The sequence below is a fragment of the Phyllostomus discolor genome, chromosome 5 (assembly GCF_004126475.2).
Source record: "Phyllostomus discolor isolate MPI-MPIP mPhyDis1 chromosome 5, mPhyDis1.pri.v3, whole genome shotgun sequence".
Taxonomy (NCBI): domain Eukaryota; kingdom Metazoa; phylum Chordata; class Mammalia; order Chiroptera; family Phyllostomidae; genus Phyllostomus; species Phyllostomus discolor.
In genome coordinates this window covers 150776312-151062980 of record NC_040907.2, presented here as the reverse complement: position 1 = coordinate 151062980, position 286669 = coordinate 150776312, and the positions used below count along the sequence as shown (strand labels likewise).

Here is a 286669-nt window from a genome sequence, read left to right as displayed (position 1 = left end):
ATGTTGGAGAGAATGGGCTAGCTGGTGAAGGAAAGAGGACCCAAAGGCAAAAACTGTTTATATTCATCTCCATATCTTCAGCCCCTAGAATAAAGCCTGGCACATTGCAGGTGTTCAGTAGCTGTGTTGAGTGAATGTACCCGTTCCATGTGCTGAGCTCTGTGCCCTGTCACGGTCACCTTGCTTCATTCATACAGGGCCTCCTCTAGCCCTTACAGCACCTTCACAACAATTAGAAAAAAGTGCCCCCTCCTTCAGGTGGACGGGACCCATCACCAAGGTGCACAGATCAATGAGCAAGCATGGGCTACATTTTGCCCCCTCCTATTCCTTCAGCTGGCATCCTTGTGCAGTTTGCACAACCACATATGGCAGCCCTGACTTAACAGCCCTGGGAGATGGTTTTGTGGCATTAAGCCCTGTATGCATGGGGAGCATTTGAGTTCCAGGGGAAGGACGCTGCCTGCTTGGGGACATGGGCCGGCTGCTGTGGCTGAGATTCAAATCTGCCCTCTGAATCCCTGTGGGCTCTTTAGCCTTGGAGCCGCATTGTCTCTCCCAAATCACTCAGCCCATCAATAAAAAGCTAAATTCAAAATGGTGACTTTGCTTCCTTGAGTTTCGCATCTGTCTCAGTTTCTATTGTTAGAGTATTTCACATTTACATAGTATCCAGTAGTGCTCAGTCCCTTACAAAAGGCAGTAAAGGAACATGAAACCAAAGGATCTTTAAAAAAAATAGAATAAATAAGGAATGGCTGGTATACAGGGAGTTTAGCTCTTGGATAAAAATGAACTGTGGTATATTGATTTAAGGGGATGCTATAAACAATACAGAAAAAAAAAAGAATGCCCAAGTGCAAACTTTTTCTCTGCACACCTGACCATGAGGGTCAAGGACTTAAGGAGAAGAGAGAAGTGCCCTACAGGAGGAAAAGATTCTCCCTTTAGTAAACAATAGCACTTAACACTTAATAAGTTCTTCGTGTGTGCCAAAAACTGTGCTAAGCCCTTTATATGCCTGATCTGAATCAATCCCTGCACAACTCTATTATTACCATCATTTGACACTGGGGAAAGCTGAGGCCCAAGGCTATGCAGCTAACAAGTGACAAATCTGAGATTTGAACCGACACAGTCTGGCTCTAGAGTCTGAGCTCTCACCTCTAAATTACACCACCTCTCATGTCAGCTCACCTGTTTTAACAGTGTGACCCTTTTGAGCCCTAGGATAATTAACAGAGGATATCTGGTTCTCGGGCTCTTAGGGATTCCATGTCACCTGCCTGCTCGCTGATTAGGGCATGGCCATCTCAGCCTAGCTTCAAAGTAGACAATTTGAACAAAGCATGTCAGAAAAACCCTGCTGGGGGACATTTCACAATCTCATCAGAGTTTTAATATTCACCCAATATAATACCATAATTACTCGGATGGCATGGGAGATGGAGGAGAAAATGTCAGCCAGTAGAGAGACTAAATGAGCCTAGCCCTTGGAAATGTGGGTCCTGATTGGTCCCTTCTGACTCAAGATTTCTTTTCTTTTGTGGCTTTCAGCCAATAAGCGCAGAAGTATCCAAATGTTATCGAGCTTTTGGGTCCTTGGTCCCTGCCATCGTAAAGTGCTGCTATCAAGAATTCTATGGGTCTCAGGCATCAACTGGAGGGAATGTAAGACTTTTTAGGACAATAGGAGGGCAGGGTATCAATGGGAAATTCCCATTAACTTCAGGAAAAGCAAGAGAGAGAACTCATGAGCAGCAGTGACTCCAGACCCCCAAGCCTAAGTTAGGAGCCAGACAACTGTCCCAGCTCTGGTTGAAGCTACCTTAAAGTGGGCATGGACGCAACTATTGTTTTGGTTGACTCTCTGAGTTGTGAGGGCACAGCATCTGATGCTCTCATCCAGCTGCCGGCTGTGCCGGCACTCCCTCCCCACCACCACACACGCTCGCACTCAACACCACCTCACTAGCTTTTCTGCCCCAAGTCTACTCTGACCACCTCTTGATGTCAGGACGTGTATGACAAAACTATCTAATGCCTCAATGCCTGTGTGGAGGGAAGGTCTTGGTGACATTAAAGAGATAATGAGAAATAGTGTTGTAACTTCTGCTACCTTGAATCTCACAGCTCAGCTCAGCTCAGATATTACGAGTCAGATACCTAGACCTGGGCTTTGGGTTCCCACACAGCCTCATCTCTGCCCTGATTTGACATTCTCAACACCTGCCTCGGGATGTGCAGCCAGCCATACCTCTTGCCCCAGGGTGCCATCAGGAGTCTCTGGAATGCATTCAAAGCTGTACTGAGTGCTGACCTACAAGGCAAAGTGGACATGAAAAATTTTTACTATTATAAAGTGTGTAACTTTGGGTGATTCACTAAACTTTGGATTCCTCATCTGTAAAAATGGACACCCACCAAGTGCACCTACCTCACTGGGTAATCATGAAGATTAAGTCACCTAATGGATGAGAAATGGTTCGGTAAACCACAGGGGCCTAACAAGGAGAAGAGCACACACATTACACAAAGTTTTGTTCATAAGGGGCACAGATGAGTAGGAGACAAACAGATTTTTTTAATTGCAATACTAATTCTTTTACCTTCAGGTGGTAGTAGAAGCAGAGTGACCCTTCTTCAAAGTTTCCTTCCCAGCACACAATCCCTCAGTCCCAGACTCCTTCCCATGGCCCCATTGCACTCAAAAAGTCACGCTCACCTATAAAAAGTACCTAGCAGAATGATTTATATACAGTAGAAAATTGCTAAATATTCATTAAACAATCATCTCTTCTACGCAACATCAGAACATCAAGAATTTAGCTATACATGTCACATAGAGTTACATTCTCAGGGATCCCCTAGAATTTGTAACCCAACCCTTCATCTCGGGCAATGGGCCCACAAGTAGGCCCACTTAACTAAAGAAATTCAAGAAGCCCAATTCAAGGCAGACAGATCTTCTTGTTTTACCTCCAAACCTCCATATTACTTCTCGCCTCCCTCCCTGTGTACATGCTCCTCCCTTCCACCTGGAATGCCCTTTCCCTCCTTCCTCCACCTCCACCAGGATCCAACTCATGTCACCTGTGTAAAACATCCTCCACCAACTCCCCTGGGCTAACAAGTCACTTCTGCCTCCTCTTCTCAACAATCCTTATAAGACCTCCACCAGCTCTTAATTACTTGTGTGTCTCTACCCCACCAGGGTAAGCATAATAACTAAGCACCATACGTGGCGTATCAGCCCCACACTTGTTTACAGGATGAACTAGTCCTCTCTCTGTTCTTTTAGGCAGGGATGAGACAGCCAAAGGTAAAATCAGAGGAAATCAAACAACCAGGGACTTTAGTTTACACTCTGATTCCTCAAGAACACTTTTGCAGGCAGCATCACCGCCCGCCCCCCTCCCCCAACCCCGACTCAATTCCTTGACCTGCAAAAATAATCTTGCAAAGCATGGGATGAATTACCTGGGCATAGGCAGGACCTTACAAAGAGTAATTCTATTTGACCTGATCCCTCTATCCACCCTTATGTTGGTTCAGAATAGTTAAAGATCACTGAAGCTGAATAGCTTGGGTTTAACTTCTAGCTCTTGTAATTACTAGGGGTGCAACTTTAAGCAAATTATCTTTCTGTGCCTCAGCTTTCTGATACATTAAGTAACAAGAGTGGTGACATCACAGAAGGTGGGCAAGGCTTATAAGAACTAAATGACACATTCTATGTAAAGTGCCCAGCTCTAGGTACACGGTGTGTTCCAAAAAAGTAATTGTAAGGAGTCCAAACTTAAAGATGACAAACCCATTCTATTTAAATCTTCCAAAGGCTGGGTTTGTTCCAGGACATCCTGGGCAGAGAGCGGGTGTTGGGGCCATTCTGGAGTTCTGTCTGAAGGCTCAGCCAACTGGTGTCATCGACCTTTGGTTCTAAACTGGATCCATCAACCAGCTGTGGCCCTTGCCTAAGTAGCTTATTTTCCCAAAGTCTGATGTCCCCAGTAGGGCCAGCAGTACTGAGCTATCTCACGAGGGGGTGCGGGAAAGATCAATTCGTGTTAGCAAAGTGCTTTGGAAATGTAACATGCTAAATATTAATGGGTCTCTCTGAGTGTCGGGAAATGTGCAATCTGAACTCTGCTCAGGGCAAGCTGAAGGTGGGGAGAGCAATTCTGGGCAGCCCGTTGCCACATCCTTGGTCTAATTGGGAGGTGGTGCTGATGAAGGAGGGGCGAGTGCAGTGAGCATCTGGGGGCTGGGCAGGGCTGTGGGATGGCAGCTCTGAAAGGAAGGATGTTCTGAGGAAGCACCTAAGCCACAAAAGACAGAGACCTGGGGTAGGTTTTGGATGAACCCAGAAAAGCCCTTGAACTTTTTTTTTTTTTGACAGAAAGCAAACACAAGTTTACTGCTCGCTCTCCTCTCATTCCTCAGTTCTGCAGAGGACAGCACTGTGAGGATGTCAGCCATCTGAGTTCCCATCCTGCTCTCAGCCTCCCAACCATATGCGCGGGGTGATAAGTAGAAATTCATTTAACCTTAGCCCAGCTCTCAGTTCAAAATCTTTAGTGTGGCTAGACATCAGCCCGTGCCATTGCTGAACAGCTCTGGAGTACATTATCCCTTAGCACACAACTGTCACCTCTTCCAGGAAGACTTCTTGGGCCCAACCAGGTTCAGCTGGGAGGTCTTCTTTGGGGCTCCCATAATGTTCTGTGCTTGTTCCTATACGTGCATGCAGTAGACTCTGTCAGTGCTCTACCCACATCCCTTTGGCACCATCATTTCCTATACACCCATGGCTTTCTACTACCTATGGCCACACGTGTGCCCAGCCAGAGGTCAGGGCAGGCCAGAAGGTGGGAGTTACTGGGCGATTCTCAGATTCTCACCCTCAGTGAGGTGACACTGAGACAGCTTCTGCACTAGGCCTGAGCAATCCCCAGGGGGCCTGAGCTTCAGCTGCCCACAGCAATAACCTGCTCATTAACACATCCTGTTTCAGTTTCTTTTCCTTCTCTGTCTCATTTTTCTCACTCTTCTCCTGGAACTTCCTGGGATCACTGCCTGGGAACCACCCCTCGGGCACGCAATCTAAGACAGAGCACTTACCCCACTGCATGAGAGGTATCTGTTCCTGCCTCTCACTCTCACCACATGTAAGCAACTTAAGGGAAGAGACTGTGTCTACTTCATCTTTCTGTCCTCAGTGTTTTGCGTCACACCTGGAACATAAAAGCTCATTAACTATTTCTTGAATGAATGAACGAATGAATGAATAGAATATTGAACCCAAGGATAATGTTACTAATATCTGTCACTTGCCAAGTTCTTTTATAAGGTTAGCATCACTATTCTCAATAACAGCCCAGAACCAAGGAATTCTATTCCAGAGGTTAGAAGAAAAACAAATACCTGTAATAACTGAACTTTCCAGATGTAGTCAAAAGTTGCTTGCACACCCAGGCAGCGAGCTGGCATCTCAGGTGGACTGCTCCCAACATCCCTGCATGTCCCTGCAATTCTGGCCTCAGGAAATTCATCACTTCAGGCAGGACAGCTGCTTCTGCCGTGTATAACAGCAAATGCTCCTTTCTCCTCATGCCAGCTCCTCGGGCCTCCTTTCTCTTTTCCATTCTTCACATTAAAAAAAAACCCAGCTGGCTATAGTTCATGAATTTTCTGCAGTGTTGCCTTTCTTCCTGACTTTTTTTTTCTTTCCTAGGGCTGAAAGAAAGGGAAGAGCTGAAGCTAAAGAAGAGGCCAGCGCTCCCGGAAAAGCTAAAAGCAACCGAAGGGACTTGACGGGGTGTCTGGAGAAGAACATCACCGTGGAAAGTGTGGCAACATGTGCGTGACATACACGAGGAGGCCAGGCTGTTCCGCATCTGTTTTCTCTCACCTTCTTCAACCTTTACAAAGGTGTTCAAACTCGAAATTGCATGATAATCAATGTAAGAACGAATAGAATTCCAGCAGAAGGAAAGTACCTAAGCAATTTACAGGGAGGTCACCTCCTGCACATTCAACTATTGGCATTTGGGGAAAGAGAGCCACATAGAAAGCGAGAGAGAAGGAGCACAATTACAATGTAAGTAGTCTAGAACATTCTACCTGCCTGGCCACCCACTGAGCTTATGCCCCAGTGTGAACATGAGATGGGAGCTAATAAAATAATTGGTAATTAGTAATGGAAATTCTTATTATGTACCAGGAGCTAGTCTATGGACCTTTGTGAAGTCATGAATTTGGTCTTCAATATAACCCGATGAGGCAAGTACTATTATCGTCCCATTTTACAGATGAAGAAACTGAAGCATAGAGAAGCCGAGGAACTGCCTGAAGTCACTCAGTAAGTGGTGGAGCAAGGATTCAAAATCAGACAGTCTGGCTTTAGTACTCACAAGACTGAGTTCCCAAACGCCCCCTACAGGAGAAGCATCTAAGCAGCTGAGCGTGATTTCGGTTCAGAAATCCACATTTTTCATACTGCGGGGCTCCTCGTGCAAACAAGCTAAGGTGCGCAGCATCCTTGGGTGCACAGCTAAGAATCTGTTGCCATGCTAAGGATATTCAAGGGAAATTTTGGTGATATGCCACTTTTAGTTTTCAATGCTGACCTGAGAATGTAAGTGTTACGCTGGATGTGAATCCCCTGTGCATGCGATTCGTCTGGGACCGAGATGGAAACCCTCCCAGACAGCTGAAAGGATTTGCAGGTCTCAGACCTACAGTCAAAATCTTTGAGAAATCATGAAAGTAGGAAATACAACATTTGGGCTCATTTTCAAAGAAATTCGGCTTGTTTCTACTGAATAGTTATTTCTACCAGCTGTAGTCAAGGATGCAAAATGTTCCTATCTGCTGGAATTCTACGATAGACTATCAAGAAGGTTAACTCATTCATTTAGTAAATTCAATATTTACTTTGTATCTATTACAGGCCAGGGGCCCTATTCTTGGCACTGGGGATACAGCAGGAACAAAACATAAAACCCATGCCTTCACAGAACTTGTATTCTATGGGAGGCTGTCAATTAATGAATAAATATAAATATAATTTCAGGTAGTAATAAATGTTATTAAGCAAGGCAGGGTAAGAAGATAGCGAGTGACAAGTTGAGGCCGAGGGTAGTTGTTGGCTCTCTCTGACATCTGAGCAGAGACTGAATGAAGCGAGGCCTGAGGAATGTGCACAGCGTAAAAGCCCTAAGATAGGAACCCGGCAGGGTGCAGGGACAGCAAGGAGGTCTGTGCGATAACAGAGGGAAGGGCAAGGGTTCATGGGGATGATGAGAGGTGGCCATGTAGGATCCCATGGGGTGCTGTAAGGACCTGGGGTTCATTTCTCATTGTGTTGGGAAGCCTTAGAGACCTTGGAGCAGGAGAGTAATGTGATCTGGTCTGGTTTTTAAAGAGATAACTTTGACTGCTGCCTGGACAAAGGACAAGCCATTACTGTTCTTGTCTTTGGAAGTAACTACCTTTCCCTCTGTAATTCCACAATATTTAGCTCATTCTCTATTACAACATTTGTTTTACTTTTTTTCGTGCCCCCCCCCACTAGAGTGTAGTTTCCTTGGAAACAAAAATCTGAAAAATCTGAGTTAATTTGTCCTTGTCCCTCCACTTTGATTGCTCCTAGGAGAACTCATGTCTACTGGCACACACAATGCCTAGAACAGTGCTGAGCAAATTAAATACTCAATAACTCTCAAAAATGACCAACATTGTAATGAGGCAGGTTTCAACTGAAAAGGAGAGACTTTTTGAACAGAGGAGTAAAAGAATTGAATGGCCTGCCTTCAAAAACGAAGTTCCCCATTAGAGAAGACATTCAAGACCTCCAGTCTTTTGCAAGGAATGCTGTAGCATGGCAATGCAATCATTACAAGGATGCTTGTGCCTTTTAAGGATCTTTGGAACCCTGAGCTTTTATTATTCTGAGAATAATTGTCAAGTCATAAAAAATAACAGAACTTGCTCCATACAAGCGTTTGTGTGATCCACCCCAAAAAGTCATGGCCACACTTCCACAGAGGTTCTCCCTGTCTAAAGACACCTTGATGCACCTTGTCAACCTGGTGAACTCTTTCTCGCCTCCCGACACTCACCTAAATGCCCTTCTGTGTTAGCTTGTAATGTGAGTCATTAGGGTCCCAAATGAAGTACTGTGTCCACATTGGGCAAAGCAAATTAGGAGGAAGGTAGACAAACTGGGGCACGACCACAGGAGGCTAACTAGAAAGTGGTGTCGGGGGGGGGGGGGGTCTGCAAACAAAATACTATTAAGAAATGGCTGAGAACACTTAGATTTCCTCTGGAAAAAAGGACCAAGATGGGAGGGCAGGGGTATGGGAGACACAACAGCCATCTTTGGGTAGTGAAAGGGCTCTCACAGGACCTAGGGAGAACCTTACTATGCACTGTCCATAAAGCAGGTGTAGGACCAATGGAAGAAATGACAAGGAACAGATTTCTGACCTGCCTAAGGAAGTACCTTTCTAATATTTAGCCCCAGGCCTTTCCTGCGTAGAAGCACAAGGTGTTTTAATTGAATTGGAGGGTTAACAATTCGAGCTATTCAACAATGAAATAGGCTCACAAAGCCTCCAGAGCAGCCCTCCAGAAAGCAGTAGAAAGGAGTCCTACTGGAATAAGGTATATTGGATTAGCTCAGGAGAGGCAAAAGCTTTCGCTTGAAGTCCCAGCCATGAACGTTTGGCAGTGGCTGCCTGAAACGCTGCTGAGAACGCTCTGAGGCTGTGTCTCTGCTTGGCAAGCAAGCGTGTGGACGTCAATGGGCAACGTCTGCTGTGAGTAGAGGACTAGGGAATGGCAGCGGGAATGCCAGCCCCTATATCTCAGGACTCTTTCAACCCTTTAATTGCGCCTTCTTCTGCTGTTATATGCTTTCGTGTGAGGCCTTCGGTGGCCCAGGGACAACTGCAGGTCTGGAATACACACAGTGAAGTGTCTCCCAGTCTCCCAAGCGGGGACACATTGCTGCAGTCTGCAAAATCAGCATGGAACGTCCATCCGTGGGCCCCGTGGCTTTCAGATGTGCTCAGAGACCTGGGGCGGCTGGCATTGATTCTGTTTGTTTCCTTAGAAGGAACAGTATTGATCTACTGCGCCATGAAATCTGCTCCTGGGTCACCTAGTTCCAACAAGCAATTCCCTTGTCTTCGGCAGCCATTTCAAAGTTCCCTGGACACTCTACTTCTATTTGGCTCAGCCTCTAGCTAACAGGCTACTGATGCTGGGCACCACTGAGTACCCCCTGCTTAATCAGTGTAACCCCCTTTTCCACCTGCACACAAAGACACATTGAGCATGCACCCCTTGGGTGCCAGGAACAGGGCTGGGCACTCAGCATAAGGCTGACTCCAAACCTCAATCTGGTGTGGACGACAGATAAACAGATAAATTACCAACTCTGATACAGGCAATTCTGGCAAAGAAAAGTGAAATTTTAAGTCTGGATAACAGCGTAGGAGAGGGATGGAGCTCTACAGTGGTGGCCGGCAGCTGCAGGGAGGGCTTTGATAGATGGGTAAGCAGAGGAGGCAGGTGCGTCTTGAGGACTGAGTAAAGATCTCTCCTAAAGTAATTAGTACAATGCTATAGTTTGGAAGTTCCTCTAATGACCTGACAAGAGCTCCGAAGATTGGTCAACAAAGTGTGAAATCAGAGTCAGGGCTGGACAAGTTGTGAGGAAGATACGGTTTGGCATTTCCCTTCTTCCTGGATCCTCTTCTGCAAACACGGACTCTCTTCCGCAGGCCCAGGATGCCCTCCCACCCTCCAACCCCAGCCCACCCAAGAAGAGGGCACCCTGGGCCCTTATGTTTCTCCTTCAGAATGAGGGGTTTGTTCAGGGTTCTACCTATGTTCTACTTTCTGTGAATTCTGCTCAGCTCCAGACCACTCAGGCTCCTGCCATCAAAACTGACCTTCCCCGCCCTGTCTATAGCAGCATTATTCCCAACAGCCAAAATGTGGAAGCAACTCAAGTGTCCATCGATAGATAAATGGATGAACGTAGTGTGATGTATACATACTATGGAATATTTACAGCCTTAAAAAGGGACATTTTGACACATGTTACAACATGGATGAACTGTGAGGATGTTATGCTAAGCAAAATAAGCCAGTCACAAAAGGACAAATATTGTATATTCCACTTACACAAGGCACCCAGAGTAGAGAAATTCAGAGAGACAGAAAGCGGAGTTGTGGTTGCCTTGGGCTGGGGAAGGGGAGAAGAGAGAGTTGTTGTCTGATGGGAACAGAGTTTCAGTTTTACAAGATGAAAAAGTTCTGGAAATTGGTTATACAACGTGGACTCACTAAACACCACTGAACTAAATACTTAAACATGGCCGACATGGTAAATGTAATGCTTTTTGCATGTCACCACAATTTAAAACATTTTAAAAGTACCAGCACTAAAACAAAAAACAAAAATTCACCCCAGTCTTCCCCTTGTGCCGTCCTCCAGGACCAAGCGCAAGCTCCTGAAGGCAGCTGGCCTTGCCTGCTCATTCGTCTCACCACCTCCGAGTCTCTGATCTCTGCGGGAGAAGCCAGTTCAGCCAACAGACAAACTGTGCTAAAAGGGTGATAATCAGATAAAGTGACACTCCCCTCCTCCCAGTCAGTACACTCTCACCACAATGGTATGGAAATCGGCCTGGGTAGCCAAGGGGCACACTCGGTGAGGAACAGGCAGGAGCTGCAGCAGTCCCTGCAGTGAGGGGTTTCAGAGTCCTCGTTGGACCGGAAGCTCCAGGACAGGAAGCCCGTGTCTGTCCGCACCACAGCCACTGCTGTGCCCCAGCCCTTGGCGCTGGGCCTGACGCTTCTATCACACTCCAAATGGTTTTGTTTTCCTCATCAGACTGAATGAATACATTAATGAGTAAATGAAGCTGGCCCCTTTAAATGATACAAAGTAAGCAGTTTTAAGCAGAAAGCATCTTATGGGAAATGGTGTGTTTTCTGTTGTGCGCTGAACAAGTTGGTTCTGTCTGCCAACACCCTTTCCTTTGGAGAAGCCTCTTCTCCCTCATTCCTGTGGTCTGAGGGCCTGTCAGCCACCGTGTCCTTCTCTGCAGGCCACAGGGAAGTGGCCCAGGGTGGCCACTTCCTTCGGACTCACTGACTTGTCCAGATGTGGGCACAAGACCCAAGCAAGGTCCATGAGAATCCTGCTGGGAGATTTGCATGTGGACACAAAGATAGAAAGAGCCTCTCTCCCTTTTGCTTTGCCAGCCAGTATTCACCCTTCCCATCAAACGGAGAGATCCTGCCTGAGAACAAAGCCACAGAGGCAGGGCCCAGAGCTGGAGAAAAGGAGACAGCATCCTGACTGCAGCACTTTAACCTCTGGATGCAGCTGCGCTTAAAGCCAGGCCCACTCTAGAACTTCCCAATTATGGCAGTCAATGCATTTTTTTCCCTTAAGCTTGTTTGAATTGGGTTTGTGGGCCTCGCAACAAAGAATCCTGACAAATACAGTCTGTTCATTTCAGTCTGAGCATTCTCCATATGTGTTTCACCTTATGACATTGACTATTTTTAAGAGGCCACAAAATGTATTCTGCACGTCTTTGTAGGCAATGCACCAAGACACAGCATACAAATCTGGAGAGAAAGAATTTGAAAAGCCAGTGTTTGTCCTAAGGGACATTCTAATGAAGGTGAAGGGCTGGGGGAAGGAAAGAATTTCATTTAGCTAGTATTTTAAAGTTATCTGCTATGTGCCAGCTGTTTTCACAAGTAATTGCAGTTAATCATCACCAACCCTGAAAATAGGGGACTAGTATGTGTACTTTATAGATAAAGTCATGGTTCCGAGAGGTTAAACAACTTGTCCAAGACTACCCAGCTATTAATAGGTAGAACAAGATTTCAAACTTAAGCCTCTGACTCCAAGGCCAGTGGAACTTGCCACTGTACAATCCTGCCTCTGGAACAGGAGATAAGACAAGCTCACGAATAGGATGAAGAAAATAGGGGAATTTGTTCATTGATTTACTCAGCATATACTTATTTAGTGTCTGCTATTAATCAATGTCTGTGAAAACACTTATTAAACCAGTATATACACATAAATGTAAAATACTATTAATATAAACAACGTACCATGCTAGGCACTATAGAAGGAGGGGAATAAAAATAAATAAAATAGTCTTTTTTCCTCAGGGGCATGCAATAGAGTAGACCTAGAAATATTACATGGCAAAGTATGATTAATGGCGTCAGGGAGGCTCAAAGTGCTGTGAGAGTTCTGAACAGGAAATGCTCACATCTGATGGAGGGAGCTGGAGAGACTTGTCTTTAAAGAAGCATATTAGGTAAGTGCAAATGAATGCACTGTTAATGATGTATCTACCCAGATGCCCATGGGATTTTGGGGGGGAAAAAGAAAAGAAGGAAGAAATAAAAGAAGGGAGGGAGGGAGGAAAGATAGAGATGGGAAAGGAAAAAAGGGAAGGAAAGGGAAGAGAGGAATGAAAAAAGGGAAAAGGACCAAGGAAAGGGAGAGAGGGAGAGGAAAGGAGGTGAGCAAGCAGGCAGAGGGCTGCTGCCAGGGAGCCCTTGGCTGTGGCCTAGGTAGAGGGCCGTGGAGGAGGGGTGCTCTAACCTTTCTCTCCAAAGACACTTTGCTAGGGCAAGTAACCTCTGGACTGATTACTCACTCATCCGTTCTACTTATCACTGCAAAATAACTCAAATAGTTACTTAATCCAGTAACCCCCACATTTTAGGAAGCTTGTAATTGAAAATTCTAGAGGTTCTAACTTGAGTGGGAATAAGAGTCACCTGGGGAGCTTGCTGAAATGCAGACCCCTAGGCCCTATCTCCAAAGATTCATTTTTCAATAGCACTGGTTTGAGTCCGGGGAACTTGCATGTTTTAAAATCACTTGGGTGAATCTGATGCACGTGTTCTGAGGGCTGCACTTTGAGAAACGCTGAAGCCTAACTATATTGTTTCACACATAAAGAGTCCCAGAAAGGTTAAAGGATATTTTCAAGGTCACATGGCTAGTTAGTGAAAGACTTCCAGGTACAGAACTTGAATCTATGGACTCTTAGTCCATTGCTTTTCCCCACTATCCTTAATAGCTATGCAGCTCAAACTCTGCCCTAAATATTAACATTATAGGAAGGAAGATCAGCCCTTGGCTTCCAGGAACATCCATGTGGACCACATCCTGAGAACCACAACTCTGAGTCATCCCAGGGTACAAGATTTCAAAACTAACTTCTTTCAAATTCCAATGTTAACTTGCACATAGTTATCACTAAATAGATATTTGTCAACTTGATAAATCCCCAGCTGGAATATAAAAAAGAAAAAAGGAGGTTTTACTGAATATTCAGGTAAAAGAAAATAAGACTTTCGGGCAAGTTCTTGTATCATCTTGCCTCCATAAAGTTGCCTTTGATTCAGACTAATTTAATGAGTACCTACTATCTTCAAGGTCCTGTGTTCTGTACTTAGGGGCTACAGACATAAAAGTCAGCCTTTCTATTCTGGTGAGTGACACATTATATAGGTTCAAAAAAGGAAATACTTATCTATTTGGGGAAACCAGAGTCAGAGTACATGTTATTGAGATGTTTTTTGAGATGAGCCTTAAATAATTCATAGGATTTCAATAAACAAAATATGAAGGGAAGGTGGTCCAGGTGGAATTTCACTCATTGGCAGCAAGGTGTAGAAGAAGTAGTAAATAGCCCAGTTTGGCTGTAGCTTGGGCACCAAAGAGAGAGTAATGGGATTATAAGACTAGAAAGATAATAAGAAGACCCTATAGTAAAGGATAGAGATTTAGGATTAAAAGTTGGGGTTAAGTTTGAAACATATTGAGAAATCCTTAAAATGTTTGATTGCTTTGGGGTTTTAGGAAGGTGTTTCTGACAGAGGTGTTGTGCAGGGAGGGTAAACACTGGGCTATTTAGGAGGCAGGAAGACCATTCGGGAAGGTGATCAATCTGAGAGAGAAATAATGAAGGTCAGAGTGCAGCCACAGGCAAAAGTATGAACTCTTCATGGCTGATGGGCTATAGGATGTAAAGGAGAGGAGTATGTGGTGACTGTAAAGTTTCAAATTTGAGCAACTGAATAGTCCAGTATGGAGAAGCAGGGAAGCAAGGTTGACTTGGTGGTGGTGAAAATGTTGGTGTTAAATGCTAAGATCAAAACCCCATAGACAACATATAGCCACTCAACAAAGAACTAGCATTGCCAGAGATGGAGGTGAGGAGGCAGGTGTTAGCTAGGGGTATAGAGGAGTCATCTGCATAGATGTGATCATGGAAGCTCCTGGAATGGGTGAAAGCAATGAGATATAAAGGGAAAACAGTGAACAAGGGCATAATGGTTATATGTTTTAATTATAAAACAGAAAGACCTATATTTTATTATTTAAATAATCCAAGAAATGTATTGGCTCATGCAACTGAAAAATCCTGTGGAGTGGGATTCAACATAGTTCAATCAGGGATCTGGATCCATTATGTTTCAGTTCTCTAAGCTCTGTTCTATTCTGTGTTTTGACATTATCTTCATACTAGATTCCCTCAAGGTTGTAAGATGGTACCCAACAATGAGTTTTATATATATATATGATTTTATTTATTTACTTTTAGAAAGAAGGGACGGGAGGGAGAATGAGAGGGAGAGAAACATCAGTGTGTGGTTGCCTCTCCTCCAAGCAACCTAGGCATGTGCCCTGACTGGGAATTGAACCCGAGACCTTCTGGTTTGCAGGCCAGCACTCCATCCACTGAGCCACACCAGCCAGGGCTGAGTTTTATATTTTTTATCATTTATACCTGACAGGAGAGAAAGAACTGGCTTCCCTCAACTATGCAAAGTCTTGAGCTTCACCCTAATTGAATCATCTAGGTCACATGTAAATTTCACGTTAATTTCTCTGGTATGCTTTTCTGTGATAGGAAGAATAGGTTTATACTAACAGGCTCAGGTCACTTATAACTTATCATCAGAGCTGGAGTTGGGATCAATTCCACCCAATTCTCCTGCCTGTTATACGAAGGAAGGTAGAGATCATTTAAAGTTCACTATGAAGTCCAAGAACAGCTTCTTCTAGAGCTACAACATTGGTAGGATAGGGGCTCTAAGGAAATTGTACTGCCATGGAATCCCAGACAGGAGACAATTTCAATGAGCCAACAAGGAGGTGGAGCCATTTGTTTGGGTGATTAAGAAAATTATCAGTGGTCTTGAGACGGTTGCTTTGGTTGAAATGTGGTCGTTAATGAAAGCAAAAGACTGAGAAGGAACTAGATGATGAGAAGATGATATTTAGACTATTCTTTCAGGAAAATGGATGGTGATGGAAAGAGAGAAGTTCAGGGGTAGAAGGAAAAAATTGTTTATTGCTTTTAGGAAAAGAGAGACTTGAGGATATTTGCAGGCTGTGAGGAAAGAGCAGGAGAAAAGGGAGAGATGGGTGATGTGAAAAGAGTGGAATAATTAATGCAGCATGGTTTTGAAGAGCCAGGAAAGAATGAGGTCAAATACGTAGGCAGACAGTTTTGTTTGAAAAGGAAATTGGACACCTCTTCATCAGAGATCGGCCTAGGAGGGGAGCCAGGGTGAAAATGGACATGCTGACATGGGAGAGAATTGAAGAAACTCAGGGACACGTGCCTGTGGCTTTCTCAGTAAAATCACCTCTGGAGGGTGAGAGTGGCTGGGCGCCCCAGGCAGACCCAGAAGATTTGGAACAACTGCTGGAGGAATTCATTGGGAGAGACTATGAAACATGAATAAAAAGGCTGGAGAACTACAAATTAGTACAGTTTTTCTGTAGAACAGTCTGACACCTTGCAACAAAAACCATAAAATAGTTTCTAGCCTTTGACCCAATAATCCTCCTTCTGGGAATACAATGAAAATAACTGAAAAGGAAATATAAGCTATTTGCAAAAAGATGTTTATTGCTGCCCTGTTCATAATAGGAAAACCCTGGAAACCACCCAAATGCTCCACAATTGAGGAATGGTTTAGCACACTATGGAACATTAATGTGATAGAATATTATATAACGATTTCAAATGATAAATATGAGTTTTCTGTCAATATGTGAGAAAGTACACACAGAAAAAACTGTTAGGTGAACAAGGGAGAGTATGAAATAGGAGGGATAAGTTGATTTCTACCCTGAAAAATGATGTTTATATAATGATGGGGTTCATAAAAGATCCCTGAATTATGTAAACAGTTGGCGTAAGCAGGTGAAGAGATTTTTTTCCCCTTTAGAAAATTGTTTAAATACACATTTTTTAAAGAGTTGCCAAAGAGCTAGAGAAAGGCAGCGTGTATTAATAATGACGCTGATCTGCAGGGCTCTCGGGCAATCTCCCTCTGCAGAGAGAAAGGTATTAAGAGTAGGGACATTCAGAGCCAAAGACTGGGAAGGTAGGTGGTGGGTCAAAAGACAGGGGTCACCAAGAGACGACCAACTTCTTTGTTAATGTGGCTCACGATGGTGCAGGATTCGGAGGGAGGTGAGCAAAGACAACAGCTAAGGGGACTAAGGAAATTGGAAGGAGGAGAGAGACTGAAGACAGGAAGGAAGGGGAGGGAGGTGAAGAGTTGTGCTAGTGGAAATAAAGGAGTGGGAGCATGGGTACTCAGAGGGGTGGTACAGGCCTGGGGCCATGGGATGACAGGAAGATGGGAAATAATTGAGTGGTGGTTGAGGGGAAGGTAGAGAAAAGTCCCAGGAGTAAATGTGGTTGAAGGATTGTAACAGCATATAAACATATCTGGAATAAATAAGAAGTACAACAAACACAATAGCCATTCATCCATTTACTTTCCCAACAAATACTTAATGAGTGCCTACTATGTACCATACATTGCTCTAAGCATTAGGAACCAACAGTGAATTAGACAATGTGATTTGCCCCACCAGGGACAAATCCCCACTGGGTGGCCCTGAACCACATTTCCTCTCTTTGCATATGGTTGATTTTCAGTTACATTTTGTTAAATGAATATAGAAATGAGATGAATTCTATTGGTCTTTTAAAGCAGGGTCCATTCAGGATGCTAGAGCCCAGAAGCACACGGAGGGAGGGCATCAGGGCTGTTGGCCTGCTCTGGGGCAGCTGGGGAGTTGCCGCTCAAGCAGGTGGGCACAAGAATGATGGACAGGTCAGGTTTGCAGGGATAGGATATATCAAGACAGAGAGGGATGTATTGCAGAACGTATTCATGGACTGTTCTTCATATTTTCTATGAAGTCATTCGTTTGCCATTTACCTGGGCGCAGTTCTGGACTCAGGGCTGCGGGGCCTGTAGAGATGAAAAAACTCAGCTGCTGTTCTCAGAAAATTTACAAAGTTGTAAAATTGGCGTTGGTCTTGAAAACGGGGGCATAAGAGGAGAGGAGCCCCTCCTGAATGCCCCGGTAAAGGAGGGCGCTGTGACAACTGCTCAGGCTCCGTTCCCCTACTGAGCTACCTGAAGCTGGACGCTGTGCTGTGCAGGGTTTCCAGGGCCTGGCTGGAGGCTGGAAAAGCACTGGGGACTGGGGTGCTGGGGATGAGAGAGGCTGAAATGCCGAATGCAGAGCAGAGATTGAGGAGGGGAGTGGGAGGAGGTTGGGGTGTAGGGATGGCTGAAGGGGTTGCTGGACGAGGGAGAGGGAGAATGGTTAAGTGACAGGCTAGTTCTGGAAAGGTGGCAGTGACCATTTTCTAGGGTCTTACCTTGTGGGGGAGAAAGTGGACAGAGGACTTCAGAGAAAGTGGTATGATGCCCTGGAGGTAGAGGAAGCCAGAACTCACAGGGATGGGAATGGAGATGGATTGGTGGGACTGGCTCGGGACCTAGACAGCAGCACAGGCCCCTTTGCCGGTCTCCCTAAGGGGCTCTGGCACCAGGGGCAGGGTGGGTGTGTTGTTAACAAACCTTTGTGAAGCTCAGACAGTCCTGGCTGCTAATTCTTGCTCTGCCATAAACCAGCTACGTGTCCTTGGACAGGTCACTTCTCTTCCCCAGGCCTCAGTCTCCTCATTTGTGAAATAGCTTAATCACCTGGAAGATTACATGAAATAATTCACAGGAAGGATCTTCGGAGTGCTGGCTGAGCCATCAGTACATGCTAGTTGGTATTTTTATTAAGAACTTTACCCAGTTCTGTGGAAGACACAGAGAAGCAAGATAGAGCCCCACCTCCTTCCTGCTAGAACTCCCTGTAATGAGGAGAGACAGATAAAAACAAGGGATTATTATCAACTAGAATATAATGCAGTAATTGTTAAAACAGTAGCATGCCTGCTAAGGGAGTCTGAAAGAGGCAGTAATTAGTTCTGCCTGGAGAGGTCAGGGAGGGCTTCCCAGAGGAAGGGACACTGGAGCTGGGCCATTAAGCAGATCACCTGGCAGAGAAGAGGGAGAAAGGCGTCACAGGCAGAGCAGCCACATTGAGCAAAAGCAGGGAGGCGTGCAAAAGCAGCGTGGGTTTGGGGAATAGTAGTGAGGAGTGCTGCTTGCCTGCAGCCTGGCAGGACCAGGTGGCGGAGGGCTGGAGGGTCTTTGGGGGCCAGAAATTCTGGGAACAGCCTTGAGCTAAGGGCCTGGGCTAAGGTGTGTAGATGGATTCCTGCCACAGTGGGCAATTTCTGAGCTCTTGTCAGCAACGGAGTGACATGCCCAGGAGAGGACAGAAGGAAGGGGGTGAGAGCCAGTGCAGGGAGACCAGCAAGGAGGCTGCGCCTCAGATCAGGCCCTGCCCCCTGCAGCTATGCTGCAGTGCCCCTTCTAAATGAGTTCGTGCTTAGGGAGCCAGGGCCTCTCTGCAGCAGCTAGTCGCCACTGGTACCCAGAGTGCCCAGGGGCTGCTGTTGCTGCTGCCCACAAGACCCCTTGGGAATACAGTACCAAGACCTCTAGGTACACTCCTGCCATTCTGGGGGTGCTCTGTGAGCCCCACACTAGTTTGGGGGCCCTCAGGAGGAGTGAAAGGACAGTCCCCACCTGTTATGCTGATTTTTCTTTAAAAAAAAAAAAAGGAGAGAGAGCTTTGCTGATGAAGAGCGATAAGTGTCTCTCACTGATGAAGAAAGGATTTTAATAATGTCTGCCAATGACTCTTGCCCTGCTCTGCAGAGATAGAAGCTCACTCTTCTGTCCTTTAATAACCCAGCACTGCTGGGGAGCCCGCTCTCGCTGCTCCCTCCTCCTCACCCCAGTGGCACGCTGCCCTCTGCCCCCCAGCTCCGGTCTTCTCCTGCTTCCCTAGTCGCTCTCTTGCCCCTGCTTCCAGATTCCACTTTCCTCTTCTTCTCTCCCATGTCTTCCCATTTCTCTGAGAGGGTCATGAGGCTGGGAGGGACCTTATTAACAGGAAACTCATTCCGAAGAGATGGGTGGGCTGGCCATTGTGGGAGTAAGATCCCCAACACCTCAGTGATGATCACGTAGGCCAGAGATCTGGCTGAGGAGATTCGTGTGAGCAGATAAAATATGATTCTAAGACTTCAGTTTACTTTAATTCATGTATGGAGCTTACTGAAAACATAGCTCTAAGCCCAGCCCCTGAGCTTGGCTCTCCTGGTCTACAAAGGGCCCAAGCATTGTCATTTCCATGGGAGACCGAGGCAGGAGGCTGGCAGCTACTCTGTGAGAAACAGGGGCATGCTCTGACAGTTGCTGCCCCAGACACTCCTGCTTATCTCATCCAAGAGCCTTTCCTCCAACTCCAGCTGTTTTCAACAGTCTACCCAAGTCCTGTGCCGTTTTGATGGTTCGGGCACTTGCATGGTATGATATATTAAAATTGGTTTTGCAGCCCGTTTATCGACCTTAGACATGTAAAGCATTCAGGTGAGCACTTTGCGTGCTCTCATCTAATGCCCCACCATGCTGTCAGGTGGGTCTTATTATTCCCTGTCCAGACATTAAGTGACTTGCCCAGGGCTTAAGGCGGAGCAGGGACCCAGGCCTGAGTTGTCAGTCCTCCCAAACCCACTCCCTCACTCCAGCTGCATGCCACTCACAAAATGAGTGCACTGGAGGTAGGCCAAAGGAGAGGAAACATTTGGGAAATTTCTTTTATGGAAACTTCTTTTCCCATGAGAGGTTCAAAGGAAACTGCTCTTCAAGAAGAAAGGCCTGTTTCCCCAACTGTTCCCCTTTCCCCACGCCTTCTTACGTTTGGTTGATATCCCCCCTCCCAGGCCACTGTCTCTCCCCACTCCACGCCGCCCCTGGGCTCAGTTCTGCACCACCCAGTCTGCCGTCATTCTCCCAGGCTCTTCAGCCGGCAATGTGTAAGTTCCACTTGATACCCTCTCTCCTTCAGCCCTTACACCAAGCCCTGGGGACCCCTCCACTGCAGCCTCTCTGGGCTTCATCTCCTGATTATTTTCTGGCCCCCCCACCCGCCTCTGCTACCTTCACCACTTCATGCCTGGAAGACTTCCTTCATTACCTTCCTAGCTAGAGTTCCGTCCTCCAACTTTCCAATATCCTAGGATGGCAGCGTCAGTTACATCTTCCTAAACCCGCGGCTGTCATCTCGCATTACCCTGCTTGACCATCTACTTTGGCTCCACATTGCCCTGCCCACTGAGTCTAAACTCCCCTGCCACCCAGCCCACGGCTCCCTGCTTCAGCAGCAGTAATTCTCCTTTCCTGTAGGTCCAACCCTTTACACAAGGTTATTTCCAGCCACTAGGTCTTTGTGCAGTGTTTGCCCTTGGACAAGCCCCCTGCCTCTCGTTTTCTCTGATCTCAATCCTTCCTTCCTTCACCAGCCCAGTTCCAAACTCTTCGCCTCCACAAAACCTTCTCCAGCTGAGCCTGCTTTCCATTATGTTTAATTCCCTAATGCTCAGTGTGCGTGGTTGGTATTGCACGCCCTTAAACTTACTTATTTGTTGTCTTAGAATTACTGTAAGGTTGTTTCCGGTCTGTGTGTTTTTCTCTCCCCAGCCAGATGCTTTTGATGGCTAAGAACAATAACCAGACCTTCTTGCTCTTTGGTATCCCCTCCCCCAGAACACAGTGAGTGGCTTTAGTAACTTTGTATTGAATTGAAACAATTCCTAAATGACCATCCCTTTAATTACAATGAATGACTCCAAAGTCCAAAGCCAGTGGAGTGTGTGCTTTGTGGATAGAAATGATCAACTGAGATAATGGGAACAAAGAACCCTGGGCTAAAAGGTAGGACACAGGCTTTGTAACCACACATTTTCTTCTGAGCAGCTGTGTGACCCAGGGCAAGTAAGTCCCTCCATTTCTCTGTGGGGAGGAGTCAGATCAGCTGTTCTGTGAGTCCCTTCCCAGCCCTCACATTCTATGGTCTGTGCTAATCCACCCACCCTATCTCCTCGCCAACGATCAAGGGCACATGTGTCCCTCTGGACCTTACCTTACTTACATGTGAAATGGAAACTATAGCAAGAGTAGCTAATTTATATAATTGTCGTAAGGATTAAATACAACTAATTCTGACAGCTCTTAGCCTAGAGCCTGGCCCATAGAAAGTGATCAATGAGTGGTAGCTGTTATTAAGTCACTTGGCCAGGGTGAAGAGAGTGGGGTGTGCCTGTGAATGAGAAGGAGGCTGTCCCATAATGTCCCGATTCTAGTAGTGAGTCTGAGAGCCCATGAAGCCATCTGAGCTCTGGAGAGGTCAAGGTAGGGCCCCGATTCTGGGGCCCTGCCCAGCAGCCTTGCTGTGACTGGAGCACCAGCTGCCCCGTTAGTGGCAGCACTGCTGGCAGTGGGGGTGACCTTGTTGTATAGTCCCATTGATTTTCTCATTGCCTTTAAAAAAAAGATTTTATTTATTTTTGAAGGGTTATAGAGAGAGAAAGAAACATTGGTGTGTGAGAAAGAAACATCGATCTGTTGCCTATTGCACATACCCCAGCTGGGGACTGGCCCCACAATCCAGGCGTGTGCCCTGACTGGGAATTGAACCAGCGACCTTTTGCTTTGTGGGATAATGCTCAACCAACTGAGCCATGCCGGTCAGGTCCCATTACCTTTGAATGCTGTGTATTAAAGGCTTTGCAGATCCACTCTGTTACCTTCTTTCTTTATTATCTCCAGAGCCTGTCCAACTGCTTGAGAGAATTAAATTGCTTGGATGCAGTAAACCTTTCCACAAGATGAGGCATCTCTTCTTGGGCAGAGCTCGGAAGTCAGGAGCCTTGGAGCTTCTCCTGGCTCTCTCCTCAGGTCGTGTGCTCACCGACAAGGAACCTGCCGGGAGCAGACTGTGCAGGTGTCTCCTCTGGTCTCACCTGGTCTCAGCCTGCTCCTGGTAAGTAACTCTGCTTGATCGTCCTCTCCTGTGTTCCTCATCGTCCTTCCTGTTGGCCCCTTCCATCCCTGCCCAGATCCCAAGATCCATGCTCTGGCCCTGCCTCCTGGTGGTCTCTTTGTTGAGTGACTCCATTTAGTATTCTGGACCCTAATACATATATGGCTTTATAAAAAATCCTTATTCTGAACTCAAGTCAGCCTTGACTTGCTTATTTGTGAAATGGGAATATGAGGTCTCACCTCAGGACCAGAGGGAGATGAAGTCCATGTGGTTCACTAAGCAACAGAGGCCAGAGTAACAAGCACTGCTCATTATTTTTGAGGGAAGACCAAAGATAACGAGGTTGATATTTCATAGTACAATATATCTATGCAAATTGATTTTCTCCCATTCACCCCGAAAAGCAAAACACCAACTTAGAGATGTGACTGCAACCCACTCTCAGCCGGCATCCTCGTCAGTAAACCTCCATCCTCCGAGGGTCGAGTGAGTTTTTAATGTGGTCAGTCAGAATTAATGAATGTGTTACAATCATCATTGTAAATATAAGGAAACTATGGTTCTGGGAGATAGCTTGTCTCGATCACACTGTCAGGATTGGGACCTTCCAAGGACTCTGTGATTCTGTCCTCCCGGCACATGGGCTCATTTGGGCATCAGAATTAAGTCTGATAAAGAAACTAAGTGATCAAACATAATACTCTTCTCCTCCCTTGCAATGATATAAAGAAAGGGTAGACTTTATTGTTAAATTAGTATGAAGGGTCATCTCAATGAGGAAGTTTAAAAAATAGTTTGGAATAAGTGTTGCTTCCCAAAGTGACAGCTTTGAAGGCAAATGCATTTACATGATTAAGCTTTGATCTATTTGTATGTTAAATAGGACTTTCTTGGTGGTGAGTGAAAGAAAAAAATCCCCAAGGGGAAAAATAATTTATTGCTTCAATGACTGAAACATCCACAGTTAGGTCTTATTTCAGGCATAGCTGGATCCAGGAGCTGAAATATATTCAAGACCTAGCCTTTCTTGATTTCTCAGCTCTTTTCCTGTGCTTTCTTTTTGTTCTCAAGCAGGCTTTCCAAACAGGGTGGTCCCCAGCGGCTCACAATTCAAACCCGATGTAAAAGAATGCTTTATTTTCCCACCAGTTTCAACAAAAGCCCCAGGATGGGCTCTTACTGACCTGGCCTCTGTGATGCCTTTCCCTAAACAATCACCTTGGCCCCGGGGATGAAATTCCCTGCGTGACAAGGCCTGGGCATATGTACATTCTTGAAACCAAATGTACCCCACAGGACCCAGAGTGGGGAAGGGATGGCTCCACAAAGGGAAAATGAGGTGCTGGTACCAGAGGAGGGGCAAATGCTTGTTTGGCCAACAAAAACAATGGGGATGCACTGTGGCCTTCTTTTGAAATGGGTTTCCTTGTTGCCATATTAAAGTGGCACAATCAAACAAGGTTTTCTTCTAAAATTTTACCTTGTTATATTACAGTTCATAAAATAAATAGAACCATAGATGCTTCTCAAAAGCAATTGATACTTGAGAAAAGATTTTTTAAAAGGAACTGCTTTATTCATTTCTGGTTGCCTCTTACAGTGTCCTTGCACTGAAGTATAGGGCATTTTTCTGGAGAGGTTTTCAGAAAGGTCCAACCAATTAGCATGGACATGTCCTCATTTGTTCTCCCCTTTATACAACATCTGGCTGGCATGTTGGGCAACACTCTGTGGTTATAGAATAGATGAGTGGTTTCAAGCCCTTTTTAAAAGCAGAACTCTTTTTTACAATTGCCATTTCCCCAACTTCTCAAACAGATGACAGTGGAGCTGCTCTGGGTCACCTGGGGTACAGAAGTCAAATCCCATCTGCTAAGCTTTCTCCTAACCCTGTTCTTCTGCCCCTCTCTGCCGGCATCCAATTCATGAATGCAGGGCCCAGAGGCCCCAGGAAATACAATTAGAAAACCACTGGAATATAGCAAGGTAATTGCCTCTTGAGAACAAATTTGGTTTCAACACCACAGTGGGAAAAAGCACAGAATGGACATTTTGGATGCTATACCTTCTTTATCTCATTTAATGCCCACGACAGCTCCATGAGGTAGCAGTTATTACCCCCTTATTCAGATGGGATGACTGAGGCTGTCCAGGTATGGAGATGGTTTTAAAGCCAGGTCTCTCCAATTCAAACCACCCCATGCCTCCTTGGATATTTCCAGAGTGCCTGCTGTACGCCATGTGGCACACCGGGTGCTTGGTTATGACCTACTTCATTGGATCATTACAACACCCTCTCCCCGCGAAAAAGAATCCAGACGCTAAAGACCACCTACTATATGATTTTATATAAATTTCAAAAATACATCCCCCTAACCTACAATAACAGAAATCAGAAGCGGCAGTGGAGCAGGGATGGATGGATGGTGGGTGCAGGCTGGGAAGGCGTCTGAGGCAGCCCTGTGCAGAGCTGGCAAAGCTCTGTATCATGATCAGGATGATGGTTACGTGGGTGTACACAAAGAAAAAAATTAATCAGCTGTATATTTAAGAGTTGTGTGATTTATTAGATGGAAGTTATACCTCGGTTTTTATTTAATTAAAACCCTATAATTTTAAGAAATCATCATTGTAAATATAAGGAAACTATGGTTCTGGGAGATAGCTTGTCTTGATCACACTGTCAGGATTGGGACCTTCCAAGGACTCTGTGATTCTGTCCTCCCGGCACATGGGCTCATTTGGGCATTTTCAGTGGCCTTTGGGCAGGAGCAGTAATGTCAGGGATCGTCCTCCAGAAAGAGCTGTGGTTGCTCCAGATGGTGGTCGGTCACTTTGGAGACCCACGGCCATGTCCTCTTCCTCCGCCTCCCCCACCCCTGCCACACCCCCGTCCTCTTCTCTACTGTTTTGCTTCAGTTCAGTGGCTCCTTAGCTCTCTCTAATGTTTCTGCGTTGGTTTGAATGCTACACAAGCCCTCCCTGGGGATGAGGATGGAGCACAGGGCAAGGCATGGGCTCGGAGCCAGGAAAGGCATGGGGACAGAGGTTGTGAGTGGGTGAAGGAAGGGAAGCTATGCCTTCCCAAATGCCACCAGGGATACTTTGGCTTTTTTTTAATGTACATTATATTGATTATGCTACTATAGTTGTCCCATTTTTTCCTCCCCTTTATTCCCCTCCGCCCTGCACCTCCCTCCCACCAGCATTTCCTCCCTTCACTCATGCCCATGGCTCATACATGTAAGTTCTTCAGCTTCTCCATTTCCTATACTATTCTTAACCTGCCCCTGTCTACTTTGTACCTACCAGTTACACTTCTTATTCTCACCAGAGATAGTTTGTCTCCTGTCAAAGGCCTGGCCTCTGCTCTCCCTGGTGCTCAGAGCCTCCTGGGCTAGTCCCCGGGCTGCCCAGAGAGCCCTCCAGGTATCGCTTCTGCCTTTTCAAACCCTGCCTAGGTCCTTTGCCTCTTCCCTTACACTACAAAAACAGCTGCTATTTTTAAGCTCCATTGTAAGGGAGACCCTGGGATTCAGGCCAGGGATCCAAGGAGCTGGGAAACCTCAGTCCCAGGGGCCAGACCAGCAGCATAGCTGAGTGGATAAAACAGCAGTAGCTTGGCACCGACTGGGTATAAATCTAAGTCTGATGATGAATCGCTGCGAGGCCCCTGGCGAGCCCCTTGCTCCATGGGTCTGAGGTGCTGGGTTAGGGTCACGTGCAGAGTTAAAGGTCTGCCTCCCTCCAGTCCCCTCCCTCTCAGATCCATTCCCCATGAAGCTTTAGGGACAAATCAACCCCAAGCCCAAATCTGGCCACATCACTCTTCTACCTAAAACTCTTCAATGCCTCTCCTTTCATCCGGTAGCACAGGGGAACCATCAGAGGGTTTAAACAAGGAAATAAGTGCTATAATAGAGTTGGCGCCTGAGCCAAGTCTTTCAGGAAATGTGCAGAGAGCCCCCAGAGAGGACTTATGTGAAGTTGGAATGACTGAGCAGGACAGGTTGCCACTGTCAAGGCCAGGCTGGACTATTCAGACTTCATGTATAGGCACGGGCAATAGTGAAGATTTTTAAACAGAAGAATAATTTGGCCATGGTGTTTACCAAAAAATATATACATACACACACACACACATATATATATATATATATATTCTCCGTAGGCTGGAGGCAGGAACATCATTTATTTACTCATTCAACAAGCATTTACTGAGCGCCTATTATGTACTCACTACGAGGGGTCCTGAGGAAATGGTGGAAAACAAACATACAGATCTTGGCCTCCTGAAAGATATCATCAACAGAGAGGAAAACTATTGGACAGGAAATGAGCCATGTAATGTGGGATGTGAAGAAGTGCAGGGGGTGGTGGGGATGCTTATTGGGGAAATCTCATCTAGGCTGGGGTAGTTGCGATATTTCAGCTGAGACCAAAGGATGGGAACAAGAGGTGCCAGAGGAAGCATTGTAGGCAGAAGGAACACACATGAAGATCCCTGAGGCTGAAAAGAGGAACAGCACATCTTTGGAATTCTTTAAAAAGTTGACTATGGCTCGAGCTTAGAGCAGAGGGGAATCCTGGTGGATGAGGCTAGAGAGGCGAAGGGCAGGGGTGGTGGGGAGGCTTGAACTGAGGGCCTGCGGGAAAGCCCACTTATCATTTTAAAGGTAAACTCTGGCTGCAGGAGAACGCGTGAGTGGAGGAGAGAAGAGGGATGTGGGGCAGCCATTTAGGAGGTCATTGCGATGCCAGGAGAAAGAGGTGGAAGCTGTAGCGGCGGCGAGTGGAGAGGAGTGGACGGATGCCAGGGCAGTGGGGAGGCGGAACCTGCAGGACCTGTTGGGGAGGGGGAGAGGGAGAGGAGCCGGGGAGGGCTCCAGGGGTCTGGGTTGGAGATGGCCACAGCAGGATGGTGAATGCCGCTTTCTCTTTCAGCCCCTCCTGAACACGGAATTGTGTGTTCCACGCTTTGCCCTTTCATGGGATATAGGCTCTTGGAAGCCAAATACCAGGTCTTGCTTTGCCCTGGACAACACCTGTCCCAGGACCTTCTAAGTAACAGATACGCAGTGAATAGCTGCTTCATGAATGATAACCATTGAGGAAACATTTGAATTGATCCTGTCTGTGGCCAGTCGTCGCCAGTCCTGGCCAGGCCCACCTTTCTCTCCCCTCCACTCCCCACTCATGACAGGCAGAGCCTGGGGCAAGGGGCAGAAGCGGCTTGTGGGCACAGTGCCACCTGGAATACTTAAAACATGAATTGCGAGTCAAGTGGCCCCTCTCACAGTTAATCGATGGCAGCATATCCTGATCGCTTTCATTATTATTATTTTCTTATGCATGTGTGATCGGGAGATTTATTGTTGAGGCTACAGAGGCAAAATCAATTATTCATGTTATAAATTAGAAAATGATTTATGTCTACAGGAGACGGGGCCTCAGCCAGCCGAGCCCATTACAGATAAGCTTTGCTGAAAGGACCAAGATTTATCTGTAAACTTCACAAATTGCAGCTCGCCAATCCAGCCCTTGCCCCAAGCCCTCCCCCAGGGCACCCATCCCTCTTCCCAAGTCCTTCTCTCTTACTCTGTCGTCCACCACCCCCTGGACTCTTATTTCCACTCCCTGCTTCCCACTGACTTCTCTTTGTTCTTCTTTCCTATTTTTACCTTTGACAAGTGCTTACTAGCATCTATTTTGGGGGCAGAGATGCTTGAAGCTCCTAAATAAACTTTCTGGTCTCTGGGTACAGCCTGTCCTGTACTGGGAAGAGTTAGCTAACAGAATGAAGGGGAAGAATCATCTTCATTCAGTTCATCTGTGAACCTGTCCAGAGGAAGAAGGACTGAATCACAACTCTCAGAACAGCTAAATCCTGCCTCTGGTCAAACCACTGCCCAGCATTTGCATTCTGTCTTTCTCTGAGAGACAGAGAACAAGGCGATGAGAAGCAATGCAAAGATGTGGAGAGCACACGGGCTGTCCTGCCAACTGTGTGACCTTGGGCACGTCATGCTCGCTGAGCCTGTTTCCTCATCTGCAAAGTGGGTTTCTAGCAGCGGTCCTACCTCATGGAACAGTTGCAGGAATAACAAAGAAGGAAGGCAGGAGCACCAAGGGTGGTGGCCCCGGGACAGTGCCTGTCACACAGGGAGTGCCCTCAAGAAGTTCATTTCCTGAGATTAGTTTCATTTGGATGTGTGGACAAAAGATTGCGAGTGGAATATCCTTCTGTCTCTCCTTCCACTGTTGAACAAGAACAGCTAGCTGCCTGGGACCCGAAGAGGAACTGAGCTGGGATCCTGAGAGTAAGGGAGAAGTAGGTCCCAGGGCGGCCTCTTCCAGGGAAGACATCACAGGTGTGGGGAGTCAGAAAACTCAGGTTCCAGACTTGCTCTTTCTCATGAACCTGCAACTAGGGCAAGTCACGTTACTCTCTCATTTTCCCCTCCTGTCAAAATGAGAATGGGAATGCTTGCCCTGCCTACCTCATAGGTTTTTGTATCACATGAAAGGAAGGCTCTACAATGGCTCAGAAAACTCAGAGCCTCTCAACAATCTTGATAAGAATCACAGCACCTTACAGCATTCTTACTGGATAATATTAGAGGAGAAAATCTGCAAAAAAGGTTTTTTGTTGGTCGGAGGGACACTGTGGCAGAAATACACTTAAGAAGAATCAGTCTCTTAATGAGTGCACGTACCTAGAATGCCTTGACCTAGCTCGAAATGCCCCCAGGGGAACTGTGCACTGGATCAGGGGCTGTGGTGGCCCTGCCAGCCCACCAATGCCTGAACTCCTGGCCCAGCCAGACTTTTAGATCCAGGGCTAATATGATGGCACAGTCTTATGTCTGATTTGGTGCAGTGGCCAGGAATTCTGGCCCCAGAGAGCATCACCTTCGGAGAGCCCACAATGTGTCAGGTGCAGGGGATACTAGTGAGAAGCACACCAGGCTCAGTGGCTGCCCTCAGTGGAGGAGACGGACATGAAACAAAACCACACACACATGCACACACCTACCAAGTGCAAACTGCAAGAAGATTCAATGATAAGGATGAACACGGAGCTCTGCAGTCCAGGCCAGTGGCCCAGGTCCAGTATGGGGAGTCAGGCTAGTCCCTCATGAAGATCTGGGTCTAAGCCAAGACCCAGAAGACTGAAGGACAAGTAGGAGTCCTTCATATCTAAAATACAGGTAGCAGCATTCCCCTCCAAGGTAACAGTAGAGTCCACATATTTGGGCAACAGAGAGAGCTTGGGGTTCAAACCTGGCTAAGAAGAGAGAGGAAGACTAGATTCGGGGCAGAGAGAAGGGGAGAAGCATTTCAGAATGTAGTGTAGGCCTTTCCCCAGAAAGCTGCTTCTTGGAATAGAGCCTCATTACTAAGGTGGATATGAGATGCTGCCTGTGAAAATCGCAACTTAAGTGTTAGACTGCTATACATATCATAGTTATCATCATCTCTGAATTATCAAGGAAGGAAATCAGAGCTTCAGAGGAGAAGGAGGTAGCAGACAGAGACTCATGACCGGAGCCAGCAGCTGCCCCTGGGACACCAACCAGCTTGGATCAGGACGGGAGCGTCAGCTCCCGCTGGAGAGGGAAATGCAGGAAGGTGATGAACTGGCTTTGGCAATGCTTGGTTACCTCGTTGTGCCAATAAAGTCACCGCGATTGAAAAATGGAACGAACTCCCTCCCTTGCCCTTGTCCTCGGGTGTTCTATGTGTCTGAGCTGTTCTTTTTGCTGCCAAATTACCTTTGCTCCCCTCCTTCTGAAAAGCTGGTGGTGAAATGACCCCACTATGTAGGTGATACAGCTACGCTGAATACAGTAAGGGTGTGGATGGTGCTGAAACTAAAGGTGGCTGGACTTACAGGGGAGGGGAGATGGGTCTGAAGGGAAAGGCTGTCTGGTCTTTCATTTAAGGCAAGAGACAACCTATGGGGCTTTGTTTAAAGGTTAAAGGGGATCAGTCTAAAGTGTTTACCAGCAGAGGGTCAGAATCAGGGAGGCCCGGAACGGAATGGAATATGGATTCTGCCACTTTGCAGCTGTGTGATCTTGTGCAAGTTACTTAACCTCTCGGAGCCTCAGGATGCTGTTCTGAAAAATGGTGGAAATAATATCTACTTTACTGAGTTATTATAAGGACTAAAGTTACTTATTTAACTTAATGTCTGATGGTATTATAACTGTTCAATAAGTGGTAATTGTTGTTATTATTATTATTATTATTATTATTCCTGCCACCTGAACCTACCAGCTTTCTCTCAGAACCTGGAGAGAAGGCCAGGAATTAAATTAAAGCACACTAAGAGAAAGAAGGTAAGGTTGACAGCAGGAAAATAATTATGGCTGAGAAGAATATAGGCTCATGTAGAGAGCAGACTTTATCAAGTACTTGAGAGCCCGACCCAAAACCCCATTTCTCAGGCCATCAGTTGGAGGGGGGGCACAAGAACAGAGCAGCCGACAAGATTTATCCTGCCTGGCCCATGCGGGGTGCAGCCAGGTTCTGAGGTGGGAGCCAGATGGATGTAATCGTAACTGAGTCTGGGTTTTTCCTCTTTGAAAGGAACTCTAAGCCTCTGTGCAGGGAATAGTTTAGTATAAATGTAATAAATTCTCAATAAATTATTGTTGAGAGGCAGGGAGGTGGTAGGGAGGATAAGAGGGAAGAAGGGAGAAGAGGCAAAGGAAGGCAGACTCCAAGGGAGGATGCAGCGGGAGCAGAGTGGGGGTCTGGGCTCCCACCTGAGCCCTGTCTGCCATAGCTGCCAGGTGAGCAGTCCGCATCTGGTCAGCGGCACTGCCTCAGAAGCTCGGCTGTGTGCACGTGCCATAGAGTCCGATCACTTGCCACGCTGCTCCGAGGCCTCCAGCTGGTCCACAGCCCTTCCCTGCAGGTCCTGGCAAGCCTGCAGCTCCCTCACCTCCAGCCCCAGTTTCAGGCAGGGCAGCTCAGGTGGGAGCTAGCTACTCCCAGGCCACTTCCTGCCTCCCTCCTCCTCTGACCCCACGGATCTCTTCAGCTGCCATCCCAGCTTCTCGCCTTGCTTCACTGACCAAGCAGCTCATCTGCGCGTGGTCCCTCAGTCTCCAGAGCCTTCCACGCCTTTGCCGCATTGGCCTATTTCACCCTTCCTAAAGAGCACCATTGTCTGAAACCTCCCACGTCCTCCTGCCTGCTTGAAAGTGCCTATTCCCTCGCTTCCTTGTTACTGATTCTCCCCTACTCCCTTACTAAAGTAGCTTCTTTTGTCCTGTCCTTGGGATGGTAGTCCCACTTAGTTTTGAATTGAATCAATGTGTCAGGTTCTATCCAGGTCATATTAGGAGAGACCCCTCTCTCCAGAGACACCTCCAAATTTCACAGTCTAGTACATTGCATGCCACCCTCCACCCCTCTCCTCCTGCCAAAGTGTACAGGTGGTGCTTCCATAAGTCCCCTCATTTGCCTTCTCTCTCCCAACATTGATTGCATAGAAGACCCAGCTCAAATGCCACCTCCTCCATGAGGTCTTCCCAGAGCTCAGTCATCAGAATCAATCACTAGCACTTTGCATACAACAATGTTTTAAACACAACTCACAGGCTGCCTGCATTAGATTCAGTCAAGCATCTGCCTCCCCACCCAACCCCTACTCTAATTTTATAAACAAGAGCCCTCCCTTACGCATCTCTGCATCCTTGGCACCTAGCTTGGGTACTACAATAATGTTGACTAAATGGTGGCCACTACGGTCTGGCAGGCCTACCAGGTACTCAGCTCCCTAAAAAGATGAAAGGTGTTGCTAAGGAGGACATTGCTTCAGGTTCACCATCCCCCAAGGATGGAGCAATGAGCTGGCAATGTTCCCTGTCGCTCCCCGTGGCCTCCAGCACACACAGAGAACAATCGGCCCCTGTGTGTGCAGTTCCCATCTACCCTCGCGCTGCCGTGTGGTGACCGTCTTCTGCAGCAGCACTGGTTTCTCCCAGGACCTCCACGTCTCTCTCGTCCACACGCACGCGTACCCAGCCCCTGAGCACTTCCCCCACCTCCACACACCTTTTCACTTACACAGTTTCCTTTGTCCTCTTTGGAGAATAAAAGATACATAGTTTTGACCCATTAGCCTGTATAATTACCAAAAATCATCAAATTTGGGTCAGAATTCATCTTTGTTGCTTTCCCAATTTCCATTTTCCTTGTCAATGACACCTTCAGGTTAAAAATCTCGGGCACTTGAATCTCTTCAGATTCGATCCTCCCCCAAAGCCAAGGAGTCCATTCATTCTTGGGAATGTTTCTGGATTCATCCTTCCCTTCCGGTTTTTAGAGCTGCCATTCATCATCAGCACCTCGACACTTCATACCTTGAGGACAGCCTGCATGGAATGCTAGAGCAGAAAACAACATTGGAAATCACGGCTGAAGCTTCTCATTTTAGAGATGGGGATGCTGAGGCTTAAATGTGAACTAACTGCCCAGAGTCACACTGAGAGACAGTGAATGCCCCATGAGGACAGGGTCCGTCCATGTCTGCCATTTCGACTCTGTACTCCCAGCACCTGGCAAAGTGGTACATAGCGTCCAACTTAATAGGGACAAGCCCTGACTGACAGAACAGATTCAGAGCTGGGTCTTCTGACTGCTGGCCCAGGGCTTTTCCACTCTGCCAGTGCAATGGCCACCTGGCTCATTCCGAGCCACCAGGGCACACCTTACGAGCTAAACTGTGCTCCTCCATCCAACACATGCTTTCTCTGACTGGCCATTCTGCTTCTGAATGCAACACAGGTCCTTCTTTATTGCCTCGTAATGAAACATGCTGTCCCTCCTTTCTCAAATCATAGGGGCATTAATTTTGTTCTTTCAGAAAAAGAGTCTAATAGAGTATGTTGTTGAAGGTGTTAGAAGAGAATGGGCTTTGACATCCTAAATTCATGGAAATCCAGAGCCAATCTCCCTGCAGTAGGATCCTAGGCCATGAAATGAAGTGCTTGGACTGGCCTGATGTCGATAATAAGGACCAGGATATCAGGGTGGAGGTGGGAGGCACAGGGCCAGGCACGAGAAGGTAGGGAAGCCAGAACTGCGGGAAATGTAGCCTCGTCTGGAGGAAGCAGAGGTCTGCTGTGACCAAAGGCTCATCAAGTAGGGAGAGGTCAGGACAAGTTCAGTCTTCAGAATAAAAACCAGAAGGCAGTTTCACATAATAGGATTGGTATCGCCACTGAATGCTTCCCTGTTTAGGGGTCTGGAGCTGTGCAGCTGAAGGGAGGACTATCTACAACTATCCTGGTGTCTTTAGTCAAGCACCCAATACTGTGTTTCTCCCTCCGCATGAGTTTGCTTGGGCTGCCGTAACGAAGTGCCATACAGACTGGGTTGGTTTCATGTGAGGCCTCTCTTCTTGGCTCGAAGACAGCCATCTTCTTCCTGTGTCTTCACACAGTGTTTCCTTTGCGCTCATGCATGTCTGTGTCCTTATCGCCTCTTACAAGGATACCAGTCAAGTGGACCAGGGCCCACTCTAGTGTCCCCATTTTAACTTAGTCCCCTCTTCAAAGATCCCGTCTCCAAAAACAGTCACATTATGAGGTACTGGTCTCCTTCAACATATGAATTTGGGTGGGGACCAAAATGTAGCCTGTAATGCCCTCTCTGAGGATGGAGTCCAGGGGTGGTGTGGACACGGGATAAAGGCTGCAGAGGACCTGCCTGGCTTCTCCTTGACATGTGTCCATGGCCAGGGAGGACTTGAATAACAGCTGACGAATGCCCACAGGTGTAGGGTGTCCAGTTACAGAGCTTTTAGCGGGTGCTGCTTCTGAGACTGTGGCAGCAGTAGACAAGTTCTGAGCATGCAGTGTCTTCATTACTGTCCTAGGAAAGGCAAACTCAGACCAGAGGGGGACATCCAAAAGTCTGCTTGGGCAGAATCAAGGTGTGGGACTCAGCTTATTGTCCCCCTGGTGAATGGGCTGAGGGACTCCAGGCAGCAAAGAACTCCCTGTGATGAGAGTTGGGAGCCAGAAAAGCAGTTCACTCAGCAGGACCAGGATAGTAGGAAGTAGAGAAAAGCAGCAGAGCCAAAGACCCTGGGAACGGAGGCCTGGTGTTAGACTGATTGTGCTAATGGCTCCAGTTAATAACCTTGCTGAATTACACCCTCTACTCTGTAATTTGTAGTCCCACCCACTCTGATTCTGGACTCAACCATGTAATTTGATTTAGCTAACAAAATGTTAGCAAACATGTTTGCAGGAAGAAACTTCAAGGTACTTATGTGTTTCCATTCTTTGTATGATGGGGTTGTTGGCCATGCACTCCAGCCATGCCATAAGAATATGTATGGGTGAGCCTGCTAGACACTGACAGAGAGCTGAGTTATCTCATGCATCCCAGTCATCCAGCCATCCAGTGGCAGCCATCCTAGATCAGCCAACCGCAAACCAACCACCCCACAGATCCAGCCATTACAGGAAAGCCTTCCAACTGAGCCCAGCCTCAATCATTGACCCACAGCAAGTAAATAAATGTATATCGTTTTAAGCCTCTGAATATTGGGGTACTTCATTAGACAGCATTGTTGTGGCAAAACAGAAAAAGAAAACCTAACTCAAGAGACAAAGCAAGACAGGCAGCATCCAGCACCAGACAACAGTCAGTGATCCAGAGACCACCGATCTGAGGAAGACTAACAATTGGAGACCCTAAAAAGAACAGTCTGGCAGAAGCCTGGAGGCCAGCTACAGCCAGACTTGAACCCTAATGTCAAGGCAACTTCCTCCTTACCTTATAACTCCATTTTCCCAAAATCCTTGATTAACCCTGTCTTTAGTCAAGGTTGTTTGTACATTTGCCTAATTTTCATACTAGATTTTATATGCCTTGGTTTATCCACCACTGTCTCTCCCCTTCTCTCCATCTCCCAAAGGTACCAGAAAAACATACTGAACTAAGAGCCAAGAAGCCTGGCTCTTCTAATACTGAGTGACCTTGGACAGCTCACTCCTTATTGCTGATACTCAGTTTTATTGTCTGTTAAATGAGGGGTGGGGCCAGGTGCCTTGTAGAGTCTCTCCAGCTTCAATATTCTAGGATTCTCTGTCACTGGTGATCCCAGATTTTTAGTTCCTTGCAGGTGCTTTCTCTTTACTTTCCACCCTGCAGTTGTTTTCCTTGTCTTCCAGTCTGTATGCAGTTTGTTCCAGCTACCTGAGAAATAAAGCATTAAAAACCTGTGCACTTCTGGTGTCATCTATTATCAGCTTTCCCTCATCATCTATTAGGAAGAAACATTCCCCCTTATCTTCCTCTTGTTCCTAGTGTATTTTAAAGAATGTTTTTCTATTTCCTTTTATATGTTTTGCAGGGTGCATCTCATTTCTTTCTCTCTCTCTTTTTTTAAAATTTTTCTCTTCTCACACCTATACATTCTGGCTATTTCTTTGTTCTTTTCTTGGGCAATTGGGCCAAGCTTCCTGTTTTTGCCTTTCCAACTGGCAGATCTATCTCTCTGCAGCTTTTTGTATGGCCAGTGAGATTTCTCCTCATCACCTACCAATCTTGATCATGTTGGAGTTTTTTCAAAGTCCTTTAATTAATTCTGTATGCTGGAAAGCTGGTTGATAGTAATAGGTCTGCAACTTAACTGAGTGACCTTGAGGAGGTCCCTTATCATCTTACAGCCTCAGTTTCCTCACCTGTAAAATAGTGAAGTACCACCTGCCTAACTACTGGCCAGAGAGGTTATAAGGCTCTGAGGAGGAGATGGTAAGACAGTCTTTGGTAAACTGCAGAGAACTGCATAAAGAGAGGGGTCATTGTTTTTGTGGATAGGCTTGATCTTCTGCCTCAAAAAGTGAATTCTTCATGTACAACTAAGAAAGGGAACATTTTTTTTGGTCTGGAACAGCCTTCTGGGCAGGGCTGCTCACCTTTCCTGGGCCTGTTTCCCACAACCTCCCCACTTTGTCTCAGAAGGTAAGACCAGAGCACATATTTTCATTTGCCCAGGCTGACTCCCCATCATCTTTCTTCTGCTTCTTAGAAAAGGTCCTCCCTCACTTCAGATGATGCCACTTGAACCACCATTCATGTGCCACATGCGTCCTCCCCGGCAAGCAAAACTGTGAGACTCAGGCTGAGCAAACAGAGCAGATGCACATGACAATCAGAATGTTATCTGTGACTAATGCATGAAAATTGGGAGAGAGAAGGTACTTTTCTCCTGGTGTTGCAAATCAGAGACAGTGTGATGCTGGGACTCCTGGCAGCACGTCGTGAGAGCCTACCTCCAGAATAAAGCGAAGCAGAGAAGGAGAGCCGATGGAATGGGCAGAGCCATGATGATGTCATGTGACACGCCTCCCTCCTTTTCCCCTCCCCTCCAAGATTCAGCATACCTGAAGCTCGATCTATATCTAGACTTTCTAGTCTTGAAAGCTAATTACACACTTTTTTGATTAGGAGAAATTATCATCATCCTTGAAGATCTCTTCCTGATATACCTTAAATCATTCTGGAGACTCTGCTGCTCTAACCACCGGTTGTTGTCCTAGGTCCAGACACCAAGAAAGCACTTAAAGGGGGGAGGAGAACGGAGCTGGTCTTTTCCCCTATAAGCACACATAAGCTGTGTGCAGACTAAAGTGTTTCTTCCTCCCATGGTGAACTTATGGGGGGAGTCATGAGGATTTAGAAAGACCCCAGCCTTTGGAGGGAAACAAACATGAGCCTTGGTCCTGCTCCACTTGTAAGCCATGTGATTTCAGGCCCATACCTTCTCTGGGCTCCTGTCATATGGAGCTGCTCAGAAAAATGTATGTACAGAGCCTGCCTTATAGTAGACACTCAATAAATCGCACCTACTATGAAAAGTTTCCCAAAATTCCTGAGTTCAACTTTCTAAATTGAAATGGTCTTTCTTTTGTGTTTCCTTTGTCTCTTGGACATCCGTGTTTTTATAGTTTTTGACCATTTCCTGCAAGGTTCCTTCAGACTTTAAAATATTCAAAGATTTCTTCCCTACTGTACTTGGATATTGCTTGTGTACACTAGGCCCTCAGTGACTGTTTGTGGGATGAATAAGTAGGTGAATGCTGAATTGGAAAGTGCATTCACTTCATTATAGTTCCACCTTCAGCACCATGGAGCTGTCCACAGCACTTGCTGCAATCAGGGAGTTGAGTCAGAATTTAGAACATAAATATGGATTGTCTAGCAGACTTCTTTAACTATTTCAAGTGCATTAATTGGTGTCGCCAACCCAGAGGCAGGCTCCTTGGTAAGAAGGAACTTTTCATGTGTTGTATTTTTTCTCATTCTTCCAACAAAACTGTATGCAAGTTCCTGTGTTAGGGAGGTATCTATTGCTCTCAAAGGGCCTAGAGACTCCCCAAAGTAAATGTGCAAAACCAAAAACTGTCCTGTACACATTTCTAGACACCATGATGTCTGCTCCATGGGGATAAAAACAGAATGACATGATACTAAAGTGGAAAAAACCTTAGAAATCATTAAATATCACTCTTGGTACCACACTTCCCCTTCCCAATCACACTTTATTTATAAATGCAGAAACTAATGCCCCATGACTTTTCCAAGGCCACACTTCTACTTTGTTATTTGTTTTTTAAACAACTTCCATATATTCAGGTATTAAAAGCTTTTCATTTAACATTCTTCCTACTTCTCCCTCTGGTCAATGGCCGCCTGGCACTCCTTGTCATGAGTCTACATTGCTCCTTTTTCCTCTGTCTTCTCCAGAAGATCCTCTGTGCTTTGTGTTCAAAGCAACAACACCAATATTTCCTATTTTCATGTATTCTTTTTTCTCACATTCTTCTGGCTGCAGAGCTGGCCACAAATTCCAGTCATACAAATATTATCATGGCCACCAGTGCCAGGAACCCCTCTGAGAGAGAATGTTTTGCAGATTGCCTCTGGGAAGTCAGGATCCCCCTGCCAGAATATCCTGTGTTCCTCTCCATCACTTTGGATATAGAATTATTCACCATGTCCTCTCCCTTGCATAGAGCAGGAAGACGCTTCCATCCCCCTATTGTTTATGACGTCCACAGGGGGTGGGTATTATTCAGACATGGTACAAATATCTGACTCAGAAAGGGAGACAAGAATCACCTGGTAAAGTCAGAAAAGTGACCGCCTAGGTAAGATCTTTAGGACCCTTTCAGATTGCTCCTTACACACTGAAGTCATCCATTATTCTCCCACTCCAACACCCTTTTATATGGACACATCAACTCCACTTTCCTCTACCCATCTCTGGAAGAGACTTTCTGAGGGACAACTGTGCTTGGAGAAGAGGAGAGCAGAGAAGGATACACACATGTGTACATTTGCTAGCTTATGGCTGGCTGACTCCCCAACCAGACTATAAGCTCCATGAGGACAAAAACCAAGTTGATTTTGTTCACATTGTTTACCCAACCCCTGACACATGGCAATTACTCAATAAATACTTGTTAAATTAAGAAATAAATAAAAACCAAAGAGAAACTGGAGAGGCAAGCAGAAGAGAGGCAACTCCCTGCTCACATCTCTCTGTCTTGCAGCTAATGGAATGGGATGGATGAGAGGGCAGCCTATCTTCAGAGGCTTGTCCAAAGGGCTCTCTCTCTCCCTCCCCTCACTCAAGGGCCAGGGTTGCTTCCCGTGACTTCTGATCCAGGGCTGACATTAGTCTTCAGGGTAAGACACAATGAGCAGCTGACTCTCTCTCCTCATCCTTGTCCAATCATCTGTAACTGTGACAGATGGCAGCTAGGGAGGGCTGCTTGTGAAAAGAGGCAGAGGCAATGAAAAGACCAAGGCAGAGAGAAAGGAGGTGCTTCGGAGTTTCAAATTCAGGTCACTCCTGAGCCTTCCTTTGGTCTTCCAATATAGGCTGGGCTCTCTCTTCAGCCTGACATAGAGGGTTCTGGGGCCATGGGTGTCCTGGCCAGCTTGTAGCAATCTATGTGCAAGGCATTGCAGACAAGATCTTTAATGAAGGGACCAGGAGATCAGAATTTATCTTAGCTTCTTTAGAAATGCCCAGAAGTGCCATGGGCTCTGCATGTCTTGGCTTGATGATCTAAGCCTCCATTATTTGACCTTCAGATGACTTTACCAGCCTCATGGCCCATTATATTCCCTCTATGCCTCCTGGCATTCCCTTTATGCCCCCTATGACTTTTCAGAGAATTTGATTAGCAACTTCTAGAGTTCTTACAGAGAAGGCAATGTGCAAGTATAGCCATGACTATTTTGAAAAAGAACAAAGAGAGGAATTTGTCCCATCAGATGTTAAGTCATAGTACAAAGCTCTATGGATTTAAATAATGTGGTACTGGCTCAGGGACAGAGCAAGAAGACAATGAAGCAGAACAGAATCCAGAAACAAACACAAGCATTTAAGGAAATATGGTATAAGAAAGTTTCTGTTTTTAATTAGTGAGGAAAGAATTAACAATTCATTATATGGTTTGGAACAATTAATCATTCATATGGAAAAAAATTAGGTCAGATCCTTACCTCACACCACATGAAATATATTCCAAATGGGTTATAACCCTTAAATACTCTCCATTTTATTATTTACATTTCTTTAAATATGTACTCCCATATCTATCTGCCTTTATATCATTCCCTCCATCTACAACAGTGATTTTCAACTGGTGTACTGTAAGAATTTTTAAAACATACAATACCTGACTATTTAGTCAGGGGCACAGACCTCCATCCCCTTAGATTTTCAAATGAAACAATGAGAGTAGCCAATACAACAACAGCTGCCTGGTGTGAATGAATCAAAATCATAGCTATTTTTCTATCAAATCAGCAAGAAATACATTCTTTTGGTGAACTGCAGAATGTTGCTAATTAGTTATGGGTGTCGTGAGATGAAAAAAGTTTGAAAATCACTGGTCTAGATTAGTGCAAGTCTTCACTCTGCCTCCCATCTCATCCAGACAGCTCTCCCCTGAAAGCCCAGGCTACATGCACCTCCACTCAGAAGCTTTCTGTCTTTTCCCCATTGGGGTGTAAGCTCCTCAAGGACAGGACCTGTATCATACCTCTATATACCTATTTTCAGAATCTACACAAGTCGCATGTAAGAATAAGGAGCTCTGAAATCTGAAAATATAGACAAATGGCAAAGATTACGGTGATGATGATGGTGGTGGTGATGAAGAAGAAGTTTAACTCAATGCTTGGTAAATAGGATAGATGACTCGTGGTTTGCAAACAAAATAATCTTCATCAAGCACCCTAATTAGATCAATAATCAGAGATTCATGTTGAGTTCCTTCTCTGACAACTATCTATTAATTCCTGATTTGGAAATCAAACGTAAAATGATACTTGTTAACCAAGGCCATCCAAGAACTTTGCTAGCCTATATTCAGGAAGGTTAAAATGACACCATTTGGAAATAAGCAGTATAATCATAGGATCAAATTATTTTAAAAACCTCACCGCTAGTCAATTCATTAAAAAGCATTTATTGAGCTTTTTCTGTGAGCCAGAATCTACACAAGATACAATACAAAGGGCTGAATTCAAAGTTGTCAGCTATAAGGAAATATAGCAATATATGCCATATTCTAGTCCTGTGATTAACAACATGGATTTGAAATCAGAAATATGTGGATCTAAATCCTGACTGTACCACTTACTTTCTATGTGAGCTTGAGTGAATTATTTTACCTCTATAAGCCTATGTTTTCTCATCTAGAAAATGGAGATAATATAAGTATTTTATAAGGTTGTCATGAGAATCAAATGGGATGTATGTGAAGCACTTGGCACTTAGGATAGCAACAGACATGTAGGAAACAGTCAATATACACTATCAGTACATTTGTTGCTGTTGTTGTTCTGGAACGGTAGTTTCCAACCTGTGGACAATAGATCCTAATGAGGCCCCAGAATTATTACAGGGGAACTCGAAATCTGCAATGACAACTAAGTAAAATCTATAGAATGAATAAATAATATGCCTCTTACACATATGTCTTACTATTTTTCAAATGGATATAAATACTGCTATAATGAAAAAGAACTGATCTTAGGTTAGAAAGAAATATCATTGTTCACTTTATCACTTGCTATTTTCCCAACTTGCAAGCTACAAAAAATTAATTAATTAATCCTAAAACAGTGAGAAGATTTTGCTTCCTTTTCCTTGAGAAACTCAGAAACGTGTATGAGTAGCAAGCAAAGGATCCTGAAATCATTCTCTGCATAAGAGTCTTGAGAGAAAAATCCCCAACTGGGTGTTTGAGCTGGAGGTTGTGCATTCCTCTCATTACCTTTCCTTCCATATGGAATTGCTCGAACGTGGGAACCAAATGACCAGGATCCCTCCTGACATCAATGCTCAGCTCAAGGTGGCTATGCCACAGCCAATCCTCCAGATTTTTTATAACCATCACTATAGATAAAAAGAAAAGCCACAAGCAGAAGTGGCTCCACCTGAGGAGGGTGCTGGTGAAGAGACACCTAAGGCAAGGTGAAGGGGCCACTTCTTAATAGAGCGTAAGGGATTTTGGAATTGTGAAAAGCAACATTAAGATTGATTTCCCTACAAAGTGCCTTTTTCGTAAATGCTGTCTTTGGGTCTTTAAGTAGATAATCTTTATTTTCAGGAACTTTTCTGAGAAAATTGAACTTGAATCTTTTAAATACTGAAGTCTTATTTATTGAAACCCCTTTTGGTCTCCGGTGACCCAATATTTTGGTCTCCTCTAAAGTTATTGCCAACTTTAGATTTCCCAACTGAAAAATCCAGGCATGTACTGGAAGGTGTGGCTGAGAGGGTATGTGTGAATAGTGGGTGTCAGCCTAAAGAGACTGTAAGCATCTCACTAGGCAAGGCCCAGACACAGAGGCCAAGTGCTCAACCTTCCAAGCCAAGAGAGAGAGTTTTGCTTTATCAGCTTCCAGAATTACAGAATCAACAAGCCACTGAAGCTCAGAGAGGGAAGACTCTTTCTCAAGGTCAAGGAATGAAGGTCTAGAAGAGCTGGAATTAGAATTCAAACCTCCTGGCTCACAATGACACCTCCTGAATCTGCCACATAGCCCTTTCCCACAATGACACCATGGAGAGGGAATCAAGGAACCAGGAAGCCCCAGAGCTGAAGATAGGAAAAGACTACACAGATCCCCCCGCCCCCCCTTCTGCCATGCAGCCTTTGATTAGTGCCAGAATAAGGATTTGGGGGAGCCATAGGCTGGAGAAGGAAAGAGGCTAGGCAAAATTTCCCCTGGAACGTGGTTAGGAATTCTACACAGGACAATCACTGATTGCTAGTCCCTGTTCCATCACCCCCAGAAACACTAGAGGCTGTTTCACTTAGCGTCCAACTTACTCAGAGATAGAGACTTGAGAACAGATTCAAGGAGTCTGTTGATGGAAAAGTAAGTAGCTCTGGGGTCCACAGTGTGTGGATACCAGATGGCCTGAGCTTATTTGAAATGTAACACGGTCCATTATAGTGTACTCTACTAGCTTAGCAACCCCCAAGAATATAACTCTGGTCTAATAGTTCCACCACAAGCCTAGGGTAGGTCTCCTACTGGCTCGATTCAAGTCACATTCTTATTTTTGATCCAGTTACAGTGGCCAGGAGAATACAATGTTTTGATTGGCTAAGCCTAGGTCATATGCTCACTGAAGTTCCAGGGACAGATTAGAAGAGGGACGGTTCCCCAAAGGAAGAGCAGGATTCTGTGTCTAGAAAGAAGATGAGGGCAGGCAAAGACAACAAGTACCCACTGCACAAACAAACCATAACTTCTTAGTGTCACTCTCCCAGCATATCCAGGGCATCAGCTGGCTTGCTTGACACCTAAAATGACTGAAGTGTTATTGTGCACCAGTGTGTTAATGTTACCCATTTCTCACCACATATTTTTATACTTGCTCTTTAATGAAAGGCCCAATATCACACCTTCTTTCAGTGACCAATGGTGAAAAATCACAACTCCCAAAGCCAAACAGGGTTGGGGGAACTTTGAGAGAGAACAGCCTTTGAGGTGCTTTTCAAATGCCATATGCCATCAGCAGCACTTCCTCTTATCTTCAAAGAGCTGACCCTAGGCAACACCACACTTTACTTACAGGTATTTTAAATTCATCATTTAAAGGCTAACACAGCTGTTTGTACAATAAAGACTCAGGTTTTTCAGTACAGTGTGTTTATGTATTTGTGTACATGACTGAGTCTTATTTCAAGCACAAACAGCCCAGCTTGAATCATTAAAAGACTTTATCATTTCCAAATGTACAAATATACCCGCTCCATCTTCCAACTACCTTTGCCCACCCTTCAGACTTCGAAAAAATTCTGCTAGGATTAAGACTGCCACCACTCCCTCTAGACAGCCTGAGACAGGGTTAAACTTTGCACCATGTTGAAAGAAAACCAATAGTTTAGCTAACTAAGCGATTTGGCCTACATCAATTGTCCCAACTGCCACAACACTGGCACTGTCCTGCCAAGAAATGACTCAACATTATCAAGAATTCAGGAGCAGCTAGAGAGAGAGAGGTTTATCTGCCAGCCAAGAGTGCTTCACTCAACCTAGAAAATAATGTGATAGCAATGCAAGTCAGTGGGCGAAAGACAAGGTGTTCATGAGACCATGGTGTCCCCTAACCCTCAGCTGGAGTTCCCTGACACTTTCTACAACAAGGGGGCAACTGAGACTTTAGACCATCATGAATCTGCACCCACGTCCCGGGCTATTCTTCTTGAGATTATGTAAAACTGTGCCACAGAATTGAAAACTTTTAGGTTTGGAGATGAGCCAGATCTAAGTTTAAGTACTGGCTCTGCCATTTATCTGCTCTGTGACTGTGGGCAAGCCTTAGTGTCCACATTTGTAAAATATGGGTGATAATGCCAACCTTTCTGTTGGCTCTCATAATTTAACAAATATTACTGAGTGCCTACTCAGTGCCAGACTCCAGGGTTATTGTAGGGAATGAAATATGTGGTCCCAGTCATCACAGAGCTCTAATTATTTAAGTCACCTAATAGTGTATGCAAAGTAATTGCCCATAGGAGATGATAGTTAGTAGTAATTAGGGAAACCTAGGATTCTAAAACCTTGCCTATTTGTGGGGAGGAGGAGGTGACAGAAGGAGGCAGCATGGGAAACAGCTCCAAAAGACCTAGGAAAATGGGCTGAGCTTTGAAGTTCTCCATCAGTAGAAGAAATAGTTTGTGGGTAAACCATTAGTGAGTGCTGACTTTTAAGTAGGGAAAGTCTTTAAGACCTAGTTGGAATAATCAGAACTTTCTCAACCTTAAAACCATGTTAACACTCATATATTGTTGTCCTCATTTCACCTATGAGGGAGCTTTGGCTCTGAGAGGTTAAGTGCCTTGCTCAAGGTCACACAGCTGGTGATAGAGCTGGGACCAGTACCTGAATATGCCCAATGCCAAATCCCATGCTATTAATCCCTGTGCCGTAGCTCCTGGAAAGGGCCATGAAGCTCTCAGGCTCTAAAGGAAGCAGCCTTTCTCCTGAGGGCCACATTGCTGCTGCAAATACTGAGCTCAGAGTTACTCTGAACAATAGACACTTGTGTATTTATTCAATAAATATTCATTAAGTCCAGGTACTGTTTGGCTTTGGGCATACAACAGTAAGCAAGATAGACAAAAATCCCTGTCCTTATGAAACTTGTATTCTAGTAGGTGTGAGAGACAATAAACACAATAGATAAGTAAAATAGACAATAGGTTAGATAGTGATATGAGACAGGGAGAAAAATGAATCAGGGAAGGAGCCTAAGGGGTGTCAGGAAGTTGAAATTCTAGATGGAGTAGCCAGAGAAGGCATTGCAGAGGAGGCTGTAGTGAAGTAAGCTATGTAGATGTTCAGAGGAAGACTAGAGAAAGAGTCAGAGTCCACTGAAGGGAGAATTAACTTGTGACTTGGCTTTCAGCCTACCAAACCAGAGGGTCATGGCAGCCATGAGGATGTGCCTGACAGATCGCCAACTGTAGGGACAGGATGGACCAAGGCTCTCAGTGCCAGGCTCTGAAACCCATCATCCAGTTTCCACCAAGGCCCTGATTCCCACAGGCTGTTCTAAGCATGAGAGCATGGTGGGATGCTCGGCAGGCCCAGGAGACACTGCACTCCTCGGACAGCCAACCCTGCTCAAGGACGCCTTGCAGCCTCACTGACCCTTCCTTAGCTCTCAGGGCAGTGAAGCATGCTTTCGCTCAATCTTCCTTCTTGCACTCAAGGTCAGACTTGCATTGCTTCTTCCTGCCTTATTTAGCTCCCTCCCCATTTTTTTCCACACAGATGTTTCCCCAAATAGAATTTGTGCACCTTTACCCCATCTTAGCATCTGCTTCTTGGAAGACTCAGACTGACATAGGTTGGGGTGGGGGCAAGGAAGGAAGGAAGGAAGGGAGGGAGAAAGGAAGGAAGGAAGGGAGGGAGGGGGAAACTAGAGAAGAGAAAAGGGAAAGGAAGGGAAGGAAAAGAATGGAAAGGAAAGGAAACAAAACAACAACAACAACAACAACAACAAAAATCAACAAAGGAGGGACCTGGGCTTCCAGTGGTAGGCTGTGCTCACTGAGCATATCCTAAGTTATCTTGGTTGAAGTGTCCCTGTTCTGCAGACTCATCCATTTCTAGGCTTTTGTACTTTCTTTTCCTGATTGGTTTTGGTAATGTCCTAGTGGAGTTCCTTTCAAGTAAACAACAAAAGCTCCAGCATTGTCTCAGCTAACCGAAGGAGGGAAGGCGCTCATCCACAACCCGATACACACAGCAGAAGTCTTGACAGTGGCAAGGGGAGATCAGGAGCCAGATGTGATGGTGGCAGCAGCCAGCCCTGTTGGAGACTGAGAAAGACATTAATGCTAGAGGCCATCTGAGGATAAGAGTGGGGAGGAATGAGAAAGGACAGCTGGGAGTACATATCTCACCTCCTAGGCTTGGTTTCAGTGATGCGGTAGTGGGTGGGTTGATGTGTGGGTATTCCTGGAGGGAGGAGAGGAGGGCTGAGGATATGAAAACCCTTTGCAGGGTTCAGCAAGGTCTATCTTAGGCTCACTGACTTCAGTTTCCCTATTGGTTTGAAGGCAAGTAAGTCATTGCTGGCTGTTCTGCAAACATCAGCTCCAATCGATAGCATCAGAATCGTTTCTTTGCCCCATTTGTTTTCAACAGCCTGCCACTGGCGGTCCCCCACGCTGGCTTTCTCCAGTGGCAGCTGTGTTCTGTGTGCTCTCAGGGCTCCCTGTCGGTGTACAGCCTAGGTCCCCAGCCGAGCTGCAATCACAAGTTCAGGCCTTTAATCTCCTGCTCAGAGGGATAAGGCCCTGGTTGGCCTCCCTGAACAGATTATAGGCACTTTCTGCACAAGCAACAAACAGTCTTCTTTTCCCTCGTTCTGCGCTTGCTCTTGAGAATTGCACTTCTGGGCAGGCAGAACCTTTCTACCCAGAATCTCCTAAAAAACTCTGTAAACCCCAGCAGCTTCAGGAAAGGCTAACAACTAGGCTTCTAGGAACAAGAAACTCATGCTTTGTTTCCCCCTACCACTGTCCCCACCAAAGGATTGGATTTGCTCTTGAGTAATGCTCTGCCATGGCCAGACATCCCCATCAAAGCAGATCACTAGGTCACTGGTCCTGCCTTTACCCAGATAATTCCAAGAAGCTACGATTACCCATTTACCTGTCTATCCACATTTCTTTGGCAAATCTTTCTGAGCCCCTTCTGTGGTAGGCAGTTAGACAGGCATGAGCAGAGCAAAGATGATAGTCCAGGTACAGAAGGTCACCAGGGTGGAAGACCTGGGTGTCTAGCAATGGGCAAAACTGGGAAAAGGCCTCACCTCCAGGGTAACCTTTCCTCCCCTGACACATCTCTGGTCATGCAGTTTAAGCCCCCTGACCTTTCATATCACTGGTCATGTAGTTCAGACCCTCCCCTGACCTTTCCTCCCCTGGCATGTCACTAGTCATGTGGTACACCCCCTTAGAGGAGGAACACGGGGCTGAGGAGTGTCCTTATGAGACTCCCATGCAGGCTCTTGCACAACCACCCCTATTTATTTATTTTGCTCCCTGTTTTACAACCACTCCCTCAAACGATAATCTCTAGGGATAACATCTAGGCCTCACTTATGTTTCTGCTCCAGGCCCAGAAAAGTAGCAAAACCAGACAAGCCATGCCATGGCTGACATCAGGACCAGACCCACTGACTAATGACCCCTGCCCTGGCACCAATCAATCGGTGGACACCGTGACCCTGAAAGGACACACCTGGAAAGCTGATGAATATTCTACTGGGATCCTCCCCTAAGACCTCCAGATGAATACTCTCCAGATGGAGGGCCCGGAGTGGCTGTCTCTATTGAGGATGCTCCTGCCTTTCCCCATTCCCTTCCATTAGGCACATTGCCTCGCCTCTCCTTTTCTCCTAAGCTCCAAGAGCCCTTCTTTTGCCCCTATAACTTACTTCCTTAGCTTACTTCCTTAGCTTTCTTCTTTAGAAAGTCACTTACTTCTGTGACTTTCTAAATAAACTTTTGCTTATATTTGAGTCTTGGCTCTGAATTCTTTCTTAACCAGAACTCAAGCACTGAGGTTGCTGAACCGAGGTCTCATCTGGCTCCACCAGTTTAACACCTGGTGTCGTTTCGCCGCCAAGACTACTGCATGTCTGGCTCTATGTCACCCATGGTGTGCACAAAGCACCCCCAGTGACTCTTCAGAACAACAGAAGAGAGGGCTGTGTGGACAGCCGATTGCCACCACTCATTTAGCCAAAAAGAAATGGTCTCCACATCCTGGAAAACTGCACAGTGGAGCATGTGACTGGGGGAGGGGGTGCTATTTGCTTTGCCACTTATTCTGTTTTCCTTTATATGTTGGTTTATAACCAAGTCTGACTGTGCCAGGCCATGGATTTTAGCCATGTTGCGGACTGTTCTATATGGGAGACTAATGACTCACAGAAAATGCCAGCCAATGAAGTGATAAAAATGGGAACTAAATAAATACATTAAGTGAGAGGGGTGTGGGTGGAGGTGGGTGGGGCATTTAAACTGCTTTGCTCACTGCTATATCCCCAACTCCTAGCTCAGTGACTGGCACATAGAAGATCCTCAATACATACTCACTGAGTGGATGTTAAATAAATTGACAGAGAGAGGGGCCTAATTTTAAAATTAAGATTGGGGAGGCTATAATGTATTATTCATTAAAAACAGAAAATGATGATGAGCATACTTCCTTTTATAGCTAAGCAAGAGTGTCAATGGGAGGAGACACAGGAAGGGAAGTCATCAAGGTGATGGCCAGGGGAGACACCAAAAGGGGGGAGTAAAGTGCAACCAGTGATTGGGGAAGGTCCCCATTTCCCTTTTTGTTCTCTGACCCATCTGGTATTCCTTGTTCACGGCATGTGCTCTGTTACTCAAACACTCACCAAAATCCACCCTCAACATGACCCAGATTACAAATATTTCAAGCCTCTGATTCTTTCACTGCCAAGGCTGGCCAGCCCGAAAGATCCACGTGTGCAGCGGAAAGGACAAGGGTGGAAAACAAGCTGGATTATCTCGTTTGGGCCTCAGAACAGCCCTGCAAGGTCCATGTTCTCATCCCACTTTGTGGATGGGGAAAATTGAGGTGCAGAGGAAGGCATCCAAGGTCACACAGTTAATAAGCATCACAATTTGAATTTTTCCCAGGTCTGACTTGAAACCCTGTTCTAGTTTTGCTTTGCCACTACCCATGCAACTCTGGCCAAACCATTTCACCTATTTGGGTCAGTTTGTCCATCTATAAAATGAGAATCTCATGAGATGCCCACCTAGTACAGTTCCACTTCCAGATCTGTCTTTCCATCAAGGCAGATGCCCACCAGTCCTCCTATGTTCTGCTGCCCAGACACCCCACCTCTCTCAGCAGCTTGGACCTCCCTCCAGCAAACAATTCCCAGCAAACAGAGCCCAGCAATGCCACCACTCACCTTCCCCAATCAGAGCCAGCCTGACTCCTAGATTTACTTCCATTCATCAGCTTCCTCCCTTCTACATCCCCTCCTCCGCTGAAACTATTCCCTCTTGCCAACCTTCAAACCCCAACCAACCAGGAACCACTGTCTCCATGGAAGCATACCAGCTCAGAGTGAGTGACATGCCTAGGGACAGGGCGGGCCCTCCTCAAATGTCAGAGCCTTCCTCCAAGTTGTCATTACAATTGTTGGCCAAACAAGCAGATGCTCAATTGAATCTGTAGCTGTAAATAGTGAGAAGTGGGCAGGGGAAACAATCTTAGAAACATGACACAGGCCACCCACTCTTTCTGCTTCTTCACTCCTTTTCCCTGTATCCCGTGTCCCGGGACCTGGAGTTTGGTCTTCTCAGAAGTGCAACGCAGCATTTATCTATTTATGACAGACAGCGGTGCTATGTGGCAGGATGGGGTAGAGGACAAATCAGAACAAAGGTGATAAAACTGCAGCAAGTGGCTGGTGGAGGCTGGCGATGATTGGCTGCCAGCGTTGGGAGCTGGCCAGGGCACCTGGGCGAATGCACTGGCAAAACAGGGCAGTGTCTTGGCATGTCTTCTCATTCTGAGATTTAGGTCGAGTTTTGGGCTGGAGAACAAAAAGCCTCCTCTTAACTCCTCCAAGGGAAAACTGGGAAAAGGGGGTGCAGAGCTGGGCCTTATAGAGTCAGGTGGAGAGGTCTGTTGTCACCAACTCTGGCAGAATCACAGGTGGCATATTGCCTCCAGGCAGCTGGGACGCTGAGAGTTGCTCAACCAGTAATGATAATGACAATGCCTTTTATTAGGCAATGCTCAGTGTTTACAAAGCCTTCGCACTGAGACTCAGTCCACACAACAGTTCTGTAAATAAGTAGGGCATGAACAGTCCCCACTTTACAAAGGAGGAAACTGAGGCCAGATCTGACATTCAAACCACAAATTCATAAATTCTGTCTCAGCCCGGGCACCCCTCCTCGCAACAAGACCCCTAACGTGGTTATCTGCACAAACAAGGCAGGGCCCGGAGAAAGGTGCTCTCCTCTTAGAGAGGCAACATGGTGCAGTGGTTAAGCACATGGACTATGGGGCCAGACTTACTGGATATGAATCCTGGTACTACCACCTACTAATGGTGACCTTGGGCAGGTCGTTGCTTCCCCTCCTCATGCCTCAATTTCTTTATCTCTCATAAAGGGATTATAATAGGACTTACTTGCTAGGTTGTTGGGAGAACTACAATGCATTTAATACTTGGCACCCTGCTACATAAGTGTTAGTTATCACTGTTACAATTAGGTGGAGCTTTGAATTCACATCCCAGAAGGCAGGACTATGCAGGAACATTCTTTCCTTCCACAAAAGGAGACCATTTATTCCCTAAGATATACAGCTCAGTCAGAGAACATGCTGCACCTATGGGATACAAGGTCACATCGAGCCAAAGGAAGGGCGAGAGAGCAGGAGGGGGGGTTTTCCCAAATGCCTGGAGTGAAGCTGTTGTAAGCCTCCTCTCCAAGGCTCCTTAGGTCTGGGCAGTAACACCAAGTGCGACTTCTTTAGGGAGAAATGAAAGGGGGATAGATAATAGCGTCTTCTCACAAGGGTTGCTGGCATTAGACCACAACCCAACGTCACCATCCTTGGGAGTGGGGGAAAAAGTGAGGTGGCCAGGACCAAACACGTCATCTGATAAGGGGCTCACCCCCAACTGCCCTGTGCCTCTTCACCAAGCCTTTGTAGTAGCCCAAGAGTCCTTGAATGAGCCTGTTCCATCAGGCTGTTTAGAGGCAGACCTTGTCCGTAATTCAGATCCTCTAGCTCTTGCCTGCCTACAGTGCTAATTTCACTCTGCACATCAGCTCTGTTGGCCATTGTCCCGAACACCTCTGAGTCTTTTTCACCATTGAAAAAATGGGGGTCATAATTCTAAATGAGCTCACAGGTGTGTTTGGAACTACTCTGGGAATGGCATAAAAGGCCTTTGCAGATGGGAAGGGCTATTTGGACTGAATGAATAGCTAGTTTAGGCTCATGAGCAGTGCTTCTAGAAACAAGCAGCGTCGGACAGGTAGGACCGTAGACTCCTGGGTGCTGGAGGAAGATCCGAAGGAAGTGTCTCACACCTGGGATTGCCCCAGATGGCCACAGTGCTGACTCTACTCTTTCTCCACACTCTAAGGAACTGCACACACTCACACTTAACGGCAATATTGGGAAACTATAATTTCATGACCCACAGGCAGTGTTTCTTGACTTTTGGGGGACTGTGGACCCATTTGGAAATATAAGTAAAGTGACGGGCTCTGTCCCCAGGGCCATGTGTTGCATATGGATGCTCACAAAACTTTTCTAACTGTTTTGAAGGTATCACAGTCCCCTCCAAAGACTGTCCCTGGATCCCCAACTTGGGACACATTTTTGTGGTTAGTGGGTATATAGGAGTGAGAATTTCCTAAGTAACCTGTAAGTCATAACAACTTTTACATTTATTGAAAACGCCACATTTTACTAAGTGTTTTTCATTTCATATTCTCACAGTTCTTACAGCCATTATGTTCATGATGAAAATAAGGCTCTGAGGAGTTAAGTGATTTTCACCCATGGGCACATGGTTACTACTGATAGCTACAGTTTACTACAACTACCTGCCAGGCATTTCAGATATGTTAAATCTAATTTCCCAACAGGATTTGAACCCAAGACTGCCTGAGTGCAAAGCCCATCCTGTCCATGTAAGGGATCCTTGGAATATAGAACAGGCATTTTTGTCATAATAGGGCTGTTTGGTTAACAAAGGAAAGGATTTTGCTTAAAAGGAGCATTTGGATAGTGTAGATACATTGGCATTTCTCCAAAATACAGCAGGCAAAGAATGTGTATTTAGATATACTTAATAGTCATAACAGCCTGCCCAAATTTGGGTTTTTCAACCTGGCCAAACCACCATGAAGCTGGCCCCAACAACAGCAAGCTCTGGGCGCACCAGGCACATTAGCTGTAAAAGCCCTGGATGCTCTCAGCGCATGCCCACTTTTGCTCCTTGATTTTTCTAGCACTTACTTAGCATCTGCTCTCTTGGCTTATCTCCTACACAAAGCTCCATTCCTGCTTCTCAGACCTGATGACCAACTGAACTTTACTGCTGTTGGAGCTCTGGTTTCTCTTTCAGATGCTGTTCAAGCTCAGCCTCTGTTGTTGCTCTTGCCCTCTCTGGGATCAAGCCTATTGGGTCAACATTCTCCAGCCAAGCATGGGCCCCTCCCCCCAGAGCAAATTAATATGCTGCATTCTGGCTTAACAATCAGACTCTTGCTAAGTGGGTTTGGTTGGCATGAATCAGCCATGCACTGATCCAACTCAGCTCTACCCTGAACCTGAGTACTGAGTCTCCTGGTGTCCTCACTCCCATGCTCTTACTATGTAAGTCTGAGTGCTGGGAAAACATGAGAGAGCCGTTCAGTTATGCATGCATCCATTCACACATTTGTTGAGCACCTACTGAGTGTAAGACCCTGAGGTATAATGCTGTGGGTATATCATGGGAACTAATATCTTCTGAGCTCCTACATTGGGTGAGACTCAGGGCTGGGTGTTTTTCATATATTCTTATTCAGATTAAGATAATCTCAGACTTAAGGTGTATAGCTTTGGGAAAAAATGGTAACAAGATATGTAAAACTAGCTTAAACAAAGAAAAAAAGGAGGAAACTTCAGAGGTTCATGGAAGAGATAAAATACATGCAAAAATCACCATACATGAGTTACTGTTAGAACAAAACAATATGAACATTTGAGGGAGCAAGATGATACATGCTAGTAGGAGGTGTCTATATATTAACCTTTCCATTAAATGGGCTTCCCTATATTTTCCACAGTGAGTCCCTATCTTCTCAGTCATTAACACATGTATTTTTCTTTTCCACCCCCCAGACAGATAAATAAATGTCTTGCCCATCGTATGACAGCAGCAATTCTACTCATTCAGGCAGCAAATCAAGGCAATGATACGGACCCAATGCATCTTGATTTCCGAATGGCATTTGACAAATGCTTTACCTGGTGCCCTTGAGGATGTGATGGGGAAATGAGAACTGGGTCAGAGGACAAGGAAGTGGAGTCATAGCTGAATGAGCAACCACAGTCAAAGAACGTTGATTAGTTTTTCTGTGTCAACCCAAAGGAGGGCTCTAGTGGCATGCCACAGAGCTCTGTCCTTGGCACTGACCTCATTGTCATTGTTACCTGTGACTCAGAAGACAACCGACAAGCCTGCAGCAGACACAGAGCTGGGAAGCATAGCTCCCACCACAGATGACAGAATGGAAATAAGAAATGACCTCAACAGGAAGGAACACAGGGCTAAAACCAACATGATGGAAAGAGAAGAGAGAAATGCAAAGTTCTGCATTTAGGTTAAAAATTAATTGCACCAGTACCGGATGGGGTAGACCTGGTTTGGCAGCAGTCCATGCAAAAATGACCTATTTGTTTGTTATTCTGTAAATTGTCCGCTCGCTCTGCCTGGCCCAACTGTGTTATGTGGTTGATACCTGATACACAAACTACGCACAATCTTGGCTACATTAAGGGAGGTAGAGTGTCTCTGGTCTAGATCATAGCATGGCCTCGGTGGGCTCAGAACTGGTCAATTCTGTCTGAGTACAACCCTCAACCTTGGGTGTGACTGGGGAAGAAGGGCCTTGAGAAATTGGAGCATGTCCTGAGAATGGCAGCCAGATGGTGCAGAAGCTGAAAGTCATGTCCATAAAGAAGTCTTAAGGGAGCTGGAAAACTGTGGACCAAGAGAGGGAGCCAATCAAGAAGCACGTGAGTGCTGCCTCAAACATGTGACAGGTTGTCACGGGGAAGCTGGAGTGGATTTCTTCAGTGGATACCTCCAGACCCACCATTGATTGGTTGGGACCCATGGGACAGACACACTCCCATGGCAGACCCTCATTTTTAGACTTCCCACCCATACTTGCAGGAAAGTAAAGAACTTACAATAACTTGTCATTGTCACAACAATTAAAGTCACATTAGTCCTGGTGACTTGGCCTCCAGCAAGAGTCTGGTGATTGAGGAAATGTCACAGCTTCTCTCCCTGCCCTCCCCCACTGCCACCGAGGGGAGAAAAGGTGTTCTACAGACCGTGAGGTCTGAGAATGCTGACTAGGGGCAGAGTCTGAGTGGGACAGGAATTAATAAACCCACGGTGTACAAAAATGCTCTTGGTCTCTTCTGCTTTCATCTACTTCTTGCTGACAGGTGCGGCCTTTTCTTTCTTTCCTTTTAAAAGAATATTTGTTGTATTTTTTCCATTACCATTTAGTCCCCTCATACCCTCTCCCCACCCCCAGCAATCACCAGTGTTGTCCACGTACATGAGACAACATGTTTCCTTTTCCCTCCCTCCCTAACCTCCCCCTGCCCCACCAGCTGTCATCAAATGTGGCCTTTTCTTAACTTGAAATATTCAAAGCCAACAGTTGAGTAGGCTTTTTCGGTATGGAAGTTGGCAGAGTGGCCTTTTGGCTAGCTTTGGTCTTAGACTGTCCTCCTCGGTGGAGCATTCTGTAAAGGGTCCAGCACGGCTCACTGGAGCCCCACTCCGAGGACTCGGCCTGGAGTTACCTAGGGTAATAACCTGTCTTTTGCCTTGTTCCCTGTGTTCTGAGATTCCAGGGACCTCACATGGAGATGTGGCAGGCTTCCCTTACTTAGGGCCCTAGACAGAGACTATACCAGTCTCCCCAGTCACCTCTGATTGTCATGGGACAACTGAAGTCTGCCAAGATAGACAGACTCATCTAACTCTTCAGGGCCTTTCTGGCTTGTCCGCCAGTGTGGTGACTCTGAGCGAGTTATCTAACCTGTCTTGTTAATTTCTTCATTTGTAAAATGAAGCTAATATGAGTCCTACCTTCAAGGATTAGTGTGAGGGTCAGGTAAGATAATACACGTGAAGTTTTTAGCACACTGTCAGTCACAGGGTAAGTGTCCGAGCTCAGCATGACTGTTGACCCTTCTTCCCTCTGCTCCCTTACTGACCACTCTGGGCAGAGATAGATAGGGTATGGGTGTGCCTGGTGCCCATCACGTGTCAGTAGCACCACACTCTTCTTTTCTAATCAAGAAAGTGTCCAGGAATGCATCCAGGCTGGTGTGGCTCAGTGGCTTGAATACGGGCCTGCAAACCAAAGGGTTGCCGGATCGATTCCCAGTCAGGGCACATGCCTGGGTTGCAGGCCATGACCCCCAGCAACCGCACATTGATGTTTCTCTCTCTCTTTCTCCCTCCCTTCCCTCTCTAAAATTAAATAAATAAAATCTTAAAAAAAAAGAAAAGAAAGTATCCACGAATGCAAGTGAGTAAGTAAAAGGGACACTATTATAGAAATATTCTTTAATTTAAGGAGTAAATAATTTGCCAACTTCACCATTTTATTTTTAGGAAAAATTACTGACAGCATATGTCACAACTGATCACACTGTTGGGCTCTGTGACACCACACTGAGAGCCTTGCTTATAGCACTGAGTGTGTGTGTGTGTGTGTGTGTGTGTGCACATGTGTGTGCATGTTAGACAGAAAGACAGGGAGAAGGGGGAGAGAGGGGGGAGAGAGAGAAAAAGGGCAGGGGTAGAAGAAGAAGGAGAGAGAGAAAAGGAGAGAGAGAGAAAGGGGGAGAGGAGAAAAAGGGACGGAGGAGAAAGACATATGCAGATTCCCTGGCCCTACCCCTGGTGGTTTTCTTTCCGTAGATCTTTGTGGGGCACTGGGCTGTGTGCCATGTTTTCTGGAACTATGAGAAGCATAGATCCAGAAAACAGAACCAGAAATTTATGCAATTGAAGCATTCTGTAAAGGAAGGTTCAGTAAACAGCAGAATTTTCTGAAAAAGTAGAAGGTTTTGTCAGGGGCACTGCGTGCCCTGTTCTTAGAGGTACTCACACGAGGGCTCAGAGGACCCGTGGGCAGAGCAGGTCAGTAGTCACCCTGAGGACACCAGCCCTGGCTGAGCCTGCCTCCTCCTCCCACCACGGGGTCTCTGTGTAACTGGTAGGGATGTAGGCTGAATTCAATATGAGCTTCACCCCACCCTGCAGCAGAACTAAGAAGCAAAATTTGTTTGGAAGCAGCTCTCTTTTCTTTCACTGCTACATCCTATGTGGGTGGCAGGGAGGTGAGTAAAGACTCAAGGTCAGAGCCTTAGTCTCTGCTAGGCCATTCCTTGACTGCCCTGGCAAAGACTCAGAGCATCCTTCCTCACAGAGGTGTCTACGCCTTAACAAAGGGGCTTCTAACATTGACAAAGCCCCATGAACCTGTCTTTAGGATCTGGTGGGGACTTTTCTACCATGTTGTCCCCTAGCACTGTAGCATTTGCAAACCCTCACCGCTGCACACAACACAGTAGGTGGCCATGAGCAGGGGTTCTAGGCTACACAGTCCCCAGAGATACAATGCGAGCTGCATACGCCATTGAACATTTTCTAGTGGCTACATTAAAAATAGAAAAAGAAAGAGGTAAAGTTAATTTTAATAACATATCTTATTTAACTCCAAATATATCCAAAATACTACCACTTTGTCATGTAATTGATATTAAAAATTATTAATGAACTATTGTACATTCTCTCTTCCTCTTTATACTGTCTTTGAAATCGAGGTTATAACTTACAATTAAATTACATCTCAATTCAGACTAACCACATAACAGGAGCTCAATAACCATATCTGGCAAGGGGCTACCTGATTGGACAACACAGTTCTAGTCCCTAAACTATCCTGAAACTTCATAGCTTTTCTACTTACTAGCACATGACTACAGGCAAGCTATTTGACTTTTCTTTATCAGACTTGCCTCCTTCATAATTAGTGATGATAGTAATAGCGTTTCCCTCACAGAGTTGCTAGGAGGGTTAAATGAGTTAATATGCATAAAGTATATGGAAGTGTGGCTGATACATAGCAAGTGCTCTGAAATTCAACCCTGCCAGCTCCATCACATAGGAAAGGCAGGAGTTTTCATCTTCTTTTCTAATTTTTTTTAAAAATTAGACACGCACATTTATTAAGCCTCTCAATATGTCAGACTGAGAGATAGAAGTCATGATCTCATTAAATTCCCCAGTAGCCCAGAGAGGAAGGGATGACTGTCATGTTTTAAAGAAGAGGCTCAGAGAGGTTGCCTAACTGGTCCAAGGCCACACAGTAAGCGCCTGGCAGGGCAGGGATTCAAACCTCAGTTCTCCTGATTTCAAAATCCTCTTCTTTTCACTGAATTGTGTGGCCTGAAAAGAGGTGACCCAAGCTCTCAGAGCAGGTGGTATGAACTCAGAGGGCGAGCCACCACCTGGTTGTCCAGGGATGGTCTTCCATTCCACCACACTGCCTCTCCGAGAGTGGAAGGGTGGCGCTGTAACAGGGTAAAGGGGACATTTTTGGTGAACAGATCCTTCCAGGAATTCCTTCCAATTGCATCTCTTTAGGTGGCTCCCTGAGTTTGCCAACAAAACTGGGCCTCGGAACCCAAGCTAAAGGTACAGGGAAGATGAAGGGAATGGGAGTTTTTTTAGATTCACCAAAAATACTTCACAACATCAGAACCCAGTTCTTGCTCAGTGTCTGCCTGGTTTCTACGTCTTTAAGTCCTCAATGCCTTGAAAGAAGGAAGTGGGCACCCTGCCTGGAGTGACACAGCAGAAGGATGGGTCCGGTTCCTCACCTTGGCTGACGCTTGCCCAGGAGACCCCAACGCCCAGCCTGCAGGTGAGAGCTGATTAGAGGAAAAGGACTAAAAGAAAACTGGGCGATGCAGGACCCAGGATCCAGTTATAGAGAAAAAGTGGGGAAAAGAGATAGTGAGAGAAATAGAGATCAGCAATGCAGCAAAAAGAGCTTTTAGTGATAATTAATAATTAACATTTCTAATGATGTCCTGGCGACAGGAAGAGGCCAGCCCAGGGCTCTGGGGCACTCAGGGTGACGGCGACCTCCAGAAGGAGAGGCAGTGCGAGCCTCATTAACCTTCCTGAGCCCCTCCAACGCAGCCCTCATGCAGCCATCGGGCCGCCTGCTGCTGAGATGGCCATGGTCGTGATGAGTCCGGGAGAAGGCAGGGGCTGGGGAAGTGATTTCAGGGAGATGGACTTCTGGTACAGAAGGCTTCTTGGGAATATCTTTTCTGGGCTCCCAGAGCCAGCTCCTGTGAAAGTCAAGTGCCCGGCTTTCTCTTGGCCATTGCAAACCAACGAGGGACGGCATGTTCAAAGAGACAGAATATTCCTAGGGAATGGCAACATGCCAAGAGCCGAAGGAAGGAAGGGAAGCCATGGAAGGGAGTAAAGGCAGGGGAGCGGCTGGGTTGAAGGCGGCAGCTGTCCCAGGAGGAGACGGGTATGGCTGAAGCCAAAGCGGAAGCAGGGGGGTCTGGTTACACAGTTACAACTGTGATGGTGGCAGTCAGACTGGGTGGCGATGGTACCTCCAGAATGCATACGGTGGAGACCTCGCCTCCCAGAAGTAATTAAGGTTAAATGAGACCATAAGAGCAAGGCCCTACCCAGTGGAGTAGGTGTCCTTATAAGAGAAGGGGACACCAGAGAGCACCCCCGCCACTACCTACCCAGAAGGAAGGCCACGTGAGAACATAGTGAGGAGGTGGCTGCCTGCAGGAAGCAAGCTCTCCCTTTGATCTTGAACCTTCCAGCCTCCAGAACTGTGAGGAAATGAATTTGTTGTCTCAACCACCTAGTGTATCGTGTTCTTTTAGGGCAGCCAGAGCAGATTAACCGTGGTGAGCAGAGTGATTGAAGCAATGAAACCACGGGTAATAGGCTCTAGGGTGAGCAGCCATCCGCATTTGCCCAGAACCGAGGGGTTTCCCAGCACACAAGGTTTTCAGTCCTAAAATTGGGACAGTCTCGGGCACCCAGGATGGCTGGCCACCCTGGCTGGTAGGAATAACAGCAACAGCTATCATTTATATAGCATTTGTTCACAGTTAAACCACCCCATTCCCAAAGGATGTGGACGCTTTAAGCCCTTGTGTGCTTGACGGATGCCGAGCGTTTCACAAACACATCTGTCCTGTCCACTGGAGCCAGCTCTTTGCCCGCCAAACTCGGGCTTGGCCCATGTTACCCCAAAGGCCAGTGTGGACCCCGCCAGCTGGAGGGACCCTCTGCAGCCAAAGGCCTCGTGGCCCTGAGGAGCCCTAGCCCCCTCACTTGGTGCCAAGCAGATGCCCAGGCCTTCTCCCTGGAGCTCGGATTCCTTCGAGCTGGGCAAGGCTGGGCTTTGGCGGGCTTCGTGAGCGCGCCAGGGGCTTCTGAGGAAGAGCAGTGCTCCGAGTGTTGACAGCAGCTCTACCCACTGCTACGTGTGTCTATTTTATCTGTTGTGATTTTTTATTTTGAAATAATGCCAAATTTACAGAGAAGTTTCAAGAACTTTTTTTTAAACTCTCAAATCCCCTTAGTCACATTTACCAATTGGCCATGTTTTGTCCCTTTGCTTAATATTTCTCCTTTTTAAATTTTATTTTATTTTTTATTATTATTATTTTTGGTTCTTACCCGAGGATGTGCTTATTGATTTTTAGAGGAGGGGAAGGGAGGGAGGGAGAGGGAGGGAAACATCGACTGGTTGCCTCTCGTAGGTGCCCTGACCAGGGATGGAACCCACAGCCCAGGCATGTGCCCTGACTGGGAATCAAACCCGTGACATTTCAGTTTATGAGATGATGCACCAACCAACTGAGTCATAATGGCCAGAGCTCTCTCTCTTTCTTTTTTAATCTAAAAATATAAAACAAATTAAGCTTTCCTAGTGTGATATAGATTGAGAACAGGGTATATGTAGCATATAAGTAAATGCACTCATATATTTTGGCAGCTCAATACTTGCTTACTAATAGAGATGGGCCATCATAACCTTTGGTGGCAAGACCGTGACTGCCTAGGGCTGGGCGTGAAGGATGAGGAGCAAGGAAGCTCTGGGGGGATGATGGAAACATTCTGTATCCTGATGTGGTAGTTACACAAAGATATAAATGTGTCAAAACTCACCCCTCTGAATGTATACTTACCATAGGTACATGTTACTGTAGACAATTTATACTTCAATAAAGTTGACTTTTAGAATGTATCTTTTTTTTAAGTTTAGTGGCCTCAGTTCTGAACGACCCTAGCAGACAAAAACTAATGCCCGAAGAAGTATGGATTTTATGCCCTTAATTATCATACATTTATATGGCTCTCATATGTCAGGCTCTGCCTTAAGCACTTAACAAAAACTCATTTGATCCTGACAACAAGGCTGGGAAAGGGCTATCACAGTCCCCGTTGTACACACCAGGAAGAAAGGTTCACTAGTGGCCCGGGACGGCGCAGCTAGAAAGTAGCAGAACGTGACTTTGCGCCCAGGCAGGCTGGCACCAGAGTCCCTGCTCTTCGACGCTGTGCTGAGCTGCTTCTTTAGGTGATTGTGAGAAACCGGGTTTGTCTCAATGTGGACTGTCCATGCCATCGCAGAGACACCCCCCGACCCCCTGGGACCAGCTGTTGGGCGGGGTGAAGCTGACTGTCCCAGGGGCTTCGCTGCCGAGCACCCACGACACCCGCCTTTCCTCCACTTGCCCCCACCCCTTGGCACTCGCCGGGTCTGCCGTCCTCATCTCTAGTGCTGTTCAATTGCTCAATGTTTGGAAGCATCCAGATGCCACTTAGCCCAGTGCTGGAGACAGAGTTGGTCATTTGAGCCACTCTGTCTGTCTCCAGGAGATATTAACAGAAAAATACCAGTGTGTGATTTCCTGAAGTTCTGTATTTCAGGAGCTGGGGCTGGCTTCCCGGTGATGGTGCAATTCCTGTAAGTTAGGGCTCTGTGGGGGGGTGGGGGGAGGGGAGCACGGGGCCAAATCTCAGGAGACCCAGTTCACTCACGGGCTTCACTACTGAACTGCTGTGTGATGTGGGGCAAGTCACTCCTCTCCTCGGGGCCTCAGTTTTCTCACCTAGAATAACAGGAGGTCAGAGCAGATTAGAGCTTCTTGGCCTGTGGGTCCCTAGAAAGTCCATGGATGGGCTTCAAATGCTCTAGGACTCACACACCCCCCCCAAATTTGTATGTGGTGTTTATAAATACGGTTAAAGGGGAACATAGACTCGTCTGGTTTTCAAAGGGATCCACCGTTCCTCTAGAATATCCATACTCGCCCGCCAAGGTCCTTTCTAGCTCTAAAACTCTTAGGTTCTATATCTCAGTCTAAGTGTCCGTACTAACGTCAGCCCGGAGCCTTCGCTCACAGAGAAGGACAAAGGAGACCCGGGACGTTCGTCAAGCAAGGACGGGCACGTCGGGCTCCTGACTATGATCCAGTCTTTCTCGTTCATGTATATATTCAATCACTCACTTACTCAGCACATATCTATTATTGTAACTATGACAAGATTCCAATAGTTTGATCAGTAATTTCACATATGCCCAAAGCCTCAAAATTGCCCCAGGGCTTGACACAATACCCAGCACATAGTAGGCATTCTATGTATATTTAGCGAATAACACAGTGAACTGGGGAGCTGGCTAGGTGCTGGGAATGGGAACATGGGGAGAGGAGCCTAAACCCCAAACCAGTGGACCCGAGTTCCTGCCTCAGCGTGACGCCACGCAGCTCCTCTTCCTCTTTGGACTGTCCTCGTCTGTCTGTAAAGTGAGAGCGCTAGACCAGCCACGCTCCCAGGCACCTTCTGGATTGAAGGGTCCAGGATGCCAAGACTGCCCCAGGCCACTCAGGTAGGGTTGTGGGAAGAGCAGGGCCTAAGGGTTCCGTGTCTCAGGCAGCTCTCTCGAGAAGTGCATTGGTTCTCTATTCCAGTGCAACAAATTAGCCTAAATATTAGCACCTTACAGCAGTAAGTGCTTGTTCCTTCTCACCGTTTCTAGGGCTGGGAACCTGGGTAGTTCTGGCTCAGGCTCTCTCATAAGGCTGTGGTCAGGTGTAGGCCTGAGTGGGGGTCACCTGAAGGCCTGAGGGGGCTGGGAGCTCCACTTCCAAGCTCAGTCACGTGGCTGACGACCAGAGGCCTCAGTTCCTGGCCACGTGGGTTTCTTGATAGTGATGCTCATGCCGTGGCAGCCAGCTTCCCCCAGAGCAAGTGGTCTGAGAGAAAGAGAGAGAGAGAGAGAGTCACCAAGATGAAGGCTGCAACATCTTTTTATAGCCTAACCTGGGAAGTGACATCCTATCACTTACATTGTGTTGTATTGGTTGTACAGCTCAGTCCTGTCTGAGTGAACTACATGGGGCGTGACTGCTGGGAAGTGGGGGCATCAAGGGCCACCTGGGAGCCTGGTTGCCACACTAGGCTGGAGCTGAATTCCATGAGGCCCCCATTTAGACAAGGCCACTGCTCTGAACTTCTCTGGTGGGGGCAGTCTGAGTGGGGAGGTTGGGCATAAGCCAGCCAGCATCATCCGCAGACTGTCCTACCTGCGCCTTTCCAAAGCAAGCCCAAGAATTCTGCAAAGCTCCTCACTGATACCCTACTACCCAGCACAGCCCTGCAAGGGCAAGGTCAGAGCTGGGCAGGGGGCTCAACAGGGACCACCCCACACAACCCAGCAAAACCTCAGTTAACCAGAACAAGGTGAGCCAGGACCCTCACTTAATCATACTTTTCCTGTATTCAACTTCCCCACACTGGTAAATAAGTCTAAATACCATGGTCGATAATAAAGAAGCAAATGGCAGAGAAATATGTTGCTATTAAGGATTTAAAGAACACCTTGCGGGGTCTACATCTGTAAGTTTGTATGCTCGACATCTAGAATATTGCAAGACGCTGCAATATCCAGAGTGACCAATGAATGATCTGTTACCTTACTTTGCTCATTAAGGCGGAAAAGTGAAATAAAAGATTTCAGAAAGTTTTTTTTTAAATCAACATGTCTAATAATGCAGGCCTTTTTTGCTGAACTTCCATCTAATTAGGAAATTAAATTAACCAGACCATTTCACTTCCTCTGTAAATGGGGTTGAATTTCTCCTGGTAGCCAACTCGGACTCCTCTCTCCACTTCCACTTCCCGCCCCCGCCCTGCAGCCTGGAGTTGTCGGGGAACCTGGAGATGGAGTTCGAGGTGGGTTCCCCTCTCTGTTCCGTGTCCTTACATCTAGGGCCTTTGGCCTCTCCGAGCTCCTTTCTCACTTACAAAAGGAGATTAAAGTATACAATTCTCCCAAGAAGCACCAAAACAAACAAACAAACAAATTACACGATTCTTTGGGTCTCTTTTTGCCCTAACATTCTAGGACCCCTTACACGGACCATTTGCTCCCTCTTCACTTCCTGATATCCAACTGCTTTTTCAGGATGCACGTAAAATGCTGTCATGAAGCCGCCCTAACCTCTGTGGACAGAAGTAATTCCTTCCTTCCTTAGGGTCCTGAAATTAATAGGCTGTTTTATGTATTATGTACAAGATACTAAGCTCTTTGAGAGCAGGGGCCTGGTCCTTCTCATCTTTGTATCCCTTAATACTGCACCTAGCACACAGTAGGTGCTCATGCTGTGGTTTGAAGGCAATCCAGAGTGTTGAGATTTTGCGGCACACTGCTGTATTGGCCGCCCCCAGCCAGCAGGAGGAGCACATGTGCTCCTTCAAGCAAGCCAATTCTGCACCTGCGGGGAGCTGATGGATGGACTTACCTCAGAGGATGAGAGAGGCCCATGGGCCTGGGATGAAGGCCGGGATGAGAGAGGGACTGTTCATTGTGACTAAGAAGCCATCATTTATCCTGCAACTTGGTAAACAGAATAACATCTCAAGAACAGAGAGCAACCTTCATGATAAACTCAGAGAACTTCCTTCCTCTAGGGCCTGCAAGGAGTTACACTGGTGATACATTCTTGATTAAACACTGTGTAACTTGGGGCATTACCTCTGTGATAAATTGGGAGATAGAGGCCTGCAACCTCATTATTTTTAAGGATATTTAATTACAAAATTCTGTAACAAAATTACAGCCTTATTAAAACGGTTTTTCACCAAAGAAGGGATCTTGAAAGGTGAGATGATGCCAATAGGATAAGTGCTGTGCCTTTATGATTTTCCAAGAGCTTCCCTGTTCCACTGAACTTGAGCCAGAGATCAGAAGGAGGATATAAATAGCTCCCTACAGAAAACAGCCCCTTGGAGAGGGTAGTCTCTCTTTCTACCTGCCCCCACCTAGGAAACTAGGATTCTATTAAGGAAGGCTGTTTAATGGATAAACCAGCTTCTCTTTAAAAGAACAAACACCTTCATGTAACAGGTGGCTCATTAGTCACTCACACCTTAGTATGAATTATACTACTCATCATATTCCAGTGCCACATCCCCCTAATGTGGGGGAGGGGATTGTTAAGCCTGAGAATGGTCAGTTTGATTGTATATTGGAAGAAGTCATAATTCTGGAGCACAGGGAGGAGGGAGGGCAGAGTATGAGCCTTTGCAGGAAGGCTAAGGAAGAGTGGTGTGGCAGACATGGAACCGAGGGGGCACCAGGAGGTAAGTAACTATGCTGAGAACCATACTGTTAGCCACTGCCCGGCCTCTTCCAAGAACCTGCTCCTCACCAGTCAATGCATCAGACCACACAGCCTAAACGTTCACCCTGAAAACATGGCAGGCTTGGTGGTTTGACCCTGAAGTACTGGTTTCAGCTCTCAGAGACTGAGACCTGATCTCCTCAACCAGCAAATAGAGCCACCTTACTCCCCTCATAGGAGGACGCTGATGAGTGTGTTTCTCTGCCTTGTGCAGCAGTGAGTCCACACTGTTGCTGCTGCTGCTACTGTTGCTGCTGTTGTTGTTCCTGCCGTTGTTTTTGCCATTGTTGCTGTTGTTGTCAGTATGTGGCATATAAGAGGCCCCCGATAAACCCTGGCTGGTATAATTACAAAATCGCTCTGTGTCCTGCAGCTAGGGTCGGTCCATGACACAAGGTCTGCTGCTCATTACTTATATCCACGTTAGCGTCTCACCCCTGAGCTGCCTAATTAGGAGCCAGAGAAAGGTGTTGAAATAAACCAAGAAATCTGACAACCCCAGCTGTGTTCCTCTTTTTCACTGTGTGGACCCAGTGTATTTGAGCCTAGAAGTAGCTCCTCAGGAAGTGAGGGCTCCTTCTAGGAATTTGGTATTCTGGAGCAAGGGTAGAGATGGTTTGTAAGTGCCAGATGCCTAGTGGCAAAGTTCCATCAGGTTCCAGCAATGTCACTCTAGGCATATCGCTTCACTTCCTTTTTTCCCCTTGTTATCTGCAAAGCAGAGACCATGTTGGTGGGGCTACTGTGAGGACCTGATGCCACCGTGCCCACTCAGACCTGATGCAGAACAGAAATTCTACATCATTTGCTTCCTTTCCTCCAGCTCCTTCTCTTGTCCCCCACCTCCCGGTAAAGGCCTAGAACATCAGAGCTGCAGGGAATCTGAAAGACCAGCCAGCTCCGTCTTGTGTTTCCAGATTAAGAAAGGACATACAGCGAGACAGAGGCGGGCCCGGATGAGAGGCTGGATGGCCCGCTCCAAGCCCGTGCTCGTCCACAGTGCGTCTCTGCCGCCCTATCATTAGTGTGGGGCTGTTGGCACGGAGCTCCACTCTCCTGGTTCTGTTTAATTGGGATTGTGGCTCTCCTCATTCTCTGAAATTACATCAGTGAGGCTCTAATGACCATTAGCCACTGTGGTTTTTCCCTTCCGAGGTCACTCGTGTCTTTGGCTATGAACTCATCGGTAAGCATGTGTACTCGGCTTGTATTTTCAGCCAGATCTTAAGAATTGTGCCTGGGTCTGGGCTTCTCCTTACAAGTACAGGACTCTCAATGCAAATTCACAAGCCAGAGTCTATTTTCTGCAGCACATTCAAATGTGGGTGAGTGAGAACAAATAGTTTATAACCCCAAGATGCTACTCTACCTTTCCAGGTTCTGAATGTGGCAGCAGAAGTAATAAAGTTGGAGAACAGAATAGGTTCTAGGCCTGAGTGACCAATTAAGCCTCCAATTAAATGACCAAGAGCAATATCTATAAGATTCAAGCTAATTACAAGAATTAATAACAACCACTACCAACAAGCTCCCAGACACTTCAACTAAATCAAATACTGAGGATAAGAAATGCAAAGCATCTTATTTCCAATGCATCTGATCTTTTACTGCCTGCCTGTCAAATTAAACCAAGTCCTAGCTCTGGTCGCAGCTCACCTCTGGTCTGGGACATAGAGGAGAGTGGTCCAAAGAGGAAGGAGGCAAGGATGACAGGAAACCACGAGAGGGACAAGAAGGCCTCTGAGTTAAATGCATAAGATACCGGTCGAAGGGCCTCTTCTCCCCTGCCACTCCAAACAGTCCTCCAGTGAATATTTATGGAGTAACTCTTCACAAGCACTAGGGACTGGGGATTCAGCAGTCCCTGCCCCCACGGAGTTGACATAAGATAAATAAGATAATCTCAGAGAGTGCTAAGCCCTAGAAGGCAATGCAGTAAGTTAATTGGACAGTGAAGAACTGGGCTTGCATAGGAGCGCCTTGGCTGGATGGTTGGCATCGATAGCATCTCTGCAGAGGTGACCTCTATGAGCTGAGACAAGCCACAGGACGACATGGGAGAGGGAGGCGGTGGCCCAGTGGTACAAGGCGTGGGGAGGCTGGGTGAGGAGAGGTGATGCAGAAGCAGCTCCTGGAGTCAGACAAACCTGTAATCTCTGCCCCCATATTTAACAGCATGGTGACCTTGAGCAGGTTACCTAACCTGTGAGCCTCAGCTTTCTCATCTTTGAAATGGGGATGATGATGATAGGACCAACCTTACACAGTTAATGTGAGGAAGGAACGAGAGAAGCCATCTGAAGGACTTAGCGGAGGCCCTGGAATACGGTCGGTAAGCTCCACCTCATGCCTCCCAAGACCAGTGCTCCCAGACCCTGGGCCCCGTTGCAGCCACCACCACTGAGGAAGCCACCAGGTGGCAGTCTTTCGAGCTTTTCTGGTTTCCCCGGTGATGGTCATGACTGTTTTGCCCTTGTTTTCACCCAGTGGGAAAGTACAAAGACCCAGTCCTCCAAAGATTAGTTGGGTACAGAGTCACTAGAAATATACAGGAAGTATTTTCTGATTTCAGCAACAAAATGCAGTGGAGAGAACACTAGAACAAGAGTCAGACCTGGATTCTAGTCACCTTACCATCCAGCTCAGCAATGTATTTGATCTGTCTGGGCCCCAGTTTCCCCATCTACCTATACACCACAGGATCGGTGTGAGGCCCAGATGAGGTGCTGTGTATGGAGTGACTAGAGGTTGTCTGGAGCGTGCTTGAGTGACAGCATTACTACTGGCTGTTCACTTAACCTCAGCCATCTCACCTGTAAAATGGACATACTGACAGAATCCCAGGCTTGTGGGGATGACTGAAGTACCTAACGCATGTGAACAGCACCCAGCACATGTAATACGTTTCTAAGGGTGTGCTGTCCCCATGTGTAAAGCACGGTGTAGGCGGACCAGCGGAGGAACACGGGCCTTGGTGGCTTCAGTGGGGTGGCCACTGCGGACCTGTAGAGGAGGAGAGCGGCTGACGAGGGAGGAGCTCCCAGGGCATCACGAACAAGCAGAGAGAGGAGAGAGCTCCGCATGGGGATGGCGAGGACAGGCCCACAGCCACCGAGTCAGGGAAACCTCTCTTGCCTTGCCCTTGTTCCCAGGCGGAGGTGACAGGGTACAGGGGGGACATCACCTACTGGCCCTGTGTCCCCGGCCCATTCCTGTTCCCCCTGTCTTTCTGGTGAGTTAAGCATCGATTCTCTGCTCTATTGTATGCTCCTTGAAGGCAGAAAAGGTCTTATCCATCTTTGTTCCCCCACTGGCCTAACACCTAACAGTCCTGGATAAATGCTGGCTGCTGACCCATCTATCCTTGGCCATGCTGAGAACTGGTCACATCCCAGACGCCCCCGGGTTGTGCACTGAGCCAGAACTCTGCCAGCCCTACTCTGCCTGTGACCTGAGGAGGCTGGTGACGCTGTGTTAATGTCCTTATCTGTGAATGTGTGCGGAGCATGTCAGAATGACAGGCAGGAGGAGAAGCACAGGCACCGGCTGGATTTCCTGGGCTTCCCATTGGCCCTGGACCTGTTCCTCCCGCCCGGAAGGCTCTTAGGCGGGGCACAAGGCAATGAGTGCTGTGTAATGGAAGGGAACAAGTGAGGGGAAGAATCAGAGTCTCGGGAAAGAGTGGCAGGTGCGATGGGATGGGCCCTGCGAGCTGCAAAAGGGCACCCACATCCCCAACCCCATTTTGCCACTTGTGAATTTTGTTGCCAGGGAGGGATCATTTCATCTTGCTGGGCCTGTTTCCTCAACTCCACTACAGGGAAAATATAAATATCTACTACGTTGTCATAAAGGACATGGTGCCTGACCCACAAAAAGTGCTTACATGCTCATTGAGTAACTTGATGAGATAGTGCATGAGACAATGCTTTGTTAACCTCAAAGCAGCCCTGTTAAAGCTTTTCTGCCCAAATACTCAAAATGCAGGAGAAAGGGTCATCAAACACCCTCACCTTAGAGGTCTGGGGCAGGGGCGTGTCTCATCCCACAGGATGTTGGGAAGATCTTTTCAAGGCTCATGCTTTGTCTAAAGTAGGCATGCACAGTTTTGCATTTCATTCCATGACAGGCCCAGATTTGCTGAAATGAAAAGTGCAGTTTCAGTTTTTTACCCATAAAATTACCTACCACCCCTCCTCTTGCCCCCTCTCCCTGACACATCCAGTAAAGATGGCTGCTCCAGGAAGATGTGGCACTTTTATCGGGCGTAATTTGTGGACCTGGAAGCCTTCCCAAACACTCCTGTTTAAGGAACACGGTGAAAGAGAGCTCTTCAGGTTCAGTTATTTGTATTTACTACTTTGGCGGGCCAGCCTCTGCACCCTGCTTTACTTAGACAGACGGCTTGGCTTTGGCGTCTGGGTCCCATCCGCCCCTGAGGGACCAGGATAAGCTCCTTGCCTCCACGCTGCGGCGTTGACCAGCCCCAGGCAGCAGGCAGTCATTGAACAGATCAGGCACCGAACAGCCTGCAGGGCTCTCCACCCAGAAATCCGTTCTTGCCACCAGACCCTGACCTCCTGTGACCCCGGGGCCTGCCCTCCCTTCCCTGTTCCAAGCCCTGGCCCTGTCTTGGTGTTCTTGCCCACCTCCCAAGATATCCTAAACCCTCCTCCTTGCCGCCCGTGCCCCAGCTCTGCACTCGCAGCCATCACATCCACCTCTTGCTGAAAAGAGAATTGTGCTCTGGCTCTTAAAGACCTCCAGGGGAGCAGTTTCCACAACCTCTGCAGGAATCTCGTTCTAACATCTCACAACTCTCACGGAGAAGAAAGCCTTCTTTTCATGAAATCTCAATTCCTTTCTTTCTGTTGCTATGAGCATGGAGTTGCTTTTATTCTCAACTAGTTTGAGCTACACTTAAACAACCGTAATTCCTTGTGATTTTCTCCCTGCTTCCCAGGGTGTGGAATTTGGCTTTGCTACAGTCAGCCCTCAGCTATTGTGTGCACGGCCCTGGGGCAGGGCCGGCCCTGTGCCGGGCAGAACAGAGGGGTGCTGACTGAAGCCCAGGGACCCTTCCGCCATGGAGGCGGGGCTGAGCCAAGGATGACCTTGCACTTCTCTTGCACTTGGGTCCAAGTGACCTTGCACTTGGGTGCCTGGAAGAAATGAATCAACTGACTCTGTGGGCCAGACCATAGAGACGTTTATGGGAACTATGAAACCAGGTCTCTATCCTCAGGAATATCAATATGAAAGAAGCAATTACTCAACTCTGTGGGCAGAGGGCAATGCCCAAGAGGCTTAAATTTGTGTTTCTCTTCTGCCTTATATTAGCTGTACCACATTGGACAAGTCGCTTCATCTTTCTGAGCCTTTGTTTATAAGGTTTGTTGTTGTTTTTTAATTCTGTTAGATGCAACACAAATGAAAGGATTACTATAGATCTGGGTGAGGAGAATATAAAAGCAGGGGGACCTACAGATCCACCATCGTAGTAACACAACTTCCAGGGGCTAAAGGTTTGGAAGTAAAGAGAGAGACGCAAGTGAGTGGCATTTCAAAGGAAGGACAGGGAGGTGGAGGTGGCAGGCTGGGAACAGAGACTGGAAGAGAAGAATCACAATGGTTAGCTCCCTCACTATGGAACACTCACTGTGTCCAGGCACTCTGCTGAGTGCTTTGCATACTTTGTCTCACGTGTTCCTTTGTAAAGCCCTGAAATGGGCTTTATTATCCTCATTTTACCCTTGCATCTAGCAACTCATAACAATACCTCCAAACTCTAAAGCCGAAGTTGTGAGAAATCCATTCTACCTTTAATGGAATTTGGTGTCAAGATGAGGGTGGAGTTTAGGACAAATCAGGGAAGAACCAAGAGGTACAAAGATAGGTGGGGCGGAGGAGAGGGAGTGCTCAGTGACCCCTGGTTAACGAGGTCAGGATGGAGTAATGATGTCCTTCGATAATTTCAAACATGGAGCTTTTTCCCCAGAGGCCATTAATTCCTTCCTACCTGTTCTTGTTAGCCCTCCCCTTCTATCCTACTTCCTCTTGGAACAGGCTGTCTTCCTACTCCTTCCTCTGTCTTTTCCCTGTGTGTGTGTGTGTGTGTGTCTGTCTTTCCCCCCACCCCCTCCCACCCTCTGGCTCAATTATCCTTTCCATCTTATTTCGAGCCAGTGCTTGACTCTTTGCTGATGAACTTCATGTGCAGTTCAGACATTCAACTCAGGCTAGAAACATTCCCACCACACCCTTTGCTTCTTTTCCTAACACCCTCCCTTCCCTTTCTCCCTCCTCCTAATTCTTTCCCTCCCTTTCTTCTTCCTGTTCACTTTCACCCATCCCTCTGTCTTACCTGAGGAGGAAAGTGGCCAGGGCACCCCTAGCCCAGGAGCTCCCTGGCATTTGCTGCTACTAAATGGCTACTACCATTCCTCAGCGGCCACCAGGTTTTTTTCTTCTTCTTTACACCATGGCCATGAGCTCATGTCTGTCAGAAGCTTGGCTGGGTTGATAGCTGGGTGTGCCAGACCAGGAGGGGCTGGGACCTGGATCAAGGCTCACACCCCCAGGCAGGGTCAGGATCTGGGGGGGTCCTGGCTGCTGATAGTGGTAAGAAGAGGCCAAGTTGGGGGCATGTCAAAGGAGGCTGGTACGAGGCAGTGGGGGGAGGCTCGAGGAGGAAGGTGATGTCGGGAATGTGAAGCAGCAGGTGGTAAAAGACTCAGCCTTGGGGAGGAAGTAGCATGTCTGGACCCCTGACTCCTAGTCCCTAAGCACCAGCGGTGGGGTACCAGGGTGGGAGAATGATACAAACCCCTACTTCTTAGAGCTGGGGGCACCAGCCAGAGAGCTCTGGCAGAAGAGAAAGGTAAGAGCAGGTTCTAGGCCTTAAGGACAAAGCAAAGTAGGACCATGGTCAACAACAAGGCTAGCCTTTATAGTCAAGATGAAGCTTCCCTGCTGCTCACTTGGGCTCCAGGGAGCCAGCTACACCCCATGGAGGGTGTGGCTGGCTGAGCTTCTGCAGCAGTCATAGAGAGCCATGCAGTCAGGGGTCACCATGGCTTTCCCTTTTACTGTCCTTCTCCTCCATATCGGAAAGCCACCCATACAGTGTGGGACAAGTCAAAGCACTCAAGCCATGTGGCAGCGGAGTAACCCGATGAAAGGACATCTGCCTGCATTGTTGTCCTGGACTCCCAGCCTTGAGAGGTGCTGACTTTTCCAACCAGACTCTGCTAGGACTCCAGAAGCTCCTCCTTCACTTCGTCTCCTTTTCTCAGGTCTGCCCTCAGTCCACCCGGAGCAGTCGGCCTGCAGCACGCACTCCTAACTCAAACTTTTCTGAACTAACTCTCTCCAACTGCGTGGAAGTTCACCATGGTTTGTGGATTCTCTGCAAGAGCTTCTGTCATCTCACCCCTACCGCCTCCCCTCAAAAGTCCACTCTTCACATCTGCCACTTACAAGACACTGTAAACACAAGTGCTCCTGAACCTCACCAGCCGCCTGATAAACATGTACTCCGTGGAAAAAAGGACTACAACCCAATCCCGCTCGGGGAGACAACAGGTGATTTCCTCGTCCTCCCTTAACTCTTACTCTTCTCCCAGCCCATGACTTCTCATGTTGTTAGTGTTGCTGCTCTTCCACACCCTCACGAACATCCATGTCTTTTGGGACAACCGAGCCTAAAATGTCATTCCACAATCCATTACCTGCAATTCTCAAATTCAAAACTCTCTGAAAAACGAGAGGTGGATTTTGAGTTGTTTGTTGTTGTTGTTTGCAAGTGTAGTGCCGAAACCCACCTGGCCACAGACACCCCAGGCCTGAACTGATGGGAGGCTGCTTCACCCTCACACTCATGCAGCACGAACATTCATATATTTTACTGTAGAAATGTTAACGTGGCTGATTATGAGATACTGCCCAAAGCCTCGCAAGGGATGTTTCAGAATATATGGTACCTTTCGAATCCTAAAACATCTCTGGCTTTGAGCCTTGAGGAACTGTATCAACTTCTCTTTTCTTTTTGCAACTGGTCTGTTCAAACAGAAGCATCTCTAAGAGCTGAGGTCCCCTGGCCTTTCCTCTCCATCTGGAGAGTGAGAAGACAGCCAAGTGCATTGGTGAGGGTCACAAGGAAACCAAGGGTAACATGTCTTCCGATTTGGAGAAAGAAGGGTTGACTTTGTGTGACTCTGAGCAAGTCGTGGAGCCCCTCTGAGCCTGAAAAATATGTGTGTGAATATGTATGTATATATGCATATGTGTGTGTATAAATATATATATATATATACATATATATATATACACAGAGAGAGAGAGAGAGTGTGTGCGCGTGCACCTGTCCAGAAAAAGTCCAGCCGTTGTTAATATAATGAGAACAGTTTGTGTGACATCGATGTGTGGATTGGAATGCACATGCATAAACAATGACAGCTTCATTGTACTAGTCAGTGGGGGCGGTAGAAGCCATTGAGTGAGCATGTGTACTGTGTGGCCATCAACATTCAAAATGACTGAGCAGTAGAGCAATGAATCTGCACCACATTTTACATTAAGCTTGAACATTCCTCCATGGAATCTATTCAGGATGATTCAGAAGGCCACAGCTATGGGCACTGGTGATTGGCAGCTTCATCACAACAGTGCGCCTGCTCATGCAACACATCTCATGCAGTTTTTTTGTGAAACATCATATCACCCAGGTGACTCAGCCCCTCTACAGCCCAAATTTGGTGCCCTGCAACTTCTGTTTTTTCCCCAAAACTAAAGTCACCTTTGAAAGGGAAGATATTTCAGATCATCGATGAGATTCAGGGAAATACAACGGGGCAGCTGACGGCAATTGGGAGAATGTGTGAGGCCCTAAGGTGCCTACTTAGAAGGCCACTGAGGCATCATTGTCCTGTGTACAGTGCTTCTTGTATCTTGTATCTTCTTCAATAAATGTCTCTATTTCTCCCTCCCTCTCCCTCTCTCTCTCTCTCTCTCTCTCTCTCACACACACACACACGAAGTCTGTCCAGACAGTTTCCAGCCACGTGTTATGGGGTGGGGAGAGGGGGGATATATATTAGTTCCTGAGGCCCCTGCTCCAACAGGCTTTCAGAATGATTGAAATGACATAATCAAAATTTCTTGAGTTTTTAGAAAATAAAGTGCTACATAAACTTTTAAGAATTTTTTTGAAGAGTAAATATGTTTCATTAGAATAAATCAACCAGCAAACACTGTGTGTTCCCTCTGGGCCCAGTTTCATGCTGGGTTCTATGAGGTAGTCGAGTATAAGGTACAGACTCTGGACTTAAAGGGGCTTTCATTCTGATGGGACGGCCAAGTTTTATGCATGAGAAACAGTTAGAGAGAAGAGAGAACAATATGCATAGTAGAGTGCCAAGATGTTGCAGACCTGCAGGAGAGCTGAAAAGGCAAAGTGCTCTGCCTAGAGCAGTTTTGAAAAATGGTATGAGGGATGAGACTTAGTTTGAGTACCCAAAGATGGAAAAACAACATTTTAGGTGAAAGTCCCGAATGAGTAAGTTTGGGGGACAGTGTGGAGAGAGACTTCCCGAGAGTGAAAAGGGGTGGAGTCGCAGTATGGGGAGGAGGCTGAACAAGCCGGATGGGGTAAGGAGCGCGTCTTCCTGCTTGGACTGCCACGATGAGGCACCACCTGTCCGTGTCCTCACACGTCTTTTCCTCTGTTCCTGCCAGAGAGGCAGAGCTCCACTGTCTTTCTCTTCTTATGAGGCCACTAACCCTAAGGAGCAAGGTCCTACCCTTTGACCTGATTTTAACTTAACTGCCTCCTTAAAGGCCCTGTCTCCAAATACAGTTGCATTGGAAGTTAAGGCTTCAACACACGAGTTTGGGGGTGGGGGACTCAGTTCAGTCTATGAGCTGTTCCTGTGCCCTGAGAAAGCAGGGTGTGCCTGTGTGATTGTGAGGGTGCAATGTCCACCATGAGATGGGCGGGGCAGGGCTGGAGTGCTGAGTGGACACAGGCATGAGCTGAGCACTTGGACATGGAGGACGTCAGAGGAATTAGAAATTTCAGGATCAGGACAGCCTGGCCCACCGGCTCAACCCTGACAAATTCAAATGCAGAAACCAGATTGCATTTCCTGGAGAACTTCCTGGAGAGAATCTCTCCTTCTGTCATTTCTCGCCTTTCTCTGTCCTTCCCCAGCACCTCTGGTCTGTTGCGCCCTTACCTGGCTAGCTGCAGGAGAGTGTGAGATTATTACAGGGCTCTTTGGTGCAGAGAGCCTATTCACATCTGGGTGGCTGATACCAACAATTACTGCGCTGGTTACTAAATATGCCAGGTTCGGGTGAGGCGAGGCTCCACAGCTGGGGCTGCTGCTCACAGCTTCACCCGCAGAAAGAGAGGTGAGAACGAAAACCAAGAAAGGTGTGCTCAGATGCATGGGATTGAGTGAAGCTGGTTAATTACCAGTCACTTGCTGTCTCCCTGAGTTAGAGTTTGTGGGTCAGGAACGCTCATAGATCAGACAGAACATGACAACCTGCAACTTATTTCCACACTAAGAGGGTGGTGGGGACCAAGATGCAGAGGCAAGTGTGGAAACGGTTTCTCAGATGCCAGGGCCATCATCACATGACTCAGATGCCCTCAGACGGGGTGGTGGCGTGATGCAGCAGGGTGCAGAGCAACTGGGCTCCTCATGGGGAGAGCTGGGGGCCAGGTGTGCCCTTGGCACTGAGTCTACCTGCTGCTAGTTGAAGCCTTAATCTGCGGTCCTAAATTAAATTTCAAAGGATCAAAACTGCATGTCAACATGTATGTGAGTGTATGATTGAGCATTTTTTTCCTGAGTAGACCCATAACAATAATTAGATTCTTGAAAGGCTCACAGCAGCCCTGTGACCCCCAAAAGGATGGTGGTTATAAACTACTGCCTCAGACCCCTCGAGAAACGTGTGTACATCAGGCAGAGAGAACCCCAAGAGAGACTCGGAGTCCCTAATGATCCTGAAATTATACTCGAGGTGTGTATGCGTGTGTATTCTTCTAAAAAAAGAATGCAATAATTTTTGTCAGATTCTCAAAAGCATCTGAGGGTTAAGAACTACGGCAAGCCCGGCGGCCTGAACATCTAGAAGGATGGCCTATGCTTGGCTACTTCTTCCCAAAGGGCAGTCACAGAGACCTGAAAACAGGGCCCAAAGTAGGCCCTGGAGGCTCTGCTCAAAACGTGGGGTAGCGGGGCCTGCGGCCAGGGGTCGGCTAGCGGGCTCTCCATAGAAGAAACACTGGTGTCATGTTAAGAGTGAAGCGCCCTGATGCCAGGGCGATGGTGACAAAGGCATCAATAACTGGGAGAACAGTCCTATCTCCCTGTCTCTCTGATGACTTATTACCAGGTGTTTCTCTTCGAAAGCCCTATCTGTGCCCCAACTTTCAGAAGCTCAAAGCCCTTCCTTAGGAAACCTCAAAATTCATTCAATACACCCTCACTGGGCGCCTATTATGTGCCAGGCTCTATTCTAGGCGCACACATAAGGGAATTAAGACTGTTATCGACCTAGGCTCGTTTCCTGCCCGGCACGCGGGTATTGGAGCACTGCTGACCAGGGGCGCTCTTCCCAAGCTTAGCCCCCACGACCCCGGGTCCTCAGGGGTTGAGGCCACGGCGCCCACCGCAGCGGGCTTGGGGTGGAGGAGGAGGGGCAGCAGTACCTGTGAGCAAAGCAGTGAGGAAGCCTGGAAGGACGCACGGGACCAGAGTGGGCGGGCGGGGCTTAGCCCCCGCGCTGCCCGGGCAGAGGCCGGCGGGGTGCGGTGGGGGCGAAGCCCGAGCGCCGGCAGGGGACTGGGGGAGGGGACGCTGCCGCGGCCGCCGCGGCTCATCTCCGAGCGGTGCTCGCCCGCTCCCCTCCCTCTGCGGCCGTCGCGAAGCTCCGCTTTCCATACAGAACAGTCCCCCGGAGGCGCTCGGACAGGTTCCCAGGCCAGATACGGATCGGCTCGGCGCTCGCTCCGCAGCGCGAAATCTCGCCTTCGGCGCGGCTGGCGCGGCCGCTCCGGCCTGGCCCGGCGACGCCAGGTCGCTCCCGGAGGGAAAACGCGAAGGCAGCGCCGCCACCCTCGGCCCTGCGCGCTGGGGCAGCCGCGGGGCCCGGGGCTCGCTGCCCTTCCTTCCCTCCCCTTTGCCTTCTTTCCCGGCGCTGCGTCCCGAGGGACCCATGCTTCCCGCCGGCCCCGGGCCCCCGGCGTCCCGCCGGGCGCCCTCGCCCCCCTTGCCAGGCCCCGCTGCCTTCTGAAGGTTACGCGCCGCAGCGGCGGGGCGCAGGGGACGCCCGCCCTCGCCGCCGCCTGCGCCGCCGCCCACCCCAGCGCCTGCCGCGCCTGGCCCAGCCGGGCTGGTCGTGCTGCCGGCTGCTGCCACCGCAATCCCGACTCCTAAATCAGCCCGGGGAGGCGCGCCCTCCCCCACCCGGCTCCCCAGGCTCCCCCGGCCGCGATTGGCCGCGCGGGCGCCCCCCACCCCCGAGCCCCGAGCTCCAGCCGCCGTGCCATTGGCTGCGGGGCTCCGCCAGCCTTTACATAAGCCCCGGCGCGCTCGAGTGGAGTTGTATAAAGCAGGCGAGCGGCGTCGGGGCGGGAGGCTCGAGGCCAGCCCGGGACCGGGGCTGGGCGCTGGAAGGCGGCGGCGGCAGAGGCTTCAGCGGACGCCCGCGCTCCAACGCCCCGGGGAGGTGGGGCCGAGAGAACCGGAGGATGGCTCCCAGTGCTGACCCCGGCGTGAGTACCCGCTCCGTGCCCCCAACCCCCTCAGACGGAGAAAGTTTCTCCCGCCCTAGGTTCCCCTCCCGATCCGCCCTCAGGGGGTGGCGGGGATGCCACCCAGAACCAGGGAAGACAGAGACCGCCAAGGTGGCAGCGGCTTGCTTTCAACTTGCCAGTGGGCTCAGGACTCGACTGGCGCGCGGAGCTTCCCTCGCGGGCTGGGGGCGAGGCGGGAGTGGGGTCGGAGGTGGCGGAGAGGTGGGAGCAGAGGTGTGGGGCGACAACCCTCACAACTGGGGGCGCGCTGGAGGTCAGCTGTTTGGGAAGGGGGCACTGGGGCTGAAAGGGGGCGGAGCAGGTGAGCAGGGTTGTGCTGGGGGCATTGGGGAGTCACTCAGCCAGGCAGGCTCCGCTCGGGGCCGGGGAAGCTACTGGCCTAGGCCCGGTGTCTAAGCTTCCAGAATGGGAAAGAGCCGAGGGGGGCTGGCGTTCCTTCCCCGGGGAAGCCGATCTCTCCCGCACAGCGCTGGGTGGCAGAGAGCTCCGGTAGCCAGCCCCGCGCAGCGTAGCTGACAGCTGCCTTTGCTGGACCGAGGTGTGGTTTCCTCGCGCCAGCCTGTCTCAGGCAAGCCAGCTTCAGGCATTCCAGGGGAGCCGGAGGTCCTCCCCTAACCCTGTGGGAACACATGGAGGCTTCGGCGGGGCGGCAGGCCAGGCTTGGGGGCTTGCCCAGCAATGCAGCGTGCCTCTTCACAGTACAGTAGTTGGGAGCCCAGGTGAGTCCCAGTTCTGCAGAAGACAACTCAAGAACCCAAAGTCATCCCAGCCACCTCGGAGTGGCGGGGAAATGCTCTCGGGGTTGGGGGAGCACACGCCCCTTCCTCTGGGGATGACTAATGAATATTACCGCCGCTGGTGGCAGGGGGTGCGCCTGGGGTGGCTTCTGTGTGCCCCAGGGAGCGCTTCAGCTGTCCGGACAGGACACATTCTTGGGTCACACTCGAAATGTCTTCTGGGATGGGTGCAGGACTTCCCAAGTGAAGCCAGGCGGAAAAGAAGGGAAGAGGGTTCCAGGAATAGGGGACAACTCTAGCGCTATCCTGAATCTGGGGAGAACTGGTGCAGGAAGAGGCGCGCTATGGATAGGAGACTTCTTGACCCTGATGCCCTGGGGCTGGGGACACCCGAGACTGAATTAGAGAGAATTCGGAGCCATACTGTGTACCTCACTCTGAGCCGTGAGGAAGGGGCGAAGGAGGATGGAAAAGTGAGAACATGGCGGTTGTTCCAATATGGCCTTTGAGAGCGCATTTTCTCTCCCTCTGACTTGATTAAAAACATCCTTCTGGCAGCAGGTCCTAAAGTTAATTTAAGAGGCATTGAAGAGAGTTTCGGGTCTTGATGCTGGCACAGTGGACCACGATTAGACGATTCGGGTTTCCAGGTGGTACTGCTGGTCTCTGGAGAAGGTCAAGGGCGGGCTTCTCAGTTGGGGCTGTACCCTTCACCTGTACCCCATCCCTGAACATGGGTGCATGTTTTGAACTCCTAGGGTAGCTGCTTCAGCCTGGAAATCTCTTATGGGGGCTATCAATCCACACTCCCAAACCCAGCTCCATCCTCTGCTGGCAGTCAACATTTTTCTGCCTTTCCCAAGACTGCCTTTCCACTGGGGATGTGTAGGGCAGACTGCCTGCTCGTTACTCTTTCTACCCTTCTGTCCACACGGGCGGCACCTGGGGCTCTGAGCCCTCGTGTTTATTGCCTGGCACCTTGATGTCTAGTTAAGAGTTCCTGTTGCTGTACATGAGTGCCCCTGTGAATGTGTGGCCCAATGGCCTATATAATTCTGAGGAGCGAAACATAGACATTTCTAGTGAGAGGGCCACAGACGAGGAAATTTGTCTTTTTAAAGAGCTGTGACGGTCTTCTGTCTTCTTGCTGCCTGCTGAAGCAAGTGAAACTGCCCTGCAGGCTCTTTGGTGTCCAGTAGGGGGCAACAAAGGCACCCAGCTCGGGACCACTGACTTTCTTACTTCTTGCCCTTCATTGGCCATAGTAACTTAATGCTCTAATCAAGTAAAGGCCACAGCCCACAACGGTGACCTTCATGATTGAAACCCTTCCACCACATGCTCCCTGGACTTCAGGTGGTCCTGCGACCTCAGGTGCAATGGGGCAGATGCAAATACGACATTCCAAGGAAACAGCTGATGCTTAGCCCCACGCACCCTCGCTCTCTGAGATTGTCCTTTTGTGCTGGGTGTTGGTGTGCTCTTTGAATTCAGTAAGCGCTCACAGAGCCAAAGACCATGAGCGCTGGGTGAGAGAAATCTTGAAGAGCATCGACTAGTCCAACCTTATCTCATCTCCAGCACTCACATGCACACTCAGTTCACTGATGACAAAACTGAAACCCCATAAAGGCAGGTATCTTGCCCAAGGTCACACGGCTGTTTGGTGGTAGAGATAGGACTGGATCCTAGGGAGTCCTAGTCCTCTACTCAGAGCCCTTTCCACTCCCTGACCTGCTGCCTCTTTACTACGAGCTGGATGTGTGTTCCCTGCGCGGCAGATACTCATAATTGCCAACCGATCAGAAATAAGTAAATTAATGAATGTAGTAATTTGCAGAGATCTCCTTTGAATCTGTTATTTAGAGCGAGGCAGTGAGGAGCAGATAGAGTTCTTATAATGTACATACATGAGTAACAGAAATTCCTCATTATTCTTTCCCCTTTCTCCGTTATCTCATTATTCCAAGTGGGTTTTTTAGGCCAAAGCAGTGTGACTCCAGGTTTCTGTGTGTCCAGTTAGGAGTCAGAGGGGCCCAGTTCCTCGCAGTGGCCCTGAAACCCAGGCCTGGAGCGCTTCCTGCCTTCCGCTCGGGTGGGCTGGAATGGGGTCTCTGTGTCCTGCAGCCTGTGGGGCCCCTAGCATGCAGATCCTGGAAATCTGTGTACTGGAATGTCCAACCAGTATTTGCCCATTTCCCCATTCTCGCTGCTCCCAGCTCAAGGTCAGACTGCTAGAATGTTCTATTTTTGCAAAATCCTTGTGTTAGGGCTTCTTGGGTGATGCGGAAGATACTACCATTTCCATCGCCCTTTTTTGTTCCGTGAATCTGCCCGGCGACATCCGAGCTGGGCCTGGGAAGGTTTGCTGAGTGGCCTGTGGGCTGGCCCCTCTGTTTCCTCTCCCACCCTGCTCTTTTGCACACGGTCTGAGGTTCCCCTCGGAGCCTCAGCTGACATGGCAGTGACCCTCAGGAGGAACCAGTGCTGCCTGCCACCCGAGAATTCTGGGAGGTGGATCCTCTTCTGTCCCCAAGGCTCACCCAGGGGGTGCTTGTTGGCAGGGAAGATGCTTGCGTTTTCTCATCTCCTTCAGGCTCACAGATAAGTTGGGTCTTTATCTTCAGGCAGAGGAGGGAGGCAGTAGGATAAGGTGGACCACCACAGGGCAACGGTTCCTCTGTTAAAGTGGGGTCCTGAGAGGCTGTGCTGGAGATCCGTGCCAGCTCCCAGCTTAGCTAAAGACTTGTGCCGGCATTCCCAAAGCTCAGTCTGGTTCTGGACAAGGCCAGAGGAATATCATTATCTAAAATTCAGCTGTAGCACAGGGTTTTCGTTTGAAAGGGAGAGAGGATATAGAGTTTGAGAAGTAGTATTACACCCTTAGAAAACAGGAAGTCGCCTCTTTCATGAGCCCTCTCAATAACTGACCTTACGCCACTCCCGCTGGGAAGACAGCCCAGTGCAGTGGGAAGGACACAGGCTTGGAATCTGGCTCCCCTGCTCACTGGCTTAGAGATCTCAGACAAACCACTTAACCTCTGTAGGTCTCAGTTTCCTCCTCTGCAAAATGGGGAAGCTGGCAACGCTGTGATGAGGGTAGGGTAGTGAAGACCAAGGAAGACAGTCTCACAAGCCCCTGCCCTTGGTTAAATGTACACCGGTGTCTGGATGGGAGAAGGCGCTATTGCAGGATCACATTGGGTCTTTCTTTTCCCAGCAAATGAGACCGAGTGTCCAGGTCTGCACATGAGCTTCTGCTCGGAGCAACACTGGCAGGATTCCTTCCTTGCCTGCTTCCCTCCCCCACCTTGGGGCTTTCATTTTGAGGTTTTGCCATGCTTGGGGAAAATAAATTTTACAAGTCCCAGGATAATTCTGAATGTGATGGAAGGCCCTGAGCTATTGATTCCTAAGGAAGGATCTTTGTGCTGGGAGAAGCCTTCCTCGGAGCCCAGTGATTTAAGAGTGCTGACAAATCCGTGCTCACCGAGCCTCCTGCAGGCTGCAGATACAGGCTCCCGGGCCAGCTGGGGCTCTGCGAGGGATTTCTGGGGAGCCAGGCCGGTTGCTTAGGGGACATAAACCCATGAACTCGCCTTAGAAGAAAGTATGAAACCAATTGGTTCATTATCACACCAAGCACACCCTGGGCCACTTAGGGCATTTAAGAAATGAGAAGTAGAAAGGGGCTGGGAGGTTGTGTTTAATAGGTGTACATATAGGTATGAGGGAATCAGGGAAGAGAAAGGGACAGAAAGATCTTTTTCCACCGAATCACTCATGATCTCGACTTTATTGAAGTGCTTGGGCAGTCTTGGAGGGGTTCCTTTGCATCCTAGACATTTGCAATTTGGGGAGACATTTTTGGTTGTCACGACTGGGGCAGGGAGTACTACTGGCATGGAGCAGAGAGAGGTCAGGGACGAGGCTGACCATCCTCAAGCGCACAGACAGCCCCCCACGAAGAGCGTGGTCTGGCCTAAAACACCGGTAGTGCCGAGGTTGGGAAACCCCCGGCTGGAAGAACGTGGCAGCATAGAATCCGAGTGCATGCGAGGTGGGAGGGGTTTGAGAAGTATTCTCACCCAGCTCTCCCACTTCGCAGCTGAGGACCCTGAGATCCAGAGAGGTGAAGACACCAGCCAGGGTCACACAGCAAGCAAGTGGCAAAGCTGGTCTGAGACTGACTTACCCAGACTCCCTCCAATGTTGTGGTGAAGATTAAATATGAGCTGTGAAAACACTTAGAAAATTATAAGGAGACCATTAATATTGCTATTATTAAGAATTGGGGAGCTTGGAAAGTTCTATTTCTGGCTATGCCACTGACTCATTGTGGAACGCCGGGTGCATCATTCCCCACCCCCATGGCTCCCTGTGAGTGAGAGTGTGCCAGGGGCTGGTCTCAGCACATGGGAAGTATACCACAATCAGTGTCTTCAGAGAAAAGTCCGAAGGTTTGCCCTTCAAAAACCCGAGGCACTTAAAAAAGAAAAGATAAAAATTTTCCTTGAAAGAAATCGTGTTGACTTCGTGAGAAGCAAAGCGTTTGCTTCTTGGACAAGTTCCAGTACCCTAGCCTTGTAAGTTGGTTCCAGCCCAGGAAATCTGATCAACATCCGGAGGAGAAACTGATAGCTCCGCAAATGACAAGCAACTAGATTTGTCCCTACTCCCTCCGGGAAGGGGAGGCGGCAAGTCCTCTGCCACCCTTTCCTGCTCAACCCTCTTGGCACACGGAAGTTCCACAAGGGACTTCAAGGAGGGGTGGGAAGGTGTGTTAGTAATTAGTAAAATCCTACTTACTTAACAGGCATATACTTAAAGATCTCTTCCAAGGGACATTTTGACATATTACTTTAATTAGCCACAGAAGAGTTGTGAGTGCAGAGAGTGTAAAATGACCCGTGCTGTTGTTTCCAGTTACTCTTATCTTTGTTTGCACCTGACAAGGACAGTGACAAGGTCACAGGAGTCACCGCTGAGCTCTGGGTGTCCCATTGACCGGAGGAGGGACCACAGGGACTTCCTAACAGCAGTCTCCGCCTTCCTAGATAGCGACCCCGAGTGGCTGTGTCTTACTGGCACCTCTGCCCTCCTTTGATGGCTGTCTTTAAGGGCCCGCCAGGACTCCCTGGGAGCCCAAATCCTCGCCACCCCCACGGGAAGAGGAGCGCCTGTAGGGCTGGTGGGAGCAGCCTCTCATGGAAGGCTTTGGTTGGTGTTTTCATAGAAGGCCGTTCCCTGGTCTGCCCTCCTAGCACTCGGGATTGGAGGTCGGAAGTCACTTGAGACTCACCTTAGAGGACCAAGGTTACACTCTTTCTTTCCCCATTTGGGGGGTGAGGGGGTCACTCCATAGACCTCACCCATCCTATTCCTCCATGAATGTTCTGCATGTGCAGGGCAGGCCTTTTGGCCCCGGGGGGTCAGGCCTTGTCATCAGAAGGGTGGGGCAGAAAGGCCCTTTGTACCGCCAGCAGTCCCGGCACCTGCGTTTTGTCATGTTTCCGTTCCCCTCTGCCTCTAAGAACAGACCGTTTTTTGGAAATTGTAATCATGCGTCTCACGTCTAAGAAGCTATGTATATCCAAAGAGGCTTTTGCAGGTGGGGAAGTTCGAGTCCCAGATGGATAAATGCTGTTTTGCAGGCAGGGTGGGAGGAAGCACTCTGTCTTTTGTTCTCAGCTACACCCTCAGTGCCTAGCACGGTGCTTGGCATGTGGAAGGGCTCAATGGACGCTCAGGGGGTGAACAAATGAATGAGTGAATGTAGGTGTCCATTCAGATGCGGAGGCGGTTCTTGGTAAGAAAGCAGATCGCCAAATTGGACTGGGTCAGTAAAGCCAGTTTTCCTTCCAGCTCCTTCCTTCTTCCCAGAGCTGGTGCTCGGCACCAGAGCTCTGTGAACTTCCAGAGGTCCCACTGACCAAGCAGGGTTTGAGGAGCCCGTGCAGGGCCCATCCTGTGAGCTGGTGGCCAGCTCTTGGCTTCGAGCAAGGCCAGGCTTCTCTGGATGCTCACACCACTCGCCCCTCCCCCTCCCCCCAAGGCTGCTGTAAGGGGGCTCAGTGCAGGCTTCCCTGGCCCTAAGCAGATAGAGAGATAACCATTTGGATTTCCACTGAAGACAGACTAGGAGTGGATCCCTGCTTCACAAAAAGATTCCTGGGAGGATGCTTTTAAATAGCCAGGCCCACAATGCATGTTAAATGATTTACGAAAAAAAATCTGACCCACAGACACCCTGGAAAAGAACTTTGGAGGTCATCCGGTGCTGTGCCCCACCCCCACCCCAGGATGTCAGATCCCCTCTGTGATCCTCTCACTCGTTTTTCAGAAGCTCAGCCAGCCCAGTTGTCCTGCACCCTGCTGCCCCAAATCTAAAATGCTCTTTCTAAAATGCAAATCTGATCATGTCTTGGCCCAAGTTCAAAACTTCCCTCACGGTGTGACTCCAGGCTTCTTACCTCAGCAAAGCAGGCTCTCTAGGTCCCAACAGCTGCCTCCGTGCAAGACTGTCTCCACCTTCTCCCGCTTCCTCCCTTCTTCTCCCTCCCGCTCTACACCCCTACACTGCATTACAGCAGCAGCACCTGCATTTGTGACGTGCACCAACAGTGCACTCTGTCACACGCATGCCTTCGATCCATGGGCCTCCAGCACCTGAGATGCAGCTCCCCTTGGGATTCCCTTTCTCCAGGGAGCCTTTGCTGCCTGCCCTTTCCACCCGCCGGCGTTAGCTAGCTCATGCCTCCTTCCTATGGGCACTGTCTGGACATTATACCTGTTACTACTCTGAGCTTCTCCCCAGTATTATGACTTGCTCTGGTAGACTGCAAGCTCATTGACTTCAGAAGCCATGTCTTATTCATCATTTCCAACCTGGCCCATAGGTGTCTACAAAATGCTTACAGAATGAATGTGTATATTACAGTAAACTGAGGGGTTCCACCTTTGAAAAGCAGTATTTAAAAGTCAAAGAACTCCACTAGGTCCCTAGACAAATTAGAAACAGAAGCAAGCTTATTCTTCAAAGTCTTACAGTACCTTGGATCCCATTCAACATTTGGCAGCTACTCCTGGAAGGGGAACACCTGGTGGGCCTGGGTCCGCCTCCTGAGATGCGCTCATTCATTCAACAAACATTTATTAGCTGTAGTAATAGTCTGAGTGTTGCTACTGCTACCTACTATGTATGGGCTTTCTACTTGCCAGGCATTGTGCTCAGCACTTGACACTGTCTCATTTCATTTTCCCTTTTCCAGACCAGGAAGTCTGAGCTGTTAATAATACTTACTAAGGACTTGCTATGCCTTGTGCATAAGGCTAGGAGACTGCATTTGTCCTCTCACTTTCAGAAACACTATTTCATTAGCTTGCTGGTCTCTGTGGCACCTCCTAGCCTGGGTCCCTTGAGTTTTCATCTGTCTTTCCTGGAGCAGGACCAAGTCTCCTCTCCGTCTGAGTGTAGCTGCAGGCAGCGTCTGGAGCTCTCTCCAGGTAGAGGGAAAGAGAAGGAAGCCTTGTATTTTCGTGGTGCTGGGGAAGATGCATAGGAAAGGTGGCCCCAGGGAGATGGGGAGGTGCAGAAGGTCTAGCATTTGTCTTCCAGGCTGGCAGTGCAGAGGACCAGGATGGGGACAGGCTGGAGAAACGCCAGTGACTAATGCCAGTGACTGAGGCATTTGAATGTACACTCCGTGGGAGGAGCAAGGACTTTATTTTGTTCTTGCTGTTTTCCCAGCATTCAGAATAGATCCTGGCATAGAGTAGGTGCCCGAGAATATCAAATGAATGAATGAATGAGTGAATGGCACCCTCCCTCTGCCTGTCCCACTGGGGCCATGGCGTCTGCTTCCAGCCCCGCCCCCCACTGCTGCAGTGTTCTTTCCCACACACCACTCGGACCAGGCTACTTGGACCAGGCCACCCTAGCCCTCTGACTCATGTTTCTCATGAGGCCTCCACAGTCCTTTCCAGCCTTCAGTGCTGTGCCCCTCCCCCCAGCTGCCCCACCCCCACCCCGCCCTCCTGTGCACAGAGCCTTACGGAGCCACACCGGCCTGCCCAGCTGCCTGCACACACTGGCCCTCAGCCTGGAGCGGCTTCTCTGCCTTATCTCTGGCCAGCTCCCCGCCGCCTCTCTCAGACCTTCCCCAGCTGCCCAGGCAGAGGTGCTTGCTCCTTCCACGGCCTTCCCATCTCACACGGTCTAAGACAAGTTTGGTGTAATGAGAGAAACTGTTTAGTGTCCAAGAACACCACTTCTGGAGCCAGATGGCTTAGGCACAAATCCCAGCTCTGCCATGTACTAGCCGGCAACTCACTTAGCCTCTCTGTACCTTAGTTTTTTTGTTTTAAAGATTTTATTTACTTATTTTTAGAGAGGGAAGGGAGGGAGAAAGAGAGAGAGAGAGAAACGTCTATGTGTGGTTGCTGGGGGTCATGGCCTGCAACCCAGGCATGTGCCCTGACTGGGAATCGAACCTGCGATGCTTTGGTTCGCAGCCTGTGCTCAATCCACTGAGCTACACCAGCCAAGGCTATCTCTTAGTTTTTTACTCAGCTATAAAATGGGGACAATAGCAGTGCCTACCTCATCTACATGAAGGGTCAGAGGGATGCCTGGCACTTAACAGTGGGTGTTATTATTACTACCCATTCCTCTCATAGTACTTGTTATGGGAGATACTCCTCATGTAGCACTTGTGACATGAAATTGCAGTAAAAATCCGTTCGCCTTGTGTGCAGGGTCCCAGGAGTTCAGCTAAAGATGACATGCTGAGCTCTGAGACCTAGGAAGGGAGTTCTGCTAGCCGAGAGGGGAGCCACTGGCAAGTATTTGCTGTTGCCAGGATGAAGGACGGGGTGCAGATCCCCGGCAGTGGGGACAGAATGTCAGGACAGCTTTGAGAGAGATTCGTGAAGCAGAATAGACTCAGCCAGCAGTTGCCAAGAATGAGGAAGAAGCGAGAACCAAAGATGACACCAGCTTTCCAACCTGAGTGGCAGTGCTGGGATTTGAAGGGGCCCAGGGAGCAGCATCACACGTCCCTTCCAATTCAGGATCAATGGACAGAGAGAAAGAGGGAGGGAGAAGGGAGGAGAGAGGCAGGACTCAGGCAGATGGAGATTAAAATGCATCATTACAGATACAGCTGTTTGGAAGGCCCAGCTCTGGAGTGCGGTCCACGGGGCCTGCTGCTGCGCCTGGACCTCCCACTGCAACCCTCCCAGTGGGCAGGGGCCAGGGCTGACCCTGCCTGGCCAAGCCCAGAACATAGCAGAGAGTGGCCTCTGCAGGGAGGCGGGTCCAGAAAGGGCTCTCCAGGCCCAGTTCTCTCACACTGACCAATCTGCCCCTGCTCCTGCCCTGGAGAGGAAGGAGTGGGAGAAGGAGGGAGGCCAGAATGTTACACTAAGCCAGGGTCTCTCAATCTTGGCGTTATTGATGTTTGGGGCTGGATAGTCCTTGTAGTGGGGGTTGTCCCGTGCATTGTAATATGTTCGGCAGCATCCCTGGCCTCTATGCGTGAGATGCCAGTAGCACCCCCCTTCCCCGGCCATGACAACCAAAAATGTCTCCAGACACTGACAGGTGGTTGGGGGCTAGGGAGGGAGAGCAGTCATCCCCGGCTGAGAACCACTGCTCCAGTCTCATGCAAGTCCCTCTGGATGGAAACCTGAGGAGTGGGAGAGGAAGGCTTGCTCCTAACTTGTCCCAGCAGTTGGGGCCTTTAAATAGGCAGAGCTAGAAGGGTAGATGGGGGTGACAGCTGGGTCCTCCAGACCTTTGAGGCATCTGCTCTCTGTCTTCTCTTCTTTCTCCTGCCCTCCCTGTCCTGCTAAGGTCTTAGCATCCTTTGAGGTCTAGCTATACCCCTACCTCTAGGAAGCATTCCCCAGTGCTCCTCCCAGCTGATCTAGACAGCTGTGTGCTCCCTCCTCCACTGCACCCCTCACCCTCTCTGGCCAATATTGACCAGCTTTGTCCTTGTGACCCCAGTGTTGCTGAGCACAATCCCCGGCTCCTTGGGGGTCCACAGGAAGTTTCGATGTCAGTGAATGAGCCAAGGCAGCTTCTCTCAGCTCCTCTCCAGTGATGCCTTAGTCCTGGGCATTCCTTTGTGGGTCTCTGTGCAGCTTCCGCTCTCTCTCGAGCCCCTGCCCTCCTACTGTGTCTGGGAAGGCTCTGTGCTCCTTGCTCACTCCCAATATCTGAAGCATTCAGGGCTCTCGCTTTTGTGAGAGCTCAAGGTGGTGTCCTTGGCTCTTTCGATAATTGCTAAATAACTGCTTGCCCTGAAAATTGCCCTGGAAGCCTCTCCCCACAGCTGCCTGGACCCACATCAGACATCTAGGTTGCTTGGTTACCAGTTTTCAGACCCAATTCAGGAAAGTCCCGAGGCCACAGAAAACTGAGTTTGGCTGCCTGTGACCTGCAGCCAATGTCTAAAGACTATCTAACCTTACTTAGCACAATCTGGGGAAGGAGGGGACGTGAGCAGTGAGTGCTGTCCTGCCTGGCCCCCCGCGAGGTCTTCACCAGCTCACTTGACTCTTAAAACCTGGGCACATCATGTGATTCCCATGCTACAGACAAGGACACTGAAAATCAAAACGATTCAGGAGCATATCCAAAGTCACCAGACAGTTTATGGTGGCTTTAGATCCAAATCCAGGTCCCCGGCTCCAGGCATTGGGTTTTGTTTTTTCTGTCTTCATCCTGCTGAGGTTTGGTCAAGAAGTTTGCTTAGAGAGCATTTTTAAGAAATTACTACTAAAAGCAATTCTTCTTACTGCCTGACACACAAGTCCTACCGTCTCTCACCCTTGTCGAGACCCCTCTTTTCCTCCTCCCCACGCCTCCTCTGCAGCAGCAGACGCCTTCCTTGTGGAGGCACCAGCACTGGGGCCTGCACCCCTCTGCCCACGCGCTGCCTGGGATGGGCGGCCTCGCCTCCTCCCGCTGGCGCACTTACACTCGCTGCTTGGTGTCGCTCCCGCCTGCAGGCACCACTCGCAGCGCTGTGATGCCGGTGCTCGACACCCAGGCATTCAACAGAACAAAAAAGTTCCGTCCAACCTACTGTTTAATTCTATTTTTAAGTTGTCTCCCCAAAGATTCAGCTGTTCACAGGGGTGTGACAGGAGGTTCCCTGAGCCGGCCTTGTGAAATGAGAGGTCACTCGGGGTGCCTGCTGCCTTGCTGCCGCGGGCAGTACCATCCGCTCTGCTTTCTTCCCCAAACTCCCTACTCCGCCTCCTCCTTTGACACTCTCCAGCTAAATAGATTTTCTTCATATACTTCAACAAGCGGGTGATGAATTTCGGCAGCAGAAACATTTTTCACTTCAAATCAGATTGCAGACTTACACTCCCATCTGGGGACCTTGAGTCTGGGCCAGGGGTTCTCAGTCCGGGCTGCCCATTAATGTCATCCAGGAGGTTCCCAAAAATAGGCAGCATCCATGCCCCACCCCAGACCAATTAAGTCTGGGTGAGGGGCGCGGGCAGGAGCATATTTCTAAATACTTCCCAAGTGATTCTCCTGGGCAGCCCGGGTTTAGGACCACTGGTGCAGATGCTGCTGCGAGTGAGGTCTGCGGACCAGCAGCCCAGCCGTCACCTGACAGCTTGCTAGAATGCAGACTCTGAGGCCCCAGCCCAGACCTACCCAATTAGAATCTGCATTTGACCAAGACTCTCTGGTGATTTGTAAGCATGGTACAATTTGAGAATTGCTTGAAGGCAAAAGTAGTTTTTAAATAAGTGTATAAGTTACATTCGACTTATTTATTTTAAGTTGCAACTTTAAATAAGTTGCATTCAAATCACCTGAAATCTTGTTAAAACACATATTCTGATCTGGTAGGTCTGGGGTAAGGCCTAAGGTTCTGCATTTTAACAAACTCCTTGCTGGTACCCCCGGTGTTGCGGCTGTGGGGACCACTCTGAGTGGCCAGCTGCATTTTGGTGAGTTCCTTCATCTGAGCCTGGAGAGTGGAGACCGGAGTTTTACAGACCTTTTCTAAGTTTCCTCACTGTGACTGTTTCCCAGTCCACCATCAGGGCAGGCCCCCAGCCCACCGTCGACCCGGCAGGCACTAAGCAGCCCCAGCGGGTGCATTGGGCACCTTTGACGTGGCAGAGGATTGAAACGTAAAGGAGCGTTCTCCCCGCCCCCACTGGGGAGGCTCTGCACTGGTCCACCCATGCCAGGTGATTTCAGGTCCCACACTAATGATGCTCTATCCCTCCCTGGCCTTGGCCCCCAGCAGGGAACTATTGGAGACCCCTGCTGAAAAGCTGTGTAGTTCAAACTCTGTCTAATATGTTCAGCAAGGAACATTCCACAGGTTGGTGTGAGGTTATAGGAGAAACTGGGGAGAAAACTGATGAAGGTCTACTTTTAAAAAAAAAGTTCTTCAATCCATTCTAGAATTTTAGAGCTGGAAAGGGACTTTTTGGAGAAGAAAGCTGGGACCCAATGAGACCATGGCTTGTTCAAAGTCACCAAGCAAAATAGGAGTCAGACTATGGGGGTATTATTTCTTCTTAATCTTGCTTTACGTTATTTATCTAGAAATGGATAGCATGGAGCAGCCACTTCATTCATCTGGCTCCTTTAATAAAAGTTGCACAGAAAAGGTAAAACTCAGGAGGCTGGATCATGGTTCTTGCCCCCTGTGGCCTTCATCAGAAAGTTTCTCCCAGTTGCTGGTGTTACCCTGATAGGACCTGCCTCCCATTAGGGTGATGTGTGGGAGGAACAATCTAGCTTCCAGAAGGCATACCTGATGCCATGTATCTCTTTCATGCCCATTACAGATGTAAGCTGATCACAATACTCTTTCAAGCCACTGCCAATCAATTGGATTTGGATCTCAAGCTGAAATGCATTTGCTGTCCTTACAATAGAGGTCATACCTTGAAAAGTCTGGTGACCTTCAGGTCCACACTACATTTCAGCCTGTCTGCACCGGTTAGAAAAAGCTCTTGAGCTTCTCATCTCTCTCCCCACCCCCAGCTGCTCATTAATCCAATTATGAGTTTCCTTTATCCACCCAAACTTCCCACAGAGTTGCAAAGTCTCCTAGCAGTGGGTTTGGCAATGGTGATTAGACAGCCCAGTGGAAAATGCTGCCTTGTTCAGACAGCTCTTCCATTTGGACTGAACTGACCTGACTCGGATAGTGCAGTGCCCAACAGTGCCCCGTGAGGACACCCCAAGAACCGCCTTCTCATGGAGGCTCCCCGAGGTTAGTTTCTGCCCTGCAGCTGGAACCCTGCCCCTCCAACAAGGCATTCAGGAGGCTTCCGTGTCGCATTTGGCTCTGAAGGCAGTGCCTGGGCCTTCGTTTGGCCTCTGGTTCTGAACTGAAGCAAGCTTATTTGCTGGCAGCAGTACCTGTCTCCGTAATGGGGAGTCAGTCTTCAGACGTTCTCTTCATTAAGACATCAGTCTCACTCAGCCTTGCTCTCGGCTGCTAGACGCACTGACAAGCCAGCAGGAAAAATTCCATCAGGAAGGGCGTTGCTACCTTTTGAAGGCAGGAAGGCCCCATCTCACCTGTGGGACTGGACCCCCTCAGCCTCGGTGGGACTTGTGCCAGCAGAGCCCTTTGCCTGCCCCATGAGTCCTGATTCTAGGCCTGCAGGCAGGGTCTCTGTGAGGCTCGAGGTGCACTGGCAGTGTCCTGAGCGTCTCCCTCCCTCAGGAAAGGAGGGGCGGAGTCCTTCCACCTCCTTGGCCATTCCCATCTGTCTCCTGGGTGTGAGCCACAGGCTCCGTGGCCCCAGGCTGCTCGGCAACACCCTGAGTTATGTTAGTGATATAAGAATGAATTATACAATAGATTATACATAATTAATTTATAATAAAACACACACGCAACAGTTTAATTTCTCCAAGTGAATGATGAGCTGCCCGCCAGGTCCTGCTGGAATGCATTCCCTGCTGGAATACATTCCCTAAATGCCTGCTTCCTGGTCCAGAGGCCATGGCCAGCTGCCCTAGCGAGGGACCTCGGCCAGGGAAGCCTGCAAAGTCAGACTCCCTCCAGACTGCCTCTGGGGTCTGCCCTGCCTCCACTGTTGTTCCAGACCTGGGTGCCCGTGGGGGACTCACCCTACCCCTGGACCGTTTGAAAGCTGTTATTTTCTTCATTCTCCCAATCTTTCTCCCAGAGTATGGGAGATGCCTGTGTATTGATTCTCTACCGTTCCTTCCTTCCTTCGTTCACCCACTCAACAAACAGCTATTCAGTGCCTGTTATGTGCCAGACACCATCCTTGGCTTGTGCACATGTGTGAACAGAACAGGCAAGATCCTTGTCCTGGTGGAGCCTACCTTCTAGCAGAGGGAGTCAGACAATACAAAATAAACCTAACGGATAGGTGTGCTTTTCAGTGATAGGTGCTGTGGAAAAAGAAAAGGCAGAGAGGATACGGGTGACCAGGTGTGAGGGGGGCGGGCAGAGGGGGTTTTAAAGAGGAAGATCAGAGCGGGTCTTTTTTTGGGGGGGGGAGATGGCAGGGTCAGAGTGGCCAGGCCTCTTGTGAGCGGGGAAGAGAGGCACTTCTGGGTCCAGCGGGGGTTGGATTTCCCCAGTTGCTTTGGCTAAGAAATCTTTCCGTGACATTTGTGGCTTTTGGTTTCAGATGTTCAGGATGTTTCTGTTCCTGTTTCTGCTGTGGTTTCTGCCCCCCACCGAGGGGTCTACGCGGACTGAACCCATGTTCACAGCAGTCACCAACTCGGTTCTGCCCCCCGACTATGACAGCAACCCCACCCAGCTCAACTATGGTGTGGCAGTGACTGATGTGGACCACGATGGGGACTTTGAGATCGTCGTGGCAGGGTAAGTGCCTTCCACCTTGTGTTTGATGGATGCATCAGTCAGCTTTTACTGTGATAAGGCTGAGAAACAAATAACCCCAATACCTAGTGGCTCGCGACAACACACATGCCCACTTACAGGTCTTGGCTGGGCTCAGTGGGGTTTCTGGTATGCTACTTCTTTGCCTTTGGTTATAGCAGTGAGGGGATGGAGAGTGGATCCAAGAAAGGTGTTTGATCCACACACTTTCAAGGGAGAAAAAGTGAATGCTTCGCTCCAAGGCACTTTCTACAAAGCCTTAGTTACACAGGTGCTACTTCCTCGTCAGTGGGATTCTAGAAGCTCCGTGCAGCAGGGGCTTCACGGCGACAGCGGTGATAGAAGGGGATGCTCCGTCTGCCTTTGCACAGCGTGTGACATAAGACTGAAAAATCTATTAATTGTCCCTTTCGAAGAAGAGGGGAAGATAGGAGTTAGGAAGGATATAGCTAAGCTTCTTCTAAACCGTGCTCCCTTCTTTCCTGAGAAGCAACAATGTAGAGCAAGAAAGGCGTAGGATTTGGAGACCAAATAACTGGAGTTCGTGCCCCAGATCTACCAGAGTTGCACGGCTTTGATCACCCTCTTATCTGCTGAGATTCAGATGCAGCGTCTGCAAAAATGGGGACTGCCATGCCTTCCTGTCCTGAAGCCTCCTCAACAGGCTAGCATACAGGACAGTGCCTTATACATTCTGCCGATGACATTAATAGTGATTATTTACTGAGCACTAATCTGTGCCAGGCACTGTGCGCATGTTACGTATGTTGCCTTATTTAGTCTTCCTGGCAACACTAGAAAGTGTGCGTGCTATCATCCCCATTTAGAGAAAAGGAGATTGGGGTTCAAAGGTGGGTAGCGACATGCCCTCTGTCAAGGAGATAGTAGGTAGATGAGTCAGGAGTTATACCCCATGGCTCCTAACTCAACAGCTGCTAAACTACATTGTACGAAGTATAGTTTTCACTTCAAAAATCATTTAATCAATAAAAACACTACAGGGAGCTGTCAGTCTTCTTCTGGGAGACCTGAGCTTTTATGGCAGCACTGACCGAAGCAACTGGCAGGTAACATTATTGGAACAGTTGCATGTAACAGTAGAAAGCATTGACCTTGGGAGTGGAAGACCTGGTGTTAATTCTCACCATACCATCCAATAGCTATGAGCCTCATGCACATTAATTAGCTATGGAGCCCCCACTTTTCTCATCTATAAAATGGGCACATTGAAATCCCCTGCACGGGGTGGTGGTGAGGATCGGTGGTGGTGATGTATTAAAAAGGTTCTTTGTAAAGTGCATTTCTTCTTTCATTTGCTCCTTTCTTCTACCCGGTGAAGAGCGGAAGGGACTACCTCCTAGACCTCCTAAAGGTCTGGATTAGCACGCCGTCCAGTAGAACTTTCTGTGAGATATAGATGTTCTATGCCGGTGCTGTCCAGTATGGATGGAATCCACTAACCATCTGTGGATAGTGAGCACTTGAAATGTGGCTGCTGTGACCAAGGAATTGCATTTTTCATTTTATCTCATTTTAATTATACAGCCACATTTAAATCAGCACAGTTCCGAGTAAAAACTAAAGAGCAGAGTGTGACAGAAAAGGGAAGAATAGAAATGATTGTAATGACCCTTACTGCCTGAGGTGAACTGAGTAGGGTGGGGGCCAAGCAACGTGTCCCTGCGCCCAGTTCTGTGGCTGCAGTCAATCTCCGCACCGGAGAGAAGCGCTCCTGGCCCAGTCCTGCCTCCTGGAGCCACCCACCACTCTGCCAGTCTCTGGTTAAAGGGCTCAGATTCATTCGAGATGTTCTGGTTGACCCTGCCGCCTGCTGGGTGACACTAGCCTCCCCTGGTAGAGCCTGGGGGCTGACAGAGGACAGAGAACAGCGGGGCGGCCATCCATCCCCTCCTCCTGGGACCCCCACAAGTTATTCCCATGGTCACATTGTCCTTTCTCCTTGGACGACGGGCTGCAGGCGCCGGCCTCCACCCGGCCCACCCTGAGAGGAACACTGGGTCGCCGCTGCACCTGCTGAGTGTGCAGCCTCTTTCTTTCCAAGGGCTGGACATTTGTTTCACCTTCCTTTTCTGTGACGTCTTTTGCTCTTTCTCTCAAGGAATTGGCTTTTGTGTTCTGTATGCCACAGAAGCTAGGCCATCACTTGTAATCAGCCTGAAGCAGAGGTATAAACCTTGTGCAGCTTGCTGCTTCCTGTGGGTCATGCAGCCCTTTAAAACCATCCTCTGGAAACGAGCACCAGATCATCCTGGGTCTTGATCCTGGGTCATCTAGAGATGGGGGAAAGATCCCCGTCTCTTCTCCCAGGGCCTGGGTGACCCAGGCAGCCCCCGCCTGAGAGAGCTTGGTTTGCTGAGTGTTCTGGACGATGAGATCGCTTACCCCAACAAAGAAGAGGAGTTCTTGTCCACAGAGGACAAGATGGCAAATTGGGCAGCCTCCCAGCTCTGGGTCAGGCCTTCTTTGTGGCTGTTATGAAGCATTGTGAATTATTCTCAGGGCAACAGAAAGTCACGTTCTAAGTTAAGTACCAAAATACATTCCAAAGGCAAATATAACTTTTTATTATCTTCAGCTTAAGATGATTTGTCACTGTCTTCTTCTCTGGGCCGGATAACCAGGGGCTGACTACACAGACATACTTAAATCAGGACCTTGGGAGGTCATTCAGCCCACCCCTTGCCTCCCAATGAGGCCACACCTACAGTTTCTGGAGGCTCCACTGGCTCAGAGCCCCCCCGTACCCCCCGCTCCCCCACGAGCGTGTGTGCAAGCACCATGTCGTCCAGCCCAACTCCTTGTGTCAAGACTCTCTCTGGCTAATCCGGACCTCTTGTAGCGGAGCTCACTACGCCATTTCTTTTAACTTCAGTTTTCTGTTGCCTTTGAAGATGGAAACTGGTGATCGCCATCCGTTCAAACAGTGGCAACCAGGACCACTGCCCTGCCTCCCGTTCCCCGCGGACTCCCTGGCAACATCTCTGACTCCGACTTTTATTCTGTTTCATCCGCCCTGCACCTGTACTACACTCTGTTTCTTCTGTTTGATTATAGACTCTCTGTTCAAGAATCATGTCGCAGGAAAATTGAAATTTTAAAAAGAATTGAATGTGAATGGTTTTACCTGGAGCACCTCTAGTCCGGCTCAATAGAGGCCCACTGCCTATTATTCCGTAGACCTTTCCATTAGCTGGCCCCAGAAGGCAGTTACGTTTTCCTCCTGGGAGAGTGTCCAGCTCTTCAGTTTATAAGGTGCCCGCACCTGAACTTGTCTTGGATGTGTTGACCTTGTAGCGTGTCTGATTCAAGCCCTGTTGCCTTGAGTATTTACTCTCTGAATAGGCTTGTTTTGTTTTGCTTTTTCGGTATCCTCGTTCTGGGTATTGATGGCATTGATTCTGAGCCTGTTGTGGGCGAGTCTGTATTGTGTTTCTGATTCTTGAGTTAATTGTGATGGAAGGCGTGTGCGTGCATCTGACTCTGGGAGGAGCAGAAAATGACCGCCCTTTGTTCTGTGGGGACGGGGGCGGGGATGGGGCAGCCCTGCTCCTCTGCCCCAGCTGGGCGTGTGCCTCCGCATGTGGAGGGCTTATCTGTTGACCAGCAGGTGCGTGATTGCTGTCTGCTCACAGTCTCCCCCCTGCAGGGTGAGGGGAGGATTTGATCACCCCCAGAGAAGCATGCACACGCACAGGCCATGGAGGATCTCCAGGACTGGTTCCCTGGGTGCATAGATAGGCTAGTGGCTTCCTCTCTTCTCGGTGCAACTGAACACCCAATCCAAAGCCTCACCTAGTCTGCAAAGGAATTCCTCTTGCTGTCAGTCTTGCACGGCTCCCTTTAGAGCCGCTTTTGTTTCCTGGGATCCCCCTGGAGGTCTGAGATAACCCCTCTGCCCCATCGGTTTCCGACAGGAGTGTTGCTCAAATGGTAAAGTTTGGATCTCAGTTTACATCGGTTTTTCCACACAAAGGGCATTCGTTTGATAAAATCTTAATGCATTCTTCACACTTGGAAGGATTTCATTTAAAGGGATGCTACGTATCATAAAGCCTTGCTTTATTTATTTTTTCTTGATTTTGCCACTATGTCAGAAAACTTTTTTAATTTACTGAAGTTAATTGAAGTATTTAAAAGGCAAGCTGTACTCATTTACCAAATTAATCATAATTACATAGGAGATTTCCTTGCCATTATAAATAATAAAAACAATGATAAAAAATAAGATATTTGCCTATGATATAACCAAAGCAGCATCTATGTATTTCATTATAAGTACATATGAGTCACATGAAACATATATAAATATAATACATATAGTTTGTATAGATATAATAGATATCCCATCCATATAAATGTGTTTAGATATACGTAGTATATGTAAATATATATTCACATGTACACATATACTTTTAACGAAATAGGAGAAGTACTTTTGAACTTTCAGTGCTAACAGCTGCTTTGTGAAATATAGTGTTTTAATAGATTTGATAATCAGTTTCTATATCTTAAGATGCTATATGATTTCATTCAATTTCTCTTTCTTTTTTAATTTAAAATATATTTTACATTTTGAAAACATTTAAGTACATTTTATTACAAAAAAAATCACACAGTAAAAATTCATCTTCACCAACCCCCACCCCTCCTCCAAGCCCACCCCTGTCCTCTTCCAGAATAACAGTTGTTTTCAGTTTGGTGTTTACACTTCTAGAAATTTCTATATAACATGTGTATTTATAAAAAATATAAAAGTTTTTGGAAGAATCAAACTGATACATATTGTTCCAAACTTGCTTTTTCTACTGTGTAGTATGTTCGTGGTTCGAACATACAGGTCTAGCTTATTTTTTAAGTTGCTTTGTGTGAATGCACCACATTCGTTTTGCCACTCCTCGGGTGACATTTAAGCTGTCTCTAATCCGTGGCCACTGCAAACAATGCTGTATACTATCCTTACACACATATGCAGATTTCTCTCTGGGATCGATACCAACAAGTGGAAAATGCTGGGAATGATATGTCCATTGCAAATCTTAATAGATAGGGCCAAATGGTTTCCAGTCTTAATCTTTTTCTATTTAGCCATGGTCTAGAAATAAAAGGTGAGCCTTGGGGTTATTGAATTCAACAGCTGCTCGAGCACCTACTATGTGTACAGCCACATGCACTCCCGGGTCTGCACTTTATCAGTTTAGATCCGATAGTTCAAGAAGGTGGAGGGAGGGGGCGGCCCATTCTGTATCTGCAAGAGAAGCTGCTTCTGTTGACTGGATTGAGGAACTTCAATACTTTCTCATTCAAACTGCTGGGAGGACTGCCTCGAAAGCTTCCTTGGCAAAAATATATTTCTTAAATGGTTCAACTTTAACCCTGAAATTCATTGTCATTGGTGTCAGGGAAGAATGCTTGGGGAGCAGGGGTGCCAGTTCTTCTGCTCTGCTTAGGCATGATTTTGAATCCTAATAAGACAGAAGTTGGAGCAAGAGCCAGGCCTTTTTAACCCATTCTGAAACCTTTCTGAAAGTGTTACTCAGCGGTGCATAGCAGGTTTTCCGCCCTCTCCCCAGCCCTGGGCAACCATAAGCAATGGGCAAAAATTCTGTCCTCCCCACCCCGAGCCACAGACAGCGCAAAGGTCTGAGGCCCCTTTGTGATCACCCTGGCCGCGCAGGCACCCAGGGCAAGGCGTGTGAGTCTGAGTGTCGGCCTTCCGCAGGTGCCAGGGCCTAATCCCCAGAACCAATGAATACGTTATCTGACACGGCAAAAGAGACATTGTAGATGTGATTGAATGAAGGGCCTTGAAATGGGGAGATTACCCTGGCTTATCCCAGTGGGATCAATCATCGGGTCCTTAAGAGTGGAAAAGGGGAAGCGTAAAGTGAGGTCACAGTGATGCGATGTGAGGAAGGCTCAGCCCACCCACCCTTCCTGCCTTTGGAGAGGGAAGGAGGGGCCAGAGCCAGGGACGTGGGTGGCCTCTAGAAGCTGGAAAAGGTAAGGAAACAGACTCACTCCTGCAGCCTAGAGAGTCTGGAACACTACACAGTTCTGTCAACACCTTGACTCCGGCACAGGGAGACCAAGGTTGGCCTTCTAATACACAGAACTGTAAAGTAATCAATTTGTATCACTTGATGCCACTACATCTGTGGTAATTTGTTACAGCAGCAATAGGAATCTAATATAGTAGGTAAAGGTTGGGTGCTTGGTGTCATTTTTCAGAGAGGTGATGGCCATTACCTCAGGGAATTCCAATAGTTTTATTTTATTAACTTCACAGCAGTAAAATAAATACACTACCCACAGCATAATATTTAAAATAATATATTTAAAATAAATATACCATAAGTAAAGTGCTGTTTTTAATCAACGACAATCCTCTGTCTCGGGAACATGTGCAATTTTGGAAAGAATTCCTAAAATCACGCTTCGTTCCCTGGCGACCACCCGTATCATTTCCCCCTGCAGCTCACTGTTTGACACCGGTGCTGTGGGTGGTTGGAGGTGGGGAGAGCCATTTGGAGCTTTGAAGGGCCTCTCTGCCCTTGATTGGGGAAACACCCCCAGACTGGTGGGACCACCGGGCAGCGATGCAAACCTGCAAACCGCGAGGACGGCCCCGGAGGCACAGGCAGCGCGTCGGTCTGTTTGACGAGGGGCAGGGGTCTCTCTCCAGGCCGAGGAGACCTGCAGGCTTACTTGGATTTTGTTGTTTGTTTTTAAATTAATCTTAAATTTTACCAAAAAAAGTAATTTTCGCAAAGTAGTGAAGAATATTTATAAAAAAGCCATTCCGAAATAGTAATACAGCCAAGGCTAAAATTGCCTCTGCTGAAAACGGCGAAGCTGCTTATAGTAGTCTGAATTTGTCATCCATTCAGAAAGCGGATGTATGCCCTGTCTCCAGTCCCTTTCCTTTAAGTCTCTCTTCTCCCCATTTTTTTTAAAGTGGTGGACTGGCTGCAAGGCCTTCCCTGTCCCCTGTGTCTCCCTACAAGCTCCCCAAGAAGGCGCAGGCACACAGCCGACTGTGGCCTAGGTGGACCCTCTGCACCCTTACAACCTTACAGCCCAGGGGCCTTCTGCCCACTGCCCTCCTCCCTCCTTCCCGTCTCTCTGGCCCCCCTCCCCTGCAGACACACCTCACAGTTCCTTTTGGAGCTTGTGCCATTTCCACTCCCAGGATCACTTCTGCTCCCGTCCGGGGAGCCCATCTGACCTCTGCCTCCCTCTCTTGCCTTTTTCCTCACACACCCCTTCTTTCCGGTCTCCTGCTGACCTGGTGGGTCACTTTCTTTCTAAAATGCTGTGGTTAGACCTCAATTTGCCCTCCCAGGAGGAGGTTACTTTTGCAGTCCAGGTATTTAGGAAACATGCAAGGATGTAAAGAAGCTATAACAAACGTTCCCACTTCAGATTTTTACCATGAGCTGTCCCATGTTCCTGTTTGCATACTGAAGTTGTAAAGGGGTGGAGAGCAGAAGAACGTATGTCCTGTGTCTTATTTACATCATCTCATTTTAACCCATCACAGCAACCCACATGGATGCAGTACTTAATGAATCTAAGTCATTCATTTTTTTTCACATTTTTTATATCACTAAAATTGGGACGTGACCTACAATAGGCAACTTGCATTTAATTCACAGTTCCCCCCCCGGGGGGTGTAGAAGGTAATGGTGGCTCTTATCACTGATGACGCCTTAGATTTGATGAAAGCACTGTAGACAGCGTTGTCCCCATTTTGCAGCTGAGGAAACTGAGGCCCAGAAATCTGCCAAAGGTCATAGAGATGGTGGAAAGTGTAACGGTTATTCTGTATGTGCGAACTAAGTTGGTTAATTTTGTTGTTCAGGTTGTAATCTTTATTAATATTTTTATTTCTATAAGTAACTGAGAGACTTGTTTTGAAATATACTTCTATGATAGTCTAGTCTTGTTTTTTAAAAAAAGTTGGTTGGGGGGCCTTTTTAGGCAGTGGGGTGGGGGAAGATTCTTATTTTCTAAATCCCACTTTTTGTCTCTACTGATTTAGGATTTATACGCACTACTTCTGTTCTTTTAGTGGTTTCCTTTGAAATTTTATGGTATGTTTTTAACTTAATAAACTCAAAAATTATCTTAACCCTCTTCTATAACAATACAAGGACTTCGGTGCACTTGAACTCTGGACACCTCTCCTTGGCCTGCATACAGCATTCTGTCATTGCCCTTTGTTAGTCCTGTCAGGTATTGTTACTATCATTGTTGTTATCTACAGACAATGTGTGTTTTTTCTTAAAGATTTTTATTTATTTTTTAGAGAAAGGGGAAGGGGGAAAGAAGGGGGGGAGAAACATTGACGTGCCAGAGAAACATTCATTGGCTGCCTCTTGAACGCCTTCAGCTGGGCACCTGGCCCACAACCCAGGCATGTGCCCTGACGAGGAACCAGACTGGCAACCTTTCAGTTTGCAGTCCAGTGCTCAACCCACTGAGCCACACCAGCCAGATCTAAAGACAATGCTTTTTATGCACTTCCATTGTTACCATTTTAGTTGCTCATTTTTCCTTCTTGTATTTCAGAAAGGCCTTCTGTGATTATGTTTCTTCCTCTTGATATGCTTCCTTTAGGTGTTCCTTTACTGAATGCCAGATGCTAATAAACTCAGTTATTTTCATCTAACATATATTTATTGTATTTCTTTTCTTGAAAAAGAAATTTTATGAACGTAAGATTTTAGGTTGACAGGTGTTATTCCACTATCTCCTGGCTGCTGTTTGTTGCTGAGATGCCTCATTAGTAATGCCATTCCTCTGCCGGTGATCTGTCTCTTGTCCCTTTGTCATCTTTCGCATTTTTCAGTTTTACTACTGTGTGTATGTATATGGGTCTCTTTATAAAACCTAGCTTGTTCTTCCTGAATCTGGCTATTCATGTCTCTCATCAATTCTGAATAGTTCTCAGCCATCAATTTTTTTAAATCTGCCCTCCATTCTCTCTACTCTCTCTTCTTCTAGGACTTCACTCAGAAATGTCAGGTTTTCTCATTCCAGCCTCCACATCTCCCGTCCTTTCTCATGTTATTTTATCCCCTATCTTGCTGAGATGCTGAATTCTGGGTAACTTTCCAGGTGTATCTTCCAGTTCACTAATTCTTTCTTTAGTTGCATCTAAACTGTTGAGTTTCAATGTCAAAAACTGTTTTTTTAATATATCTAGGAGTTTCATGGATTTTTTTTCAAACTTCCCCAATCATTTCTGATGGTGTCTTACTGCTTACTCGTTTTTGTGACTTCATCCTTTGTTTCTCTAAATATTTCATACATAAATATAGTTTGTATTTGACAGTTCTAATATCTGCAGTCCTTGGTGTTTAACTGTGTTCTTTGTTTCTTTTTCTGCTGCTTATGTGGGGTGTCTTGCCTCCTTACTATGTTTGCTTGATCTTAAAATATGGAAAATTCCATGGTCCTAAGTTGGAGATACTTTTCACCAGAGAGGATTTGTACCCATCGATCAGGCCCAGGGGTCCTGCCAACCTGTAATACTCTAGCTCTCCCCTATAGCCATGTGGTGTTATGGACAACAACCCAGTATCTTTGACATGCCCTAATATTGTGGTCACTCTATATGCTAGCCATGTGTGGGCAGTGGAAAGGTGAGCAGGGCAACAAGGATTCTCCCTGGTTGGGCACTATGCGAGAGAACAGGATTGCATTGGTGGGCTTGTGACAGAGGATAGGGTATAGCAGAATTTTCTCTTTGGGTCTCCACAGCACTTCTTTCCTTCTTTGGAGAACTAGTCTAATCACAAGATCCTATGGGGCTGTCAGCCAAAGTACCCCTGGTGGCCACTAGAGATTAGTCTGAGAATTTTGTAACATAAGACTGTCCAATTAGTGTCTTGATCTGAGATTTTTCCATCCTGATTCTAAAAAGAAAAACTCTACCTTTGATCTCAAATCATCAATTGTAAAGATATATCACAAGACTACCGTGGGGATATCCATGTCCTCTGACCCATGAAGGAACCTGAGGGAAAGGAAATGACATCCATGAAGAAGAGGAGAGACTCCTGAAGGCATCAAGGCCATGGTTTCTGACCCCGAGGTTCCGAGACTTACAGGACCCCTGCAGCTCTCCTTCGGTTTGGGGAACGCTTTGCACACTTTAAACAGTCCTCACATCCCCTCTTTTTTTTGTAGAGCTACCTTTTCCATCTAGTGCCCAAACTAATGACTTATAAATTTAGACAAGGGCAGCCCCTTTGCAGACCAGAGCAAGCACCCCATCTGTTATGTGTTGCAGACCAGAGCATTACTCAGCCCCAAAGAAGATCCTGTGGCTATCTAGTTAGAGGAAAGATCCATAAGATTATGTAAGAGCAGTTGATGATCTGTGCTCTGTGTTAACCTATGTTTCTGAAGGAGTTTAGCTAGCTAGAGCCTATTGGAAAAAAAAAAAACCTCAATCCAAAAAACAATTCCAATGTTATTTAATTAAACAGTAAACATCCTATATATATACATTGACCAAGAATTATTTTAAAAATTGTCCCTCTTACATTAGCTTGCAGCCTTCTAAAGGCAGGAACTTTCTCCTCTTCTGTGCACATAGTCAATATTCAGTAAATGAATGAAATTAAATAGGCAGGGGTCTTATAGATGGATGGAGGATCTTGGGTTAATTTAAAAAATTAAACACTGGCTATACTCAGAAGTGATTGTTTCAAGAGCCTTAGCCTTGAGAGCAGCATCAATCAATTCAATAAACAAACCCTACATGCCTACCTGCATGTGCAAAGCTGTGTGCTCAGTGCTTTGGCCGATACAGGAACACACTCCCTTCCTTCAAACCATCTTAGTCGTACGAGAGATAAAGCATATGAGAAAATAACAAAGCAGAATGTCATATGAGCTATAGAGGAGATACTCACTTCACGGTCAGCTCACTTATCAGGTTCATTACCCAGTGACTATTCCAGTTTCTTATAAACACTGCATTTCATCTGAGAGTGTGGCAATAAGGCTTTTTTTCTTCCTGTATGGAATTTCTCTACGAGGTCACAGGCTTGATCTTCTCTCGCTTAGTACAGCCAAGGCCCCTGTGTTCATTTCCCTTTCATTAAACCACAATAATTCTTTGTTGACTGAGTAGTCCCAAGGAACTGGCATCATCGAGCCTCCCATTCTGGTTCTTCCTGGTTCCTGTCTAACACCTCTGAGAGGCAGTGAAATTCTCCAAAATGCACCACTAACCAACAGTTGTACAAATGCCAGACTTTTTAAAACATATACTTTTCCATCAGTCACTGTTGTTCATATCCTTCCCTCCAAGCTAAAGCAAAGTATGGAAAAAGGATAGGGTAGAAGAAGGCTAGACATTTCCCCCTACCTCCTTCAAGTAAGATGAGCCATAATTCTAGTCACTGCAGTATCTTTGCAAGTTGCTTCCCTATTCTGGGAAGGTACAGCTGCACCACCTTATAACGGTGGCTGCACCCCCTCAACTCCCATCAGCCACTGCCCCATCCTGCCAGCCTGGGAGGGGCTTCATTAATGACAGTTCAGCACCTGGTTCCTGGACAGCACTAGAGCTGTGGGCTGTGTCCAGAGGCTGAACGCTATCCTTCCCCCATTGCATATCTATATGCAAGCCATTTTGTTTCCACAAATTAGGAAGACTTTGAAAAGCATGGCAAGTATCATTATAAAAGTATCATTATAATGACTTACCTCTCAAGATAAGTCATTAATTTCAAAAGCAAGAGCTAGTGACATAACAGATATCTCCAGGTTTCCAAGGATGTATCTAAAATCTAAGTCAATCTTTTGAACATACCTAACATTTCATGGGAAAATAAATCTTTAATTTAAAAGCTAGGAAGTGAAGAAAAGGAAAAATTCCTTCTTGGTTCAAAAACCTTGAGAGCTAAAGAAGTTTTCAGGGACACTGGTAACTTTCTGATGTCTATTAGAGAGTAATACTTGCTAGGTGGAGACAAATGAGATAAGGCATGTAAATTGCTTGTCAGAGTGCATGGCACATACTAAATGCTTAATTGTTAGTGTGTTGAGGGTGATTGTGTTTATTTAATGCCTAATATAACAATGACAATTTACCGAAACCAACCCTCATCTTAGAAACTCTGGTGGTCTCTCTATCCTTTTTTCCACCAATGAAAGAACAGGGCACTGCAGAACATGTTTTGTTTTTAATTAGAACTATATGTCCTCTGTTGTTAATTTTTAACATGGTCATTGAGACATTCTTACATTGTGTTGTCTGCAGACATGCAACCCTAAAATAAGTTGTCTTGTATTTTACTTAGTTTCCTATAAATCAATGTCCCACCTAGAAGGAAGTTTATTATTAGTCAGCTCTTATTCATTCATTCTACAGTTTTTATGAAGCTACCGTGTGCCAGGCTCCTTACTGAGCGCTGGAGGTTAGTAGCGGAGAAGAGCGACTCCTGCCTTCACAGAGCTCGGAGAGAATCAATATGCCTGATGAATTAAAGAAAGTCATATTTGGGGAAAGAATTCCAACTTCCTCCAACCAAATCTTTTTTCGGAATTCAGAATTTGTAACTCACTATCCATTCTTGCTGAAAGATGCTAGTAAGAAATGGAATGATTTAAAAAATGAGGTAGAAAAGAGAAAGGACATGACTGGGGCAACCCATGAATTAATCAGTCCCTGAATAATCAAGAGGTGATATATAAAATGTAAGTCCTATAGTTCATGCCTTCTTAAATAATTAAACATATTAAAGGAGGGACAAAAAAGACCACATTTCTGGAGAAATTAGTAGCCTTAAGGCAGAGGGTGAGCAAAAAAAGAGCTCTATAATAGCATGTATAAGCCTTTCCTATATTATAATAAACCAAGCAGGTTGCAGTAAGAGGGATGGCTATATGGATTCTCCCATATATTTTAAAGTAGCAGTGCCAAACGAGAGATCACAGAGTTATTACAAGGCATCTGAGAATTCATCTGTGCATGGACGTTTTATCAATAGGCAGTAAAGCATAGCTGCTATTATATGGACATTTTTAACATTAAAAAGGTATCTTCATACTTGAAAAGAGTTGAAAATTACAGTCTTAAAATACGTGCTCATTTACTGTTGAAAAAATGGGGTTAAAAGGAGCCGGAGAGAGGTCACTGAAAGGAGAAGAGAGAGAGAGAGACTTCAGACAAGAGCTGGAGAAGGGATGAGAGGACAGGAGAGTGGGAGAAGAGAGGAAAATCATACAGGAAATGAGAGGGAAATTATGCAGCCCTGCAGCCCTGCATTGAAACCCCAGCTCCTTCTCCTCCCAGCTGTGGGACCTTAGAACAAGTCACCTGACTTCTCTGAGTTTTTTTTTTTTTTTGGTTTCCTCGTCTATAGAGACCATCATAACAGTAAGCTACTTCACAGCCCAGTGGTAGCAGTTAAACAAAATAATGACACAGAATGCTCGGTCCTTTCTCTGACATATGGAAAGTGCTCAAATATCAGCTACCATGACAATCAACATCATTTCTTACTTACCCACCTTACATCTACCCATGAGACCTTTCAGTCTTACCTGCCAGCAAACACCTGAGTGCTGCTTTCTGTTCAATTCTCATCTTTAATGAACTGGATTAGTCAGAACTCTTTTGATTGCAAGAAACGCTAACCTTGGCTTACCTCTCCTCCTCCCCACAACGAAGGGGGGATCTCATGGAGGCATATTGAGGTCACTCACTTAACTCAAAGAGAATCTGATCAACTGAGCCTCAAGAAAGCAGGCACGAGGGCAGCAGGGGGATGTCAGGGCTGACAGGAGCCAGAGTCCAGACATCTCTGGGTCTTTCTCCCTGCTTCCTGCCTCTCATCCCTGCCTCTGTAGCTCAGCCTGTCAGCTTCGTTATTTCAGAGCATCTTTCTCCCTAAGTCTGCAACCAAAACCACCAGCAGTTCCTGGGCAGGTATCTTCCCAGCCTGACCACCGGAGAGAAACTTACAAGTAATTACAAGAGAAGGATTCTGAGTGCCCATCCGTGTGGTTCAAAGAAATGTTGGGATGGGAAAGGGAAAGTGCTGATCCTCCAAATGTAAAAGGTTCTGTTCCTAGATCCAAGAGGGCAGAGCACTGACCTGCTACAGTCACTCAACAAACACTCATTAAACACCTACTGTGCGCCCACACCAGGATTCAACACCAGTGACACAGAAGTGGCCAAGATATTCACAGTCCCTGCCCTCGTGGAGCTGTTCTAACAGGGCAGACAGTGACGAACGAAGACAAAGGGAATTTGGGTCTCTGTTCAGGAACAAGGTGCACACACGCACACACCACCTGGGAGAATCTCACTCAGTTTTGCCAAAATCTGAGAGGACTAGGTCACTTGCAGTTTTTGAGACTTTCAGTATTTTAATAACTGAAGCCTTCGTCACCACTCCCAGAGGCCTTGAGTGCAGAGCCCTGCCCCTTTCCAGGTTCTCCTGTAATCCCTCAGTTCAGTGCCCACTCAGCACCCACTCAGCTTCCATTCTGACCCTCAGTTTCAGGGCTGTTTACTTAAAACCTGTTGAGATCCAGTGATGCAAAAAAGACACCAGCTAGATTTCCAAGAAAATTTGCATGCTCAGAATCATGAGCTAATGGTAGAGAGCTCCATAATGGTAGAGACGCTCCAGATGAACTCCAGTCAGGGGAAAAGAACAAAAGAGAAAGAAGAGGAGAAAAATCGGTGCCTTGGAGTCCTCGCAGTGTGTCGTCCATGAGAACTGTGGTTCAGAGAGGAGTTAACCAGGGCCTATTGCGGGGGCCCATCGTGGGAGCCAAAGGGGCTACAGGGCCTCAACCTTACGGGTATGAGATTCACATATTTGTAGTGGATGCATCGGGTGTGTATTTGTGTGTGATGTAGTGTGTATTTCTTTCTAATGTGCATATTTTTCAAATTATGTGAATGATTTGGGCAACCCTATTTGAACATTTTTTCATTTTTTTTAATATACTAAGAGTTTCAAAAACTGGAAGTAACCAAGTCCTCTCAAATCTGGGGAGGGCCTGGCACTAGCATTTAATGAGCGCACACTACGTACCAGATTTCGTCCTTTGCCCTTTACATGCACTCTCATTAGAGAGTTACCATTGTTTCCTATGTTATAAAGGAGGAAAGTGAGACCCAGAGGTCTGTTCTCTTGCTAAAGGTCACGCAGTTATTAAGGACAGAGCTGGGAGAAGGTTGTGACCTCTTCGGCTCTAAAACAGAAACTCTTTCCTCCCTGCCCCTGGTTTCTGAGCTGGGCCTGTCTAGAGCAAAGTTGTTCTCACTTTGTAGCGAAACTAACTAAATAAGGATGATATAATTTTTTCATAAGCTAAAAATATTCCATCTACAGGACTGATGTTTTTAATTCTAAGATTTTGTTCTTTTTGCTTTTTTTGGTATTAAAATATTTTTATGATTATCATATCGTAGATGGTAGTTATTGATTTTTTTATTGTCCTTAGTTGGCAAATCCTGGGTGAGTGCTGCAAATTTGTGTTCTGAAGTTTCACTGAGCCACGAAACCACAAAGTTTGGAAAGCGCTGGTGTGTATAACGTTGGCATCTCAGACAGGCAGAGCTGCCCTTCACTGAGTGCCTGCCCTGTGCGGGCACTGGGCTGGACGGTGTCCATACACCACCTCTGCTCAAACCACTAAAAGGAAGGCTTGCCCTGGATTAGCAGATTAGGGAACTGAGGTTTACAGCAGTGGGGTCCTGGGGGTGTTGGCTCCAGCCCAACACCTTCGCCCTCTCGTGCATGGTGACAGGAGCCCAGTCTCCCTGCCATCTATGCATCTCCCCCCAAGCAGCCCTTCTCCCACCCCCAGGGCCTCATAGAGACACCCGTGCTCCTAGCTGGGGTTACAGCCTCACTTTCCCTTCATACTTCCTCTCTTCTAGATCCCGCCCTTTCCCCAGGCACTGCAGCTTAGATTGTTCTCAGGGCTTCCATGCACAGCATTTTAGAGACTGAAGCCAGTTTGTGGGACTCTCTGCTGGTCCTCTGGCTTAGAAGGACTCCTAGAGAAACCCAACAGGAAGGAGGTGAGTTGTGTGCTTCTGTTCCTTGTTGGTCAGGAACACTGAGGCCAGATGAGCTCACCAGAGCTCTTGGCAGTTCACAAGGAGCTCTCTTATCTCAGCGCAGGGCAAGCTAGGGTGGGTGGGCCAGACACTGCCCAGAGGGTCTTGGGGCCTGCCTTGCATGTTCATAACGGTCTCGGCGCATGCACATGGCCTTCCCCCTCAGTGCAGGGTTTGGAGCATGGTTTACCAGTGCACAGGCTGGGCCTGGCTTTCTTGACAGCTGCACATTCAGCCTGCATGGGGAACCTTGGCACTTTGCACAGACAAATGTACCTTTGGATTGACCAAAAGCTGTTCTCACATATGCCCCAACACACCCATAGTCACAGCCTCATCGTGTGGCATCCAGTGACGGCCAGATACAGGCGTGGCAGCCATACGTGCAGACTGGAGAGCACCTGTTCTCTTCATTGGGAAGAGGAGAAGGACTGAGCTTGTTCCCGGCATTCATGAGTGCTCTGGGGGAGAGGGCCAGGCCTGGCTCTGCCTGGAGAAGAGGGGACCAGACCCTGGCCCTGTGTAGTTTGTAGGCCATAACAGATAAAGGGGAAGGTCTCTATCCTCTTATAAAACTGAAGATGGCTAATGAGGCCACTGTGATTTACAAAGTGGGGAAAATGTTGATGAATACAGCAGAGCTTAATATTATACATAACATTATGCAGAAGTATTGATAATAATAGCAGGACCTTGCTGTGGTATGTGTTTGTCATTTTTCTGGTGTCTAGTGTTTACCCTTCCTAAAAATACCCATCCTTCCTTGTGAGAAATTGCTTCTCCCCTTTTGTGGGCAGTTTTGGAAAAACGGTAATCAGGGAATGCTGCTCTCATTCCACAGAAGCCAAAAAGGCCCCTGGAGGTTCTTCCATCTGATGCCAATGAGTAGAGCCAAGAGGTAGACAGAATCCCGAAGCACATCCAGTTGGAATGTCCCCCAGTGCTGTCATTTTGGGGCAGAGCAATGCAGGGATGGAAGAAACGCTTGAAATTTAGTCATTTTCACTGTAGCACCTGAGCTAGGCTGTCAGAGGTTTCTGGCTTCGTCTGGAGCTCTGTTCCAAGCCTGGTCCTTCCCTCTTCCCTTTGCACCAGCGAGCTTCTTCATAGCCTGCCAATCATCTTCCTCTTCACATAAGTTAGGCAGAGTTCGTGTCTGTTGTTTATAACCAAAGAACCCACCGAGCATCACTGGCTTGAATTAGTGCTGCTCTTCCCGGTGGCCTGATGGAAGGTCATGCGCCTGGTCCAGAGGTGTGGTCCCCACCTGGGCAGTGCTGAGCCTCCTCACCTGAAATGGCCCTGGGGGCTGTTTCCGTGCCACAGAACAACACGTGACCTTAGCACCATGCCTCAGTTTGGACCCCAAACAGTATTACCCGCTCAATCAGCTGCTTATTCACCAGACTTGGCTACAGATGCAAAAAACCTTTTGACTGTTCCCAAAAATAAAATCCAGCTGCATAGGGTGAGGATCTGTCACCATTGTGCTTATTCCAAATAATGTGGCATCGATTTGAAGAGAATTCTCCAGGGAGTTCCCAAAGTCTCTGGGACAATGGCTGCAATCTTGGGATACATATCTGGCACTCTGGATGACTGTTTAGGAGGGGAAGGATGCTCATTTGAATGGCTAGTAGCCCATCTCATTATCCAAAAGTCATAGTCCATGGTGGAAACATATTTCTAAGCCTAAAAATTAGACTTTGTTTTAAAGACCTTTTGGGAAATCCCCTACCCACAGCTGATAACACTCCCCCTCAAACTCACCTTCCAGCCCTGGCTGGTGTGGCTCAGGGCATTAAGCATCAGACTGTGAATCAAAGGTCACCGGTTCAATTCCCAGTCAAGGCACATGCCTGGGTTGTGGGGCAGCTCCCCAGTAGGGGGCAAGATGAGAGGCAACCACACACTGATGTTTTTCTCTCTCCATTCCTCCCTCCCTTTTCCTCTAAAAATAAAATCTTTAAAAAAACTCACCTTCCAGACACGACCAGGTAAGGCTTTCCCTTGCATATTGGAAGGAGGTGAGGTTTAACAGGTAGTGTCTCTTATCTGTTGTTCTTCTAAAGGATGTGTGTCCTGTGCCTTGGGCTGCAACTCCAAAACAAGAGAACATGTAACATCCATCAGCAAATCCTGCTTTAGAGCCTCTTGCTTTGTAAGTTTCTCTGAGAATGGGGATAGACTTGCCCTTACGTTTCCCAAAATAAAAATGTGTGTATGTGTGCACGTGTGCACACGTATGTTTGGATGACACTATGGGCCTCAAACTGAAACACCCTCCCCTTCCCCACCCCAACTTTGATGTGGGCACCTGGTTCTGTCCATACTCAGTCAACTAAGAGGAATGAATAAATTTGCTGTCATCCAGCCCCATGCCATTGACAGGTCCAGGGTCCTGGACCATCCTGACAACTGAAGAATCCCACTCTCAAGCAGGCTGCAGGAGAATGTGGTCACTCCTGATGTTTCCTTTGATAGGAGAGAAAAAAAGAACTGACTATTGCATTTTGGTGTCTGGCAATTTCTATCTCTTTGTGATCAAAAGATCACAGCCCAACAAAAGGAGAGAGAGGAGAATCTCTACTTTTGGCAGGCTCCAAGACAGTCTTGGATTATTTATTTGTTCTGTAACTCATTTCTGTCAAACATTCTTTTTCTATATGTTGTCATAAAAAATTGAAATGCTAGTTTCTCCGTGGATATCTGGGCTTTAACTACCTGTCTGACCTTGCACAAATTATTTAACTTCTCTGAACTTGTTTTCTTGAGTGTAAGCACAGTTCCTGACACAACACAGATTCTCAGTAAGTATTTGTGGGTGAAAGAGATTATTTCTAAGGTCCCTTTCAACTCTAACCCCTGTGGTTTTCCTGGTAATTGAGTCCTGGGGGAAGGAGTCTAGTGCGCTCCTTCCCCAAGGTGGACAGCACCATTGCCCCTTGGCATCTTTCATAGACACTTGGCATTTATTCTCGAAAGCATTATTCTGCCAACCTCCTGAGCATGCTCAGCACCACAACACACGTATCTGGTTCATCTCAGGAGTCTAGAATTGAAGGTCCACGTGGTTTACCCAGCAGAATTGCTATTGACCATCATTGCTCAATGTTCCTGGCTTTCGCTTGTCAAACATTGTTTGCTAATTTCTTCTGAATATTTGAAAAACTTTTTATATACAATAGCTCTCCAACTTCCTTCAACTCTTAGCTGTGTCCTGTCATCCATAACAAACCGGCAAGACAGTAAACTTTGTTTAAGTGTCTAGTCGCTCTTCGTGGTCCTGTTTCTTGGTCAGCCAGCGCCTCCACTCGCACAGCCGAGGTGTTTCTGGGGTTAATGTTGTTCTTTTGTAAAGTTGATTTACAAAGTGTGTCCCCTAGAGGCCCACCCCTAATCTGAATTGTCAACCAGGGACAGCGAGAGATTGATGATGGGGGATTATGATTGTCTGCGTGTCGTACTTTCATCCAATTTTCTGATGTGTTTTGGTAATGATGTTGACAGTTGTGTGAAGATCTGTTACTGAAATTAAAGCAGCAGCAGCCGCATTTTTTAGCTTGATGATTACATTTGATTAGATCGGAGTGGGTTTTACTTCTCCCTCCGAGTCGGCAGAGATTTACTGGCCACCAACTGATTTGACTTCATGGTAGAAGGTGGTTGGTGACATGACTTACCATCAGAGAAAGAAATGTCAAGGAGCATTGGAATGAAAATCAACTTTGTTTGACTTTTGCAAGATGACCTTGACAGGGCTGAAAATGTACACATGATCAAAGGTTTCTGCCCGTAGAGCATCATGGAGAAAATAAATGTTGACCGGTGGTGGTGGGCCTTTGTATTGATGAGCATCTTCCAACAGTAGCTACCATTTGAGTGAATCATGGCTTTCATGAAGTTAGAGAAGGTAAAAAAGAATAGGATTATGGGTTCTGGATTTTTCTTGCCTCTGGCAAGAGGTGAAGGTAAACCATTTGTAAGTCCGAGTCTACATGACTTAAAGCCACAGTGAGACGCCAGCAGAAAGCTCCTGAGTGACCCTGTGCAGGAATTTCCAATGAGATGACATGTGTAATTTCACCCTGCATAAGAATTCTTAAAATAACCATAACCAGTAATTCACACAATAAGAGATGCAAATGGACAAGACACAGAAAAATATTGGTTTGGCCAAAAAATTCATTTGTTTTTTTCTGTAAGGTGGCTCTAGTAGCTCTTACTTGTCTTTAGCTTCATTCAAAACAATTTTGTTAGATTGTATTATGAAAGCTGTCATCTCAGTGTGTGTTTTTTTAAAAACTTACCAAAATTGGTGAATTTTTGTGTAGCCACTTTAATATTGAAGATGAAAGAAAATGCACAACATTTTTGGCATATTATGCTTTATTATTTCAAGAAGGGTAAAAATGCAACTGAAATGAAAAAAAAAGATTTGTGGAGAAGGTGCTGTGACTGATTGAATGTGTCAAAAGTGGTTTGTGAAGTTTCATGCTGGAGATTTCTTGCTGGACAGTGCTCCACAGGCAGGTAGACCAGTTGAAGTTGATAGTGATCAAATTAAGACATTAATTAAGAACAATCAACATTGTACCACATGGGAGATAGCCGACATACTCAAAATATCCAAATCAATAAAGTTATTGATGAAAATGAAGAACTTGTGTTTTATTTTACAGAAAAAGCCATACAGACTTTTTGGCCAACCCAATAATATATATAATGTCACCAAGGATTTTGAAGATGCAAATAAAATCAGACTAATTTTCAGTAACAAAACCGGCAAATATTTAAGCAGATTATTTTACCCAGTGTTGGCAAAGATGCTGAGTGGTGGATATTTTCATGAACTGCTAGTGTGAATTCAAAAATCTGAAAAGGGCCTCCCAGTACACCAAGGTTGTGGGTTCGATCCCTGGTCAGGGCATATACAAGAATCAACCAATGAATGCATAAATAAGTAGAACAACGAATTGATCTCTCTCCCTCCCTCTCTCCCCCTATTCCTCTGGCTCTCTACAATGAATAATTTTTTTAAAAAAATTTTAATCTGAAAAGAAACTTCTCAAAAGGTACTAAGGTCCTTAAATATATATATATACCCTTTACCTCTATAATTCTACTTCCATAACTCTATCCTAGGGAAATAATCAGAAGTATATGGTCAAAAATTTGTGTGCAATGCTATTTGTTGCCCCTTTTTGTAACAGAAAAAAAAGAAGCAAATTTATTATCCATTAATAACAAAATGGTTATTTACATAACAACATGATGATATTCTATGTGATCCTTAAAAATCCTATTCAAAGAATGTTTAAGGACACAAGGGATATATTTATGATATCACAACGAAGAGAAAGCAGCATAAAATAAGACTTTATATGGCATGGTCCTGACTGTAAAATATTGAAATATGCACAGAAAAAGAATAGAAGGAAATATACCAAACTATTAACAGTTATTCTAGGTGGTTGATTTAGAAATGATTTTGATTTTCTTCTTCAAGCTTCTCTGTATTTTTCGATTTTTGTACAATTTGCACAAAGCACTTTTTTTTATAATCAGGAAAAACTTGTAATGAGCATAATCACGGCATCCATGGAGTCACCCGAGAATTTTTTTCAGCATTTCAGTGCCTCACGATGAGGACAGGGAGAGCAGTTACGTGTTTCTCTTAACCTAATTTGGAAAAATTTAGGAGAAATTCCATGGGTTCTGGATGCCTTTCTTGTTTTTTTCAGCTGCTGGATGCTTTTCTGCACCTTGCCAAGAATCAGAGGCTTTTGCAGATTTCTCTTGTCTGATGCTGCAGGATAGAATCGAAAGCGTGTTCCTAAATAATTACTGTACCTGAGAAGGTCTGTGAAATGCTCTTTCCAGAGCTCGGCAACAGCTTCATTCTTATTTCGCAGCTCTCCGTCCAGAATAACGAAGGAGCCGGTGGCTACTCCATGTGTGCGTGCACACACGTGTGTGTGTGTCTGACACTTAAATCTACATGTGTTACAAAATGTTGGAGGAATGCTAGATGTTTCCACAGAGTCATTTCTCCATCTCATTGTGCCAGATTTCTTTGAGCCTCTGCCCTGGTTTATAGATGTCTCCATTTCTCTCCCCCGGAGTTGGTGTCAGGTTGCTGGAAATTAAAAGCCTTCTGCCTCCTGGCTGTGGCGTGAGGCGGTTGGACCTACATGATCTAAGGTGCCTTCCCAGTCCAGCCTGATTTGTTTTTATGACACTCGAGTTGGTCACTTCCTCTATCCCCTCATTTTTCTTAAGAAAGTGTAATGTTCTGTGGGAGTGAATCTCAGGACTTCCTCACAGACACTACTGATGGAGGATTAAAGCCCACCTGCAATCAGCAAGGATGGAACTTCGGGTGCAGAATGTAGTGTTGGAGATTCTAGAGGCTCGGAAGCAAGGCAAACACGGTTTTTGATTTAAGGAAAGGCAGTACCCAAACATTTGCCCACAACTGAAATGGAAGCAGGTACCTGGCTAGACACAGCTCCCCCAAACCCACCTGGTATGACAGCAGTCCCCAACATTTTTGACACCAGCGGCTGGTTTGTGGAAGACAATTTTTCCACAGACCAGAACCAGTCCACGACCTGGGAGTTGGTGACCCCTGTTATATGAGGGAGGGGGTGACAAGTAATATTGACCACCTACTGTGTGCCTGGGGTGCTAAGCACTTTACATGAACCTTCTTCTCATGTACTCCTCAGCAATCCTCTGAAACTGAAACTACTGTCCCCCGACCCCGCATTTTGAATGTGAGGAAACTGAGGTTTAAGAAACTTTTCTGAGGTTGATTTGAATTACAAAGCAGTTTGACTAGTGCGTCCCAAGCTTGCTTAGAAGAACCACCCAGAGGCTTTGTTAAAGAGACAGCCCCAGTCCCTTGGAGCTTCTCGGACAGGGTGGTGGGGGAGAGACCTGGAAACTGGTAGTTTTAACAAGTGCCCCTGGTGATTCTTATCAAACAATACTGCAGTGGTTCTCAGGCCTGGCTGCAGTCAGAATTACCGGGGGAACTTATTAAAAAAAAATCCTGGTGCTCAGCTCCACCCGAAGACATTCCGATGTAACGGGACTGGGCTGGGACCCAGGCATCAGTGTTTGGAGGCACTTCGGGTGATTCTAGAGTGAAGCCAGGGTGGGGGTGGGGGTGTGGAGGACCACTGCCCTGCCTTCTCCGCGGATTAAAATTTAATGGGCCTGACTCGCTCGAAAACAGGTGTGCCGCAAGAGGCACACTGGTTTGCTGCCAGAACTTTTAAAACACACAATACCTGACTATTCATCAGGGACACTGACCTCTTTTCCCTTAGATTGTCAAATAAAAAATGACAACAACCAACACAACAATAGCCATTTGGTGTGAATCAATCAAAATTATACCTATTTTTTGTCAGATTGGCAAAAAATATATTTTGGGGCGCACCACAGAATTCGAGTAATTAGTTTATGTGTGTCAGGCGATGAAAGGGTTGAGAACTGCTGCTGGAAAAAAACACTGGTAAAGGCAGAGTCACTCGGTGCCGACCAGCTGCCTTCCACTCCCAACACAGCGGTCAGAGGAAGTGGCGTAAACCTGCAAGAAGAAAAGCACAACACCCAGCAGGGTCTGACCCTGGTCCTTTCATGCATTTGCTTCCCAGCTCCTGATTGAACACCAAACTCTGGTGCCCTGAAGATGCTCCCTAGGCCAGAGCTTGGACAAAGAGGGAACCCCTTGCCCCTTCACTGCAGTGGTGCTCGAGCTTGGGGGGTGTGTGTGAGAATGCTGTAGCATTTTGGCTGTACCGAACCCACATGCCACGTGGACATAAGGAGGCCCAGCCCTGCTTCCTGGCCAGTATGAAACCGTGCTTTAGAGAAAAGTATTTCTCTAAGGGAGCTTTCAGTTAGGCCTAAGACCTTTGGATCATGACTTGTGCAGGAGACATCCATACAAATGAGCCATCACCCCTTCCCCACCCTCAGTGGTAGGTTATTACACACACTTCAAGGTACAAATGTTCATTCATGAAATTATTTGACGAAATGTATGCAATGCCTCCACAGTCCCAGGCAGTGTCCCAATAGCTGGGGGAATGGTAGACCAGAGTCTCCCCTTCTTGGAGCTCTTGTAGGGAACCAACAAATATACCAAAAGAAAGATAATTTCGGAGCACGGTAAGAGAGATGGAGCAAGCAGATCAGGGTGATGTGGCAGAGGGTATAGCTGTAGATTGGGGGGAGCAGGAAGGCCTTTTAAAGGGAGGACATTTGAGCTGAGACTGGAATGACAAGAGGACTAGTGTTTCCAGGACCAACGAGAAGAGCCCCTATGCCAAGGATGTCACACCTGGGTTCTTTTTCATTTTTTTAAAATTTTATTTACTATATGTTGCTGTTATATAATGCATACCCATGATCCTGTGCACATTATAAATGGGATTATTTTACCCTATGGATTATAATCATTATGCCCATGTATAATGTGCATCCTTATTTTTCCCTCAAAAATTTGGGCAAAGAAGGACACATTATACATGGCAAACTATGGTATTTATTTTTTATCTTCACCTGAGGACCTTTTTTCTTTTCATTTTTATCCTCACCAAGAGGACCTCTAGAGAGAGAGGAAAGGAGAGAGAGAAATATCAATGTGAGAGAGAAACATCAATTGGTTGCCTCCTATATATGCCCAGACCATGTGGACTGGGGATCGAACCGGCAATCTAGGCATGTGCCCTGACCAGGAGTCAAACCCACAACCCTTCAGTTATGGGATGACACTCCAACCAACTGAGCCATGCCAGCCAGGGACACCTGGGTTCTTAAGAATAATGAGAGCGCAGAGGAACCTGCAGCTGCAAGTGTCAAAGGGCAGAGGGAGCCGCTTGTACAGAAACCCCTGAGGCAGGAGGTGCCTGACGCATGTGAAGAGCAGAAAGCAAGCTGAGGGCCATGTGTGCACAACCACCACTGCATTTCAAGCTCTAGAAAGCTCTTTGCCTCCGTTCTAATGGGAGCCTCATAACAGCCCTGTGATATAAGAGGAATGAGAGTATATATCCCCATTTTTTATTGTTGTGTGAAAAAAAACTGAGGTGGAGACAGGTCACCTCAGAAGGGCTGGTGAGAAATGGAGCCTAAGACAGCGCATCTCAGACTTTGTGTGCACACAGATCACTGGGGAACTGTTCAAATGCAGAGTCTCGCCCACTCGGTACGTCTGCAGTGAGGCCTGAGGTTCTGCATTTCTGACACGCTCCCAGGTGATGTCACTCCTGCTGGCCCGTGGCCCACACTTGGAGTAACAAGGCTGTAGGTCATTATTTCACATTCTGGTTATTTGGTCAAGTGGACTCTGTCCTTGGAATTGACCACCTCCTACCTCCCCAGAGGTCCAGTGTCAGAAGTGGAAGTTCTCGCAGACACTGATGGAACACCCAGGAAACGGCCGTGGGGACTGCCTTGCCCCCTGGTGATAGAGCGCCAGAAAGGTCAGCCAGAGTCCTGGCTGGTGTGAAATCCTCCCTTTGTCTTAGGCAAAGCCTCTGTGTCAGGCTGTACATACTGATGGCCGCAGAGTATCGGCTCCCTGCCACTCTGATTTACGTTCGTGAAGTGCTCATCAATTCCCATAGGCAACTTCTTGAGTTATTTTAGGTTTTCAGTTTTGATAGCAAAAATCAGCTCCATAAAGCCAACATTTCTCTTCCAGGTTACATTTCCATGTTGCCTTGCTCATCAGATCTTATTTCCATCAGGGCCTCGGAGCCGGCGTCCCTCCTCAGGGTGCTTCAGTCACAAATTTGGATGAGTGCCTTGGAGAGCCACCATGGAGATCATCCTCCCCCCAGAAAGTTAGTTAGTATTGATGGTAAACATCGGGCTTTCTCTTCAACAACAGGAGTGCCATTGCACTAGCTAGCCACTGTTGTCCAGAGAGGAGACCAGACTCGATTCAGGAGACCTCGCCATGGCGCACCGCCTTGGATGAGCAGGGCCAGCCCTAGAAAGGAGGCATATTAACAGTCCCAAGCCTTGTTCCCATCTCGCTCATGTGCCAGACAGGGTTTCTGGAACTGCCGATCTCCTCCTCGACCACAGCATTCCAGACACCACGATTCAGCTCCAGCCATGACGAGCAGCCAGCCAGCCGAAAGACTTCTAGGATCTGTCACAAAAGATGCCCTAGTGGAGGCCCCTTTGTCAATCACCCTGGGCCCTCGTAACTGTCATGGGCCCACCTGGCCCAGCTGTTCCCAACTTACCCATAAATCCCAGGCAAACCCAGTACTAATTCGGCAGGAAAAAGCGAGTGAATACTAACTGCAGGGAAATGCTAGGCAAACACTCCGGCTTTTCCCGTGGCATCTTGAAGGTCTGGCGAAGACTCTTGAGTCACTCGGGGAATTATTTATTTCACACCTTTTGCTGATGATCCATGGGCCTAAATTAACAAAAATGACTGAGCTGACCTGTATTTGTCCACATTCTATTCAACTCAACTAATACTAGTGAACTGCCTGACGGAACCTTGCTAATCACTTGAGAAACAAGGACCAGAAGGTGCCGTCCCTTTTGCCAAGAAGGTTGTAATCTACTATAGTTGAGCCTGTAGACACGTCCACAGATGTCTGCCATGCAAAGGAGAATGGCATAAATTCAGGATTCGAGGCAGGCACAGAGTGGAGTTGGGAGCTGGGTGGGAGAGGAGATCCATGCCACCTGGCGAAGTCTGGAAAGTTTTCATGGGAACGGTGGCCATGAATCTGGTTTGTCTGTGGGACAGGCAGAATTTCAGCCTGGGGATAAACATTTTTAGTGAAACAAACATTATCTGCCATTTACTAAGCTCTTACCATGTATCAGATGCTGTTCTAAGCACTTTACATGTGTTAGTTCATTTGATCAACCCATTAACCCCATGAGGTGGGGACCTATATTATCATCCCCATATTATAGGTGAGACAGGTGAAGCCCAGGCAGATCGGGTAACCTGTCCTGGTGGAGGGGGCTGGGGGCAGCTGGGATTTAAACCCAGGCAGCCTGGAAGCAGTGGCCAGGCTGGTAACTCCTGAAGCCTATTGCTTGTATGTACAAGACATGTGGTTTTCCTTTTTTATTAGTCTCATTTTACAATCACTAATCAACTCTGTTGAGCTTAGTTAGAAGCAGAGTAAGCACTGAGGACCTACTGAAGATGTTTGTTTACTCCCTCACTGTGGGCCTCTGAGCCGACTAATCAGCACCACCCTCCCGGGGAGCTCAGCTGCACACAGCCCACCTTTCTGAGCTCTAGGAAACCAGGAACAGGCTCTCCTGGCCAGCCATGCCCCCACCCCGGGGAGGCTTTCCAGTCCTCAGAGGCCGGCTGAGCCCATCTGTCTTTCTCTAGGGCTTCGGGTTCAGTGTCCGTGGTCCCTTTAGGGTCCTAAGATGTGAGATGTGGTTGGAGGAGGGGCACCCCAGGGAGATGATTCATCTTTCTTCCACGGTGTCAAGGCTTGGGGCTGTTCATGGCCCCAAGGCAGCAGGGAGGAGGTTCCTCACCAGATAAACCCAGGAGCAGACTCAGCCAGGTGTGCCCTGATCCCTTCAGGGGGTTGGGGGAGGCTCTTGGTGCAGAGGAGAAAGTAGCAGTTAGGAAGGGCCTCTGCCTGTGATGTGGGGGCCCAGAACTCCCCCCCACCCCCAGTGTGAGGCTGTGTGTGCACCTTTCTGTCACTCACACGAGAAGCCCATGAGGCCTCTCCAAAGGAGAGGTGGCCGACAGGCTGAACGGAAGTGTTGCCACCTCACAACACCATGTCCTTAAGGAAGAAGAGATGGCTCAGTTCTGACCCGGGCCAGGGTACCAACAAGGTTAATCCTCCTCCTCCTCTTTGAAGCCAAGTGATGTTGAATCTTTCAGCTGCTTCCCCACGGAAGAAAAGGAAGAAAGAGAGATCTGCAAGCTCCCCATCCCCGCCCCTCCTTGCCCCCTGCAAGCCAACAGCTCTGTCCTCTGGAGCTGGGAGGTCTGAAGGCTTTTGAAACTTCAGCCAGAAGGTGGGTCGGGAACAGGGCTGCTGCCCCCACCCACTGCAGTCTCTGGAGGAGAGTGGGGGCCAGCCAAGAGTCAGCCAGCCGGGCCCCAGGTCCCTCTCTGTCCTGAGATTGGTCCAGGAGCATTTTGTGTTAAATGCCGACATATAAATTTGCAGACGTTCCTTGTGAGCAAATTGGATTCTTTCAACGGCCCTTAAGTGCTGCCATTTAGTCAGATTTAACTGGAGGCTCTGGCCACCCCCAGCCCCACTGCCACCCCTCCCTACACTAGCCCCTCCAGAGTCACCCCAAATCGATCCCAGGCCAGCCGCAGACAGGCAGGGGCTCGGGCACACTCCAGCCCTTCTCCGCCGCTGCCAGCGCGTCCTCTTGGCTTCCTCCCCGCCGCCGCTCGCCGGCCGCCGCATTCTCCCTCTCCCCTCTCCCCTGCCTCCCGCTCCCTCTCGCCCATCGTCTCTGTCTCCCGCCCGCCTGCGCCTCTTCCCTCCAGTCTCTCCCTCCTCCTGTCTGCGCGTGGCAGCTGCTTCCAATGCAGCGAGATGCACCAATTCATTCAGCCTCGCAGACTCTTTAAGGTCGTTACTAAATATATCAAGCAGAAGAAAAGGGTCTTTTTTCCTATCTCCGGGCAGGGAGCACAATGCTGGCCTCAGGATCCCAGCTGGTCCTCCCTGCTCCCTGAAGTCCAGAGGCAGCCCAGTTACCCCCCCGCAAGGTGCACCCCTCCCATGCACAGGCAGGGGGCAGACCCCCACCCTCAGAAGAGGTGCAGACGTGAGGAAGGGTGGGGTTCGGGGAACGCCAGGGGGATGCCGAGAATTGGAGATGAAGTCCATTTTACACCTTCAAGAGTTAAAGCTCTGGAGAGAATTTCCACCAGGGCTGTTTCTCCCTCTAGATTATTTCTCTTTATTTTTAAGGAGATGGGCAGTGTTCAAAGGGCCGCCTTGCCAGTCCGGGAGAAGGACTTGTACTGGAATGCCCTGAGCAGTGTTGTCTCTGATGTTTGTCTACATTGTAAGCCATGACCTTGCTGCCTGAGCAGTAACCGCTGGTGAACCGCCAGACTTCAGTGCGGCGATCAGACAAAACGTACAACAAAGTCAGTGTACGTGTTACACATCAGGGTGGACTCCTGGCCGGCTCCCTCCTCCTGGGTCACGGTTTCACGGCAGTTCGTCCCTGAATCCAGTCCTCCCTACTACACACAGACAGCCCTTCCCGGGAGTCTCTGAGGCTCCTTCCCCTCCTCCCAGAGTGTGTGGGCAGAGCAGGCTGAGTTGTGATGTAAGAGAAACGCCTCCTCCGCGTGCGAAAATATCTCCCGCACACACCATGCAGAGCCCACCGTTTAGAAGTTCTTTGAGCGCAGATAAAAATATGTAAGTGAAGTGGTATTTTATCTTCAAGTAAAAAGTAGAAGAGGCCACTGGAGAATGTTATTTATTTATTTATTTATTTATTTTTTGGTCATGGGTTCTTTTATGAGACAAAGAATGCGGTGGTTGTCTCCTGGATTCTGTCATAATCACAAAATTCTGCATGAAGTATTTGTGAGGTGCATGAACCCCCTGTAGGGCCTGTCCTCAGACACGCTGGACCTCCAAGTAAGACCCACGGGGCCAAGCCCTGGCTGGTGTAGCTCAGTGGATTGAGCTCGGGCTGCGAACCAGGCATCGGAGGTTCGACTCCCAGTCAGGGCACATCTCTAGGTTGCAGGCCATGACCCCCAGCAACCACATGTTGATGTTTCTCTCTCTCTCTCTTTCTCTCTCCCTTTCCTCTCTAAAAATAAATAAATAATATATATTTTTTTAAAAAAAAGACCCACGGGGCCAGAAAAGGGAGACTGGGGACACTGGCATTGCCATGACCGCCTAAAAAGAAGACTCCGTGACAATGGTCAGGAAGGAGAAGTTAAGTGGAGAAGAACATTCTAGAAAAGTGACGTGTCACTGAAGCTACAGACCAACAGGGGTTCAGGGTGGAAGAAAGGGTGACCAAGAAACGCCTGAGAATGCTTAGAGGACAGGGGGACTGAGAAGTGTTCCTCAGAATGAGAATCTGGGGACAGGGACAAGATTCGTGTGTTCAAGGTGTGGCCCACAGGCAAGATGTGGGGAGGGGAAGAGTGGGCTCCCCCTCCCAAGTCTTGGGCCAGAGGGGAAAGAGGCAGCAACAAGTATTTTGTAAACACAGAGGAGGGAGCTGTTCCATTCTGGATGGGAGTTAACAGGAAGATGAGAGGAGAGATTTTTTGAGGTGGGTCATTAAAAAATAAATGGGAATTCATCGGCAGGAAGCGTGGTTGGGGTGGGCATTCCGGAAAGGAGGAAGAGCATTTTCCCGGAGCTGGAAACATGAAAGCCCTCACCGTGTCTGGAGATCCAGGAAGACCGTGTTGGTGCTACAGTGTGTGCGGAGTGGAGTGGGAGGGAGAAACCCCTGAAAAGCCGGCAGAAGCCAGAGGGCACCGGGGCTGAAGCGTTTCTTCTTTATCTTGTCAGGCAGCAAACAGTCGGTGAAGAGATATTTTTAACATACTCCCCGCTCTGACTCTAAAAGCAATACAGGCTCATTATAAACTTTCTTTGAAATAATGGGAAAACATCCAGAAACATACACATGATCACTGCTAACGGTTTGGCATAGTACTTTTAGTTTTCTTTCCATGCACTGGGTTTCGTTAAGTCTAAGACACCATCACCTCCGGGAGCACATCATTACTTTATGAGCCACTAGGAATGTGCAATTACACTTGATACAATGCTTCTTTTCGGGGAGAGTGAGGTGCGTTCCATTTCAGAGAGCTTAAAATGTGAAGGGAAAATAATCTGTGCCTTGGAATCGATGAAATAAGGCTATACCTTTTTTTCAAATTTAAGTTCTTATTGTACCTCAAGTTTTCTATCCTGCTTCTTTACTTAGAACTATACTGCAAGAATTCTCCAGGTTATACAAGGGTTTGTAAAGATGATTTTTAACAGCTGCATAGTATTCCATTGCATGATGTTTCACAATTCACACAGTCATTTCCCTGTTGATAAGTATTTTGTTGATTCCTTCACTACCTCAGTGAAAAATGATACGTGTAAGTTTTGAACATTTTTATTTTTGCTTTTAATATTTTCCTCAGAGACAAAGCTACAGCATGAGCTAAACACTGCAATGGCATAGGATTTATCTTGACAAACACATTACTCTGACTATCTCTCCAAAGGATATAAATAAACTACCAGTGAACTTAGGGGCAGCTCTATGTTCAATCCTGTAGCTTTTCTTCCTAATCGTGGTAAAATGTACATAACGTAAAACTTACCACCTTAACCATTTTTAAGTGTTCAGTGACATTTGCACACTCACGCTGTTGTGCTACTGTCCCCACTGACCGCCCACTGATGGGCCTCTGGTAAAACTAAGACTCTGTCCCTATTAAACCATAGCCACCCGTTCCCTTCCCCCAGCCCCTGGCAACCAACCACCAGCCACTTTCTGCCCCTATGAATTTGATTATTCTAGGTTCCACACATAAGGGAAATCATGCAGTTGGTCCTTTTGTGATAGGCCTGTTTCACCAGCCCGATGTCCTCACAGTTCATCTATGTGGTAGCACCTGTCTGAATTTCTCCCTTTTCAAGGCTGAATAATACTTCTTTGTGGGAATGTAGACCACATTTTGTTTATCCATTCCTCCATTGGTGTGCATCAGCATTTATCTTAATTTTGGATTTTCTCTCTAGAATAGATTTCTAGTCATCGATCAAAAGGTATGACAAATTTAAACTCTTGATACTTGTGAAGTACTTTCAAATACTTTATACAAATTCATATTCCCTCTATCGGTATACACGCATGCATGTCAGCATTTGATATTATTATTTGGTTTATTTTTGATACTAGAAAATGCCATTGTTTTAATATGCATTTCTTGGAGCATTCCTAATGAAGATGAACTTTTCTTACATCTTCATTAGCCAGATGTGTCTCCTCTTAGTAAGTTGCCTTTTTGTGTCCTCTGATCACTTTCCCATTAAAGATGTCATGTTTTACTTATCACTTTGGATGTGCTCCTAATAGATGAGTGGTTCCTTTGAATGACCACCAGGATTCGTGGAGAACCTCCTGTCTCGCATCCGGTACCGTCTAGGCATTAGAGATACTGCTCTGAACCGTCAGATGAAACCCCCTGCCCTTGTGGAGTTGACATCCTAGTGAGGGAATGAGACAGTGAACAAGAAAATAAGCCAACGATGTAATATGTTAGCTGGCGTAAGTGCTAAGGAGTAAAGATAAATTGGGGAAGAGATGTAAAGCATTGGTGCCTAGGTGTCAGGGGAGCCTCACCCAGGAGTCTGAGGCCAGCCCTGGGGGAGAGCGGGGAGGGAGCCGCAGTCACCAGGCACAAGGTTCAGCTCACGCAAAGGCCCTGAAGCAGGAACATGGGCTGTGGGACTGGTGCAGAGTGAGGAAGCTGCAAGGAGTAAGAAGTCAGATCTGAGTGCGGCCAGAGCAGCAGGCTGTGCCAGCCCTGAGGGCTGCTCGCTTCTTGCTCTTAATGAGTAAAAGGCCGATAGGACATAGATTTTCAGCAGAGGGGTGACATAATATGACCCTCACTTTGAAGGAAGCTCTATTTCCATGTTGAAAATAGACTGAAGGGAGGAAAGGAGGAAAACCAAAAGAATTGTTGGGAAGTTCTTACATTAACCCAGAGGAAAGATGATGGGGGTTAGACCAGAGCAGGAGAGTGTGAGAAGTCACCAGAATCTGTATGTGTTTTAAGGTAGAAGCAATGGGATTTGCCAACGAATTGGATGCAGCATTTGAGAAGAGCTAAGCAAGCCTTCAAGCGTTGGACCTGAGCACCTGGAGGTCAGGAGTTGAGGAAGGAGAGAGAGCAGGAGTGGATCTACAGGGGTGATTGGGAGCTCAGCGTTTGACAAGTCACATTTGAAATGTCTATTAAACATTGAAGAGCAATATTAAGTAGGCAGTTGGATATATGAGCCTTGAGTTCAGGGAAGAGGTCCTGGGCAGAGATGATATAAATTTGGGAGTTGTCAGTGTGTAGATGGTATTTAAAGCCCTGACACTGTGCAAGGTCACCAAGGAGTGGCAGATGGATGAGAGAGAGAGAGGAAGCCCAACGGCTGTGCCTGCTGCCTCCAGAGTCGGGAGAGATGTGCGCCTTTCCACATGGTTTTGGCACCTCGAGGGTTACGGGGCTGGGAGTGGGCAGGGGTGAGGACTAAGATGTGATCACAACTGTGTTTCAGATCAGTGGCTTTGTAGAGTCACCTGTGGTTTATCCCACCTCTCCCGAGTGCAGAGAGAATGGGAGAGCTTCCCATCAGAGGTCCCCAGCAGGCAATGGTTAAAGTCTCGGATTTCCATGGTTACTTTTGACCAAAGATCAGCTAACTCTTTCATCTCGAGAGCCATCACCAACAGGGTGAATCACATGGACAGCCCTTTGAAACTGACACAGGAAAATGTAGCAGGAAATGAAGAAAGGTGGAAAAAGAAAGGAAGAGCCAGGGGCCCAAAGGGAGGCTGGGGGAATGGAACGGCAGCCATGTTGCTATCTGCCCGCTCCTCCCTTCAGCAAGGATCCTTGGGGGCCTGGGAAAGGGAAGAGCATCAAAACACCTGGGGATCCTTATCAATCTATTTTTCCTTGGGCCCCCACCCTGACCCCAGGAGATTCTAGAACCTTCTGTCCTTATCCCCAGTGGAGAACCCTCACTTTTAAAAATTATTTTTAGAGAGAAGGGAAGGGAGAGAGAAAGAGAGGGAGAGAAACATTGATGTGAGAGAAATATTGATCGGTTGCCTCTCACATGTGCCCCCACCAGGGACCAAACCTGCAACCCAGGCATCGTCCCTGATGGGGAATCGAACCAGTGACCTTTCACTTTGCGGGACAACAGCCAACCAATTGAGCCACACCAGTCAGAGCAAGAGAACCCTCACTTTCCACGGTGGATGTGCTCTCCATTTGGAGCAGGGGTGAAAAAGAAGTGCTTAGCCAAAAGGACACCTTGTAGACACATGACTCCTTCCCTGTGTGGCTCGGGGATGTATCAATATTAAGAAGGGTGACCATATAATTTCTTACCCAAACCAGGTCACTTTTGACATGGTAGGAAGGGGGACCTACTAATAATTACCCAGAACTACAAACATAAACTGGGACTGTTCTGGGCAAACTCTGGAATTAAGAACACCAGTGTAGCTCCCAATATGGCTGAGAAATCCCAGTGTCAGCGTCTCGTAAGGGAGATTATTTCACTAAGTCTCTGAATCCATCTCCAGATGGGCTGGCTCAAAATCTTTGGGGATGGGACCCACCCTTGGTGGAGGAACTCTCTCTTTATCCCTTCCTCTCCCCTCCAGAGGTGATCTGTGGTCTTTTTGGACAAGCCTGTGGCAGGAAGAAAGGACTGCTGGCTGGGGAAGGTTCCTCTCTCCTGCAGTGGGGTGGCCATTCCACTTCTAACTCGCCCTAAACCTGAGGCAGCGTCACCTTCCTGAGGAATTCAGCCCTCTCCCTATGTCAATTCCGTGTCTCTTTCCCTTGGACTCTGGGCTACTGCATTTTCCCTGGGCCACAATCATAAAACATAAAGAGTCGTCCCTCTGACTGTGGACACCCAAGACTTTGAAAGAAACAGCAGGATTAACTCCTTCCGTATCGATCCCCTGGCACGTGGCCCTCCCACAAGAGCCAGCCTCACTCCTCCTTCATAATCCATTCTGGCTGACATCTATGAATTCAAAGTCTTTTTGAGTTTCATTTATATTTTAGGACTGTTTTCTCTTCTTTGGATTACAAATGCCATAAATTTCCTACCTGTTAACTAGTGCTTCCTTTATTTGTTGTAAATGCCAGTTCTTTATTCTTGCCCAGATCTTAGACTTCTGGAAGCCAGAAAACAATGAGTCTGTCTGGGAAGCCATACATACTCTTTCCTCATATGGCTCTTCTGTTTCAACACGCAGCTGGAAGGGGCCTTGAACATAGTCAAGTTCGAACTAACTTTCCCAGTGCCAACCACCAGATCTCCCCTTTCCTTGTAGCTGCCAGTCTGCTGGAATACCCTCAGTGATGGAACACTTACTGCCTCCAGAAGCAACCAGCTCCAACTTCGCAGAATGTTTTTTTAATGGAGGTTTTTCCCCAGCTTTATCGAGCTATAATTGACATATAACATTGTATAATTTGGAGGTATACAATATAATGATTTGACATATGTGTATATTGTGAAACGATTACTACAGTAAAGTTAGTTAACATATTCATCACCTTACAGAATTGTTTTTGTTATTGTTGCTTAACAATCAGCATCCCCTAGGATAGTATGATTCATGGGGTGTTGGGTTTGAGTTGAAGACATCATCGGTATGAACTCATGTTTAGCTCAACATAGACACAGATCACTACATATAGAAATATTTATAGATATGTATATATACACGAGTTAGAATACACCCTTGTTCTGACATCTGAAAGGGCCTAGAAGGAGGGGATACCCCAATAGCAACAAGCAGACCCAGCCCTCAGATCTCAGTTTCTGAAATTAGTCTCCAAGAAAGGGAATCAGGGCATCCAGGGGAAACGGCTAATTCTAGGACTAGGGCAGGAAATATACAAGATGAACCAGATCATCTGGTAGTGGTAGAACGCAAGGAAGTGGTTAAAAAGCCCACAGTAACAGATATGTCAAACAGGTTAGGAACCAAATGCAAGAACTTCCAATGCCCGAAGTTGGAGCAATGTGAGCAACAACATAAAGTAGCATTGGATTATAACCAAAAGTGTAAAATGAATCTCAGTGACTCTATGTGGTAGAAATAAATGATTGAGCAAATACATAAGTGAGGGAGAGTAGGCAAATCTCCCATGTAGAAGAATTATATATTATAGATACTTCCTCCTCAAGTAGGTGAGGCATAACTCCCTACTTCTCAGGTGGGGGCACTGCGTAGTGACCTGCTTCCAAAGGATGCCGTCTGGAAAGGGAGGCGGAAATTGACAGACACGGCCTCAGCCCATGTCCCTATCAACAGGGACAAGTCACGTGGAGAGTACATATCCTTGATATGATGGGATGAATATGGCTTTTTATCTCTGTGCTCTTCCTTCCAAAAACCAGTAACCCCAGGCTAACCACCAGAAAGACATCATCCTAATTGAGGGACATTCAACACAATACCTGACCAGTGGCCCTCAAAACTGTCCAGGCCAGCCATCAAAACCAAGGAAAGTGAAAAACTGTCACGGCAAAGAGGAGCCTCATGTCTCTGTAGAGGCATGACAACTAAATCTGATGTGGTTTCCCGAATTGGGTCTGAAACAGACAAGGGACCTTAGGTGAAAACTAAGGAAATCCAAATAAAGTATGGGCTTCAGTTGAAATGTATCGATACTGGTTCGTTATGTATAATAAATGTAACATAATAATACAGAGTGTTGACAGAGGACACTGAGTGTAGGATATAGGACACTGAGTATAGTCCCTGTACTATATTTGTAGTTTTTCTGTCAACCTAAAACTATCCCAAACTAAAAAGTTTACTTAAAAAAGAAAATCAGCCTTTCCTGCCCACCTCTTCACCGGGGCTCTGTCCTCAGCCTGAACCCATTCTCCAGCACAGCCCACGTGCTCGCCCCTCCCCCTGCCCCGTCTGTCTTCTCATTTCCACGTCAGAGATCCTCATCTGCTTCACCAGATCCTCTGAGTCTTTGTTCCAGTTTCTCTCACTGACCAGATCGCCCTTCTCCAAAAAGCTCAGTTAGACGATTGCCTCCCGGGTCCACTGGCCCGCCCAGAACTGAACAGAGCAGTCTGAGTGTGGACTTGCCCAGGGAACAGGAGAGCTCCGTCACCGCCTTCAGCTCGCACCCTGTGTCTCCATCAGTATAGCCCAGAGTGACTTCAATGACTTGTGCTTTGGGGGGCAGGCACCTCACATCAATATCTCCATGTCAACTACTCCTTTTTAAAATACAGCTTCACTGCAATCAACATAAGGATCAACTTTCCGCAAAGTTGAAACCTAAGCAAAATATGGGAGTAGGGGTATCGCCTCTACTAATGGAGGCAATAGTGAATGCTCCGTCAATGGCGTGTTCAAGTGCACTTGGCAGCTACAAAGAAAGAGGAGATTTGGTGGGTGGAACTGAAGAAGGAAGCTCAGCTTAATAATGTTTACAGCCCTCTCTCTGTTCTCTGCCTGGTGCGGATACAACAGGAAGACGGCCATCTGTAAACCGGGAAAAGGGCTCTCATCAGACCCCAGATCCGCTGACACCTCAATCTGGGACTCCCAGCTTCCAGGGCTGCATGCAGCATTTTCCTGGATTATTCTCTAGAATTTACTGTTATAGGGTAATGTCCGTGTGAATAAATAAAAGAAAAACTTATAATATATAGATACATTGGGAAAAGGGATGTCACCCAAGTATCTTGAAGACAAGATCACAACTCAGAGGCTGGGAAGCACTAAACAACCACCCTCCCCCAATCCTTAGGTGCTGCGGCTGAGTCTGGCTTTCCTGGCAAGACTCCTGCTTTCTTTTGGGTGAGTTACATTTCAGGGGCTCTGGCATCTGTCCTGCAATCCACCCTACTATCCACCGGCCTCTCCCATGTATGGTTAAGTCTAAGTGGGGAAAGGCCCCCTCCCCCCACCTACAGGAGGCTCCTAGGCAGAGGGAAGTGTTCTTTAGGGTTCCCTGACTTACAACACACCGTGACACCTTTGACCCCACTTTGTTCAAACTGAGTCAAGGCCCATTGCATCTTTCATCAACAAAATAAATAAAAATGAAAATAAACAATCCTTAAAACAACCAAAAAACATAATGTTTACAGACATTTACAGACCTCTGGTCAAGTTACTTAGCTGCTCTCGCCTCAGTTCCCTCATCTTAAAAATGAGGACGACAACAGAACCTACCTCATAGGGTGCTGATAAATAAATGAATTAGTATACAGGCAGCCTCTGGCGTGCTGTGTTATGTGAGTGTTTGCAGTTATTTTGAGTTACTATTTAATATTTGTCTTCGGGGTGGAGGTAGTCCAAATGTAAGGCCTGCTATCAGCCCCTGTAAATCACCCCCGACTCACAGATCCCTTTTGGATCCTGGCTTCCTCCCCAGCTTATGTCATCTGCCCATTTGATCAGCAGGCCCATCAGTGTCCCCTTCTAACCCATCTGTGCGCACGTGGAGTGGAGGAGATGGCGGGCGGAGCCCCGCAGAGAGTGTGATGAGGTGATAAGGCGGGTCTCCTACCAGCCGGCTGGTGGTGTGCCAAGCAGAATGAAATACCCTCCATCTCTGGCTGCCAGCTTGGTCTTACCACAAATCATGACAGGCACCTTACACATGCTAATGACCAACTTCCTTTGGTTTTAAAGACCAGTCATTTCAGGAACATCAGGGTAAATGATGGGCTCAGTAGCTATCGAGAAAGAAGTTAGAGGGGCTGGCATCTGAACTTAATTAGACTCCTGTGCTCTTTGTAAGACCCGATAAGGTCAGGCAAATACATTCAGCGTTAATAACGTTATCGGCACCGCATGGTCGGCAATCATTGCCAAAGTCGATATGTCAAGTTTTTGTGGCTCAAAACATGTGTCTTCTGTTCACACTCAGGCTTGTTTCTTATGTGCCAGCAGCTGCTGCCACATCTGGTAAGCCTGTCTCTGCCGTGACTTCTCTTCTCCTATGAGTGTTTTATGGGACACCCTACCCCACCTCAGTCCTTTTCTTAGAAAAGTGCTCATTCATTCATTCTCTGGTGGCCTGTCACACGGCAGCCCTGTGCATTTGCTGCAGGGACCAGTGTGGACAAGATGAGCTCACACCCCAGGGCAGTGGGTCTCAAACATCACTGTGCAGAATAACAATGAGGGAGTGGGGTGCTGAGGAAAGAGCTATTTCCAGGCTCTCCTCTAAACCCATTGTGTTAGATCTGGGGTAGGGAGAGCATGGCCTAGGGCTTGCATTTCTAGCATGCCCCTAGGTTATTCTGATGCAGGTGATGGGAGGACTTCACTTCAGGAAATACCCATCACAGGCCATCTACTATAATGCATAATTAGCATAATTAGCAAGTTGTCTGTCTTAAAAGAAGATCAGGTAAGACTTAAGGACGCTTACACACAAGCCAAAGCCTGAGAGAGGTAGGGAAAGTCTAGAACAATCATGGAGGTCTGATTTTGAAAGGAAATGCATTTAAAGCTTGAGCCTTGGAGACTAACAAACCTGCACTGAACTCCGGGGCATCACCTGGTACCTATAGGTCCTTGGGGAAGTTATGAAACCTCTCTGATGGTGCCTCACCTGCAAAGGGCACCTACCCACCTCTGTCAGGATGGGCAGGTTAAAAAAAGACAGAAAAAGAATAAGTAGCATAATACAGGGTATTTACCAAATTGTGAGTAGATTGCTCCACAAATAACTACTAAGAAATAGTACTAACAAGAAATAATCAGGTAAATATTAATCTACCTTACTGAGGAATTTCTAGGTTACTTTGTATGGGTCATGAGTAGCCATCAAAGTTTTAAAAGCCAAGGTCATGTTTCATTTAGTCAGTTAATATGTATTTATTGTGCACCTACTATGTGTTGGGCTGTGCCAGGCACCAAAGCAGACTAGGTTTGTGTTTTCAAAGGTGGCTCTGGTGGCAGGGTGGGGAACGGGCCGGGGGCGGGAGACTACTACAGACTGTCGCAATAGTCCAAGCCAGTGGCTCTCAAACTTGAACAGGTGTCAGAATCACCTGGAGGCCTTTTAAAACATACAAATGGCTGGGCCTCATCCTCCAAGTTTTGATGCGAGAAGTCAGGGGTGGGGTCTGAGAAGACTGTGTTTTTAACCAGTGTCCAGATGATGCTGGAGCCGCTGGTCAGGGGACCACTGTAGGGGAACCGTGGGTCCAGGCAAATCAGAGCACATGAAAATGTAAAGAAGGGGCTGGCACAAACGAGGGTCAGCGGGGGCGTGGCTCTAGATGAGGTTTGGGGGTGGAATGGACAGGAAGCGGGATGGAGGGCCCCAGGGATACTAAGTCTGGCCTCAGGGTTTGCTCATCCCTGGGTTTCCTGCTCACCTTTGGGGTCCTGCCTACCAACCCCGGCTTCAGGGGCGAGAAGGATCAGCTGCAGTGCGGGTCGCGCTTCCCTTTGGAGCCCTCAGGCCTGTCGTCCACGTGGGGTTTCCCGCTGTGGTCTCTCCTTATCTCTGTGTATGTTCAGAGGAGAGCCTTTGTCCCTTTCTGTTCTCCCGGGATGTTGATGCTGCCGAGATGCACGGGTGCCGTTCCACAAGAGTGCCCGAGGTGTGTATTGAATTTCGGTGCCAGATCGTTTAATGCGTGGTGGCAGAGGGAGTGGATGTTGTTCGGGTTCGTGTGAAACTCTCCGCCTTTCCTATTTTCTGTAGAAAGACCACAGAGCCTTGCTCGGCAGCTGCCCCCCCCCCCATGTTCCTGCCTGCAAGAGCCTGGGGCACCGAGGGCCCCGGTCCCCACGGCATCACCAAAGCTCCTTGTGAAACCCGGTGGGAAATTGGAACGTTTGTGCAGGTCTTCAGAGCATCCATTCCATTTAAAGGTCCCCGCCACCCAAGCTGTTACTGAATTAAACATCGAAACAAACAGCAATCAATAGCCTAATATTATGTTCTGAAATGTGTTTTTTAATAATGACTGTGAAGCTCTTTGAGGGTGGAATGAGCCTGTGTGCGCACTGAACGGCGATCGGCTTTCATTCCTTTACAGCTGCTAATTTTGAAAAATGGTTCTGAGCGTTTCTTACTGATACAGAGTGTCCTGCTTTCTGTGGATCAGAGACTTCCCCTGCTGTGACCCGCCAGTCCTGGTCTTGTCCGGGAAAGCTGCTTCTGATCTTCTCGGTCTCTCTCCTTTCTCTTGTCTGGGACGTTGACTAGGAAATGGAACAGAGAGCCCAGCCCTTGCAACCTGAGGCGCAGCTACAGACCGGGCAGTGGGTGAGGGAGAGCAGCAGGCATGGCGCCCGCAAGACCAGGACAGGGATGCTCCAGGGCTTTCCGAGGAATGTTAAAGGCATGGAAACTGTCTGCTGGGATCTCGTTTGCTCAAAAGCAGACCACCCACCAGGGCAGACACAAGGAAGACAGAGCACCAAGTACACATGGAAACGAACCAGTTACTATTAAAATTGGATGCAAGCCTGGGACCAGTGCTTATTACAGGGGAAGGCATAAGATCAATACATGTGAGCATTGGGGTGTTTACGCCCAAATGGCATCAGAATCCTATTCCTCAGATCATCACCACCCTAAGGGGAGGGAGAACTAGGAAAGACTGTATTTTGGCTTTTGGGGTTAGGATTGTAACACCCTGAATATATGCTTAGCTCCTCCCCTCCTTTCCCTCTGACCCAAGATCCATACTGATAACTTACATATTCTGATATTGTTGAAGTCATTTGCATTGTTTTTTTAATTATATTGAAGATACAAAGATACCATATACAAAGTAGGCAGAGCAGTATAAATGAACTCCCCGTAATTTGGTGGGTTTTAATGACCGTTTTTCCTAATCACCGATGTCTCAGAGTGCAGTGTTGCTCTGTTGTTATATTTCTTCTTTGAAGTGACAAAAGATGAGAGAAAGAATAGGTTGTTGAAGGTAGGGGTAGAATATCATTATCGTGGTGTTAGGAAGAAGGTAGAACTTAGCACTTCTCTGGACTTCCCTCTCCTCCGTGAGGGCTCTCCAGACGTGACCAGGCAGAACCAGTAGTCAGTCTGCTGAGGGAACTGCAGCCTAAGGCAGGTGGGGAGCACTTCTGGCTGGTCATCTGACATTAAGTCACAAGGCACCGTGCCTCCCAGGGTCTGGGGAAGCCACAGTGAAGGAAGAGAACAGGCCAATTGTTTCAAACAGGGAAATTTTAAAAAAGAGTGTATCTGTCAATTAAAGAACGATTTAGTTCAAACAAGTGGCTTATAAACGTTTAGGGCACCGCGTGTGACCACCAGGAGGTAGCACTGGCTGCACGCACAGCTAACCTTGTTTCCTTGCACGGGCAGAGTGCTGTAGACGTAGTTTATTTCCACTTTAAAGAAGCAGTAAAGGGCTCCCTCGCATATCATTGTAGCTACCATGTTGACCTATGCGCCAGATGATTTTTCTCTTAGCAGAGTCACTTCCCAAAGGTTGAGTCAAGAGCTTTAAGTAAAGCGATGCTTTAAGTTCAAGTGCCTGGGACTCTGTCCTGGGTCCTGACTTGATTAACCTGTTCTTCACCAAGGACTCCAGTTGAAGATACAAAACGCATGCTAATGAGGATCGTAAATGGCAAACTAAGATGGAAGATGAAAGAATAATGATTCCACACTTGAAGACAAAAAGGTTTCTTAGTTAAGCAGTTACTTTATCTCAGATACACACTTGCAGGTACAGAGACGTGTGTACACGTGCTTGGGTTTGACTTGGAGGACGCTAGTGTTGGTATGCTGAGCTTTCCTTCCTGTAGAAAAAGGTACAAAACCGTGATGCTGCTGGCAACGATAATTGCAATTTATTGAACAACTACCATGTGTCAAACAATGAGGCAGGCTGTGCAGAGAAGATCAGACCTAAGACTGGTGTCCTTAGTAAACCTCACTGGCAAGGCTGGTCTTTGGCTGGCATATGGGAACTTGGCTTTGGGGAGAGCTCCCACTATATCCGGGACTGATGAGAGGTAGCTCACTGCGCCTAAACTACCTACACAAACTGTGGTTTATGGCGAACACCTGCTTCCCTTCTGGGAGCCTGGAATATTGGTATGTGCTAGGCAGAGGGTGCCTACGTGACCAGCCTCCAATACAAATCCCGGACGCTGAGTCTCTAATGAGCTTCCCCAGCAGACAGGCTTTTACACATGTTGTCACAGCCTGTTGCTGGGGGAATTAAGCACATTCTGTGTGACTCTCCGGGGAGGGGACTCTTAGAAGCTTTTTCCTCCAGACTTCGCCCTGCGCACCTTTTCCCTTTGCTTATTTCACTCTGTACCCCTTCTCTGTCATAAATCGTAGCCATGACTAAATATATGCTGAGTTCTGAGACTCCTCCTAGAGAATCATTGAACTGAGGGTGGTCTTGGGGGACCCCTGATCCACAGTCTTGAAACTTATTACATCCTATAATTCTTACAGCGATCCTACACTTATTCTCAGTAACTTGCAGATCCAGGGCTTGAACCTACAACACTCCCGGGCTTGCTTGATCTATAGAATCGCAGAGCAATGTGATGCTCTTTTACACTTGCTGCTAATACAGGCCCTGACGTCCTGCTGCTCCTGAATTTCCAGCCTTCCAGTCTCATCTCAGTGTCATCTGGGGTGAGAATACACCACTGAACCGCCCACCACGAAGCAGCAGGGGTGGGGGTTCGTCCCCATTTTTTCAAGCCATGGAACCGATTCCTGTTAGCTTCATCCCTGTGGATTCTCCCTGCTTCTCTTCCTCAGTATCTGGCCCCGGGAGACCAGTTGATTGTATTTTCTGGCTAAGAAGGCGCGGTTGTGGGCACCCACCAGGGGTAAGGGGCTAATGTTGGCCCCACTAGGTGGCCATGAGCCAGTCATTTTTCCTTTTCTTATCAGATAAAAAAGAGACATGCTCCAAATCCACAGAATGTGCCACCAGGAGTGAACCCTGATGTCAGCTGTGGACTCCGGTGATAGCGATGCACCCGTGGAGGAAGTTAATCGATTGTAACAAATGCACGGCTGTGGTGCCGGGTGTCGATGGTGGGGGAGGCCATGTGTGCTGGACAGAGGGTCTGTGGGAACTCTCTGTGCTTTCCACTCTGATGTGCTTGGAATTGAAAGCCACTCTAAAAACATAAAATTTATTAAGTTTTTTTAAAAAAAGGAAATGCTCCAGCTCTCCCAAGTGTGGTTTAGGGTATGGATTAAAACAGTAAAAGATCGCCACTTTCTTAAATGGGTGACTAATTTCTAACATCCCCCACTGCTAGCTCCACTAAGTGAACTGAAATGTCTTTGAAAGAGAAGAAATTGTCCCCTTTTTTTTTTTTGCCAACTGGCATGTGATGTGCCCATCGTCTCCTCTAGCCTGAGAAGGCCCAGTGTGCTCAGTTTCTCTGTCTTTAAAACGCATCCTTCGCCTCAGGCACCCTGGGCTGAGGGGGCCAGAAGTTTGTCATGGAAGGACCTCTTTCATTAGCGTCCTGTCTCCAGCAGCCCCACTTGCCTGCGAGGGCTGCCACAGGACCCTTGCAGGGGTCTGAGGAGGCAGAGAAGGGAGAGGCTCCCCCATGCCGCCTTGGGGGTGGTACAGGGGTGGGAGGGAAGAGAGTCTCTTGAGGCCTGCCCCAGTGCCCCCCAGACTCAAATCCACATCTGACTGACACAGGAAGAAAGTAGTGAGAGGTTATGATGCAGCTAATGAATGTCATGGTTACTTCCTGTTTCTAAGCCCCTCCCCCATCGTCTCCCCCACCACCCCCTACTCAGTGCATCTTCCCACACACTTTAAATCCAACTTTCTGTGTGGAGGGTCCATCACACTCTCATACAACAGATATGGTCCATGCAAGGAGACAGCCCCCACTGCAATGAAATTGTACCACCTCCAGAAGGCCAAGTTCAGGGGCCAGCCAGGTGAAAGGCAGGAAGAAAGCTGTGTGAGAGTGTGAGCTCTGGGATCTCACAGGCCTGGTTCACTGAGTGGGCTTCTGCTGCTTTGCAGCTGTGCAACCTCAGGCAAGTTGCCTAACCTTGCTGAGCCTTAGTTTCCTCATCAGGAAACTGGGGCTAACAATAGTTCCTACCTTACAGAGTTGTTGTGAAGGTTAAACGAGGTCATTAACGTGCACAGCCCTCATCACTGAGCATTCAGTGAGTATCAGCTGCTGCTTCCACTGTTGACAGATAACGCTGACGCTGTTCAGAACAAGCCCACCTTCCCAGGGCCACGGTGAAAACATACGCCTTTTATTATCACTCAGTCCACTTCTCCCCACCCCCTCCCATGCCACAGTTCTGTTACCTCCCTCTCCTTGTCCTGGGATGTCTACCGTCACCCCTGCAGACGGCCCCCCAGTGCGGGCACACTCTTGGCCCAGTGTCTTTTTGGAGCATTCCCATCTCCTTTTCGGAGCGGTGCCCTGCCTCTCAGAATGCACTTTCCAGAAAGTTTTCCCCGCCCCTGACACCTTCCCCTGAGAGCAGATCTGTCACCCTGGCACACCTGTGTGCCTTGAGAGACACGGGTTAGGTCATTGTTACTGTCTGTTCCTTTTGAGAACCTCTAGTGGCAGATTTACACGATTTAGAGGAGAATCTGGCCCAAAGCAAATTTTTGTTAGTTTGGTTTTGTTGACAGCGGCGGTGTTTTCTTATTTGTTTTGTTTTGCTTAATTACCACTGTTGCTGAATAGAACATTCATTTTTAATGATTGGGATGAGATCCTGTCCAAGATGAAGACGTATAGAAGCCGGCAGTCGCAGGCAGCATGCCTTGTTTCTGGCCCTGGGAGCACAGCGCCCGCAGACCCGGGCTGCACCCAGCACCGCACCCTCACAACCCAGTGACCTTCACGGCGTCCCTTGACCTCCTGCGCCTCATCTGTGAGAAGGGATGACAGGTTCATCTGGGGGAACGTGAGAACATGCAGATAGATCCCTTAAGCCCAGTGCCTGGCAGGTGGTAAGCAGTCAATAAATGCTAAGCTCTCATTATGACACATTCCAAAATTCAATCAGAACCTATGCTTAAAGCAGCTGTTTTGGAATATGTTGAAGAGATTGATGTCAGTCAGCCCCCCTCCTGGAACTCACATGTTTCATTCATCTGAAAGCCCTTCACAGAGGCAGGTAAGCGTCCCTTTGCTGCTTACGTGCCACCTCACAGTTGAGTCGTGCTTGGCCACTGAAGCTGCAGTTGCCTGTTGCTAGGTCATCTAGATCCCCCAGATGTCAGCAAATAAAGCTTTGCAATAATTAAAGATGTCAAGAAAATGCCCTGCATCCATCCAGGGACTCCCCCTCTTTGGGGACTCACGTCTCAGGCAATGGCTGCACCTGAAATCCATTGCCGTGCATGTGACTTGGACCCTTTGAGTGCAGCGTGGATGACAGCGTCATCTCACACGAACCAGGAAGAGAGGCGCTGCAAGCCACTGCCCTGGGCGGATGCCACCCCATCCTCTGAAAGCTCCAGTGAGGGAAAAACAGCTGGACCCACCTATTCTGGATAAACATTTTCTTTTTTAATTTTTTATTGTTATTCCAGTACAGTTGTCCCATTTTATCCCCCTTTGCCCTCCTCCACCCCACCCACCCGCCACTCCCACAGTCCATCCCCACACCATTGTCCATGTCCATGGGTCATTCATACATGTTCTTTGATTAGTCCCTTCTCCTTCTTTCCACCATTATCCCCTTCTCCCCTTCCCTCTGGTTGCTGCCAGTCTGTTCCATGTTTCCATGCCTCTGGTTCTATTTTGCTCATTAATTTATTTTTGTTCATTAGGTTCCTCTTATAAGTGAGATCATAAGGGAACCCTAGTGCACTGTTGGTGGGAATGCAGACTGGTGCAGCCACTGTGGAAAACAGGATGGAATTTCCTAAAAGAACTAAAAATGGAACTGCCTTTTGACCCAGCGATTCCTCTGCTGGGAATATACCCTAAGAATCCCAAAACACTAATTCAAAAGAACCTATCCATGCACCCCAATGTTCACAGCAGCACAATTTACAATAGCCAAGTCCTGGCAACAGCCTAAGTGCCCATCATTAAATGAGTGTATCAAAAAACTATGGTACATTTACACAATGGAATACTATGCAGCAGAATGAAAAAAGAAACTCCTACCCTTCACAAGAACATGGATGGAACTGGAGAATATTATGCTAAGTGATATAAGCCTGTTGGTGAAGGACAAACATTTTCACTTTTAAGAGATCTCAGATTTACTGAGCACTTTTTAAGCATCATAGGTGCATTATCTCACTCAGTTCCCACAACAAGCCTTTGAGGTAGATGCTGTCATCGTTCCCATCACCCAGGTGAGAAACACGATGCTCAGCCAGGTTAGGTCACTTGCCCAAGGACAGGATAGAGAAGACATTTGAGCCCGGGTGTGTCTGCCTCAGAGGGAGGCTCCCGAACCTGGACCCCTGCCCAAACAATGCCAGGCTGTGAAGTGCAAAGCTTTGGTTTGCAAGATTTTTCTCAGTGTAACCCTTTGGAAGAGGAAGACAATCTTCTTCAACCTACCATCTCAACAAGATCAGAGTGGAAATGCTGTGGTTGAAGAAAGGAAGGGGAGAAGGGGATAATGGTGGAAAGAAGGAGAAGGGACTAATCAAAGAACATGTATGAATGACCCATGGACATGGACAATGGTGTGGGGATGGACTGTGGGAGTGGCGGGTGGGTGGGGTGGAGGAGGGCAAAGGGGGATAAAATGGGACAACTGTGCTAGAAGCCTCCTCATCTTCTCCTCTTCCACTAAGTGCTCCTTGAGGACCTCTGGGCCCCAAGGGCATAAAACAAAACCTCTAGGGAAATAGGAAGGAATATGGATTTCAGAGCTTCTGTTCTTTCTTTGTGGTGGGGAATACAAGTACTGGCTTTACTGAGTTGTTGGGAAGGTTAAATGAGCATAGGAAGTACCTAGCATGCTCCTCAGGTACTGTTACTATGATCCTAGCTGATAGGCCTATTGGGAAAAATAAGAGTAATTCAGAAGGGCCTGTACTGCGTTGAATGGTGCCCCCGACCCCAACAAAGATATGTCCCTGCCCTAGTCCCTGGATCCTGTGAACATTACCTTGTATGACAAAAAAAGATGCGATTAAGTTGAAGATCTTGAGAAAGAGAGTTTATCCTGAATTATCTGGATAGACCCTAATGCAACCACATATTTTCTTAAAAGAGAGAGGCCAAGGAGGGTTTGAGAGAGGAGGAAGCAAAGTGACCACTGAGGCAAAGGTGGAGTAAGGCGGCCATAGGCCAAGCGAGGCCTGCAGCCACAAGAAGTTGGAGGAAGTCCTGTCCTAAACATCTGGAAGGAATGCAGCCCTGCCCAGACCTTACTTTTGAAATTCCAGCCTCCAGAACCTCGAGAAAATGAATGTCTGTGTTAAGCCACCCAGGTCATGGTCATTTGCTATGGCGGCCCCGGCTTGGCCCCAGCACATGCTCTGTACCTGGGAATTGCTTCACACAAAGATGGAGGAGCACATGCTGGAACCCTCGGGATAGGGAGGTGCACACATTATTCCTGGACGCAGGCCCGCTGACTTGGTGAGAGGTCCTCGCAGCTCTTTCAAGACCCTTGCAGAGGCAGAATCTCCTGGTTGCTGTGGATTTCCGCTCAGGTTTCCGCTTTGCTCCTGAACCTCAGCTCCAGCGATCACAACATTGAGTCAGTTATTTGTAATACCCAGACTGTCATTTCTGACAACGGGCCTGCATTTATCTGTTGAGCCCAATGATTGTGCAGACAGGAGCCTTATTTGTGCTGTCACCGTGGAGCTTCATCACCATCCACATCCAGGCCTGGAGGGGTCTCTCAAAGGGAACTGTAATGCCTCCTGGATGCTGCTCTCACTGCATTTCCTCCTCCTTCATTTCACTTCACTGTTAGCCTTGAACATTGTAAGTGGAGCTGAGCCAAGTTAGGGCTGGGCTGCTACATGGGGCTAGTGTGGTCCGGGGTCCAGCCCGGTCTTGCCACACTCCTCAGCTGCAATGACGTTGCTCCCGGAGTGATTCCACAGCAGCCAAGCTGTGGAGTCTTCTCCATGAGAGCCATCTGGCGTTGATTTTTCACCTACACCTCCGAGAATTTGCCAGAGCCACAAAGTAAAGAAGCAGTAATTCTTTTTTGGCCACTATACCTGCTGAGGGGTTATCACATGCTAGTTTTGCGCTCACTGGTATAATCTGGAGAGAGCTTTGCCAAAAGGAATTGCTGGTCTAGTTAAAATAATATTTTACTTCATGAATAGAAGACAAGGCATTATGGTTGCGTAAAAAGAAACTAGAATTTGGAGTCCAAAGAAGTAAATTCAAGGTTCAGCCAGCCCTGCCACTTTCCAGCTCTGTGACAGGCACATGACTAACCTCTGGTTTTGCATTAAAGGGGGAGGGAAGAGAAATAGTGACCCCACTGGATCGCTGAGAGGGTTAAGTGACAGAGTTAGCAAACCAGAAAGCGCTATGTAGCCGCATGCGCGTGCTTACGAGACCACTGGGTTCCGTGTTTTGAGTCCCAAGATCGCCACCAGGTTAGCCCGCCTTAGACCCTGTTCCACTCCAGCACCAGCGTTGGCACCAGCCTTCGTGCGCTTGAGCTGAGTCAACAGAGACCTGCAGCCGGGCTCTTGTCACATGCTGCCTCATCTCTGATTGTCATACACTGAATTTCCAAAGATGCTGGCTGTTTTTCTCTTATTTCTAAAAGAGGATTATGGTTTGTGTCGCTGTGCTTCTGAAGAAACCAAATGCAGCTAGTAGAAGAAGAAAGCCTACGCCATCCCCAAGGACCCAGCGCTTGCAGACGCTCAGGCTGGATCTGACCCTTTCCTGACCTGTGTGTTGGGAACACCGTGGGCAGAGCTGCACAGGGTTGGGCCCCACTGGCCCTGGGAAGGGGTGGTGAGCACAAGGAGGAGAGGGGAAGGTTCATAGGAAAAGGCTAATGAAATGAATCACTGCTTTCCAGATTTCTCTGAGCAGGAACCTCAAGTGGCTGAGCCGTGGGCTGGGTTCTGCCCAGTAGCCCAAAAGAATGAATGATCCCTTAAATGGAAGTCCGCTCCACTCCAGGAGAACTAGAAAGGATGAGGACAATGTGCTTGTTTTTCTCCACCCTCAGGAAGAACACATATTCACAAGTGCGGAAGGGAGACTGAAATGCATTGTGAATTAGTCAATACTATAATCCTTCTCGGTGTTTATGCCATAGCTTGTCCTCTGCATGTTCAGCTGTTGTGATGTCGTTTTAAACCCCTAAATGGCAGAAATGACATCCATCCAAATCCTTTTGTACTCGACTCAGAGCACTGAATGTCAACTGGTCCTTAATGGATTTAGATGAGATAGGAAGGACTAGGGGTGGGTCTCACAGTTTGGTGAAAATAAAAACCACCTGGGAGTTTGTTTGAGATGCTGATTCCGGGCCTCTGTGTCTGGACATTCTGATTCTGTAGGTCAGGGCAGGGCTCAGGAATTTGCATTTTTAACAAGTTCTCCAGGTCTTTCTAATGTAAATGGTCTACAGGCTACTCTTGAGAAACACGGACCCAGACCAGCCTTTCTCAAACTTGAATGTGCACATAAGTCTTGTCGTCTTGTTAAAATGCAGACTCCGGCTCAGCAATCTGGGGCCTAAGAGTCTGCATTTTTAACATGCTCTCTAACGTCGCCAGTGCCCCCTGTCCCCACCCCCACTTTGAGTGGCAAGGATTTACCTGCTAGTCTTCCGCCATCAGGATGTATCAGCTCCAGCAGGGGGCTTTAATCTAGATGGATGGTTCAAACATAAATTGTCTGTGTTACCTAATATCTCAGATTATAGTCATGTACCTTTCATTTGTAATGAAAATAACTGTTTATTTTAACTGCCAGTCAGGTCATTTTTACACTACAAGCACTTTAAAGAATAAATAGGTATATTTGGTACTTTCTCACTAATACTTCATGCACATGGTCTGTCCCTCAACTTGAATGCACATTTGCTCACACAGCCCGATTCTGATTAGTGTTAATGCGTGGCTGAGGGAATTCAAGCCAGCTTGGCAACAAAGACCCCTCTGAATGAATGCCTTTCATAGTTGGCAGCTTAATATTTTTCTAAAGCAAGAGAGTCTTCTAGGACTATTTCCTTCAAATCAAAATGAAGAGTGTAATTCACCAGTTAACACTTCGTAGCAACTAGAAGGCTTTGCTGTTTCCTCCAATCATTATTCCACGAGACACAGCCAGGCAGGCCCCCATTAGCTGCAGCATGAGGGAAAGCCGGAGGAACGTGATTTTCCCGTTGGGATGGGATAACCAGGGTGAGCAGGGACTGGAGGCCAGCGAGCAGAACAGCATAGCCACCGGGTCTGGAGAGATGATGTGGACATCCAGATGGGGCCGAGACAGCCTGGCCCATGTATCCTGACAGGCGCAAGGGATGGGGCTCCAACAGTGACTTACATGAGAAATTCCAAGCAGATAGTCATCATAGGAGAAGCTCATTGGCATGAAGAGGGGCCTGCCACCCAGGTAGAGAGTCTGGCCCCAGACTCTAGCTGGACACAGCCCTGGGCCTTTTAAGCTGAAAATGGTCATCTCTGTTCCCCCATGAGCTGGACCAACAAGAGCCCACCTGGTCCTTGTCTTCATATGACAGCCTGCCCTGTGCCATCCAAGAACTGTCTGTTCTTGGCCCCTCACCAGGGCCTGTGACTTGTGTCTAGCGACCTATGTCTCCTTGCTTGTCCACCCCAGGCATCAGGCCAGGCTGGTTTAAAGCAGCCTCCTGTATACGTCATGCCGAGCCCAGTGCCCAGCCCCAGGCTTCCCCTCTGCTGCAGAAAACAGCAGCTGCCTTCTGACGAGGCCCTCAACAAATTCCTATCATCTTCCTTCCACAGGGCTTTCCTGCAGCTCACCGGGCCTATCATTCAGCTCCTGTCAAATAGGGTAGAAGAGCGTGGGCTCCCCAGGGGGCCCAGGCGCTGCCTCTGCTGCAGACACAGCCATATATCGCATGGGCGCGCATGTGCGCATGTATATGTATGTGTGCAACACCTACAGCTGTGTCACGATTTACATGTGCTATTGCATTTGACCTTGAGGTAGAGCAAATATTATTAGCCCCACTTTATAGATGAGGAAACTGAATTCTAGTGAACATAAACAGGTTCCTTTATCAAACACTCTGTTAGCAGCTAGAAGAATAAAATATAGTCCAGAACTCCATGGAGCTCACAGTCTCCTGTGCTCAAGGCTACACAGGTAATAATCATAATAACTCATTCTTTCCAAAATATTTATCGAGTTCCCATTGACTGAGTGTATTGGGAAAGGAAGACAGATATACTAACTACTGTTTATCGAGTGCTTGCTCTGTGCCCAGCACTGTATGAACCACTTTATAGGTATTATCTTAATTCTCAGCAAAACCTCGTGGCAGGGGAGCTGATATCAGGAAACTGAGGCTTGAACAAGCTGAGTAACTTGTCCAAGAAAACCTACACAGCCAGAGAGTTGCAGAGTAGGGGTCTCCCCTTGCCTCCTGAGTGAAGTTCCTCACCACAGAGACAGCACAGGCTGTCTCTCAGCCTTTCTATTTTAACTGCAAGTCCAGGGTACCTTCTGCTGCCCCATGTTGCACGCCCCCCCCCCACACACACATACACAGAACCCACCTCACACCTAAGAGCAGATGCTCCCACCACCCTTACCCACTGCTCTCCAGGATCAAGGGCAGGCAGCTCCCATTTCAGATCTAAGACCCTGGACGCCTGCACTCACCTGCTCCCACCCAGCTCGGCTCCCTGAGGCAGCCCTGCCTATGCCCCACCTCTGCCCATGCCCTCCTGTCCAGGTTGACTCCCTGGGCCCTGTTCCAGCCTTTCTGCTGCGATTGCTGCACTCCTGAAGCAGAGTGTATCTTCTCTGCACCCTCTAAGACATATCCTGTCCCACCACCTGCCCTCTGCATCTCACCACCCTTCAAGTTGTCCTAACTTTACCTCCGAAGTGGCGCACCCCGTATGCCCCATTTACTGTGGAAAGGAGCCATGCATTAGCTCTTCAGTTGCTATTCTAACTGCCTCCTTCCTCAAGCTGTGACTTCCACACACTCCTTTTGGCTAAGAATCTTGCCTCTTGTTTACCTCTGAACAGACCAAGGTCTCTGGGCATCAATTTCCTAGTCACCATCATCCACCTTGCCCTGTCTTCTTACCCATCCTGGCTTCCTTTCCTCTCTCTTAACTCCAGGCCTTCCCCCACCCACTGGTACTTTACTTGCTGTTCCCTTCCACCTTCTACACATCTTGCCTCAGTACCCTCCAATCCACTGCCCTCCTGGGTCTTTTCTTCTTGCCCACAACCATGCACAGGCCCCAGAGCTTGGTGAAACCATCACTTAATGCCGTGTCTTCTGGCCAATACCCTAGGCCTTCCCGAACCCTTCTTGTTCTCATTGAGTCCTCTACTGTTACCCATCTACTGTGTTATGCTCTCGATCTAGCTTCTCTTTCCTCTGTAAGGAAACAGCTTCCTTGAAGGTCATCAGTGGCTTCCAAATTGCCCAGTCCATTGGCTTGTTCCATCTTTCTGACCTCTTGGGGTTACAGCCCTGCCCTGCTGGGGTTACACACCTTTCTTTTTAACCTTTGCTTTTCTGATTTCTGTGCTTTCTTGACTCTGCTCTAAGACTTACTGGCTTTCAAGGAACAGAAATCTGCTCAAGTTAGTTCAGAAGTTTTTGGAAAAACTCGAGAATTTCCATTCTTTCGCGCCATTGTTTCAGTTCCCCTGCCACACAGCCACCAGCCAATGCTCTCTGAGATAGTACTTTGATATAATGGTCCACCCTATTCAGAACCCTTCAGTAGCTCCTCATTTCCTACCAGACAGAATCTAAAGTCTTAATTTACATGCTGCGTCTTCCACAATCTGAGATGTCATGTACGTTCCAGTTTGCCTTCTACTCATTTCCACTCATCTCTGTACTGTCCAGCTAGTCTACCCTATACTCCCTAAGCATATTTTTCTGTTCACTGATCGACTTCATAGCTCATACTGTTTCTTTTGTAAATGCCTCATATATTTTCTCTCAAAATCCTAAGCATCCTTCAATTTCTAGATCAAATGTACCTTCTTTATAAAGACTTTTTACCCCAGCAGAAGTGGTAAAGACTTTTTACCCCTCTTCCTCCTCTGAAAGTCTAGGATTGGGGATGCTTCTTATTTGCCATATTAGGCTGGAGGATCTGTGAGCAGAGAATTACATCCTGCACCGTGCAGGGTGCCCAGACTGGAGACAGGATCCCAGAGGGTGGGTGGAATGAACTCCTTAGAGAATAAAGAGTTTATGTTTTTCACTCTTAAAGAAGAGTGAAGCATCCGTTGGCTAACTGCCCCACTATTCTGCCCTGAAATTGGCCCATATCTTCAAACAAAAGAGAGATACAGACAAAAAACAATGGCTTTTTAGCTGGAAACTTTTATATAATGATAGCAAGAATGAAGAAAGTTTGAATAGAGATTTAAAGTATTTTTGTGACCAAGCAGCTAAATGGTTTGTCTGAATCCGTGGAGAGTTGATTACAGAGTTGGGCCAGAACTCACCGGTGTCCCCTCATGCCCTAAGCTGGGCTCATCGCTGCCAACTCTCAGCGCCCTCCTGCCTTCCTGCCGCTAGAGTGCTGCCTGGAACAGAGGCCTCAGGAGCAGGCAGGAGGCCAAGAACCAGACCCATTTCCAGAACATAGTGACTCAAACAGTCGTTCCACTCTCTGTGTTTACCTCTCTTTGGGGCTTCTGGAGGGGAATGGGAGGACCTTGAGGTATATCTAGAGGACACAGAAACTTGGTGGTGCCAGGGAATCACTGCCTTCCTTCAGTAGGCCCTGGCAAGTTTGTCCCCAGAATGCACAGACCCAGATGAATGGCTGTCTGTCTAGAGACACATTCCTCATCCTTTCTGGCACTTCGCTTCCTGACAGTACGTGGTTCCTGAGATGCTGCTCTCACTGGCTTTGGCACTGGTTTAAGGTAGTCAATCATAGGCTCCCAGCTCTGAGGATGGACATGTGACTCAACCTCAGCCAATCACAGCCCTTCCCTGAAGTCTTTCCCATTGGAACTAAGGAGAGAAATCATTTCCACTCTGTGCTGAAACTGAGGTGTGAGGCTGAGAGTGTTACCACAGGGCAAGCTCTATGAAGCGGGGTGGCGTGAGAGAATGAGGCCAACAGACAGAGAAGGAGGACAAGGGAAAGAGGAATGAGGTTCTGACAACCTTCTGGTCAGAACCCTGGTTCCGGTCACCATGATGCCCACCTGTACTACTGGTGTTCTGGTCATTTGAACATATGAAACAACAAATTCTTCAACTAGTGAAGGTGGAGTGTTTGACACAGCCTTCATCTGTCACCTGAATTCCTCCTTTGATACTTCATGGAGTCCCCGCCTCCTTGTCTTCCTCTCTTCTTGAGATAAACTTGTATTGTGGAATGGAGCCATGGTCTTTATCATCATCGGCATCAACACCGAACATGACTAAGCACCTGGCTTTCCTGGTATTATCCTAGGTAGGGTGGGGGACAGAGCTGCAAATGGCAGTCTCTTCCGTCTGGGTGATTCCATGCCCATCAAAATACAAGAAATTTCAAGGGCACAGAGCAAATGCTGAGCACAGATCTTTTATAGAACAACGTATAAATCAATCAGTCTGCATGGAGTTTTTACAGAACAGACACTCATCACTGCAGATCATTCTGACCTTTGGGTGCCAAACATTCCTTTCTTGAAAAACCACCCATCTTTTAGGACAAAAGGCTTTTATCCTTCATCTTAAAGTCACCTTCTTTGCCCTCTGTTTGTGAGGTCTTTTCTAGCCTGGTTAGCTCCTAACTCAGGATCCAATTTGCCTGTTTATTTCTGGGATGGATGCCCTTTCCAGACTTACCCCACTGGCTCCCTTTAAAATTCCCAGCCCTGGAGTTTTCACCACACCTAGAACTCTCCCAGTACCAAAGTCTCCATTCCTTTAAACTAAGACCTGGCCTCTGGATACATCCTATTCCAGGACACACCTGTGGATCTCCTGTTTGAATGTTTTTTCCATATGTGTTCTGTTCTTATTTAACTTCAGTAGCTCACTGGATTACATACATAAGTAAAGAAAAAAAGAGCAGACACACATCTCCAAAGAAATCATCTATATTAAAGGTTGTACATTCAACATGGGAAATGGATGTGGGAAGAAAAGAAAGAAGAGTGAGAATGAGGAGTAAGAAAACAGGTTCCTGGAATCCTTGGATTTCTTGTTATCCTTCTACCCTCAGGCTCTGCATAGACCCTCAGATATTCTGAGATGCAAGTATCAGCTCAACAGATCCAGGTGTCCCTTGGGCAGAGCTGCCTACCGTAAACTCAGATGGCTATCCTAGCGAATTTCCCTGACATAGGAACAATACTTTTTCCTCCTTTCCAGTAGGAAAATTATTTTTCCTCTCAGGTCTGAAATCATAGGTCATCATTATCTATTGTCTTTTCCAAAAATTTAGTGGCTTAAAAATAATTTATCAGCCCTGTCTGGTGTGTGACTCCATTGGTTGGAGCATTGTCTCATAACTAAAAGGTTGCAGGTTCAATTCCAGGTCAGGGTACATACCTGAGTTGCGGGCCAGGTGCCTGGTTGGGAGGCAGCTAACCAATGTTTCTCTCTCACTTTGATGTTTCTCCCTTCCTTTCTCTGTAATAAAAAAAAGTAATGAAAAAATGTCCTTGGATAAGGATAAAATAATAATAATAATAATAATAATAATAATAATTTATCATTCTTCACAATTCTGTGGGACAGAAATTTGGGCAAATTTGGCTGGGTGGTTCTTCTGCCCCGTGTGACATCAGCTGGTGTCACTCACTCAGCAGCACCCACCAGTTGGCTGGGCTTGGGTAGAAGGCCCATGACGTCTTCCCTCAGGTCCCTGGCACCTCATGCTCTTGCACAGGCCTCCCGGCAGGGCCGCACTGAGCTTCCTCGGAGCGTGGTTGTCTCAAGGTAGTGACATTTTTATCATGGTGACTGGCTTTTACCAGAGACGATGCAAAACTGGCCCAGCTTCACTTCCACCATGCACTGCTAATTCAGATTCAAAGGGAGGCGAGCCCAGTTTCAAGGGGAGGCAAGAGAGTCCACCTCCTTTCGGAGGAGGAACATGTGCACACAGAGAAGGAAGACGGTGGAAGGGAGCACGTTCCTGCTCACTGCCGAGCCTTAGACAAACCCCCATGTAGAGAACATGGTTCTCATCTTGGGTGACTCTTCTGTCCCTTTTTTCCTCTGCAGATTATTTTGCCTCATAATCTCCATCCTAAGATCAAACATCTTCCTTGCATTCAACCTATACTTCCCCATATACTTGTTTCTGAGAAACATGTATTCCCAAGTACTGACTCCAAAGTAATTTTTACTAAAGCTCATTCTAATTTTGGGTTCTGTTCTGATAATGCTTACTTAGAACTTTTAATATACCCATTATATAAGGTTGGCAATTCGTTTGAGTCAGGGATAGGAAATCTTTTTCTGCAAAGAGCCAAATGGTAAATATTTTCAGCTCTTGGGCCATACAGTCTATCACAACTACTCAACTCTGTTGTATAGCAAAAGCAGCCATACTTAGTATGTATGTAAATGAAGGAGCATACTCTGTGTTCCAATAAAACTTCCTTTACGAAAGTAGGCACCAGGCCAGATTTGGTCCAAAGGCCATACTTTTCCTGATCCCTACTCTAGACTAAGGGATAAGTTTGCCTTTCAGTTTATTATGTCTAATGATTAGCTATTTGACTTTCAGAAAGTCACTTTTTCTGAAACTCACTTTCTTCATCTATAAAACGAGGGTATTTCTGTGACCGAGAATAAAGCACCCCCTTATGCCTTTAGAGGAATTGCTGAAAGTGGCCACAAGGTGGGTTGTTCCTCTGTGACAGCACCTCATAGCCCTGTTCATATTCCCACAACTTTGCGACTTCCCCAGGGTCTCTCTGCTCATCTCCATGGGTCTGCACACCCCCTCCTCTTCCATGGCTCTGCTTCTGTGCGAGCTGGTCCACCTCCGTTTATGTGTGTGTCTTCCTCTCTGCGTCAGGGTCTCACTGGCCTCCACTTCTGCTCTTACTCATTCTTGGGTGTCTCTACCTGCATTCTTTGTGTGTACATACCTCTGTCTCCTCTTTCTGCCCTGCCTTTCTCCCCTGACTGTAATGTTGAATAGTTATATAGTTCTTCATTATTTTCTGTTTTAATAAAAAAAGTTTCTTATTCTTAATTTTCAAAATAGCATATTTTATATTTTTTCAAATTAAAAACCATATGTACAATGAGCTGTCATCTGTAAAGTACTTCACACAGTATCTAGTATATAGTAGGTACCCAATAATTATTACATCCTATTTTCCAGCTTCTCTTTATGTAACTGTCTAAGAGGTTATTTTTTCACATGGGTCAACGATTCTGAACAGAAAAAAAGGGTCGATCCTCTGTATCTATAACACTTGTTATTCTCTCTCACTCTTTTCCAAGACAGCAGCTCTTGGCCTCCTCTCTGTCATTACTATTTTTATATCTATCTTTGGGGAACTAATGAAACGGGGGTTACCCAAAGACCAATCAAGAGACCGGTGGCTCAGTCAACCTTTTGCTCAGCTACCTGGTGACAAACTGGTGCCTTCCACAGGATGCTTCTCTGTTGTTACCACGTATTTACTGAGCACTTGTTACATGCTAGGTGATGAGGAGGCTGAAATGAACAAAGCAGGCACAGCCCCTGCCCTCCACAAGCTTATGGTTCACTGGGAGAAACGAGCAATAAGTAGGAAACCAAACAAGAGTGGGCCAGTGGGTACAGCAATTAGAATACTCAGGAAGGGAGGATTTCTCAGAGATGCTTTCAAGGTGAGACCTAAAGGATGAGAAGAAGCCAGAGGGAAGTGGAGAGAGTGTGTGCCAGTCAGAGGGAGCAGTCCCGTGAGGGGCCGGGGACCGGGACCGTGCCTGATAGAATGTTGGAACCCGTGTGGCCGCAGGAGTTCGGCCAAGTGGGCAGCAGACCGAGCTGGGCTTCCGCTCCAGGTGTGGTAAGGGCTCTGGGTTCCCTTCCAACCTAACGGGGAGCCACCAAAAGGGTGTAAGGCAGGAGAATGGCTGGTCTGATTTGTGTGTTAAAAAGATGACTCTGGTTATGGTATGGGCGGATTAGATGGATGGGGGCAAGCGAGGAAACAGAGAAATGAGGCTCTTCAGAGATGGTGGCGGTGGGGGAGGAAGGGAGAGAAGGATTTGAAATGTTTTAAGAGGTAGACATGACAGGATTGGCTGATGAATTAGATGTGAAGACAAGGGGGTGGGAAAACCAAGGCTGGCGCCAGGTTTCCGGCTTCAGTACTTGGGTGTCCATCGCAGGGCAGAGGGGGATGGGCGATCAATAGTTCCATCGGAGATGACTTGCGGGTACAAGGAGAGGTGTCAGGTAGGCAGTCAGATATATGAGCCTGCGCTTGGGCTGGGGATTTGGGTAAGAGATATAAATTTGGGAGTTGTCAGTCTTGGGAATGAATATTATCCTCCAGCAGAAGAGGACGAGAAAGGAGAAGGGGCCCCACACCAGGCCTGGGACTCCAACATTAAGAGGGTGGAGAGAGGAGGAAGCACCTGCAAAGGGGACAAAGGGGGCAAAGGGGAGGGAACCAAAGAGAGAAGAAAAACCAGAAAAGGATGGCAACCTCAGAGCCAAGAGAGCAGTGTTTTACAAGGGAAGTGGTGAGGTGGGGGCGAGGGAGACAGAAAGGCTGTCCCTAGATGTGGCCACACAAAAGCCACCAGTGATGGTGACAAGAGCAGCTTGGCTGGACTTGGAACGGAAGGAGGAGGATGTGGGTCAGTGTGGACAAACGGGTGGTGAGAAAGTGGAGACGGCTTGTGAACAGAACCCCGAGAATGTCAGCTGTGAAGGGGAATGAAGAAATATACCCACGGAGGATGAGCCACCCGGTGGGATGTTTTTGGGTGAGAAGTACTAGAGTGTGTTTGGAAACTCTCTAAGTGATCACTGGAGAGTGAGACACTGTGTCTTGGTTGTTTTTGTTTTGTTTTTGTTTTTGTTTTGTTTTTGATAATGATGAAAACATACAATTGAGCGATTCTTCACAGTTTACCAAGTGTTGTCACACACTCTCTCTCGTCCTCACAGCCATCCTGTGAGTTATGTAGCAGCCCCAGATAATAGATGAGGAGGCCGAAGCTTAGAGAAATTGAGTGATGGGCTCAAGGTCAGTGCCAGAAAGCTGCAGGGACAGGAGCCCACTCCCAGACTGCTCTGGGCCCAACCCTCGGACCCCTCCTTGCCCACAGCGGCCCTGTCCCAACGGACTGGCACCAACACTGGATGCTACTCACACAAGTATGGGTTGCACCCTGCTGGTGTCTCTCAAGCAGATTTTCCAATCGCCACCAAACCAATCACTTCTGCCTGCTGGCCCAGCCTTGGGTATGATGAAGTCACATCTGCTTTTTAAGGACATGGACTCTGTCCCACTGCTAACCCGTTTCACAGAGCCTCAAAGCCTCTTGAACTTCTAGAAGCACCCCACAATCTCTGGCAGGTGTCAGAGATGGAAGTGTGAAATTTCACATACCTTATACTTGCCCCCCAGGGGTGTGGGAACTGACAGCCCAGAGGGATTGTGGGTAGGTTAGCAACTGTGGCTAATCTCTATACCTCAGTAAAAGTGCCCACAAAGTTTTCACATCTGTAAAATTATAGTATTATCATGAAGATGAGATGAGATAGAAGGGTGTTTAGCACCTGGTGACTGCTCTGCCGATGCTACCTATGATTGTTTTTATTTATTCATCTACTCACTCATTCACTCACTCTTGCATTGGGCATTTGTTGGGCTCCTTTTCTATGGCAAGCCTCGCTCTAAACACAGCAAATGCAGAGACATAGCTACATGCTTCTAGAGCTCAAGAAACACATGAATTAATGAGAGAAGTGATGTGGGAACTCAAACAACTCTGACCTTGAAGGAATGAGTGAAATGCAAAACACGGTGCATATGCAGAGAACAGATCACATCCAGTGGAGACAGTGGTTGCTGGGCAGGGTTCATGGGAGGCAGGAGGGTGGGGAGAACATTCCCCGCAGAGGGGACAGCTGCAGCTGAGCAGAGTCACAGGAGCCCAAAAGGGCAGATCCTATTCAGAAACCGAAGTAGAGCATCAGCTCTGTGCAGAAAATAGCGGGGGTAGGGGGGTGGGGAATAAGGCAGATTATCCTGAGGGAAGACTGTGAGAACTCAGGCGTCAGTCCAGCTTGACTGACAGCTAAGGGCAGCCTGGGCAGAGGGAAGGAGTGGCAACTCCCTCTGTTCACTGGCCCCAGAATACTCCGTGGATTGTCAAGACTCTACCTAGGAGCTGTATTGTGCTATAGCCCTGGTGGGTCAGTGGCGGGGAGGGGGGCAGAGAGAAGGGGAGAGAGTGTAGTGTTCATGCCAAGCTGCCATGTAGGTTGGGTAGGACTCTGTAGTTCTCACTCTACAACAGATGGAGGAATTGAGCCAGCCTAGTAGCCCCATTCTACAGGAACTAGCATCCACAAATCTTCAAAGCAAAGGTGATGCAGGGCCATCTGCTCACCCAGGGTCACCACCATGGGAGCAGGGACCTTGTGTGCATGCCCATCATCCCAGATTTAGAAGGAAAGGACTAACCCCATGTGTGCTGGACCCACGGCCCCTCACCTCCTCCTGGGAGTTGGCTCCAGAGGATGGTAAAGATATGCCAGGAGACCAGAAAGATGGGGGTAGAAAAGGGGATGTCAAGGCTGGACTTTACATGTCTCCCACCCATAGCCTGGGGGAGAACACACCTGCTCTGCCCATCCCCCAAGGTTAGGAGACTCGTGGACCGAGAGATGCAGACTCAGGAGGGCCCTCACAGAGCTGCTAGCCCAGTGCCTTTTCAACACTGGCTCTGGAATCTGATTTAAACAACATTGGATGGAATGGGTTGCATAAAATAAAATGCATCAAAATGCTTGGGTTGAAACCCAGAGTGGAGGGCCCAGAGTCCCACCCCCATGGCCATATTTGCCCACACATTTTTGATTCAGTCCAACTCTTGTTTTGCGGAACAGAAACCCAGAATGTGGGTCTCTGACCAGCCAAGGTCACAAAGCTCATCTATGGCATAGTCAAGACCTGCCAGAAGCGAATGAAATCAAGGATGAGAAAGCTCTTTGTAAACTGTAAGGCACTATAGAAGCGAAGGGTTGTTATCGCCACTGTTTACATGAGGACCTCGGGTGTTTCTCACAGTTGCTACTTTGGAGGGCGGGAGCTGCCAGGAAGAAAATGCAGAGGACCACAAGCATTGGCACCATGGGCAACACAGAAAGAACACGTGATTTGGACCCTGGAAATGGTTAGAGGCCCAGCACTGCTATGTACGAGCTGTATAACCTGGACAGCTCACGTTGCCTCTCGGACCCTCAATTTCTTGTTCTAGAAAAATGCCTTACCTACCTTCCTTCTGGGATTATGTGGGGTTCAGGTGAGACGAAGCGTGTGAAAGTGCTGGTAGCCAGGCCCAGCACCCTGGGACTACAGTGTCTTGTAGGAGCAGCAGGAATGGTCGTAAACAGAAGAGTCGGAGGCTCAGAGGACTAGTTTTCAGCACCCAGAAGGCACTTCTTGTCCTTGGGGGCTGGTGCCAGCTGCTGACAGAGCTGGGACCCATGTGCTGTCTGTCTGTCCTGCCCAGACGCACCCCCTAGGTCATGCTGTGCCCTCAGCACAGCCCTCAGACGCTCTTTGTCAAGACGTCTACGTCCCAACCTTCTGTCAGCAGGTGCTGACTCAGCCCCCAGTGAGCTCATCTCCCCGTGCGCACACCACGGGTGCCAGGAGGCGCCCGGCCAGTTGTTCAGCATCCCCCAAACTTTTCTGGCTCTGCACCTTGGTGACGAAGGAAAGGGCCAAGTTGGATCCCTTTCAGGAAAGCAAGAAATGATTTCTCTCAAAAACCTCGGAGAGTTCTCTCTGCCCTCCCTGGAGTGCTCTCTGCCCAGGCCCATCAGAGGCTGGCAGCTGAACTGAGGTGGACATGCTCAGGTTAAAACAAAGGTGGGAGGTGGGGAACTAGTGGGTAGGGGTTGACCGGGCTCCTCTGGAGAGCCTGGCAAGCTGGTGTTCCGGGAGCCGGAGGAGGCCCTCCGACGTCCATGGCTGTGCTCTCTGCGGGGGGACCTGGGTCATGCCGCTTTCTCCAGATGGAAAGGTGACAGGAGGAAATTGACCATGCGACACGTAAGCCTTTATGACTCAGGTGTGAGCTCTGAGGTTTCACTCATCCAGTCATTCAATACATATTTATTGATCACCTATTGTATGCCAGGCACTGTTGTAGGGCCGGGGGCACAAAATAGAGAGTTCCACCCACATGGAGCTGAATTCCTGTGGGACTGGTCAGAGAAAGAACAGATAACGGAGACGATCCAGACTGTCCTCTGGTAGTGACAGCCATGCGGGGAGAGAGCAGGGGGGGAGGAGGAAGGAGTGGAGGGTGGTGGTGGGGCAGTGCAAGTTTCCAGAATGGGGGCAGGAAGGCCTCACTGGAAAGGGACAACAGAGCCCTGGCCCGAGGGAGGTGCGGGAGCGGGGAGACAGCCCTGCGGACATCTGAAGGAGAAGCGTCCTGGGCGGAGGGAGCAGCGAGGCCGTGGCAGTGGCCGCAGGAGAGTGAAAAGAGAGGGGTGACGACCAATCAGAACTTCAATCTTTTGGTGTGAGTTTCGTAGAAAAAGAAACCCAGCGAGTCTGCCCAGTGACTGTAGATGTGTTCATACTTTCCCATCTAAGATGTAAATTTTATACTTACTGTGTGAATGTTGGGACTTTCTGTCAGGAGAGAGCCACTCCAAAGCTCGATGACAAAGCCTCTGCTCCTCCTCGGCGCACTCACACAAGGGCCCTGGGGATGGCACGAAGGGCCTGAGAGGAGCCCAGCACCTGACTCCTGCTCCCTGTGTTACCCTGGGAAGGGCGCTGACCTCCCCTGAGCCTTAGTCCCCTGATGAAGCTCATCAGTTGCTTCATCTGTAAAATGGGTTTATTATACCGCCTCCCTCCCCTCCCTCACTTAATTGTTGTTACATTTAATGAGACCATAAATAGGAAAGTGCCGTTTACATTGAGACAGGCAAGGTCAATGCCTGGGAGTTTCTTGTTTTCTCCAGCAGAGCCTGTGGGGAGGGGTTCTCGCTGGCTTCCCACTCCCCCCACTCCCCCGCTCCTCTCATTTTGTCCCGTGTGGGCCCAGCTGACTCTCCCTTTGCCTGGGCCCATGTCTGATTCAGGGACACACATCAGACACCCAGGGACCCCCACGCCAAGGCTGCTGAGGGTTCCTCAGCTGTGCTGTGGGGCTGAGTTGCCCCACAGTGACCTCTCTGGGACGACTCTGAGCCATTGCTGGTCGGAGAGAACCAGGTAGCCCAGCCGCTCCTCCCAACATCCTCCTCCCCTTCTCCTCCAGGTACAACGGTCCCAACCTGGTTCTGAAGTACGACCGGGCCCAGAAGCGGCTGGTGAACATCGCCGTGGACAAGCGCAGCTCCCCCTACTATGCACTGCGGGACCGGCAGGGCAATGCCATCGGGGTGACAGCCTGTGACATCGACGGGGATGGCCGTGAGGAGATCTACTTCCTCAACACCAATAATGCCTTCTCAGGTAAGGGGCTGGGGCCTTTTCCTGCTGCCCACCTTCATCCTCCCAGCACCAGCTGGGGGCAGGGCTTTGGGGACCCCGGTCTTCCTCAGGCTACTGTCCTGGCCAGCCTCCAGGACCTTGCTCTGTTCCAGCAAGGGGACCCCTTCTTCTCTTGTATGTGAAGCTTGTTCTCATCTCCTGGCCGCTGGGCCTGGAGCGGAGGGCCTGGAGCGGAGGCCCAGTCCTCACCTTCAGAGTTCATGTCCTCTTGCCTCCCAGTATGAGCAGCCCCAGTCCTCCCACCCCCTCCCCACTGCTCTTGCCTGGCCCCCACCACTCAGCCCTTCTCACCCAGGTGGCCACCACAACTAACAAATGGTCTCTTGAAATTGCCCTCCATACTGTTTCAGGGGCGGGGTGCTTTCTAAAATGCTTTGAAATCCTTCAATGGCCCCCACAGCTTTCAGCTGAGCTCATATATTCACACCACAAATTCCTGCCGAGGACCTACTCCATGCCAGACCAGAGGTGCTGGCTGAGGCGGGCACCACTTGGAGGAAGACAGACCTTCAGTTCATGGAGCCTTTTCTAGTCCAGAGCATCCATCTGAGTCACCGTGGGGGTCATGTGTGAATGTGGATTCTGACTCAGCCATTCTGGGCGGGGCCTGAGACCCTGTGCTGCTCACACACTCTTGGGCTATGAGGATGCTATCGGGCCAGGGACCACACTTTGAGTAGCATGGTCCAACACACCAAGGAATGGAGGAAGGAAATTGATGCCCAGAAGGCTAAGTAATACTAACAATAATGATAACACATAGTACTTAAATAGCACGTACTGTGTGCCGGACCCTGATCTAAACACTTCATAATAATTATCTCATTTTTTTAGTTTTTAAATATATTTTACTGATTATGCTATGACAGTTGTCCCATTTCCCCTCTTCATTCCCCTCCACCCTGCACACCCTCTCCCACCCACATTCCCCCCTTTAGTTTATGTCCATGTGTCATAAGTTCTTTTAGCTTCTACATTTCCCATACTATTCTTGCCCTCCCCCTATTTTCTACGTACCATCTATGCTGCTTATTCTCTGTACCTTTTCCCCTCTCTCTTCCTCCCACTCCCCTGTTGTTAACCCTCCATGTGATCTCCATTTCTGTGGTTCTGTTCCTGTTCTAGTTGTTTGCTTGATTTGTTTTTGTTTTCGTTTTAGGTGTGGTTGTTAATAATTGTGAGTTTGCTGTCACTTTACTATACATGTTTCTTATCTTCTTTTTCTTAGATAAGTCCCTTTAACATTTCATAGATAAGGGCTTGGTGATGATGAACTCCTTTAACTTGACCTTATCTGAGAAGCACTTTATCTGCCCTTCCATTCCAAATGATAGCTTTGCTGGATAGAGTAATCTTGGATGTAGGTCCTTGCCTTTCATGACTTTGAATACTTCTTTCCAGCCCCTTCTTGCCTGCAAGGTCTCTTTTGAGAAATCAGTTGACAGTCTGATGGGAACTCCTTTGTAGGTGACTGTCTCCTTATCTCTTGCTGCTTCTAGAATTCTCTCCTTCATTTTTACCTTGGCTAATGTAATTATGATGTGCCTTGGTGTGTTCCTCCTTGGGTCCAACTTCTATGGGACTCTCTGAGCTTCCTGGACTTCCTGGAACTCTATTTCCTTTGCCAGATTGGGGAAGTTCTCCTTTATTATTTATTCAAATAACTTTTCCACTTGTTGTTCTTCCTCTTTCCATCCTGGTACCCCTATAATTTGGATGTTGGAACATTTAAAGATGTCCTGGAAATTCCTAAGCCTCTCCTCATTCTTCTGAATTCTCATTTCTTCATTCTTTTCTGTTTGATTGTTTTTTTCTTCCTTCTGGTCCACTCCATTGATTTGAGTCCCAGTTTCCTTCCCATCACTATTGGTTCCCTGTACATTTTCTTTCATTTCACGTAGCATAACCTTCATTTTTTCATCTAATTTGTGACCAAATTCAACCAATTCTATGAGCATCCTGATCACCAGTGGTTTGAACTATGCATCTGATAGGTTGGCTATCTCTTCATCACTTAGTTGTATTTGCTGTGGAGCTTTGATATGTTCTTCCATTTGGGCCAGTTTTTTTTGCCTTGCTGCACCTGTTACATATGAGGGGCAGAGGCTTAGGCATTCACCAGGGTGGGGTATCACATGTGGCTGGGCTGTGACACTGTACATGGGGGTGGGGTCCAAGAGGGAACAATGGCACTTGCTCCACTTTCTGTCAGATTTCATTCCCTTCCACTGCTTCCCCCAAGCAAACTGGGCCTTTCTGGTGCTGATTCCCATGTGGGTGGGCTTGTACACGTCCTAGGACCTTGTGGGTCTCTCCAACGAACTCTCCTGTGAGGCTGGAAGTCTCTCCCTGCACCTCAACCCCCACAGGTGTTTTCAATCAGTGTCCTGAGACTCTTTCCCGGTGCTTGCACCCTAGGTTACACAGTCTGTTTCACTCCCCAATTTTGCCTGGTTTATCTGCGTGCAAATGTGGGATCCCCAGGCAGCCAGCCACCTTGCATGCAGTGCCTTGCTTCACAATCACCACCTCGCTGGGTCTGCCCATTGCTACCCCATGCCCGGGGTCTGCCAGCTGCCGCCTGCATGCCCAGGGTCGCCTGCTACAGTCTTGCACACCAGGGATGCCTTACTTGTCTGGTACCACTGCTTTTTGTGCCTCGACCCCGCTCCACCTGGCTGCCCATCTCCGCCCCTCCTACCGGTCTGGATGAATGTATCTATTTTAACTCCTTGGTTGTCTGACTTCCACACAGTTCAATTTTCTGTCAGTTCTAGTTGTTTTGTTTCTAAATTGTTGTTGTCCCTATTTTGGTTGTGCAAGGGGGCACAGTGAGTCTATCTACGCCTCCATCTTGGCCGGCAGTAATAATTATCTCATTTAAGCCTCACTGAAGCTCAGTAAGGTAGGTATTGGTGTATCTCACTTTATAGTTGAGGAAACTGAGGCCTAAAGAGATCACATGACTTTCCTGAGGCCACACAACTTGTAAGTACCAGGACCCAAAAGTAGGGCCCTGATTCCAGCTTCATCCTTTCAATCAAGACACTCTATGGCCTCACTCAGGCCTGTGTCTTCCAGGCCCAGCAGAGAGCCCAGCTCATGTTGGTTGCTCAGTGTTTCATGAGTTGAGGACTGTGTTCTGGGGGCTGCAGGTGGTCCCCAGCCCCACATTCTTTCACGCCTGACCTCCACCCACTAGCATGAAGTCTTCCCCTATGGGGCCATGACATCTGCAGGAAGTCCCAGGCCAGGGTGTTCTCCTGAAGGATGCAGGACCTCGTGTCCCTGTAAGGCCAGCTTGGACGTGCACCTGGGTTCTTCCAGATGGCAGCAGCCTCTTGGGTTGGTCTGGACGACACCTTGTGCTTCACACCTGTGTCTTCACCACCCTAACCTCCTGCGGGCAGCTGATCACCTGACTCCAAGGACCCCCTTCCCTTCCTCTCCTCCTTCTACATGCATGGGCTGTCCCCTGGGCCCATAATGCTGCCCCTAGTGGTTGTTGAGCCCAAGCCAGAGCCCAGTCCCTAGACTGCCCTGATGTTGAGCCCTGCCAGTTGCACGAATGGGAGGGGACAAGGTTGGCGCCCATGCCAGGGGCAGGAGGGGGCAGGGCTGGCTGGCTGGCAGCCAGGCTTGTGCAGCCAAAAAACAATGAGCCACAGCCCGGCATGGTGTTTTATGGGTTTTCATCTCATCTTGCCACCAAGTGAAGCCTGAGAGATAGTAATTATCCCTACACAAATATCAGGGCATGATTACCCAGCTGGATTTACTGCCCTCTCTCCAACCAAGCCAAGATTGGATTAGGACACAATTAATTGATGGGCTGATCAACCCTTTAATGTGGGGCAAGGTCAGGAGGGGAGCAGCAGCAGCAAGGGACAGCTGAGGAAGGGGCGAGTCTGCAGGAAGGCCCTGGAGGGCAGGGAAACAGAAACAGGGAGAACTATGGAAGAAAGGGGGGCATTCACCGTGGGCTCTGCCGGCAAGATGCCAGAGGAAGGGCACACTCTCCTCCCTACTCACTGAGCACAGAGCACCTGGGCTGGGACCTGTCAGGTGTCTCTGAAGCAGCAGCCCTCCCATCCTCTTAGAGTCCTCCTTTGTGACTCCCAGACCAGTGGCGCTCAGCCAAAGCTGCACATTAGACTCTCCTGGGGAGCTTTTAGCATGCCCAGTTTGCAAGGTGCACCCCAGTCCAAGTCAGTCTGAACCTCTGGGATGTCATCCAGTTGTCAGATCTCCAGATGATTCCCTTGTGCAGTCGGGATGGGGGACGACTACCCCAGAGTCACGTTAGCTGCATGCTCAGCCTAACCACAGCCCTTTCATTCACTAGTGCATTCATTCAGTGGACAAATATTTATTGAGCACCTGCTGGGTGCCAGGCATTATTCTAGACACTGAGGATGCCCCAGTGAATGAAACAGAGAAAAATCCTGCCCTCATGTTTACACGCTGTCCCCAGCATGGCCTTATATTTCTCTAGGTATCTGATGCCCCTCTCTCAGGCCCCTGGACTCTAAGCTCCTTGAGGGCAAAATCCCTGTGTTGGTCCTTTTGTGCATCCCTCTGGTGAAGCCAGACCTTGAGCATCCTAACAGCACAATCAACTCTTAATAAATAAATCCAGGAAGGACAGGCAAGACACGAGCCATTAGGCCTGAGAGAAGGTTTGCTGACAAAGGGGAGGGGAGACAGGCAATATGGAGCCCCCCAGAAGGTCCTGGGCTTCCCGGGTCTGAGGGTCGAGGTGTTCCCCTCAGAGAGGCTGGAGTGGAGCCTGGAGGGCTGGGGCAAGGATGGTGGTGCCCGGCAGCCTCAGTCCCAGGCGTGCGCCTCCCAATGACCTTCTGTGGTTTGAGGGATGTCTGTGGGTTTGAGTTAATTTTTCAGTTGAGTGATTCAATTGATTCATTGACAGTGGGTGGGGTGTGGATCCGGGACATTTGTGTTGTGTCAGCATTTCCCTGGGTCCAGCTGGCATGACACTCAGCCATTGCCACCTCAGGGAACCCAAGGTCCGCTCCCAGAGGCCCCGGCCAGCCCCGCCTGCCCATGGCATACAACTGGGGGCTCCTTTAGCCTGCACAAGAGTGTCAGACAGGCCTGTGGAAGGACAGTCCCTGTCTCTTCCTCAGCCGAGTGGCCCTGGAAGAGGGCCGAGACCCTGAATCCCAGCAGTGTCCCGTGGGGGTCAGTTTGTATAACCTGGGATCTGCCCTTTACTTACTGGGTGACCTTCGGCAAGATATTTGACCTCTCTCAGTCTCAACCCCTTCATCTGTAGAATAGGCAAAATCATATCAACTTCATAAGCTCAAGTGCAAAGGCTCCCTAGACTCTACACATAAAGTCGTTACCACTGCCTACAACACCCCTCCTGACGTGAGCCAGGTTGCCTTTCTGACCTTCTTTCCTCTTCCTCTTGCTCACCACCGTCCCACCTGAGGCCTTCGAGCATGCTGTTTCCTCTGCCTGAAATGCTTTTCCCACTACTGTTCTCAGGGCTCTCTCCTTACCTTCATTTAAGCCCCTAATCAGATGAGGTCTCCCCTGAACACTTTAAAATCATACCCTGGCTGGTGTGGTTCAGTGGATTGAGTGCAAACCAAAGGGCCACTGGTTCGATTCCCAGTCAGGGCACATGCCTGGGTTGTGGGCCAGGTACCCAGTAGGGGGTGTGCGAGAGGCAACCACGTATCTCTCACACATTGATGTTTCTCTCCCTCTCTTCTCCCCCTCCCTTCCCCTCTCTCTCTAAAAAAGTAAATAAAATATTTAAAAATAAAATAAAATAAATAAATAAAATTAGACCCCTGTCACTCCTTACGCCCTAAACTTGCTTAATTTCTCTTCATAGCATTTGCCGTTGTCTGAAAGTATGCTACATATTTGTTTGTGGGTCATCTCTGCTGCTCTTCTCCTAAACCCCACGGGGATGGAAACTTTGTCGTGTTCGCTGCTGTATCTCCAAGACCAAGGAAGTTCGTATGCCACTTAGTAAACATTTAATAAATATATTTGACCGAACAACTGGGATAATGAATGAAAAACACTTCTAGTGTCTAAGACTCCGTAAACGCTCTCTAAGCCACAGCTGTTATAATTGTGGCCTCTGGAAGTGTCCTGGGCAGAGGAGCCAAAGGCCTCCCTCCTTGTCCATGGAGAGAGGGAGACCCTAGCAGAAAGAGAAAAGGACCGTACTGTAAACAACACACCACCCAGACGGGGGTTCCAGGCGGGCGTGGGTCAAGGGTTAAGAATTGGAGAGTAGATGAGACGGAGGGAACAGAGGAAGACTCGCCATGATGCCTGGGCCGGGAAACCAGCTCATGGCTTCACTGACCTGGAAAAATACAAGCGAGTTTGTTTCAGGCAACACTACTTGGTGAGAACCACGCAGAAGAGGGTGTGGGGCAAAGGGGGAGGAGGGGCCAGTCCCAGCACCTCCCTGCAAGTCCAGGATCCCAGGACCTCCTACAGTTCCCAGTCAGAGCCCATCCCCCGGGGTCCTGCACTGGCCACCCAGCTGCCACACGCCATGGCCCCGACCTCTCTGCCCATGTGGTCTGGGGGTGACAGGAGAGTGGGTACAGGATGAGTCGGCACAAGCAGTGAGCCCCACCATTCATCTCATTCATCATCACTCATTCTGTTCAAGAGAATCATCTCTGCCCACCTGCTGTCTTCAATCTGCACACACCTCCCTGCTCTTCTGCACACATGGTGCCGTGCTCTCCTCGCAGTGCTGCCCCTTCCTTTCTTCATTAGCAGTCAACTTTGGATATTATTTCATGGCAGCACGCTAAGAGCTTTCTCGTTTTTTACAGTGACCTCATTCTCCACTCTGTGGATTTGCCATCCATTGAAGTGGTCCTCCCCTGATGAACACTTAGATTCCTTGTGATCTGTGGCGCTTACCAGCAGGGCCACCGAATCAGCAGTTTGTGTGACATGCCGCTCTCCCCCAGTGCAGGTGTTTCTCTGTAAGTTCGTAGAAACGGGACAGTTACAGCACAGGAATATCCGTGGGCGGGTCCGGCCCTCACGGCCAGATGTGCTTCACAGGCACGTTCCTGACGATGCACCCGGCCACCCCGATGCCAGGGAGCATTTCCCAGCATCCTCAGCAACCAACACCACATGTCATCATTTTAAAAATTATTTTCCAATCTACTAGGAAATATTGGTACCTATGTTTAGTTTTCATTTTCATTTTTCTTCAAGTGAGTGAGGCTGAGCATATATTTATATATTCGAATCTCTTGTCTGCTCGTAGCCTTTGCCCGTTTTTTCTTATTGATTTGCAACATTTCATTATAAATTAGGAAAATTAGCCCTCTGTCTGCAATACATGTTGCAAGTAGTTTCCTCTTGTTTGTCATTTTTCTTTTATCTTCGCACATGGTGGTTTTTGCAATGCAGAAAATTTGGATTTTTATGGACTTGGATTTATCACCCTTTCCTTTGATGGCTTCTGGGCTCTGTGTTATACTTAGGCCTTCAGCAGGGGCTTTTGTAACTTCTCGGGGAGGAGGCGTCGGTCACTGTGCCAGAAAGAAGAAAGAGAACTGCGGGCGGGAGGCACTTCCAGCCTCCTCTGCCTACACAGCAGATGAGCCATCTGCTCTGGAGAGAGGGCACTCCCCTTGTCCGGAGCTCCTTCGCCCAGACCCGGCTCCGGCTGCACCCAGCTGCTCTACACCCTGCTACTCAAAGTGTGTTCCGCAGCCCAGCGGTGCTGGCAACAGCAGGAAGCTCCCAAATATGCACATCTCAGGTGCCACCCCAGACCTCCTGGGCCAGAATCTGCATTTTAGCAGGAGGTCCGGGATTTCCTGTGCCTGGTAAAGCCGGGGATGCACGGCTCCGTGTCTCGACCTCCCTTTCCAGCATCCTCTAGGTTCTAGGGTGTCCTGATTCCCAGCCATGTTTCCCTTGGAGGCACAGCCCTGACTTTCAGCTCACCCGGCGTGGCCCCACTTGGGGAGATGAGCTTCTCAAGTACTCAGGCTCCCAGCCCCCACCCCTATTCTGCCTCATTCACACGTGGCCCCATGAGCAGCAAGAATGGGGTGAGGCTGTCAAAGCAGCAGCATCATGGGGCTCAGAGGACATTTTCTCATAACACAGCACTAGGTTCCTGGGTACCCAAGGACTCCCCTCATTGCTCCCACCCCAGGTCTTTGATGTGGGGTGGGGGGGAGGGGAGAAGAGGGGCTCTGCAGTCAGACCACAGCTGGAAGTTCACCACTGCCACTTAACAGCTGTGCAATTTTAAGCAAAGGATTTTGCTGTCTGAGCCCTGATTTCTCTCTGCAGAATGAAGACTCTGTCTTCCTGGTGTGACTGTGTGGAGGGCCGAGTATGCTAATGTGGGGAGCACCAGGCAGGGGCTGATCAGGTTATTCTCTTCATCCTGGGATGGAAGGGAAGACAGGGGTCAGAAATATTGGGGGACCCTGGGGAGCCTGGGTTCATTCTCTTTTAAAATGTCTTCTGCCCCTGGGGCCATCACTACTTTGCTGGTTTTTCTTGACTAAGTCTTGTGAAGCATTTTAGACTCAATGTTACAGACGCCTCCCGGGCTGCGACCCACAAGGACCTTCAGTGGCCATGCCCTGTAATCCCCTGAAGATCATGATGGGGCCGGGGAGGGGGAAGGTGGTGACGATGGTGATGGTAGTGATGGTGGTGGTGGTGGTGGTGTTCTTATTATTTCTTGAGCTTACCATGTGCCATGTATTGTTCTAAATAGTTTACTTACATTATCTAATTTAATCCTTACAACTGCCTGATGAATAGGTGGCCATTCTCATTATGCCATGTTACAGAGGAGAAAAATACAAGTTCATGAATTGCCCAAGGTCAACCTGGGCTGCTGATGTTGCCAGCTACCTCCCTAACCCTGCTGTCTGGCAGTAATCCCTCCGCCTTATGAATGAGGTTGGAGGCTGGGCCTCTGCCCTGCCACACATGTTCTCTCACCCTTCTCTCTGCCGCCAACACCAGGCCGTGACTCGGGTCATCTTCCTGAAGTTGGGCAGCCCCTGGGGGAGGGGACGCTCAAGCCAAGGAGCCTAAGGAAGAGTCCTTTATGGCCCAAACTCACTATCCCAGTGGCTCCAAGTTGCCCTGTGGGGACAGAACTAGGTGTGGAGGGGACGAGGGGATAGTGGATTGTCATTTGCTTGAATGACACCGCTGCCGTCGACGCAGAACCTTCTTTCCTGTATGTCTGGTGGTGCCTCGGTCTCCACCCCTTCTCCTTCCTCCTGCACTCCAGTGCGGCCGCTCCCTGGGGCCCAGTCTGTGGCTCTGGCCTTTCCCTTCTGCCCCAGCTCGGACCGCACTGCTCTGCACGCTGCCATCCCTTATGGCCAGTGACCCCTTCGGCATGCCTCCTCAGCCACCCTGTGACCGCCTCACAGCAAGTTGTCTGCAGGCAAGCTCCTGCCCCCACCCCCGCTGGCCCAAAGTCCATGCCCGCAGGTTGTAGGCCACTTCCTTGCCCTGACTTGCCACACCCCGCCAATCCCTCTGCCCTTCTGGCACCCGGCACTTTCTCACACTCCTCATCACCACCCTGGATCGCATGAGCTACAACAAAAGTAGCCACCGTACTTCATTTTCCCCTTGCTTGCCCTCCACTCACTTCACTGCCAGGGCAATCTTCTGGAAACACTGTCTTCGCAGATCAGGAACCACCCATGAGCCCCCGCCCTCGGTCCTGGCAGCAGTGGGTCTCTGCTGCCCTGCTGCGTTTCTCCTTCTCCGCCTGCACGAACGTCCTGTCTAGGCAAACTCTGTGCCTTTGTGTATGCCACCCGCCTGCCCAGTGCGCCACCTCCTCCTCTCTGCTTGGCTAAGCCACCGAGTGCAAGGCTCAGAAGCACAGGCTTTGGAGTCAGAAAGATCTGGGTTTGAATCTGTCTCCACCTTTACTAGCTGTGACCTTGGGCAATTAACTTCTCTGCCCCTCAATTTCTCCATCAGTAAAATGAGCTTACACTCTCTGTCAGGGTGGCCGCAGGGTTTAGCCAAGATGATGGTTGTAAAGGGGAATGCTTCCTGTAAAGCCTGGCCATGCTAAGTGCTGTGTAAACCAGAGTCACGGCTGTGTTACTCTGACCCTTCAAGTCCCCTTGCAGGTGCCTCCACCACCATGAAGCCCTCCCTGACCACTGGGGAGGGAGTAGCCTCCTCCATCCTGGCTTCACAGCAATTCCAGGGTGTGCCATCCTGTCCTGCCCTGAGTGGTTCTGCTAGCTGTGGGGTTTTAGGCAAGTCCCCTTGTCTCTGTGCCTCGGGTCCTTCATCTGAGGAAGTGAAATGGGCATGAAGATAATACCATCTTGTGGGGTTGTGCTGAGGGCTACGAGTGAGGGTCAATATGTGAAGTGCCTGGCATATAGAAAGCGCTGGAGGAATATTAAGTAGCACGAACTTTATGGTCCCTTGGCATCTCTTCTACCCATCTATCCCTCGTGCTGTCAAACGGACCAAGAACGCCCTGAGTCAGGGGCGGAGGCTCCTGCTTCCCTGGGGCCGCCCACAGCACCAACACTCAGCGGGGCCTGGCCTCACCCACTGGGCCTTCCCACCTGGCTGCCTGCAGTCACTGACAGCTCCTCGGGGCTCTGAGGCCTTCGAGGCTCCTTTAATGCCAAGATGCCAAAGTCAGGGTGGGAATGGGAGTCCCCAGAGGTACCTCTCACAGGGGCTGTGGCCTCAGAGCCCCCTGCCCTAGGACACCGTCCTGTTTCTCCCAGGCCCCTGCCCTCTCGGAGTCCCCCTCAGGGACTCAGGAGAGCCCCTCTCTGCTGCAACGAGCAGGCTCTCCTCTCCTGGAGCAGCTGCCCACCCCCACCCCCTGACTCAGTGAGGGACCCCAGGGCCAGGGCAGAGTGCAGCTACAAGGAGCCGGAGGCGGGATCGGGTGCTAACACGGGCCAGGGGCCAGTGCGGGGTGTTTATTGCCAGTGCCATCGACCCGCACAGCTCGCTGTTTATCTGTCTTCCTGACACACCTAATTACCCAGGTTGCAGCTGCCAGAGCATTTGCTCTTCCTAAATCACGGGCTCCATCCCTCCCGTCGCCCAGGCCTCGGGCCTCTGCCTGCAGAAGGGCTGCCATTGATTTTGCCATTCCCATTTATGATCTACAAGGCTCTGCATCGCTGCTGCACATTTTACCTTAATTAGTTTATTCTTCTGGGTGTCCTCGGTCAGCCTGGAAGCCAAGGGGCTGGGACGGGGGAAGAGGCCAACGGCACTGGACACCCTAACCCCTCTGGCCACAAAGGCCAGAGCAGGCCAGACCCCGACACCCTAGCACAGCAGTTTGCTAAGAGCAGACTAGTTCTATGGGATGCTAGTAGGTGAACTGAAAAAGGGGTTTCATGGCCAAGTTCATTTGGGAAAGGCTGGATTCAACAAAATTAAGCAGATAATTTATTGCAGGACTTTTCAAAGTTTTAATAGACTGATGTCCATTGTGAATCTCCGAGAGGACATTGCAAGGTGTGGTCTTCCCCAAACCCCGATGGCCACGAAGCCCTTTCCCCAGGCAGCTCACAGCACACAGGGTTCCACAAAGCACACTTTGGGGAGCATTGTCTTGGGTGGAATTGGAGGTGTTGAGGCAAACAGCGGGGCACAGAGTCACCCTGGGCCCCTCGTGTCCTCTCATCTCGCTGAGGCAGGAACTCGGCGCCTCCAGCGATTTCTCCCACTGAACACAGAGGTGCCCATCAGAGCGATGCAGAGCCCCAGCTGCCAGCAGTGGCCTCTCACCTGGCCCGGGCTCCGGGAGAGGTCAACCTCGGTATTTCAGGGGGCACTAGGCTCACTGGAAGGACAGTCTAAAGGGCCCCTGGTTTGACAGACAAGGGCAAGGGTCACTGACTGTTGGTGAAACTGGAGACGAGCAGCCTACAGGGCCCCTCGGAGGCCCCCCAGGCATCAGGACACGCTGCCAAGGCTGCCGCTGCCTCAGGGGCGGCTGTGGGGGTGCAGCCTGCGTCCACAGTCCCTCTCCGCTGTCCCGAAACCCAGCGCGCTCTGAAAGCCTCAAGTACTTTTTTTAAGTTTGTGGGGAAGATGAATTGATAGTAAGCCCTACCCTGAGCTGTCAGGAGCTACTTATGGCTTTATTTATCCCGCTTCATGTGAATATTCACATATTTCTCTGCAGAAACATTAATGTGGTTAATTATGGGGTGCCGCCCCAGTCCCTGCTGGGGTGTCATGGAATAAACGGGGTGTGCACAGTGCTACATTTCTAAAGTACGAAGGAGAAATCTCAATTTGCAAACCGTCTGGTCCCCAGGGATTACAGTGAGGCGCGAGCAGCTCAGGGGTGCCTGACCAGGTAACTCCCACAGCAGTGTCTCGAGAAGGGGGGGGCAGCTTTCTTCCCCGGCTCTCACAGAGGACACCAAGGCTGGGAGAAGGGAAAGAACCGGCCCAGGGCCCAGAGCTCCCAAAGTCAGAGTAGCACCTGGGCTTCTGTGGGGCCGCCTCCTCAGGTGCCCAGGGGCGCCCCTCCCAGTTCCCAGCAGCTCCGTGCAGAGCCGCCACCTGAGCACACACCTGCGGTCTGCCTCGTGCTCAGCTTGTGAAGGGCCTTCCCTGGGAGCGCCAGGCAGGGCGGCTGGGCTCTGTTCTGATGCCAGCCCCTGGTGTCCTGCGAGCAGCCCCAAGACCAACCCCAGACCCCACAGGCTGTACCCCGGCCTCCGTGGGCCCCTGTGATGTTAGGCAGCCCTCACGTGAGGCCACTCAGAGAGCAAACTGTTCTGTCCCCTCGGGCAGTGCCGCCTGAGGGGTCCTTCATACGACACTGCCCTCACCCACCCATTCACTCACTCACACTCACTTTCACACATCCGCTCATTGTCACACTCACACCCCCTCGCATACGCTCACTCTTACTCTCGAGGTCCTCTCTCCCCAAATTTACACTCACTCTCACACTCTCACACACTCATTCTCATTCGTTCATCCATCCGACCCCACACTGACCCTCCCCGAACCCCTGCAGTGCAGACACGATGCCCCTAAAGGACCCCTTGAGCATCTGGTCTATGAAGTGGGAATAACTATCTGTCTGACACCGCCTCTTTGGGGGCTGCTGTGCTGACCTTTAACACGCATCACACCACTCACTGTTCCTCACGGTGAACCTGGGTGCAGTTACTGTCACCCCTACTACAAGTAAGGACACTGAGGCTCAGAGAGCTGAGCGCCTTGCCCAGAGCCAACGGCTGAAACCTAGAAGTAGAGTCTGAGTGGAACTGAGACTGAGCCTCAGGCTCGTTTACTCTAAACTCCGAGGTCTTGACCGCTGCCCACCCCGCTCCCTTCAGGCCCCGCCCATGGCCTCGCCCCCTGGCCAGCCAGAGAGTCAAGGCCAGCGGCTCCGTCCCCCACTCCACTATCCACAACTCCCCTTCCCCGGTCCCTTCAGCTGCTGCTCTCTTGTGTCTCCTGTGCAAGTCCTTGGGGGCTGGATAGGGTCTTTCCTAAAACATGAATGCTTTGGGCCTCACATTTGCAAGAACTAAACTAAGGGTAAGGGCAAAGGGGGGCGCTCTGTTTCAGTGGTTTTACAAGGGCTTGAGCTCCCGCTGCCGGAAGCGCCTTACCATGTTCCCAGAACAAAACTTCTTGGCCACGAAGGAGCTTCAGGAAGCTGCAGACCTCCTGTGATTATGTGTGGCACAGGTGGCAAGCACATGGCCCATGGGTCACAGCCAGCCCTCCACCTTGTTTTATCTAGCCCAGGACCTTGTTTCTACCCAGCAGCAGCGCCGGCCTCCTTGCCCCTGGTTAAGGAGTAGTTACATGTATACAGTCCTAAAATGACATTCAGCCCTTTGAAGGCAACCGCAAGGCTGATGTGGCCCCCGGTGAAAATGACTTTGACACCCCTGAATATGGCATGTTGTGTGGGGCAGAGTCCCTGAGCTGAGAGGCCTTGGCCTCCATCCAGTTCTCAAAGGGGTCGGTATCCCAAAGAGATGAAGACCACTACCCTCTAGGGACCTCCCAGGGCTGCCTGAGTGCCAACCCTACTGCCACCTGGCTCTCTGGGGGCGGAGGTGACATACCTGTCAGGGCTCAACTTCCAGCCCCGTCCTCGATTAGGACTCAGAGACCCACCTGGGTTCTGCTGAGACCCAAATCCAGCCCTGTGGGGAATGGAGGGGCAGCCTCTGGAGAAAGACATTCTGAGCTGAGTTCGGGCGCTGAAATATGGGCACCCCAGGCTCTCCCCGCTGATGTTGACGGAGCACGTGCAGACAGTGGAATCCCGTAGCCGAAGGTCACATCACACACACGGTAGCAGTAACGCTTCTTCCATGGTTTCTGAGGCCAAGCTGGCCGTTTTCGTAAGCCTCAGAGTCTCTGCTCTCAACTGAAAACACCTGAGTGCCCCCCAGACAGAGGAGTCACACCTGCCGGAGTGCCCACTGCAAGGAGCGCTCACCTTAAGCAGACAGCCCATCCACCTGTGGCACCCCAACCCCTGTGGCGGGTACTCTGGAACCCACCTGCACCCTGGCCTATCCTCCACCAGCCTCCCTCTCCTCCTCTCTCCAGGGGTGGCCACCTACACGGACAAATTGTTCAAGTTCCGCAACAGCAGGTGGGAAGACATCCTGAGCGACGAGGTCAACTTGGCCCGCGGAGTAGCCAGCCTCTTCGCCGGGCGTTCTGTGGCCTGCGTGGATAGAACGGTGAGTTCAGGGGTGCATGGAGGGCCGGGAGCAGGAGGGGCACACAGAAGTGTGAGAGCCCGAGGGGAGCCGATAGGCAGATGTCCCCAGACAGAGGGAGGCTTTCAAGGGTAGAGCCGAAGTCTGCACCACCTCGCAGCTCCCCGAGTCTCGCACCTAGTAGATGCTAAAGAGCAGCAACCGGGACCTGCAGTGTGAGGGGTGAGTTACAATGTACTTTCACATCATTTCTCCCCTGAGGTCCTCCCAGCAGCCAGTGAGGAAACTGGCCGCTGGCCAGATACTGTCAGCCCCTGGACAGCGTCACTGAGGCCCAGCTTCAAGGAGTGACTTATTTGCCTGCGGACCCGAAATGGATTGGTGGTGTGGCTAAGACCAGAATCAGCTCTAAACCTTGTGCTCATTCATTCATTCAACCAATATTTAGAAGTGCCTACTATGTGCCAGGCATTGAGCCATGAGGGCCCCCCGGACGAATGCAAGCATGGCAAAGGGGCTCAGGGCTGGGCAAGTGGGAGGTCGCCACAGTGTGCGAGTGCTTTAGTCAATCCCTGGCTCCACCAGTGCTTTCCTGCCCTGCTTGTCCGCCCTGCCAGAAGGGTGGGGAAGAAAGGCCAAGTGGGGAGGGGAAGGAGCAGCTGCAGCCATCTGCCCCGTGGGGCCACCTCCACCGGGCTCGCGTCCCAGCAGCCCCAGCCAGAGCTGGAGGCCTGCTGTGGAGGTGATTTATCCCTCCTGTCACCTGCTCCCTTGCTGTCCCCTCCTCAACTTTACAAAACAATCACTAAATCAGGGGCCCAGCTGCTGCCCAGCATCCACGGGAGCGTCTCTGGCCCCCATCCTGGGGGCTGGGGCGAGGGGGCTGGCTCATTTCAGGACTGAGGTGGCACAGAGGGGATTGGGGATTCAGTGTGAACCTTCACAGCAGAGGCCTCCGGGCCGTGGGAGAAGGCAGGTGCCAGGTATAAATATTTATTTCTTAACAAGCTGGTGCTGAGAGGAGAAGCCAAGCTGGGCTGTGAAGCCACATTTAGCCCTGACCTGAATCGGTGCCACCTGGACTCCTGCCTGGCGGGAGGGAAGGGGGAGACGGCTCTGTGTGCAGCTCCAGAGAATGGGGAGGGTCTGAGGGGTGCCAGGCCCCCAGCTGCGGCTGGGGGCCTCTGCCCAGTCTCCTACCGGCTTCCTGTCCCGGTCTTTCAGGAACGAGGCTTCCCACACTCTGCTAAGGTGGGAACCTTCTCAAAGCCGGTGGGAGGGCCTGAGAGTTAATCACAAAGAGATGCACTCTCTGTCCTAACAAGGTCATCTGCACACCCACACACTTAGCCACAGGACAAAGGCACCGTGTGAAATGCGAAAAGGAAAAAAGGCATTGGCACACGGCACAGGAGACGGGCACTTAGCAGCTCCCTCGGTCCCTGCTCGTTCAAGCCTCAACCTGTCCGCCGCCAGCGGAGGGGTGGCTTTTCTTATTCTACCACCACCTTGGCCGTCCCCGGGGCCTGAGAACTGTGCAAGGAGGAAGAGGAAGAAGAGGTCAAGCTGAGAGACAGGAATACAGTGTGATGCAGGAAAACACAAGAGCAATAATAGCAATAAGAGCTATTGCTTATTAAATGGACAACATGCCCAGCCCTGTGCTAAGTAAGTGCTTTACAAGCATCATTTTATTGAATCCTTATAACAAGCTTACGAGGTAGACATGCTGTCATTATCCCCATTTTACAGATGTGGAAAGTAAGCCTTAGAGCAATGAAGCAAGTTTGGTCACATAGCCAAGAATTGAGCCCTGCTCCCTGAAAATGAACCACAGACCCTTTTATCCTCTGCCTCTGGGTGAACTGGTACCAGTTACAAATTCCTAGCCACAAGTTCCGTTACAGCGTGCACCCTGCTCCTTCCTCAGCCCCACAGCCCTCCCCGGGGCCCTTTAGTCTACCTGGTCGGTGGTTCTCAACGTGTGCTCTCTGACCAGGAGAACCAGCGTGGTTAGAAATGTAGATGTTCAGGCCCCATTTTATCCCACCCTCCAGACCTAGCGAATCAGAATTCCTGGGGGAGGGGCCCTGCAACCTGGATTTCAACGAGCCCTGCAGGTGATTGATTCTGAAGCAGCCTTCAGTTTGAGGACCATCGCTCAACGCCAGGCAAATGTCGCAACCCCACCGCCCGCCATTCTCTACCTCTTCCCGTCCAGCCCCCGTTTGCTCTCTGCCCCAAACCTGGAACAGTGCCTGCCCTTCATCTTCAGCTGCCTCATCACTCACCCACCTTTCTGGATCCAACTCAAAGCCAGTCTCTTACAAGAAGCGTCCGCTGATCGATAATGATTATGCCTCATGTTTATATAGCATTTTTGTCTTTCGAAGACCTTTCGCGTGCTCTGTCTCATTTCATCTTCTCAACAACCCTGCCAGGAAGCAGGGAGAATATGGTTCCCACTTAACATGTGAGGGGATGCAGCTGAAAGGGCTGAGGAATCCGCCCGAGGACAAAGAGTCCGTTAGGGGGTGGAGCCGGGGCTAAGGACCCAGGCTAATAGCCCTAGGCCATCGGCTCTCAGAGAGTGGCTCCTGGACCAATAGCATCAGCTTCACCTGGGAACCTGTTGGAGATGCACATTCTCAGCCCGCTCCAGACCCAGAGCAGAAACTCTAGGGATGGAACGCAGCTTCTACATTTCAACAAGCCCTCCACAGACTAGGCTAACTGGTGAGACCCACTTCCCTAGACCCAAAGCTGCAGAAGCACGGAATGACCTCCCTCTCACCCTCCCAGGACTGTGGTCAGGTTCCCGTGAGGATTTCTGCCGTCCTCTGCAATGGCCACACACCCGTGCTTGTCAGTTTAACCGCCCCGATACAATGCAGTAAGGAACTAGGTATAACTGAAATGTCTAAGTACCCTAATTTTTAGCAGAGTGCATTTCCGTTTATTTGGCTTTAATTGCCCATTTGTTGATGAAATTGCTAACAGCTGGCTGGGTCGGGAGCCGTTGCAGTGATGGCGCACTTTCCCCTTTGGCCCCTCTCACTCGCTCTTTATCCAGCCACTCCACACACGTGGTGCCGCGCTCCCGTGGTGAGCGAGAACCTTGCACCGCCCTCCCCTAATCGTGCAGCCCTGTCGGAAGCCGTGCATCCCAAACATCTGTTTTGCATAGGGATCACTTGGGGGTCTTTTGACAATGCAGATTCTACCTTAGCTGGGTGGCGTCCCAGGTAGCTGGAGCGCCATCCCATACACCAAAAGACTGTGGCTTCGATTCCCAGTTAGGGCACATACCTAGGTTGCTGGTTCGATCCCTGGTCAGGGTACATACGGGAAGCAACCAATCAATGTTTCTCACATCGATGTTTCTCCCTCTCTCTCTCTCTCTCTCTCTCTCTCTTTCCCTCTCCCTCTCCCTCTCCCTCTCCCCCACTCTCTCCCCCACTCTCTCCCTCCCTCCCTCTCCACCCCCTCCTTCTCTCTCAGAAATCAATAAACATGTCTTTGGGTGAGGATTAAAGAAGTACAGAAAATGCAGGCTCTGATTCAGCAGGTCTGGGGCAGGACCCGAGAGTTCTAACATGGTCTCAGATGACACTAATGCTGCTGATCCAGAAACCCCGTTGAGTAAATCAATTTGCAAAGCGCTGGTTCCCAGGTAGCAGGGTAGAGACTCAGGGAGCCAAAAAAGAAAGGGCGTAGGAGTCCTTAGGGAGAGTGCGGCCACCCTCCCCAGCTGTGTCCCCTGACAGGCCCTGCCTTTCATTCTACATTCAGCAACGCTGCATGACCTGCTTGTGATTTCCCTGGACACATCGTTCTCTGTCTCGTCCCTGCCTGGAAGGTTCTTTCCCCTCCGCTTCACCTGGCCGAGACTCCTTTAGAAAACCTTTTCTGAATTTCCAATGGCGAGGCGCCCTTCCTCTGGGTCAGGGGCCCCTCTTCTGTGCACCCAGGAGATCCTGTGTGCGCTGCATCAGTCTCATACATGATTGTATGACTGTTGACGTGCCCGAAGCTCTCAGGGCACTGAAGAAAATGGCCCCAAAGGAGAGATCGAGTCAGTGACCAGTTAATCGGAACAGAGTTCTGCTCGTGTGGCCATTGGATAAGAAACAGAAACAAGCAAGAGGGTTGAAGAGAGGAGGTGACAGAACACTCTGGTTGCCTTGAACTTGGCTGTTTCTCTTGCATCGTTTTCCGTTTATGGCCTGCCTTCACACTTGACCATATAAGCAACCTAGGAATGAAGACTTGGTCTTAAGTACATTTGTAGCAGACTGCCTTGCACATAGTAAGAGCTCAAGAAGTTCCTAGGATGTGATTAATTAGAGGGAAATGATGTAAAGGTGAGAGGAAAGATAGAAAACTGTTTTAGAAATCGTGTGGATCTCCTGGGGGAAAGGAGGCATCCATTGGAGAAATAACATCATTATAATGACGGGCAGAAAGGAGCCTTTCATCGGCCGTGTCTCGGACTACAGAGCAGAGCGACTATAGCAACGAGGAGGATGCAAAGGAAAAAACTAGTTGAGACAGAGTTGTAACGGCAGAAACAGTGTAACAGTTCTCCCTATAATGTGGGGACAACAAAGGGATGGAAGAGGGAAGGCGGACCCCTGCATTTCCGAGCCTCTTGCGCTGCCAAAACAGAGGGATGAAGAAGTGTCTGGTGCGAACGGGGGAGGGGGAGGTCTCAGGAATTTGCTTGTCATCTTGGCTGGAGTGAGTTTGAATGGGGGAGCGAGACTGAGAATAATGGGAACTGGTAGATCAATCAATCAGCAAATATTTATTGAGCAGCTACCCTGGCTGGCAGCTGGAGAGAGCTCAGCTGGAGGGAGGCACATTAGAAAATTGTCTCTAAAAAGGTGGTTGTCGGGGGGAGAGAGGGATGTGTTCTTCTGGAACAGGAGAGAAAGAGGAGGGGGTGGTTTCTTTGTGGGACTGCAGGGGGCATTGCGCCCTGGGTAGCCCCTGGGAAAGCACGTCGGGGCTGTGCCAGTGCACAGCCTGCAGGACCACGCGCACCAGGCCCAGGGAGAGGAACCAACCCCGTGAGGCAGCTGTGGTCCTGCGAGCGAGCGGAGGGGCAGAGCCGCTGGCCCTGTGGGAAGGACCTCAGGGAGCCCAGAGGGGCCTGCTCACCCACACCTCTCCCCTCCCCTCCCTCCTCAGGGCTCCGGACGCTACTCCATCTACATCGCCAACTATGCCTACGGTAACGTGGGCCCTGATGCCCTCATTGAAATGGACCCCGAGGCCAGTGACCTCTCCCGGGGCATTCTGGCGCTCAGAGATGTGGCTGCGGAGGCTGGGGTCAGCAAGTATACAGGTATGCAGGGTGACAGGGAGGCTGCGCGCTGGGGGGCTGGGGGTCTGGGGGGCTGGGGGAGGCTGGGTCCAGATCATCAGAGACCACAGGAGAGAGTGGGTCCCTGGGGAGGGAGGATGGAGACTTTATTTCACCCCACCACCCACAAAAGGCTCCCCCAATGCTGCCTCTCCAAGGGTTGATGAGATACCTGGCAGGTTGGACTTTAGGGGGCCCCTTGGGGTGCGTGGGACACGGGGCCTGAATCCCATAACATTGTCCCATCCCTGGAACCTCTTGCCCCACTCCCTGCTGTGACCCAAATGATGGGTGAACAGGTTCTGGAGGAGAAAACTGACAAGTCACAACGGCTGAGATTTAAAGCATTCTTTATTGCCAAACAGCAGATGAAATTATTTACTTACACATAAGCAGCCAGGAATTGAGTGCTAGCTAAATCCTTAAGCTTCAGCTGGGTCCCATCTTGGATAACTGAGCTCAAAGAATTGTGTTCTTGTTCCAAAACCTCTCCAGCACTTTTTTAGAAGGCAAGCTCCCCCCCACCCCCTCATCTTTCTGGATGGGGGACCTATTGTCAGAGTCTCTGACAGGGGGATCTTTCTAGGGAAGGCTGTTTTTCTAATTCTAGCACGGCTGCTGACTAAACTCTGATCATCTGCCAATAGACTGCCGATGGCAGAACCGTCCAGTTCCTGTCTGGGGTGTCAGAACTCAGGAAGCCAGGGCTGTGCAAATGAACTTCAGCCTCACATGAACGTCAGCTTCATTCATACCCACATCCACCCTTCGGGCTTAGAAATTCTCTCATTGGTTGACCTTCCCACTGTATCCGTCCCAGTGTGCAGTACAGGCTTCCGAAGTGGCAGCCCGCCTGAATCTGAACCCCGGGGCTGGGAGGGCACCTCAGGGGTCATTTGGGCTGTCCCCCTGCCTCCAGACACCTAAGCAGTGGCATAATCTCAAAGTCCTACACAGAAAGGGTCGTCACAGCCTCCCCTGAGTTGATGATGCCTTTCTCTGGCGAACTTTCCACGTCGGTGAAAGGGGGAGGCTGATGCTGGCCTGTCTGACTAGTTTGTGGGAGCACATGAGTAGACAATAAATACTTTGCGCAGCTCAAGCCCCGTCAAAGCCCTCCAGAGCTGCACACGTGAACGTGTAGCAGAAAGGCTGAGTGTCAGTAATAAACTATCTTCCTCAGAAAAGGAATAAACATTCAGGAGCTTCAGTCTAGGTGTGTACAGTCAGTTTTTTCAGAATAGGTCCCAGGCCTGGGCACTGGGCTGGCTTGGCAATTAAGCACCTTGATCTACAGAAGAAAGAGGGTGGGCTGGGGACATGTAGCACTTGAAAATGATGAGCCAGAGGGGAGGCAAAGCCTGGGAGAGGGGGTGATACTCAGAATGAAAGAATTCAGAAGGTTGTAGCTGGGTGTGAGCATGAAGGGGACATTGTTCACACCGGCTGGGCTGGCAGCGGGCCTGGCAGGAACCGAGTGGGGGGGGAGGAGAGGACCAAGAGGAAACAGCTGAGGAGCGGGGACAGGGCTGGGAGCCCCGGCCAACTGTGCTGGGCTGCACTGGAAGGCCTGGGCTGCTCAAGGAAGGGGTGGCCGCTTCTGTGGAGCACACAGGCAGGCCAGGGGCAGCTGGCGTGCCCAGAAGACGCGTTAGAGCAGCTCCACAGACTTCCAAAAGCCATTTGGCTGATGAGAACCTATTTGTCTCACCAAGTTACTAGTGGGTCCACCCACCTTCCCCAGTCCACCCTTTCCCTGCCTGCCAAGCACCCCAACTCCATCAGGCAGTCCTCTTTGTCATTCTGTTGACAACTTGTGGACATCTGGTTGGAAAACTCTGAGTCCCCTGAGTCCCAGGAATGGACCCTAGATGTGAGGACCGCCCCCAAGCCCAGCCCGACTGCTGAGGCTCTGGCACGTGGCCAGTGCTGAGCTCCAGGCCAGCACCACAGGGGCCGGGAAGGGTGAGGAAGAGGGCAGTGAGGTGCAGGGCCCTGAGCAGCTTAGGAGGCCAGCAAGCCATGGCCGGATGTGCAGTCAGGGAGCCACAGGTCCTGGGAACCAAGCCACATACAACACCCATCTGCAGAACAGACCTCTAAGCACTCCCATGTTATAAAAGAACAAACAGAGGTCCAGAGACAGAAGGGACCTGCCCAAGGTCACACAGGATGGTGGAGAGACACCAGCAGTTAGAGCCCCCGTCCCCTGATGCCTAAACTGCCACAACCAGCTGACCTTTCTGATGACCTCCAGCTTGAGATCCTGCTCCAGCCTGCAAGATGGGAGCGCTGGTGAAGGAGGCGGGCCCTGCCCCCACTGGGAACGCAGCCCCAGGGACTGGCACGCAGACTTTCCTGGTGGACCCCAGTTTTTGTGGCCCAACCAGGTGCCTGACCTGGGGTGCTCAGGACAGCCAGGGAGGCCCAGTGACCCCATTGGCAGGCGGGGTGATGGTGCTGCCCACACTGGCTGTCTGCTCCTCCGGAGGGGGAGGGGAGGCCTCCTCTCCAGACAGTCAAGCAGCTGGCAGCGGCTGCTCTCCTGGGTCACAGTGCCATCTAGTGGCCAGCCTGCCCACTCTCTGGGGATTCGAGGGCCCCTGGAGGGCAGCTTTGGGAGAGCAATGGGTGCTGACTTGAACTGAGGCAAGGCTGCTCCCCGTGGTTTCTGGTTGGATGAGAATCCCAAGCCCTGACTTCCCCAGCTGCCCACAGCTCCTTGGAGCCTGGACAGTGCTGGGAACTGCCGTCCATGGGAACCCTGAGAGTCACTTCTCCCATGGCAGAGGGCCTGGCGTGGAACCCCCAGCGGGGAGGGTGGGGACTAAGCAGACTGCACTGCATCTGGGGCCAAGCATCCTTGGGCAAGGCCCTCAGTCCCTGTGAGCACCTTGAACTAGCCACCTACCAGAGCGGCTAAGAGGACGGTGTTGGAGCCAGAGCGCCAGGTGCAGATCCGCCTCCCCCATGTCCTGCCCAGGCCGCAGCAGAGGCAGGATTAGTACCCTCTGTGGGCCTCAGTGTTCTCACCGGCAAAATGGGGGGTGTCGTGAGAATGAAAGGAGGTGAACACGGGGCATGCCCGGCACAGGGCCTAGCACACAGGCGGTGCCCCCCAAGCGTCACCAGCACCCACCTCCCCTGCGGTCCCAGTAGTGATGCCAGGGCCCCTCCCAGGCATCTCCTGGGGGAGGGAGTGCCGTGCTGGGCACAGGGGGAGCACGAAGCCTGCAGGCCCAGCCCCCGTCCAGGAGGCCGTCTCTACATGTCCCACAGCCTGTCCTGCAGCCCTGGGCACAAACACGGACCCCTTCATCCCAGTGTCCCCCGCGGTCCACCTCCCTTCCCTCCAGTCTCACCCTGCCTCCGCCCGAAGCCTGCCCCGCCCCAGGACCTCTGCGTCGAGGCCTCACCCTGTGAGGGAGCATCTGTCTGGGCCGCAAGGTGGTGATTAAAGAAGCCTTAAAGGAAATTTGGAAAGAAAATGGAGGTGGAGTCATGAGGTCGGCTGGGAGCAGAGCGAACAAAGCGGAGGGCAGGTCTGATTTACAGGAAGTCATTATCGGAGGAGAAAGAGATGCCCAAAGCCCAGCTGAGGCCTCTGGCAGGCCCCCACCAGCCCGCTCCAGAGAGGTGACAGGGGGCGGCAGAGTGGAGGCCTCGGAGCCTCCCAGCTCCCAAGGCGGGCACTGGCCTTGCAGCGGGAGCGCAGCCAGATCTGACAGCCGGGAACAGTCGGGCTGGAGTGACAGCCTCCCCCGCCAGGGCCCTGGACCTCTGCCAGGGAGACCCAAAGCCTCGAGACACCCAGTGCAATCATCAGATGCACTGGATGATTGACAAGAAGGGACATGACTTTTTTTTTTTTTTTACAACAAACGCAGATATGTCATACAACACAAACTCAATCTCAAGACACACTTTCTTAAGCTAAAATAAGAAATTTTAAAGACGTGTCGAGCCTGTGGCTGGCCACTCTGGGCCTCTCCAGAAGTACAGAAGGCTCCTCTGTGGAGGGGGCGCTTCGGCGGAAGTGCCTGAGAGCACAGTGTGGGGGTGCCCCAGCCCTGGGGGCACTCAGACGCGGGTGTGGACTGTGACCTGCGGTCTGCTGGCCGCCATCGCGCCTCCCCGAGCCTCGGCTTCCTCACCTAGGAGGGGGCGAGGCGAGATGAAACACGTTCAGTTCCTGCCCCACAGGACTGAGCAGCAGGCTGCCAGAGGAGCTGTTCCTGCCACTGCTTTACCTGCCTTCTCTTCTGAGACAGTGTTTTCCTGCCCCTCACTACCTGGGGGCGGGGTACACAGTGAGGACGGACTTCCCTCCTGTAACGCCCTGGGTGCCCACGGCATGGGAACCCCCGCCCAGCAAACGCTGGAGCCTGTCCTTCCCACCTGCCATCCCCCCCCATCCCCCCTACCCCCCCCCCCCCCCCCCAGCATCCCGCAGGCACGGGCAGGGAGGAGGGAGGACTGGGGAGCAGTGCGCAGGTCCTCATCTGATGCCCGTGCAGGGCCCTGCCCGGCATCTGATGGCTCACCGAGGGCTTCGGGGAGGGGGTGGGGACAGGCACCACTGGCACCAACACAGTGTTCCTACGTGTTAGGACTCCCAGGAAATTTAGAGGTTAACACCCTGTTACCATCCTGCCCTGACCCTCGCAGCCCCTTCTCCAGCACACACCCACACACACACACACTTGCACTGCCCGTTCCTCCATCCCCACATTTTCTAGCATCTTTGCTATTCTTTGACAACACCTTGGACACTCTTGGCAGCCTGCAGGCCCTGGCGTCCACCAGCACCGTGCTCCTATCAAGGGCTCAGCAGGCTGCTCTCACAGGTCCTAGTTCCTTGGCCAGCAGGCCTCGCCTCTGCCGCAGCCTCCACAGTGCCTGTGTAGGTGGGCCCAGGATGGCAATCCCAACCACGGCTGTCCTGTGGCCTGGCCTGGAGCGTGCACTGAGGAGCAGAGATGGAAGGAGCCTTGGAGACCTTCTTGTTCTCCCACTCATTCACGGGCAGCGAGACCAAAGCCTGGCGAGCACACTTCCTGAGGCCCTGTGGCCAGAGAGGCTGCAGAAGTGGGGCAAGAACCTGGAGGCTTTTCCTTAGCGCAGAGAATCCCCCTGCCTCTTGGTCCCTGGGGCCCCGGCCCACAGTTTGGGGCGGTTCAGCAGCACACGCCCTCTTCCCCACAGCCTCGCTTTCCCTTCCTCGACCCACCCCCACACCCCACACTCCTGGGCACTGATCCAAGTGCAGTCTGAGAGATGGATCACCTGCCCCAAACTGGGCTTAGGTCTGTGTCACCCGAGTGCAGTGGTCAGAGGTAGAGGGGTGTGGTTCTTGCAGGTAAACGAGGCTACCCCATGGGGCTTGGGCCCAATGAACAGATGGTCAAAGAGGGTGCTGGAACGTGGCAGGAGGGAGGGAGAGCCAAGGGAACACATTTTCCCCAGTAACCCCACCCCTCCCACCCAGCCCCATGGGTGGAGAAGCATTCAGGAAGGGATGGGCGGGGAACAGTGGTTACACCCAGCAGCAGAACCAGGAGGCCTTTGAAGGGATATTATTCACCCAGCAGGTGGGAAATAGTCCCAGCTAATGACTGTGTGGCACCTGACATTTTCAAAGGTACCCTCCAAAAACCAGCTGACTTAATATTTATGACAGCTCTAAGAAAGGGCTATTATTGTTGTCCGTCTTTCTCTGGTGAGAAGACAAAATGCCCGAAAGGTCCAATGGTATGTCCAAGGTCACACAGCTTGAACTTTCTCATCCTCCGTTGTTCCCACCACGAGGGCTGCCCCTCCAGCCCCAGCTGGGGCACTGCTTGTCGCCCAGAGGCCATGCCTGCCTCCAGTATCTGAGAACTCATTGATGCAAAGTCGTGTAGCTTCCTGTTGGGATGTCATGCTCCAAGGCCAAATCAGGCATTCCTAACTGCCCCCTGAGTAGCCCCATAAGGTGTGTGCTCAGCCTTGGGGAGGGGAAGATGGGGGGCGGAGAGACAGAGGAGGGGGGAAGGCTGGGGCAGGGGGAGGTCCAGGTAAAAGATACTTGCTGAGTAAGGGGCCTCTGCCATTGGCCGGGCGGGAATGGGAATGTCAGGCTGCGCTTAGGGTGGATGGATTGTATTGGTTTGAAGATTTACACACTTGCTCTGGAAGGGCCGTCTCCCCTGCAGCACCAGTGAGGGGTGCGGACACCTGGCCGACCCTGCCTTCGACCCCAGTCTGGCCCCTCCACCTGAGGCTGCTGGGGCTCATGTGGGGAGGCCAGCTCCCAACTGTCAACTCACCTGCTCCCCAACTGTGCAGCCAATTTGCCAAGAAGGAGTTGTGGGTAACATCTCTGTTATGGTCTGATTGCCATGGCAATAAATTGTCACTAATTAGTAGTGTGGTTACCATGGCAATTTTCTAGTAATTACAGGTTACAAATGGTGCAAGGCTTCAACCCAACCCAATTAGTTAATTAGAAAGATTTAGAAATTTGTCCAAGAGGGAAATAACCTGCTTGGTAGAAAATGAAGGGAATGTGTCACAGCTTGGGAGCCAGGGGCGGAGAGGAAATTGGAAGATGCTGGAGGGGGGAGGAAGGATGGGGTTGGTGGCTGCAAGTCCCGGGGCCCCACCTGGAATTTCCAGAGGCCCAGGCAAGGCCAGCGGTCTCTCGCTAAAGCCCGCTACGGAGCTGGAGTCTGGCAGGACCAGGGCAGGGACAGCTGCCAACAGCCACTCAGCCGCTCCTCTCTGAATGGGCAGACGTGGTGCCCAGGTTGTGGCCCAGCACCCTCGCTGCTGGCTTTAAAGGAGAGAGGTCTGGAAGCTTCCCGCCCCCCACTGTGGCTCTCCTAATAAAAGCACTTGTTGCATCTTGGGTGATGATCCCCAGCAGCGTTTGGGACTCAGTGGCTTCACTTTTATGAGGCTTGGGCTCCCTCTGAGAGTGAATAAAATTTCCCAGGAAGCATCTGGGAGGCACAGAGCCCAGCATGTGTGGAGGAGGAGCCCCCGTGAGAGCAGCAATGCCCTTCGCCCCATCCCTTCCCCTGACCCCAGACACTGGCTCTGATGGTCAGAGTCCGTTTATTCATTGGGGAAGAAAGGGCCAGTGATTTCCTTCAGGGGCCTCTCCCAGAGGACGGGAGGGACCTGGCAACCTAGAGAACCCCCACCCCACTCTGGCCCAGTCACCTAGTGGACACCTCTGCGGCACCCAGAGGCCACCGGCAGGGCGGCGCCTGGCCCAACATCCCTGCCTGAGTTCTCTCTTACTTAAAAAAAAAAAATTACGTTCTTCTGAGAGCTCTGGTAACCATTCCCACAGGACTGAGCAGCAATTTATCGCATGCTCCCCAGAGTTCACTGTGCACAGAGACCGCCCAGGGGCCCTGCTGGACCGCACTGCCCGACCGATCCATGGCCGGGGACCTGAGATGCGGCGTGCCGACAAGCTCCCCGGTGCCAGCGCCGTGCCGCCCTGAGCAGGTCCACCCGCCCGACTCTGAGCACCAGGGCACTAGGGTCCACAGAGACCTTCACACACTCGCCTCGCTTGCTCGATCCTCTCAAAGACGTGGAAATAACAAAAGCAGGCCGGGCTATTCCCATTTTGCAAATGATGGAAGTGACGCTAAAAGGGTCACGTGGCCTCGTAAAAAGCCAAGCGGGGGGCTAGAATGAATGTCCTGGTTTTGGTCAGGCTGTTTTCTGCGCCATGTTTCCGGTGTTTAGGGGTGTGGCTTTCCAGGCTGTATTTGAACCCCGCTGGTCGGGGGGTGCTTCTTTCGAGATGTCTGGAGTTTGGACGCGTTGACATGGGTAGCTCCAAGTTGACCTTGGAGAGACTTCAGGCTGTCATGTAGGTTTGGCTGGATTTCTTTCTTAAAAAAAAAATATACGCTTCACTGGATATTTTCCTTTTAAAATAAAGAAACGACTCTGTTGGAACAAACTAAACAATATGAAGACATTCACAAAAAAAGGCCACTACCATTGCTTCCTCCCTCCCCAAATCTTAGCTCAGCCAGTAGCCAGGGAAGCCCGGTGTGGCCTTTCTCACCGTTCCCAGCCGCAAGAACAAGCTTGCACAAGCGTGTTCAGAAATATCACGTATTTTTCTTTTTCCTTTTTTTTTTTTTTAAGAAAAGTAAGATCACACAATGTGATTACTTGGCAAATTGTGTTTTACGTAAAACCATGTCATGGGCACTCCCCCAAGTCAATACACATGGGTCTGTGCTGTCTTCTGAGCAGCTGTAACATGGTTCATCACACAGATGCACCCTAACCCAACGGCCAGTCTCTGCGGATGGTCATGCAGGTTGTCCCCAGCTGCTCACTAGGGCAGGCAAAGCAAGGTAAGCGTCCTTGTACCCTTAGCTGGAACCCATTCCTATCAGTTCCTAGAGCGGGAACACACCCTGTGTCCTGACCAGCATACGTGTGACTCGGGTGTGGGTGGGGTTGTCAGGGAAATCTATGACTTGGCCAAGGCATTGTGGGTAGAGCTGGGTTTCAGGATTATCGTAATTCAGCCATCTCTGTGTTCCTCGGCTCGTGGTATCATCCCTTTGGCACAAAGTGACTTGGTCCTCCCCCTCACTTACCTCAACGTCAGTGTGGTCGCCGTCTACACAGATCTGTGGGCCTACACAGATTTGTGGGCTCAGGGAAGCTTCTGGGAGGTCAGAATCACCTCTTCCACCCCATCCACAGGTTCTTCAGAGGCACCGTGAGCAAGCTCCTTGCAGGCCTCAGAGGCAGCCACCTCCGCCACGCAGAACTGGGGCTTTGCTTCTGCCACTTACTGAGGGTCCATGTCCTCTCCTAGGCGGCCGAGGTGTCAGCGTGGGCCCTATCCTCAGCAGCAGTGCCTCCGATATCTTCTGCGACAATGAGAATGGGCCCAACTTCCTCTTCCATAACCGGGGTGACGGCACCTTCGTGGATGCGGCAGCCAGTGCTGGTGAGTGCAGCCGCTGCCCGAGTCCCTCAGTCCCCAGATCCACAGGGGCTCTGGGTGCCCTGCCCCCTCAAGCATGACCCCCCAGGCCTCCAGGAGAGGCAGCCTCAGCCCCACACAGGGAAACACGGCTTGCCGTCTCCAGCCGCACACCCCCCACCACAGCTCAGGCCCGGGGGTTGTTTGCTGCCGGGGAGATGGAGCCCAGAACTCCTGTTACTCGTTTTCCAGCAACTGGACCTGGCCCATGTCCCCCTGAGTCCTGCTTGAGTCCCAGCATCAACTCCCCCTGCAAGCTTCCTCCCTCCATTTCCCCTCCCCACATGTATCTCAAGCATTCCATTCAATCCAGTCACCGTTCTGCTGAGCTTCTGCGAACTGCCAGGCTGGTGCTAACAGCTGGGAGTGCTGACCTGAATGATGTTAAGACCACGCTAGCCGCCCCTTTCACACACTCACAACTTTCTGGAAGGGGAAACAAAGAAACAAATAGCTATAATAAGAAATGGGATAAAATTCACTCAAAATAGCACTCTAGCTCCCAGCTCCGCTCCTCCTTCTCCCTTTGTGGTTGGCCCTTATCTGCCTCAGGGCCTTTGCACCTGCTGTTCCCGCTGCCTGAAGTGCACCTCCCCTTCTCTGTCTGCAGAACTTATTACCCTTCAACACTCAACTCATGAGTTATCCGTGAAGACTCCCCCTCCTCCCTCTGTGCCATGGGGCGGAGATTGGCACCCCCTCCTCTGTGTTCCCACTGCCCTTGCACGTACCTGTCACTTGGACTTCTACATTGCTCTCACACCTCTCCACGTCTACAAGGACTGCGCTCTGTTCTATTCACTCGCGACACAATGCTTGGCATGCAGTGGTCGCCCAGCAACTTTTGCTGAATGACAGAATGGACACGATAAAAGTTGATGGGCTCAGTCAGTCTGCCCGTCCACCACTTCTCCCTGCCCAGGCTCCGCCCACCTTGCCGGTGAATGAAAGGTTTAATTTCATCTCCTTCCTGGTGGCCTAGGGACACACTCTGGCCTCTGGAAGAAGAGATGAGCAGGGGCCTAGAGATGTAGATCAAAGGTCCTACGGGCTCCAGCTGGTGCCGGCGGGAGCATCAAATCCCTGAGCGGGCGTCCATCCAGTCTGTGACATACGAGTGCCTCCTCCCAGCTCTCTGCTCAGAGTTCCCGTTCTGAGCACCCACCCCCCTCCCCTCGATACATGCACTTGTAACCAGGCAGCTCCCCTGGCTGGTCCTCCCCACAGCTCGCCCCTCCTAGAGCTATATGCTCTGGCAGCAAATTTTCTCATTGCTGAAAAATCATAAGATGAAGGCGAGGTGGTGGTGGAGAGAACCTAGAGGATTTGATAAGGTGTTAAAGAGATGGAAGCAGAGGTGAGCGAGCGGGTTGGAGTGGGAGAAGGTATCAGGCGGGAGGAGAGAGGAAAGGTGCGAGGCCCATAATTGAAAGTCAGAACGATTGCAGGGGTTTAACAAGACATGTCAAGAGGGCATTCATCACCCAAACAGATGCTGCCGTGAAATGCAGCCTGGTGCCGATTACTCCCGTGAAAGCGAACCAGCTCCTTGTCACGGCGCCTCGTAGGTAGGAGAGAAATGGGCCAACACAAAAGGCCACCGGCATCAGGGCTGGGGAGTTTTGCGGAGAATTAATGGGTTATTAATCCTAGAGGCTGGAAGCCACCCCCATTTCTTTGCAAACCTTTCTCAAGCCTGGGTCTCCCTGCCTCTCCTCCCCCATCTCCCACCCCCATCCTTTAGACCCTCTCCTCCCCCAGGTGGATGCTCAGCCTCCAAGGTTCTTGGGTGGAGGGGCGCACCCCTGCCTTCTCCTGACTCTCATCCTCAGGGTCTCCATGTTTGCAGCTGCCAAGAGCTCCCGGTGCCCCAGGGTCTGTGATCCCCACTCCTCGATACATTGTCCTGTTGTCTGCCACCTCTGAGGGTCTGGTGACCAATGGCAGTCTGTCGTCTGAAAGAATCAGTGTGGCTACTTAGCCGCACCCACCCCCTCTCAGGTCTGTGCTTGGGCCGAGGGAAATGCCCACCTTGGGCAGCCCGACAGGCCGTCCCTTTGGGCAAAGCCACCCTTAACCCTCCCTCAGGACCAGCTCAGTCCCACTGGCCACTAGCAGATTGAGGGACAGCGTGAGCAGGTGACATTGGACACACGAGCTTCCCTTCCTAGATCTCGCAAGACACACTCTTGGTTTCTGTCATGGTGCGGTATTTCCTCTGCTGTCACCAACGCCCCCAGTTGCCTTCTGGTAAATTATTTATGTCTCTTTATTTATTCAGTAAGTATTTACTGAAAACTACCAAGTCACCACAGGCACTGAGATAGATGCCGTGTGAACAAAGGTGAATGAGAAGGCAGTCCCTGACCTCATGGAGCCTGAGGTCTGGTAGGAAAAGTGACCCTGGGCAATGAAACCCCAGGGGAACATAATTATGCATATGACCTGCACCATGAATGGAAAGAAGGGGGGCGCTGTCAGGGTGAATTCCAGGGCGGGTGGGAGGGGCTGTTTTCATGGGAGTGGTCAGGGAAGGCTTCCCTGAGGAGGTGACTTGGTGGCTAATAGAATTAAAACAAGGAGCCAGGGAACCAAGAGCCGGAGAAGAGCATTCCATGAGGAGAGAGGGGCTTGAGCCAAGACCCAGAGCCAGAAAGAGCTTGGTTCGTTTGAGGAATGAGAGAAACATGGGGAGCCAGTGCTGATGAGTGGGAGGGATCGAGGGGCCAGATAAAAACCAAGTGTGGTGGGCAGGGGCCCTGACCTCCCCAAGCAGCAATTTGGACTTGACCCAAGAGTGCTGGGGAGCCACTGAGAGATTCAAGCAAAAGTTGCTGATCGATTTAATGTGCGGGGGTGGCTGGGGAGTGCTTCAGTCCTCTAGAGCTTTCTCTAGTCTCCCCGCTCCCCATGCTAACATGCTAACCCCCAAACTGAGTAAACACAATGTGCTTGCTGGGCAAGCGATGCTGGAAGAGGAGTTTCCAGCTCCTTCTGCAGCCGGATGGCTGTCCCACCTCCCACCCCAGTGGGAAGATTCCGAGTCTGCAGCTGTGTCTCCCCACCTGCTCCCAGGAGGGCAGGGACAGTAGGGGGTCACCCCCTCTTATTGCTCTTTGTGGGGCCCCAGCTCGGTGAGTGTTTCTGGAGCCTGCAAGGGCACCGACCTGAGGGCCCCGGCCTTTCCCCCAAGGTGTGGACGACCCCCACCAGCACGGGCGAGGTGTTGCCCTGGCGGACTTCAACCGTGACGGCAAAGTGGACATTGTCTACGGCAACTGGAACGGCCCCCACCGCCTCTACCTGCAGATGAGCGTCCACGGGAAGGTCCGCTTTCGGGTAAGAAGGGGCCTCTGCCTCCCACTCCCCTCCCTCCCCACCCCTGCACTGTGAGTGGCCCTGGCAGGTCCTGGGTGCCTCCCCCCAGGCTGAGAAGGAGCTGTGGCTCTGCAGAGCCCCGGGGCAGGGGGTGGGGAGGCACAAGGAAGGTCTTGTAACATCTTGGGGCAAGAAGGGACTGCAGCCTGGGCTGCTGAGGCATCTCTAGTGGCCGGAGCAGAGAGAGTCAATGGCAGAGGAGGGCCAGCAGCCCCAGAAGGTGGGCAGAGCCAAGGAGGTTCTATGAGGGGCATGTCATTCTCTGGATGGTGGCGTTTTTCCTGATGGCTCTTAGAAAACCTGATCTGAGCAAATTGAGGTTCCAGCCAAGGGTACAGTGGGGAGTGGGAGTGTGAGCAAATTGAGGCCACAGAGATCCAACAGCTGCCCCCTAGGGACAAATGGCAGAGCGGGGACAAACCCCTCTCTATGCCCCCGATTTGAGCTGTCGGTAGACTGTGATGCCAAGAATTCTTCAAAGGGGCTGCTTGGTGACAGTAATGGAGGTGCCGCCAGCCTGACGAGCCTGAGTTTGGGGCTCTCTCACAAAGGACAGTGGAGGACAATGGCTGGTCGGAACTGATCTTGGGCAGTCGGGCTTATTCTGGAGTATACCTACCTGGGTCTTGCCAAAAACCTCTAAGGGACTGAGAAAGTTCCAGCATCTGCCTGAGGCTGGATGGTGCCAGGGAAGTCTCCAGGAACCCTGTGGCAAGGCGACTACCCCCAGCCCCCTGCTCTGTAGGCCGCCGCCTCGGGGTGCTCAGGCCCAGCTGCTCGCTCCCCGCAGGGGCTGGGGGGCCAAGTTCTCTGGGTGCGGGGGAGCCGTGCCCTGAACTCGGAGCCTCTGATCCTGGGATTCAGGGGGATTTTCATCTTTTATTCAGGTTTTTGTTCTAACCCAGGCTCTCAACCAGCAACAGTCTTGCCCCCACTCAGGGACACTGGACACAGTCTTCTGTTGTCACCAATGGGATAGAGGGTGCTGCCGGCAGCCAGCGTGCAGAGGCCAGGGGTGCTGCTAAACATCCCACAATGCTCGGGATAGCCCCACAGCCGAGAACGATCCAGCCCCGATGCCCCGATGCCATGTGCCAAGGTCGAGGAGCCCGCTAACCTTCCCGATGGCGCCTCCCCAGAGCTCACAGGGGCAATAATAATAATAGTAATAGATGCTCCATTTATCAACTGCCTTCCATGTGCCAGGAACTGCGCTAAGCACTTTACATACATTATCTTGGAAGCCCAGGCGTCCAGTGGGGCAACCCCAGGGGGACTATGCAGGTTTCCGTTTTTTACAGGATCAATAGCTTAATGATGAGTTAGAGATCGTGGGGCCTTTGTTCCCCAGCTCTTAAGGCCCTGCTTGGCCCTCCCTGGCCAGCTGGCTGGGCTCTTCAACAGCTTCATTTCTGCGCTGATAGGGACAACCTCCCTCCTTGGCCTCCCCAAGACAGGCAGCTCGCCAGCTGCCCCAGGGCAGCTCATTCCTGCAGCCAATGGACAGGGCCTGCAGTACAAGGCCAGGGGCAAGGCCAGGTCAAAGAGCAGATGGACACTCCCCAAAAGACCACTGTGCCCTTCCCAGCCCCTCCACATGGGCCCTGGGACTCAGACAGGCTCTCAGGGGTCTGCAGGTCCCTCTGCACCGCTCTCCCTCTGTTCCAAAGGCCAGTCCCACCCCTGTGACCCTTTGCCAGGTCCACTGAAGCCCTGTCCACACTTTGGGGTCCCCCCTGAGCCCTGTACAAGCACCTCTAGAACCTCCCAAAGCAAGCTTTTAAAAAAAAAATTAAAAGACTCTCAAGAAACAGTATAAGGTAACAGAGGCAAAAACACAGCCAGAGGTGGCCTCTGCCACCTTCCATGAGGCAGAGAGCAGGGGCAAGGCCAGGACAGGCTGCCAATGATCTATCTCATGCCCACTCTGTGCCAAGCATTTTACATGCAGTCCTCACAACCTGGGCCTCTGTTACTATGCCCATGTTACTGATGAGGAAAGTGAGATCCGAGAAGTTCAATAACTTACCTGAGATCACACAGCTCATCAGTGGAGAAGTCTGGATTCCAGTACACAGCCCTCTCCTGTATCCACCCAGCTGCCCAGCTTCTGACTCTCACTAAGGAGTAAGGGCATGTGCTAGAAAAGGCGATGCGTCTGGAATCAGAAGCCCTGGCTATGGCCCTGCTCCTTAGCTGTGACTCGGGCAACTCCCCTCCCTCTCCAGGACTCAGTTACCTCACCTGTAAAATGGGAGAGCTAATGCCTGTGCTTCCTCAAGTCATGGATGGGAGAGCCATGTGTGACCCCAAGTGGCCCAAGTAGGAACAGCCACGTGCTTCCCTGGTGCAGACTGGGACGGCTCCTCTTCCGGGCTGTCTCATCTTTGACTGCATGCGAACACAGCAGGGATCAGCATCTCACCCACTCACGCCCTCCCGCGTGCGTGCCTGCCTGCTGACCCGCAGTCCTCTCTCCTCCCAGGACATCGCCTCACCCAAGTTCTCCATGCCCTCCCCCGTCCGCACAGTCATCGCTGCTGACTTCGACAATGACCAGGAGCTAGAGATCTTCTTCAACAACTTCGCCCACCGAAGCTCCTCGGCCAACCGCCTCTTCCGGTAGACGCTCCAGCTTAGCTCATGCCCACTCGCCCTTGACAGTGGGGTCGGGCAGGAAGGTGTAGAATTGGGGGGGCGGGGGGAGTTCCCAGGGCTGAGGGGGAAGAAGGCACCCTGATGAAGGAGCAGAGAGGATGGAAGAAGAGAGATTGGGCAAGAGGCTGTGGGCATGGGGTGTGAATTCTGGGTAGGAAGCGGGCCTCCTGGTGTTGGGGGGGGTGGGTAGTGGGCAGAGGGGGTGTGGCCCAAAGTGTCCCCAGAAGCCCAGCCCCACGGGATAGAAATCCCACCACCACAAACAGCCGTTACAGAGCCCAGCCTGCTCAGGTGCAGCTGGGCGCAGCGAACACAGGCGGGCTGATGGGCTGCAGGGCCTCTTTAAGTGACCGTAAGTATTTTTACCTCCCAAAAGGTGGATGGAACATCCCAAATAAATTTGACCACGAGACATTTTTTTTCAAAGATTTTTATCTTGGGCCTGGTGCTCTGCGCCTTTGGGAAATGCTGGATGACCCGATCAGTGGTGGACAAGTACACGGGAGTAACCGAGTGGGAAAAGCCCGCAAGCGCCTGGGCTTGGGTCCGCGGAGGGAGGACTGGGTTCGGAGGCAGCGCTTTTCCAAGAGGGGTCGGGAGACCGCTGGCATCGGAACCACCCAGAGCGCTTCCTTCCAGTCGAGCCCCAGGCCCAGCTTGCACTCCTGAGCCCGAATCTCGGGAGGCGGGGCCCGGGAAGCCATTTTTCACAAGCGCATTAGGCAGCAGACGTGAAGTCTGAGAACCACTGTTGGGGGGCAGCCCTCGGAACCCGCGTGGCCTGCGATGGCCCTGCTCCTGGTGTGAAGCGTGCTGAGGGCGCTCGGGGCTCGGGCCGGGTGGGGAGAAGAGGGTTGGCCACGGGGCTCAGGCTCAGAAACAGGCCAGATCACCTGTCAGACTCGCCCAGATCCCCCCACCCCCTCCTCCGGGAGGGCCCCAACTATTAATAAAAGGGGAGAGCTGAGACTAAGCATGTTTAAAATATAATTATTAACAAAGCATCAATCCTGACTGGATGTAATCACCCCCCGAAGGCACCAGATTTACTAATTAGGTGCCTTGCAAAAAGCTTATTCACAACTTCCAGATTAATTGCGGAAGATCAATTGCTCGTTAACAGAGACACTGCCTTCCTTCTCCGGCTAATAAAGTGTCACTTGCCAGGGTCCCTAATCACCAAGGAGTCCAGTGCTCTCATCTCTGTGGCCCAAGAACCCAGGCACCTCCCCTGTCCACCTGCCTGCCTGCCTGGCCCCCGTCAAACCTCCTCCGTCTTCCTCTGGGCCACCCCAAGGGCTGTCTGGCACAGGGCTGTCCTGAGTGTCACCATGCAGTTGCCCCCGAGTCAGTGTGTTTGCTTCTGCGCAGCAGCAGTGGAAGCCGCTTCCCAGGTGCGTGACTGTGCCCCGAGTCCCTGTGGCAGATGGCTGGGCCGTGAGCATGCAACTGAGGCCCCCACATAGCCGGCAACTCTGCGAGTTCAGCACCCGCCTGTCCCAGTCCCTGAATGGAACATGGTGGGCTCCTTGTAGGAGGCACTGTGCTTGAATCTGCAAGTCCTACAGCAATGCCTAGGCTGACCAGAGAACGTGCTGCCCAAACTGGATGCTTAGTGAGAGTGTAAGGGGGCCCCATTGATAATGGCGGTACAACAGGCATCAGCTGGGACACGCATGGTCATGCAAGGCATCCATCTAAACGCCTCCGATCCGTTCTCATCTCTCCACCCTGTGCCACCCCCACGCTCTCTTAGTGGATTCCTGTGCCCACCTCCCACCGCCTCCCTGTGACTAGTCCCACAGAGCAAACCTGGCCACATGCCTCTTCCACTTCAAACCTCTCACAAGCCTTCTCTTTGACACATCCCACAGCTACCAGTTTCGTCCCTAGCCTCCACTCTCCCCACTTCCCCAGCTTCTTTCATCTCTGGGCTGTGCCAGGCTTGGACCCCCACGGTGCCCACACCCTCTGACTCGCTGCTCTCTCTTCATCTGGATGAGCTTACCCAGCTCTGCCCGCCCCTCGGCCCCACTCTCCCTGCCGGCCTTCAGCACCCTGCCTGAGATTCCCTGTTGTCAGGGATCCTGAGCTCCTTTCTTCCTCGTGCACACTGTAGCCACAGGCTCCGGTACACAAGTTGCTGCGGAAGAACTTGTTCAGCGAATACATACATGCGGTAGAACCACTGGGCTTTATCCTTACGAACCCTTAACTGCCTTGTCACCTGAGCCAAGAGGTGTCTCTGCCCATCTGTGACAGAGTCTGCAGGACCCGAGTGGTCGAAGGGACGGGGTATTGGCAGGCTGAGGTGTACACACCTCCAGCAGGTGTGCATACAGCCAAGTGCAACCAAGTACACTGTCCACTGCCCAGACTACACACATGGGTGTACTGGGCACAGGTGCCCCGTGTGGACAGAGGACATCTCTCAGGGCATCTGCTCAACCCTGTAGACACCCTGCAGTTCTGCCAACACTCTCTGCCATCCAGCCCCCATAGGCTCCAGCTCAGTGGACACCAGGCTCCTCCTGAAAGCACCAGCCACATCACAGCCCTCTGGTGACTCTGCGATGTGGATGGACAACAGCCACCTGTAGTGTGTGGGGGAGGGATACAGATGCGCCCCGGCCTCTGTCTGCTCCCAGCATTGCTCCACACATTGAGGGCAGAGCCCCCATGGCTGGAACAATCTAACAAGTGAGAAAAATTAGAGGGAGAGCTCACGGCCATCAGAAGCAGTCAGCTCAGTGTAGAGAAAGAACAGGACTTTCACAGTGGACTTTGCTGGAGCAAATATCACTGTGATTCAGAGTTCAAAACAGACAGAAGCCCTGCAGCCCAAAGGGACCCCTTCCCTCCCTTTGCCTTTGGAATTCATCCATGCATCCCACAGACATGTGCTTGGAGCTCTCCAAAAACCAGGCACTATGTTAGATGCTGTGGAGATGCAAAGATGAATAATACATGGCCCCAGCCTGCAAAGAGCTCACAGCCTAACTGGGAAGATAAGGCGCATTTATACAGAGCTTTTACCCAGGCAGAAAGTGATAAAGGCCAGACAAGTGATAAAGGCAGAGCAGCAAGGCATCGCCTCTAGCAGGACGACCAGGGAGAACTTGGGGGAGGTGGCATTTGAGTGGGGTTTGAACCCTGGGTACCACCCAGAACTGGGAAACCCAGGGCCACTTGAAGGAAAGTAAAGGTCACTTGAAGGTAGCTGTGTCCTTGTCCCTTCCCCATCCATCAGCTGGCCTTCCCCAGACTGTCTATAATTCATCCATTAGAGAAGGAAAAATCAATACTTACCTACATAAATTAAACCCCAAGAAGAGAACAGGCAGGGTGTAGACAGGGTCTGTGAACAGAGTGGCTCGCAGGCAGGCAGGTTGCAGCCCACGTGCAGGGGGACCCGGGATGCTCAAGGCACAGAGCGTGGAGCGAGCCCTTAGGTCTCTAGGTCCAGGGGTACCCTGGGGCCTCCCCAGCTGCTTACTGCTCCACGAACGGCCTGTCTCTTCTCCAACAGCGTCATCCGCAGGGAACACGGCGATCCCCTCATTGAGGAGCTCAACCCTGGAGATGCCTTGGAGCCTGAGGGCCGGGGCACAGGTGAGGCACCTGAGGGCTCGCCTGCCCTCTCCCACCTCAGCGCTGCCCATGCCCTGGGAGGAGGGCGGGAAGGATGGGGCAGTCTGTCCCACCACAGGGCGCTGCTGGTCCCTCCCGCTCTGAGGGCTAAGGCCTAGGGCAGGAGAAGGGGGAGTTCCTGAGAGAGCCAGGCAGGAAGCAGAGGAGAGATGGGTGGTCCAGTCTCCCAGTCCCAGGGTGGCTGGGGATGGGGCTGGGGCTGGGGCTGGGGCTGGGGCCCAGGGTCTGTGGGCAGTTGCTTCTCTGGCAATGCCTTGATGGGTGGGGTTGGAAAGGAGAGGCTGGGCATCCTGAGGTCTAACCCCTCCCCTCTTGGCACTCAGCCTGGTGTCGAAGAAAGAGCACTGGGTTAGGAGTCCCAAGACCTAGTCCTGCCATTGCCTCGCTGGTGGTCTTGGAAAAGTTACTTCCTCTGGGTCTTGTTCTCCACGTCTGTTAAACGGGGGCAATTACACCTGTCCTGCCCACCTCTCTGGGGTGTGGTGAGGACCCAGAGGAGACCGTGTGTGTGCAGACATTTGGTAGGTTGGCAAAAACTGTGCAAATATAAAAGGCGTGTATAATATAAAGACCAGAACAAAGTCCTCGAGGTCTGAAGAATGAGTGCCCACCATAGCTCCCATTAGATGTCCCGGGAAGGAAAGGGAACCCCTTTTCCGTGAACTTCTATCATGGGATGGCTGTTACAAAGGGGAGCAGCCGGGGTCCCAGCCTGGGTCTCCCACCCCAGCACCTCCCCCACTCCGGGCTGTGGACTGTGGTGCCTGGGAGAGGCCCCTCGCCCGCGGGTCTCCAGGCCAGCGGCCAGAACAGGTGTGCGTTTTTGCAGGAGGTGTGGTGACGGACTTCGATGGAGATGGGATGCTGGACCTTATCTTGTCCCACGGAGAGTCCATGGCTCAGCCACTGTCCGTCTTCCGGGGCAATCAGGTGTGCGGGGAGCTCGGGAACCACGAAGCCCAGCCTGGCACGGCCCCCTGGGCTGGGGTGGGTGGGGGCAGAGGAGCCCGGATTCGGCCTGACAAATGGACACGCAGGGCCTGGAGGAAGCAAAAGAAAACGTTCCCAGCAGCACAGCAACCCTCCCAGAGGGCCTCCCAGGAGAAACCCTCCGCCCCTGCGTCTTCCGGGGGCTGTTCCTCAGAGACTGTTCTTTCGGAGTCTGCCGGCTTCCCTCCCCCTTTCCAGTGTCCCTCCTCCTCTCCCTTCCCTCTGCCCCCTTTCTTCTCTTCCTTTCTCTCCCCCTCCCCGTCTCCTGCCCTAGGTCCCCGCCCCTCCACCCACCCCGCTGATGCCCCTCCACCCACCCCGCTGATGCCCGGCCTGCCCTCTCCCCTCCCCACAGGGCTTCAACAACAACTGGCTCCGAGTGGTGCCGCGGACCCGGTTTGGGGCCTTCGCCAGGGGGGCGAAGGTCGTGCTCTACACCAAGAAGAGTGGGGCCCACCTGAGGATCATTGACGGGGGCTCGGGCTACCTGTGCGAGATGGAGCCCGTGGCACACTTTGGCCTGGGTGAGTGGGAGCCAGGGGAGAGGTGGGCAGGGAGCTGTTGGCGGAAGGTGGGTCCTGAAACCGCAGCTGGCATCATGCTGAGGGATGCAGGGCTCACAGTTCAAGCATCTTCCGGGCACCACCTCATTGCGACAGACAGCCGTGGCAGACGCCAGCTGTTGGGGGCCGCGCTGCTCTGAGATGAACCTGACCTCAGGAAGGCGTTTTTGTGTGCCCTGCCCCTTCCAGGGGTCCCAACCTTGCTGCCTCTGTCAAATTATTCACCTTGGGGTCCAAGTATTTAATTCTCTACGTGTCCGGGCTGTTGCCTTGTTCTTCACACAGTGGCCTACACCAGTCTTATCCACCCCGGCTACCGCCCGGGCCTCTTGAGAGTTGGCTCTGTGATTAAAGTGTCTCACCAAGCCCCTGGTGACAATAGCAAACTCTGGCAAGGATGGAAAAAAACTAGATCTCTCCGACATCGCTCATGGGAATGCACAATGGTACAGCTATCCTGGAAAATACGTTGGCAGCTCTTTTAAAACCCTAAACGTACACCTACTATCAGACCCAGCGATTTCCCTCCTGGGCATTCATCCCACTTGAATGAAAACTTATGTCCGAAAAAAAATCCATACAAGGTGGTTCGTGGTGGCTTTCTCGGTGATAACCCGAACCGGAAACAACCTGGATGCCCTTCAGGAGGTTAACAGCCCGACTAACTGGGGCCTGTCCGCACCGTGGACTGTCACTCAGCAGTGAGGAGGGATGAACTGTTGAACGCAGGGCCTGGATAGCTCTCGAGGGCACCATGGTGTGGGGGGACAGGCCGATCTCAAAATGTCACATACTGTTGGCTCCATTTACACAGCATTCTCCAAGTGACAGAACTGTAGGGACGGGACACAGATCAGGGGCTGCTGGGGTAGGAAGGGTGGAAAGGAGAGGGGGCAGCCCGAGGGGGCCCTGGTGGTGACGGAGCAGCTCTGTGTTCGACTGTGATTGCAGCTGCATGGGTCTGCATGTGTGGTGACAGGACAGAGAGCCACCCACACAGCTTGTGCCAACATCCGTTTTCTGGTTCGACCTTGTGCTGTAGTTCCAGAGCATGTAACCATTGGGGGAAACCCAGTGAAAGGTACACAGGATTTCTCGGTACTATCTTTACAATTTCCTGTGAATCTACAGTTATTTCAAAATGAACCATTTTTAAAGAAATGTATTGCCCTGGCTGGTGTGGCTCAGTGGATTAAGTACCAGCCTGTGAACCAAAGGGTCGCTGGTTCAATTCCCACTCAGACCACATGCCTGGATTGCAGGCGAGGTCCCCAGTGTGGGGCGCACGAGAGGCAACCACACATTGATGTTTCTCTCCCTCTCTTTCTCCTTCCCTTTCCCTCTGTCTAAAAAATAAATAAAAATTTTAAAAATATATATTGAGGGATGGAATTAGGAAAATAAAAATCTAAAATGGCTTCTTGAGGAGGAGGTGCATTAATGGAAAAAACGTTGAAAAACACTGAGGGGAGTGGAGATCCAAGAGTGTCTTTACCAAAGCACAATGGTTAAGAATGCATTTGAGCCCTGGCTGATGTGGCTCAGTGGACTGAATGCCAGCCTGAGAACTGAAAGGTCGCCGGTTTGATTCCCAGTCAGGGCACATGCCTGGCTTGTGGGCCAGGTCCCCAGCTGCGGGCATGTGAGAGGCAACCGATTGGTGTATCTCTTACATATGGATGTTTCTCTCCTTCTATTTCTCCTTCCCTTCCACTCTCTCTAAAAGTAAATAAATAAAATCTTTTTAAAATATATTCTTTTAAAAAAGAAAGCATTTGAGTTGAATACATGTAAGTTCAAAATCAGACACCCTCCCTCACCTCTTGAGGTCATACCAAGGTCACATAAAAAGATAGGCAATGTACTCTCAAATTAATAAACACCTATGTATACGAGTATGTTAATATTATTCACATAGCCTATGCACATAGGAAAAACTGGAAGAAAATACAAAACGTGTACACAGGCATTTTCTGAGTGGCTGGGCTAATGTGGTCACTCTTGCTCATTGTAGGCACAGTGGGACTTTACTCTTACTACTCACGCCACCCTCAGGACCGCCCTGTGAGGTGGGCATTATTTCCCCCCATTTACAAATGGGAAGGCTGATTAAGAACCCTGCTCAGCCTAGACCACATAGTAAGTAAACGGCAGAGACGAGATTCAAATCCAGACCTGCCTGAGAGTGGGATTTTTATTTTCTTCCATATGGTTTCTTATGTGTTTTACAATTTTTATAGCAAGCACATCATTTTTATGCAATCTGAAAAAGAAGCATAAATATTTAGGGCACCCAAGGCCAGGTTATAGGAGCACGTTCTTGGGCGATTTCACCCTGGATGGGTCGGCCTGGGATCGGAGCTTTTATCACCATTAAGGCAGCCGTCTGCTGTGCTGGCCCTGAAAGTACGAGATGGCTTTCGAATACGTAGTCCTCTCCTGCAGAACAGCAGCAGCCAGCATGGACTGAGCACTCAGTACGTGCCGGGTGCTGGGCTAAGGGCTTCACATGGAATACCGCCTTCATTTCTCACCATAACATGATGAGTCCTTAACCACATTTCTCAGGTCAGGGAGCTGAGGCTGAGGTTAAGCAACCTGCCGCAATCACACCTTGAGAAAGTAAGGAGGGCTGGATTTGGGTCCCAACTTTTGAGATACTGCCGTCTAAGATCTTGGCCACTGTGACTTGACTTCTTGACCTTCTACAGCTGCTCTGTGTGGAGCCAGCCTAGGTCACCCTGCTTTGCCTCCCTTCTGCTTGGACATCCACATCCCCTCAGTTACCAGGTGACCCAAGTGGGATCGTCCAAGCACCCAGGCGACTGCCATGGTATCGTAGGTGGGATGTTGGTTCATTCAGGGGCCGGGCTGGGCATCCACCCTCACCCCATTGTACAGATCAGGGAATTGAGATTCACATAGAGAATCAGTGGGAAGGCCAGGACTAGGGCTGGTTCTCCTTCCCCACATCCCATGGACTGACCTCTGCTATTTTAAGACACATTATTATGGGTGTCACTGTGTTTCTTCCCTGGCCAGGATATGCCCTTCCAAGGGAACAGACCTGCTCTGCAACTGGGCAGCCTCAGCCAGGTCACCTGGTGGGACCATGGGGCCCCAGAGCCTCTGTGACTCTTTATAACTGTCTGCTTCCCATGCTCAGGATGACGGACGATGCGTCTCGCTGGAGCCCTTTCTGACTGCCAGGAAGTCCTTGCATTTTGCAAGCCATGGGTTTTGTTCTGAGTCTGAACTCTGGCTCAAACTGCTCCATGAGTCCCCCTGCACATATACTCCTCTCTATTGCTGGAATCCACTCCCAGAGAGGCATTGAAGGAAGGCAGCTCTTGGAGACTGGCCCTTTGGAAAGGAAGGCAGTGAGACTCCCCAAGGCAGCTCAGCAGGCCACGGGGCCAATAGCCTGGGGCACAGCGAGGGCCAGAAGGCTCCATTGCTGCAGCTGCAAGACTCCAGCATTCAGGAGGATCTTCTTCATGGACCCAGCGTAGCACAGGCCCTCCCGATCAATGGGGCAGGGAGAGAAGGAGCTGGTGGGAAAGGGTGGATGAAAGGAAGGATTCAGGAGAGAGAACAGGGTGGAGATAGACTGAGACAGGGCCTGGGGGAGACCAAGAGACACAGAGAAACCTGAAAAAAAGATGAGACAGAGAGGAAATGCTTCCTGCCCTCCAGCCTCACCACCCAGTGAAAGAGGCGGTAGACACAGGAACTCAGGTACGAGCAGAATTGGCTGTGCCGTCACCCTGGCCCAGCGGCCGTGAGAGGACCGGGGAAGGGCGCTTTAGTTTTGCTCTGGGAAGCCTTCCCAAGAAAGTGGGCCCAGAACTAGCTCTAAAAGGATGGTAGGGGTTTGGAAGGCATGGATAGGGGGCTACAGAGAGCATTCCAGGAGCTGTGCTGGCTTGAACAAAGGCCCAGAGAAAGGGTGCCCAGTGTGTCCCCAGAATGGGAATGGTCTGGTGGGGGTGGAGCCTGGAGGGGAGGCAGGACCAAACTGTTGGGGCCCCCAGAGCCAGGCTGAGAGGGCAGGTGAAACGGAGAGGCCTGGAGAGCTGGGAAAGCCCAAGCCAGGCCTCCCCAGGCACGGGCAGGGCTCAGAGGGAGCCCAGGGGCCACCAGCAGGGGTACCAGTGTTTGTCGTCTGTGTCCGACTTAGTTCCCTCAGTGTAATGCCCTCTAGGTCCACCCCTGGTGCTGCAAATAGCAAGATTTCATTTTTTATTGTTGAATAATGTTCCATTGTATTTATATGCTACATCTTCTTTATCTGTTCATCTGTTGCTAGACATCTAGTTTGCTTCTGTCTCTTGGCCATTGGAAATAATGCACAGTGAACTGCAGGGGCGGGGGTGCATAGACAGGGTCCGGCACAAATAACGCCCCTTTATTACTAAATCTCTTATTACCAAATCATAAGCATGTCATTCTGTAACATAACACTATCACACTCGAGCATACCATATAACATTTTAGGTAAAGTGTTCAAAGTAAAACTATAAATTATTACACCCATACTATTACCCTGCCAACCACACTCACGCAGGCATGACTTCCGCTGGGCCCTGTGTTCTTTTGAATTTGTATTGTTTTCTGCACGTACCCAGAAGTGGAATTTCGGGATCATATGGCAGCTCTATTTTTAATTTTTGATGCACGGTATTTCATTGTGTGGCAGCAGTCATAACTTATCTAGCAGGTCCCCTTCTGAAGAGCGGTTCGACGGTTTCCAGTCCTGAGCAGTCGATCTTGTGGTGTTTGGGGTGAGAAGGGGTGTGTCCAAGACATGAGTGCAAGACACTCTTGCCTTGAAGGTCTGACTTACTGAGAATAGATGCGGGGCCTGAAGTCGTGCTAGAGACAGGGGTCCCTACAGGGAGAGAGCTGCCGGAAGCTCCCCTGCCAGCGCTCACGATGCTCTGCTCACCCCCGACTTGATCCTGCTTCCTTCTGTTACAGAACAACAGGGGGCCAAAGGGTGACATACTATTACCGAAAGGAACCCCCCAGGTTTGTTATGTCCGCCGCCAGAGGAAAGACATCTCTCAATGCCAGAGATTCGTGAAAAGGAAAGGAAATGTTTATTTAATGCTATACAGACTTAAAGTAGTGACCTAATGTCTTCATCAAAATCCCACAGTCCCTTAAAACACCCACAAACACACACAGTCCTTCCTTCCCCCTTTGCCCAGTCTGGGGTACCGTACCTCAGGAAAAGAAATAGAAGTCCATGGCTCAGGCAGCCCCCAGTTATTCCCAGTAATCCATTTCGGCTGGTAGGCCTCCCTCAGTTCCTGGTACCATCAGCTGTGTTGCTGGGATCTCTACTAAAGCCAGGTGGTGGTTCCCCCTTCTAAAGCTGCGGGGGTTCCCACCCTGGCAAAGCCGCGAGGTTCTCTCTCCACTGCCCCAGCTGTGTGGTCCTCTCGACACAATGGCCATCGAAGTCCGCACTCTGACAAGGCCGCATGGTTCTCTCTACCAGGGCTGAGGGAGTCCCCACTTTGCCAAAGCCGTGTGGTTCTCCCTCCTCAATGGCTACAAGGAGTTGGGTTGGCACTCTGCCAAAGCTGAGTGGCGGTTCTCTGTTAAAGCCACATGGTATTTCTCTCTCACAAGGCTGCAGGAATCCCCACTCTGCCAAAACCGTGTGGTTCTCCCTTCAATGGCTGCCGCACCTGGGTTTAAATCCCCGTGCCCATCTTCCTCTGCAGCCCCATTTCCGACTCCTCCCACCATTGGCTACACTTGCTAGCACTCTCATATCCTTCCAGCTTTACTGGGCTGCCATCGTGAGTCTGGGCAGGTGTAGCCCCATGTCATGGAGCCAATCTTTTCCAAGCTCTCATACAGGCACTAACTCAGGGGACCTGCCCCCCCCAGTTACATCTTGGTGGGGAAGTTACTTCCATACCCCTGGCTCAGAGCATGGCCACAGCTATTTAACATATCTATGCAACCAGTTAAAGGTTATAGATATGTTAAATGATCACACCAGAGGTTAGCTGCAAAGCTGTTGCTATGCAAAACAGCTCTTAATGGCCCTGCTCCATTTGTCCCTTCCCCCACCCCACACCTGGGGCGGGGTGGTGGGGGCGGGGTTGGTTGGCAGGGGATGGCGTTGAGGTCATCCTAATATTTCCTGAATACCTTGAGTTCTGGACCCCATTTCAAATCCCTATTTGGGGCCCCCCTCTTGGCTGCATCCTTTTACACTTCCTCCCTCCGTGAATCACCCCTGCCTCCTCCTCACTTTTCAGCCGGGAGCATCGAGAGTGTGGACACGTCCGTGTGTGCCCACAGGAGCCTCTCAGCAGACAGCCTCCTGGATGCTTCCCACCCCCCCACCCCCCCAACCCGGTCACATCCCTCGGCCCAGCTCTGCACCGGCAGTTGGAGGGCTCAGCATCTCAGACCCTCTGGAGGGTCCAGGCTGTGTGAAACTACACCATCAAACTTCAGGGATATTTCATTCTGTGGTGGGGGAGGTCCCCAGAGGGCCCACTGTGTTGTGCAGAGCGAGCTCTCAGCTTCCTCCTGCGGAGCTGTCCCTTCTGGAGGCATCAGCCCCCACCCTAGCTGCCCCTGCTCAGGGGAGCCCCTGGCCTGCCTCTCCTCCCCTCTCCACCCCTGCTCCTCCTGGGGCAGGTGGTCTGCCAGGCCCATAAAGAAGCCTTTCCACTCACAGTCCTTGTTGAGCGCCCCCGCTGCCCCCTGGTTGCTCTGAACTCACACCCAAGCTCCTGCACGCCCACTCCTGCTCATCCCACACCCTGGCTAGCGGAGGGCTGAGGCAGCTCAACAAGAGCCAGAGAATGAAAACAAGAGCCAGTAATCTACTTGCCCCATTAGGGGCTCCCCCGCTCGGCCGGCCCACCCCAAGCATTGAGGGTGCCCCCCACCCACACCCACCACCTTCCTTTCAGCTCGTTGTTTGCAAGTGACTCAGAGCTGCCTCCCTGCCGGCTGGTGCTCATTTAGGGAGGGAAAATTCAGTGGCCCACATGAAAATTGCTTTATTAAAGTGCAAAAATATTCCACCAACTGTATTCCCACCATCTGTTTTGCTTGTAATTCTTCTGAAAAGCACAACTCTCTGTGCCTGCTTGGCCTTTGTTCTTTAAAAACTTCCAGAGGGCTGTGGCTGGTTCATGGAGCCACCCCTGCTCGCAGACCCACAGACCTGGTGGACAGGCCACCCTGTGCAGTGTCCAGGAGCCGGAGGGCCCCTGGCTGTGCAGCTGATGGAAGACCCGAGATGTCTGGAGCGGAGGGAACAGCCGGGCCTGGGGGCTGGAGCCTGGGTTCCAGTCCTAGCTCAGGCACCCATGAGTCCTTTCACCTCGCCAAGCCTCGGTGCCTGCACCTGCGGAGTGGGGCCGAAACACCCACCTCGCAGAGTAACCAGGAAGGTCCAGGTCGGCCACACACGCTAAGGCTCCAAGTCCCTCCCAGTCTCCTCTCCCCCCCACCCCACCTAACACATTTTCTTACACTCTGCTTCCCCACTTTGAGCTTTTCCCTGCTCGGCAAACACACGGGCCCTATCACACCTCCTGCCTGTGCCCATGCTGCACCCTCTGCCCGGTACGCTCCTTCCTTTCTCTGCCTCCAAACTCCTACACTCCTGCAACACCCGACCTGAGTGACTCCTAACACTGCCTCTCTCACCAGGCGGCGCCGATGCAATGGCTGCACTTTCCCAGCTGACCACCACGTACCCACTGTGTTCATGGCCCACCCAGGACTCGGCTCCTCCAGGATGGGGCCAGGGCCTCTCTCCTTCCTGCTGAATCCCAGACCCCTGCAGGAAGCTCAGCCTTGGTGGTTGGGGGTGGGCTGGCGGGTAGAATATAGAACAGGGTGTAGCAGGTAGCAAGTCTCAGCCCATCGGCTCTCAAATGGAAATGATGAAACTAGTACCTTCCCCATGGCACGGTCGTGAGGGTCCAGTACGCTACCACGGAGAGTCACCTGGAACGGTGTGGGGTATGCACTTCCTTGTATTATTGCAGACAGTGAAAGCCCTCGGGCCACTGCGGGGTGCCTCCACGCCTGAGAGATGCTGGGGGTGGCAGCGGGCAGGGCTCACAGTCCAGGGAGGAAAGGCTGTTCTTCCCAGAAGTGCTAGAGCTCTGGGTCACACCCCCATCTTACAGATGGAAAAACTGAGGCCCCAAGAGAGCATCAAAGTCAGTGAAATAATCAACAGCAGCAGAGTAAGTCCTCCTGAGCTGTGCTGTCACAGCTTACGGACCTCGGAGCCCCGGCCCCTCCCCGGGGCCAGAGGAAGGGAGCGAGCGGGACTCAGAACTACGTGCTGCGAATACAGGATATAAACTTGTGATTGTCTATGAATATTCGGCGACTCTGTTGAGTTATTTGTGGCACTTCAGTCAGTCTGGAAAATGTATTCATGTAGCTGTTCTGTTGGCTTAGGTGAGAAACAGTTGCTTCTCTTTGTCTCCTTTTTTAATGGAAAAATGCTTACTTTTTACATATGCCGCTCAATTTGGACGCTGCACGCCCTGCAAATGCCAGGTCTGTTGAACCTCTAGAAACTACTTCAAAAGAGAAAAAAAAAGTCTGCAACTGACACCCCAAGCCCATTTCTACCCCCTCCCCCAAAAGGAATTATTAGAGAATGAGGGAGTGGGGGAACAGCGGGGCTATGAGCAATGTTTTCTGGCTGAATAAAGCGAACCCTGGAACCAGGAAGGCCGGCCTGGGAGGGAAGAGAAGCTGCACCGTGTGTGGGAGTCTCTGCTCCCCGGGGGGCTTCTCCCTGGTCCTGCTGCCCACTGCCCACAGAGGGGCCCCTTGCCTCCACCACTTCCAGGGTGTGGCAGCTGGTCGCTGCCCTCATTAACTCCAAACACAGCAGCAGGCAGGCTGCAATGTTCCAAGGAGGCTGGGACTCAGGAGAAAGCAGCAGCTGTGCCCTCCCCCTCCACGCTGTCTCAGCCCCTCCCCCAGAGCCGCCTCTGCTTGGGAGCCTGCACAGGGATCTCCCTGCCCGGTCTGGACGTGGTGTCCACGCCTCTTCTAAAACATGGGAACCCTATTCTTACGTGAAGATGTTTCACAAACTACCCTCCATCTCCACTGTACCTATCACTGTCAAGCCCATAGATGGGCAAGAAAGGCCAGAAGCCACTATAAATTCAACAGAGCTTTTCGGTTTCACGTGTTTCCTAGCAGCATCTGTGTGTGTGCGCTCAGGGGGAAGTAGCACAACCACAGGGGTGACACATCATTCACTCAGCCCACAAATGGCACTTGGGGGAGTGTTTTGGGGTGTGTGACCCCTGAGCACCCACCCACATCTGGGCAGCTTGGGCGGGTGCTAATGAAGGGCGCCCTCCCCCCTGCCCCTGCTCCTTGCTGGACGCTGCCCTCTTCCCCAGGTAGCTGACTAGGAGAGCAGCCTCCCCCCCGCAGGTGAGACTCGGCTCGCCGTGCTGTCCACCCCAATCCATCACCATTAGCCTGACCTTGCCGCGTGACAGGCCTGGTGCCGGAGGCAGGGAGCCGGGGTCGGTTTTGACAACGCCTAAACATCTGACAAATCTCTCCAGCTTGTTTTCTGTTGGCCATGCAATGCATCGCTCTGTGGACGTGTGCGGACAGGTTCCCTGGGAATATTCTCTGAGCGCCTCCACCAGCTTCTGTAAACATCTCAGCTTCGCAGAGCGGCCTCCCTCCTGTGCCCCCCACCGTCTGGGTCTTTGTCCTCGGCGTTTATTTAGAGCTCCGCTCACATGTCGTCTCTCCGAGAGCCTGTCCCCAACCGCCCTGACCAGAGAAGGCCCCCAGCCGGCCCTCTCTACTCCACTTCCCTACTTTTGTTTTCTTCTCCGAGCTCCTCGGTGTCTGAGGTCACCTGTCTGTTCACCTGTCTGCCTGTCTGTCCCCGCTAGAGTGGACGCTCCCTGAGAACAAGGACACACCACTGACAGAAAAGAGCTCGGCCCCTGGCAGGCTGTAGATATCAACAAACATAAACACAAACATGTCAGCTGCGAGTCAGCTGCAGAGCTGGGGTTTGTCCCGAGGGCACCCAAGCCAGCCCCCTCCCACCATCTTTCCAACAACCAGGTAAGCGCTACAGGCAACATGTGAACCCAGCGCAGTGCAGTCAGCCTGCTTCCCCCCGGCCCCCCCCAAAACAGACTCATGCAGACTGGCCTGTGTGGGGGTGCCCAACCTTCTGGCGTCTCTGGGCCACACTGGAAGAACAGTTGTCTTGGGCCACACAGGAAATAAGGTTTTAAGCAAATGAAAACTGATGAGCAGAAAACAAGGTTTTAAGCAAATTTACGATTTTGTGTTGGGCCGCGTTCATAGCCATCTTGGGCCGCATGCAGCCCATGGGCCGCAGGTCGGACACCCCACTGGGCGTAAATTCTAGAGTGGCACTCTCCAGTGTGGTGGCCACTAGCCATGTGTGGCTATCTGTCAATAAGTGTAACTTAATTAGAACAAAGTAGAACTTAAAATTCACTTCCTTATTACACTCGTCCCAGCTCGAGTGCTCACCGGCCGCTGTGGCTACTGGCTGCCATGCCGCACCGCACAGGGGACAGCACCACACAGGAGATGACACTGCACAGGGGATGGCACCGCACAGGAGATGGCACCGCATAGGGGACACCACCACCACACAGGGGACACCGCACCACAGAGCGCTCTGCTGGGCAGCGCTACTCCGATGGAGCGAGCCTCGTCGGCCCTGCTCGCTGCTGCCCCAGCACTCAGAGTGCTCAACTAATGTTCTTCATTAAGTGAATGAATAAAGGAACGAGTGATACTTCTTCTGAGAACGCCCCCTCCCTCTCTCTGCTGCTGATGCTTTCTCTTCTGTCTCACAGGGAAGGACGAAGCCAGCAGCGTGGAGGTCACGTGGCCCGATGGCAAGATGGCAAGCCGGAACGTGGCCAGCGGGGAGATGAACTCGGTGCTAGAGATCCCCTACCCCCGGGATGAGGACCGACTGCAGGACCCAGCCCCGCTGGAGGTGAGAAGGGCATCTGGGCCTCAGAGCCCGTCCACAGACCCAGGGGCTGGAGCCGGATTCCCAGGCATTTGCAGACTCTGCCTCTAGAACGATGGAGGTCTTACAAAGGGCAGGCTTCACAGTGATCCCACCATTTGTAGTGTGCGCGGTCCCACGCACACGTCTCTGCTGCTCCTCACAGAATGCCCAGGGTAGTGGCAGGATTTGTGCGCCCGTTCTACAGAGGAGGAAAGCCGAGACCAAGAGCAGAACCACCAAGGCTGCACAGCCAGTTGTGAGCAGAGTTAAGAGTGGACCCCAGGTCTCCTGTCTCCCTCCCAGCTCTTTCCAAGTCTCCGACGAGCCTCCTGTTGCTTCTGAGGGCGGGAGAGGGCCTCTGGGGGCTCTTGGAGGAGGAGCTCTGTGTTCCAACTCTGAGGGGCTCAGGTGGTCGTAAATAACAGGAACTCACTTAGGTTCACACAGAAGAGGGGCCTTGTAAGGAGACTTCTAGGGAAGCTCACAAAATCCCAGTGAAGGAGAAGGATGAGCAGAAACCATGGCAGCTCAGTGGCCTCCATCTCAGGAGAGCTCCAGGACCTTTGTCATTAGTGCGCTGGCCCGGGAGTGAGGAGGTCACCACCCTTCCCCAGTACCCCCTCTGCCCCTCGCTGCTCAGCACCGACAGTTGACATTTCCCCCATTTTCTATAAAGTGTTGTTTCGAATCCCCTGACCCGCCACCAGTCTGCTGTCCCTGAGACCCTCACATAGACATAGCAAAGTCCCCACAGCCTGGCACGACCAGGTTTCCAAATTTGTCTCAGCCTCAACTAGTTCCAATTCTGGCCGCAATGCCTTTGCCTCCCTGCTCCTGCTGGGATGCGCACCGCTGGCCCAGGGGGCCCTGCCCAGGGAGATGGGGGAGAGCCTGGCTTGCAGATGCCCACGGCTGTGAGTGGGGAAGGGTCTCAGAGAAGAGGGTGGGGAGTGAGCAGACACCTCAGCAAGCTTCTCCCCCCACTCATCACACTTTGCCCCAGGGGAGGCCCAGCCTCAGACTCAAGGCAAGGCCATGGGAGGGCCAGTCCATGCCTGCCATTCCAGCCCAGACACATGGGTGCTACATGAGGGGAGTGAGCAGGAGTTCAAACTGAGTCTGTTCTTGGCTTCCCCTCACCACCACCACCCCACCCCAGCACACACTCCCCACCAGTGTCCTATTCTCAGTGCAACGGAGGGGATCCTGGCAGGGAGGGGCTGCCCCCAGGCCCAGAGCTGAAAGTATTTCTCGTTCTGGGGTCAGGGTGGCAGCAGCTCTGTGGCCATGACTCGGAGGGGACCTGAGATGGGATCTTCTCAACTCACTAGTGTCTCTGCTTCTGCCCACCTTGCAGTGCGGCCAAGGATTCTCCCAGCAGGAAAATGGCCATTGCATGGGTGAGTTGTCTGCAGGCACTGGGGGGTGGGGCAGAGGCCAGCATCTCCTTGGGAGCACTCAGCCTGAGCTCTGGCAAGGCTCAGGTTGCAGACAAGGTGTGGAAAGGTGGAAGGGGAGCGTGTTGTTTGTCTCTGGAGCTCCAGACGCAGAGACAACCACCACGCGACTCACTAAGGTGGGAGTGACGTTAGCGACCAGCTGGCTGAATCACCACAGTTTGGGGAATTGTCAGTGCTTCCCCGCCGTGAATGCAGAGAGAATGAGAATGGCCACGAGACACAAACCTCTGGGACAGTGCTCGCAGGGAGGCCTGGCTCCTGGGGGCTGTGGCGGCTTCAGCCTGGCCAGTCGGTGGAGCAGCTCGCAAGGGGCAGACAGGCAGGGGCGGGCATTGCCAGGGGCCTTGGAGCAAACCAGGGTGTAGACTGTGATCTCGGTACCAAAGAGGATTGCAGCCTTATGCAGTACGGAGGGCAGGTGGCTGCCAGGACAGCAGCTCTGGGAAGGTCCAGTGACCTTCTGAAAGTCCCCCAAGGGCTGGGAGAAGAAGGCCAGCCTTGAGTCTCCGCATCCAGAAGGCTCACAGATGTCTTCTGTGCCATTTGGCTGGCAATGAGGGGTCAGGTCAAGGATGCCTCTTACCTTTCAGCCCTCAGGAAGCATTCTTCCTCAATCCACTCGGCAGGTGTCTGTCAGCCCCAGGCAAATGGGTTTGCTACTGAGATACGAGAGTAAACAGAACAGACAGACTCGTCTTCAAGGGGCTGAGAGCCAATGGGAGAGGCACATGAGTGAGCAGGAATGCTCACAGAGTGTGAGCAGGGCTGGGCTGAGGGACCAGGGCTGGGGGCTGCTCTGTGAGAATGCAAAGGCGGGGCCCTAAAGCAGCCCAGGGAGGGCTCAAGAACACGCCCCAGAGAGAGCAAGGTCTAAGCCGAGACCCGAGGCCTGAGGGGGGATGAGGAGTGTGCCAGGCATGGAGGGGAGAATGTGTTCCTGTGGAGGGCGCTGGGGGGCGGGTGAGAGAGTGGAGGAGAATGGCTCCAACGGCGGCTTGAGGAGAAAATGAGTCCCCTCCCCTCTCCATGTCCCCACTCTGGCCACTCCAAACAGAAATTCCAGCGTCTTCCTTGTGCGCCGGAAGGACCCTGTGAGATCACCACTCCAGCCGCCTCTTCCTTTTCACTGCCCAGCAGACAGTGTGTGCCTCCAGGGAGCTGGGAATTCGGGCCACGCACCATCCCCCCTCCCCCGCAGGGCATTCCTCCCAGTGGGGGACACAGACCACAACCCGTGACCCAACACTGGACTGCAGGCGTTAAGAACCTTTTAAGCAAGGTGCTCTCTGGAGACAGTTCTATACACAGTGGTCAGGAAGGGTCTCAGAGGAGGGGGACCTGTGAGCTGAGACTTGAAAGATGAGAAGCGTCCAGACGAATAGCTGAGGGAAGAGCTTTGCTGGCAGAGGGAAGCGTGAAGACCACGAGGCTGGGAAAAGGCTTAGTATGTCAGAAGAATGGGAAGGAGGCTGATGTTCCTGGAGAGGGTGGAGGAGCCAGGTGCCAAGTCCAGGAGAGTCTTGAAGTCCCAGCAAGGTGTCTGGACCTGGTTCTCAGAGCCCTGTGCCAGTACGCAGGAGAGTGGCATGTCATGATTACATTTTCAAAAGATCACTCTGGCTGCCAAATTGCAGATTGGATTGGAGGGAGAAGTGGAAGCCAGGAGGCCAGTCAAGAGGCAGCTGCAGAAATCCAGGCAAGAGATGGTGCTGGATGGGAACAGGCTGGGGGCAGGAGGACAGGACGCAGGTGGACGGACAAGAGGGGTGCTGTAGGGGCAGAACTGAAGGGATCTGCTGTTCAGTTGCCTACAGAGGTGAGGAAAAGGAAAGAATCGGGGGTCGCACTGACTTCTGCTTGAGCAGCTGAGGGGACAACAGTGGCAGTGAATGCGTTAGGGAGGATGGGAACGGGCGCAGAAGAGGTCTGAGGACTGGAGGGAATCTAAAGTTCCATGTGGGACCTGCCAAGTTGAAGATGCAAGTTAGACAGCTGTCCGAGTCTGGAGCCCCAGGGAGAGGCTGTGGCTGGAAACGGGAAGCCTAGAAGTATTCACATACGAAGGGCCCGCCTGGAGAAAGTGTGGTAGATAGAAGCAGACCCAGGACGCAGCCTGAGCACCCCCCTCATGTAGAGGTCAAGCACAGTAGAAGCCCGCCAAGGGGACTAAAGTGAGGAAGTGGAGGCCCAGAGAAAAGGGACATGTCCCAAGTCACAGAGGGGGGTGGGGCAACAGAGCCTGAGCAAGGACCCAAGCCTCGCCCCAAGTGAGTGACACCCTCACCTTCCAGACACCAACGAGTGCATCCAGTTCCCATTCGTGTGCCCTCGAGACAAGCCCGTGTGTGTGAACACATATGGGAGCTACAGGTGTCGGACCAACAAGAGGTGCAGCCGGGGTTACGAGCCCAACGAGGATGGCACAGCCTGTGTGGGTGAGTCAGTCCCGGCCACAGTCCACAGTCCAGTAGCAAAAGGAGGTTACCTTCTGCTGGGGTGCTCTGGGGAGGCCCCAGATCAAGGCCCCCAGCCCCTGCCTTCTCCTGGCTGACTGGAGTTTCCTTAGACCCCTCTTAAGTCTCCAGGAAAATGGTGACAGAGGCTTGGGGAAGCCCCATCACTACTGCCACCAACTGAAGGGTCCTTGGGGTGCAGCATTCTGGCCAGAGGCCGTTGCTCTTCCTGATTCTCCCTCCTCACACTTCCTAAAGCAAATGTTCTCACCTTAAGGCCAGCCCACCTATTCCTACCTGGGATACAGACTGGCTCCTACTATGTATTTGTCTGAATTTCTGAACTGGTATTTGTCTTCTTCCTCCCAAATACTTTTCCCCACCCCCACCCCACCCCCACCCCCTTTCTCTTTTTCCCATTTTCTATCTCTCTGCTCCATGCTTTTTGCAGCTCAAGTGGCCTTTTTAGGTGGGTATCCTTCTGCAGCCTTTAGAATCTCTGAGCCTCTCTCTTGGGCCTCATGCCTTTCTCTAGGCCTCGGACTTTGCCTTCAGTTATATGCATTATAAATCCCATCAATAAAGGAAAAAAACCAACAACCTTTGTGGAAAACCAAATTCCTCCTGCTGCCTGTCTCTCTCTCCATGCCCAGTAGATTCTGCTGTGTGCTCTCTGAACGGACAGTGGGGCGGCCATCTTTGAAAAGGGAAGTTTGGGAATACTGATATTTGTGTATCCTCAAGTTGTTTGTGAAGCCTTTCATTGCATGTTTTCTGAGAAAACAGAAAAGGAAAGTCTCCTCTCAGCCCAATCCATCCTCCCTCACTCCAGAAGAATCAAGATAGTCCTATATTTTCTGTATCCTCCTGTGTCATGAGCAGCTTATTCTGCCCTTAACAAAGATGGCCCTCACGTGGTTGCTTGTTCAGTTGACTCAATAATGTACTACGTGCCTGCGAGTTGGCCTGCCCTGTTTCTCCTCTGTGAGCTCTGGCTTCCTATGGTAGAGAAAGGGGGTTGGCAGTGACAATGGGAGGGGGAAAAGGTGGCCCTTTGGGATTCTTGATAAAAATGTTGAAGTTTGAACTTGCTAAGTCTTCCAGCCTGTTTCTGGAGAAATTATGCCAATAAATCCTCTGCTGGATATTAGTGCCTAGCTGATGGAAAGACAGTGTGTCTGGGGCAAAGCAGATGCTGGTTGCAATAGTGAATAAGCAGCAGCCCTTCCATCATGTGGCACTTGGAAAGCAAACCATGAGACAGGGACAGTACCCCTGGACATGAGCAACAGTTTGGGCGTGTGCGCCAATGATCACATGTGCGAGACTGGAATCTGGACCAGATGAGCAAGACCCAGACTTGGAGGGAGTACTCTGGACCTTTTACCTGGGAACAATTGCATCTCCACTCTGGGCCTCAGTTTCCCTAATCTAAATAAGAGAATTGGGCTGGCATATCCCTAAGGGCCCTTTTTCTAAGGCACCTCAATGTGTAACTGTTCACAGGCATGGCTAGTCTCAGGCTACCCTGATTTTTAGAAGGGACCTTGCAGCCCAGCTTCCTCTGCAGTATGCCTGGAAACTGGGAGCTCCTGCAGCCAGAACGCCCTTTGGGATGATGTAGCGCCGCAGAATGCTTTCATGGCCAACCTCAGTAGCGAAGGTTCATTATAAATCACAAATCTGTTGTTCGTGGAGGAAAAAGTCACCCCAAGATATAATAGAATAACGCTTGAGAATGCAGCAAGCCTTTTTAAAACATATTGAACAAAAAAAACCTACCATTTTCTGATATAACATTAATACTCCCAATAAATCACAAAATACAAATGCCTTGTAGCTAGTACTGTTTTTATACTCAGAACAGGAGCTTAAATGAAAAAATTTCCAATAGAAACAGCTACAAGTTCACAGAAAAGCATATAGCAACTTAAAAATCACTCCACTCCTGAGAGGCCCACCTCTGTGTGCCGCCATGGAGTTAAAGATCAGAAAGAACCCAGAGAGGAGGCTCAGAGAGAGGAAGTGGTCTGCCCAGGGTCACGGTGCCGGCCGGCCCCCGAGCCAGGGCTGGAGCCCTCTCCCACCACACCGCCTCGGCAGGGGGCGGCAGACAGCACGGACACTGCTCAGACGGTTCCCTAGTCATTCCAGAAGATGCCGCCTTTTTAGGAACAAACGGGTAGATCTAAGGTAGGAAGATAAGTGAAACCCAAAACCCATGGAGGCGCTGGCTCCAAATGCAACAGTAAACGACAAGATGACCGTGTCCTTTGACTGGCCACGCACACAAGAAATAAAGGACGGGACAGCCAGTGAGGCAGCCGGCCACGGACAACAGGAGGTTCAGGGTGAGAGCAAACGTCAGAGGGTGGCTTATCAGCGATGATAATGGATCCCCGCACTGCAGGTTTCTTACAAGGGGGCGTATTTTTGTTTTGCCTACGTGGTCAGTGGGGCCAGATGAGTTACTAAGAGGAGTTCCAATTCCCGCCAGCTGTTAAGAGCACAACTACAATATCCCGACTCCAGGTTAAGCAGGTTTTCCATTAGATTCACTCATTCAACAAATGTTGGTTGAGCACTTACTATGTGCCAGGTACTGAGCTAGGCTTTGGGCATGCAGTGGTAAGTTAAGGTGACATGGCTGCTGTCCCCACACTAGCTTCTTCCAGCCAGAGCCCTGTGTGTGGAGTAGGAATGTGACCCAGAGGGGCTTTCTAAAAGGTCTGGCTAAATTGGGGGGCTGCTGTACCGGAAAGCAAGCTCTCTGCATTTGTTCATAAATTTATTTCACAAGCATTCATTGAGAACCTCCTGTGACAAACACCAAGTTCCCCTCATAAGGGATGTGACAAGGTCCCTGCAATGAGTGGCTGGAGTTCCCTGCCCCCAAGATGCTTGTGTCGGAAGAAATACAAGGCGAAAACACACAGAGGACACGTGGGTAGTGAACCAACTCAGCTTTACCTGCTCCGAAACAATAAGGCCTCCGCAGCGGCCGGGAGTCCAGACTTTGTGAGCCAAGGGCCGCCTCAGTCCAGGGCATTTACTGTTCTGTGCGGAGCCAGTCACAGATAAGTGGGCACTGAACTGCACCCAAGCCATCAGTCTCCGCATCCCCATGTGAGGCCCATGGGGGCCCTAACTCTTGCCTTCCCCTTCTAAACACAGACAATTCAGTCTCTTCTGTGTCCCCTAACCCCACTCCTGACATCTCTATTGGCTGGCTTTGCGTTTGTAACAGAAACAGTAAATGCCTTTGGGGCTGACCAATAGTGGGGGTGGGGGGCGCCTGGGAAGGATTATGCAAATACAGGAGCCAGGCCCCCTATGAAGGGGGTGGCCATGACTCACGCCAGCAGAGCAGGAAGATGGGCTAGCATTGCCAGAACGCCATTTTTTCCAGAAAAGCCAAATCATAAAAATAATACCATCTTTATTCTGCCCAAGAATACTCCTCTTCCCAGGAACGCACCCTGTAAAACGACAATATTAGCTTACATCTAGTGAGCTTAGAGTGTCTGCCTTGGACCAAAACTCTTCACAAGAATCAACTCACGGAATCCTCACAACAGTCCCAAGAGGCAAGAGCTCTGATTGTCCCGGTTTCACAGAGAAGCTGGGTGGTGTGTCCGGGGCCACACGCTGGGTACACAGCAGCAGGACTCCATGAGGGCCGTCCAGCCCCCCGGGGTGCTCTCACCTCCACCGCTTCCTTCTCCTTTTGGAGTGGCTAACCAGTTAGGCAAAAGCCACAATCTCTCATGCTGCCCAGGGTCAAGGGATGGGTTGGGAAGGAAGGAATGGAGTCCCCAGAGGACCTGAGATCCGAGACAGTCCCCCCAAGGCCACATTCAAGCTGCAAGAAGAGACGGCAGTGCCTGTGTTGAGTGCTCTCGCTGGGCCCCGTGGCTACCCTCACGGACGCAGAGTTGTGAATCACCCACAGGTGCCAGCCCTGCTCTGGGGAGGTGCCATTCTGAGGGCCAGGAGTTTGATTATGTGTCACTCTGGCTGCTATGGCCCCCTCCCAGGGTCTGGGCATCACAGCCTACCAACACCAATGGACGGCAGCCCGAGCGGGAACTTCACTCCAGCCGCGGGCAGGACCGTCAGTCACCTCCCCAGAGCCGCTGGGAGGCAGGAGGACAAACACTCCAACTCCTTTTCTCAGGGAGCAGATTGCAGAACAACACCCCCAGCCACACTCTCAGCCTAGGAGGCAAACCTTCCCCAGGGTCAGCCATTGTCTCTCTCCCTGGGTGTGAGTCAGCCCCCTGCCACGTCCTGTCAGGAGCTGAGGTTCAGTCTCCCTAGCAACAGGCATGTCCTGGAAGGAGGAAGAGGGAGGGCGAGGGAGCAGGGGCTGGCGGACTCCCCCGATAATGCCAGCCCCTCCTTCGGCGGCTTGTCCTCTTAAGGAAACGCTGTTGAACAGCAGAGTGGTCAAAAGGGTAGGCCGTCAGAGAAAAATGAGGTGCAAGAAGAGAAAAAAACAACCCTCCTTGGGGAAGGGAGCTAACATTTACAGAACGGGCGCCTGCCATGTGCCAAGAACTTTACATATGTATCTCCATTAATCCTCAAGCCCATCCTAGGAGAGAAATGTTATTAGTCTATGTTATTACCAAAGAAACAAAAGCGCAGGAAGAATAAGTTACTAAGGCAACTAAGTGGCAAAAACTGATTCAAACCCACAACTGCCTGGCTCCAAAGCCTGTGTCCTTATGGGGGGCAATCTCCAGGTAACTGACACCTGAGCAAATCATTTAACCAGGTGTCACTCAGCATACACTGATCGGACTCCTACTGAGTGGTGACATAATTCTAGTGACTTGGGATATACATCTGGGAGCAGCGTGGGTGAAAGTGCCTGAATGCCCCAGTGACATATGGCAGGTGCTAAGTGACATTATAAGTATATAGTGTATTGGAGGGTGGTAGGTGCTGTTTAGGGGAAGGGTCGAAGAGCAACACTCAGGCAAATTGGGAGTGCTAGGATAGAGGCCAATTCCATTTCAAATAGGGTGATTCAGGGTGGGCCTCACTGAGAAGGAGGCATTTGAGCAAAGACTTAAAGTAGGCGAGCTGTCCTTGAAACTCAATTTTTTTTTAAAGATTTTATTTTAGAGAGAAGGGAAGGGAGAAAGAAAGGGAAGGAAACATCAATATGTGGTTGCCTCTTGTGTGCCCCCTAGTGGGAACCTGGCCCACAACCCAGGCATGTGCTCTGACTGGGAATTGAACTAGCAACCTTTTGCTTTGCAGTCCGGTGCTCAGTCCGCTGAGCCACACCAGCCAGGGCTAAACTCAATTTTTTCATCGTATGATGAGGATAATACCTACTTCACAGAGTTACTGTATTAAACGAGCTGATATAAAACACGTGATGTGGTGCCTACACAGGGTAAGCCTCCAGTAAATTGGAAATGTTATTAAGTAGCAAAGGTTAGGACAGAGCTGGGATCTATTCAATGCCAAAACTCCTGTGGCTCCCAGCACACCCTGCTGTGGCCCAGGTCACCTGGGAGTCTGCAGGGGGTGGGGGATGGGGAGGAAACTGGCCACCCACAGGGACCTGACAGCTTTGCAGGGAAGAGACCTCAAAACAGCCATAGGAAGCAGAGCAAACTCCCAGGGCTGGGCTGTGCTGTGCTCAGCTTAGTTCTCAGGCGGTGCCATTCCCAAAGAGTGTAATCATAAAGTAAAGCAAATGGAGCAGGGAGGGTGTGGCATCGACAGGGCTGTGTGGAGCAGGGGTCACTGGGAACTAGTGGACTGGCCTGGCCATTCTGCCCTTGGCCATCACAGAATCCTAGACCTCTAAATCTTGAGGCACCCAAGAAGTCATCTAGTCCAGCCCCATCCCATCCTTTTTAGATGAGGAAACTGAGGCCCAAAAAGGAGTGGTAACTTCCTGAGGACCACGGGCTCACCGGGGATCTGATTTCCTTCCTGCCTGGGGCACCTCCTTGCCCACTCTCCCTCCCGCCCAGAAAGCTCAAATATGTCACAGGCACAGTTGTATTAACAGTTTCAGAAACACAGGGAGCAGGGTGGGTGGGGGTGGATAGAGCACTTGTTCTTTCCCTTGTGCTGACACAGAATCAGAGTCAGGGTAAGTGCCCACTAAGTGCCCGGAAGAACCACACCTGGACCCTGGAGCAGAGCCGGGACGAAAGACCCTAATGAAGGCGAGAGGTGCAGAGGGGGCCCTGCCCAGCTGGGAGAAGGGAGGCTGCAGGCAGGGTCAGGACCATAGGGGACGAGGGTGAGGACAGAAGGGGAATCTGTGTCCCTCCTTCCCAGGAAGTCCCTCCCCGGAACCTCACAACCTCTGCTGCCAGAAGGGAAGTCTAGGGCCCCAGGGAAGTCCCATAACAGTAGCTCATTCTCCTTCATTGGCAGCCCCAGGGCAGCCATGACAGATTTGTCCCCCGGAACCATTTAAGGCACCCGACCCCCAGAAAAGATCCGCAGACGAACTCTCCTCCCCTGCCCAGACCTGGGTGCAGAATGCTTGGGAAGGAGGAAAGCACGATTGTGTACATGCCCCGACTGCCCACGGGGACCCGGCAGAGGGTCAGGCCTAGTTAGTCCGAGGGAGGGTGGTAAACCCCACACAGACTTTCTCTGCACTTCCACGTCCCTGGGCTCAAGATTACAGGCCTTGAAGGGAGAGAAGAAAACCAGGAGGTCTCAAAGCCTCACCTCAATACAGGTGTCTCGTGTGCCAAAATGCACATTCTTCCTTAGACAGGTGATACAGAAGCTCTACAGCCTTCCCTCCTTCCTGCCTTCCATCCTTAAAACCCTCTCTTCCGCCGAGACTCTGGGACCAGAGGGGCTCAGCTTGGAGCCCAGACACACCACCTACACACTGTGAGGGACTCGACGTACACAGTTTCACGCTCGGAGCCTCAGTTTCTTTATCCACAGAACAGAGCCCTAACCACCGCATGGGGCTGTTGTGAGTCTCCGTGGTTATGAAGCACGTCAGGTGCTCAGTGCAGGGCCTGTGTGGGTAAAATGCAGATGATATTATAAAACCTGTTCCAGGCCCCTTAACCTCCTGGCTCCACTCCTAGCAGTGCCTGATTTAATAACAATCCAGAGTCATTAACTGGGGCAATATTAGACCTATAAGAACCCTCCCTGACAAGACGCAGCCATCACTCGGCATTACAGATGCGGGGTTCGTTTGGGGACCAGGTCACACAGCATCTTCCCTGTGGAGAGCTCCAGCCCTGTACTCAGATCTGCCCTGGGGAGCAGAGGGCCAGTCAGGACCCATCCATTCACCTGCCCCTCCAGACACTGCGGGCATCCGTCTCAAGCCAGGCAGGCTCCTCAATCACCCCCGATCCATCGGTCATCTCCCGGCACCCGTCTCCTCTGCATCCATCCATCCATCTGCCTTCACTCTCTAGGGCTCCAGACCCAGCCGTTCCTGGCAAAGCATCAGCCCCACCAGGATGTACCCACCTCAGAATAACGACATTCAGGGAGCATCAGGGAGGGGTTGAGTGGGGTGGGATACACACTTCCTCCCCGCCCTTCCCAGCACAGGTGGAGATCCTGAGTGGAGGTCACAGCCATGGCCATAGCACTGAAAGCAGCTGCCCGGCACAGGGAATGGCCTGGGGTCACTGCTGCTACCCTGTCATTGAGCTATTCCGTGACCACTTGCCGTTGCATGTATCATTCAGGGACCACTCACCTGTCTGCATCTGCCTAAGCTGCTTCTCAGTGGCACGTTGCCCCAGGGGCCTGAGGATTACCTGTTTGTACACACTTATCTCTTCCTGCCCGCCTGTGACGGGCTACATTTCCCATTCACCTGCCAGGGGTGAGGCCCTGAGACAGGCACTTGAGGCAGGGGGAGGGCAGTGGTGGGAATGAGTGAGACAAGATCGCCATCCTCCGGGAGCTGACAGGGGAAGTGGGGGCAGAAGGGGGACGGCATCGCCACACACGGAGTCCTGTAAGCTGCGTGTGTACAGCCTCCTTCCGGGGCCTCACCCAGCCCCACTCTCAGTGGGACCTGGTCCCCACTCACTTTTCCATTACAGAAAGCGATAACTTGAACTACGCCAGAATAACCAGCCCCTTCGTGCCCCTGCCGACCTAATTTTTCTGCATCTGCATTTGCCCACCTGCGTCTCTTTGGGTCTGAAATCTACAGGAGCCGTCCAGGTGGGACGGCGCCTTTGGTCTGACTGTGGCGCACCGGCAGGGCGAGGGCGCGATCTGGGCCGGACACTGCGGTCCACGTCTTGGCTCTGCACTGTGGGCGCCTGTCAAGTTACCTAGCCACCTGGAACATCAGCCTCCTCATCTGTAAAATAAGAATTCACATATAATCACCCACCGGAGTGTTAGAGGCCTAAATGGAATACTAATGTACACGAACGTTCCTGGCTTATATTAGGGAATCAGTGAACCCTTGGATAAATGTCTGTTTATTCTATGGAAGAATCTGAAATCTGGCTATAAATCTATATCACAAGGCCACCGTATAATGAGGTCCTAGCGTAACTTCAGCAATAACAGTAATATCTTACATTGGAGAAACAGACTGCTATTTATAAAGATGCATTGACACAATGCTCTCATTCTACAAACGACAAAACTGAGACTCAGGATAGTTAAGTTAATTACGGAGGGCCCAGGGACTCGGCAGCCCTCCGATGGCCTTCACACTCTTCCACCTCCTCTGTCATCCCAATTGGAAAGAACAAGTCCCAGGTCAGCTCCAGGACGCTGGAGGCCAAGTTCAGCCATCCGGCAGATGCTGAAAAGACAGGCCCTTAAAAACAGCCTCTTAAGGGAAAGGGTTAAGTCCAGGGACATGTATAAAGGACCCATGAACAAGGACAGTGGTGGTGCGGGGGGGAGAATTGAATGCGGGGGGTCTGGGCAGAGCAGGGGAGAGCAATGGGGGGAAATGGGGACAACTGTAATTGAACAATTAAATTTTTTTTAAAAAAATGGCCTCTTAGAGGAGAAGCTGTGAGCTCCGCACAGTCTGCCCCAGGTGCTGCCAAAAGACTAAACCCTCCCACCGTCACCTGAAAAAAATCAGGTGGGAACCCCGCAAGGCTGCACTCTGAAAGCAGAGAAAGAAACTGACTACTGAACACCTATTCCATGGCAGGCACCTTTGCAGCCAGTTTCTCACTGATTCCTCAAAACCAGTTGTCCTCAACATTTTGGCCGGGGGGTGGGAGTGGGGGGGGGTCACATACCACTCTGAGAATCTCTCAAAAACTGTGGATTCTCTTCCGCCATAGGTTATATCAATTTGCATACAAGTGCCAGAGGGGAGGGTCAAGGTTAAGAGCCTCTGGTATAAACCTGTGCTGTTTTAGGATTTTCTTTTTTTTTAAGATTTTATTTATTTCCTTTTTTTTGCTGTTGGTTTTATTTATTTTATTTTCAGACAGAAGGGAATGGAGGGAGAAAGAGAGGGAGAAAAGCATCAATGAGGGAGAGAAACATCAATGCGTGGTTGACTCTCGCATGCCCCCTGCTAGGGACCTGACCCGCAACCCAGGCATGTGCCCTGACTGGGAATCAAACTAGTGACCCTGTGGTTTGCAGGCCAGCGCTCAATCGACTGAACCATACCAGCCAGGTTATTTCCTTTTCTGAGAGAGGGGAAAGGAGGGAGAAAGAGAGGGAGAAAAACATCAATGAGGGAGAGAAACATCCATCGATTGCCTCTCACACACCCCCAACTGCGGACCTGGCCTGCCCTGACTCAGAATCGAACCCACGACCTTTCTGTTCACAGGCCAGCATTCAATCCACTGAGCTACACCAGCAGCCAGGGATGTTTTAGGACTTCCATAGGTACTTCGTAGGACCTTCTCTTTTGGATACCCCACCCCTCATCATGTCATATATTTTCATGTATATCCATAGCCCACACTAAATTATATTCACACATACACACATCAAATTGAATTGCAGTGGACTGTTTGACACAATGTTATATTTTATAGATACACAATAAAACATTTTCAGTTTTGTGCTTTCTTCCCCTATTTGGGAACCAATAAACCTCTTTGGTAAGTTTTGTTGAAATGTATCATACATTCAGAAAAATACACAAATCTTGAATGTGCAGCTCAGTGTGTTCTCATGGAGCGAGCGCACCTGTGCAGCGGCACTCCGCCCGAGACACGGGACGCCGTGGGCACCCAGCAGCGCACCGGGCGCCTCCACTCACGGGGCCCCACACCAGGACAGCCACTAGCCTGATCTCTAATGCTACGGATTAGGCTTGCCTGTATTTGAGGTTTTTGTGAGTGGAATTGTAGAGTTCATACTCATTTTGCGTCTGGCTGCTTTCATGAGACCCATAAACTTTTTATTCAGGTGTCAGTGTCAGAGGCCTGTAAAGAGCTCATAGGTTGCAGGTACTGTTCAAACCAGGGGCTCTCAACTTGCCTTTATATTTTTTAATTTTTTTATTTTTCAATTACAGTTGGCACACAGTATTAGTTTCAGGTGTATAACCCAGTGATTGGACGTTACTGCAATTTGCTAAGTGATCACCCGATAAATCTAGCGCCCAGCTGACACTGCACCTTCACACCAGGATCTCCAGGGAAAGTCTGAAAAACCCTGCTGCCCAGGCTGCACCTCAGAACAGTGAAATCTGGGGATAGGGCCAGGCATTGGCAGTTTCTCTCGATCCCCAGGTAACACCAGTTGCAGCCAAGCATGAGAAGCACTGGTCCGAGCAGTTTTGTAAAGCATCAGTATCCCTATTTTGCAGCTGGGGAAACTGAGGCTCCAGGAGTCTTTCCCATGTGCTGTCAGGAAGCCAGAGCTCCAGCTCAGACCTGACTTGGAGTGGCATTTGCACGGCCTTCATCTTCCGCAAATAGTAAAGCCCAAACCAGGTGGGGGTGCTTCCTGAAGAGCCCCTGCTCACTGTCCTTCTGAAGTTTTGGAAAAGGGAGGTGGGGTTTCCCAGGCTGCCAGACCCACGCCTCACCTGCGGCCTAGGACACACACACACACACACACACACCCCTCCAGGGGCTGGCTATAGGGTGAGTCGCCATCGACCTGACTCCACCTTTGGCCCACGCCTCTGGAAGGCACAGTCAAGTCCTTGCAGGTGGGAGAAACTGCTGGTTTGGGAGTCAGGGGGAAGTTTTCCACAGCTGAGCAGCTCTGGCCCAGGCTGCAGATTCCCGCATGCAGTATACGATTCTGCCACCCGGGGGCACCACGAGCTTCTATAAACTATGATTTTCAAACCGCTCCCCCCATCCCCCGCCCCCGCCCCCCCCCCCCCCCGCCCCCACCGCCTTTGGCCAAAAGGAAGCCAGAAAGTGGAGTCCTGGGGCAATGAGGTGGGAAAAGCAGGCCAGAGCTGCTGGGGGGCTCCTCTGCTCTCCGGGGCCTGATGAAGCCTATTCCCCCACCCAAGGCTGCAAGTGCCCCATACAGGCTACAGCTTAGAACAGAGGTGTCAAATGCATTTTCACTGGGGGCCACATCAGCCTCACGTTGCCTCCAAAGGGCCAAATGTAATTTTAGGACCGTATACATGTAACTACTGCTTACAGTTAAGCGAGAGCTCGGTGCTGCTGCTGGGTAGAAACAAGGTGCTGGGCCGGATGAAACAAGGTGGAGGGCCGGACACGGCCCAAGGGCCCTGTGTTTACCACCTGTGACTTAGATCTAAGATGTTGGCCTCCCTAGATGACCACAAGCTCCGAGGAAATGGGGTCCCATCCTTCAGGGTCAGGCCTGCTGCCTCTTCCAGAACACCCAGCCCCGCCTGCTAGGCATGAGGTGGGTGGGCAGCCTCCCCTCCCCTGCCCTCTCTTCCCCTCCCCTCCCCTCCCCTGCCCTCCCCTCCCCTCCATGATACTGGAGCACAGAACTGGTCCTCCATCACCACAGGGAGAGAAGCAGCACAGAGCCTCAAGCTGAGCAAGTCCTTTTATTGGAAAAAGAAATAATAAAACAAAAGGCCACTGCGTCACCCGTGCCAGCCATCCCACTGGAGAGGCACAGGTCAGACACGAGGCCCAGTCACACGGTGGGCCAGGGTGGGCACAGGCCGGGTCCAGGGGTCAGGGGGCTGTGTGGAGCCCACTGGACTGCAGCTTTCTGGGGCGATGCCTGGATCAGACAGAACCGGCCTGGGCCCGGGGGCAGGGACGCCCTCTCCAGCTCTCTGGGCAGGCACCTCCTCCCCACACGCTGCTGCTGTGTCAGAAGAAAATCAGGTCCCTCTTTGGTTTCAGAAAGCTACCTGCAGTGGCTGGTCTCTCATGTCCACTTCTAGCACCTCCTGCCACTGAGGCAGGCAGCCTCCTCCCGTCCATCTTCAGGACACCAGGACGGGGCAGCTTCCTTCCCACTGAGCCTGGGCAGCGGGGGACTCATGGGCTGGATGCCCCTCTTTCTTTTCAAGAAAGGGGTTTCCCTGTTCCCCTGCAGGTTGCCGGCTCCTTCGAATGTCCAAGGCAGCCTCACCTACACAGCCCTAGAGAGCCCTGGAGCCTGGGCAGCTGAACGTGCAGCGTCCGTGGCCCTGTTGCCTCGTCATGGGAGCTGGGACAGGGGCGTGGAAGGCCCCAGAAGGTTGGCTCTGCTCTCTAGAACCCCAGCTTCTCTTCTGCTAGAATGTGCACAATAGAGTCAGAAGCGGGGGAGGAGCTTGCAGCTGGGAAAAGGCCTGGAAGAAAAGCCAAGCCAGCAGCCCCGGGGACAACGGGCAAAGGGGCAGCAGGACATTTATCTACAGGCGCAGGCTGGACCCCACACAGAAGCAGCCACAGACCATTGCGCAGGGAGACGAGACAGGATGCAGAGAGGAGCAGCTGTTGACCTGGCAGCTGAGGGGAACACACTCGAGAACTCACACACATGCACTCGTGTGTGTACACACACACACAGGTGCAGTCACACACACCTCCACATACACGTACCCACATTCCTGCCTACATGTGCACCAACGCGCTCTCACACACATGCAGGTTCCGATCTGAGGAAGTGGGCTTCAGTTCTGGAGGTTCGAGCCCCACGGCCACACCTCTCCGTGAAGCATTTCTCCAGACCCTTCCCAGAGGCCCAGGCTGTGTGTCCAATGACCAGCACCTGGTGGCCTACAAAGTCTCAGTGGTTGGATGCTTCTTGACAAGGCCAAGATGGCCTCAGGCTTTGGGTGGAGAGCAGGGAAGCCACAGGTCTAGAAGAGGTCGGGGCAGGGACACTGAGAGCTAGCTCTCCACCATGGCACGCACAGTCTGACCGCTCCTGTCTCCCCAGACCCCAGATCAGGCAGAGGCAGGATCACAGACAGGCAGAGGCCGTGGGGCGGCATCAGGAAGCACAGACATTGGGAGGCAGCCACGGGGAGCGGGGCCCCGAGGGAAGAGCCCTCAGGGACGTGGCACTTGGGGTGAGGAATCATGCAGGATGGGAATGCTCTGTGACACAGCTGGGCCCTCTCTGGGGTATTGGAAGAGTTGCTGCAGAAGCAAGGGCTGTCCAAATTGTGCTGTCCCCACCCTAGCCTGTGTGTGACCCAGACCAGCCCTATGGGGAAGAGCCGGATAGGGAAGCGGACCGTCCTTCCGGGGGGAAGGGCAGGGGGTGCGGCGGACGGCCTATGGGAAACACCGGTCAGATGTGGGCCTCCCACCCGGGGCAGCAGGTGGGCCCACAGAATGACTCAGAAGCGGGTGCTCTGGTAGCGCAGCCGCCGAAGGTCTGCAAGGCCCTCAGTCCTGCCATACGCCTCCCTGCAGGGACTCTCGGCCAGTCACCGGGCCCCCGCCCCGCCACCCCCAGCACTGCTGCCACTGCCACTGCTGCCGCTGCTGGAGCTGCCGCTGCTGCACCGGTCCTCGTAGATGGCGATCTCGATCTGGGGCAGCGTTAAGGAGGGCTGCCAGCTGCCGGCAGGGCGGACAGGGTCCTCTGGCGGAGGCCAGCAGAGAGCAGAGGGAAGAGCGAGTCCTGCTTCCTGGACAGGAAGAACTGGGAGGCCTAGAGAGCTAGACCCAAGACCCACTCAGCTCGGTTACGGAGACTTGCAGGGCCAGGCACCGTGAGGGTGCACGGCCAGGATCAGGGCTCACACTCCAGAGGCCAGTCACCGAACCCAGGACGTCGCGTGCCCAGGATGTGGTGTTTCCACATGGGACATGCGAGGCCTTTGGGGTCCTGAGTACAAATTCACCTCACTCACTTAGAGCTACATGACCTCTGAGCAGTCACCTCGCTTGTTACCTGTCAGCTACCACGGCTGGGAAAGGGGCTAATAACAGAACCCCAGGACTGCGGTGAGGCTTAAACGAAGTAGCGCGTGCCGGTGCCTGGGGTGTCACATGGGCATGGTAATAGCAAGAGCCTCCCGCTGGATTTTGTAGACATGAGACTCTGGCATTTGGCTTTTCTGCACTCTTCCTCTTCATTTCTAGCAAAATTTATTTTTTAAGCATTCTACCCTGCTGCTGCTGCTGCTGCTGCTGCTGGGGAGGGCAGCGTGCACACCTGACGGGCGGAGTGAGCAGACCTGCTCCTTTCCCCTCGGCCAGCCTCCCACTGAGACCTCATTTTTCTCGCCTGTGCAAGGGGGGCCACAGGACCACCACGTGGGGTTAAGCAGGTTTATGTGAGATTGTGGGCGTGTAAGAGTATGTGGAGATTTGCGTGTTCCCTCGGGGGCAGTACAGGCTCAAGCCCGTGAGCCAGTGAGCCGCCTGCAGTGTGCTCATCCACTGCATAAAGGGAAACAGTAAAGGTCGCCTCGTCATAGGGATGTTAGGAGAAGTACATGGGTCCACAATTTCAGCGCACCTTCTATCACACCTGGCATGTACTAAGCAGGGAACACGTGTAGCTCAACAAATAAAAGCAAACCCTGAGATTCACAAAGCACTGATAACGTACGGTCGGGGAAGAGAGCTGGCAAGCACACACGTGGGGAACCCCAGGAAACCCTGAGCAGAGGCCCCTAGGGCGGTCCCGCTTCCTGGCAGCCTCACCGCAGACCCCACTGGCTGGCAGCCCCGTGCCCCGCCCCGCCCCTGCACACAGAACAGACAGGAAGGATACAACTCTCATCCCACGCTCCACGGGGTCCGTGAGCAGGAGGCCTCGGGGGGCAAAGACCTTCTCATTCTGCTCCTGGATGTAGCGGGAGATCTTCTTGAGAACCTGCCGGGACAGGGGCCAGTTGAGGATGAGGGTGCAGCCGGGAGGCCTGGGGAAGGGGACACGGGGTGGTGAGGGAGGGAGCACCTTTTCGTAGTGGGTCTCCATGCAGAGGAAGATGAAGTAGGCCGTGGCGCAGGCCAGGCAGCCCTCCAGGTAGGAGCTGCCCCCAATCTTCTCAGCCTCCGCGTAGAAGCTGTTGAGGGTCTTCACAGTCTCCTCAAAGAGCTGCCGCTCGATCTGGAGGGAGGGAGGAGACAAGGAGCAAGGCCGAGGTCAGCCTCCCTGGTGTGTGAACGGTCACCTGGTGACCTGGTGTGCGGGGGAATGGTGGGACCACACCCGGTGTGGGGGGCAGCACACAGCAAGACCAGAGAGGCTGCAGGAGCCCCTGGAGCAGAAGGAACACTGGACCAGGAGTCGGGAGACCTGGGGTTCAGACCTGCCCCATCAACTAGCTTTGTGACCTCGGTCTAATGACTTAACCACTCTGGCCTCAGTTTCCACATCTGTAAAATGGGAGTGAGAATGGCTACTTGGCTTCCCTCAAACAGGAAACTCCTATGCTGTCCTAGATGTGAATGTTTTCTACAGCGGATTAAGCAAAAATTCTGGTGACTATCACCCCACCAACGCCCCTGTTGGTGGCCGTGACAGAGCTCAGAACCCAACTGGCAAGGGCTGTCCATGTTTGGATGGACTTCAACTGAATCAGATTGATTGGGTGAGACCTCAGGGGTGTCCTTCTAGGAGGAGGCACTTCCTTCCAGACCAGAGTGCATGGAGAACATGGCAGCCCTGTGTGTTTAGACAACTGGGAAGTGACCCTGGCTGGTGTGGCTGTGGATTGAGCGCCGGCCTGCGAAGCGAAGGGTCTCCTGTTCAACTCCCAGTCAGGGCACATGCCTGGGTTGCGGGCCAGGTCCCTAGTTGGGGGTGCACGAGAGGCAACCACACAGTGATGTTTCTGTCCCTCTCTTTCTCCCTCCCTTTCTCTATAAATAAATAAATAAATAAATAAATAAATAAGATCTTTAGACAACTGAGAAGCTATCCTGGCTGCATCCATAATCATAATAGCTAATATTTACTGAGCACTTTGTATTTGCTGGGCATTTTTTATGTATTCTGCATTTAGCCCTCATTACAATTCTATCAGTGAAGTAGGATTATCATCCCCTGTCACAGGAGAGGATGATGAAGCTCTGCTCTGCGGTCCAGACAGCTATCATCTCTGGTCTCCCTGCCCCCAGCCCACAAGCAAGCCTGCTGGTCAGATCAGGTTACGTACAGCTCTGATAGAAGCTTCACAAGTCTTCCCGTCTATCGCCCTGTAAGGTCCGGGAAGTCCTTACCGCCTGGCCCTGTGTCCCCCCCGAGCCGGTCTCCCCCTGCCCTCCTCACTCTGACCCCACTTTACCACGCGGACCACTCCACTGCTGTCTCCTGAAAACGCCACCCGTCCTCTGTGCCTGTGGCCCTCTGCTGCACACTCCTCCCCCAGGCCCCCCACTGTCCCCCTGCCCCTCACCCTTACTTCCCTCATGTTTCCGCCTTGCACAACATACCGCCCCGGCCATTCCTTATCCTCAGCTCTCTCTGTCCGCCTCAACCTCCTTCCTTTTTTTCCCAGTATTTGTCACCACCTGAGCTACTATATATATATATATATATATATATATATATATATATATATATATACTCTTTTTTATTTTTTGTACACTCTAACAGAAATAAACTCCATGAGTTTACACCTCTATCTCCAGTGCCTATTACATAGGAGGCGCTCCATAAATACTTGCTGAACGCTGAGTGGACTTGTCTGAGGCTACACAGCTCTGGCCTGGTCTGTGCTTTTCCCTGCACAGCTTTACACTGGACCGCCTGGGCTGAAAGGCCGTGCACCACACCCAGCAAGTGTAAGAGTGTCTGTCACTCCATCTTTATATTCTTCAGAACCCCTGTTCCCCGCTTACTCCCACAGGACCAGAACTGCCCATCACATAGGTTAGGGTCCTCCCAGCCTGCACAGGATAAAGTCTCTCCCCACGAATGGTCAGAAGCTTTGAGGTTCCCAGCCACTGTCCCTACAGACCTTCAGGGAACACACAGAGAAAATTCTGCCATCTGGCTCTTGACCTAAGCCCTGTACTCTACCCTAGGGGTCACTCCACCCCAAAGGGCAGGCGGGCAAAAACAAGGAGACTCACATGGCTTCCCCAAAGCTGGTTAGGAGGTCAGATCAGTAGAAGCCAGGCCTGCCCTGCCTCCCCAGATGCCTTTAGATCTGCCTGGGCTGCTGAGAGAAAGGATCAGGGTCTGCCCTCTGCCCTCGCCCAAACCCAGGCCAGCTCCCTGGCAGCCTGGGATGGAGGCCACGTACACCCCCAGAACTAGGAGTAAAACCCAACAGGAAGAGCTGATGCCTTGCAAGAGGCCGGTGGCCCCTGAGCCACACTGGAAGCTGGGTCTGGAGGGAGGGGCTAGGAGGAAAGGCCTTGGGAGACAGCCTGGGCACCAGGATTTTTAAGACTCCCCAGAACATACTAACGCGGGGTTGAGAACTCTGCTAAAAAGTGGAGATTCCTGATCCCAGGCCAGAAAAACTGAGCCAGCATCTCTGATGACACCTAATATCACCCAACAGGACTCAGGAATGTATGTTTGCTCAACAAGTTCTCCCGGTGATCCTCGTGCGGCTGAAACCAGAGAGCGGCTGGGCTAGAAAACGCCTGCGGTCTCTCCGGTTCTAACTCTCAGTGCGGTGACAGCAAGACTGTGTGAAGGACGTCTCGTAATGCTCCCATGTGAAGTAGCTGAACAAGTTACTCTTGAATAAGCCCCTCCCCGCTCCACCACAGCCTGTGTTCCGGGTTTAGCAAAAGACATCGTTACCCGGCTGTCCAGCTCGGGAGGGAATTTGGTCTGGAACTGGCAGATGGTCCCATCGCTGTAGTCTCTCTGGATAAAGACCTTGGTGGCCAGGGATGCGCTTCGCCGGAGTTCCTGCAGATTGTGCACCTGCGGAGACATAGAGAAGACACGCGACTGGGGTGGCTGGCCCTCCTGCCGGCTTGTCCAAGACTGAGGGGCTCGGGGGGATGTGGGTCTTTCGGCGCTAAAATCAGGGAAGTTTCTAGCAAACCAGGACAAGTCGGGCCCCCTACGTGTGCTCCAGGAAGATCTTCCGGAAGCCGGACTGTAGAGTTTACCCCAGCAGATGTCTCGAACGATCCCCGAAAAACCTAGAAAAAGCCAGAAGCAGGGCCAAAACTGAGCCAAAGCGAGAGGTTCTGGAATAATCAAGTCAGAAACAAATTTTCACTAGAGGAAAGGACATCCTGGCGGCTGGCACAAATCTGTCTCTCTCTCCCTCCTTCCCTGTCTCTCTCTCTCTCTCTCTCTCTCTCTCTCTCTCTCTCTCACACACACACACACACACACATACACACATGGTGGGGCCTTCCATACTTTCATTCATTCAGCAAGTATCAAATGTTCACAGCCTGTCAGGCCTTGGCTTAGGGAACCCAGCACTGAACAAGACTGAAGTCTCAAACCCTGGGTGGAGCTTACAGCAGGGCTGGGAGAGGGGAGTGTGGGGTAGAGAAGTACCTGATGCACCCATGAACTTGGCCAAGTTATGGCCCAGGTAGGAGAGCACCAGGGATGGTTTTTACGCCCAGCACTTCTCACCATGCATTAGAAGAGACCCACACATGTCCAAGCCCCCAGAGAAAATTGTGGATAAAGTGGGCCGAAGCCAGACATGGAAGAAATTCCCTGCCCTGGTAGGGAGAAGGGGGTGACTCCTGTCTCCTGTCCACATACCTGCAGACTTGACATTGACACAGACATGGGCTCAATTCCACAAAAGAACAGGGCCTCTTTCTTCTACCTCCAGCCTCACTCGTCCACGTTCCAGACAAGCAACCCACTGGGTGAAATATGCCAGACATTAGAACCACGCAGAGGCCAAGCCCCAAAGGCAGTGAACACACAGCCAGTTCATTCTGTGTAATTAAGGTGAATCCACTCAGTCACTCAGCTTTCATTTATGGAGTCCCTACTATCGCCAGGCGGTAGGGATGCTGAGCAGAAGACAGTCTGTGAGCTCCAGGGAGGAAGCCGAGTAAATAAATAATGAATTTGACTGTGATAAATGCTACAGAGAAGTAACATCTTACCCAGAAGCACTGACTCAGAAAGGCTTCCTGAGGTCTCTGTTGAGTCATAAAGGAAGGCCAGGAGTTACCAGTGGCAGGGGCAGGGGCAGGGGCAGGGGCAGGGGCAGGGGCAAGGGCGGGGTAGGAGGGAATGGGGAATAAGAGGGAGGAAGAGGCAACCCAGACAGGAGGAGAAGCTTGTGCAAAGTAATAAAGACAACTGAGAGGGCAGTCTACTCAGATGACTGGAGGCAGATTTCAGCAAGAATGGAGTTGGTCTGCAAATCAGATAAGAACACTGGGAATGGGATAGAGGAGAATCAGATCAAAAATTACTGGAGGGTTTGTGGAAGAGAGGATTTAAGATAGAAAAATGTTGCTTAAAAGCTAGGGAAAGAATAAGTAATGAGAGAAAGGTTATCAATATGGTGGTAGCAGCAGCAGATAATTGGTAGATCAAGGTCCTGAAAACACACAAATCAGAGACTGACAACTATACAAGACTTTCCTAACCTGGTGGACCTTGCTCTGCCTAAGAGATGCCATCCCCAAGTGCTGTGTTGGATTAAATAATGCCATGATTTTCAACCGTTTTCATCTCATGGCACACATAAACTAATCACTAAAATTCTGCCGTACACCAAAAAATATATTTTTTGCCAATCAGACAAAAAATAGGTGTAACTTTGATTCATTCACACTGGATGGCTATTGTGTTGGCTGTGCCATTTTTTTCTTTGACAGTCTAAGGGAAAAGAGGTCAGGGTCCCTGACTAAATAGTCAGGTGTTACATCTTTGAAAAATTCTGGCAGCACACCATGGTGCCTCTTGCGGCACAGTGGTAGAAAATTGCTGAAATAGTGTATACATGTTCCTCTGGTCTTAATAGTTCTTGATCCCTCTAGTCAGGGTTTCAGTTGAGAAAGTACCCTTGATGTCTGCTAGGATCCAATGACAACTTTGGAAAATAAAGAATGCTCTGTTAATGTAAATAAGTTATTCATCATTGTGTCTCTCTGTCTGGTTAAGGTTTTATACTGTTTTATTTTTTTTTTTATTTTCAAAAGAAAATGAAGGGGCTGTGGCCTTCCTCTGCCCTTCTAAACCAACTGACATGACCCAGTCCATCTTGGGGATGGATTCCCCTAGCCCAGGAAGGGTCATGTTGGCAACTTTGTGAGTGGTGACGGGAGATGAGCATGGCTGGGTTGGGGGCGAGGTGGAGGGATCTTTGTAGTAGCAGTCCAGGGGAAACCTGGATCTAACCCCAGAACAAAAAATGATGGTGAGAGTGGAAAGGAAAGGATAGAACAGTGCTTCAGCCATTCTGACACGGACTCAGCTTCCTGCCCTCCAACACCCTCCTTGTCTGAATTCATACACATACCCTGGGAGCTACCATGAAGGTATGTTTCTCCAATGACTGGCTAGCTGTTGACCACAGCCACCTCTCCTTCTTCCTGGGTGCCTGATATAGGCACCCAGGTCGATTAATTCTCAGCTTCCTTTGCAGTGAGGTATGACCACGTGACTAAACGAAATGTGAGTGGAAGTGATAAATGGCATTCACTGGCTCGGCTCATAAGGACCAGACACTCCTCTGTGATCATTCCCCTTCCACAGAAAGAAAGAGAGGTGTGTTGGAGATGGTGGAACCACAAGTTGGAAAGAGCTTGGGTCCCTATATCACAGCCTGGAGGAGAGCGACCCGCTAACTAGTGGGGAACACCTGTCTGGGACTTTACTGAGTGGGAAACGAATTTCTGTTACATTATGCCATTCAGACTTTAGGGTGACACCTTGCATAATGCGGTGCTATTTACTCTTGGCTTTTACCCACAGATTCTCCAAGTAGCCACAGCGGTAGGGATCAACACCCTTCCCAACCCTAACATTACCCTGAGCCTTAAGGACGTGATCCTGACTCTGGGTGACCAGGGATCTTCTTTCCTCCCTGGAGAGTGTTTGTGGGGCCTTGAGGAGCTGAGCTGCTAGAGGACAGGATCAGATACACTCTATACGCCAGAGCCTTAGTTTCCCAGACCTACTTAGAGCACGCCTGACATAGACCCATCTGTGGTTAGTGAGGAGGGGGTGGTGGTTTAAGGCAAGGCTGGGTCCCCTGGCTCTCTCCATCCCTGGGGGCTCAGTTGTGAAGTACCAAAAAGCTCTGGTGGAAAGATGGACCACTGACCTAGGAGCAGGAAACCTGGTGCTAGTCTTGACCACAGTCTTTCCTTCTCCGGGCCTCCATTTCTTCAACTAGAAACTGAAGAGGTTGGAACTAGGTAATCGGTAAAGCCCCTCCCATCTCTGACATTCCAGAAGCCTCATCAGGTATTATGAATGCAAATGTTTACAGGGACTACACAGGAAGTGGGCCAGGTGGGGACGGCCAGGTGGGGACTGTGGCTAACCAGAGAACTCATGTCCTGTCTCAAGAAAATACCTGATCATTGCCATGTGAGAATGCATGCCTGGTTGTGATTCTGATTTTTAAAGAAAAATTATAAATCCAGATTTTCTTACTATCGAATATCCTGATTTTTTAAATGTTTCCAATAAAGTTTTTTACATTTATGAGCACTAAGCATACCTGTGAGCCAGATTCATTCCTGGAGCTGCCAGTTTAGGACTTCTGAATAAGGAATCCCATGGCAGGGGGCCCTTGGACCACAGCTAGAGCCAGATGCCCAGCCACTTGCCAGTTACTTAGCTTTCAGTAGGCTGGCAGGGGGCTTTAGCCAAGATCACGATGCTCTGGAATCCCACAAGAGGACCCCAGAACATGCACACACCTCTCCCAGGGGCCACAGCTTCTGTGTCTGCCCTGGGTGGTTCCCCCTGGGCACTGACCTGAACGCCTGGGCTTCTCATCTACCTCTCACCTTCCTCATCAACCTCTCACCTTCCTCATCCCTCCCCTCTTTCTCATCACTACCCCAGACTGGCTGGCAGCAGACTAAGAATAGTACCAAGGGGTATTTCATAAAGAAGAAAGAGAAAATCAATGGTGAGATCTGCTGGTACCTACTTTCAAAGTACAGTTTGACAGAGAGGGAGGGGGAGGCTGCCTGGAGAGTGGGTGCCCCAGGTCAAATGTTTAGGGTCTGTACCAATAGAGTCGACCTGGGAGAGGTGGAAAGAAGCAGGCACTGGAGTACAGGTGAGCATTCCCAGGCCTGGTCTGCCCTAGACACACAGGAGGCCCCTCCTGGCCCACATCTCCATCCTCATTAAAAACAGCTAATTCCAGAGGATGCTTTTGAGACTCAACTTGTGAATCAGGAGATGCAGCTGATGAGCCAACAGCATGCTCCCTGCCTGGCCAGGCTGTGGAGGAGGAGTGAGGACCATGAGTCACAGGCAGCCAGGCCAGGCCTCAGGATGGAAACCTGGGCACAGGGTCTCCCTGCTTCTCAGATGACAGGAAAGCCCAAGCCTGATCCTTTGTCTGTTGGTTGTTACCCCCATGCCCCAGAGATCAAACCTGCAAATACCCTGCTTGGACAGTGCTACTTGGATGCATTTTAAAATGTCTGATGTGCCAAACTCCTCCTCTTGGAGAAGCCTTTGCCAGCCAGGCATTTCCTAGCTGTCCTTGGCCACCTGGGCAGACCCTGCTTCCAGTGGCACACATTCGCAGAGGTTTGTCACTCAGGAAATGGGCTCATTACAGTTTTCCAAATGAGGTCACTGTCTCACTCAGGAGGCTTCCCCCTCTTCTGAGTTCCTTACACATACCCTCCCCCAAAGCTGACTCCTAAACAGAAATTAGGGAGCAACAGCATCCAGTTTCCTGCCTTCCATCCAGGGATCCAGGAACATCCAATCTGTCTGTCTCTCTCTCTCTCACTGTTCTCTCCCTCCCTCTCTCTTTTCCTCCCGTCCCCACTCCTCCCCTCAAAACACCCTCTGTCAGAGCTAAGGACTTCACATTCAGAATCCTAAGAGAATGGCCACAGGAGCTTGGCATGAGATTTTCCTTCTCCCAACAGGTTTTTCCTGGCAATCCTAATTCATTCCCAACATTAAAAACAGCCTGGGGAGAATGACTCACTCTGCAGCCCAGATAATGTGCACGGCCTGTGCCTTGGCAGAGCTAAGGCTTCCTCCTTCCATGAGAGTCCATCCAAGGCAAAATTGGGAACTGGACCATGTTGGTTCTCAGCTCCCCATCTCTTCTGAGCATTCTTCTGTCCTCTGCCCTCCAGCTGACCCAGCCAGGCCAGTCCCCACACTCCAGCTATTCCTGAACTCCCTTTGCACCCCTCCCCCCTCAAAGCTTCATGTCAAGACCCCTAGTGCTCTCTTCTCTATTGGGTAACACAGCAGACTAATTGATACACCTGGATACAGCCAAAACATCACTGGCCATGGAGACAGAAGACTCATGTTCTAGTCCTGGCCCCACTAATTTTTAGCCATACTTTTTTTTTTGATAAGTCTCAACACTCCAGTTACATCATCTTTAAAATGAGATAATGATGCCTTCCTTGGCTCCTTCACAGGGCAAGCTTCTGAGCCTCCGTTGTTTCATCTGTTAATTGGGGATAATAATACCATCCTTGCCCACTTCACAGGGTTGCTCTAAGACTCAAAGGAAATCACCCATGTGATAGTGCTTTGAACACAGGAAGGTGCTAGAGTCACAGGAGCGAGATGAGCAGAGCCTCTCCCTGGGCAGAGTCACACATGCCTAACAGCAGCCTCTTGGAAACATTGCCTCGACCTAGAGATGGGAGGCTGCTGTTGGAATCTGGGGAGCTAGGGATATATGCTGGGATAGGTGGGCCTCTTGGAATCTGTCAGATCACATCACAAATGTAGCCATCTTCTCTGCCCACTCTGTTGGTCCAACTGTGCCCACATGGCTGAAGCTTCCTTCCTACCTAACACGAGCAGCCTCTGCTGCAGTCTGGCAGCCCCATCTGGAAGGTGACCAGCTCCTTGGCCATCTCTCCTTTTTTCTTCCTGCTCTTCCCAGTGTCTTTGGCACTTTCTGAGCACTCTGCATCCCTCCACCCTAGAAACCAAGCTCCATGGGTTTGTTTAGGGCTTGCTCCTCACAGGGTGCTGGGAGCAAGCTCTCCTAGCTAACACTGTGCTTGTCAGAAAGCCGGGTGATGCCAAGCAGCTGCACCTTGTTCTGTGGTGGCGAGGAAAGCAGAATAACAACAGTAACACTTAGTATTGATGTCACACTGCTCACCAGGATGCCCAGAGGCACAGAATCATTCAAAAGCCTCTGCTGTCTCCATGGCTTGTGTTCCAGCTGTGTTGTAAATGGGGAAACACCACAAAAGAAGTCAACGTCAGAACCGGGAGACACTGGTGTCTCGGGTTCCACTCCAAAAATTCAAAGGGAGAAACTTTCAGTGCTCCTGCTGACAAGCTGCGTGAGTATCAAGTAGATCCTCCCCTTCTCCATGTGTTAGCTTTACCACTGATTAAGTAGGAATATAAAGAGCTTCATTCCCCTTGTGGAATGAGAGGGTAGAGAAGGTAATTCCTGATCTCTTAAGCATTGTACATAGATTCTGCCCTGATCCAACAGGTCCCTTGGTTCGGCTTTTAAGTGCCTTGAAGGTGACACATCTATAGGCACACCTTGAAGAAGGCGGCCCTCCCATCAGACACAGGAAAAACGTGGACACCTTGGTACAGGAAACTCTAGTGAGGTGAAAAAGCAAGTAAGTGTGCAAAAGCAGGGCTCTGTCCAGGCAGCTCATTAAAACCAGCCATTAGGGTTTGGGCCTGAGGATTCGTTGTCTTCCCCTGGCCCCTGAAGGAAACACTGATCTGGAGGTAGGTCCCTCATCCCTCTTCCAGGTTTTGGGGCTCAGAAGCAGATGGATGCATGCATAGCAACACCAGCCAGCTGCATTCCCTCTCCTAGGCTCATTTCCAAACCCCCAGGGAAGTGGTTGCAGGACTTGCAGTTTAGGGGAAAGGGAAACCCCAGCTAAAGCCCAGGAGCGACCCTGGCGCTCGTGCCAACAAGTGGCATGGGCAGCTTCGGGACTCCAGTGGGGAAGACTGACACGCCAGGGGCGAGAGGAGCTCTCAGCGAGGAGCCCCTCTTTTCCACTCTCCTGCTACCCCATCCACCCTTTCCCTCCAGACCCGACCGGAAAACCACCCCGGTCCCACCCTACCCCACCCCACCCCACCCCACCCCACCTCACCCCCGTCTTCCTTTCCCGCCCAGTAGGGCACGGGTGCTTGCTCCCTACCTCGGTGGCCATATTCTGAGGGCGCTGACCGCTCCAAGCCGGCTGGGGGGCTGGTCAAGGGGGCTGTCAGCCGTGCTGACTCGGGCCGGGAACCCGGTGCGCTGTCCGTAGTGCTGACAGGGGCGCCTCCGGCCCGGGCGCCCTGGGCAGGCGGCCCGGCGGGCCCCTAGGTCCTGAGTCCGGCCGCTGTGCTGTCCGCGGTGCTGATGCCGGCGAGGTGAGGCCGCGCCCGAGGCTGTTCACCGCCGGGTCGCCGGCTGCCGCCGCTCCTGCAGGCAACGGCCGGGTTTCTGTTCGACAGCGACAGCGACAGCGACAGTGGCAGCGGGGAGGCGGGGCCAGGCGCCTCCGCAGACCCGGAGGGGAAGCGGCGGCCCCCAGACTCCCGCAGCCGCCCGCCGGAGAGGAGCCCCGCCCGCGGCCCGAGGCTCCGCTGGAGCCGCCGGGAGGCTCCGCCTCTCCTGCCGGCCCGCCCCCAGTGAGAACGCCGGGAGCTCCCCGCCTCTCCCGCCGGCCCCGCCCCCAATGAGAGTGCCCCGAGCTGTTTGCTCGCTCCGCGCGGGCAGCCTCAGGGGGCTGACGGACACCCGCCGAGGAGCGGGGCAGGGGCTGAGGCCAGACACCCCAGCCTGTGGGGGCCCGGGTCCTCCACCCGTCTGTTCTCGACTCTTTACCTTTCCCACACCCTGCCCTTCTGGCCCCTCCCCCACCGCTGCCTCTTCCGGATTGTTTTCTCCTCCGCTGTTTCCCGCTCCCCGGGCGTGCACGGACGAACCCCCTTCTCCCGTTCTCTCCTTTTCACTGTCTTGAACCCAATTAGCTAGGGGAGGGTGCTGCAGACCGCAGAGAATCATTTTTCTCTAAAAACGTTTCCGCGGCTCCTCCCCTGATACCCTGGGATCCCTTCCTTCAGGGAGCTCCGGAATTGGAGCCCGGCCTCCCTGCCGCCCTCCCCGGCCCGGCCCCGCCCCTCCGGCTCTCCGCTCCGCGCTCCCAGAGTTGGCACACACGGCGCCGCCGCTCAGAAACCGCACGCCCGCCGTGCCAAGCCGGTCCGCCCACTCTCCAAGGATGACAGGTCTGCCCCGCTGTTGCCTTCACATTTCTGGCATGACACCTTCCAACCCGATGACCTCTTTGCTTGGTAAACAAAGAGGAAACACCAACACGGGTGCCTTTTTTCACACCTATAATACCCCCTGTGTCTTTGAGGGGGAGCTGGGCGTGTTCCCCTGCCGCTCCCTGCTGCCTCGGGGTTGGCAGCGGCAGCCCACACACAGGGAGGGACGGGCGCCAGGACCACTGGGTTCTGACTCACGCCTCGCCGGCTGTATGACCTGCCTGGGGCAAATGCTTTTTTCTGTAAAGCATTTACATCTGAGCCTTTTTGTGTAAAACGTGCTGGACTAAACTAGACTATTTCTAGGGTTCATTTTTTTCCCTTCAACCTTGTATTTTGAAATTTTCGAGCATACGGAAAAGTTTAAAGAATAATGCAATAAACTATAGCGTCCACCTAGCTTCAACAGTTAACGTTTCACCGTGTCTGCTTGATAGAGAAACAGAGGACATTGGACTAGATCACTAGACAGTGACAGACATTGGGAGGCTTTATTCTTAAGAACTTCACCAGGCATCTCCCAATAAGGGCACTCTCTTACCTGACCACAGTATTATTGCCACACCTTTAAAGATTTCATATCATCTAATAGTCTGAGATAGATTATTGCCCCTAAGACACGTTAACAGCAATGACCCTCCCCTCAAAACTTCCCCTAGAACTTTTCATGTTTAACAGCTAACATGTATTGAGCACTTAGTATGCACCAGGCCATGTTCTCTGTGCTTTACATGTATTATCATATGTAAGCCTCGGTTATTCTCTCAATTAAATAGATTGTTGAATTATGAGTCACTTAATAATAAATATTTAATAACAAATAATCAAATGAATTATTATTCTTTGATTATTCCCACTTTACAAAGAAGAAACTGAGTAAGTTGCCCACGGTCACGTGGCCTGTAAGGAACAGAGGCAAGATTCACACATGGGCAGCCAAGCTCCAGGGCCCATGTGGGTGATCCTCCCGCCTGCACTGCCCCCCCCCCCAGCATCTTGTGGACCATAAACTAGCAGAGCAGGAACCACCTCTCCAACTGCCAGTTTCACGGATGAACACACTGAGTCCCCGAGGATAAGGGAGAGGCCAAAGTAGTTCAAGGCAGATGTTCTGTTCCACCTTAGAGTCTGGCAAATTATTTGGCATCAGGGAGCAACCTGAAAATAAGTGTGAATTTCATGGTGGTCACTGGTAATAAGTAAATGCATAATCTGGTCATCTCTATGTATAACTTTCTCAGTTCCTTACACTGGATTTTGATCCTATTTATTAGACAACCACCTGGAAACCATCTCTTCACCTGATGACAAGAGACCTGGATGAGTTTATTCAACAAATCCATTCATTCAGCATGTATTTGTCAGATTCTTACTATGTATCAGGCATTCTTCTAGGAACTTGGAATACAGCAATGACTAAATGCGCAAAGACTCTATTGTTATTGAACTTGCTTATTAATTGGGTTAACTATTACAGATTAGCAAATTGTATAAAATATGTCCAGGTATGATCATTGCTAGGAAGAAAAGTAAAACATAGAAATGAAAAAGCGTGTGCGTGTGACAGAAGAGGGATTACTTTAGAAAGAATAGCCAAACCTCTTTTGATAAGATGAAATTTGGACAGAGACCTGAAGGAAGTGAGAGAACTTACTTGCAGATACCAGAGGAAAGAGTGATAAGGATTAGAGGACAGAGTACAAGGGCCCTGAGGCAAGAATGAGTTTAGCCTCTTCAAAGGACAGCAAGGAAACCAGTAGCTAGACTAGTGTGAGCAGCGGGAAGAGAGATGGGAGCGGAGATCACAGAGGTAGCAGAAGCCAGGTCTCAAAAGGCTTGTCAGCCCTGATAAGGACTTAGGATTTTATTCAGCAAAGGAGATGGCAAGCCTTAAAAGATTTAAAGCATAGCATTATCTAATTGCTTTTTTTTTTTTGAAGATTACTCCAGATGCTTGGGTTGGGGAAGGCAAGGATAGAAGCAGTGAGACCGATTAGAAGGCTGATAGGCAAGATACAGTGGTGGTTTAGAACAGGGTGAAGGTGGTGAAAATCGGCCATACTGTAGATATAATTTGAAGGAAATGCTGACAGGACCTATGGATAGATCGGGGGTGTTGGATAAAAGAGACTCAAAGATGATTCTAATTTTTGAAATCTGAGCCACTGAAAGAAGGAGTTGCCATTTACTGAGCAGGGAAGCCTGGGGGCTGAGTAGGGATGGAGAATACAGAGTTTTGGATGTGTTTAGTTGATTTAGGATTGAAATTAGACATGCACGTTATATATCTGAGTAGAGTAGGCATGTGAGGTTTAGGGGAGAGGTAGAGGATTGGAGCTGTGACTTCAGGAGTCATCAGGATGTGGAGGAAGTTTAAAACCATGGGATACAACAAGATCCGCTAGAGAGTGGGTGGAGCTAGAAAAATCATTCAAGAACTTATCCTGGGCACTTTGTTACTTACAGGGTTGGGGAGACCAAAGGGGACTGAGAGGATGGCCAGTGAAGTAGGAGGAGGCCCAAAAGAGAGTGGTGTCCTGGGGCCAAGCCAGACACCTGGTAACAGAGCCTCACCAGCTGTGCTAAGTGCTACTCACATGAAGAATAAGATGAGGACTGAGAAATGACCACTGAACTTGGCAGTGTCTACAAAAGAACATCCAGCCTAAGAAAAAGTCTTATAAAAGTTTATTTTATGACAATTACAGGAAACAAAATCTCAACGAGTTGAGAAAATGCTCTGGAGATTGGCAGTTTAGCAGCTTATTTTATACATTAGAATCAAAGGAGGAAACCTAGGAAGGATTATATTAAATGCATTGGTGGTAGATTAAGGAGGCAGGAGAAAGCAAAGCAGGGAAATCTCTGAGACTGGATAAAAAGCAATATAGGGAGACACATGCTTCTTTTACATTGGTGAGTATAGGATAGTTAACATTTACAGTACAGAGAGATGGCCTGTGAACAACAAGGTAACAATGTGGTCTCATGCTCTGGTACTGTGCCTTTGAGGGGTCTGGAAAAGAAAATTACTCTGACATTTCAAAGGTATGTTATCTTATATGCTCAAAGACAATAGACAATCTCAAAAGTAAAGACTGACCTTTGTCAAGGAAGCTACAAGGCCTAGGAAGTGACTACCCACCATGACCCATTTTAGTTAGAGATTTTTATGTTCAGACCACACTGCGTGGTTATTTTCCATCCCTGGGTTTGTAAGGCCACCACGCAGGCCTCCCCTGAGCTTGCCAGGTTTAGTACGTGTCCCCTTTTCCAACTACAGCAGCAACGAGGTCCCTGGTGATCCTGATAAGAGCTGTTTTAGTGGAGAGCAAGGATGAGATCTTGATTACAGTAGATTTAAGTTAGAATGGAGAAGAGGAAGCAGAGATACTGAGAGTGTAGACAACTCTTTAGAGGCATTTTGATGTAACAGGAGCAGAGTAGCCTGGCAGCTTGAAGGAGGAGTAGGAGCCAGGCAGGCTCTGTTAAGATAGAAGACCTCAGAGCTTGTTTGCTGATAGGAAGAATTGAGTGTAGAAGGAGACGTTGATAGGTTGGCAGAGGATGGGACTCAGGGCCAACATGGAGGCATCAAAGTGGGGATGGCTTTGGAGAGGAGCACAGATCATTTTCCACCATGATACCATGGAAGAAGCAGAATAAATGGCCAGGGACATGAGTTAGGAGGTCTTGGTAGTATAAGCAAAGACCTGAGCTCTCTCCACTCCTTACTCCGCTTCAACTAGCCAGAGATTGCATGCATCATTCCCTTCCTTGGTAAGTACATTCAACCTATACAGAAAGTTTGCCGTGTGCCAGGCAGCATGCCAGCACTTTCTTGTGTCACCCAGAGTTCTCCTGCTTGTAATTGGAATGACAAAGCTAAGACTCGAGACAGAACCTTGAGATCATCCACACAAAGATGAATGGTCCCTTTTAAAATCCAGCACCTCTGACTGGAAAGAGCTTTTTATCACTACACTGCCTCCAGGGCTGTTATAATAACTTCAACAGACCTCGAGGCTTGGAGGCATCAAAGTGGAGGCCAGGCAGAAAGGTCCACATGTGGGGTGGGGAGGGGTCATGCCCTGCTGACTCAGGCTGTGATGGGATGCTACAGGATGGAACGTTCCCACACTCCAGTCATTGGAACTTGAAGTTTTGAGGCAGGAGATGTTGAGATTTAATCTGACTAATCATTATTACCCAGCTGCCCTAGGACCAACCAGTCCTATACAAGAGCCTGGCTCTTTGATGTTTTTGTTATAAATTAATGAGTTCGCCCACAAAATAACATCAAAGAAGATCCACTAACGAATTTGCCGTTATCACTTGCCAATCTACGGCTGCACTGGAAAGTCTCCACCACCACCCCCAAAAAAGGACCACAGCCAGAGAAAGAAACCAGCGGAAAGAGTTGGAAATCATAATATCTGGAAAGAGATGAGAGAAAAATGAAACCTGCACACTGCAGAGCAGACAGGGAAAAAAAGCTAGCACATCTCAAGGAAATGAGAGAAAAGCAGTGGAGCCAGGGACGCTCTCAGCACTTGGTTCTGGAAGGAAAACGGTTGTGTGAATGCTTGAGGAGGAAACTGTGGTCTGGAGAGTCAAATGGTGTTGTCTCAGGGCCCCTTGCGGGGATCGGGGATCTGGAGGAAGTGTGTGGTAGGAAACAGTGTCCCTGGAGTCAGGAGACGATATCAGGTTTCAACCTCTGGCTCTGATATTTACTATGTAAATACAAGTCTCAGTCTCTCAGAGCTTCAGTTCTCTCTGATCGATAAAATGCCGACAATAATTCTCCCTCCCTGATATGATCCCTCCAAGCTTTCTCTGGGTGTTACCTTACTTTTCCAAATCTGGTCTTTTAAGGGGAAAACAGGAAAAGATTTATGGAGATGCCCTGCAGGAGGTATTCCCACAGTGACATTTCTTTCAGGCCCAGCAAGATTTCCAGAAACACAGAAAAGATCAGCAAACCTGCTTCATTTATCTCAGTGAACAGTTCTTGAACATCTACTGTACGCTGAACAGAAAGATGGCCATGGGGTGTTTCCAACTCTCCAAAAATACCAAAATATAGCAAGTGATGACCAGGCTCTGTGATAAGTGCTAAGGTGGAGCTCCTTGCCTCAGAGCTGGGATCCAGAAAAGGTTTTACAACTGCATGGCATTTGAGTTTGGACTTCAAGGACTAGTGTCACATGCCCTGACCGGCAGATAAAGAGGCAGATGTGCAAAGCCAAGAAGGCATGAAAGCTGCCTGGAGGCAGGCAAGGCAGAGGCTGGCGGACTGATTATCTCACATTTGAGTGAGGGTAAGCAGGGAGGAACAACAGAGGGTGGGGGGAGAGGCCGAGCAACCCAGAGTTCCAGCATGGGGAAATAAAGCCTCAGACCTCTGGCTGTAAAAGTCTGTGGGGGTTGTGGGGGTTCGGGGGGTTGTGGTGGTGAGAGAAACTCCCAGTCTCACAGGAGAGTCTCTTGGAGGGGCCCACGGGACTGTAGAATGTACACAAGCTCACCCACCCGGGAATCAGTGCCTGAAAGGGCACAGTCCACTTATGGGAAGCGAAGTGACTGAAAACAGGACAAGAGCAGAGCGAGCAGCATTGCACAAGCTCACCCACCCGGGAATCAGTGCCTGAAAGGGCACAGTCCACTTATGGGAAGCGAAGTGACTGAAAACAGGACAAGAGCAGAGCGAGCAACATTGTTTTCTCTCTGACCCGTTCCCCACATGCAGCGCCACAACACAGCAAAGATGGGTGTCCCACCCTGGTAAATACCTAAGGCTTTGTCCCTTACAACATAGCAGGTGCACCGAGACAAAGAAATATGGCCCAAATGAAAGAACAGATCAAAACCCCAGAAAAAGAACTAAGCAACAAGGAGATAAACAACCTATCAGATGCAGAGTTCAAAACACTGATAATCAGGATGTTCACAGAAATTGAGTACAGATGCGAAATAAAGAAGTGAAGGCTATGCAAAGTTAAACAAAGAAAAATATACAGGAACCAACAGTGAAGGGAAGGAAACTGGGAATCAAATCAAAGATTTGGAACAGAAGGAAGAAATAAACTTTCAACCAGAACAGAATGAAGAAAACAAGAATTCAAAAAAAATGAGGAAAGGCTTAGGAACCTCTGGGACACCTTTAAACATTCCAACACCGGAATCATAGGAGTGCTAGAAGAAAAAGAGGAAGAGTAAGAAACTGAAAACTTATTTGAACAAATAATGAAAGAAAACTTCCCCAGTCTGGCAAAGGAACTAGACATGCAAGTCCAGGAACCTCAGAGAGTCCCAAAGAAGTTGGATCCAAGGAGAAACACAACAAGACACATCATAATTAAGTTACCCACGATTAAAGATAAGGAGAGAATCTTAAAAGCAGCAAGAAAAAAGGAGAGTTACCTACAAAGGAGTTCCCATAGACTATCAGCCAATTTCTCAAAAGAAACTCTACAGACAAGAAGGGACTGCAAAGAAGTATTCAAAGTTATGAAAAGCAAGAATCTACAACATAGATTACTCTGTGCAACAAAGCTATCATTTAGAATGGAAGGGCAGATAGAGTGCTTCCCAGATAAGGTCAAGTTAAAGGAGTTCATCATCACCAAGCCCTTATTACATGAAATGTTAAAAGGACTTCTAAGAAAAAGAAGATCAAACCTATGAACAGTAAAATGACAACAAACAACCAGCAATAACTGAACCTTAAAAAAACAAAAACAAACTAAGCAAACAACTAGAACAGGAACAGATCACAGAAATGGAGATCACCTGGAGGGTTATCAGCAGGGAGGGGGAATGGGGAGAATGGGGGGAACAGGTGCAGGGAATAAGAAGCATAATTGTCAGGCACTAAATGGACCGGGAGGTTAAGAATGGTATAGGAAATGGAGAAGCCAAAGAACTTACATGAACGATCCATGGACATGAACTAAGAGTGGGGGGCAGAATGCTGGAGGGAGGGGGCGTGTGGGGCAGAGGGGGATAATGGGGAAAAAAAAGTGGGACAACTGTAATAGTATAATCAATACAATATACTTAAAAATAGAAAAAAAGAAAAAGAAAGTTGCCTGGAAGTGCAGAACCTCCTGAACCAAACTCAAGAAAGCAGCTGCCAGGCAGCAATAGGAATGATTCATTGCAAAGGCCCCAGAAATGTGAATGGTGGGGACCCACCCTAAAAACAGTATCTGGAAGTGGAGTCACTAGGAGGTGACTAAGCTAATGGGGGGCTGCCTCCCTTTCTTCGTTCATAGCCTGTCTGTTTTCAATACTTCTTTCTCCCTCTCTCTCTCTCCCCCCCTTCCCCGCCCCCCTCTCTTAGAGGGAGTAGAATGGGAGGCGAGTTTCTATAAGAATTTATAGCTGCTCCAGGAGAAGCTGCAGATACTGGGATGACATGGGGGGACGATTAGCCAAAAAGCTACCTGTGGTTACTGCAGCCACTGTGCCGGAGGCCAGGGAGAATCCCAGAAGGTATCGGCCCCTGCCCTAACTTCGGCCCAGAGACGCTTGGGAGTAACAGTCATCAAATGACTGCAGGGACTCACTTCCATACCAAACAAACTGGCACAAACACACCAGTCACTCCGAGCCACAGCCAGCGGGGGGAGGACTGCAAGGCTGCTGATTAAATGGTGGAAATTCTTTGGGAAAAATATATAGGCATGGGCATAAAGGGTAATAGGTGCTTATAAAGCATCATTAATTATGAGAGCCAAAAGGGATCATGGAGTTCAAACCAATTTCAGCTGCAGAACCCTTTGTTCAAATAAAATCTTGCGTGAAAGTCAGCTATATAAAACAATAAAAGAAGGTGGATTTGGATGAAGGGAGGCAGAACTTACCTGCTCTACCAGCCCCCTCACTCCCTACGGAAGCCCCCAAGACACCCCCCAAGTCCCATAGGGATCAGCAGAATGTGGGTGTTTTTTTTAACACATGCCTATGATTTTAAAAATTCGAACATACTAAAAGGCTTATGATAAAATGCAAGAGCCCCCTGCCTTTTCACTCTTTTGGCTGTTTCTGCTTTAAATTTTTCTGTTAGTTTTCTGTACATTGCTAAATGAAAGATGTGCCTATGGTTCTACTTCTTGACTCACTGACTTCAGAAACCTCGTCCTGCTTTCTGCAGTGACAAAAAAAGAACTTAACTCACCCTGCCACCCTCACCCCCCAGTACAGTTATGGCACTGTTCGAACTTAATTTTTACTAAAGTAACCCAGGAAATTAGCTTAAAATTCCAACCAGGAACATGGGCTTATAAAGCAACACAGCAGTCCTTCCTGTCTCCTCCTCCTTCCGTCCCCTTCTCCCGCCCTCCTCCCCGCTAAGGCGGGCTGGCTCACGGGAATGGAGAACTTCTCTGTTTACTTCCCTTTCTTGCTCTTCTATAGCAATCATCACGGTTTCTGGCAAACAGTATCACTTATTATGTCTTCTGCTTGTCTTGCCTGCTAAATTGTAAGCTTGGGTGGGGATCTTTGCTCTGTTCACTGGCGTATCCCACATGCCTAGAATAATGTCTGGCTCAACACATGCTTGTCGAGCTAAAGCAAAACTCTCTGGGAAAGGGAGAGAAAGGAGCAGGGCTCCTTTGAGATGGTGTGAGAACCAATCATTTTACATCCAAATTGTTCTATGGGAAGGAATGAATAAAAATGAAAATTTTATGTTGGACAGGATGCCAAATTCTTCTGGATGGTAGGAGAGGTGCTATAATTGGTAAAGACCTCAGTTCATACCCACTTGCTGGCTTTGCAAGTTTGGACATGTTGGTCCAGTTGCCTTGGAAGGAGAGTTGCTCGTTGCTTAGGTTGGTGGAGGCTGGGTAGGAAATGAATGTTGAGGAAATGGCCTATGTCCACCCTGCTCCCCCAAGGACAGTGCCTGCTGCGGGAGGAGAGGCAGAGGGGCTTCCTGGGCGGGTAACAGACACCCTGAGACCCAGAGCCAGGGGCCATTAGCCACAGGCTGGGCCCTGGGTGCTAGCGGGAAGGAGAGGATACTGCTCCGAGCCCATCCACCCGGGACTGAGTCCCATCTTCAGATACATCTCAAAGCCCATCAGTCCCAGAAACCCTCTCTTGAACCATCCCACTCCCGACACAGGTTTTATAGGCCCCTTTCTTAGGGCTGTGACCTTACTGGGCTTTGCGTGGTAAACTATGGAGCTTCTGGAATTCCTGACCACCGGCAAGGCCACAGGGCAGGTCCCAGGGCCTGGGATGTTTCCACAGTCCTCAGAGCTCTGTGAGCTACGGCACCATTCCCTGCCCCGCATCATGTCTTCCTGCCCCCCCCCCCCCCCAGGCCCCTTGGGGTTTCCCTGTATTTACAGCTCCCTCAGCTGAAGGGTGTCAGATTCTTCACCACACACTGGGCCCCTGCTGTGCCTGCAGCCAGCCCATCTGGCTCCTGCCTGTCACTCCCAGGCCCTTGTCACCACTTCTCTCCCTCACAGCCCCCACGCCGGCCACAGTCCCTCAAATGCCCCGTGTTCTGTGTCACCTCTGCACCTTCCGCCACATATGCTCTGTCTGGAATGTTTTTTCCGTCCTCTTCATCTGGATAAATCTCTTCAGATCTCAATTTAAAGTTTGCTTCCTTGGGTAAGTACAGTATTTATTCTTCCCCCTACATTTTGTTTATTCTGATTATATTTATTAAAATGTTATTCTTTATTGAAACTAATAATAAAAATTAAAACTTGTAAAAAATAAAAAGTAAAATGTTCTTCCTTGGAGAAGCCTGCCTTGGCACATGAGTTGTGCTTAGGTGCCCCTACTACGGGCACCCTATGCTTGCCCTACAAAATAATCACACTTCCCACAACTTGTCTGTCTGTCTTCCCTTATTAGACTATAAGGCCCTCAAGGGCAGGAGCTCTGTCTCCTCAGCTGCATCCTCCGTGCTCAGAATAGTTCCTGGAACATAGCAGGTGCTCAATATTTGTACAGAAGGTGGGTCGATCTACAGGAAAGGGAATGACTCCATTCAGCTCTCCAACCTTGGGCCTCAGGCAAGGAGAGTTACGGTCCACTCCTAAAGGAACTTTACAGTCCTGTTTGGGAAACCCAACTCAGACACCATGACACGATGAACCTCTGACAGGTGCCCCAGTGACCTATGGAGACAATGAGTGTTGTGGGAAAGCTGAGGAGGGAGAGGTCCCAGTGGTCTGGTGACCGGATTCTTCCCCTGGTCCAAGGGACCAGAGGAGGTTTCTGAAAGATGTGTTTGACGCTTAGAGGAGGACAGGCAGTGCTGGACAAATGGGCAGCCAGAAGCTAAGGAAGAGGGAGGTACCTCTGAAACAGCCCACCAGGCTGGCTGATTTGAGCTGTTCCACAGAGAAACCAGGCTGGAGCCAGATAATGAAAAGTCGTTAAAGTAAAGCAAAGGGGGCTTGCGAGGGAGCCCAACTAGTGAGGGCATGAGGAAAGCAATGTTCTGGAACAGGTCACCCGGGAGCGTCGGGGGATGGGTTAGAGGGGAGGGGCTAAAGCAGGAAGAGCAGGGAAAAAAGCCAGTGGGCCAGACAGGGTGGGGGGGTGGGAGGCACATGGGTCACTGCCTAGGAATGAGGGCGAAGGGACAGACTCCAGAAACATTTTCAATGGAGTTGCCACAGGCTGCTGCTTCCGGCTGAGTACAGGAGATGAAGAAGGGAGGGGTGGACGGAGGACGCAGCACTGTCCATCCATCTCCGTGGCTGGAAGAGGCCATGGTCAGAAATCACAAAGGCAGCCTAGGTAACTCTGTATGTGACCGATGTAAAGGACAGGGGAAGCTTCAGAGATCTTTTTAGGACTAAGGGGACAGTGCGGGACGGTAAGTTAAGACTTGGGAGGTCTTGCTATAACAGTAATGGTTAATGCTATGAGAGTGGATCTCTTGCCCTTGAGAAAGCGACCAACTCTATCTAGTCTTGGACAAGATGATGCAACTGGAATCAAAGATAATTCAGACCAAACCCCAGCTGTGCCCCTTACTAACTGAAGGCCCTGGGGCAAGTTCACCTTGGAGAGCCTAGGTTCCACATCTGTAAAGTGAGAATAATACCTAAGTTAAAGGATTTTTTATAAGGAATGAATACAGTGACCTGTGGAAACAAGCCAAGCTTGACTCCTACCCTGTAGCAGGGTTCAGCCAGGGTGGCTGATGGTGAGAAGAAGTCAGTGCAAGAAGAAGGGAAGATGGTAGATGGAGACCCAGCGCATGGAAGCATTCATCACAGAAGCCCAGGGAGGCAAAGTCCTCTGGACAGGCGGGTGAACGGTGTCAAGTATTTCAGAAAATTCAAGAGCAACTGGAGTGGCAGGAATTACATTACCAAACCTTTACAGAGCGCAATTTGGAGGAGTACCAAAGGAGCTGGTGATGCCCTGACTGGTGTGACTCATTGGGTTGGACATTGTCCTGTGAACCAAAATGTTGCTGGTTCAATTCCCAGTCAGGGCACATGCCTGGGTTGCAGGCCAGGTCCCCAGCTGGGGGCGTGTGAGAGGCAGACAGTTGACAGTTGATGTATCTCTCACACATCATTGTTTCTCTCCCTTTCTCCCACCCCTTCCTGTCTCTCTAAAAATAAATAAAATCTTTCTTAAAAATTGAAATTATTTTTTTTTTAAAATGAAACCACTGGACAGGACCTTAGCACTCACCTAGTTCAACCTTCTCATTTTACCTGGAGAGGGGAAGGGACTCGTCCTGGGTTGCCCAGCAAGTTTAGCCCATACTGGCTCCGTCTGCCCAGCCAGAAATCCCCAGTGCACCCCCACAGAACACAGAGATGCTGACAACGTCATAGCTGAGAGGAGGCCTTCTGGGGGCTGCAGAATCAGTGCAAAGCCAGTTAACAGAAGCTGAGGACCCTCCCAGCATCCCTGGCCCCGGCTCCTGGCCAGAGTACAATAGTCCTGCCTGACATCTAAGAAGCCTGGGGCCCTTGGTGCCTGTCACCTGCCCTCAGAGTGTGGAAGATCCGGCCGGACAGCCCACGTGCCCACTCTAGGTTATTTATAAAGTGTTTTCATGTGAGTCAGGTGCAGAGCTGCCCAGTACCAGCAGAGGCCATTCCCATGGAAATGCTCTAAATGATCCTGGGTGCTGGGATCCCAACCCAATCCTTAGTAGCTCTGGGTAGAAAGGGGGAGGCAGGGGGCTGGGACCAGCAGGGGTCTGCGGGTCTGCCATGATGCCCCTAGTAGTGGTCTGAGCCCCGAGCAGGATTATGAGCCCAGGCGGGCTAGTCTTGTGGGGGACACAGCAGGGAGAGCCCCAGGCAGGGGAAGGAGGACTTGTCTAGGTAACCTCTTGACCACACATCCCTTGCCAGCCAGTGCGACTCCCCTGCACCCTCCCAAAGCAGACTGACAGACAGACGAGCCCAAGACAGGTCCCACCCCCGCGCCCAGGCGCTGGCTGCTCCCACCTCTATTCCTGTGTGTACTGCTCTCCACCTCCGCCAACAGACCAGCTATTTATATCTCTCTGGAAAGGGAGCCAGCCGGAGCCTCCAAGCCTCTCCCTGCTTCCTGCTCCTGGCAACACTCTAATTACTTCCTCAGCTGGGTGCCGCCTGCCACCAAACACCCTGGCTGGGGCCACATCAATAACTGCCCCTGAGCTCACGCCCAGCTTCCCACAGAGGCGGCCCAGACGCCCCCGAGGCAAGCATGACCCCAGCAGGGCCTGCCCCCCCTGCCCCGCCCCCAAGAAAATGAATGTCCTTTTGTGAGCCTGAACTGAGGGCACATGGGGGTCTCTGGAACCCATCCTCTGCTCTGCAGCCCCAGCCACAACCCTGGAGCAGCCACTGTGTGCCTGGCACACTCTGCAGGCATCGGGAGGGCAACCGAAGAAAAGCTGCTGTCCGCCCTCGGGGGAGACCAACACAAACAGCTCATCAGGGGCGCAGGGGAAGGAAGTAAGTGCTAAATGAAGACACAAGCTGCACCCTGGGCCTTCAGGACCTCGGTTCTCCTTCCCTGCCTTATTTTTCTTACTATAAAAGCAATTTGTATTCATTTCATTAAAAAAGCATAAATGCAGATAACAAAAGAAAAATTGCAATACCTTCATTACCCGGCCACCCAAGGACAGCTGGCCCACACCTGAAGCCCAGGCTTTCTGAAAACAGGGCAAGGTCGGCTCTCAGATCTGAGGGCTCTGGGGACCTCAGCCTGGCTCCAGGGCAGTCACTGGGACGGACCATCAAAACTTACCAGAAACAGACAGAAAGATTTCAAAGCAAGATAATAAGAACAGTGTGACATGTTTATGGAAAAAGGAAAACTAAAAAACTATATAAGTGCCTAGAAAATGTTTGGAAGGATATAGACCAAAGGGTTACCACTGGTCAGCCACAGGGAAAGGAGAAGGTGAAACAGATAAAAGACATTTTTGTCCTAGAAATTTCTTTAGTTGAACTGTTACAATAAACATATAATTTTATAGCTTTTAAAATTAGTTTAAAACAAAAAAATTGCTCCATAAATAATTTCCAAATTATAGTACTATATTATCTTTGCAATTAGAATAACATAATCTTAGCCCTGGCTGGTGTAGCATAGCTCAGTGGATTGAGCACAGGTCTGTGAACCAAAGCATTGCTGGTTTGATTCCCAGTCAGGGCCCATGCCTGGGTTGCAGGCCATATCCGCAGTATGGGGTGTGCTAGAGGCAACCATCCACTGATGTTTCACTCCCTTTCTTTCTCCCTCCCTCCCCCATCTCTCTAAAATAAATAAATAAAATCTTTTTAAAAAAAGAATAACATAATCTTGAAACTGTGGCAGGTAGAGCCACTGTAGAAAACGGTTCAGCAGTTTCTCCAAAGTGAAACATGACATCACCGCAAGACCCAGCAATTCCATTCCTAGGTGTGTGCTCAGGAGGACCGAAAACAGGTACCAGGAGACACGTGTCCACACAGTCACAGCAGCACCGCCCACAACAACCCTAAAGGTGGAAACCGCCCAACTGCCTGTCGCCGGGTGAATGGAACGGCCGCTGGAGTCTGTGCCCACAGTGACACATTGCTCGCCGTAAGAAGGAATGAGCGCTCACGGGTGCCCCCACCTGGATAAACCTGGAAATGGTGTTACACGGAAGCAGCCAGTGACAGAAGGTCACGTACCGTATGACCCCCAGTCATAGAAATGACTGGGACAGGCAAACCCATGGGAAGGGAACGTGGGTTAGTGCTTGCCAGAGGAGGGGGGAGGGAAGTTATCACCTAACAGATGCAGGTGTCCTTCTGGGGTGACGAGAACATTGTGAAACTAGACAAGGGTGGTTGGTTGCACAGCATGGCGAAGGCGCCAAATGCCACCGCTTTGTGTGCTTTGAAGCGGTCAGTGAATTTCACCTCGATTTTAAAAACACCCACTGATGAAACACTGGAAGTACTCAGTCTCACCTGCCCTCCTGCCCTCCCCTCCCCAGGCCCTCCTCTCACCACTGGCACTGCCTCTGAGGGCCCTTCTACCTGCCCTGCGGCAGGGCAGAGCCACAGGCTCCAGGGCTGTGAAGCCACAGAGGACAAATGTCGCTGAGTAAGCGAGGGGACAGCAAGGTCAGGAGTGGGGAGGACAGAGAGAAGAGATAAGAGCAGCCCCGCATTTTATTCAAAACTGCCTCACACAGAACCTTGGGACAACTACCAGAGGTCAGTACTTTTATCCCGTTCTTTAGACCAAAAAACCACCACCAGAAAAAAAAAAAAAAGAAAAGCACAAGGTTCTATGTGACGTGGAGACAGGGCTGAGACTCCTGTCTGGAGAGCAGCCAGGAGCCCGTGGCACAGCCCCAGAGGTATCCCCTCACCTCCAGCTGGCTGCTCCCACTCCTCACCCGCTGGCTCCTGCTAGGGAAGGACCACAGGGAGGGGGAGGCAGGGGTGGGGCGGAGGGGGAGGCGGTGGGGGAGGGGTGGATGAGGCTGATGCTGGGAGGGCCTGCCCTACCTCCGCACCCAACCCCTTCCCTCCAGTGGAGCCCACTGTAGCCCTCTGCTCAACCTACTGGCTGAGACCTTCCCAGTACCTCACCTTGCAGTGAGGGTCATGTTGAAGGCATGGGCTCTGCCCTGGTCTTCGTGGGTCTATTCTCTGACTCAGTGGGTTAATGGCTCTGTCGTGTGGGGCCTCCATCCCTTAAATGTAAAAGGAGGTGATGGTATGAGTCCCAACCAGGTGAGACAGAAATGACAGCAGGCTCACCAAGGGTTTCATATGATACGGCTGTGCTTTTCTTTCTAGCCAAGCACCTGCTGGGATCCCCAGAGCTCCTGGGCTCACGGGACTGAGGCTCTCCTCGGTCCAGGCCTGTCTCTCCTCCTGCAGCGGAGGGAGGCCCCCTGTTCCTGCAGGTTCCGGTGAACTCGCCGGGGCCGAGAGTGCCGGGCCAGGCACGAGGGCCCTGGTGCTTCTGGGCCCCAGCGGCTCCAGCCAGGCCGCCCCTGCCCTCCCCGAAGCCACTGTGTGGTATTTTCCTTTTTCTTCTGAAAACCAGGTTTTTTTGCCCCAGCGGCCTGGTTCTTTATAAGGATTCAGGTAGTCTGATTTCTAATAATTAAGCTCTAATGACACCTGTATTAGGTTTTACAGTCGACAAAGCACTGTGCCAGACACTGCCTCACTTGGTTCTTACCAAAATCCAGCGAGGCAGAGGGCACGGTTTCCTACATTACAGACGAGGTGGGGATGCACAGATGCAGGCCACGCTGGCGGTGTGCTGTGTTCTAACACCCGCCTTGGCTGATGCGGCCGCGGCCATTGTGGCTGTTTCAGGAGTGCTGGCGTGGTGTGTGTCTCTTTTCACCCTTCCTCTCCTAATGCACTTGTGTCTGTATATTTAAAGTGTGTTTCTTGGAAACAACAAAATGGGAAGACAACCAATGGAAGGGGGGAAATATTTGCAAACCAGCTTTCTGATAAGGGGTTAACATCTAAAATACACGAAAATCTCTAAATGATCTTTAGAGCCTTCACGTTTAATGCAGTTATTGACATGGGGACTGCTCGAGGCCCTCACCTTGCTGTCCGTGTCCTATCTGTTCCATCTGCTTTTTCTCCCCTTTTCTCGCCTTCTTTTGGATTATTTATGACGCTTCGATTTCGTCCCCTTTGTCGGCTCTACCCCTTTGCTATTGAGCGGCTGCTCTAGCAGTTATAACACACACCTTGAACTCGTCACCGTCGACCTTCAAGTGACATCGTACCTCTTCTTGTCAAGTGTGAGAGCCTTACACAGCACACTCCCATCTCTCCCTCCCCTGCTGGCCTTGGCCCCCTCCCCTGGGCCAGGACCCAGAAAGTCTCGCAAGGCAGCAAGCAGAGATACTCAGTGGTCTGGGGTCCCTCAACGTTGTGGCCTAACGTGCGGTGTCTTAAAGACCATTGTTTCATGTGTTTGATTTGTTTGTTTTTAATTTTTTCAGGTTGAAGAGCAAATCTAATCCCCGTTACTCCATACTGGATGTAAGTGGAAGTCCCCGGGGTGTTTGTGAGGACACCAGGGCACGGTGGGGGGGGGGGGGGGGGGGGGGCCCCAAGGCCCCGGCCCAAGGTGGGGCAGCCAGGAAGTGGCCTGGGCTCTCTCTCAGCCCGCAGCTCCTGCCGGCCCGCCGTGAAAAAGCAGCAGGAGCTGGTGGCAGAATGCAGTCAGCTTGTGCCACCGCCGCACAAAGCTGCTCGCGGCGTTGTCGCGGGTTTGGGGAGCCCGTGTGGCTGTCATTCTGCACAGAGTTCCCCATCAAACGGCAGCTTTCAGTATCTTCCTGGCCTCACCACAAATGCTCCCTCTATGTCTTCAGGGTGTTTCCTGTCTGTCTGCCACAAGTGAGGGTCTGCCAGGATGCTGGGGCCGACTCCCCACAAAGTTACTCAGTAACCGAAACATATCGGGACTGACTGAACAGCCTCCCGTTTCCCCTTCCCTGAGTGCTCTCTGGTTGAATCCAACGACCTAATTAGTGAAATGCAGCAACTCCGGCACAGCCACGTGTGTGTGTGTGTGTGTGTGTGTGTGTCCTCAAATGTTCATTTGCAGGTGGGGGCAGGGGGTTCCCACTTTTTATCACACTATTCAACTTGCTTTAGGTCAGGGGTGTCAAACTCATGTTCACCGGGGGCCACCTCAGCCTCGTGGTTGCCTTCAAAGGGCCGAATGTAACTTTAGGACCGTATACATGTAACTACTCCTTAACAGTTAAGCGAGAGCTCGGTGCTGCCGCCAGGTAGAAACCAGGTGCTGGGCCGGATAAAAAAAGGTGGAGGGCCAGATTCAGCCTGTGGGCCCTGTGTTGGTCACCTATTTAGCTTAAAGGAGAGGGAGAGATTGGTACTTTAAAATTACTTGGGGCCGCTGGCTCAGGCCACAGCCAACCAGAATCTGACAGGAGAGGAAAAACGAGAATAGCCTTTGCCCCCACCCTCCTCTGCCCTGCGGGCCCGAGGGAGCTGGGGCCTCCATTCCTGGCGAAACCCTCTCCTCTCCCAGCTGAGCCCTGAGGTGTTTTGTGAGAAAAATCACCCGAACAACAACAGTGCTGGCTCTCCTGCCTTCCCTCGCTTGTCACACTCTGGGCCCTGCCGTCCCGCAGCTTCTCCCCAGGGGCAGCGTCACCAAGGCGGCCAGAACCCAGGCTCCTCAGGTGCACACTGAGCTCAGAGCTCTCACCTCCCAGGGCTGGCTGTTAAACAACATCCACGATGCATCTGGCTCAAGCTGGGAACGTGAATCTGGGGCTTGCTTTCCACGCCCCTCCCGCCCCATCCGCTGCAGGCCGTGTTTTCTTACACTGCCCGTGGAAGTCCGGGTCGTGCCTGGTGGTCTGCAAACCAGTGAAGGGAAAACCAGTGAACAACGCCTGCCCTGCACAGTCGAGATCCGAGCTTCTCACACTCCGCTGCGCCCTGGAGTCCCGTGCGGAGCCTTAGAAACCCCAGCGGCCGGCTGCATCCCGATCAATTCAATCAGAACCTCGTGGGGGGCTAGACAGCAGGATTTTGTAAAGCTTCCAGGGGCTCCTAACATCACGGCCAAGGCTGAGGACCAGTGGTCTTGTTCCAGAGACAAGAGGGCTCCCGATGCCCTGTGCTGCCCTCCTGCACCTACGATCCCGGCACATCACACGGGCCCCTCAAGTGCGGCAACCAGGGGTGCAGACGGGGACCGGGGAAGGCGGGTGAGAGGATGCTGAAGGAAGTTCCCACCTCAGGCTCTCGCATGTGCAGGGTGCCCTCCTCACGTTTAGCTCCCCAGGCACCTCCCCCTCGGCACACCCTCCCTCGCAGGGCCCCTCCCCTTCACTTGTGAGACCATGACAGCCAGTGCCTTCTGCCTCGCCCCACAGCGCTGCCCTGGCCACCCCAGCCTGCACCTCCCACCACCACAGTGGAGGCTCCAAAGGGAAAAGCAGCCCAGGGCCCTTGCCCTGCCCCCACTCAGGACAGCTTCCACTGCTGGAACCCATCACCACTCCCTGCACAGGGCCATGGCTCTGGCCCCTTGGCCAGAGCCCAGCAACTGTCGGGCCACCTGGCTGAGAGGGTGAAGGGGGGACAAGTTGGCCCTTCCCTGGAGTTGGCCCCTTGCCCAAGGGACAGTTCCAATATTCCGGGAAATGACAGGGTTTGGCAAAGGCAAGCGTGACCTTTCCTCCAGGTGCAGGGGTGGGGGCAGGGCTGCAGGCAGTGTTTCTCGTGCCAGCGCGTGGAGGCCTCAGCTGCACCCCGGAGAGTGTGTGCACAAGCCTCCACAGGCAGCTAGGTGGAGGGGTGGCCACTTTGCCCTAGAAACCACGCTGTGTGTCCCACCTCTCAGCCCTCTAAGCCCCAGCCTCCTCTTCTCTGTGGTCCTCAGGTGTGAGTGACCTCAGCCATTACCTGAGTTCCCCCAGAGTCTGCTGCAGTTGGTCTGCGTTTGGAACCAGCTCTCCAGGTGATTCTGATGCAGGTGGCTCATGCTTTGAGAACCACTTCCATGGGCCTTGGTGTCTCACCTCAGTATCTACTCTCCCACTCACCCCCCACCCCACACACGCTGCAAACCCTCTCTCAGGAAGGATCCGATGGACATGTCCACCCTGAGGGGCAGGAGACTTGGAGGGGCACACCTACTAACCGGGGAGCAAGACCCGCCACCCTCCTCCATGAAGCCTGCATTGAACCCTCCCTCCAAAGTAGCCTGAGTGTCTACCAGGGCCAGTGGAGAAGCCCTGAGTGACAAAGACCAGACATGACACCATAGGGAGAGGTGGGGACTGCGGCCAACAGGACCAGGTGTGCCCACCCAGGAGGGCAGGGCCAGGAGCACGCATCTTGGTTGTACCAGCTGCCTCCAGGCAGGAGTATAGACCAGGGTTGCCAGCTCTTCGGGTTTGTCAAGAGAAGCCAGAAATCAGATTTCCATGGGCCATTTCCAACTTTTAAACTAGGTGGGGGCCCACCACAAGCACACCCGAGGGCCAAATCTGGGTCCCCATGGGCCGCCCATCTGCAGCCTGGTCTAGACAGGCCCTTGGGCTGAGAGACCTTGTGGTCTGTTAACACCCTTGGTGTCCCCAGCACAGTGCCTGGCACACACAGGGGGCCCCAGTGAATGCCACTACGTGAGCCAATAAGGGAAGATGTGGCATGGCCGCAGGCAGGTGACAGGAAACTTCCTGCCCCGCCGCACATCGGGTCAGCCTTGTCCGTCGGCAGGTGTGGGTTCCTGCCGGAGAGCCCACCCCCTCGCTCTCTCTGAGAGGAGGCCCAGGCCAATGCCTAACTCACCCCACCTGGGAACGGCCAGCCGGCAGCCCTGGGAACTGAGAGCATCCCCAGTGGTACAGACCTCTCTTGGGTCTCCAACTTCACGCATTTCCCCCTAGGTCCCCCAGCCTCTCCTGTCCCCTGACAAGACGGGGCCCTCCAGGCCCTATTTCAGGGCCCCCCAGCTTGTCCTCACTTTAGAGCTGAGGGTGCCCGGCCCCAGCCCAGCCCAGCTCCTTGGTGCCCACGGTGGCAAAAGCTGTCAAAGCCTCGCAGCTGCTCAGGGAGCCGGAAGAGGGAGGAGAGGCCCATGTGGGGGTCACTGGAGGCCTCCACATGTCCTGGGAACCCCCTGCTAAAGGAGGCAAATCGGAGAGGTCTGCCCATCTCAAGGGACAAAAGCAGATGGCCACAGGTGATGTGCTAGAAGGAAGCTCTGCCCTCCGGAAAGGGTGGCTGATAAAGCTGCTCAGGATAAGAAAAATAGAAGTGAAGGTATTGAGGGGACAATGCAAGGTTCAGGGTATGTGACACCACTTCATACGACGCTCAAGGACATTTCCTGAGTGATGTGAGGACAGGCTGGGTCAACAGGGCGGGGCAGGGCAGAGGGGCTGCGGGGTTGCGGTGGGGAGGGGGACACGGGAGCCTTCTGGGCTGGCGGGAATGTTTCATAGCCTCACCTGGCTGGCACTTACACAGCTGTATTCACATGGAAAAATGCACAGACTACACAGTACACATAAAAATTTGTGGACCTCACTGGATATAAATTTTACCTCAACAATAAAAGAAAAAAATAGCAATGAAAGAAAAGAGGGGAAAAGCCTCTCACAGACACGCACAAATCAAGAAGCTGGAGACCTGACACCAGCTCTTTGGAAAAGCTTAAAACCAGGCAAAAAGGCCAATGAGCTGTACTCCCAAATGGGCCATGCAGCTGATTTCTAACAAAGTTAGTCAGCCAGCAGGTGGCCAAGTTCAAATGCAAATATATAATTGAAAATGTGCTCATGCAAGAAGGCTGGAAGGCAAGAGGTAACTACAGCCCCATGAAGCCCTGCAGACTTCTCCCTTTAAAGTGCTTTGGTTCCTCCTCACAGCCCACCCAGTGGGCGGCTATTATGTCTCCTGCTCAGGTGAGAGAAGCAGACGCTTGCCTGAGGTCACACTGGCCATGCAGGGGCTCAAACCTCAGCATCCAGCTGAAGAGTCAGCCCAGCAGCCATGCCCCCCACCCCCAGGGGAGCAGTGCAGATTCATGGAATTCTTCATCTATAACAACAGCCAATTTTAGGGGCAGTCATTCTACCCAAATTTGATTTGGGGAGTAATTTGGTGTGAGAGCTAAAGGTCAGCCGTTTCTCTTCAGAAAAATCCCTTCCCAAGAGTCAGCGGTCCTCGAGACGCGCTGCGGGGAGAGCCGCCGCCATCCCACTGGTCTGTGTCCTGCAAGTGGGCAGGGCGTGCGCCTTCCTTCTGACAGGTTTTATAACAGACCTCGGAGCAGACATCAGCAGCAAGACGGGACGGCGTGACCACACACAGGAAGAGTGCCACCCCTTTGCCAGAGCCTCTGGCTCCTCAAGCAGGCATGGAGTGCACCCAGCCTCTTGAGCCAGCAGGTTGATGGTGACACGGGAAATTAGGAAGACCGTGGTAGACACCATTGGTGCCTGCCCTAAAGCCACGTCCCCTTCTTCTTCCCCTGGTTCTGTTCTAGCCCCAGGAGATGAGTCCCAGCTGGGCTCAGGCCAATGCAGTAACCTCATTTGCTTTCCCCAGATTCTCACTCTCCCAGTTTCCCTTGAGGTCATGCTACACTTCTAGCCAACAAGAGAAAAATCAAATCTGCTGAAAGACTTGTTACTTCCTGATAAAAGAGGCAGACACTTCATGGAAGAAACTACCCCTTCCTCCTCCTTCCTGCCTTGAATGTGGTTGTGCGAGGACATGATGGCTGGAGCTGTGGCAGCTATCTTATCATCAAAAGGTCATAAGCTTAAGGAAAGCAAGCACAGTGAGGATTGCTGAGCAGAGAGAGAAAAAGAGCCTGGGTCTTTGTTGACATTTTTGAGTTGCTCATCAACTCTGGAGCAGACTTCCTACTGAGATGATTCGGTGTCATTCTGGTTAAGCCACTGTCTATCTGGGTCTGCGCTCTCATGTGTGTCCTATCTGACACAAAGGGTAGAGGCAGATAGATACAGGCTGCAGGACTAAACTACTGTGAATGAGACGAGATGAGAAGCAGGGACAAGCCAGTCAAAGACCTGGAGGGGCAGCAGGAGACACCATCTGGCCGAGGCATGACTTCTCGGCATTTCCTGGGCTGCCTGGCCTACAAACAGGAGCCCGGACCTGCTACACCCGCTGCTATACCCGCCACGTTGATACTACTCCAGGTGTCTTTCATCGACAATTACCCAAAGCTGGCTGGAAAAGAACTGTTGCCCTGCACAGCCACAGTGTCACAGGGATCTGAGGTTCTGACACACTGTAACCTTGGGCAGAAGACAGAGGCTAACCTGCTGGGCAGTGAGATCTTTTTCAGTTCAGCCCAATACTACAAAATAGCTAGAGCCGTGGTGCCTGCTGCCCATGCATTAATCAAGAGGGCAGCTGTGGAAGGTCTTTGTATTCTTTCCTGATGGTAAGTTAATATAAAGTTTTTATATTATAATGACCTGTCAAAGTCAGGGAGCCAGCTATGAAATCCACATAAATTAAAGATCGGACCTGAGGCTTCAGGTGCGTCTCCCGCCGTAGCAGGCTCCCGCAGTTCGCAGTCCTCCGCTGCCGGGTGCTCCGGGGAAGGACTAGGAGGCTCGGAGCCACCATGACCAATTTACCCCAGGAAGGTCTCATCCTCAGGGCATCCCGATGGGGCAGGTCAGAATGGGTGCCTCGAGGTCTATAAGACAAACGAGTCCAAATTCATGGTGGAAAAAAGGCATCAGTCTGGGGACCCACTCAGGATCTATATGAAGGGGGGCGTCTGGGTTCAGAGGTAGAACCCAGAACCATGGAGAACAAGGACATACCACAGGCAAGAAGAAATAGAAGCACCCCCAAAAAAGACCTGCTTTGCCAGTGGGTTTCTTTAACACACCTGCGGCAGGTATGCCTAGACCTGCGGAGGGACGAAAAGGCTCTAGCTGGTAAAGGACGGGCGGCAGGAACGTGGCTGCAGCCAGGGTCCTCGCAGCGATTCCTGCCTCAGGAATAACAACCACCTCGAAGGTTTTTTGGCTTGGTGGGTTGTTGGGTTTTGTTGGGTTTTTTTTTTTTGCTTTGTTTTGTTGTTTTTTGAGAGCTTGCCATGTGCCACACACCATGCTAAGTATCTTTTCAGATCTTCACAGAGCCCCATGATTTAGGCCTTATGATTATCCTCCCTTAACAAATGAGAAAGTCAGGCCAAGGGGGGTTACGTCGGCCTCCCCAAGTCTCACCGTCGGTGAGTGGCAGAGGCAGGCTTCAGAGCCCAAGGTCTGAGTCACTTCTGTGATCCCAAGTCTGCCCACTCGTCACCTCCCCTCCTGCTTCTCCACGAACTCTTCCCACACGCGGCAGCTTCCACCGAGCCTGCCCTTCTCTCCCGCCTCCTGGTGCCTGTGACAGTGGGGTTGGTGCTACATGACTCCTTGCTTCATGGGGTGACTTCACAAGAAGACCTGGTGTGTTCCTGGTCTCCCCAGCAGCACTGCAAGCTCTGTAGGAACCAAAACAACTAGGAATGCCATGAGCTGTAAGTAACAGAAGTCCCAGCACAAAGCAGCACCAGGAAATAAGGACACATTACAGCTGTGCACAGTACAGTGACGTTTCAGTCCATGGTGGCCCCAGCAGATCAGAATGGAGCTGAGCAACTGCTATCAACCCAGCGATGTAGCCGTCACAGTCGTAACGGCATCAGCGCAACACGTTCCTCTCCTGTCTGTGGTGATGCCGAACTTGCTTTCTCCCTCTGTCATGTGATCTTCCTCATGTTCCCCCCACCTTAATTCGAATGTTTAAAAGAAGCAACTGCAAAATGAGAGAGAGAAAGAAAATGAATATAAATACACTTGGTCCTTTGTCTTAAAGGGTTTTATCTGTTCTCCAAAGGCAGGGGCTTTGGGGGAGGTCTCAGGAAAGGATCCCAACAGAACATTCACCAGCTTTCCAGGGGTGTCCTTTCAGGGTCGTGGTCTCCACTGATGGGCCGGTGCCAGGAGAGGGGGTCACTAGTCAGGGCAGCTGGTTCTGATGTCTGCCGTGGTACTGGTCTGGTTGTGCTGCTTTCAAGGGCCTGGGGCCGAAATACAACTGAGCCCTCGATGTTACCTCTCGTTTGGCCAAAGCTCCGTCTCTGTGGTCAACAGCCCCAAGGCTTTGTTCCTGGGGTTATTTGATGCCAGTCAGGGCTCAATACTTAAGGGAGGGGTCGTGCAGGGGCTCGTACAGGAGTCCTCTGGGGCAGTTCTCCAGCCCCCTGCTCCTCCTCTAAGGGGAGGTCCCCCATGACTAGTGATGCGTAGGGACGGAACAGACAGGGGGGGTCTAAACTGCATGACCTGTGACGTGAAACGGCAGGGGTCTGAACCACACAACCAGCTACATGCTAGGGGAGGAAAGGTCAACCTGGGGGTGAGGTCTCACCCCACAGTACTTGTGTTCCCCATGTTTTCTGTTGCTGGGCACCCTGGGCTTCTGCCCTAGTGACCTTCTGCACCGGCCGATCATTCCTACCCTGCTCATGTCTGTTCTGTCCAGCTGCCTGCTGTGCCCACACCCCTCGTGTGCACTGCCTCTCCCAATGGCACCGTCTTCTCTGGTGCTGGATGGGGCTCCTGCGCACGGCAGGACTCCGAAACCACCTGACAACACGTTTATCAGAATGTGTCCCCATTAAGCATCTCGCAGGACAGCACACCCGCAGGCAGGGTTCTTCCAGACGACGTTAATTTAGAGGCTGGAGAACATCAGGGCTCTGGATCGGCTTCCCTTGGCCTCCTTCCAGCTCTGCCCCTCGCAGCCCTGGGGCCGGCGCGCGGACAGACGGCCTGCTCCCACATGGTGACACCCAGAGACAGGAAGGCATCCTTGTATCCTTTGTCTTCAGGGACGTCAGAACTTCCCCAGGTCCCCCGTGATATCGTGGGGCACAGTAAGAAATACATGTTTGGTCTTTGTCCCTATTCCTGGCAGAGAACGCAAAAAAAACAAACCCTGGAACTTTCTACATAATAAGAGTCATAAAGGTAAAAGGGGAATCTTTTGCTGTTTGTAATAACGCCCTTTCAGCTCCACCTGCGTTTGTCAGTAAGGTGATTTTTGGAAAGCCCCTAGATTACCAACCACAACATGAGGGCTTGTTGCCGGGGGAAGCAACCATGGGATCAGAGAGGTGACACTGTCAGTCCCACCAGCCACCCTCCTGAGGGGGAAAGGGCCTGGAGATTGAGGGCAATCACCAGCTGCTAACGAGTAAGTCAGTCGTGCTTACGAGATGAAGCCCTCCTTTAAAACAAGAAAAGAACAGTCCAAGCAGCAGGGTTCAGGGAGCCCCCAGGGAGCACGCAGCAGTGCCAGGAGGGTGGCTGGTGCTCGCCAGCCCCGCCCTCCACCTGCTGCTCCTGAGTTGTTGCCTCTTACAGCAAACCGGTGACCTACACAGGAACGTTCCCTGAGTTCTGAGTCATTGTAACAAATTAATCGAACCCAACGAGGGGGTGTGAGAACTTCCAGTTTATAGCCTATAGGCGAGAAGCAGAGGTAACACCCTGGATTTAGGATCAGTGTCCACAGTGGGGGTGGAGGGGAGCCTCATTGCACCTAGCTCTCTACCAGCGGAATCTGAGAGGAACTCCAGGTAGACAGAGTCCGAACCGAACTGCACTGCAGAATGCAGGACAGGTGCGTGAGGCCTATGTAAATGGACTCCAGTCAAATGAAGCCCAGTCGGTGGCCGGCACGTGGGATCTGGCTGATCGGAGATGCAAGCCGACCATGAGGATCTTCCGGACAAAGAAAATTCCTGCAATACCTTGTAAAGGGCAAAGTTCATCCTAACGTTTTTTCCCACTCTCTATTTCCCCATGCTAGCAATTTTCCACAGAAACTACGAGCAGAAATAAGTTTAACCTCTTGAGACACCTGGGGGCAGGGAGGTCTCTCTCCCCTCTCTTGTGAGGAGTCTGCCACTCTGCAGACTGGCTCTTCTTGCTTGGCCCCTCTGCTTAATAAGTTTGCTTCCCCTCTAACCTCTCGTCTGGCTTGAGTCTTGAATTCTTTCCTGCGTGAAGCCAAGAACCCTATCTGCCCAGGGCCCAATTCCCCCTCAGAGACTCGCCCCCCTGGCATCCGCAGGGCACCCAGCTGGTGTCATGGAACCTCTGGTGCCGGAAAGCCACCACAAAGGAGCGAAGTGTGGAGAGCGGAGCCCTGAGAACGGAAACGAAGAGGCGTTCCCTTTATATTCCCTACGCACTCGTCTCCTGATGCCTCATTGGCCCGCACTGCGTCACGTGCCCAGACGTAAGGCGACCACTAGCAAGAAGACCAGAATTCTTATAATTAGTTTAACCTGCCCTGAGTGCACATTAGAATCACCTGCCTCTCCCCACGCGCACCTTGAAACTGTCTGATGTAACTGCTCCCAGTGCCTCTCCTTGTATCACACGTATAAAACCTCCCTGGGTGAGGCTGTAGCAGTGGGAAACTGTAACCCTTCTTCTGACGTTGCTTCTTTAAGTGGGGACTCTGGCTAATACGGAGCTTGTAGATGAATGGCCTGTTTGTATAAGAATCCTAGGAACTAACTCCACAAGATACGGACTCGGACCTTCAGACGCCCCTGCTCCGGGAGGTCTGCTGACCTCCGACAGCAGAGCCAGGGTGACCGTGAAGCCAGGATGACGCACAGGGACCGTCACTGTCCTTATCGGAATGGGCTGTGCTGATAAGGGGGGCACAGGACTTCCCAACCCCCCGCCTTGATCTCTCCGTTCTGACCCCTCTCCCTCCGTGCAAAAACCTCTGGCTCCACTGAGAGGGGGAGATGGCCTTTGAGATGTGAGTCCCCCATCTTTCACGTGACTGGCACCTGAAAATAAACCACTTTCCTTTACATCAGCACCTACTTTAGCAGTAGGCAGGCAGCCAAACCTGCTCCCGGTTAAAATGCTAATTTGCAATCAGGGGTGAGAGATTGGGATAATTAACATCTGGCCTTCGTTAATGAGGAAGGGGTCACGAAGCCCATGGCCACCCAATACCTGCAGGAAATCCAAGTCTGTAAGGAAGGGGGGTCCATGACGAGCAGCCGGCGGTAGGATCAGACCCAGGGGCCCTCTTCTGAGTGTGCAATAAGCGCTCAACAAACACCAGGGGCATTGAATGGCGCCAGCCATCCCCTCCCCAGCAACAGCAATTTCAGTTATCTTATATTTCAAGTTTGCAAATTTATTCTCTTTGGTATAATGGGTGTATTTCTCCATAAATTTATGTGCGACTACGTGCATTTCACATTAGGTAGGAGCAATGTCAGTTCTAAGAATAATATTGGTGATAATATTAACCTATGTTTCTTGTGGCTGCTTACCCTGTGCCTGCCAGCCCTGGTATTAGGCAGCAGAGGTTCTGATATCAGCATGGCTATTATGTGGGAAGGCAGTATTGGGCAAAAAGATTAAGATGACAGGCTCTGAGCCCTGGCCAGGTGGCTCAGTCGCTCAGTTGGTTAGAGCACCACCCTGACACGCCAAGGCTGCCAGCCCGATCCCCAGTCAGGGCACATGAGAAGCAGTAAATGTATAAATAAGTGGAACAACAAATCAATGTTTCTTTCTCTCTCATCAATATATTTTTTAAAAAATTTTTAAAAATACAGTCTCTGAGGTCATATCCCAGCTCTACCACTTGATATTGTGTATTATAGGTAGGTTCTAGACTTCTCTAAGCCTCAGTTTCTTCATCTGTAAAATGGGAATTTTACTATAGCTCTGGCTTTGGTGTCCTAGCCAAACTTGGTTTCAAATCCTAGCTCTGGCACAAACTAGTCATGCAACATTAGAAAAAAGTCTCTTCACCTGTTGGGGCCCATATTTCCTCACCTGTAAACTGGGGGTAATAAAGCCAACCTAAGGTGAATGCTGGGAGGAGCAAATGAGGGAGCAGCGCAAGCTCACAGCACAGAGTCAGCGTTCAAGAGAGCGCAGGGAGCAGAGATCCTAACACAGGGTCCCGCAGGAGTAACACCTGTGTGAGTGTGGCTGGGAGGGTGATGATGTGGGTGTAGTAATTTATAGTTTTAATTTGAACATTTCACCTAAAATGTCATATGGTATGCTTTGAGTATGACATTGTTATGTCACAGAATTACATGCTAATGATTTTGTAATGAGACAGTTTGAAATTTAAAAAAGGGGGTGTTATTTGTGCCAGACCCTATAGATAAAGACTGGTCAAAACATTCAAGGATCCTGATGCAGCCGCGGTCTTCAGACGTGTGAAGAATGGCATCAGGAAGAACCGGGGCCCTAGGGCGGGAAGCCCGGGAAGGAAATGTAGTCTTAAGTGGGAGGGACTCGCCCTGTCCACCAGGAACTCCAGCCTCATGGTAGTGACCATAGAGACGGTGACATCAGCAGGCAGAGGCCACACCCAAGGTTCCACTCCCCTTGGGTGCTAAATGCATAAAGTCCAATCAAGAAAAGCTCTCCCCAGGTACCCAAAATGTTAAAGGGCTTCTCTTTCATGCAGTGGCCCTCACAATTTTACATACAGAAGAACCGCTGCAGAGATGGGTGTGTCCAGAAGGCTGGCTCCAGGCCCCACTCTTGGAGATTCAAATTCAGGAATCTGAGGTGCAGTCTGCATTGACTTTCAACAGGATGATGCCCGGGCCAAGGACCAAACTTGAGGACACCTGGTCACATCCCCACCTGTTGCAGTGTCAGAGCCCCCAGCACTGGGGCTGAGCTCACTGTTAGAAACACTGTATACAGAGAACGACCTTGAGGAGGAGAAAGAGGGGCCCAGGGAATTGTCCAGGCTCTTGAAGATGCCCAGAGAGAGAACAAAGCAGGTGCTAATGAATTCTGGTCCTAAATCGGGAGGTGTGGTGTGTAGGCACCTAGGAAGGAGAGAAGTTTATTCAGTGTGATCGAAAGAAAGGTGGGAGATGAGACAGCTTGTCAGGGTGCCCCCCACGGCCACCACCGGCACAGCCACCAATGGGGAGACAGGAAGGACCATAAACCAGGGGACAAGAACAGTGGCAGGACACACCTGTAGAGGGCGCCACTCACCTTGACATCTTTGTGAATGGCTTCTCCTTGGTTGCTCACTACTGGGGTCCCTGAAAATGAGGCTATAAATGCCTCGTTTACAGTCCAAAATCCTCTGTGCAGCATTCGAAGTCCCTTGGTGTCCCCAGCTCACCCTACAGGTGCCCTTTTCCCTGAGTGACTCCTCCTGGAGCTGATCTATTTGCAAAAAACCCTGGTGAATCTGTTCCTCAACCCCGCCCCTGTGAGCCTTGGCGACTCCCAGTCAGCATCCGAGACCCCAGCAGATGTCTCTTCCCATACGAAGCCTTTCCCAGAGCACAGCGATCTGTCCTTCCGCCTCTGGGTCCCCCAGCACTGCGCTGTATCCAGAGCAGAATTTAACCCTCTCCCTCGGAGCAGCGGTCTTTTTCTGATTTGCTTGCTGGTGTATCCCAAGTGCTGCCAGCCACTTCCACCTGGTGAACCAGCAAATCACTTTGGGACCAATGTTCTCAGCAGGGGAGAAGGGGAAGACCCTCGGAACCCCTCTTGGTTACTCGAAGGTGAGGCGAGTAGACATTCACTGCCCCGGACTTCCTGTGGCCTGACTGAGACCGTGGCTCCCAGTCTCCCTGGGTACGCAGAAGGGCTTACTGAGGAGCAGGGGAGTAAATCTGCAAAGGAGGCAAAAAGCCTCCTGCCCAAGCCCTGCACCCTCCAAGAGGGGTGTGGAAAGGAGTTCCCCAGTGAAGAGGTTTGATGCTGGCCAAGATCGGCCTGCTAGAAATCTCACCAAAGGCACCAAAAGGAGGGGTGGGAGCATGCCCGGAGTCTAGACCTAACCCTGGGTCCTGGAGTCTCAAGAAAGAGGCACAGCCTGGGGCCGAAGCTGACTCTTACTTAGGATCCAGGCCCTTGGGTGCTGAGAGAATTAGAACTTCAAGAGCCTTGCAACCTGCAGGAGAACCAGGCCACAGCACCCCGGCGGCAGCAGGCGAGGACACGCAGGGCCACCCTGGGGGAGGCTGACTGTTAAGGCCCGAAAGCTGGGGCCCCTGAGGGGACAGGTCGCGCCCCACAGACACCCTCCCTCTCTGCACCACTCAGCCTGTCGGGTGGCGCGAGTGCCAAGGCTTCCTGGGTAATTGAGGAGCCGAGAGGAGGCCTCGCTAGGGAGATACCAGCAAATGGATTTTGTTTTGCATGATTAATTGGAAAAATAAGAGCCATGACTGCATTTTAGCAAGTCAGTAATTTAGCACCCATTCAAACCATTGTTTTAAACTATTTACATAACACATCTCTAGGGAGGGTGAGGAGAAACTGATCTTCCCTTGTAAAACTTGAATACCTTTCCTTGGGTTCCAAATAATGGATTTATTGCGTGCATTTATTATGGGCAATTTTCTAAACCAGACATCTTCCTGGGAAGCAAAGACACCATTTAAAATTTAGATGCCGGAATAAATCACTTGTTCCTGGTAAACAGTGCTGCTGTGACATTAATCAATTCACAGTCTCAACTGACTGGGGCTGGTAGCCCCAGTGGCCCGCAGAGGGGGCTGGGCGGGTGGTGTGGAGTTGTACCCTGTGCCCAGCACAGACCCGTGGGGGAAGAGGGGACCAAGGCCGGCCAGCTGTGCAGCGGTGGCGGGAGGGATTTGGCTGGGTTTTGTCTTATTTCCATGTGAGCACACTTCTTCAGTCCGAGCCAAACCAATTAATTTAGGCAAGGGGTCGGCAAACTTTTTCTGTGAAGGGCCGGATAGTAAATATTTTAGGTTCCCCCAGCCAAGAGGAAAAACTGAACAACTGTTCTAGCTAAAGGGCTACATGGTCTCTTTTCACATTTACATTTAAAACTGTGAAAACTATTCTCAGCTCTCGGGCTGTGTGAGACCAGGTGGTGGGCTGGATTTGGTCCCGGCCGCAGTCTGCAACTTCCGACTTAAATCGGGCACTTACCAAAGGGGCACAGAAGCTGTGCTCCCAGGCCCCAGACGCACGAGCTATTGAAGGGAGGTTTCTGTCCCTTTATTAGGGCAATTCCATAGCTGATAACTCCTTACAACAATTATGAATAAAATAATGATACTACCTACTGTTTGCAGAGCCCTTTACGACTTCTTCCCCGTCTTAATAAACGCCGTCGCCACGAAGCAGAAAAACCCAGGAGTCATTTTTACTTCTCTTCCTGACTTTCCTTCCTACTCTCAGCAAGTTCCGATGGTCCTCCTCCACATCACCTCCGAGCCCGCCGCTGGACGCAGACGGATACTTGCACACCCATGTTCATAGCAATTTTCACAACAGCCAGAAGGTGGAAACGACCCGAACGTCCACGGACAAATGAGTGCGTGAACAAAATGTGGTCTACACACGCAGTGGAACACTATTCAGCCTGCAAAGGGAAGAAGGTTCCGATGCTACAGTGTTGATGAGCCTCAAAGATGTGATGCAAAGTGAAAGACACCAGACCCAAAGTGACATATCTTGTGTGACACTCCTCACATGAGGTACCTGGAAAGGTCAAGTTCACAGAGACAAAAAGTAGGTTAGGGGTTATCAGAGGCTGAGTGGGGAGAACGAGTTAGGGATTTATTATTTCATGGGCACAGAGTTTCTGTTTGGGATGCTGAAAAAGTTCTGGACATGGATGGTTGTCATACTTGCACAACATTGTGGATGTACTTAATGCCACTGAATTATAACATCAAAAATGGTTTAAACAATAATTTATGTATGTTTTACCACAATTTTTTAATAAAAATTTCAAAACCACCCACCATGCCCTAGCTGGTGTAGCTCAGTGGATTGAGGGTAGGCCAGTGAACCAAAGGGTCACCAGTTCGATTCCCAGTCAGGGCACATGCCTGGGTTGTGGGCCAGGCCCCCAGTAGGGGGCATGTGAGAGGCAACCACACACTGATGTTTCTCTCCCTCTCTTTCTCCTTCCTTCCCCTTTCTCTAAAAATAAATAAATAAAATCCTAAAAAAAAAACCAAAACACCCACTGGTAACATCTCCCTTGCCACCACCCTAACCCAAGGGACCATAATCTCTGGGCCCTTAACTGGCCGCCCTGTGTCCCTTCTTGTCCCCTGCACTGTGAACCATAGAAATAAGGTAACTGTTTTCTTACCTAAAACTCTCCAGTGGCATCCAACTATGTTCCTCAAAGTGTGAGTGACAGACAGAGCAGCCACATCAGCCTCTCTGGAGGGCAGCATCTCAGGCCCCACCCGGACCACACTGTGCCCATCGGTGACTGAGATGCAGCAGACACCAGCTGGCTGGCCCGCACCCAACCTCCAGCCCCAGCTCTCCTTCCCACCTCCCCTCTGGGGCCACAGAAGCATATTCCCAAACTTGACTTCCTTGTCCAGTCCTCCTTGCAGCTAAGAGCGGTTCTGGTTACTGAGAAGTGAGAAGAACCTCCCTCGTATGGAGAAACGATGCCTCCAGCAGCCACACCCACTCACAACAAGCCGGGCCAGGCTGAAGAGTGGGAGAGTGTCAGTCCTGACACCGCCAAGACATTGAACCGGCATCAACAGCCATCTGGCTGCAGGCTCCTCTACCACTAAGAACGATAAACTTCTATTTGTTTAAGCCATTGCCGTTCTAGTTTTCCACAACATGTGTTTCTGACTGATACAACCGGATTCACGTTGCCTTGAGAATAACATCCAGACTGCCCGCCAACACCCACAGACTCTGCCTGACACTCTGTCTCTCTCTAGTCCCATTCTCCCCTCCTCCTCCAGTCTCCAGCCACAGGCCAGAATGTCCTCACATCTGCAGGCTCCAACTCCAAGCATGGCCTGCTCAGATGGCTCCTCCTACCAGCCCAGGAGTAGGGTGCATCCCATCACATGTCTTTGTTCAGAGCATGGAGCACCATGAGAAATCACCACAGTTCATCATTGACTGGTTCATTTGTGTCTCCCTACCCCACCCACACGCTGGAGTTCGGACCCCACAGGGGCACCCAGACAGGAGCTTGCCTCTCCTGTTCACTGCTGTATCTCGGGTCCCTAGAAGAGCAGCCAGCACGAGAAAGGGGCTCAGTAAATCACCATTGACTGAATAATGGAGGAACTTACAAATACTCGTCACATCCCTTATTCAATCAGTTCTAACCACTACCCTGTGATGTAATTGGGTGAAAGTATTTAAAATCCTTTTGCCGATGAGCAAAAGGAAGTCCAGGGAGGTAAAGAGGTTCACACCTCACAAATGGCATGAACGTCCAGCCTGTGACCCACAGAGTGCGCACAGCAGGATCCAGGCCCAGCCTCTACCCTTCGCCTGCTGTGTGACCTTGAACAAGTCGCGTAAGCCCTCACAGAGCTCCTCTTTGAGAACAGGACTGATGGTACTTTCTTTCCTCCAAAGACCAGGAGGATTAAAGAAGGGAGTTCATAGAGAGCATTTGGCATAGTGCCCAGCACGTAGTAAGCACTAAAAACAAATAGTTATTCTCATGGTTAGTTCATATTCATTAGTCATTGGCATCTGTAATGAGTGCCATAATTATTGTTTGCTTAAGTGTTATACTCAGTACTAATGAATGCAAGACCAGAACTGGCCCTCTGGTCTCTGACCTCAGACCCAGCACATCTGCCTCAACCCCTGCTGTCCCCCAGCCACCGTCCTCACTCTCCCTCCCCACACCCCAGAGGCAGTGAGCTGAGGGCAGGCAGGAGCAGGTGCTGTGAAGGGGGGTGAGAGGTGCACCCAATGGCATCTCTGTCAGCCTTACTGTGTGCCAGCCTAGCCTGGTGGCCATCCAGACCCTCTCCACACTGTGAGCAACCTTCCCTGGGAATAAGCAAGTCAGGCCTTGAGCTGCCAGCTAACTCAGGGGAGCTCATTTATGGGATCCTTGAAACCTTCTGCCTATGGCTTGGGCAGCTCCAAGAACCTTTTCCTTCCTTCCACTAGGCTAGCTCCTCCCTTGGGCTCCAGGCACATGCTCTGAGACGCAGCTGAAGGCAATATTGTAACACTGCGTGCAAGCCTCCCGAGCCTCTCTCTGCTCGGTAGCAGGTGGCCTTCTCTGTCAGCATGGGAGCAGGTGGCATGAAGGTGGTTCTCTGAGCTCCTGACCTTTGATGGGGACAGCTGAGGGCAGCTGGGATTCAGGTGCCCACTCTGAGTGGCACCCAGACTGGCCTGCTTGCTATGTGGCCTCACCTGTCCACTCCCCACTCTCTCCCAGAACACTGCTATCCAGCAAGGAGTGGTGAAGAGCACAAGCTTTGGCTAACTGTGGAAATTTTAGACAATTGCTTAAACTCTAGAAGCCATACAGTATGCATCAGAGTCACTTGGCCGGAACAGAGAGAGGCGGGGCTCCACCCAGAAAGACAAGGGCTGAGGCTTATCAAGTGCCCACTCTGTGCCAGGCACTATTCTCCGTGCTCTACTCATATTGGGCAGCCCTGTGAGATGTGCAGTGTTATTACCTCCACTGTACAGAGGAGGGAACAAACAAGGTAGGATGGTCTTGTCCAATGTCACACTTCCTCCCGCTGCCTCCCTCAGAACCCACTGGGGTGAGCATACCATGACGCACCTAACTGCCACCCTGGCAGGGGCTAGGGGCTGGCCCCCAGGTTCTTTGATCAGCCCTGCCAGAGGTAGCATCTGCTGCCCCAAAGGTCAGTGGAGCCCCACTTATGAGGTCCTGCCAATGGACATGGGAGCCACTAATGAGGGCATCATGACAGATGGAGGCTAGCATGCCAGCTTCTCAGAAGATGGCTCTCCCTCCATCACTAATGCCAGGGGCAGGATAAAGGGCTTTGGGAAGGGGCAGGGGGCCCTGATTGGGACTAAATGTTCTGGGTTTCTGCCTCCCCTTCCTCTCATTCTTTGGAAGGTTCTGTCCTGGCTCCTTCTTTCTTGCTGTCCTTTCTCTTTTGCTGACCACCTGGAGGCCATGACCTTGACTCTAGTTACATAATGATTCCTGTCTCCCCACACAGTTGGAAAGGATTGAAGTAGGCATTTACATTCCCACCTTCTCCCCTCTGCTTGCCCGTTCCACAGGTGAAGTTTCTGAGACCCAAGCATTATAGAATCACAGGCTCTCACAGGATATCACTCTCTGAAGGACTTCAGACTTGTCTGGTCTAGGGATGCTCAGCAAGGAGTAAGTACACTGTCCCCTGGGGCAGTTAGAAAAGAGTGGGAGCTGTTTGGTGGTCCCCATGCCTAGGGCACTTCTGACAGCAACAGACATGATAGCAACAGCAAACAGGGATGCTCAGTGCCCTGTGTGGCATCAGAGCAGTTCTTCACAGAAGAGAATTGTGCCACCCAAAATGCCTACAGTGCCACTACCATCAATTTCTATAGAAGAGGAAGCTGAATTTCAAGGAGGAAAAGCCAAAGTCACTGTGGCAGGAACTGCCAGTTGCCTACCAACTTCTCTTTTCCTTGTCTCCTTAGAAAAAGAACCCCCCGAATAGCTGAGTGCTCAAAGGCTCTGCTGCCCCACTTCCTGACCCGTGTGAGCCGTGTGCAAGGCCCCGTCCATGAGATTAAGCAGGTGCATTGTGTAAAACTGCCAAGGGGTCTCCTTGAATAGGAGGGCGCCCTTTTCCTGCCCTTCCTTCTTCTGCTGCCTGAAACACAGATGGAGCCTGAGCAGCCTCTTGGGATGGAGGAGCTGCAAGATGGAAGGCGTCCAAGGCCCTGACAAATGTGGACTTGCTACCCAGCACTGAACTGTCTGCCTCTAGATGTCTGTTCATGGAAGAGAAATAAACTCTTTTTTTAAAGCTATTGTTACTTAGGAGATATTTCTAACATATGCAACTAAATTGATATAGTCACACACCAAGTTAAGATTAATATTCATCAAACATTTTTTGGCATCTACATGTGTCAAGCAGGATGTTGGGCATTTTGACAGGCATTATATCAAATTTTTAATCTCATGTTGCAGAGAAACCATTTAAAAAGCAAAAGGGGACTTCCTATCAAGATGGCAGCAAAGGCACACATGGCTTGCCTCTTTGCAAAACCACATCAAAATTACAACTAAAATATAAAACCACCATCACCTAGAACCATTAAAAATTTAGTTGAAAAAAAATTGAATTGAATGGAAGTCTGACAACTATGGAATTAGAGAAACCACATCCATCCAAACTGGTAGGAGGGGCGCAGACATGGAGTGGGCTGGTCCCTCACCCATGTGTGGTGGATAAAAATTCAGGAGGGATATCTTAGGAGTGAGGAGTCCCAGCCCCACACCAGGCACCCCAGGCCAGGGTTTCAATTCCGGGAAGATAAGTTCCCACAACTTCTGGCTGAAAAAAAAACAGTGGAGACTGAGTCAGTAGAAGAAACTTCTGGAGCCCCAAGCAGTTCTTCTTAAAGAATCTGCACAGGCTCACCTACTCAGACTCACTCCTGCTGAGCTCCAGCACCAGGGTAGCAGCTTGAATGGCACCAGCGGCGTACAGGGAGGAACTGAAGTGTCTAGCATCAAGGAGAGCAGAGGCTGTTGTCCCTTTTTTAAACCTTCCCACCACAGAGCTGACAAGCTGGTGCCATATTTGAGAGTCCATCAACCTGGCTAATGCTGTTTAACCCACCTTGGAGATCCCTAGAGACTCTGCCCCACCCAACTTTTGGGCCCATCCAAGCTGCTTTTCCAAATGAATGGCTGATCTTGACGCAAGCTTCACAACTTACTAAACCCTCTCAAACAAGCAACAGCTGGCCTCAGTGAGCCCCAGGCCTAGCACTATCAGCGGCCAGCTTAGATTCACAGCTTGGCTTCACCTGGGAATCTCCAAGCCCAGCACAAGTGCAGCCATCTCAGATTGCTTTACAGCTCAGGCAGGGTGCCCCCAGGCAAAACACAGGTAGGGACTGACCTTGGCCTGCACCACCCAGGAAAGCCCAGGACCAGTGAACCCAGGGGACAACTACAGACCACATCAGAGCACCACCACCCTGCTCCTGCACAGCTGATCCTCCACAAAGGGCAAAGGTTGGCACAGTCAATTCTTGCAGCTGACTGGCCTAGGTAAATCCCTCCTGCCAACTGTAGGAGCAGCAACCAACCTCAATAAGAGGAGGGTGTACTCAGCCCACATGAAGGGCATACCTCGAGTACCCAGCTTGGATGATAGGGGAGGCTGTGCCACTGGACCCTACAGGTCATCTACTACATTAGGCCACACTACCAAAACTCAGAGTCAAGGTAACTCTACCTAATACATAGAAACAAACACAGGGGGGCTGCCAAAATGAGAAGACAAAAAAACACAGCCCAAATGAAAGAACACATCAAAACTCAAGAAAAAGCACTGAGTGAAATGGAGATAAGCAATCTATCAGATGAAGAACACTGGTTATAAGGATGTTCAAGGAACTTAGTGAGGACCTCAACAGCATAAAAAAGGTCCAGTCAGAAATGAAAGATACACTAGTTGAAAAAAAAGAACAATTTACAGGGAAACAACAGTAGAGTGGATGCAGCTGAGAATCAAATCAATGATTTGGAACACATGGAACCAAAAAACAGCCAATCAGAACAACAAGAAGAAAAAACAACCCCCCAAAATGAGGATAGTATAAGCAGCCTCTGGGACAACTTCAAGTGTTCCAACATTCGCATCATAGGGGCACCTGGAGAAGAAAAAAGCAAGAAATTAGAAACCTATTTGAAAAAAATAGTCAAAGAAAACTTCCCTAATTTGGCAAAGGAAATAGACCAGGAAGCACAGAGTCTCAATTATGATGAACACAAAGAGGCCCACTCCAAGACACATCATGATTAAAATGCCAAAGTTAAAGATAAAGAGAGAACCTTAAAAGCAGCAAAAGAAATTAGTTACCTACAATCTTACCTGTAAGACTGTCAGCTAATTTCTCAAAAGAAACTTTGCAGGCTAGAAGGGATTGGCAAGAAATATTCAAAGTCTTGAAAAGTAGGGCCCTACAGCCAAGAGAGGGTTGTGGGGCAATGGGAGAAGAGGTAAGGGAATTAAGAAGTGCAAACAGGTAGTTACAGAATAGCCATGGGGATGTAAAGTCTAGTACATGAAATGGAGTTGCCAGAGAACTTGATGACCCATGGACATGAACAATGGTGGGGGGATTGCCTGAGGGGGTGAGATGTGCTGGGTGGAGGGGGCAAAAGGGGAAATATCAAGACAACTGTAATAGCATAATCAATAAAATTTAATTTTTAAAAAACAGACAGGGAAAGAGAAGAAACAAATAAAAAGCAAATGGGAAGATACCTCCTTATCCATGGCAGGGAATGAGCGAGTGGCAAAGCCAGGACTGAAATCACATCTCCTGACTCCTTGGCTATTGCTGCTTCTGCGTGTGGCAAGAGAAAAGTTTGGGCCAAGAAAGGAACTACATGAGGCTGGCACTCCTCCTGCATGACTCAGACAGATGTGTTCTTGGCCAGTATGGGTCTCTTTGTGATGAGCGAAGCCCATGAGGGCAGCAAAGCCCCCTCTAGTGAATAAAGCCATGGCTGTTATTTGTGAAGCAGCAAGGTCACAGTCACGCATTCATCAAGTGAAGTCCTGGTCACAGCAAACAAGATAATTCAGACCGGTTCCCCACTGAGGACAATAAAAGAAAGTTGGGCCAAAAGTTGGAAAAATACCTTTTGAAAATACCAAAGATACAAACTACCAAGGAATCGCTGGGCTAAGCTCTGGGAGAAGACAAGAATCCGGAGACTTAAGCCCAGTCTACAAAGCTGCCTTTGTCTGAGGACATTTGCTTACACAGGAGACACGGGGACTGATGCAGGAGCTGGGCTTTGAGTACTCTCGGGGCTGCAAGAAAAGAAGTAAAAACCCAGAGCTAGCCACAGGTGGGAACCCTGAAAACCCATGCCTATCCCGGAGGTGGAACTATACTGCCTGGATGGGGTGCAGAGGAGGGAGGGGATGAAACTGGCATAAACCAGTCCTTGCTTGGACCCTGGTTTCTTACCACAAAACAGCAAGTCTTAAAATTGAATTGTGTTAATCCCAGAAAGGTAACACCCCCTAGCATTTGGCTGAAGCAAATAAACATATTTTCTGGATTTTCAATCCAAGTCTTCAATATATTATTCCAACATTCATGAGAAGAACCAAGGAGACAGCAGACAATAGAAAAAAAATGCAAAAGTATATAAAATATCAATATTATTGGTGTAAACAAAAAATAACTGTGCTAACCCTCTATTAAGAAATAAAAAGCTAAACTTGAAAAAATCTGGCAGGAAACTAGAAGCAATAATATGTGACATAGCAGATTTGAAAAGAACCAAACAGAAATTCTAGCTCTAGGGAAAAGAAAAATGAAATTGGGATCTCAAATGATGGAACTAACAGCAGATTAGACACAGCTGTAAAGAGAATTAGTGAACTGGAAGTTAGGTCTAAAGAAACTATCCAGAATGCAGCCCAGAGAGATTAAAGGTGGAAAAATACAAAAGCAAGAGAAAGAGACAGAAAAGAGTAAGAAGTCTTATCGTATTTTTAGTAGAAGTACCAAAAGGAGAGGATAAAAAGCATGTGAAAAGGCACTCCTCATGTGATCCTACCCTGTGGGTGTGTTGTTTTTCTGCTTTGTTTTGTGTGCAGTAATAAGATGTGTTGCCCTTAAGTAAGTCAAACTCTGGTCACAGCCCTGGGGGAGCAAGTCTGAACGTTTCCTCCTTGTATGCATGTACAATGTGCCCACCATTCTAGAATCACATATAATAGTTTCACTGCCCCCAGATACCCTGTGCTCTGCCTATTCATCCCTCCCTGAGCCCCTGCAAACCACTGCTTTTTTCAGTGTCTCAACAGTTTTGACTTTTCCAGAATGTCATCTAGTTTGAATATAGCCTTTCCAGATTGGGTTCTTCCCTTTAGCAGTCCACACTGACGGTGCCTCAGTGTCTCTTCACGGTGTGATAGCTCATTTCTTTTTCTTACCGAATGTTATTCCATTGTCTGGATGCGCCACCGCCTATCCATTCGCCTGCTGAAGCACACCTTGCTGGCTTCCCACCTGTGTGTGTCTGGAATAACTTCCCGACTGTTCAGAACCATTCAAGCTCACTTCAGGTGCAGCCTGTGTTCCCCACCCTTATGGGACCACACATTTCTGCATTTTAACATTTGATTCAAATTTTTTTAATAAATGAAAGCCCACTGAGTGTGAAAACAAAAAAACAGAACTTGAGTTCTTTCGACCTGTCATTCTGTAGGATCACGGGGAGGTTTGTGTTGGGTTTAGAACTGAAAACGGACGCAGAGTGTATGCCGAGAACGGGGGTGCTTTTGTTTGGTGAGCACATTTTCGTGAAATATTTAAATGAATTGGACATCTTTAAAATTGAAATTTCTTCTGTGTTTATTTTCTCAAAACTAAAGAACAATTTAAAGTAATTATTATTGCCCTGACTGATGTGGCTCAGTGGGTTGGACATTGTCCCGGAAAGCTAAAGTTTGCCAGTTCGATCCCCAGTTGGGGATCATGCCTGGGTTATGATTTCGGTCCCCAGTTGGGGGGGCCTATGGGAGGCAATCAATCGATGTTTCTCTCTCTTTCTTTCTTTCTCCCTTCCCCTCTAAAAATAAATTAATTAAATCTTTAATAAAAGTAAATAATTATTACATGATTACCATATTTTGCCATGTATAATATGCAATTTTTTGCCCAATTTTTTGAGGAAAAAATAAGGATGCTCACTATACATGAGTAGTGCTAACTCTGTAATATAAATGTTTATAATTCTTTTATTTATGCTTATGCATTAAAAGTATAACCCTAGAGAGCAATAATGATATCCGTATGCAAAATAACACCCTAGAATACAAGAATCGGTTCTGTTTCTAAATATAAACAGATACAAAATTGAGTTAAAAAATTAAAATGAAAGTTGAAACTTTGGGCCAAAAACATGGGTGCACATTATACATGGCAAAATACAGTATTATTTTAAAACATTTTTGTCATACTGATAATTCTAAGATGGCCTCCGAGATGCCAGCCCCTTGGTATGCATGGCCTGAATAAATGCCCTTCCCTTGTGTGTGGGCGGGACCAGCAAATAGAACAGAATATTTAATTGGTTCATCTAAAGGGATAGTTCCTCAGTGGGCCCGGCCTAATCAGCTGAGCCTTTTCACAGAAGGGGACGTGGCAGAGTTGGAGATGCAGCCCCCATGAGTTCCAGAGCTGCAAAGAAATTAATTCTGCCAAAACTCACACGAGTTTGGAGAACCTCGAGCCTCAAATGACCCGAACTCCCGGTTGCTACCCTGATTGCAGCTTCATGAGACACTATGCAGAGGACCCCGCTAACCTGTGCCTGGTCTCCTGGCCCACAGAGCTGTCACAGAATGCATACTTGTTGTTTCAAGTGCTAAGTTTGTGGAAATCTGTTATAGCAGCAATAGAAAAATAATACACATGTCCAAGGCCTCACAGCTGCTGGAGGCCGAGCCAGGACGCCCACATCCCAGCCCTCACACCGTGCAGGAACCGTTACCGCTGCTCGGCAGCTGCCGAAACAGAGAAGTGCGGTGTCTTAGCGAGTCTCAGGGTGGGGAAGTGACCAAGGCAGACTGGAAGCCAGGCCTGTCTGACTCCAGGCCTTCAGGGGGTTCACTCAAGGACTAAATGCCCCCCTGCTGTCATGGCCAGGCCCTTAGGGCGACCTGTGCTGATCTCTGGTGCAGACAGGGGCTCGTGGCGCAGAAAGGCCTTGCAGAGGAGGCCGTTCCCACTCAGACTCACAGACTGGCCATCTAGGTGAGCGAGTGGGGGCACAGGCCCCAGCCATGGCCTGTCCGGCCCTCTCTCTGTTCCTCTATGTCCCACGGACAATTACTCCATTTGCGTATCTTGCCTGTCCTAGCCCTCGCCCCCCTGCCCCACACTTGAAGGTCAGCCATTTGAGAGTCCACCTCTGGCATGGGCTCCCAGTGCCTACCAGGGTGCCAGGTGCACAACAGGTGCCCAGTGGCACTTGCTGAATGGGTTACGGAGTGAAACTCGATGGTTTCAGTTCTTCCTCTGGATCCCAAGGGCAATGGGGTCTGAGATCTGACATCTCAGGCCCAGGAAACACCATCCTTTCTCTTCCTTTTCCCTGGCTTCTGGGGCTCTGGGGCTCCAGAGATTACTTCCTTTTCAGCGTGGAGTGTGCGAAGACCTCAACATTGCCACCTCTGCTCCAAATCACCCCAATCCACCCAAACCAGGAGCAACCCCTGCCATGCCTCCAGGAGCGTCCCAGGTTCCCGGACACAGCACTTGCTCCCTCTGCTGGTGGAAGTGGGCAAGTGCATGAAGATCCCTCCAGGCTGGAGACCCTGGACACGCTGGGAAGGCTCAGAGGAGCTCTCAGCCTTGCCCCAGTGAGGGCGCCCTGCCCTGAGCCTTGCACACCCTGGCCTCAGCCCCTCCCCACAGGGCTGGCAAAGCAACAACATGCTTCAGAAACTCTGTCTTTGCCAAGCAGTGCCTGAAAGGAGATCTCCAGACCAGGAAGGGGGCCATGGAGTGTGGCTGAAGCTGGTGGTGACTGCAGTGGGGAATGGCCGGGCCCAAGAGCAGACAGCACTATGGGCACCTCCTGGCTGGACGTTCTGGGCAAGTCACTTACCTCTCTGAACCACTGTGTTCTCAACCACAGAAGAACGTGATTCCTGATTCAGAAGGTAACTGCGGGGATCAGCCCCCACGGGGATCACGTTCCCAGCTCAGAGCACCGAGGCACAGGAGAGCCGCCACTGTTTGTGGTTACCGTCAGGTCATTGCACGTGCTGTCCCTGACGTCCCTCCATGTGGGCCGGCCTCAGTGACTCCTTCTCACGACTACAGTGGGAGTGCTGGTGTGTGGCTTCCAAGAGCAGGCGATGAGGTGCTGTATTTCCTCCAGGGCCGCTTCGAAATCACTACCCTGTCACGCGGACACTCAAGCAGCCCGCACGACCTCTGGCCAGCAGCCCCGAGAGTGAACTGGGAGCAGGTCATCCGGCCCCAGGCAAGCCTTCTCATAGGCGGCCCCGCCAGCACCTCCACTGCAGCCTCCTAAGAGGCCCTGGGTTAGAGCCGCCCATCTAAGCCACTCCTGAGTTCCAGCCCCGCAGAAACGGTGGGGATAGTGAATGGTTGCTGTTGTAAATGTGTGGTGTATTATGTATAAAAATGTGACTCATACCCTTTTTCATCAGCATCCTTGGACCAGCAATTCCTCTGGGGTCCCGCTGCCCACACCTGGTCCACCTCTGGGGCCACACAGACCGACTGCATTAAGGAGGCCCGGAAGCTGACCTCGGAGGAAGGAATAATGACTCACACTTACTGAGCACGGGGCCCTGCCCGGCACTGAGCTAAGCACTCTGCTTCCCTAACAAAACCCCAAGAGGGAAATACTGCCCTCCTCACCATGCAGGTGGGGAAACCCAGGCCCCCAAAGGTGGAGCAGTCTACCTGAGATTACACAGGGAGGTAGCAGACCTGGGATCTGAACCCAAATCCCAGGCACTTCACCAACAGATTGCATGGCCCCTGAAGGTCACAGTGGGTCCTCTCTCCTGGGCAGGGGGGGGTGGGTCAGTGACTAACATGGGTTCTGGGGCAAATCCTGTTGTTCCTTAGCCAAGTCAGTGCCTCTGCCCCTCCCTGCTGGTAGGTGAGCCCACCCCTCGCCTGCCCCGGTGACTGGTCACTAAGCACGTTCCTGGTGAGAGGGTCCTCGGGTAATCTGGGCCAATCCACCCCGTCACTTGTTCGGGCGTAGAGACTGGCCCAGAGCGGTCCGGTGGCTTCTCTAAGCCCACGGAGGCAGCAGAGGGAACACTGCAGCCGGAACCCAGGGTCCCAGCTCCTCTCAATCTGGCCTGCACACAGGGGCAGCCTGTGCCAGCACTGCTGGCCTCAGTGCCCGCTGCAGGCTCCGCCCACCCGCCAGATACCTGGGATTGGAACTCCAGGCCAAATTTCCCAGCATCCTCCATAGCCCGGCCCCCAGGGAGCCAGGAGGAGGGGACTTATCTCCACCTGGGAGGTGGTGTTGTCTCACCCCACCCCAGGCCTCCCCGCCAGGCAGCCTTGATTAATGGGCTGGTGCTATCTTATCTCCCAGCTGCAGCGGTTAGGGATTAATGGGTGGTGGCAGGGCACACTCAGCCCCCAGATCAACCCCAGGGCTCCCCAGGAGGGCGGGTCACGGGGGAGAGGGGAGCAAAAGGGGCCGTGTTCCAGCTGCCGTCTTGCTCTCCTACCTAAACCAAACTGGCTGAGTCACCACAAAATGTGTGGAGCACCAAGACAGCGCCTGGCAGGGGTTGGATAAATGGCAGCCACGGTTATATTGTTGGCCCCTGGAGCCCTGGCCCGTGCCTGCCTTGGGTTGAGCTGCCACACTTCTGTGGCCAAAGCCTCCACCACTGGCCGGCCCAGGGGCTAACCCGAAAGTCGCCTCCCCACTCCAGCCTCAGGTGCTCCACCCATAACATGGGCACAGATTTGGGGCTTGGAAGCAGGGTTGCAGGTCTGGCACCATGTTTCTGAGTGATTTGAGAGTGGGTTTGGGGATTTACTGATCCAGCTGTGAGGGTTCAGCAAACAGCCTCAACTTCCACATCTGTGGAAAGGGTATGACAATCTCTGCCTTGCCCCCCACATAGCACTGATAGAGTGAAACAGCATCTGCAAAGCCCCATCAGGACTGTCTCATGGGATCTTGGGGTCCTGGAGGGGGTCAGACCCCAAACTCCGACCGATGGGTCCATGTTGATGTGTGTGGCTGCTGCAAATCCAACCCCAGATGCAGGCTCAGCTCCAGGAGAAAAAATGCTGCCTGAGATGCAGGTCACAGGCGAGGGCCGCGGAGGGAGGGCCAGACGTTCCACCCTCCCTCAGGGACAGAGCGACTCGGTCCAGCCCTGAGTGAGTGGCCAGCATGTCTGAAGCCCCGCGATCGCTGCACCGGGGCCATGCAGAGGCCCAGACTCAGAACCCGTGAGGACTCCTCAATCTCAGACGGCCTGGGCTCAGGGGACTCCTGCCAATCTCTTCCCCAGCTTTCTCAAGGAACACGCGGTCACAATCTCTAGGGCAGGAGGAAAGATAAGAAGATGAGTGAGGGATGGGGAGGGAGAGAGGAAAGGAGCGAGGGTGGAGTTTCAGAAGAGCAGGTAGGACTAGGGAAGAATGGATGAATGAAATGGGAAAGGAGGAGAGGAAAACAAGTGGATAAAAGGGCAGCGGGTGGATGGAAGAGAGGGAGGTCGTTGACAGGGAGGGGTGCAGAGACGGATGGACAAGCAAGAGGATGGCAGGAGGTGAATGTCAGAGTCTCGCCCCACCCCCATCCCTCTGGCAGGGCACAGCAAGCAGGCTGCCCTGCACAGGACTCTTTCCAGAGGGACACACACAGATCGACTCTCTGGGGCCCTGGGAGGCCAGTCCTCCCTCCCCCACTCCAAGACATTCCTGGGACCACTCCTTCCCCTTCCCACTCTGCCTCTTCCCACTGCCCCTTCCCAGAGGGCAAAGGGCAGCACACAGAGGAAAGCTATCTGCTATCAGCCCCGTTTACCCTCGCCTATTTACTCTGGGTCTGCAATTAACAGAGTCTCCTTCCCAGATCAATTAATAGTGGGGGGCCCGAGGAGGGCCCGGGAGCCCCGACAGGCCAGGTTCCTCGTTGATAAATGATGGGAAATTAACGGAGGCTACTCTCTAACACTGTTCGGGGGTAACCTGTCAGCCACCCTTTCCTGACTGCCGAAGAGGCACCCAGGTCCCAGGCGGTTCTTGGCTCAGAACGGGCTGCCGTGGGGAGGCACTGGGACACCCTGCCTCCGGGTGTGCGGGTCTGTGTGGGTGCAGCTGGGTCCCAGATCTGCCTTCACCTGGGCAGCTGCTGGACCAGGCTGCGAAGACTGTGTAGCCTAGTGGTAAAGACCCCGGGCCCTAGGAAGGGACCAGCCCAAGCCCACCGACCCATCCCTTCCCACTCACCACCTGTGTGACCTTGAGCAAGCGACTCAATCACTCTGAGCCTCAGTCTTTCCCTCTGTAACGCAGGGGAGACGGTAGGACAGACCGACATCAAGGGCTGCTGCGAGGGTGGAATGAGTCCGAGTACGAGACACAAGCAGCATGGCCGTCACCGGCCAGAGCTTCGGGCCCCTTCGGGAAACCTGGGGCACTCCCTCAGCCTTCTCACCCTCCAGGCGCCGCACTCTCACGCTGCACACCCTCAGCCTCCCGCGGGCACTTGGAGGTCCTGTTTCCTCCCTGGAGGGGTCCCAGGGGTGCTGGTTGTCCAGTACG

General features: G+C 50.2%; 2 protein-coding genes and 1 long non-coding RNA gene across 5 annotated transcripts; 1 reads left to right on the top strand and 2 right to left on the bottom strand.

Annotated features, from left to right (window-relative positions):
• Window positions 1–77637: 77637 nt before the first annotated feature.
• CRTAC1 (cartilage acidic protein 1) lies at window positions 77638–214168 on the top strand. The gene is made up of 15 exons (XM_028513312.2): window positions 77638–77801; window positions 93251–93450; window positions 158010–158206; window positions 172862–172998; window positions 178171–178327; window positions 187191–187325; window positions 190555–190700; window positions 193225–193361; window positions 196927–197009; window positions 197878–197978; window positions 198394–198562; window positions 209494–209639; window positions 211015–211057; window positions 213409–213552; window positions 214022–214168. The coding sequence occupies exons 1-15, from the start codon at window positions 77778–77780 to the stop codon at window positions 214138–214140; spliced, it is 1938 nt and encodes a 645-aa protein (XP_028369113.1). The 5' UTR covers window positions 77638–77777; the 3' UTR covers window positions 214141–214168.
• An 11354-nt stretch (window positions 214169–225522) lies between these two features.
• Window positions 225523–239625, bottom strand: GOLGA7B (golgin A7 family member B). 3 transcript variants are annotated; one of them, XM_036027121.1, is made up of 6 exons: window positions 239172–239625; window positions 231936–232013; window positions 231664–231789; window positions 228856–229008; window positions 228670–228771; window positions 225523–227476 (listed from the first exon to the last, which is right to left on the bottom strand). In XM_036027121.1, exons 1-6 carry the CDS (start codon window positions 239181–239183, stop codon window positions 227372–227374), a joined length of 576 nt encoding a protein of 191 aa, XP_035883014.1. In that variant the 5' UTR covers window positions 239184–239625; the 3' UTR covers window positions 225523–227371. The 3 variants fall into 3 exon arrangements, with proteins under 3 accessions (XP_035883014.1, XP_028369437.1, XP_035883015.1); XM_028513636.2 differs by lacking the exon at window positions 239172–239625 and adding an exon at window positions 232600–233008; XM_036027122.1 differs by lacking the exon at window positions 231936–232013 and having other exon boundaries at window positions 239172–239621.
• A 29206-nt stretch (window positions 239626–268831) lies between these two features.
• On the bottom strand, window positions 268832–269795 carry LOC118500885. The gene is made up of 2 exons (XR_004903467.1): window positions 269381–269795; window positions 268832–269205 (listed from the first exon to the last, which is right to left on the bottom strand). It is a non-coding gene; the product is annotated as an uncharacterized LOC118500885 (long non-coding RNA).
• Between the last annotated feature and the right edge of the window lie 16874 nt (window positions 269796–286669).

Excerpts from the sequence above, each read along its gene's own strand:
- CRTAC1 (XM_028513312.2), top strand. The coding sequence starts at position 77,778 with ATGGCTCCCAGTGCTGACCCCGGC. Across the intron at positions 187,326-190,554 it reads GGATGCGGCAGCCAGTGCTG|GTGTGGACGACCCCCACCAG; the intron begins GTGAGTGCAGCC and ends CTTTCCCCCAAG. Across the intron at positions 197,010-197,877 it reads GCCTGAGGGCCGGGGCACAG|GAGGTGTGGTGACGGACTTC; the intron begins GTGAGGCACCTG and ends GCGTTTTTGCAG.
- GOLGA7B (XM_028513636.2), bottom strand. The coding sequence starts at position 232,626 with ATGTCTGTGTCAATGTCAAGTCTGCAG. Across the intron at positions 229,009-231,663 it reads CTCCCGAGCTGGACAGCCGG|ATCGAGCGGCAGCTCTTTGA; the intron begins GTAACGATGTCT and ends CCCTCCCTCCAG. Across the intron at positions 227,477-228,669 it reads TGGAGCGTGGGATGAGAGTT|ATCGAGATCGCCATCTACGA; the intron begins GTATCCTTCCTG and ends ACGCTGCCCCAG.